General features: G+C 46.9%; 9 protein-coding genes across 16 annotated transcripts in view; 4 read left to right on the forward strand and 5 right to left on the reverse strand.

Moving 5' to 3' along the window:
• MAPK1IP1L (mitogen-activated protein kinase 1 interacting protein 1 like) overlaps positions 1-105 on the reverse strand; it is an 11910-nt gene extending 11805 nt beyond the window's left edge. Inside the window, exon 1 of the mRNA XM_041413152.1 lies at positions 1-105. This exon is cut by the window's left edge and continues 483 nt beyond it. The gene's annotated coding sequence lies outside the window, so the exon portion shown is untranslated.
• A 19269-nt stretch (positions 106-19374) lies between these two features.
• On the reverse strand, positions 19375-27592 carry SOCS4 (suppressor of cytokine signaling 4). 3 transcript variants are annotated; one of them, XM_041413616.1, is made up of 2 exons: positions 27464-27592; positions 19375-21216 (listed from the first exon to the last, which is right to left on the reverse strand). In XM_041413616.1, the coding sequence occupies exon 2, from the start codon at positions 21113-21115 to the stop codon at positions 19805-19807; it is 1311 nt and encodes a 436-aa protein (XP_041269550.1). In that variant the 5' UTR covers positions 21116-21216; positions 27464-27592; the 3' UTR covers positions 19375-19804. The 3 variants fall into 3 exon arrangements, with proteins under 3 accessions (XP_041269550.1, XP_041269560.1, XP_041269568.1); XM_041413626.1 differs by having other exon boundaries at positions 27506-27563; XM_041413634.1 differs by lacking the exon at positions 27464-27592 and adding an exon at positions 21423-21441.
• Positions 27593-28471: 879 nt separating this feature from the next.
• WDHD1 (WD repeat and HMG-box DNA binding protein 1) lies at positions 28472-54960 on the forward strand. Of its 2 annotated transcripts, none has more exons than XM_041413329.1 (25): positions 28472-28554; positions 29585-29696; positions 31663-31814; positions 33772-33883; positions 34409-34459; positions 35560-35655; positions 37052-37144; positions 38056-38162; positions 39115-39250; positions 39439-39631; positions 39816-40006; positions 40608-40792; positions 42639-42880; positions 43376-43513; positions 44438-44594; positions 46236-46350; positions 47643-47774; positions 48242-48459; positions 49984-50114; positions 50744-50803; positions 51601-51644; positions 51780-51938; positions 52324-52463; positions 53376-53511; positions 54088-54960. In XM_041413329.1, exons 1-25 carry the CDS (start codon positions 28478-28480, stop codon positions 54286-54288), a joined length of 3378 nt encoding a protein of 1125 aa, XP_041269263.1. In that variant the 5' UTR covers positions 28472-28477; the 3' UTR covers positions 54289-54960. The 2 variants fall into 2 exon arrangements, with proteins under 2 accessions (XP_041269263.1, XP_041269271.1); XM_041413337.1 differs by having other exon boundaries at positions 50747-50803.
• An 8364-nt stretch (positions 54961-63324) lies between these two features.
• GCH1 (GTP cyclohydrolase 1) lies at positions 63325-83818 on the forward strand. Its single transcript, XM_041413220.1, has 6 exons — positions 63325-63679; positions 74420-74529; positions 76702-76757; positions 79459-79490; positions 80403-80487; positions 81471-83818. The coding sequence occupies exons 1-6, from the start codon at positions 63370-63372 to the stop codon at positions 81595-81597; spliced, it is 720 nt and encodes a 239-aa protein (XP_041269154.1). The 5' UTR covers positions 63325-63369; the 3' UTR covers positions 81598-83818.
• A 6128-nt stretch (positions 83819-89946) lies between these two features.
• Positions 89947-186440, reverse strand: SAMD4A (sterile alpha motif domain containing 4A). Of its 5 annotated transcripts, none has more exons than XR_005953282.1 (13): positions 186299-186440; positions 185462-186047; positions 126769-127305; positions 110006-110269; positions 105210-105319; positions 104498-104584; positions 102161-102455; positions 100601-100686; positions 99066-99184; positions 97448-97649; positions 96713-96839; positions 94150-95223; positions 89947-93136 (listed from the first exon to the last, which is right to left on the reverse strand). XR_005953282.1 is itself a non-coding variant. In XM_041413042.1 (13 exons), exons 2-13 carry the CDS (start codon positions 185655-185657, stop codon positions 93108-93110), a joined length of 2136 nt encoding a protein of 711 aa, XP_041268976.1. In that variant the 5' UTR covers positions 185658-186047; positions 186299-186440; the 3' UTR covers positions 89947-93107. The 5 variants fall into 5 exon arrangements, 4 of the variants coding, with proteins under 4 accessions (XP_041268976.1, XP_041268993.1, XP_041268963.1 ...); XM_041413042.1 differs by having other exon boundaries at positions 95140-95223; XM_041413059.1 differs by lacking the exon at positions 110006-110269 and having other exon boundaries at positions 95140-95223.
• A 10856-nt stretch (positions 186441-197296) lies between these two features.
• On the reverse strand, positions 197297-207632 carry CGRRF1 (cell growth regulator with ring finger domain 1). Its single transcript, XM_041413164.1, has 6 exons — positions 207221-207632; positions 204041-204180; positions 202076-202253; positions 201736-201883; positions 198953-199060; positions 197297-198093 (listed from the first exon to the last, which is right to left on the reverse strand). The coding sequence occupies exons 1-6, from the start codon at positions 207451-207453 to the stop codon at positions 197761-197763; spliced, it is 1140 nt and encodes a 379-aa protein (XP_041269098.1). The 5' UTR covers positions 207454-207632; the 3' UTR covers positions 197297-197760.
• Positions 207633-214792: 7160 nt separating this feature from the next.
• On the forward strand, positions 214793-227007 carry GMFB (glia maturation factor beta). Its single transcript, XM_041413347.1, has 7 exons — positions 214793-214878; positions 216920-217016; positions 217410-217459; positions 218398-218447; positions 219462-219544; positions 220788-220861; positions 223203-227007. Exons 1-7 carry the CDS (start codon positions 214876-214878, stop codon positions 223272-223274), a joined length of 429 nt encoding a protein of 142 aa, XP_041269281.1. The 5' UTR covers positions 214793-214875; the 3' UTR covers positions 223275-227007.
• A 9810-nt stretch (positions 227008-236817) lies between these two features.
• CNIH1 (cornichon family AMPA receptor auxiliary protein 1) lies at positions 236818-243919 on the forward strand. Its single transcript, XM_041413523.1, has 5 exons — positions 236818-236965; positions 238136-238204; positions 241566-241678; positions 242101-242244; positions 243023-243919. The coding sequence occupies exons 1-5, from the start codon at positions 236885-236887 to the stop codon at positions 243048-243050; spliced, it is 435 nt and encodes a 144-aa protein (XP_041269457.1). The 5' UTR covers positions 236818-236884; the 3' UTR covers positions 243051-243919.
• A 2991-nt stretch (positions 243920-246910) lies between these two features.
• CDKN3 (cyclin dependent kinase inhibitor 3) lies at positions 246911-252134 on the reverse strand. Its single transcript, XM_041413536.1, has 7 exons — positions 252028-252134; positions 251259-251314; positions 250585-250629; positions 249581-249803; positions 248478-248509; positions 247711-247814; positions 246911-246997 (listed from the first exon to the last, which is right to left on the reverse strand). The coding sequence occupies exons 1-7, from the start codon at positions 252132-252134 to the stop codon at positions 246911-246913; spliced, it is 654 nt and encodes a 217-aa protein (XP_041269470.1).
• Between the last annotated feature and the right edge of the window lie 31641 nt (positions 252135-283775).

Genomic DNA, 283775 nt, shown 5'->3' on the forward strand with positions numbered 1-283775 from the left:
ACAAAAAAAATAAAAATTAATAAAAAGCCGAACAAATATTGAACCCAGGCAAGGCAGCGCCGCCGCCGCCGCTCCAGAGCCACCAGGCCCCGCCACGAGCGACCCCCGGTGCTCTGCAGGGACCAGCACCGCCCGCCCCCCGCAGGCGGGGCGGCACCTCCGGGATGGCTGAGGCGCGGCCCGGCGGCTCGGCGGCCGCAGCCCCCCCACCCTCCCGCGCTCCNNCGCCGCCGCCGCCGCCGCCGCCACACCGGAGGCGCGCGCACGTTCGGCCGCGCCCCTCTACGGCCGCTGTGTCACCGGCACCGCCCACCCGCATGGCCACGCCCCCTTTCCCGTCACAGGCCACGCCCATCGCGGGCCACGCCCACAATTAATGCATTACAAGCCACGCCCACCAACCATAAGACCGCCCATAATCGCAGCGCGGGCTCGGTGGGGGCCACGTGACAGCGGGCGCGGCCCCGCCCTCTCGCGCGGTCACGTGCCGCCTCCCCTGAGGGGCGGGCGCGGCCCCTGAGGGGATCCGGCCCGCCATGGCCCCGGGGCACCGAGCGCTGCTCTTAAACTGCGTTTCGCCACCATTTCACCATCATTTCACCACTTTCATTTAAAAAAAAAAACAGCTTGTATCTTGATTTGTCGCCCCCCTCGTCCGTGAATCAAAATCTGCGCCGTGCAGGTCAAGACCTGCAGAAGAAACCAAAAAGCAAAGCGCTTACCTTTCTGTTCTTTCAACGGGGAAAAAGATTCAAAATATTTTTAGTGTAAAAAATATATTAATTTAACTACTAAGAAATTAAAATGTTATTTCTTTGTGCAAGGTAAATTGCTACTGATGGTTACAGTAAAAGCTCCAAGAGCATTGATTTGTTTAGACCTACAGCCGCCAGCACAAACACTTCAGCAGAAGCTGCACAACTCCTGTCATGTTTAACTGTCTAATTAACGATCATATAAACAGTGTAATTAATAATCATATAAACAGCTGTTTCTCTTGGATCTATACGACTGCTGAAAATCCAATTCTGATTTTCTTCTTGCTCAACAGGAAAGACCGAAGGCAATCCCGACAGCCTCAACAATTCCTGCACGCTCCTGTGAGCCCTGTCAGCCTTGTGGCCATGACCACTGGCCGGGATTTTCCCTCATCTTCCACAAAACCCCACCAAATTTTCACTTTAAGTTACCCCAAATCATCCAGTTTTCACCCTTCAGACCTAAAGCTGTGCCTGAAATCTGCCTTTTCCCTTCACCCTCTCCCTGTGCGCCTCCGTGTCCGCAGCCCCCGTGGCAGGGCCCAAGCACTCGGTGTGGTTCCCTGCCCTGCCCTTCCCAGCTATGGCACTAATCCCGAGCCTTTCCATGCCCGGAGAATTCCGTTAAACTCAGCAGAAACGCGGGCACGGGCGATGCCCAGCACATGCCGAGCCGGCCGCTGGCGCCCTTCCCTTGGGAGTGAGCATCTGTTTGTGCTTTTCAAGGTCATTATTCGGCCGTTTCTGAAGTAACAGGGAAAATTCAGCGGCAGGAGCAGGAGCGAGGCGCTACCAGCCCAGAGACCGCCTGTATCCTGGGCTGTGTTCCCAGAAGAGTGAGCGGCAGGGAAAGAGAAGGAATCTGCCTCTCTGCTCCAGCTTCCTGAGACCCCGCTGGAGTGTTGTGTCCAGCTCTGGGGCCCCCAAAATCAGGAGGTGGGGCTGCTGGAGCAAGTCCAGAGGAAATCATGGAGATGCTGCAAGGGCTGGAGCCAAGTTGGGTGTGTTCATGTGTAGAGGAGAAGGCTCCAGGGAGAGCTCAGAGCCTCTGGCAGGGCCTGAAGGGGCTCCAGGAGAGCTGGAGAGGGACTGGGGACAAGGCATGGAGGGACAGGACACAGGGAATGGCTTCCAGAGGGCAAGGATAGATGGGATATTGAGAAGAATTATTGTCTGTGAGGATGGGGAGGCCCTGGCCCAGGGTGCCCAGAGAAGCTGTTGCTGCCCCTGGATCCCTGGAAGTGTCCAAGGCCAGGCTGGACAGGGCTTGGAGCAACCTGGGCTAGTGGAGGAAGGTGTCCCTGCCCATGGCAAGGAGTGGAACAAGATGGTCTTTAAGGTCCCTTCCAAACCAAACCATTCTGAAATTCTGTGGTAGCTGTAACAGGCGTGAAACTGCAAAGTTTTTACTGCCTAATTTTCATAAATAATTACTACCAACACTAGATGGGCATTTGCTATAGACCCCATCCCAGAAGGACATGACCACCTGCCCCCTGAATTTAAATAAAACCCACAGAAAATGAAGGCTGACTTCACAGCTCTTTCAGGGTTGCCTTTCTGAGTCCAGCCATCACTGGGAGTTCCTGTAGGAGCAGCCCTTTCGGCGTGGCCTTATTGTGAGAAATGAGCAAATAAGAATGAAATCAATCCTCCTCCCAGCTGTGTTCAGGACACCTTTGCTTTTCCACGCTGCAAAGGGCAGCGCTGTGGGCAGCTGCTGCCGTGTCCTGGGCTGCCAGTGGTGACAGCAGGAGTCCCCAGAGCCTGACGTTTCTTCCTGAGCAATCTGGTAGTTAGAAGCCCTAATTAATGAGCAAACATGCAGCCGACAACAGTGGTGATGTCTCACTTTAAATATCAGACTGGGACTGCGAAAGCACTTTTAATCAATAATCTCACCAGCCAACCTCACCGAGCTTCGCATTAGGATCACACAACATGGAGAAGTAGAAAATTATGAATTTTTGAGCTTTTTCCCCTCCCTTGGGCAAATGCAGCTCTTCAGCTGTGTGTGTGTATATGCTGAAGGCTGTAAAATTAATCCCAGAATGGTTTGGGTTGGGAGGGACCTTAAAGCCCATCTTGTTCCAACTCTATGCCATGGGCAGGGACACCTCCCACTGTCTCAGGTTGCTCCAAGCCCTGTCCAACCTGGTCTGGAACACTGCCAGGATTGAGGCAACCACAGCTTCTGTGGGCAGCCTGTGCCAGTGTGGAATTTGCATTCAGTTGATTCATCTCAGTGCCAGGAATAGGTCTTGGGAAGGGCTAACACCGAGCCCTGGCCACATCCCATTGGAAGATGTCACTTTGCACACTAAATTATGTCACTAAAGAAATGTTGGAGTGAAATGGTGAATGTAAATTATTCAGAAAGGCTGTTTGGTGTAATAATGTGAGGGCAGTTCTTCAGCACAGGCCTGCATTGCAGGGCCTGCACCCTGCCTGTGTGCTACAAGTGTTGGCCACTCTGTTTTTAGCTCAGCTTCATGTAAATATTTGTGTTGGAAGGAAGCTCTGGTCTGACCTCTGTCTCAAAACAGGGATAGCTGAGAACCTTGTCTGCCTGAGTTCTGAGTGTCTCCAAAGTCAGAGATTGCTCAACCTCTCTGGATGTTCCATCCCTAGAAACAGCCCCTGTGAGTGCTGCCATTATTCCCTGCATCCCGTCAGACTTTCCCTTGCTGGACTTGTGGCTTGTTCTCCTGGCACGTACCCCTGCCCACTCAGTACCACCCGCCTGGATGGCTGGAGGCTGCCCTGAGCTCCTTCCTACCCTCTCTCCCAGCACAAAAATACAATTTCCACAGCCTTTCTTCATGCTCTGGCCCCCAACTGTGCCAGTGGCCCCTGCTGAACTCCCTCCGGTTTCAGCATCTCTCTTGTCTTTCAGTGACAAAATTGGGCATAATTGCCTGCCTCAGCCTTTGTTTTGGGGTAAAAGACCAACAGACAATACTTAAATTGTCCGATTCGGTACTTTTCAGGGACAATAGCACAGATCTTGAGTTGTGACAGGCATCAGAGGCAGGGAACTTTATCACACCCGGAGGGCTGTTCATGCCGTGAACAGTAAATTCAAAGGAACAATAACAATATCTTTGTTGTACCTCCCTTTTACATCAGCCAGTCAGGAGGAACAGCACACAGTGGAGGCAACACTTTGCTGTCCAACTCGAAAAAAAAAGGGTTTTTTTAAAATAAAATTTAAAATTCTGGAATGTAACGTCAGCTTTCATTAAGAAAATGCCAGTCTCTTGCTGATGGGCTGGAACAGTGAGATATAAGATATTAATCTTTAGATCCAGTGTTGATTCTTACAGGGCGATGTCACTCGCTTTTCAATTCATGCCTCAGTGTGCTCTGTGAACATCAAGCACTCTGAAGAATTAGCTGAGCCACCCTGAAGCTAGATTTTAAAGGATACCAGATGGTATGTTCAGTGCATGTGGTAAGCTTTTATATGCTTTTCCCCTATGGCCAATCACTGACTGATCATTTATTTCAAAACTCTCATAAAATAAATCACTTTGAAAACGACGCTGTCTCTAGTTAATAAGTGCTCTTCGTCAAAGCAGAGGCTTGTTGCCATGAAGATAAAATCATAAAACTGGTTCAAAGTGCATGGGGATGGCAAATTCACCCTATTGAGGAGAGGAGATAAACTGGATTGAACTGGAAAGGAAGCGTGGCTGTCTGCTTGTTGTGAAATGATGAGCAGGTGAACTGTCATAAAAGGCACTCCGACAGTCACTTTGGTACTAACACATGAGCTTTTGTGACAACGAGTGAATTTTTTGGGTACATTTTCTTCCCACATTGGTGGATATGTAGAGCCTTGATCATGTGTCAAGTTACTGTATGAGTTTGTTTTCAGGTTTTGGAGTTAGTGATTATGTCTGGCAGCAGAAAACAGAGCTCTCTTCACTTATTTTTTTTCTTTTTCAGTGAATAAGAAGTAGGAAACTCCTCTGTGGGTGCCAGCAATGGAAGCCACCCCATCATCTGTCCTCTCAGAGAGGTGCTCACCTTCTCCTCACCCTCAAACTGGGAACCACAGTTTGCTGGAGTGATCCAAACCTTTGTCACTACTCTCTGTCATGCAACCACAGAATCATTTAGGTTGGAAAGGAACTCCAAGGTCATTGAGTCCAACCTGTGCCTGTCACCACCCTGTCACAACCAGACCAGAGCACTGAGTGTCACTTCCAGTCATTCTTTGAACACCTTGAGGGACAGTGACTTCATCACCTCCCTGGGCAGCCCTTTCCAGAGTTTAACCACCCTTTCCATGAAAGAATTGCTTCTGATATCCAAAATTTCTTCTGGTTCCTCCTGATCCCTTCTTGCCCTTCCCCTTTGCTCCACATGCCCAGTCCCAGAGCGTGGCTCCCAGCGTGGTGTTGCAATCCTCTCAGCCTCTCAATGAGTTGTGTGACATTTGCCTGCTGGCTGGCAGCCATGGCTCCAACAGGCAGATGATAATATAGAATTATGGCCCTTCGTTCTCTGAAGGATCATGTTTTCAAGTGCTCAGTGCTGTGGAGAAAAAGCTGGAAAATTTCTTTGTCCGAAACCTTGAAAAGAAGATAAAAGGACCTCTTATGTTATTTCACTCTGATGTTGCAATTGTAAACAAAGATTTTTTTTTTTTTTTTTTTTTTTGGAGAGGGAGGAGGAGGAGGTGAGGAATGGCTGTGGAGGCGTTGCCCTGACAGTGAGGGCAGAGCTGATTTTCCCCGTGGCCCAGATGCTCTGACGGACATAAACACACAGGCACACTCACACATCCCTGCAGGACAGATTTCAGAACAGTCACAGTGGGACAGCCCAGAGGTCCAGCTGGCCTCATGACTGTGAGCAACACCAGGTCCTCAGGAAGAGGAGAAAAACAGGGAATGTGGGGTGATCCTCCCTTTGCCAAACTCCAGGCCTCTGGCAGTTGGCACTCCGGGGTTCCATCTGCAGCAGCAGCCATGGGAGACCCACCCAAGGCAAGGCTGTGGGACAATGCCATTTGTGCCATGGGATGGCTGCTGGTGATCCCTGCTACCCCTGGGAGCAGCTCCCAGCTGGAAGGATGTGCCTGGATTGCTGGAATCTCAATCACCCCGTTTTTCATCACTTCCCTGTGACACCAATCGTGGCTGTATCTTGTGTCTCGTTTTTATCTTTCTGTGCTGGGATCCATTTGCTCACTGGGTGAGGTTTCTGTGCTTGGGCACTTTTCTCTGCAAACCTCTGAGGTCTCTGGTTTAGCACAGCCACTGACACAAGCCCCGGGGACATGGTTAGTGGTGAATATGGCAGTGGTGGGGTAATAGTTGGACTCGATGATCTTAGAGGTCTTTTCCAACCTAAAGGATTCTAGGATTTTGTACATGACGTTAAATGATCGATACCAAGTTGTTCTCTCTGGTTCAGATGTGTATTGATGCTGTGGCCGTACTGGCAAGGTCAATGATCCGCTGATGGGTGCCAAAGAACACATTTACAGGCAAATGGCTTGTAGTAATGCAGGGAATGAGGCACGGAAGGATCGTTTGAGCTCGTGAAAGATCTCTAAGTCATTGATGTGACAAAGGTGCTGCTGAAGGGCATGTGATGAATTATCGACAAGAGTATTGAGTAAAAAACACTCTGTGCAAAGTGTTACATCCAGAGCTGATCCAGGAGAGGGTGTGGCAGCGTGCGCTGAGCTGCATTCTCTGCTTTCCTGATGTTCTTCTGGTAATTTCAGTAGTTTTAGGAATCTTTCAGGGTGGCAGAATTTTCCCCAACATTTCTTCATTAAACTGGGGTGGGCATTTACCAAGCACCTGGTGCAGCTGAGAGAGTTGATTCCATTCCAGGACTGAGTTTTGTATCACACCTTTACCCTCCCTGCTCGGGGCAGGGATTTGATGGCTGCAATTCCTTTGCCAGTTTTGGGCTACCTCGTCAAAAGAACCCGAATTTCCCACTGCAACTTCATACAGTTAAATCTTGTCCCTATTAGCCATTTAATGCTCCAAGAAATTCTGTGGGAATAACACCCATGCTATTCCTCCTCCTTCTCCTCAGCTTTCAGGCCCTGATTAAGCAAATAGCTTAAGTGCCAGGCTGAAGTGGTGCCTTTTAGTTGCTAATGCCGTGCAAAAATGCCCTGAGAATAAAGCAGTTTTCATGATCACTGTTAAAATCCGCTTCCTTCTTTGGGTCTTATTTTTCCATCAGCCTGCTGGAAGAGTACAGCCAGAAAACAGATTAGCCCGGGACAGACTTCTCAACTAATAAACAAACCACAAATACACTTCTTAGTCACATTTTAGGTCAAATGGACTTGTCAAGTCAATAGTAGTCCAACTATGAAGAAGTCCTATAAATAAATGAGACATATCTTTTTAATATCTGCCTAACAGAGATCCTTCAAAGTGCAGATAGAGCTGGAATTAACTGAAGTCAAGATAATTTCCAAAGTCATTTAAAAAAAAAAAAAAAAAAAAAAAAAAAGAGAGAGAGAGAAAACAATAATTTGAACTTTTTAACCTTGGGCTTTTTTCCAGCCACATCTCTCACAATGATAATAAATTCAGAAAATTCCATGAAAATTTCTATTCTTTGGACTCTTGAGGCATTTAGCATAATGTTCTCAGTTCCTCCCTCTTATGAAAACAGGAAGAAATTATTCAGGGTAGTAGCTGTTTAAATACTAGAAATTCTCCCTGGGGAGAATTACAGCCATTTCAGTGATAAATTGCAAGTGAGATAACGGAAGGTTGGGAATGAGCCTGATCCAAGCTTCATTTCCAAGCTTCCTCACTGATTTCAGGGCTTTTTGGACGAGGTTTGAGATGAGAAAGTCTCAAGTTTGAGACCGAGTTTGAGTGGCAGGTTTGTCTTTGTGCAGGCTTACGCTGGGGAGTTCTCGTTGAAGCAGGGCGAAATAATGTCAGCTCAGCACTGGATTTTTTTTTTTTTTTCATGGAAATCCTACATCTAGAATTCACCCCGAGCCTTCCCCACAGAAGAGCAGAGCCTTACAGCCCCAGGCTGGGAGTGAGCATCATCCCTTACCGCAGCCCTCCCTGCCGGGGGCCGGCACTCCTCCTCCTGTGAATGTTTGCAATATTGTCTGAAGAAACAGATCCCAAATCCCCACCGTCAGCTCTTTCCCCCCGCCAGGGGCGAAGGCATCCTAATTAATTAGCGGGAATACTCCTCTCTACAGCCATTTAGAAAGCAAAGGGACTGACTGTTGTGATGAAGTGCTCGGCAAAACATCCCGGGCCGAGCTCTAAAAGCATCGCACGGACCAGAGGCCATAATTGCCGTGTTATTTCCGTGCTCCCAGGGCTGTGCTGGAGGCAGTTCAGCAGAACGGGCACTTAAAAAGTGCCTCCAGCAAACTCCGCTCCACGCTGCCTGCTTTTCCAGATCCCTCATTGCCTTTGCTCCGCTTGGCAGGAGCTCGTTTTCCTCCTCCTCCTCCTCCTCCTCTGGGAAATTCCCGTCCTTAGGTTCCCCATGCCGTGAGTGCAGCCCCGGCCGTGGTTAGCGCTCGCCTCCAGCACCGCTCCTGGAGCCATCTCCTGTTTCCCACTCGGAATTTCTTCGCGACGTGGGGCATCTCCTTGGTTTGGTTTGGTTTCGAGGTCTGCAGCACCGAGCGCCTGTCGCAACACCAATGAAGTGAATGGCACTTCCTCGGTGACATTGTGACACCGGTGTGACAGCGCTCAGGCCGCTGGTGACCTGACAAAACCAGTCTCGTTCGGGACCGTGGCACACTCCTCCCTTCCCTCGGCGCTGCTTCAGCTGAACACAGTCTGGAAAACAACAAGATAATGCTGCCAAAATAGCAGAGAGGACCAACTCCCCAAACAAGAGGGCTCCCCGCAGCTTGAACCGCGGGTTTAATGAAGGAGCAGGAGGTAAAAACAACCAGTGCAGTGCTCTTTAAACTTCTGAATAGCTCCTGATCACACACATTGTCTCTGAAGAACACGTAGGTAGGAGCGAGGATTGCAGGATAAGACTCCAGAGAAACCATTATGCTGAAGTGCAGTAAAAAATGAGAGGACTCTTTCCCTCAGCAAAGATGTCACCGAGGTTAGGTCTACTGCTTCTACTTCTATGCTACGGCTCTTCTTTTAGGCAATCTATGCATTACACGTGTGCTAAAATGTATTTTCGTAGTTTAAACCGAGCTGTAATTAGCAAATGAATTAAGTGCGCTTTTGTGGAGATCCACTCTCATTCACTCACTGATTTGCAGTCAGTTCTTTGCAATGACTCTCCCTACTGACAGAAATTCAGACACTTTATAACATTTAGCCCATAAATGCAGAATAATGGAATCAAAGAATATCCAGAGCTGGGAAAGATGCAAAATGATCATTTTTGAGTCCAAGTCCTTGCCCTGCACGGGACAGCCCCAAGAATCCCAACATGTGCCTGAGACCATTGTCCAATGCAATTCAGTGTTTCATTCAAAGCAACTTCTTACAATAATGCTTATTTTTATTTTGAGATGAGTAAAGCACACATTGATAAATTGGGCTGGCCACTCACTTCCTTGAGCCGTCACTTGTAGCCGCTGTGGGATAGAGAGGACTGGTCCATATGGACTTTTGGCCCAACCTGGCATGGCCATGGACGTGTTCTGCTTTTAGAGAAAACCAAGTAAGTCTTGTCTTGGAGTACAAAAAGGAATTTTGGACAGCGCTCCAGCCAGCAGGCGATGGAGGGAAGTGTACATGGCTTTTTTGCTTTGCTCCCTCCCACTGAGCATTTCAGGTTAAGGTGAATAAGACCCACTTGTGATTTCAGCTGTTACAGTATTAAATTTCATTTGCTAATGCCATATGTTATTTGTGTGCTAACAAATGTGCCATTTTTAGCTCGTAAAGTGCTGAATGAATTTATCTGCAATAATTTCCACCCTAACGTGGCCAAACATTTGGCAAACAAAGTTCCAAAGTGAGCTTTTGGGAGTAGTTGTGTTTGATGACAGTGTGTGGGTATCGAAATAATTAGGAGTGCAGGCTAGGGGGAGGAGGACAGAAGATTACAGAGCAGGGACACAACTCATAGCTTGGGAAGCCCTTGGAAAGAGGTGACTCCGGTTCCTCAGTTTCCCTGCCTCCTCTTTCTGCCTCCTTCCTCCCCTTCCTTTCCCCCTGGATAATCCTGCCTGTCTGGAATCAATAAAGGGAGCACATCAGATAAGGCAAGGGATTATTTCCTTATGCTTTTGCTATTATATGAAGCACAATATCAAAGTACTCCGTGCATCCTCCCAGCTCCTTGTGAAAGAAAGGATCCTTTTATTCCTTGGCTGGCCTTTTGTCTAGCCAAGTATCTGCCACCCACTCAGGTAATTTGTACCAACGGATCATACCTGTGGTAGCAGAAGATCCTGTCAGGAGGGAATATCCAGAAGAAACCAGGCATTGCTCATGGGTGAGGAAGGATGGCTGGAAAGGGGAGGAGGGCTGATTTTTTTTTTTTTTTTCAATTCCTTTGGAGGAGGGGAAAACTTTGGAAGAGGCTTTTGCTCAAGCAGGGAACCTTTTTTAATCTTACCTTAATAAATGTGTGTCTTCCTAGTGAGATGATGAAGTGCCTCATCTGCTGAGTGCTCAAACTCACACCCTCCCACTCAATATCCCCCTTGGCCATATCTTCCCCAATAAAATATTCTCTTATTTCCCCTTCACGTGGGGAAATAAGAGTCAAAAGAGTCAAAACCCTTAACTAAAAGCCCCTCTCCTTGGGCACAGGACCCAGATTCCTGGTGTACAAGGAAACCTGATCCAGCAGCATCACACTGGGATACAATTTGTCTTGGAGAGTATAAAAATGACAGGAGTGTGGAAATGACAGGATGTCCCCGTGGCCAGCCCTGCGGTACCTTGGCAGTGGTGACATCTCAGGCAGCTCCCAGCCTGATGCCAGAGGTTCTGCTGGGAAGAGAGGGGCAGAACCAGCCTTCAGCTTGTCCTCAGCTTCCAGCTTGCCAGGTCAAAGATGTCAAAAAACCAGCAGGGTGGGGGTTCCCATTCCCACTGCTGCGAGGCCATAGCCAGCCCAGAGAGAGGAGGCTCTGCTGCACCCCAGCACTGCCTTTTTTCCCTGCTCCAGCTGTTAACCCAGTTCCCCTCTCTTGCTCCTCTTTATCCCAGTCTGGTTATCCTTCCTGCTCCTGCAGACACCCTTCCCTCAGGCTGACAGCACCCTTTGTGTGTTTGTTGCATGAGAGGCTTCTGGAATAACACTACAATGCTGATAAAGAAATGAAGTTTGGGGGTGTGGGGGTGGATTAATTTCTAATATGCTGAAACCATCGAAAAAATAGCCACAAACCTGAAATTACCTCAATTTGCAACTGTGCAAATGTCATATTTAATAGAGCTACTCCCTTTTCACTGCCCCAGTGTTTATAAAGACTTTTCGTCCTTCCCCAGAGTCAGAGGATGAGAAGTTTTGGATGGCTCCAAACAACACAGGCAGTGCTCAGATTGATTATTCTTGACTAAATTTGCTTAATTTTTTTTTTTTCTTTTCCAGGCTTTGGATATCAATTAAAAGAACACAACTCTTTTGTCTTGTGTGTTGCTCCCCTCAAAATAATGAACTGTTTAATACACCAGAGGCAATTTCAAATTATCTAGTTTAATGAGGAAGGTTGTGACGGAAGATTTATTACCCATTCTGATCTGCTAATGTATTTTCTCAACCATCCCAGCAGAACCAATCACTGTATTTTCATTATACACTCTATTTTCAGGGGTTCATTAGCTGTAGATAAAAATAACAGTGAAGGTCTCAATCTGAAAGCTAATTCAATTTTTTTTTAATTGGAAACAAAATTTGATCAGACAACTTTCTAATCATAACAGCATCAAGCATCAAGACCCTTACTAGGTGTTTTGTCCAATTTGGAACTTCATTTGGCTACACATAAAGACCTGACCTAGAAATACAATCATGTAGCTGCTAGGAAGGACAAACCCAGCCTTTTCCTGAACAAAAAAAAAAAAAAAAATCCCACATTAGCACAAGCCATGGACTGTGGTCTAGTCCAATTGACACACATTAAAAATAAAATGTCTGGCAATGAACCTGCTCATCTGAAACAAACTCAAGGGATGCTACTGGCTCAACATCAGACTTAAGAAATAACTAAGACTTTTTTCTCCCATAGAATTAAAAATAAAATTAAGGAAAATAAGATGGAAGAGCTTCTAGATAGCCAAATGATCTCCCACCTTCAATCTGGATTCAAATCTTTGGGTTGGCTCTTCCCAGCAATGTTGGATTATAGGATGGAACATGGGCCCAGTGTTTTTCCTGCTGCATCGTTCTGATGTTCAAGAACCACAGGAATAACAAGAGGACAGGGAAGAAGGATCCATATTCCCAAGGCCCAGCTTCAGCAGAGGGACTCCGGCTTTGGCCCTCTACACAGGCCAGATATATTTCCTGGGAAATGATGGTAATTATGTTGTGGGAATCAAGGCCACAGGATCATGGAATGACTGGGGCTGGAAGGGACCTTAAAGACCATAACATTCCACCCCCTGCCATACACAGGGACACCTTCCACTACCCCAGGGTTGCTCCAAGCCCTGTCCAACCTGGCCTTGGGCACTGCCAGGGGTCCAGGGGCAGCCACAGCTGCTCTGGGCACCCTGTGCCAGAGCTTCAAACCCCTCACAGGGAAGAATTTCATCCTAATATCTCATCCAAACCTACTCTCTGTCAGTTTAAATCCATTCCCCCCCACCCTGTCACTCCATGCTCTTGTAAAAAGTTCCTCTCCTTGTTTCCTGTAGGCTCCCTTCAGGTACTGCAAGGCCACAATTAGGTCACCCTGAAACCTTCTCTTTTCCAAGCTGAACAATTCCAATTTTCTCAGCCTTTCCTCACAGGAGAGCTGCTCCAGCCCTCTGATCATTCTGTGGCAACCACAGGAGCTGTGCTTGCTGCAGGCATCCCTCAGGCTGGTCCCAAACTCACACTGTTCTAGGGATTCTCCACAGCAATAAAATCCAGGGGGTGTCACCATCATATTTTCTGGAACAATTCCTGCACCAGGATTTCTCTCCTGGGAAGCTGAGAAGCCTCAGAGGAAAAGGAAAACAATATTATCTCATTTGCTTCTCCTGTGTTTTGCTGCTTTGGAATGTGGTTTGGAGATTGTTTATCCAGCAGGTGGTTTCATGTGAATTGTTTTCACTTATCGGCCAATCCAGGGCCAAGCTGTGTTGGACTCTGAAGAGAGAGTCATCAGTTTTTCAGTAGTATCTTTTAGCCTTCTGTCTGTATTCTTTAGTATAGTTTAGTATAGTATTCTTTAATATAATATAGATCATAAAATAGTAAGTTAGCCTTCTAAGAATACAGAATTGGATTCATCATTTCCTTCCTTCGTCAGGATCCCAGAAAGTACAAGAAGGGGGCACATGGCAGTCATTCCTAAAGGATCCCCACAGGAAGATGTTTGCAATGACCTGCCTGTGGGGAGGCTGGGCTGAGGATGTGTTTTGTCCAGATAACGCATCCCCCAGACACCCAGGGGATATTTAAAAGGGATACAGGGAAGTTGTTGCACCTCCCGCCAGCCCCACGCTATAGATTTTAGATGCATAAATTATATATTTACGTTCAAAACTCCATTATTCATAGAGTTGAGTAAACAAGTATCGATTTTTACACTGCAGCACGGATGAGTATTTGTAGTGATGCAGAGGCTCCTCTTTCACCCTGGGTACCTCTGACCTCATCGGTGCTTCCTGAGCAAGGAGCATCCTTTGGCGAGGACGATGAGGTTTAAAACCAGCTGGCTGCTGCTGCTGCTGGGAATGGAAATCAATGTGCATTTCCTTCTCAATGGACCCTTCTCCACCCACGCCGCGTCGCGTGCGGCTCGCCGGGATGCGGGGCCAGACAGAGGCGGGTGAAAAAGCCCGTGAGGGAAGGGAGGATGTGTGAAAGCATCTCAGCTCACACACAGCAGCCTCGGCTCCCACCTCCCGGGCAGAGGCTGTGAGAATAGAGCAGGGAAAAGGAGCTTGGATGCATTTTAAAAGTGATACTACTGCAGAGAGCACGTTAAACCCTTTGTGAAGGGTCTTGTGTCAAGATTTCTATTAAATATTTCTCTCTATTAAAAATTTCTCTCTATTAAATACTTCTCTCTATTAAATATTTCTCTCTATTAAATATATGGTGCCACCATGCACGTTTAGGGGTGGCAGGAAAAAGTCCTCTAACTGCATTTTCCAGTGCTCCGTTGTTTCAGAGGTTAACCAAAATCACTTACTTCATGGGTAACTTTGCTGTATTGAATCAATGAACAAGTTCCTTATTGGATTTTTATTGCAGATAAAATTGACAGGGAAAATCACTAGGATATACTTAAAAATGGGAAGGAAATGTACGTTTACAATAAAAAGGTCTCTGAAGGTCTCTTGTTTCATAGGAAGGAAGCTGTCTTTATAGTGCATGAACTATAAAAAATGATTAAAACTGAAGAGAGACAGGAAGCTGATAATTTGATTTATCATCTTAATGGCTATGATTCATGAATAAATAATATAATGGTTTATGTCTCTCTTGTAAAAGAAGTAGAGAAGAGCAATTTGTCTAATAAATGACTCCAAAAATTACAGCTGAGTCTTGTTTGCCACGTTTGTTCTATTTAAAAAGAATGAGCAAGTATCTTATTTCTTATTACTTACTAGGACATTTGTTGTATTATTTATAAGAGTCAAAAACCTTAACTAAAAGCCACTCATCTCTGACCACAGTCTCCCATTAGCTTTAAATTCAGGAAAGAGAAAAGGATTGATCACTAGATCAATAAATCTAACCTTGGATCTGACTAAAAGCTTCCTTTAACCTCCTTCCTCCAGCATCCTTTTTCAAAATTAAAGTATCCCCATTTTTAATTATTTAAGAGCATGTCAATTTTATAGTAAGGCCCTGTATGACTGCATCATACAAGGATTTCTCCTTCATGCTGGAAGCCCACCAGCATCTTTAAAAGGAAAGCATTTAAATCACGATAATTTGTTTGTTTGGCTTTTTTTAGAAGTTGAATGTGCTGCTGCAGATACACATATCCTGCTCCAAATACACACATTTCTTGATGAAATACACTAGATTTCATCAAGACAAATGGTGGAATAGGAAAATGGAGAAGAAATGTGTATTCCCAATTATCAGACACACAAAGTACCCCAAGCCCATCAATGACTCTGCTGCAGCTGAAGTCGCTCTGTATCGATGGCCCCGGGCCAACGAGTGACATTGCTACAGACCTGCAAAAAGTCATTCCAGGCAAAAGCAAACTCCAGAGGACACAATTAATGGAAAGAGTGTTTAATTTTTTTCTAAACCATCCCATAAAAATAACTTGGATATTTAGTTTGCCCAGCGTGCATCAAGAGCCTCACCATTTCCCTCCCTCTTATATCAAAATAATTTAGGAAAATCAGATCTTTTTTAACCAGAAGCTGCTCACACCAATTCAATACACTCTGTTTCCACTGTGCTGCTGTGGGACAAGCTTCAAAACATCTCAAAGCACATCTTGCAGACACAATTCCTGATGCAAAACTGGTTGGGTGGCCCAAACAGGGGAGCTGTGACCAGAGTCACCTCTGGATTTATGACCTTGCTCATCCACTGTCCTGCTGCATAATCGTGAACACATGGGTTTGGGCACATCTCTGCACCGTCCCTTGTTTCACTTTAAATCTTCATCCTGAAGAATGGGGGATTTCTGTCTTGGCAGGATTTGGGCTGAGAAGAGAGGCTGTGGACTTCTCATCCTAGGAAGTGTTCAAGGCCAGGTTGGATGGAGCTTGGAGCAACCTGGGCTAGTGGAAGGTGTCCCTGCCCATGGCAGGGGATGGAATTGCATGACCTGTGAGGTCCCTTCCAACTCAAACCATTCTGGGATTCTAGAAATGGAAGTTCTTATCCTGTTTTTGAGGATAATTTTTAAGAGGGTTTCAAAATTGAACTCAAGACTTGCTTGTCTTTGGGCCAAGGCGTTCTAAGGTGGTACTGGAATGAGCAGCACTGATAGGACTGATAATGACAGCAGTGGGAGGAAAACTTTAGGGTGACACTTCTTGGCATATTGTAAAACCAGTCCTGCCAGGTTTATTTAAAACAGAGAGGGAAAGAAGAGGAAAAAAAGGTAAATGGATTTAAACAAAACAGACCTTTTGAGTTCTTCTGTTTCATAAAACAGGTACAGTTCATGGCATGGATTTTGCACAGACTGCATGTGTGACGCAACTCAGCGTTGTTAGGGACAAATGTCACACAGGTGGACAGAAATCAGGAAAAAATAGTGGGAACTTTCACAAAATCCAATTTATCAATACTTTCTACAAAAGATTTCTCTAAACTAATGCAATTAACTGCCCCAGAGTCCAAAGGCACTATTTTTATGTGCCACACCTTCTTCCCCCAACTGCTCATTATATAGGTCTCCTAAATTTGGAGTGCTCAAGATGTTTTTGGGGTAAGTGATGCATCAACTCATGTCAAAACAATGTAGGCTGAATCCAGAACGACACTGAAACACAGTGTGTTGGGGAATGATACCCCAAAAAAGGTTCTCTCCTGGTCTTTCATTTTGAAGGGACAAAATCTTTGCTGATTTTGAAAATGACAGTGGCCTTCACTAACTTCTGAAGCACCACTTTTGGTCAAAATCTAATGTTTGTGGTCCTGCCATAAAAATAATGCTAATCCCAGTCTAAAATGATGAGTTTTTTGCCCTAATTAGGAGTTTCTGAATGAGAAATTTAATCAAGCACACTGCAAATATCTCTGATGTCACTCCAGATCTTGAACCAGAAGCTCTTCCTTCTTACTGCAGCCCCCCAAATCCCAGCCCACCATCCCACCACGATGGGCACAGTGGACAAGAGCAGAGCAATGATGATCCCTACATTGCATTTGGAAAATGGCAGTGACAGGGTAAAACAGACTTAGCAATATAAAGCTGCCCTTGATAAAATACAGTTTATGCAAAAGGCAATGAATGGAAGCAAGATCAAAATTACAGAAAGAAACAGGGTGATTTTTTTCTGCCATCATTACCACAACTGGATATGGAGGAGGGAGGATCTCAGCTGGAATGAGCCACTCTAAGTGTATCAATAAAGCCACGCTGATTTATAGCAGCTGAGAATTCGTCCTGGAGCGCGTTCATCCGTGTGCGATGCCACGGATTGATGTGTTAGCATTTTCTCCCTGGAGACTTTGGTTCCAAACCTATTTAAAACCCAGGGAAAACAAACGGGCTGGTCTCCAGGCAGATGTCCCTGGAAATCTGTTTACATCATCACGGCGGCAGCAGCTCAGTGGAAAGGGTTTTATCTGCTCAGGTCGGGGGTAAGGGCAGGGTGGCAGGTCCTGGTGGAGTTGCATGGCAAAGCTCCTCTGGTAATTCCTGAGCAGCCACCTTGCAGCACGGATTTGATGTCCACAAATCTACAGGAATCCATACAAGGTGAAATGAAAAGATCCAAATAGAAATATTGCTTAGTCTGAGTCTACAATCTTGGAACCAGACTACAGCACTGTGCTCTACTGCTCCTTGCCTGAACACAAATTCCCAAGGGATCAGTGATGGGTGCAGTCTTGTTCAGCTTATTCACCACCCTGGATGAAGGGACAGAGTGTTCCCTCAGCAGGTTTGCTGGTGATACAGAACTGGGAGGGGTGGCTGGCACACCAACAGGCTGTGCTGACACTCAGCCAGACCTGGAACAGGCTGGAGAGATGGGCAGGGAGGAACCCAAGGAAGTTCAAGCAGGGTGCCCCTATCCTGGGGAAGAATGACCCCCTGCACCAGCCCAGGCTGGGGGCTGAGATGCTGGAAAGCAGAGTTGTGGAGAAGGACCTGGAGTGAGCCAGCACTGTGTCCTTGTGGCCAAGAAGGCCAGTGGAATCCTGGGCTGTGTGAGGGAAAAGTGTGGCCAGCAGATCGAGGGAGGCGATCCTGCCCCTCTCCTCAGCCATGGTGAGGGCTCAGCTGGGACTGCTGTGTTCAGTACAAGAAATGCAAGGAATTACTGGAGTGGGCCAGTGGCTGTGAAGGTGCTGGAGCATCTCTGCTGTGAGGAAAGGCTGAGGGAGCTGGGCATCAGCTTTGGAGAAGTGACAGCTGAGAGGGGAACCAATCAATCCACACAAATACCTTAAGGGCAGGTCTCAGGAGGATGGGAACAGATTCTTTCCAGTGGTGCCCTGAGACAGGAAAAGGAGCAACAGGCACAAATGGAAACACAGGAAGTTCCATCTGATTATGAGGAAAAACCTCTTTACTGTGCAGGTGATGGAGGCCTAGAACAGGCTGTGCAGAGAGGTTGTGGAGTCTCCTACTCTGGAGATGTCCAAAACCCACTTGGATGTGATCCTATGCTTGAGCAAGGGCGTGGATGAGACCCTCTCCAGAGCTCTCTTCCAACCCCAACCATTCAGTGATAACCTCACCCACATTGCTGATTTTTTGATAGGATCCTTCACATGCATGAAATTCAACACATTTGTAATTCAGCAGGCTTGGGGCTCAGTTTCAAAAGCATTTTGAGAGGATACAAAGGCTCCCTGTAGTCAAAGGAGAGGAAACAATGTGGTTGTTGGAGTTACAATTACACCATCTCACATTCTTTTGGCAGAGGAGTTCCGGGCCCATTTTGGGAGAGGAGATGAAGCACAAACAGGGAACAGAACTGCAGGTCACTGCTGCACCTCCTGCAGCTGCACCCCGAGCCCAGCCTGGAGTTTCCTGCCTGAGCCCACATCCACTGAGTCTCCTGGGATTCCACCAACAGCTCAGCAGCAGATCTGCCTATCCATGTAATGTAAGTAATGCTTTTAGGAGCATTATCCATGCATGGTTTTCCCGTACATGGAATTTGGCAGGAAGCCATTGGACCGAATGTTTCACATTGCAAGAAAATCAGCAGACTTGTTTTCTTTTTAAACTATACTTATTAAAAAAAAACAAGCCCCCTACTAACAAAGTAGGAAAGTTATTCACCATCACCTCAGGTTCAACCATGCAGAATCAGATGGTTAAATATGCAGATTTTAAAGGAAATATCTTCCTTCCCACCCTTCCACCCTGTGCTTTATCATTTAAGCAGTGCAGCTCCTACAGCAAAAATTGGGTATTTCATATAATGCAACAGCAACACAGAAACAGTTTTCCCAAGTCCAAGCCCCATCTATCATAAGTAACTACATGATTATCTCTTCCAGACACTGATCAAATCCCAGTTTATGAGCAGTTTGCTTTTTACTGCTATTACACAAAATGAAAAGCTCTTCCAGAACCCTGCTGCTCTGACGACGATGAGTCTTCCTCCTCTCCAACCAAAACCTTTTCAGGACCAGTTTATACATGTTTGTTCCTGCACTCAGTGTTGTCCTTAACTTGAATTGTTTTTCCTCTCCCTGGTATTTAGTCCCCCGATATATTTATAGAAAGATCATATCCTCTTTCAAACTTCATTTTGCTTGGAATAGTAATGTTAGAAATAGACTGACGAATTTACTGCAGTGGACAGGGACGGACAGACACACACACACAGAGGCTAGAGCACTCATTTTAAAAGAAATGCAGAAAATACAGATGAGTCAATCTTTAGTTAACAGTGCATTATTTCAATCATGTCAGCAACACGTGTCAACTACAATAGAAAAGACAGATCAAGTTCAAAACTGATTTTCAGGGGGTTTTAGGTCTAACAACTATCCATCTATAGAAATACCAGAAAGCCTACCTGGAATTCCATAAAACTCTAGCCTAGGGACAGTACCAAAAGCCCACAATGAATATAATTTCTAAAAAAGAGAGCTGTGAAGACTCAAAAGTACATTTAAACAGAGACTAGTTTGGGTGGTAAATAATATGCAGAAAAAGAAAAAGTAATCAGGTCGCCATTAAAAAAAAAACCTAGGAGGAAAAGAGATTGAACATACTATTGTCTGTTCGGAGAAAATTTCTTTCACAAAAATATTTTCTAGCTTTGCTGCTCTGGTACATCAATCCTGAGCACTCTAACTTTTGACTTATAATGATATTCCTTCAGATACAGCTTCACCGAGGGAGGAATGGGAAGTGCATCAATACCATCATAAGTTGTACAGTTGCAAATGACCGTTCTACATATATGCTGGAGAGAGAAGGGAAAGGTCCTGTTCAGGGGAGTGGATAAAAGTGGTTCAAAGAACATACAGGAACTTGGATCTTTGTAGTGCTCTAGGAGTCCCGTGATGTCAGGAGAATGGAAGACACAGGGATCATGGGCATCAAAGCTGAAGTTGTGATTCCACTGCTCTATCCGGGCGTGGAGGGAGCGACTGTAGCGCCGGAAGCTCACGGAAAACAAATAGTCCTCCTGGGCAGAGTCTCGCAACAGAAATGTTCCCTCTGGCTTCCCTTCCAGCAGCGCCTCAGCTGCATATTTATCCATGACTCCCCAGTAGCAGGGATTGTTATTGATCTGGAGGAGGTCTGGCACTAGGCAGTGGACATAATCAATCTGGGTGTGGTATTTCGGGGGCGTTTCCATCCGTAGCAGCTCGTCATCCGTTTCCCACTTGGGCTTGTTTCGTTTCCGAGAACTTGTGCACAGAGTTATGACTTCATCATCGGAGTCCATGTCGCTCTCGTCTCTACTGCTCCTTGCCACCTTACCTGTCACCAGCTCAGGCCTCGGGTCACCCCGAGAGGAGCTGCTGTCAGTGAAGTCACAGGACTGGGAGGGAGAGTCCATCCCCCCGTTGGCAATCTCCTCGTCTCGCAGCTGATCCTCCCTTTCCTCCTGCTGGGATAAATCAGCAATTATCCATTCTTCTGCCTTTGGACTTATAGGGGCCGTGTGCCTTTTGATCAAGTGCCACCGGAAAGCCAGCTCCGAGCGTGGAGGGAAAGGACACTTATCCAGCATCAGCTCACTGATATGGATCTTCCTTTTGGATGGCAGTCCGGAGGCGTGCCGGCTGCTGCAGTTCTTGATGGGAAAGCACTGACCCACAGCATCCTGCAGCTTCTGTTTGAGAGACCGCCCTAAAAACCTGTGGCCACAGGACCGGTCTAGATCCAGCTCGATGGACGAGCAGCTGTACTTCCTCTCTTGGCTCTTTAAATTACTCCCCGACCTTCCTGCAGCGCTTGCTGTTTCAGCATCAGGACAATGCTCACTTTTCTTGGACCAGGAGAGCTTCTTCCCACTCCAGACATAGCCATCCTTTCTGTCTGCGCTCCTGCTCCGGCTGCTTTTGGGCCTCACATCTGCGTTTTTCGCACTGCTGTCCTTGTTTTCTGCCATTGTGACAGCTTTCCTTCACAAGTTGCCAGGAAGCGCACACTGCGTTTCTTGTGGGGTTTTTCTACATAAGGAAGCTTCCTCGAGGCACTTTCTGGAAATATCTAAGGAAAAAGAAAACACAGCTCAGTTAAGTGTTATGCACGCACACAATGCAACAGGACAACAGTGACAATTCATTGCTGACCACGTAAAAATCATGTGATTGAGGTGATTTCAGTAGCACACCCCACAATTACCAGCCTGATCCCAGAAAAAGCTCTCTTAACCCTTCCTTGGGAAAAGCATCCTGCAGAAAAAAAAAATCTACCTTAACCTATTTGTTGAGTTTTCATTCTGATTATGCAGCAGAGCAGAACGTTTTAGGCGTTGGCAACCCCATTGTGACAGGGCCCATTTCAGAAGGAAACCCTTCCTGGGGCAGGTGATACTGCTTTAGCTGTTTATGGAGCAAATTCTGCATCTCTTCCAAATAACCTTTCAAGAAGGAACAAACCAGAACAGAAACAAGTAGGTCAGAGTACAAAGAGCTACTGTACCTAGATGATATGCCTGTTTGCTACTAATCCACAGGATGGGATGCCAGAGATCTTTTTCTTAACTGACACTTTTGGGTCACTTTCAGGATAAAAAAAAAAAAAAAAAAAAACAAACCCAAACCTAAATTTTATCAGTCACAGATTGTGTCAGTTTCTGAAAGCTGTTTTCCTCTGCCTTTTCAAAGGAAGGGAGCTAGGAAATACTGAGGCCCTAAGGGATTGAAATATCTGGGGCTTTACATACTGAAAAGGATTAAAACAATCCAATCCCTTACTAAAAGCAATTTTAAAAGGCCGTGAAAGATGGAACTGCTTATTACTCATTAGAGAAGGAAGTTTACATTATTAAAATCAGTGTTGCTTTGAGACCTACGGTTGCTGATTTCATTTTCTTTTGTTTCCAAAGTTATATTGAATTTTCAGACAGATAAGAGGTTTCCTTTTGACTGCTGCACTTTGAAAAAAAAGATGAAAAAAATCCTCTTTTGATTACTCAGTTGAAAGTGGAGCAGGATTTTTTCAAGATACATAGATAGCAATATGGTATGGATGCTACACCCCCTGAGGCATGGCAGGATGTAGAAATATTTCCCACCACTTATCATAATCAGGATATTCTATGATTCTGTGATGCTTTTGCACCAAAACCATGCACAGCTCCTCTGTTGCACTGGGGCTTTTTTTTTTTTTTTTTTTTTTCAGCTGTGCGTTTTTCTGTGTTGTTTTGGGGTTTTGGACTTTTTTTTACAACTAATTGACATGGTAAATACTAAGCAGGAAAAGAAAAGGGCATCCACTTCCTCTCTCCATTCAATCCATTCTCATCATCAGGATTAGCCAGCATGACACAACCTCTCTGCAGTCCCCTGGGGCTGCGCAGGCTGGGTTGAGCCTCTGCTTTCAGTAAAAGAACAAGGCAGCCTTGCCAAAAGGCTCACATGCAATCTGTGGGCCAAATGCATCCCAGATGGAACTTTCACCCAGGAATTTTTCACATTGCATTCCTTATTTAAAACCCACAGACCTGAGAGCTGTGGGGGAAAGGAAAAGGCAGGGGAAGGGAAGAGATGGAAGAAATGTAGAAGGAAGGTAAGATAGGTTCAATATTGGGAATATGCTGGGAAGAAAAATGGCATCAGAGCAATGCAGATGAATATCAGCTCACTGGTGCCTAGAGGAATCACAGGAAAGGGTTCATATTTCAGCAATTACAAATCAAAGACTAAACTAAAGATTTATTTTTTCTTCTCTCAGGGTTTTGCAAATTGCTTTTCAGTGAAAGCATGGCAAGACACAATGAAGAAAGGAGAAAAGAAACGTGCATATGAGACTCAAAAGGTCTTTATTTAGATGAGGATTGATTAATTGATTGCTTTTGGATCCGTGATATTTTTCAACCAGAAATACCTAGAATGAAGAACTGAATTTTCTCCACAATTCAAAAAAAAGAGGAAAAAAAAGCAATCTCATTTACCCTGGTGATAGTCTGAAGTCACTGAAGTCAAAAAGTTTTTAGATTCATCCTGTAGTAAAATACATTAATTGTCTATATATGGGATTTTTAATTGGACAGAGAGATATCACTGAGGTTGCAAAGTGAAGTACTTAAAAATCAGGATATGACAGTTTGTAATTGCTTTTGAAACCTTCAATTATCTCATTCTGCTCATCCAGCCCATATAAGGAATAAGAACATGCAGATTTTGGGCTTTTAATTAAAAACTACAAAACATACAAAGCCCAGAAGTGCCTGTTATCTCCTAATTTTAGCCTTCCAATTGAAAGAAGCTCGGGTTTTATGGAATTTCTGGGCTGCTGTTGTATTGAGCTGTATAGCCACCTTCCCCTCTGTACCTTTCTGCTGTCATGAATCATTAGTGGTACCTGAACCCTGAAAGAAAAGCTGGGGAAGCAGCACGTGATGCTGCAAAGCCACGCACCATTAGCCAGAGCTGCTTCCCTGGGGTTTGATTCTGCCACGTCAGAGCAGGAATTGCTAATCAGACAGAAAACCAGAGCTGTGAAAAGAGCAGGGAACAAACGGAGAAAAAAAGGGATGTCATCCTACTAAAGCCAGGTTTGAACCTCACCATGTGTTATAAACTGTGTGCTGTGGGAGAGCTGCCTCCCAGATCCCAAATCCCAAATCCCAGTGTTTGGCATTACAGCGAGGGATCGCACCTTCACACCCTTCTGGATCAGTGATTCACAGCCCCACCAATAAAATGGGGAGCAAAAATAATTAAAGTGTCAGGAAGAAAAAGGCATAAAGGGCAGGGAAGGCATTCAGTGCTCTATTACCACTTGGGGCCATCCATCTAAAGCAGCTTTTCCTTTCACTGCAGCATCCAAGGGAAATGCCATTAACGGCCCGAGCGCTGCTGGAAGAGCAGGACAGGAGGGCAAGGATAAAAGAGAGGGAACACAGAGTGTACTTCTCCCTAGAGGGGAAGGTTAAATGGGGGAGTCCAGCACTGTGCAGCACACACACATCAGGTCTGAGCTCTTTTTGGGAGAAATAATGAGTGCCCTGCCTGCAAAAGCTTCGTCCTGCACGGGGACACCTCAGGCACCTCTGATGATGGCAGATTTGACAAAACCCTTATGCTGGAAACCCTTTCCCCTAAGGAAACAGCAAAGATAAAGACACATGGGGGGATGAGCAGAGTTCACTTCAGGCCAGAGGAGCCGGTTGGTAGTCCAAGGTTACCCAACACTGCCACAGCTACAGTCCCTGAGGACAGCCAGAGAGCTGGGTGGCTTTTGCTGTGGGCTTTGTGCTCCCTCCTGCAGAGGTTCCTCTCTCTTGTCTACAGACAAAGTGCTTTTTCTTTCAGGAGCTGATGCCTCTACCCTGAGACTTCAAGCCCACACTAAAAACAATATCCAGTTGCTGTTTGGAGGGATAACAATATTCCCTCCTAGCCAGGGATGGCTGCAACCCAGAGCTGTGATAAGACAGCGACAGCCTCACCATATGTTTAATCAATAACGCCAATACCATACATGCAGACAGCCTTTTTTTTTTCATTTATTCAATAAATACTTGAACACTGAACTGCTTTAACCAGATACTTCTGTCCTGAGCTGCTGGATCCTTGTCTCTAGCCCAAGAGTCCTCTTCATCAAGCTGCTTTCCTTTCTGTATGAAGGAGCAGATGGTGGGGGGTCTCCAGCCCAACCTCCCACTTGGAGTGGGATTGCTGCCAGCGTGGGCTCAGGGGAGCCATGGCATGGCCTGGCCACGTCCTGAAAAGCTCCCAGGATGAAGGTCCCACCACGTCTCTGGTGCTCCCATGCTGCACAAGCCTCCGAGTGCAGGAAGTACTTGGAAAGTTTTCTGTCCAAGCACATGAAGCATTGCCGTATTGTTCCTCTAATTAAACAACAAAAGAAGGCTCACAAAGAACAATGAATCAATTTTGGAATTGTTATGGAAGTTGATTTTGTAGAGCTGATAAAATCTTGAGAGAGAAGAGCAAGCAATAAACTGGAGTACTTTTTCTTTCATAACTTACATGAAAGTTATTTTAAAACAAAATCTCACTGGTCACAAGCTGCTTTCATTAATTTCACCCAATTAGATTTTGGCCACAAGAACACATTTTAAAACCTGACCTTCCCAACCTACTCAGGATAACAATAAATCTCAATTCATCTGTCTTAAATTATTTTTCCTCAGTTTTGGCTTTACTTTGATTTATGATACCATCTAAAAATACCTAAGCTTAACTCCAGAGGCCTTTACAGCAAATTAAAGCAATTATCACACATACACACAAAAGGACTTCCTAAAGGTACCATTTGCAACCTAAATATTTTTTTTCCTTGGAAATACCTCGATTTATCCCCAGAACTGTAGGAGGAGGGGGTACCATGCCCAGCTAACCCCAACACGGGGGATATTTTATTCACTCCCAGGAGGTGGAACTGAGCTGGCAGCAGGTGCCAGAGGTGAGGGCTGCTCACATCTCCTGCCTTAATGAAGCTCTGCTCGTGTGGCAGGAGAGATGCTCGGCAAACCGCAGCAGCCTCTCCAGCACTAAATCAGTGAAAGCTTTATGGTCCATGACCAACACTCCGTGCTCCACCCAGAAACCCAGGGCAGCAGCGATTCCCGGCTCGCAGCCACTCACACCTAATAATCAAGGCAGCAACAGCCCGAGTTCCCAACCGGATTTAAAGTCTAACTTTGCATTTGGTGCCCTGTCACTTCGGACAAAGCCACAGCGCCGGCAGTCCCTTGGACAAGTGACCACCCCTGAAAAACCTCCCCTGAAAAACCTCCCCCCAGTTTTCCTGCGCTGTTCAAAGAGTTATCCCAACAGGCAGCACCTCCAGACAAGGAAATTCGTTCTTACATAGAAGCGAATGTAAAATGGCTTTTACACTGCAAAACACTTTAGGTGCAGTTTCCATCAGAGACTCCGAAAATTAAAGTGATTAAGAAAAATAAACGCATTTGACAGGCATTTGTCTCCATCCCAGGCAGCGGCTTGCAGCAGGAATAGCTTGGTCTTCCCACTCATCTGATAAGCAGTTCAGCTCCGAATCATTTCCCTAGAACACATTATCCTCGCCAGAAATCATGATTTACTGAAATATGTAGGATACACCCATGGAAAACATGTCTCTACACAGCTTCCACGAGGTTTAATAATGAAATCTGGCCATATTTCTGTGATTTTTTTTAAAGAAGTGTGCCTGCTTTGTAATCCTGTTACTTATTCATTCATGAAACTAGCAGCAATGTGAGTGTTAGAGAGAAACACAATTCCAATATAAATAAATCACTCTGCTCACCCCAACAACCAATAACCCCGCTGCAGAGCAAAACTGAAGATAAAAGAGCTTTGCCTGGAAGCAATTTTTTCTTAGAAACAGGAATAAACTGGGCCAGATCATTAAGGCTACATAAAGGGAAAACAGATAATGCTGGTTTTCCCTCTTTATTTCAGGTATGTTCAATTCTAGCATTTTTTTTAATCCTTCAAGAGATCAGCCAGGAGGCTTTCTTCCTATTTTTCAGCCAAAAAAAAAAAAAAAGCTTAATGATTTTTGCCGTGCAATCGCTACCTGCCTGACTACCACTGCTGTCAACTCCACCTCGCACACGCATCAGGATGGCTGGAATTCCAGAGTAATTCCATAATGACCACAAGGATCTCCAAAGGGACAGGTCCTGCGGCTGGCTGAGCGCAGCCCCCCGATGTTATGGGGGAGCTGCCCAAGGGGGGCGAGGGGCACAGCCCCTCATCTGGGCTCTCCCCGCCGCCCCTGTGCCTCTGGAGGAGCTGCCATTAAATCCACACACAGAAGGATAAGCTGGGAAATATGTGCCCTGTATTTGCGTTCGGGTACATACGTCGGGCACGGGGTTTTTCAGAGGAGAGGCACACAGACCGAACCCCCCGGGGACACAGCGAAGACCCTGGACCGGATCCCCCCGCGGTGCCAGGAGATCCCGGGCTGAACGCCCTGGGTGCCAGGAGACCCCGAGCCCCCGGGCACTGACAGCGGCTCAGACCCCGGGCCGACCCCCCGGGGACGGCAGAGCCTGGCCCGAGTCTCCCGCGGTGACAAGGCGCAGCCCCCGGGTTGAGTAACCCCGGTGACAGCAGAGCCTGGACCGAGTCCCCCGGGGGACAGCGCTGACCCCGGTCCGAGCACCGCGGTGACAGCGGGCGGACCCCCGGCCAACCCCCTCCGGTGACCGGAGACCCGGTCCGAGCCGCCCGGTGACTGACAGGGGCGCAGCCCCCGAGCCCCGCCGGCGAGAGGAGTCCCCGATTTCCCCAGCACGGCTGCTCACCCCCGCCTGCCGCCCCTCAGCCGCCTCCCGACGCCAACTCACGGTGGTGCGGCGGGCGCTGCCCGCGGGGCCGGCGCTCTCCGCCGGCTCTGTCCCCGGCCGGCTGCCGGCGGCTCGGCGGGCTCGGCGGAGGGAGAGGCCCCGGCATGCCAGGCCCCTCCGGGCCTCGGTAACCCGGGCCCGCATCCCCGCCGTGTCCCATCCTCACGCCCCCTATTCCTGTATCCCCATCCCCGTGGTGTCCCCATCCTCACGCCCCACATCCCTCTGTTCTCAGCCCCTCGGTGTCCCCATCCTCACACTCCCTATCCCCGTGTCCCCGTCTCCCATCCCCGCGGGCCCCTCGGTGTCCCCATCCTCACGCCCCCTATTCCCGTATCCCCAGCCCCTTGGTGTCCCCATCCTCACGCCCCATATCCCTCTGTTCCCATCCCCTCGGTGTCCCCATCCTCACACTCCCTATCCCCGTGTCCCTGTCTCCCATCCCCACGATATCCCCATCCCTGAAATGTCACCCTCCCTAGAGTGTCCCCATCTCCTACCCCGTGACCTCTTCAGCGTGTCCCTCATCCCCGCAATGTCCAATGTCCCCATCTCCTATCCCCGTGTCTTTTTCCCGATGCCCCCATTCCTCTGGCTCCTCCTAACCCCGTGTCCCTGTCACCGCGATGTCACCATCCCTACAGTGTCCCCATCTGCTGTCCCAGTGACCTCATCAGTGTGTCCTCATCTCCCATCCCATGCCCCCATCACTGTGATGTCGCCATTCCTGCAGTGTCCTCTGCTCCTCTCCCAGCAATGTCCCCATTCCCATGTCCTCATCCTCACAGTGTCCTCATCTCCCATCCTGTGTCCCCAGCCCATGTCCCCATCCCCTCAGTGATTGAATGGGTGGGTGTCCCAGCAGCTCTCACCTTGTCCCCCCATCTGATGCTCTTCCCGAAGTGTTTCCTTTTAATTGATGTTATTTCTCCTCTTTTTTTCCTCTCCATGAGCAGACAGGTGGGAGCAAAGATGCCATCAAAGCAGAAGCCAATGCGGTACGGCCACACCGAGGGACACACCGATGTCTGCTTCAATGACACTGGCAGGTAACAGCCCCGTTCCCAGAGCCAGGAGAGGGGTGGGCTTGTTCCTGTCTGATGCTTTCCCAGCAGTTTGGTATTAGGGAAAACCTCCTCTCTAAAAGAGTGGTCAGGCACTGGCACAGCTGCCCGGGGCAGTGGTGGAGTCCCCATCCCTGGGGGGATTTAAAAGCTGTGTGGATGTGGCACTTGGGGACACAGACTGGTGGTGGCCTCAGCAGTGCTGGGGGAGTGGTTGGACTCCATGATCTTGGAGGGCTTTTTCAATCTGAATGATTCTGTAAGTTTATCTGTCAGCCACTGCTGGGTAAGGTGCTGGGATGGATTTATGGCCTGGCATGGTCCAAGAAATCCTTTGGGTTTTGCCTGTGCTGAGGACTGGCTGTGTGACATATTTAGGTGCTCTGAGTTTAGAAGTGATTGATTTATAATTTCAATGTAAGCATATATATATATATATATCCCCATGTGTGTATATATATATATATATATAGTATTATATATGTATAAACTTAAATGTAAGCATATATATATCCCCATGTATATATATATAGTATTATATATGTATAAATATAAACTCTATATGCACATTTTATGAGAGTGACTTCATAAATTTTAGCAGAGATCAGTGTAGTGTGGGAGTAAATACGTTTATGTATGCACTAAGAAATTAAAAATATAGTTGAAGGAATGCAATATTGGGATTGCTATATTTTCATCTCTTCCTTGTGCTAGTTCTTGAATGTATAAATACAAACTATATATTTAGTATTACCTTTTTATAGACTAAAAAGTAAACTAAAAAATCCCCAAGCCCTCTCAAAACAAACTCAAGAGGATCCACCTTATATACTGGTTATGGTTAAAGTCCATATTATTTTATTCCTTTCTTAAGTTCATTATCATTGCAAAGACAGTTCACAGGACTGGTAACAATCCCTTGAAACCAACAAAAAGCCTCGTTTGGCATTCCAACCAGATGCTTCAAAAAGGATGCAGATTCCTGGATGTTAACAAATCCTGTCTCTTTCCACAGCTGCATTGTGACTTGTGGCAGCGATGGAGATGTTAGGATTTGGGAAAACCTGGATGATGATGATCCAAAGTCCATTAATGTGGGAGAAAAGGCCTATTCGTGTGCTCTAAAGGTAGGGTTGTTAACACAGCTTCCCACAGTTGTGGATCTTCCTGCAGATTGTGGATCTTGCTGCCTCTGTGGGTAACAATAAACAGGAATTACCTCTGACAATAAACAGGAATTACCTCTGACAATTCATTCTACCCCATACACAGCTGTACAGGAATTATGACTTACACTAAACTTGTGTAATGCTTTTTTCCCTCCTCTTCCTTCACGTTCAGTTATATTAATTTCAGACTTTGATCTCCATTCTGACAAACAAACCCAGCAATTAAGCTAATTATGCAGTGAACTTTTTAGGCTGTTTCAGTGTTTTCTCACCATGTGAGTTGCAAGAATTTTCCCAGCATAGGACGTGATCAAGTATTAGGAAGAAAGCCAGGAGGTTGTTTTATGTGGGCCAGTGTTAAAGTCCACAGAGTTATAATCTGTATTAATCAAAACTTGCTTTCACAAAATGAGTAATGGTTTAGTAGCACTTTTTTTTTTTTTTAAATAATTAGTTGACATTTCACTCTCAGAATTGTTGTTTGGCCTAAAGATGCCTCTGACCCAGTGTCCCTGAAGTGAGAAGAGGATTTATGTAATAGAAAATAATTATTTTTACTATGCATGTTCATGTGTTTAGCTTGAGAATTGTCACATTATTTCCTTAATGTCTAGTTTTTTTATATTACATTAATCATATTGGGTCTAAAATATTGTCTTTGTGGCAATTTTAGAAGAGAAGACTTCCAGAAGCCTACATCAGTTCTACAAATATTGTGTATTTTGCCTGGCAGTGATAAGGAGAAATTTTTAAATTGTTTTTCAACTACTTGTGATTTTGTAGAGGAGTATGAAAGAGGAAATAAATGAGTATTAACATATTTGTATTGCATTGTAAGAATTATCATTTGAAATCATATTCAGAATTAGTGCCTTAATTGAATCCTCTTTCTTGTGTCCTTTTTAACATACCTCATATAGCTATTCCTCAATACCATTTAAGTATATTTTCATCATTGATTTTTAGGGTATTTTGCTGTAGATTTCCCTCACATTAATTATTGTTTCACAAACCAACCACGTTTCTTGAATGGATTCTCTTAACAAATCAGTGGCTGAGCCAGAAATTGCTAAAGCTATTAAAGAAGAGATGAGGAAAAATCCTGGGAAAATTGAAAAAGGTGCTCCTAGTTTTGAGGGATGTTTTATTTTTAAGCAGTGGGAGACTGAAATGTCAGGAAATCATTTTTCAAAAATTACCTTTCATTAATGAAATGCCATGAGGGACTGTTCTGATGTTGATGTAATCTAGTTAATAAATCTAGTATCTTATTTTTTTTTAGGTTATTCACTACTGACTGCTGCTTCCTTTACCTTCAGGATTTTTACTGTCATTTTATACACCTTAACAAAAAAACCCAACTGCAGTACTGCCTCCCCCCAAAAAAATACACGCAATAAAAAAGAAAATAAGGCATTTCTTTATATTTATTTTAAATTTTCACTACTGTGTACAACTGAGGAATAGTATTGTCACTCAAAGAGGTGTCATTTTCCAAGAATAGGATAATTATTTATTTTATTTTGCACTTTTTAAAATCTGGGTTAATTTTTAGTAAACATCTGCCTTCTGTTTTCTGCAAAGAACTGAGCTATAGTTCATGAACTTCTCATCTTTCCCTGATGGCATTCGACTGAGAATTCCAGTTCAAGGGTGCCCTCTCCTGATGCTGCAGCAGATCTAAATAGCATGCAAGTTACTTTGGTTAAAGTGATAAATTATTAAAGTTACTTTGCTTGTCTGTATTTTTGGGTGGAAAAAAATATAAGTTAAAGAGTATTTCCTGTACTGCTTTTACTATCAGACCTTTTTGAAATGAATAAAGTTAATCTGCCAAAATATTTGGGGCATCAGAGCGGGATTTTTGTCTCTGTGGCTTAAATGTGTTTTAACTGACAAGTTTTGTGGCTGATTTTGTTGTCAGAATGGAAGGTTGATTGCAGCAGTCTCCAACAACACTGTCCAGATCCACACATTTCCTGAGGGAGCTCCAGATGGGATCCTCACTCGTTTCACCATGCCTGTCAACCACGTCACCTTTAGTCCTGATGGCACCAAAGTTGCTGCTGGATCCAGGTAATGAGTGAGGAAAAGCCCTGCTTCCCTTCAGAATCTGGAAACTTCCTCACAGGCTGGTTGTTACCAACGAGGTCATGAACCCACAAACCTCTGAGGGCTGGAAAATGCCTTCAAGGGGGTGGAGGGGAAGAAAGGAATGAAGAGGAGTTTAGGAAACAATGCTCTGGGAGATACTTGATCCACCAAGTAGTTTTATGTAGAAGTCTGGTGATTGTGAAACAATTTCTTTCTGAAAACACTCTCTTGAGTGTTTTCAGCTCTCAGTTGAAGCACAAGTGTTCACCCTTCTGGATGCCTCCTCTCAGCAAGGGTTTTGTCACTGGGAGCTGAGGATGGTGTCCCAACTGCTCAGGATCATGGAGCTGCAGATGAATGTGCACATCTAAAAGTTAGATTGGTTCTGATTTGTGTGAGAGTTTTGAGTCATTCCCTGGCATAAGCATCACTGATCTGCCAAATGATAACAGATGACACTTTCAAGACTTGCCTGAGGGGAATTTAATATGTAGTTTAGTTTTTTTTCCTAGGGCAGCACATGTGCTTTTGCAGAATATACTCTAGTCCTTTAACAGAGAAGGCAAAATAGCCAACAGACAATGGGTTTTTTGAGTTTTTTTTTTTAATGTATTTAAGGCTCAGGTGATTCTTAATTGGATTTGGTGAACTCTTTGGGCAGTCATAGCTAATTCAAGTTGTCTGCCTCTCTTCTGGAATTTTGCTCCACAGGGGAGATGGCAGAGATGTGCTTCCTGACTCCTCTAAGTGTGAATTGAACTAGAAAAGCATTTTGGATGAACGTGCTGGACTGTGAACTCTGGCAGCAGCTCCACCAAAACTGGGAGGCTGGGCAGTAACCACTGTAATCTCCAAATCTGACAGGGATCATGGCTTTGGGCTCTCTGCCAGTGCTTGTTTCTCAGAGAACAGCTCTGCCCCAGGATCCAGCTTTGATTAGAGAGATTAGGCAGACAGCAAACTCTTTGCTGTTGCTAAAACTTTTATAACCCCCCAGAACTCCTGCAGCCTGGCTGGGGCTCCCACATTTTTAGGAAAAATAGCTCACAAGACTGTCAGGCCACCCCTCAGTGAGGTCTTTGTGTCATACTAAAGGAGAATGGTGAAAGCCATGAAGTGAAGGAGTGCAGCTGAGAAGAATTGCTTTTATTTGTCCCAGATTTTTCCATTTTCATATGAAATCTTCAAACTTCAGTTGTATATGAATTTAACATCTAACTGGCTGCCAAAGTTAGGTTGAACTGTATGAAAAAGGTTAAAAATAATGGTTAACCCTATAAAATTAGATGCTAAAATGAAATTTCTGAGGGTATTGCAATGAGGTTTCAAAGGGAGTGGTACTGGAAGTTTATCACAGGAGTTTTTTGTCTTAGGAGTTAGGACTGATATTTTGAGTTATACTGCAGCATTGGCTGCAATTTTGGAAGAAGAAATGAAGTTGTTAAAATTCTCACATTGTATCTGATGCACTAAATAGTCTTAAAAATTCTGTTAAAAAGTCACACAAAATAAAACTACTTGCACCATCTTTTTTTAAAAAGCCACTTGGCCAAATAATTATATTAATGAATATTGGTCCCAGTCTGTAGATAGTTCTTGTTAAGTCATCAGCTCTCTGGTATCTGAGCAGAGATTTTTATTAGGTCATGTAGAATATTATTTTGAAGGGATATATGGTCTGTGTGTACATAATATCTTCTTCAAAAACAACCATATTTTATAAATTTTGACATGAACAAAAATAATTTTCTGCTAAAACCAGTCTGGCCTGACTTCTATTATAACAAGCCTGAAGATTCTCATTTTCCATTACATCATATAGTGTTGAGAGCTGTAACTTCCCCAAAAGATATTTAATGCCCAATTTCTATTGCCATAAAAACATAGTTTGTCATTGTTAATAGCAATGTTAACAATTTTATGTCATTGTCATCTGCAGTGACTTTATGATCAAAGTTGTGGAGGTGACTGACAGCAGCAAGCAGAAAACATTCCGAGGACATGATGCTCCTGTTTTAAGCCTTTCTTTTGACCCCAAGGATGTTTACCTGGTAAAAAAAACAACTTTTCTTATTTTCTTTCTGCTTTGAATCTCATTTTCCTTGGGGATTTTTTTTTTTAACCAAAAAAAACCAACCAGTGACTGGGCAGATGAGACAATTTCATTTCATCTGACCTTGCTGGTGATGGTGTGTCACAACTTGTTGCATCCCAGGAGAACTCACTCTTTGCTTTACTAATCAGTTACTGTCTGTGTTCTTCTGGAATCTAATTTAGAGGAGAAAAGGTGCCTCACTAAAGCTATGTAATATTAATTTTGAGCCTCTTTTGCAAATAAATAGCTCACTTGAAGTATGAGGGTTTGTAATTACAGCAGCTTGGAGCTGAGTACAATTATCAAGATGACAGCATTGGAAAGTTTTAATCTTAAAGTGGTTTAAACAGGGAGGCTTTCTTCTTAAAACTGCCTGTGTATCCTGTGTGTGTGGCATTGGTTATAGGGATTTTTCAATTTTGTAGCATGAATTTCTTCATGTCTTTAATTATTAATTTGTTTACTCCATTCTCTCACCGAGGCCTCGGCGAGCTGTGACGGTTCTGTCAGAGTCTGGAACATTGCAGATCAGGTAAAGGCTGCCCTTTCCACCTGAAATCTTTCCTAAGCAATCCAGGATTTCACAGGCAGCAAGAAGAGCTGGACTGAAATAACCTTCCTGGAGTAGGATTTTCCTTTTGGAGATGAAATCTAGCTATACTTTACAGAATACTTCTGTCTGCTTCTGGGAGAAATTCCAAAACCTGATTATGAAATGTTGCCTGGGTAGCTGTGTTTTGTTCTTCCTGCCTGTGAAATCCTGATTCCTTCCCTTCATCTCTCCTAATTGGCCAACACTGTGAGTGCCAAGGACAAAATGAGGATAGCAACTGACATCAGATTCCTCATTTCAGAATTTCAGGACTGAGGAATTTTGATTATAACAAACAATTTATTAACTGTAGTAAACACATTTAGCCTCTGCTCTTAGAACTCTAAGGAACCTGAGAGTTTCAGGTGAAGGCTTTAACAAGGCAGTTCTGCATATGGATATGGCATTAGTTTTGCTAAATGCCACTGACTGGAATAAGAATCCCTGTGGAATTATTCCTGTAAGTGCAGTTGAAAATATCCCCCCCACACTTGTGGCTTGCTACTTTTTTTAAGACACAAGCATAGTTGTGTGAAATCTCATGTTCCAGACTGACAGTGGCTGCCTTCTGGGGAAATTATGTTGAGAATGTTCCAGGCTTGGGGCAGTTTGATGCATGAATCTGTGCTGTGATTTGAGATTACAGCCATTCATTCTTTATACAGCTGGGACCATATTCAGGCTGTGGTGTGTCACCTTGCTGCAGTTGATCTGGGTTTGACAAATGCTTTTTGGCCACATTTCTCTATAACCTAAGAATAGATGGGCTCATTTGTTCTGTACTTTGTTAAAAATACATGTTCTGTGATCTTATTTCTGTTACAAGTAGTTTTATTGTCATTAAAATAGTTTCAGGGCTACATTGACAAATTATTTTTAAGGCAGTATGTACTACTGTATTTTCATGAAAGCAATTATTTCAGTTCAGATATATTTCTTCCTTTTGCTTTTTTTCCCCACCCGTTTCCTTTAAGAATTTGTCCTAAACAGCAGATTTTTGCTGAGCTAAAAAGCTTATTTTTTTTAAATTTTGTTTTCAGACATGCACGAAAAGCTGGCTGCTGCTGCAGAAATGTAATGATGTGATAAATGCTAAATCAATCTGCAGGCTTGCCTGGCAACCTGGCACTGGCAAGGTAAGTGACATTCTTTCATCACATCTTAATCCTTCTTTTGCCTCTGAGTCCAATGGTAGAATTCAATCTGGGCAAGCCTAAATTGCACCTCCTGGGTATTAAGGAAAATATTTGGGGTGAAGTTCCCTTTTAGGAAATATAAAAAGCTGGAAATGGCTCCTTGTTTAAGCTCCAGACTGAGTTTGGCAGGAGTCCAGCTGTCAGCTGAACCAGCATTAAACAGTCTTGGTGTGCTTGAATAGGAAGGAACATTGTACACGAGGGAAGTAATCAAATTGTTCACAACAGAGCATCAAAGGAGTCCTGTCCTTCTCTGCTTTGAGTAAATTTTGCTCTAGTCAGTAAATATTTCCTCAGTAAGTTGCTCCCTTTCTTTTCACCTGAAGATCAAAGTTGCAGCCACGTGGGGTTGATGTCTTCTCCCAGGTCACAAACATCAGGACAAGAGGAAATGGCCTCAGTTTGCATCAGGGGGAAGTTTAGGTTGGATATTAGGGAAAATTTCCTCACCAAAAGGGTTGTCAGACCTGGCCCAGCTGCCCAGGGCAGTGGTGGGGTCCCCATCCCTGGAGGGGTTGAAAAGCTGTGTGGATGTGGCACCTGGGGACATGGGTTAGTGGTGAAGATGACACTGTCAGGTTAATGGTTGGACTTGATGACCTTAGAGGGATTTTTCCAACCTAAGTGATTCCATGATTCTTCAAAATCCCTGGCTGCTATGACAGTGTTATGTTTCAGTTTTCTGTGGAAGAGTGAATGTCACCCTCAGTACAAATTGTTTCAATACCCATATTGCATAAAACCAAATACTTTCCATTTTTAGGCTGATTCTTCACACACACATGTATTCAAAATGTAAGAAGTTGTCCTGCTTCTCTTACAAAGCAAATTGTTAGAATCCTAACAAAGACAAATCCTAAAGAAATAACCAGCCAGTAATATTTATATAGAAAATGAAATGAGCTGGTTTAGGAATCAGCTATTAAAATCAGATTTATTGAGAAATTGTAACCTGATCAAAAGGAGTCTGGGGAGGGAGGGTAAAGAATCACCTAAGCCTTGTGCTCAGGGCATTGAAAACTATGTGTATGTGTGTGTCATGTTTTGATAAATTAGAACTTATAACCTTATGGTGCAGTTCTCTGCCAGAAGGAAATGAAGATTACAGTAAAAACAGGCATGTTTTGCTCTGTTGCCTGTGGAAAGCATTAAAGAACCTTGTAATTTAAATTACTTCAGCTTGCTCTCTCAGTTGGCATGGTTGGGATGTTAGAGAGCTGTTAAATCCCGAGGCAGTCACATCTGTGAGGCTTCTGAATGAAGAAAATGTGCTGCTTGAGTGTTCTGTTTGACAGGTAACTTGTTCTAAATGGTGTAATATTTTTCCTTTGAGCAGCTGCTGGCAGTTCCTGTAGATAAAGTTGTTGAACTGTTCAGAAGAGAGAGCTGGGATAGTCAATTTGATCTGTCAGATGCCTCCATCACACAGGTAGGTGCAGAAACCAGGAGCTTGTTAAATACTCTGTAATTTAAATGTTATTTTGCTAGAAATTGTCTTCTGCTCAGTACCTCTCCCTGGCCCCCTTCTCTTGGTAATGATTGATCACATTTTCTGTTTAATTTCCCATCCTTTTGCTTTCTGTTGGAAAACAGGGCAGAGATGCTGAGTGGTGTCAAACATCTCCATGTGGCTCTGATTCCCCTCCTTCATTTATAGTAACCCACCAGCTCTAAAGTCTGCTGGTGACTCACCCACTGCAGCTGAAGAACATCTGTTTTCACAAATTTCTCTAAATACAGAGCTTTTTAGGGAAAATGTCAGGAGTATTATTTCTGTATGGAGCAGAGATGTCACTTGTTCACTTTCTATTTTACTGAGCTGAAATTTAGTAGACCTTACTGTGCCACCTTCTTTCTTTTGGCCTCACTATGTACTTGGGAATTTTTGGGTTGAAGAGAACTACCTTCTAGTGTTATTAAAATGCAGAACACACAGCTTTGGATTTTAATTTATGGGACTGTATGAAGTTCAAAATAAATAAAGCAATGTTTAGTGCTGAATTTGCAAAATACACTCTGCTTGTTTTTGCATGTCTAGAATTGGGTTTTGTTTGGCCTCATGGCACTGTTTAATGACAGAAGATGCATATTCTGAAACAAAAATATGTGTGCTATCTTAAAGAGTGGTTTTTTTTAAGCAACTTTTTTATAATAGTCTTTAAAGAAAAAGAGCTACATAACCCCAGCCCATATACAGAAGGCTGGATATGGTCTGCTAAGATGATTCTATATTCACATTTTTGTATTCCAGATTATCTGTCTGTTTTAAACTCCAGAATAGGAATGCTGTGCATACATTGGTCACATTTCATTATTATTTGTTTTATTTTTTCCCCGTAGCCCTTGAATGTTGTGGTCTGGTCTCCTTGTGGGCAGTTCCTGGCAGCTGGAAGTGTGGATGGGAATTTAGTGGTGTGGAATGTGGAAACCCAGCAGTGCATAGAGAGGTATTCAGTGCTGTTCCATAAATCAATCCCCAAGTTCATCTCTTCTTCTCAAAATAAAATTTGATGGTCTTTTCTGTAAAACTTTTTTGTGCAAATGTAGAACTCTGCCTCTTGAAAAACTCTGAGATTTACAGGGTTTTCTGGTTTAACCTGTCAGGCACCTTAGGGAAGGGACTTGGATTTTGTTTAAGTCCCAGAATCTTTCTTTTTGTGTATATCTGTTATTATTTTTTAAACTAATGGTTGATTAAAGGATAGCTTTGATGGAAACAAATTTTCCTCTCATCCCAGACCCTAGTAACATCTTTTCTAGAGGGAAACACAGGTCAGTCAGTCAGCCATCCTCACCTGCAAACCAAAAAGGACAGACTGGCAAATGCAATTTGGTTAATTGAAGCTCTTAAAAACCCCTAAATATCCCTCCAATTAAAATCAAAGGTATTATTAAATGAGGTAGAGAAGAAGAAAATTACCTGAATATTCTGTGTAAGAAACATGATTGTAACTGCAATCTCTATGTTAAGAATTATTGACAGGTTATGTAAATAATTAATGGGATGATTTTTGTAAGGATAAAGTGTGGGAAAGATAGAGTTAAGTTATCAGTTTATTCAAGAGAAACAAATTATGTTCTTTCTATAACTGGATGGCTCTGGAATAAATGAGTGCTGAGGAGTTCCTTTGTCTTCTAAATGTGTATCAGGAAGCTGTTGTTTTAAGAATATGATTCTGATTGATTTTTAAACCTTAAATTATTTTCCTCATAGAAAAGGAAGACTTGCTCTATTTTTGTAGCAGCTGTTTACTCTGAAGGTGGCCTATTAATTATCTTATTATGTGTAATATGACTTTCTTCTACTAATAAAAATTACCACTTTTTGCAATAACTCTTGAGGGGAAGGTTCTGCCCTGAGGACTTTACTAAACTCCATTATTTTAATATTCTTTTTAGGATGAAGCATGAGAAAAAATACTCAATTTGTGGACTGGCATGGCACCCTAAGCATAAACAAATTGCTTACACAGACAATGAAGGAAACCTGGGGCTGTTGGAAAATATTGGTGATGTGGAGAAGCCCAGTGACAAGGTGCTCAGTACCTTGACTTCTTGAATGAATTGAATTGACTTTTTGAATGACTTCTTGAATGAATTTCATTATTTAGGTTATGTGGAACGCTCTGTTTTGTGCTTTGCAAGTTCCCTCTTGTGTGTTAATTTCTTTCTTGAGTTGCATGTCCAGAGGAAGTTCTGTGCTGATGGCTAATCTGGTTGTAGGTTGCCAGTGCAGTGGCCAAAGACTACAACGATCTGTTTGATGGAGATGATGATGATTATTTAAATGGGGACGTGATTGAACCAGCTTCTTCCCCAAAAACTGGAGAGAATGAGGATGATGCTGATGACCTTATGCAACCCCCAGGCCATGGGAGACGGGCAGTAATTGATGATGATGATGATAACTCACTAGGTACACAATGAACTGGTTTTCCAGAGCTCTTTTACTGGGATGATCTTTTAGCATCCTCTACTCAGATATATTCTGCTTTGTTTCTTCCAGAGAAATCTTGACTGTTTTAAATTTTTTTTAACCTACATTGTGTCATAATACTGTGTGTGAGATTTTTTTATTTTTTTGGTTTTTTTACTTCTAGATATTGGGTTGATAAAAGCTAGTTCTGGTCTTCTTGAGAAGGAAGATGATGGTGATGATCAGACTGGTGGCTTTTCAGCTTTGCCACCATCATCTACACAACAGCCTTTCTATGATGGGCCAATGCCAACCCCCAGGCAAAAGCCCTTCCAGTCTGGCTCCACTCCTGTGCATCTGATGCATCGATTCATGGTAAATCTGTGTGGTTATTTAGATTTAGATGCTCGTTATTTAGATTTAAAACATTAATTTTGTATTTAATATTGTCCATTTCATGTCATGTTTTAATCTAGGCCAATATTTTTTAATACTTTACAGTGTGAAGTTAAATAATGGAAGGTAGCTTTGTTTTCATGCAAGGACTCCATAATGTTTTGGTTTACATTTCAGTTGCTTTAGAAATAAATACTTTGCTTTGAGACAAAATCAAGCTATGCAGTTTGTACCCGTGCTACTCAATTCTAGCCAATGCATTTAAAAACTCCTCTCTATGTGGATAATTTTGTGCTGTTAAGACTTGCATGTTAAACATTCACTATAAAGTTCTTTTACACTTAATTTGGTAGGAAGAAAGATGTCTGAGCAGTGAGAGTGAAACTACTTTCTGCCTAATTCAACTGTTTTAGGAACCACAAATCCCAATTACTCAGGTCTCCAATCTTTCTCCAGCCTGCCACCCACTCTGGTTCCAGATAAAATAATTACAGCAAGCTGGTTTAGCTCAGCATATCTGATGGATTTAGGACACTTGACTTGATGGGTTTCTTTGGGTGTGTGTGGTTCCTTCTGCCAGGCGTGGAATTCGGTCGGAATCATTCGCTGCTACAACGACGAGCAGGACAACGCCATAGACATCGAGTTCCACGACACCTCTGTGCACCACGCCACTCACCTCCCCAACTCCCTGGGCCACACCATGGCTGACCTCTCCACTGAAGCCATCCTGCTGGCCTGTGAGAGCACAGAGGAGCTTGCAAGGTAAGTCATGGCTTTGCTCTCCATAATAGGGAGGTGCTTTTAACTTGTTTCAAATATTTCGGCTTTTGTTACTGGCTTCTGTCGATTCTGAGGTTTTTTGGGTTTTGATCATGCTTTTTATTTATGGGTGTCTTGGTTTGAAAAGATAGGTGTCTGCTAAGGAAGGCAGGAGCCTTCCTTGAAAAGGAAAATGCAAACCCCCTCCCTCTGAATTACTGTAATTTTGAAATCAAAAAGCTTTGAGGTGAAGATACAGAAATAGGAATAAATGTTCTTTAATAGAAAAACTAAAAATACAAATGAAATACAATAGTACAAACAAAAAAAAATCAAAGCAAAAATACACTGAGTCAGAACATGCCCTGACCCCCTGTGTGTCAGGGTGGTGGCACAGTCCCATCCCATGGGGGCTCAGCCCTCCTGCAGTGCCAGCTGTGCTTCTGCTGGAGCAGGGATCCTGCACAAGGCTGGAGTTTTCCTCTGGAGCTCCAGGGCTTCTGGAGATGGGCCTGCTCTTCCTCTGGGAATGCAGGGCAGGAGAAAGCTGCTCCTCTGGGAATGCAGGGCAGGAGAAAGCTGCTCCTCTGGGAATGCAGGGGGCAAAGGCTGCTGTGCTGTTCCAGGCTCAGATTGTATCCAGGTAGGAATGCTTGGCTGCTGCCCTGGGCGGAGCATCTCCCATGGGATGATGGAATTTGGTCAGCCATGCAGGGACACTCCCTGGCCATGGACAGCAGAGATCTCCTGGAGGGAGGATTGGCTGTGGGAGAGATAAAGAAAACTGCCCCATGAACAGAAGATAACTGCCCCACCTCTGACAGATGGTAACTGAATACACACCCAGCTAAGCCTGAGACAATGGGACCACTCTCGAGGAGGATTTTAGCTTCCACCTACTTGAAGACTTCAAGAGTATTGAAAAATATAATTTGTGTCTTAAGAATTTCTTCTTAATTCCTTTTTCAAGTGTATGTATACTGGAAACTTTACACAATACAGACTCAAAGGAAATTGTAATCATGAAAAACAATTTTTCAGTCTGCTCAGATCAAAGATCAGTCATAAGGGTTCAGCTATTTCTTTTCACACTGTTGTTGAGCAGATCTTTAGAGATACCCATAAGAATTTCAAGTTCGAGGAACACAAGTTTATGAAAACCATAGAAAGATTTAAGCAGCTGGGCCAGCTAAACTCTGTTTTGCATTTAAGAGCAATTTCAACAGTATTTTATTTTTGGTTTCTGTGGAAATATCTTGAAGAAAGAGCTTTCTTCTTATTTTCACACATACAGCCTTGTGGTAAGTTGAAAAGCATCCTGTAGAAATATTATTTGTTATATATTGGTTGTCTGATTTTGAAAGTGTCAGTGTTTTCCTCAGTGGAAATGGGTAATAACCTCTCAAAAGGCATGATGTCTGTGGTTGGTCATAGGCAGTTTTCAATTATTAAGAACTGAAGTTTCTAATATTTTTTCCCTTTGAAAGATAGCATAACATGACTGACTTCTAAGAGGGCTGACATTCAGGGTGCCAAGGAGGACATTTACCTGCTTCCATCTAAAAAATCTCCCCTCAGACCTTTTGACTCTCTATGCTTCAGGCTTTAGAGACTTTAAATCTACAGTGCTGGAGGTCAAGCTGGCTCTTCAGTTTTTGAATAGTAAGAGCAACACCTTTGCAAATGACCACTTCAAATTTGCAGTGCCACCTGTAGTTCCATCAGAGATCTCTGACAAAAATTTATTATACTGCTGTATTTTCAGATATTGTATTTACTTCATATTGAAATGTAAATACAATGATATTGTATTTACTTCATGTTTGTTGGTTCTTTGTCTCTGCCTTAGCAAGCTCCACTGCATCCATTTTGGCTCCTGGGATGCCAACAAGGAGTGGACTGTGGATATGCCAAAGGATGAAGAGATTGAGGCCATCTGTCTGGGTCAGGGCTGGGCTGCCTGTGCCACCAGTGCCCTGCTGGTCCGTGTGTTCACAGTTGGAGGAGTCCAGAAGGAGATCTTCAGTCTCCCAGGCCCAGTGGTGTCCATGGCAGGACATGGAGAGCAGCTGATGGTTGTTTATCACAGAGGTAGTTTTCTCCCTTTTGGTTTTTTTTGAACTGAGATTGTTTTCAATTTTCACCTCTTGTTGGCTTCACACACTGGTTAGTTTGTTTGTAATCACCAGAGTGTTTTCTTCTTCTTTTCCTCATGGTGTTTGTCCTTTTCCTCTTCTGGGTGATGCTTTTACAAGCACATCCATCACAATCCACAGACCTGTGATTTCTGACAGCAGAGCCTGTGTTTGACATTGGGATGCTGAGATTGAACTGTGGGGAAGGGGAGAATTTTGCAACAGTGAAATTAATAAATTAAGTTTGGGTTTCAGATGTGACAGAAGGAATTACCACAGGAAATTAAGGAAGTTGTTGTTATGCACATCTTGTGTGTCCAAAATATCAAATAGTTGTGTGTCTGACAGTGGTATCCATGGGCAACACTGCATTAGAACTAGTTTTTGATTCAAAACTAATTCAGCCAATTCTTCTGTTTTCTAACACAATCATTGAACCACTTGTTCCTAGGTACTGGCTTTGATGGGGACCAGTGCCTTGGGGTACAGCTGATGGAGCTAGGAATGAAGAAAAGACAAATTTTGCATGGAGACCCTCTTTCTCTGACAAGGAAATCCTATTTGGTGTGGGTTGGATTCTCTGCAGAAGGTATGAAACACCTGCATGAGAGGTGATGGGAAGTACTGACACTGCTGGGGGGATTACAGGAAAGCTGCAGAGGGACTTTGGACAAGACAAGGAAGAATGGCTCCAAACTGCCAGAGGACAGGGTTAGATGGATTTTGGGAAGAAATTCTTCCCTGTGAGGGTGGGCAGGCCCTGGCACAGGGTGCCCAGAGCAGCTGTGGCTGCCCCTGGATCCCTGGAAGTGTTCCAGGCCAGGTTGGACAGGGCTTGGAGCAGCCTGGGACAGTGGAAGGTGTCCTTGCCCATGTCAGGGGGTGGAACAAGATGGTTTTTAATATCCCTTCCAACCCAAAACATCCTGTTATTTTATGGAGAAGCTTGGCTAATTAATGCCCTTTCAATAATGTAGATCTTGGGACTTGAACTTTTTCTTCCAGCCTCCTCAATAATAAACAAAATTCTGTTTTTCTATGCTTTCAATATATTTGTCAGAAATCTTTAATATTTTCCCATTCAAATGTTATCAAAACTTGTACTCCTGATTGCTTTTCCCCCAAAAGAAATAAACTCTGTTAATACACCATAAGAGCACCCCAACCCCCTAAAGTTAGTAGCTTGGGAGGACCTTTTATGACAGACATAAAAAGTAATTGTATAGTAGCTGATTTCCTTTGGGAATCTGCCCAAGCAGTATAAATTCGATTTGTCCATAAAATGTTTTAATTTTGAACTTGTCAGTTGACCAGCAGTGGTGCTGGCTGACAGAAGGTGGCGCATCTCTCCAAGGAAAATGCCTCTTCCAAACTGATTTCTGCCGTGTTTGGGAGAGAGGACGTGTGTCTGAAATATGTAAACCATCATTTCCCAGCTGCACCCACCACTCCCACCTTGCTGGGCTGTAATTTGCTGCCTGTCAGAGGAAATGCTCTCATTTGTAACAAACAGGTACCCCTTGTTACGTGGATTCCGAGGGAACCGTGAGGATGCTGAACCGAGGGCTTGGGAACACTTGGATTCCAGTGTGCAACACCAGAGAGCATTGCAAAGGGAAATATGATCATTACTGGGTCGTTGGCATCCATGAAAAGCCCCAGCAGCTCAGGTCAGATAATTCATGCTTTGTTTGTCTTGGTTTTCAGTCCTAGAGAATCCTTTTCAATCCCTTTTTACAAAACTGCAAACTTCAGCTGGTGCTGAAACAGGTGCCTGGTAAATATGCACAGCAAATGGTAACTCCCCAAATGGAATTCTGCATGGAGGATTCTTTGTTGAACTGACTTTGAGTTACTCATTAGAGTTTTCTAATTGGTGACTGATTAATTGGCTCAGAGGTGTGTGTGCACTTTATTGACACATTCATAAAACTGCATTTTGCTAGAGAAACTTTCTGAAGTCAGGGTGGCTGTTAGAAATCTACTTCTGCTTTTGATGGCTTTGGTTGTTTTTTCTTTTTTTCCCCAAGTTTTTGGGGTTCTTGGTATCTTTTTTCTCCCCCTTTGTTTTCCCTTTTTTTGGCTTAGAAAATACTCCAATCCTGTAACTCATCTACATCATCAGACACAGATAAATCAGAGCTGTCTGTTACTACATTAATATTTAAACTGTGGCCTTGAAGAACCATTTTGGATGTAAAATATTCAGCTGAAAGCTAACTATTTCTTTATGAAATGTTATGCTGGTGTGTCTAAATAGCTGTTTCTCTTTAGTATGACATGTATGCTGGACATTTTGTTGCTAAGCTTTATTTGTAGCAGTTTTTATTCAGTGGTCTGTGTCCTCTTCCTACCAGGGCAGAATCCATCAGCTCACATATTTTACTGAAATTTAGACTCTTGTACTTTACTAATTACGGACAATTGTAGAGTTTGTGGGAGACTGAATTTTATTTAAACTTATGTGGCATTCTTCATAATACTCTGCTTTTTTGGAATAAGGGAAATAATTTGATACCTCTGTTAAAATGTCACTTCCCTGTCTGTTTCTCCCTCCAAATCATTATGTTGTCATCCAGAAAATTCATCAAAAATGTGCAGATCACATCACATTGATAAGACAGTCAACTGTGAAGCTCTTATCCTGAGTTTTTCCTTGTACTCCAAGAGGGAGAGTGCTGCTCTCTGAATTGTTAAGCACATTTTACTCAAAGGCAGCAGCATAATGAAGATAAGGATGGGGGAGGGTTGTTGTAGGAACACCACATGCCTTAATTAAGAGATAGCCAGAACACTGATGCTTCCTGTTCTTTTTTTCCAAGTCTCTGGAACAGCTGCTTAGAAACCCAGATGTTTTTGTCAGTGCTGCATTGGTGCTGCAGGAAATGCAGCTCTTCCCCAGTCAATGGTTTGCTTAAGTGATTGTTACCAGAAATTACTCCTTTAAATATAGTGAAGCAATAAGTCTGTGCCTTCAGTTGTTCAGTGGTTTCTGATTTTAATATATTGCATTTACTCTTTGTAACAGCTGTTAAAACAAACATTCTGTGACATCAAGATCAGAGTGTATTACATGCCACATTTGGAGTTTCTAGTGTGAACAAGAGCAGCGTGTGCCTTGCTGGTTTTGAACTCTTTTCTTGCTTGCCATGTAAAGATAACCTTTTACCATGCAATCTTACACATTGCTGTATTTTAGCCAGTCATTTAATTGCTACTTTCCAAAGGACAAATCCTCTTAAAGTATCTTGCTGCTTAGGAGAGCTGGCTTGGGTGTGGAACATCTGGTGATGTTGTGTTTCTGTGCACAGGTGTATCCCTTGTAAAGGAGCCCGCTTCCCTCCCACCCTGCCACGACCTGCTGTAGCAATCCTGCCTTTTAAACTGCCTTATTGCCAAGGTGAAACAGAGAAGGGACAGATGGAGGTATGGAATGGTGTGGAGTCCACAGCTGGGAGGCTCAGGTGTCCCTGGAGTGGGGATGATACCAGACCCCTATGAATCCCCTCTGCTGTGAAAGAGGAACAGTGCAAACCCTGAGGAAAACACGTGGCCAAAGGGGTTATTTGGGTTCAGTGTTTTGTGGAGCTTCTCTGGTTTGGTTCACAACTGTTCCTGGAAGAGCACAAAATAAAACTGGCAGAGCTGATGCAAAGTTGTATTTACACATGATCTGTTTCTGACCGCTGAAGTCTTTCTCTTGTTTTTTTAGTGGGTTGTGATAGCAGATTTGGGGATCCCAGTCAAGATGCCCTTGAATATGTCTGGGTTTTACTATTTTAGGCATAACAAAATTTCTGAAAGATGTACTAAGTATCCAAATTCATAATCACTGAAAACACAGGTCTTCTGGCTTGGCTTATTTAGAGTCTGGTTGAAGCAAGATGTGCCTGTGGACAACTTTTAGAAAAAGAACTGTCTTTATTCTTCAATTTCTATTGGTTTAAGTATTTCAAACTTGTAATGCTCAGCTGTAATGCACAAAAGAGAAATGAACATACAATTCTAACCTCAGCCTTTGAACAGTTTAGTGCTATTTCAAATTTACTCTCTTTGACAGAAGTGTAGTTAAAAAGTTTCAATAGTAAACACCCTGACATTTTTAATGAATTCTTCATTTGGTTAAGTGTTTTGTTCATTATCTGATAGTTTGCCATTCCTCTTTCTACCCAAAATAATGGGATGAGAATGCCAGGAACTGTTGATTTGGCTTGAGGGAATATGTGTAGGTAAAGAAAAGTTATTTTAGAACATCTGATGAAAACATACTGGTTTTGAATAAGTTTATAATAATTTTGAACAAGGCTAGCCTGGTCTAACAGCCATACTTGCATTATAGCTTCTGTTTTTGTCTCTCAGGTTAACCCCTAAGTTTGCTGAGTTACTCTGTGGGACAGCAGATAAAATAACTTGTTCTAGAATTGTCTGTCCTGATAGTATATTGGTGAACATGTAGGTTTCACACTGCTGCAAGCCTATCATATAAATGGAATTCAAAATACATGGCAACTGTTTGGATCAGTTTGTGTAAGTGTGGTTGTTATCCATGTTTTCCTTGGTAGGCATTGACTTGAAGGAGAATTGTCTGCCCCTCACCCTCATTATCAGAGGAAAGGAATGATTAAGTGGATAAAATACACTGTAAATTATTAGGCATTATGTTGTGGACTGTTTTTCCCCTCTGAATTCCAACACTCATCCTTCTCCCTTTTTTTCAGGAGCAGTACTGGCGTTCTGTTTTATTTCACAGCCACATGGATTACTTGTCAAAAAATGGATACGAATTTGATGAAAATGCTAAAAATCAGGCAGTGAAAGAACAGCAGGAACTTCTAATGAAGCTGTTTGCTGTAAGTACAAATACATAATAGAAAGAATCCCTAAGATTCATCCCTGGAACTGCAGGTGCTTAGGGCCAGGTTGGACAGGGCTTGGAGTAACCTGGGATAGTGGAAGATGTCCCTACTCATGGCAGGGGAGTGGAATGAGATGAGCTTTAAGGTCCCTTCCATCCCAAACCATTTTATGATTCTATAATTTGTAGATGGCATCTGATGTAAATGCTGATGTGATTCCTCTTGTTAGGAGTCTGGCTAGTGATTGGCAATCCAGCTAGTTCAGACTCAGGTAAGAGGTGGGCTCCAGTGTGGAGTGTGGGGGAAGAAGAAAATAACAAAGCTTTTCTTTGATCTGTAGCTCATGATTGGTGTCTTATCATTATTCATTCACTCCACCAAGACCATGATATCCTGCTCCTGGAGTCTTGAGGGAGCTGTGGAATTGAGGTGTGTGACTCCCCAGGCTCCTTCTCTTGCAGCTTTCCTGTAAGCTGGAGCGCGAGTCGCGCTGCGTGGAGCTCGCTGAGCTCATGACCCACAGCGTGCTGAATCTGGCCATCAAATACGCCTCCCGCTCCCGCAGGCTCAACCTGGCCCAGCTCCTCAGTGAGGTGGCCGTGGAAAAAGCCTCAGAGCTGGCAGCAGCACAGGAAGATGAGGAGGAGGAAGAGGATTTCCCAAAGCACTCGAGCGCTGGGTAAGGCGAATTGCTGTGGCTGAAAACTGGGATGGTTTTTGCTGCTCTGGTAAGGTTTTGGTGCACTGTGGCCCACAGTTTTGCAGGGTGTTTGTGGGTGAAGTGACAGCTCGAGTTGCTCTGCTTGGAAATGGTACTTGTGAAATGACACACCCTTGGTGGTGTCTCGTGAGGACTCATTAGTCCCAGGATACCAGCTCAGAGGGAAATATCTCCTCTGCTCATTTCCTGTGTGTCCAGCAGCCTCAGAGCCAAAGCAGGCTCAATGCTAAGTTGCTCTAACTGGAATTTTCTCTTCCCACATTTCCCTACCTTTGGTTGACTCCCACCTATTTTTTTTCCTTCTTCATCTCAGACTCTCAATCTCGATTCATTCCACACCTGTCTTAAAATCCTATCCTTCTCCACCCATCCCTTTCTTTCAATATCCCATCTCAGTTTATTTTATTTAGTCTTATTCCCTCCTAACTAATCCCAGCTCTTCAAAGCTATGGAACATATTACAGGTTGGCTTTGCATTCTTTTTCTCTTTGTGCTATCAATCTTTCCTCTCCTACCTGCATCTGCTTTGTGTAACATGATGAGGCAAAAGGTGTGTGATTCTGTTTTGGTAGGTTTTTTTAAACTGTCATGGGGTTACTTTTTAACGTATTTAAATTTATAATAGTAATAATATATATTTATATTCATTTATGTCATATTGTTGAAAGCAGTATCTCCCTATAGCAATTTTATGTATGAAGTTTGGGACTTATTTAAGCAAAAGGAAGTGATAAGTCCCTGAACTTATCTGTAGTCTTTCCCTTATTCTTCTGTGTTAAACTGCACAGTCAAAACTAATTTCTAAATATTCTGGCTTGTTCTTCTGGATCCTGTGTGGAAGCTGTAATCCCATGTCTGCAACTTCAAACACTCTAAGGGTTAAACTCCATCACAATCACTATGTTGTTCTTAGTGCCAGAGTAATCTAATACTGATTGTTTTGGTTGAAAGAAATGGGCCTTTTGTTTATGTATATTATACAGATTTTGGTAATTGGCAAATTTTAGGAGGAAAATGCAAGAATTGTACATCATACTATACTGGGAATTTAGAGAATAAACAGATTAAATGTTCAAACTTGATGCATCCAGTATGAAATTATATATTCATGTTTTATATATATAAACACCTATTATATATCTGTATATATATAAAATACATTTAAGCAGTATATATGAATATACTGTGTGCATTCATGTTTACAGAAAACTAATCTGATGATACTGGAGGTATATGTGTTTACATGAAGATTAGAGAAGATCTTTAATATTTGCATTTATATTTGTTGCAAACTGTTTTGGCAATAAAATTATGGAGTGGTTAATGAATCTTTAATAATCACAGTTTAATCAAGGTATAATGCACATAAATGCCAAATGTTGTTGTTCTTATTGCCTAAATTAGGTAAGTGAGCTTGCTGCCTGTTTCAGTTTTCCTGCTGACTTGGTGACCACTTCCTTTCTGCTGCATTCCTTCCTTTAGTTCCAGCAGCTCTGCCACCAAGTGGGGTCAGCTGCCAGGCAGGAATGTTCAGCAGGACCAAGAAGTGGAAGATGATGAAGAAACTGATGCCTGTGAGGAAGCAGAAGAAACCCCAGAAGTGCATAAAGAGAGTAAGAAAAATATATTCTCTGAATAGTCTGGGAGTTATCCAGACAGCTTTTGCAGACTTAATAAGGAATTAAGTGGCTCCATATTCCAGCCTGTGCCTGCAGTCACTGCAGAGAAACAAGTTCACTGTGTGTCATCTGCTGTGTCACAGCTGTGTGTGCTTTGTGCTCAGTATCCATTAGAGGGGCCCTGGGGGACTTTTTCCTGTTGCCTGATTTTATTCCTAAAGGACTGGCTCACCTTCTAATCAGTTACTTTGATTTCAGCTCCAGTCTTGCAGGAGGTAGATTGATAGATGAGTAGTTTGGGCACATTTTAAGGAATAAGCTTAAGGTTTAAGAAATAAATTTGCAACTCTAAATCTAGGTAGAGGTGACAGATGGTTTTGTAAAGGTGTTTGTACTCTCTGATAATTTTACTGTAATCATGGAATCACAGAGTGGTTTGGGTTGGAAGGGGCCTTAAAGATTATCCAGTTGCAGCCCTGGTGCCAAGGGCAGGGACACCTTCCTCTAGACCAGGTTGCTCAAGCCTCATCCTTCCTTACTTGTCTGTTTGGGTTTGATTTTTTAAAAGAATTTATGCTACAATATTTTATTGCATTTAAATATATTTTCCTTTCCTTTTTCAGAAGAGCCAAATTGTTTCTCCAAAGGTGTCACTTCAGCAGAAGTCACTACTCCAAAGCCTGGTGAGTAAATAATTTATTCCAGGATAAAAGGATGACACCTTTGTCATTCTTCACAAATCTGCTCCTGTTTTTTATCCCTTGTTCTCTTATTACTACTTAAATTTAGTGCGTAACAGTGCTGTCAGATGGTAAATTCACAGAATTGTGGGATGCCTTAGATTAGAAGGGACCTTAAAACTCACCTCATTCCACTCCCCTGCCATGGCACGGACACCTTCCACTATCCCAGGCCCTGTCCAACCTGGCCTGGTCACACAGATTATTTTTAAGAAGTTCCCTATTCCTGACTTCAGTACCTAATGGTGTCCATAACACTGTTCTGAATGCCTCAGCTGTGCCAAGTGCTGAATCAGTGCCTGCCTGGCTGTGCCATGAAGGCATCCTTTGGCACAAGGGAGAAATGAGAACAGTGATCAATGGATTTGTTTCACTACCCACAGGCACATTTATTACTTGCAAGGCAGAGTGAGAAATCCTGAGGTAGAGCTGTGAGCGTGGGCAGTCAGGGGCAGACTGTGACCTCCAGCAACCTGCCAGCCCTTGAGCAAGAATAATAGGAGTGGAAACGGATTTGGGAGTGGAGGAAGTACTGGGTCTTCCTCTGGGTTTGTATTTTAAGCTGTTGGTCCTGTGTGGCACTTCTGATAACTAAGAATAGCTGAGCACTCACAGCATAACCTTCACAGGGTTATTAAAGTGTCTTTCTACTCATTTGAAATGTGCACATTGCCTCAAAGATTTGGATATATGTGTGAGTGCACACACTTTTACATTCTTTTTTCTCTCCTCTGACACAGCTCTGGTTGCATCCAGCAGCAGAGGACGAGTGAATCCATTTAAGGTAAGAATTTTGCAGCTTCGATTGTGATGCTCTGAAAATCACAACAGATTCTCTCTGGAGTTTGCAATATAACTGATACCTTGGAGGGGAACATGACAGAAAATAAATAAAACACCTATTTCTTTGTTTTGCTAGGTGTCATCCAGCAAAAAGGACCCAGTGGTCCCCTCAGGAAAAGTTTTAGACAATATGACCAAATACTCAAAGAAAACATCTTCATCTGGCAGTCGAGCTGCAGACAAGCAGAACCCTCCAGTTATAAAGCCTCTGACTCCCAAACCCAAGACCAAGCAGGTAATGTTTGTAGTCTTTCTTGCATCACTTCAGTGAGGAAAGAACAAAAAATTGAATTTTACCAGCTTTTATCAAGTATGAAACCCTGTGAGTAAAGCAGCTTAGATGGCAGAATTCATTTAAGCATAGTGCAAAGACTGTGACAGCACATAAAACAGCAGGAAAAAAATCAGTTGTAGAAATTACTTTCTGTACTGATCCTTGTGCTTTTATTTTAAATAATATAAACATCTGCTGTGCTGAAATTGGATGGACTAGATACTCTATTAATGCAAGTGATTATTACGTCTTTAGGAAAGACTTGGGGTTTGTTAGGCTACATGCTGCATGTTGTCTGAGAGAGAGGTGATTTTACTTTTTTCTTTCTTATTTTCCATTTCTGTAGGCTTCAGCAGCCTCCTTCTTCCAGCCTCGCACACCTGCAGCTGATCCTGGTGAAAAAACAGTGGAAGAAAGAGAAGAAAAAGCAGGAAATGAGTCCCAAGAAGCCAAAGTCACTGCACAGGAAAACACTGAAAACAGAAGGTGAGAGACACTTGTGTCTCAGTGCCATATTCCAATTTTGATAGAAATACAAGTCCAAAATCTGTTGTATTTCTGAAGATATTGAGCTGGCCAGAGAAATATAACATGAAGATTAAAGTTTAGCTCACAAATTGTCACATTTGTGAACCCACCTGAAAAATGTGGGCGGGAATAATAAATGAGCAGTTCAAAATATAATTTTGGGGCTCTAAGCAACAATTTTTGCCTTGATACTACTTGCAATGACAAATGAAACCATGCTGCTGTGACAGTTCCATAGGAAATACTGAAAGTTCCAACAGCTCTAGAAAATCTCAGAGTCTCAAAGCCTTGAATCACCTGAGGAGCTCATCTCTTCCTAGCTGAGGCTCTAATGTATTTTGTTCCTGGGAAGCAGATGTATTTCCTAACAATCCCAATCCTCATGAAACCTGCTTTATTACAATCGTGTTTCATTTAGGCTTCATTTAGCTGAGGAAGATGAAGGTAATTATTACTCCTTTGGACTGGCATTCTTTCAGTTAACCTTTACAGATGATGTTCTGCAACAAGTGGCAAGCAGAGCTGTGAGAAGGATGAGCTGAGCTAATGAATGTGCTCTGTTTTTAGCTTGATGGGACCCTGTCAGAAAGGAAGAGAACCATTATGCTTTGTCATTCTAAAACTGGAATGTTAATCTCCATATATATATATATATATATATATCACAGTTTTAATAAAAATGCTTGACTTAGTCTTGCCTTGTCAGCATGTTCTCAGAGCATCCTGCAGTGGGAGAGAGGAGCCTGCTGCCCTGAGAGGTTTTCTGAGAGCAAAAATACCCACTTAGGTGCTGCTCAGAAATGCTGTTTTGGGAGGATGTGGTTTTCCTATAATCTTCTTAACCAGACAAGTTTTCTGTGTTTGTTTTAGACCAAAGACAGGTTTCCAGATGTGGCTAGAAGAGAACAGAGCAAACATTTTGACAGATAATCCTGATCTGAATGAAGCAGAAGTAATAAAAGAAGGAATGAGTCGATTTAGAATGCTGACATCAGAGGAAAGGATGGTAAGAAAACATTCTCTAATTCTGTGGGTTTGATAATTTTTTTCTCTCCAGTGAATCCCTGGGTTATTTTCAGTTAGGAATTTTTTCTGGAAATTCCACTCCTATCCATCTTTATGGATTTTAATTTTGAATTGTGCCATGATCTATGGCATACAATTTATGAAAATATAAACTGAATTATAAGCAATATCAGAAAGCAGCTTTTCCAAAGTGAGGCTTGTGAGAGGAATGTAATCAATGAACAAATAACAAAAGGAATGAGTTCAAAGTCACATAGCGAGGCTTAATTCACAGGGGATTAAATTTGTTCTCATTTAACTTGTTAAATCTTTTGGGTTTCTCATTTCTTCAGAAAGACAATTAAGAGCTTCAATTTCATATACAGTTTCAAAAGAAATCCAGTTTTGAAGGAGAATGTTGTTACAAAAAAGGAAAGTGAGGAAATAGTTCCTTACTTAATCCCTATTAGTTCATCACAGGAATTATTTCAGTACCTTAAGATCAGAGTGATAATGTGTATTAAACAAAGTGGTGAGTTTTGTGACCTAATTTGTAGTTTTCTGGTCTCCTTCAAAGGTGTGGACTGAGAAAGCAAGAGGAGGAAGAGTTGGTGACTCAGCAGAAGACAAAAAGAGGAAGCGCCCCACAGCTGAGGAAGATGAAGTGAAAAAGAGCCAGGAGCAGAAATCAGAGGACACAAATGTATCCAAAAAATCCAAGCCTTTAGATCCATCCACAAACAACAGATTGTCATCTTTTGCCTTCAAGCAGAGCTAGATGAAGTGGTGCCTTCTCAGTGTCTGTGTTCTGAAAGAATTCATGGAAGAAATTCCTCTGTGTTGAGGAGTTGGCTGCCATGCTTGAAGAGCACTGGCAAAAAGAGTGCCTGGCTCCAAATAGTCTGTTAGAAAGTGGTTTATTATCAATTTTTGAGAGGAATGTTGAATCCCCTCCCACAGTCTTTGACCAGTTCCTGCTCATGGGCCTGTTCCCTGGCAGCACACCCTGAGCAGAGCTGTGTACTGTGGTACACCCTGTGTGCCCTGATAGCAGTGATATTGGGTGCTAAATGCAGATTAATCCTTCTGGGGAGGGTAAACTACTACAAAATCTGCCCTGTGGTTTTAGAGAGGCAAAATAATGGCTTCCCTACCATCCCTACTGCCTTGAGAGTAAAGACACTCCAGGAAATGGGTGTGAGGAGGAGAAAGCTGGACACCAGCAACATGTTCAGCTGCATTTTCAACACCTGTGGCATTGGCAGAGCCTGATATGGGCAGGGATAGAAAACCAGAGCAGAAACTGAGTTAGGAAGGTCAGGTGTGCAAAGCCAAACCATTCCAGACTGTGCAAAGGTGCTTTCCCAATCCCTGCCTCAGCAGGATCCAGAAACTGCTCGGAACTTTTAATATTTCTAACATTTATGTCTGTAATGTTTGTTTCTTTCAATAAAATGGCTGTTTCTTTATTTAAGGTGGTAGAGTCTTCTTTGCAGTTGTGATTAAAGTAAACAGATTTCTACCTACCAGCCCTACCTGCTCTGGAGACAGAACACTATGTCTAATAAATGTATTTGAAGCAAACTCAAGTTTTGAAACATTTCCTAAGATCAGTTAAAATAACGTAAGTTTTTGGCATAACAGGTGAGACTGAAGAGTTCTCAAATTCTTTTTATTTTTCTTGTGTTTGCACAGCCTTTCATTGTTTTCTTTTTTCATTCCTCTTCATACTGGCACAGGTTTCCCAGAGAAGCTGTGGCTGCCCCTGGATCCCTGGAGGTGCCCAAGGCCAGGTTGGACAGGGCTTGGAGCAGCCTGGGACAGTGGAAGGTGTCCCTGCCCAAGGGAAATTCCACACAAATCACTGTGATTATTGCTGGAAATACATCAGTATTACTTGACTTGATCTTGAAGATCTTTTACAACCTTAATTCTTCGGTTCTATAAAAGGCAAATGACTTTCAATTCAAAACACACTTTAAACCTTGAAATCTGTGGGTTGAAGATTGAGTGAGATTTCACTAAAAACCATTAGATTTTACTGTAATAAGTATTTTATTAGACTATTTTAGCAATGACTATAGGTAATTTTGGAGAAAACAAGAAGAGGGTTGTGATGTCAACCAGGGATGGGAAATACCAACAGAAAATCCTGAAGACCTGACAACTTCAATACTTCTGATATCCACGGTTCTTACCTATCATTTCACGTTTTATTTGTTTAAGCTGTTAGTGGGCAGCAAGTAATATTTAACATACATCATTTTTTGCAGTGACATAGTGCAGGAAGCATTCTGAGTTTTCTGCTTTCTTTGGGAAGAAGTTACTGTATCAGACTGGGTTTTATTTTTAGCTAGTAAAGCCTGTTTGGGTATATTGGGGAAAAAAAATAGGATTATAGTGGTAAGGAAAACATCCTGGTGAAAAATCACTGGGCTTGGTGAACTGAAATGTTTTCTTTCTCCTGGACCAGGTTGTTCTGAGGGTGACTGGAGCATCTTGAGTGTCGTGCTGGGAGATTTTCCAGGTAATTCTTGTCATCCACATCCAAAATCCATGCTTGGGCTGCCTATCCAGAGCCCTTTCTAATGACCTGATGTTGGAAGTGGGCAGAGAAAACTTCCAAGGGATCTGGGGAGGCATCCACTGCTGCAAACAATGTCCTACAGAGCATCCAAAGTCCTTTTGGCTCCCAGTGGAGAGAGGAAAACAGCTAAAATAAACTTCCAGGGGAGTTTTCTGGGAGCTGGATGTTTGCAATGACACAGCTCTTCTGAACAAACACACCAAAGGTCGGTTTAAAAGGAGGCTCCTGGATTTAGGGGTGGTTTCATGGAAATCACTGGGGGTATTGGGCACCATCCTGCAGGGCCCTGATTTCCATGTGCTTTTTCTTCCTGCATAATAGTTTTTACAGAGCAACATTTGTGGGTTTCATCAGACACAATGTCCCCAGCCTTGGGGTCACAGTCTGGATCTCAGGGCAGGTTAGAGCTGGCAGAGCTGCTTCCAACTCCAGATGTGAAAATTTGCATCAGAGCTGTGTGACTGTGGGTAGAATCAGAATTCTAGAATCAGAATTTTTACGGCTGGAAAAGACTTCCAAGGCCATTGAGTCCAACCCTTCCCCCAGCACTGGCAAGGCCACCATTCACCCCTGTCCCCAAGTGCCACATCCACATGGTTTTAAAATCTCTCCAGGGATGGGGACTCCACCCCTGCCCCGAGCAGCTGTTCCAGTGCCTGAGAACCCTTCCCATGAATAATTTTTTCCTAATATCCAATCTAAATCCCCTGGTACAACTGAAGGCTGTTCCCTCTGCTCCCCTGGGAGCAGAGCCCGACCCCCCCAGCTGTCCCCTCCTGTCAGGAGCTGTGCAGAGCCACAAGGTCCCCCTGAGCCTCCTTTTCTCCAGGCTGAGCCCCTTCCCAGCTCCCTCAGCTGCTCCTCCCAGGAGTTGTTCCCTGGTGATTGCTGTCCATGGCCCTAAAACAAGCACCAAACAGGCTCTTGGGACCACAGCAGTGAATATTCCAGCTGCTTTACTGCTGGGAGGATCATCTCCCATGAGGCTGCTGTTGCGTTTCTATCATCAAAGATGGGTTTTGCTCTATTTCACAGCTCCAGGCAGAGCTACAAATACATCCTCCATCACCTGGAGCCTTCCAGGGAGCTGTGCTGGGCCGGGGATGGGGTGCACTCATCCAGCAACAGCAGCGGCAGGACAGGGAGAAGTATAAATCCTAATTCCAGGGGAAATGAAATGCCAGACCAAGAAACAGAAAATGTGGAATGGATTTCCAAGTGAAAACAGGTAAATCTCTACTACCTGTTTTTCATTTTTTGTTTCTTTGATTGTTTTAATTTTTTTAACAATGTTGCTAAATAATTCAATAGAATTCCACTGAAGTCTTCAGAAATGTTTGTTTGTCCTGAATTTGCCACCTTTCTGCTGGAAAACCAGGAACTTGGAAACTGTTCTAAGGAATCTCCCTGATGTTTTTTCCTTTGGCTGCGCTAGGAATCCCAGTGATTGGGTTTGATGCTTGGACTTTGTGATCTTAGAGGTCTTTTCCAAGCCAAGTGATTTTGTAGAATGGGGGAGTCAGGATGGATCCATCACTTTTGGATTCATAGGGTGGAGCTGGGCAAGGGAGAACCTGTATTTGGACAAGATTTCCCCTCTCAGAGGTCCTCTGGCTACGAGATGCATCTCAGCTTCCTTCCAAAAAACGTAACTGTGCTGGTCATGGAGTGACCTGGTGGTCCTGGCTGGATAATCCAGGGAGGAGATGGGCTGTGAGAGCTATCTGTGAGGAAGCTGGGTGCCTCAGGGAGCTCTTTGACAGAGAACAGCAGATCTGGCTTCTCCCTCTGCCTGGTTGTTGCACTAAACGTGCTCAGCTGAATGCTGCCAAACAAATTTAATAGTAAATAATTTACTTAAAGGCAGGCAAAACACAAATACCGACCCAGGCTGTGAAAAGAGCCACTTGATCCTGACTCAATTGGACATGAATTGCAGGGAAAATTTGCAGGAATAGTTTCAAGCCATGTGTTGCCAGGGAACAGTCTGGTCTCCAAATCGCATTATCGATATCTTGGGGTTATAACAGTGAGGAGCAATTGAGGGGAGTGATGCAGGGACACGGCTGCTGTTCCCATTTGCCTGGGCTGTGAGTCCAAAGCCACCCTTGGTGATGGAATGGATAGACCTAAAGATCATCCTGGCTGATGTCAGACACCTTCTGTTGGGAATAGGTCCACGAAGGCCAGGAGACTTGTGTCATATGTCTGGTTTCACATTCACAAATATGAATTCACCTGCTACAGCCTACCCAGCCCAATCCTTCTGATGTTTTCCAAATTTTGGGGAGCAAACACCCATTGGCAAGAGTCCCTGTGTCCTCCTCTGTGAGGGCAGGAAAGGAAATCTGGGGCAGGGCAAAACTGCTGCCTCCACCTCCAGCCTCATCCCTAAAATGTGAGACCCCACCAAGCAAGTTACAGTGCAGATCCCATCTGCAGAAAATCCCTCAGACCCTGGGGATCCTCTGTCCTCATGGAGCAACAAATCCTCCTGTAACAAATTAGTATTTTAGGAGCCTGTAATCAATTTTGCTCGTTATTCTGGGTAATAGAATGAAACTGCTCGTGATTCACTCTTGCAACTGACGCACTGTGATTCCAGGGGCAGATAAATCTCAGGCTGTTTCCAGAGCATGGCAAGGATGCCTGTAGGCTGGGATGTTGCCATCCATGGCCTCTGTGGGCTCAGCTATTCCAGGATCACACTGGGGCCATGTCCTGGCTTGCTGTTAAGAGCAGGATTGATCTGCTTTGCTCTTTTGCTGCTTGAGCTGTTAATGATGTGCTGGATTGAGAGAGTGGAATTCATCTTTAAGCTCTGAGCCCAGTCCTGAATGATCCCATTTTGTAGCCAACAGAGGAAAAGCAGGTGTCTTCTGTGAATTATTTGTATTTATTCTAACAGCTTTTTAGCAGTTGTTTGTGCAGAGATTCCCTTTGAAACACCTTTTTGATGGATTCACCTGCCCCAGAGAGGACTGCCCAGGGTATTTCATCTTAGCCTTGGCATGGAGAGGTTTCTTTTGGGGACTCCACTCTTGCAACCCTGAGAAGCACATTTCACACACAGGGAATGATGCTCCAGCCCTTCCCAGCTGCGTCCCACCAAAGCCACGAGGAAGCTCAACAGACTAAAGCAGGTCAAGGAGCGGGAGCCGGGACACAGACCTGCTCCATTCTCTCCTTTTTGATATTTTCCCCACTTTCAAAGACAAGAGAGGCCTCTGAAGGGCTTTCCCATGGACCTTGGCCCCCTGCAGCATCCCCTGGCTCTCTCAAGGAACCCCCAGCACCCTTTAGTGGCTGCACAGGGCTTACACCTCCTCTAAACCTTATTCTACATTTGAAAAGAATTCAAGTTACAAGATCAGGATTTTTTTGCACCCCTTGTTCTGTTGATCTTTAAGAATTTATTCTCTTTAAAGTGTGAAAATACCCTCCAAGCTCTATGCAAGCAGAGGAGAGAAAAACAGGGCACATTCCCTCTAGGGGAGGGTCTGGAGTACGAGTCCTGTGAGGAGCAGCTGAGGGAGCTGGGAAGGGGCTCAGCCTGGAGAAAAGGAGGCTCAGGGGGGACCCTGTGGCTCTGCACAGCTCCTGCCAGGAGGGGACAGCCAGGGGGGATCAGGCTCTGCTCCAGGAAACAGGGACAGGGCAAGGAGAAATGGTCACAAGTTGTGCCAGGGGAGGTTTAGATTGGATATTGGGGAAAATTTCTTTAGATTGGATATTGGGGAAATTCTTTTCTTCACTGAATGAATGGTCAAGCATTGGAATAGGCTTCCCATGGAAGTGGTGGAGTCACCATCCCTTGAAGTGGTCAAAAACCATGTGGATGTGACACTTGGGGACATGGGTTAGTGGTGAGTTAATGGTTGGACTTGTTGGTCTTAGAGATCATTTCCAACCTTTAATATTCATTGACTCCTCTAGTTTATAGTCTGTATTTCACTGTTTTTTTGGTATGTATTCAGAAACAGCAAAGAAAAACTTATTTGAGAAGGCTTAATGAGAACATGGGGTGTAAGTAACAGGGAATTATCAATAGAATCTCATCCTAACATACTTCAAAACCCCAAAAGTCTTAGTGCTTCTTCTTACCCAGCTGATGTGGGGTTGTGTTTCAAAAGGAGAGGACTCCACTGTGGCTGGAAGTTGGGCTGTGTCCTTCCACATCCTGGCACAAATCCCAATTACCTGAACCTACTAATTCCATGTTGGCAAAGGCTGTTAACAGAACTGCTGGCATCAGCTCCCGTGCGTGCAACTCCTGCTCAAACACCCTCAGAAAAAGTGTTTTTCTGCACAGCCAGGCAGTGATCATGCTGGTAAATAAGCTGGAAATGCCCTTCTTGCCCCATAAATAGGAGAAAAATTACAACCAGCTCCCACAGCAGCTAAGCTCAGGTGGTTACAAAGTCGGGGTTGACTCCAGAGGGAGCTTATCTTCTTTTCCAAGAAAACAGAGAGAGCAAAGACTAGGGAGGGCCAAGATGCTTAGATGCCCTTTGCTAAGCCCTTTTCTGTATGGCTGATTAGGGCTCAGTGGTTTGAAGCTCCTCAGGAACATCACCCAGCCCTCTGAACCGAGTCTGCTCGGCCGGCATCCAAAGGGAAGCACGATCCTTCTGCTGAGGCCCACGGGTGTTTTTAGTGAGGGAACTTGTCTGGTTCAAAGAGAGGATCTGAACATCCTCAGAGGACTGGGAAATGAGCTGGGTGTCTGGGGAGGAGCAGGGATGCAGTTCAGGGCTCCAAATCCTTCTGGTGCAGCAGTTCCTGCTCCTGATCAGAGCCTGGGGCAATAACAGGGAGTAAAGCCTGGCTGGCTGCAGGGCCCTGGATTTCACCTGAGTCATCCTGACTCTTCTGGTAAAACCTGTGATCAGAAACCAAATGATAAATGTGGAAATGTGCAGCGTGTTACAGCTGCTGGGGTATTTTTTTCTTTTTTTTTTTTTTTTTTCTCTTTTTCTCTTGCTTGTCTTAGTTAAATGCAGCTCTTGTGTCAGGAGGAGGAGGAAAGCCAGTGAGTCACACCCCACCCTCTGACAGCTCCTTCCCCTCCTTATCTTCCCAGCAATTTACCATTTCCTAGGCACAAGAGGGGGACAATTTGTCCCTGCTGCCTTAAGGACCAGTGGTGTGAAGAGAAGGGTTTGTGGCTCCTTTAGATCCTGGCCATTTATTTGATTGCAATCCAGAAAATATGAGTCCCCCTGCTCGTGCTTGGGTGATGGAGCATTCACCCTATGCTCAGCTGAGCCTTTAGACTCAGTTTCCAGCTCATAAAATCCCAGAATAGCTCCAGCTGGAGGGGACCTGTGTTCCAAAAATCTGCCCCAGCATTTATTTGTTCACCAACTCTTGAACCCAAGCTGTGCTCTGTCTGCTGGGTTTGCCCCAAAAGTGCCCAGGAGGATGCAGGATGCTCAAACCACTTTTTGGGTGACATGCCTATAAAGTTCTCCACAGAAGCTTCAAAATATTTGGTCTGGGTCATCCGAGTTAGCACATTTCCAGAATCCTGGGTGGGAATATGAAAACACTGGGACACGCCAGCCCTGCAGCAGGAAGGTGTCTGCAGAGACCAGGGGTTTGGAGGGATGGAAGCCCAGCTGGGATGAGGTGGTGGGAATGGTCACCAAGGAGGCTCAGTCCATGCCTGGGATCATTCTGGTGACTGCATCCCAACCCCAGTGGCCTCAGAATGGTGCTGGTGGCATTCCAGCAGTGCCAGGGAGTGACTGGGCAGGATGTGCCAACACCACCCTGCTGGGAAAGGGAACAGCTCTAGGAGTTTGAGGGGATGAGGAGAACATGGAGAATGATGCTGGGAGCTGCTGTGAAGGGCACGAACCTGCATCCCAGCAGGATCTGCTCCATCCATCCCAGCAGGATCTGCTCCATCCATCCCAGCAGGATCTGCTCCATCCATCCCAGCAGGATCTGCTCCATCCATCCCCATTCCCTTGCTGCTCACCCTGGGCTCCCCACAGCCCTCCCCACAGCGGGGGATGGCAGGAGGCACCCTACAGCAGCTTGGGGCTGAATCCCCAGCTCCTGCCTCAGCCCAGGGAATCCCCCCCAAAACCACAGCCCACACCGCAACCTGGAGAACCCCAATACCCCCAGCCTGAGGAATCTCCCTGTACCCTTCTCCCATGCCTCAGGTTTTTCCACTGTGCCCCAGCCTGGGGGGTCCCCCTGTACCCCCATCACACACTTCAGCCTCGGGGGTGCCCCATATCCTCAGCCCCACTGCTGCCTCCATACCCCCAGCACACCTCACTCCATGGGATTCCCTCCTGGAACCTCTGGACTCCCAGCCCAGGTCAGCCTGGGGATCCCTCTGGATCCTCCCACAGCCCCAGCCCAGGGCATTCCCACCCTGCTCACACACCTCGTCCTGGGGGATCCCATAGCTTGGAGATGTCTTGGGATACTCCCACAGCCTCTGGCCATGCCTCAGCCCAGAGATCCCCCTGCACCCTCAGCTTGGGGACCCTCCTGCCCGGATCTCAGCCCGGGGATCCCCTCTGATCCAGGAGCACCCCGTACCCTCAGCACATCCCTCAGCTCGGGGGATCCCCTCTGATCCAGGAGCACCCCGTACCCTCAGCACACCCCTCAGCTCGGGGGATCCCCCCTGATCCAGGAGCACCCCGTGCCCCCAGCACACCCCTCAGCTCGGGGATCCCCCCCGATCCAGGAGCACCCCGTACCCTCAGCACATCCCTCAGCTCGGGGATCCCCCCTGATCCAGGAGCACCCCGTGCCCCCAGCACACCCCTCAGCCCAGGCATCCTCCCCGTACCCTCAGCCCCCAGATCCCCTCGGATCCCCCTGCACTCCCAGCGCCGGGGATTCCCTTGGATCCCCCGTACTCCCGGCCGACGCCTCAGCCCAGGGACCCCCCTGCACCCCCAGCCAGGCTCTCAACCCGGGGATCCCCTCGGATCCCCCCAGCCTGGGGTACCCCCTCCACCCCCAGCGCTCACCCCAGCCCGGGGTTCCCCTCGGATCTCGGGTATCCCCCCTCAGTTCTCATCCCGGGGGATCCCCCCCTGTACCGTCTCCCCATCCCGGGCACGCCGGCCCCTCCCGCCGAGCGCGGCCGCCTCACGGCAGCGGTGACATGGCGGCGGCAGCGGCCAATGGGGACGGCGCGGGCGGGATAAAAGCGGCGGCGGCGGCGGCGGCGGCCGGGACGGCTCGGGCCGGGCAGGGACGGCCCGGGGGCTGCGGGGCTCGGGCACGGCGCTGCCCATGGAGGCGGCGCGGGGCTGGAACGGGTACGCGCGGCGGGAGCGGCCGCCGCCCTCCCCGCCCGCGGCCGCGGAGAAGCCGCGCGTCCCCCCGGGCACCGGCACGGGCAGCGGCGGGGAAGGGTGGCGGGGAGAGCGGCCCCGCAGCGAGGAGGACAACGAGCTGAGCCTGCCCAGCCTGGCCGCCGCCTACACCTCCATCCTGCGGGCGCTGGGCGAGGACCCGCAGAGACAGGGGCTGCTCAAGACGCCCTGGAGGGCGGCCACGGCCATGCAGTTCTTCACCAAGGGCTACCAGGAGACCATCGCGGGTAGGGAGCGCTGCCGGGGCTGCGGGGATGGAGTTTGGATTAATGAATCAATGAATTTCTTCAAGCATCGTTGCGCTGTCACCGCATCACCCAGTGGTGCTCTCTCGTTATCACCTGTATGTCTCGCTGTCCCCTCCCTCCCCAAATATCTCGGGGTTTTTTTTATTAAACTCTGTGCAGGTGAAGTTTCCATTCTGTCGTAAGCCTCTCGCTTGGGTGAGCAGAGCAAGTGCTTTTGCTTTCTCTCTTCTGATGGAAACTTTTCCAGCCCCGGCGTAGGAACTTGTGGGTTCCCTCCTTCCTCCCTCCCCGCCGGGCCAGGCTGTGCTCGGACAGGGTGGGAATATTTGTTTCCATTAGCAGACAGAAGGGGGTTGAATTTCCTCAGGAAAAGTCCCGTTCTGCCGATGCTTTAATCGAGTGAGGTTTGTCAAAGGTGGGAATGAAACTTAAGGAAGCGAGGTGAGGAGAAAGGAAGGGGACAGGGAGATCCCTTCCCCATCTCAGGGTGCCAGCAGCAAGTGCAGGTGTGGGGAGGAACCCAGGTTCACATCCCTGCCCCAGCTGAGTGTCTCTGCTTGCTGGGTGACGGTGTGAGGAAAGGAACTGGCTGGGATGTGTTCTTATCAGCCACTCATAGCTCAAATGCAGGGTAAATACTTGAAAATTTGGTTTTTTACATCACTTTTCCTCTTCTCAGCCTCTTGGCTATAGACTGTACCCAGTACAAACAGTAAAAAAGAACCTGGAGAGCTTGGGAGTTCCCCTTTCTGCTCCTTCTTACAGTAAAAGGCGAGTTCCTGTCAGTGAGGGATGCAAAGAGAGTCAGCAAGGATCTCTGAGTGTGGCTGAGGAAGGGGCTGCTCCTGCTCTGCTCTCTGGAATGCAGCATGGTGTGCTGAGCCTGCCCCAGAGCTCCATCAGGATGAAAGCAGAGGCTGAATTGTGCTGTTTGATGGCACCAGGGAGCTCCTGCTGGCACATCAGAGCCCTTTTCTGAGGGCACTGTGCTTCAACTTCAGGCTGGGTTCTGTGTTTAGTTTCTTTTTTATTTCTCTGCTGTTGGCTCTTTCGAAATCAGATTTCTACAACTTCCAGCATTCACTTACTCATGGCCATCTTAAACTCTTGTGCCACTGTTGTGTCCCAGGAACAGCATTTCTGCCTTGGAAGTTGTTCTGCCTTTCAGATCAAGCCAGGTTTTTGGTTCACATCTGTGAGCAGGCTCTGGGCTGCAGTGGCCATCCTTGTTCCTCTCTTAGTCCTGCTGCACGGTGTGTTTGAGGTGAGGTTTCATCAGGTATCATCTTTTGTTTACTGGGATTAACTTGCTTCATTTTACTGCTGTAAAACACAGGAGGTCTCTCAGTCACGTCCTGCCAGGCTCTAGCAGAAGGAATGTTTTCAGTGATAATTTGAGCACAAATTTCTGTGCTGAACCTGGGTGAGGTTGCTGCCCTTCTTAAGTCTTCTCTTATCTTGCTGCCAGTTTTGTGTGCTCATGTTACCTGAAGTAATTTTAAAAACTTTTTTCTGCTCCAAGATGGGTTCTCTGTGGTGTTCTAATCTCTCACATTCATTTAATTGAGCAGAGTAGTTCTGATACTCCCCTCCTCTGATTATCCATGGGAGAGAGCTGTATTATATCCAAGGATATAATGTGACAAGAAATATAAGTGACAAGAAAATGTCACTGCTCATGCTCTACTCCTGGACTGCTTTTTTCTTTTTAGGAAATCATGTGAAGCTGTGCCACTAACATTCCTTCCTGTGTCAGGTGGGGAATCCTTTTACTTTCCAGCTACTCACCCCTTCTTGCAGGATGCTCAGCTTCCAATTTTCTCACCCTTCCCAGCCAGACAGAAGGAAGAGCTGCAGCTGAAGGAGAAGCCCACAGCAGACAGCAAAGCAAGTGGTGGATGAAGAGTTTGTTAGGAGAGACAATACGAATAAACTCTTTTTTAGAGAGTTTTAAATACCTGATGAACCCTAGAGCCAACATCTGCAGAATATTTGGGCACAAGAGTAGCTTTGGAACTGCTGCTGTCTCTGCTGCAGCATCCTGTGCTGTTCCCTTGGTTATACTAATCTCTGCCTGGCCAGGCTGGGAACTGGACCAGCAAGTGGCTTGTGAAAAAGAAAATGAACCAAGAAAGTGAACCAGACAAGCCCAAACCCTCCCACAAAAACCTGAAAGAAGCAGCCCTGACCTCTTGTTTTCCCAGGCTTTTTTTGCAGCTTGTTCATCTCCTCCTGTGGAGCTCTCTGGGTAGGCAGAGGTTAAAGCAGTGATTTGCAGGGTGTGTTTTGAAGAGTATTTCCATTTTATCCCTGCAACAGGCAGAAGATGAGGGGCTTTTACAATATCTGCAAGTTCCATCCTCCCAAGAAATGTTCCTCAGGTGAAAGCTTGGTGGTGGCTGTACAGCCACATGGCCAGAGGCAAAGTGTGTGTGTTGCAATGGGTCCCTGCTGAGCTCACAGACCCTGCCAGGGCATGGAGCTGCCAGAGTGTACAGCCAGGAGGGAGTGACACAGGTGAACCAGGGCAGTGAATGTCACAACAGGGACAGGCTTTAAATCAGCCCTGTGACCTCGCTGCTGCAGCATCTGCCCTGGGGAGGCAGGGGGAAAGCAGTTAATGTCTGATGGAGTTTTCATTTCCCATAAAGGAGCACAAAGGACGATGTGAGAGATCTTCACCCAAATTATAGAATTGTTTAGGTTGGAGAAGCCCTCTAAGATAGAGTCCAACCCTTCCCCCAGCACTGCCAAGGCCACCACTGACCCCTGTCCCCAAGTGGCGCATCCAGATGGCTTTGAAATCCCTTCAGGGATGGGGGCTCCACCCCTGCCCTTGGCAGCTGTGCCAGTGCCTGATCACCCTTTCATTGAAGATATTTTCCCCAATATCCCATCTAAACCTCCCATGGCACAACTTGAAGCCATTTCTCCTTGTCCTGTCCCTGTTCCCTGGAGCAGAGCCCGATCCCCCTGGCTGTCCCCTCCTGTCAGGAGCTGTGCAGAGCCAGAAGGTTCCTTCTGAGCCTCCTTTTCTCCAGGCTGAGCCCCTTCCCAGCTCCCTCAGCCTCTCGTGGTGCTCCAGACCCTTCTCCAGCTCTGTTCCCCCCTGGATAGTGTAAAGTTGCTGTGCACTGCCAGGTCTGTGTTTGGTGTGCTTGACTTTCACCTCCCTGTGTTATTGCAGGGGGTTGGACTAGATGGCCTTTAGGGATCCCTTCCAGCCCAAACCATTCCATGAACTTTTTGGTTTCTGTGTGTCTGAGAGCATAATAATAACCTGGAGCATGGTTAAATGTGCTCTCATTTGGTCTCCTGTGCTGGGTGTTGTCACTTTGCTTCCATGACACCTGCTTGTATTTGTATTGTATTTCCCATGGCTTAACTTTTTAGTACTGTAGGGAGGATAACACCTGAATTCTGTCTCTGCATTCAGATTTGTGAGCAGCAGAGAAGCTGATTCTGCTTTCCAGCTTCTACTCTGTGTATTCCTCCCTTGTTTTCAGCAGTGCAGAGTGACTGTTCCTGCCTTACCTTCCATTAATCTCTGCTATCTGTGTTCTGCACCTGCTCAGTGTTGTGTGTCAGAGCCATTAGTAGAGTTTACTTGTTAAATGTCTGTATCTGGCTCTTTCTGTTAATTCCAGATTGTCATTTATTAATCCTGGCTTTTCCAAAGGCCTCAGCTTCTTTCATTGACAGGGTGTATTCAAATGTGCTGTTCCCAATTCTGTAGTACCAGTCATCACACTTGGCAAGAATGCCTCTAGTGATTTCAAATAAAATCCACCTGGAGACCAGATTAAAAATCCTGACAGCTCAGTGAAGACTTGAGCACTGACTGGTGTAGACTGGCAGCTGCTGCAACAGAAATCTCTCAAAGTGTTGGCAAGGATGGCAGAGTAGGAAAGTCACCAAAAAAGTAACTCCCAGTTTCATGCAGTGCTTCTGTGCCAGCGTCCAAGAACATGTGTCCTTTTCCAGGGTCAGAGCCATCAGCTTCCTGTTTCTGGGTGTAAATTGTATTTCAGAATAGCCCCCTTGGCTGGTGAGGGCTGACAGCAGGGCTGTGAGAGCCAGGTGCCTTTAGGTTTTTGAGAGCTGATTCAGGCAGCTACCTGCCACACAGAGGTGGAACCTTGTCCCTCCTTTTACTAAAGGCTTCATGTCATGCTCAGAGGTGCTGTCTGAGGGTCTCATAATAAATACTACAAAGCACAGGTGTGTGCAAAGGCAGTAAATGAGTGAATAAATGGAAATACAAGGTTGCAGACAGCACTAACTCTCAACTGAAACTGAAGGTTTCAGACCCAAGCAACTGGTAAGTTACAAAAACAGTGTCAATGATTCTGCCTTTGAAAGGTGAATCATAAATGAGTTTGTTTGGATTGTGTAATCCTGCAGGAAACATCAGGCACAGGGCTGGACGAGCTGCCTGCTTCTGCAGGAGGAAGTTAAGTTGTTCTCATCAGCCACAAACACTCAAAGCAAAACTTGTCCACCAGTCTGGGCTTGCTGGTGATGGTGGGAGCTGCTGCCAGAGGAGTCTCCCAGCCTTTATTCATGTGGGCATGGCAGCTCTCAGGCATGTTGGCAGGTTCACCCATCCTTTCAGAGTGTTTGACAGGGAAATGAAAATCAGAAATATTAGGAGGGGATAACTTTGCTTCCTGGACCTCTGTGGTTTGAAAGGCTGCATGTTACCTGCCTGCAAGGCAAGTGACTCTACTGGGCAGCTTTTATTTCAAAGCAAAGAAAAAAGTTAGGAAATTACCTAGTTAGGTAATTTCCTCACCCATTAGTTTATATGCTTTTCATACACTGAGGGATGAAAAAACTCAACCTTAGTAATAATTTCTACTAGTCTGTGTGGATTTGGTATTTTTATAGAGGACAACAATGGTGTAAGCTCCTCAATTTTTCCAGCCTGCTGGGTTTGCTGTGCTGAGGTGCTGAGCATTGCTGTGTCAAAACACACAGTGCTTAAGCAAACAAGGCTGTTTGATCAGCAGCACTGCCCTTTGCTAGGAGCTGGGGAGGTGCTGTGTTTTCCTGGAATCGAGGTGCTGCTGCCTCATCCATGAGGACAGGGATGCAGCACTGTGAAACCTCAGCACTGCTGTGCTCCAGCCAGGGCTTGTTTTTGGTAAACCAGAGGGTGGGAAATCCAGGGTTGTTCAGAGAGAGGTTTTTTTGGGGTTTCTTCAACTTCTGCCCCCACAGAAGGGAAGCCTACCATGCTGGAACATGCAGTGAAATTTCTGGGAGCTCGGACTTTCCTGGATCATCTCCCCTTCCTGTTAATGCTCAGATAACACTAAGCTTGGTTGGGTTTTGTCAGGAATTTATTAAATATTGTAACCTCTTGGATCTGAACTGTTGCAGGCTTCTGATCTTTCATGTTGCTCTTCTAAAGTGTTTTGTCTTTGATTTTTCCTTTGTTTCAGCTTCAGAAAGAAGTGTGGATGAGCACCTTCTGTGGCATGGGACATTGAAATGGTTATTGAAAAATGCTGATACATTTTAATGAGCATCTCCATAACGCTGCTTTCCCTCATATTAATAAACCTCCTGGCAGAGGACAACTTCTAGAACCTAATCTTGACTTCATCTGTCTGCAGTAGCTGGTCTGTTATGAATAGACTCCAGTCTCACTACAACATGGAGGGTATCTCACAGGAAAATAAACAAATCTGTACAAATCATGGCCAGAATTAGCTGAACAGCAATAATGCTGCTCCTTTATCTTTGCTTCTATGAAATGTCCCTTGAATCATGTCTGGTTCACCTCCCTTCTGGTAACTGAGGGATTAAGCTTTGCTTCTGAAGTAAATGTTCCTGTCTGAAGCTGAGAGTCTGTTTCTAGTTTTTTGGTGATGAAATCTGAAACAGTAGCCAGAAACTTGTAAATTCTTTTGTGTCTAAGGTTTCTCCTGGTTCCTGCTGGGAAGGTGTGTTATCACAAGTGTTCATTTCTCAGCATCTTTTGAACTCTACTGCCTGTTTAAACAGTCATGTGGCATCTCGGGCTGTGCCTCTTTCTAGAGCTCTTCAAGACTTCTTGAAGCAAATGACATACCCAGAGCCTCTCCTTTCTTAGCAACTTGAAGTCATTAACTTTCTGCAGCAGTACAAGCCCTTTACATTAACGTTTTTATAGCCTCTGAATGCATAACAAATTCCTGGTGCCTTTTTTTATACTCAAAGGCTGCAATAATTTTCTCGTTGCTTGTCTGGAATCTTTTCCCTGTCTACAGTTACCTGTAATGTCATCACATGAATAATGAAAAATGAAGTCAGGTTTGACTTTACATTTTGCTGCTTATCCAGCAGTAGCTGAGAGGTTTTTACAGCAGTTTCCTTCCAGATTTCATGCTGACCCTGCAGTCTGCTGGTTTCCCTGCCACACATCCAGCTGTAAACTCGTGTCTCCTGCTGCCAGTTACATCTGTCCACAGCTGGGCAGGAACTCTGGGAAAGACAACCAGAAACATCTGCCAGCATTCCCCAGGTGCTTATGCCTTAAAGACCAGTTAGCCTTGGCTGGCTCATGGCACTGCTCTTCTGGAGCACCCTCCAAACCATGACCTGCTCCTGGCTCACACTGCCGCTGCTTTGGGTGTAACTCTGTGTTCTGGAGGTGTCTGAGCTCAGCTTTAGTTTGTTCCAGCTGGTGGCAGGTGTGAATTGTCCCATGGGATGTCATCCTGCCTTGGCCTCAGCCCATTCCTACCCTGCCTGTGGCACTTGAGGGTCACCATGGAGAGCAAGGGACAGTGGGGACAGCCAGAAGCAGTGAAATGGGGGTCAGGAGAACCTTGTGCCTTTTGTCTCTGCCAGGATGGATGAGCTCCAGCAGCAGTGTCAGGGAGTTCCTGAGCCTGCCTTGATCCTGCTGGCACTGAGCAACCTGCTCTTAAATTAGAGCTGTGAGGCAACTTAACACCACGGGGAAGTGCTTAAACTCCTGGTGAGAGCAACCTGCAGCACTTCACTCCCAGGCACAGTAAAAAAGGCAGCTCTGAAGTGCTGTGAAGCTGCTGCAGTGCTGCCATCCTTCCTCCCCTTCACCTCCTGAGCCCATTCTGGGTGGGCTCTGCCTTCTCTGGTTGCCAGAGGTGCTTTTGCTTTCCCTGTGTCACATTAAAGCCATGCAAATAGTTTCTATAGCAACAGGTGTCTTTGCTGAGCTCTGACGCAAAATCCTGAAAGGTCTTTCTCATTCTGTCTTCATCCAGTTCTGATTTTTCATTTTATCAACTCTTTTTGAAGATAAAGGGCAAATTAATTCTGATCTGTTTTAGGAGTTAACTTGCAGCATGGGTGTCTGTTTAGTTTCAGCAGTCCACTGAAGTTTTTGCACCAGGAGCTGAACTTTTGGCTGAAGGAAAAATCAGCTGGAATAATTTAGAGAGCACCCTGACTGTACAAACCATGAAATCAAACTAGTGAAGCAGGCAGCATGGTCTGGTAGGTAGAGTGAAAGAATGGGAAAAGGGGCAAAAATTTGTTCCCAGTTTTGCTTCTGGCCTGGTCAGTCTGAGGCTGCTTCCCCTTCTGTCCTTCCAGCTCTGTTAAATTTTCCAGAAGATGTGCTGCAGCACACAGGCTGAGCTTTTATGACCCCTATTTGATGCTATTGCAAATGGAAAAAAAAGTAGAAAAAATATTAAAAAACCTAAAAAACCCTGACAAATTTAGATAAAGTGGTGTTGCCTCCCTGCACAAGGTGTTTGAGTCTGTGCCAGAGAAATGCCTCCTGTGTAATTACTGCAAACAACTGCTGCAGTGGGACACAGGTAGAAGCAGCTGTGAAAAGATGCTCTGCTCACTCTGCTTTTGTCAACATGGGCTTGGGCTCCAAAGGGGGAGGTGTAGGGATGGGCAGGCTTCAAGCTGTGCTGATTTTCAGGAAGAGAGACTTGTGAAGTAGAGACTGGAGCAGAGCAGGGGTGGATGGTCCCTCAAGACCATGGCCATTTACTCAGGTGGTGGCCTTCAGCCTCACACTTTGTTTTACCTGTGTGTCCTTGTATCACTTGGCACTTGTGGAGGAGTTTTTGGAGGGCCTAACACTGAGCTGGTTTCTTCCTTTGTGGGCCCTTCTTCTCAGGGAGTAGCTGGTGCTGACAAAATCAGCACATCTCACTGCAGGCACAGCTGCAGGTGTTGTCTGTGACCTGGCTGCAACTTGCTGCTAATGTTAAATAAATAAAATTGCAAAATTGGCAAGACCACTATAAATAAGAAGTGTGAAGCACCTCACAGCTCCGTGGCTGCAGTTCTTGACATGCAGATCTGTTTTCTTTCCTCTAAAACTCCCCTGGTAGTGCAGGGGCGCTGCCCACACTGCTGGGACTGGGCTGTGGCATTCAAGGGGATGTGCAAGAAGGGTGAATGCCCTTTGTGCTCCTGTTTGATTGCTTTGGCCATGAGAAGGTTGCAGGGTGCTTTTTTGTTCCTGGAGTTGCCTGTGTGGTACTTCTGAGGTCACTTGAAGTTCTCTTTGGCTGAGCTGTCTCCATGATACAACACAGCTGTGAGAGGAAGTTTGTAAGGACCCACTAATATAGATTTTTTGTGTTAATTAGTGTATATCCATCCATATACAAATGGATATGAGGCTTCATGAGTGAAGTACCTTCTGTTGTAGCTCTGGCCTTGCTCTGTGTCACACACCAGGACTCTTAATGAGAATTTGGCCATTTCTGGCTGTTCTGAACAATCTGCTTTGCTCGTGTGCTGACGTAAATCCATATCTGACATCAGGCTCTGATATGCTCCTGGTGAGGCTGGTGTGACCTGAGCTGGGGGTCTAATAACAGCAGCCGTCACTCTGGAGATGCTTCGTGGATCTGTTTGGATTTTGTTTTAATAACTCTGGCCACGGCAGCAGGTTTTGTGCAACCACTGTTTGCCTTTCTGCTGTGGAAATGGCACGGCTGCAGAGTGCTGCAGGAGGGAGCTCAGAGCCCAGACTGCTGCTCTGCCTTCCCTTCCCTCTCCCTTGAGCCTGTTCAGATCCTCTCTTTTGGGTTCTCCTTTTGCCTGGCCGAATTCACAATTACACAACTGCATGATGCTGCCCGTGCAATCAAAACCCTCCCCAGCAGTGCTTGGTGTGAACCAGACCCCGAAATTCAAAGAACACAATCATGTGCCTTCACAGAGCTGCTCCCTGCCCTTTTTCATGCCCTCTACTCCTGCCCTCTGACCTGATCCAAACCCTTCTGGGATTCATCCTGGCTGCCTTGCAGCTTGCCAGCCTTTCTCAGGGAAGGGCCCGCGGCGCGGGCGGAACGTCTCGCGCGCAGTTTCCAGGGTTACCTGTGCAGTGCTGATAGCAGGCAGGAAATTAAAATGCTCCATGATAGTGATGATCCCTTATCGACAGCAGGTGGTGGCCATTAGGTGGATGTGCATGTCAGGGGAAGGCACCAGGGCAAGCAGAGCAGACATCAGCGTTGGGTCTGTGTCACCACCACCGTTGGGTCTGTGTCACCACCCTGGCTGGGTTTGTGTCACCACCCCTGCTGGGTTTGTGTCACCACCCCTGCAGGAGCTCCGTGGTGCATGCAGGGGAGGCCCTGAGGGCCCTGCAGGGCCCAGGTGTCACCACCCCTGCAGGAGCTCCGTGGTGCATGCAGGGCAGTCCCTGAGTGCCCTGCATGCACCAGGGACTGCCCTGTGATGTGTGGGACTCTGCTTTCCTGGAAGTAACTCCAAGGAGCCAGTGTGGCTTCCAGTGAACTCGTTTGCAGAGTTCCTTGTCCTTGTTATCAGCCCATCTGTACAGCTGGTTCTCTCCTGCAAGTTTCTCCTTCATACACAACTTTTCTCTCTTGTTCTTCAAAAGACCTGGTTTCATGACTTGGGACTATTCTACTTTTAAGATGTCTGAGCATGGTTCAGGTGCTTGCAATCTCTGTGGAGACTGATGTGCTGTAACCTGTGCCAAGACTGTTTGGGGATTTGTCAAGGGACTGCTGAAAGTGGAAGATCAACTGAGGATCCATTCTGCTGAGGTCTGAGAATAGCCAGGTGTCACAGAATGTGTTCCTTTCCTAACTGAGCTGTCTCTTCTCCCTTCTGTCTCTGGGGGGTTTCTGCACCTCACTCTTCTGCTAACTCTGAGGTGCAGAATTAGGCTGGGGTGTGGATGTGCCTGCCCATTTCCGATCAGGACAGCAAATCTCTCTCCAGATGTGTCTCTGACTTCTGTGAGTACCTGAACAGCTGCTGCCTGGTGTGCTACAGGATGACATTTGCATGCAAAGCCTTCTTGGAGACAGTAATGCTGCTGTTAAAGTGCTTGGAGGAGCCGCTGTGATGGTTTAGGTTTTCCCTGACCTCGGGCTGGCTTTGCTTGGTGGAAGCACCGATGGAAGCCCACAATATCAGCTGTTAACTGCTCCTTAGATGTCAGTAATTCTGCAGAGACCAGACCTGTTCTAACCCGTGCTCAAGCTATTAATTAAATTAAACACTCCAGGCTGATTGCTGGTGCAGCACGTAGGCAGTGTGACACGGGGGCACAGGCAGGATCCTACGAAACCAAAACGTTCTTGTGATGTTACTCCTTACTTCCCTCCCACACCTTAACCCTAAAATCTATAGCCCTGAGAGAGTTCTGCCCTTGCTACAAGCTTTCTCAGGCCCAGGCTGGAAGAGCCTGCCATGATTTTTGGGTTTCTTTTTAATGCAAATGTTTGATTTCAGATGTCCTGAACGACGCCATCTTCGACGAAGACCATGATGAGATGGTAATTGTGAAGGACATAGACATGTTCTCATTGTGTGAGCATCACCTCGTTCCATTTGTTGGAAAGGTAACTCTCCCTCACAGAACAAATGTGGGAATGCACAATAAAAGACCTTAAGTACATGTAAAAGACTTTGTAGCTGTAGCTACAAAGCTTTTTAAGGCTGTAAGTACTTGCTGCTTACGGCTACAGTTCTAGAAGTTTAATCTTCAGAATACAAATAAGGAAGGTCTCCTTAATGTGAGGTTTTATTTGAATTTAAGCTCCTGAAATATAATGCTCAACCTTTCCTAGTCTAAGTAATCTAATGGTTTCTGACATTTCATATCAAAGCTCTTCTCCATGAAGCAGCAGCAAGCCTTGAGGGCAGACATCTCGATATTAAACCAGCTCACCCTGCACACTGGCTCTGTCATGGATTTAGCTTCTGGCTCAGAGCTATCCAGAGCACATTCATCTCTCTGAAACCCCCTGTGAGTGGAACAAACTCATTAGCAGCCCTGCCTTAATTATGTGAGCCGAGTCAGGGAGAAGGTGGCCAAAACTGGCTCTGCTTAACTGGGGACTCCTGTGAAAGGGGCTGGTGCTTCAGAGGGTGTTGGAATTGTGGTGCCAACAACTTTAGGGAAATAAAATTTCTCCAGTTAACCACTGTGGAGGTGATGAAGAGTTCTGAGGGGGAGCTGCACATCTCAGCCTCTCCAGTCCCTTATCAGCACAGAAGGATGGAGCTTAGCCTGAGCCATCTGTTACCATAAAGTGCTCACAGGTCCAAGAGCAGCACGTGCTTGTGTTGTCTATAAAATTCAATCAGTGCTACATATGTTCCAAGCAAATTGTCTCACAATAATAAAATACATGAACAGAAACCAGCTGTTTATTTAGTTGAGTCAATTCAGGTTTGTCTGTTTTCTTTTCTTGCTGTTGGTGTTTTATCCTGGAGAACAGGATAACCTCTTTTTCTGTGCAAGCTTTCTGTTGTGCCTGTTACTCTTGGCTGTATGCACTGTGTATATTCTCCCTGTTATTTCTGTGGCAATGTGTGCATTTTTGTTACATCCAGCTGTTTAGCCTGTGTGGTTTGGAGAAATCTGCTCACAAACACCAACTCATCCTACAAAATGACTTGGTATGGCTCCAAATATTCAGAGTAAGCATTGCCCTGCTGGGTGCACCAAACAGGCTGCAGTCAGTGACCTGAAGGTCTTGCACTTGCAGTTCTACCTTACAGGAAATCAATAAATCTGCAAAAATATGGGGAACAGGATTCAAAACTTATTTCTAAGTGGTGTCCCTCACTTTGTCTGAAATGTTTCATGTCTTTTCAGGTGTCAGTGGGTTGATTGCCTAACAGAAGGGGTAGGAATGAGCAAGTTAGCCAGGTAATCAGGTGCACTGTGGTACCTCTACTGCAGGCACAGCAGCACAGGATTCTGAGATGGGGCCTCCAGGCAAAGCCAGAATCCCCACTGACACTCCCCTGCTGTATCTTGGCTAATTTTTCAAGTCTCTGGTACAGTGGCACAAGGACTGGTTTATAATCTAACTGTAAACCCACTGGAATTCAGTGGGTTTCTAAAAACAAGGAGTTGTTTTTAGAAAACAATGTCCTTTCCTTCATATCTGAGCACTTTTCTGCTAAACTTCTTCCAATTTAGTTCAAGTACATGTTCAGTAAATCCATATTTGAGCAGGATGGAAGCTGAGTTAATCACCAGTGATCTCTGATACTAAAACAAGAAAAATAATCAAATCAGGAAGTGCAGCCTGATTTTTGGTGGCAAAGTACTTCTTGCCACGAGAACTTTCACTGGAAGTAAAGCACAGTCCCTCTTCCTTCCGCTCCCTAAATCCATTTAAGGTCTTGAAAGAAAAGCATGTTTATTTTAGACAAATAGTGCTGTGCTGAGTAATAGACTGCCTTTGTACCCAGATGCAGCAGTGTTCAGTAGCATTCCTGAGACTTGGAACATAAGCCTTGACTCTTGGAGAGCTGTGACTTTCCTCCCCCTCAGAAAAACTCAGCTGTTCTTCACCAGGACCTCATGAGGTATTCACAGCCTCAGCTCCTCAATTCCCCAGGCTTGCATGGTGCCACGTTCCTCCCACGTGCTGAGGCTTCTGGGCTGTCCCAGAGTTAATTCCGGGGCAAATGCACATCCCATTGTCTGTGCATGAGTTTCACATGCCCTTGCAAGGGTGGTTTTGCTGCTGTTAATGGTTCTTTCCCCTGTCTAGGTGCACATTGGTTATCTCCCCAACAAACAAGTGCTTGGCCTCAGCAAGCTCGCTAGGTAAGTGTTCTAATGAAAGTGATGCTAATTTGCAAAAAGGATTCCAGGCTGTGCTAGCTGTGCTAATCTTTTTAATCTCCTCTCCCTCTAAAGCTCAGCCCACTTTGTGTCCTGCGTTTGGATTTAGACCAATCCTCAGCATTGTTTTATTTGTGTGGAGAGGACAGATAAGTCTTGGAGCTGTGTGTTAATTCTCACCAGTGGCTGCAGCAGAGCCCTGATGCTTTTGTAGATTCCCCCAGAGCACTGGGGTCTGCAAGGAGCTCTGAGGCAAAGAGAATTTTGTTCTGTTCTAGGGAAGGTCACAAAAACCAGTGAGAATTTCCAGCTTTTTACCACTTGGGTATAAATTGACTAATAAGAACAAAAATCTAAAAACTGTAAATGAACACATTTTATGGATATAAATTAAATCTAAAGCTTTCATCTCTTGGCTGACTCTTCAGAAAAATGTGGTGTTTCTTTCTTTCACTGAAAACTTGCTGAGAGTGCTGTGGGGAAGATTTTATAGATAAAGTGCAGCCTGAGAAACAAAGCAATTGTGATACACTTGAGAAATCCATTTATTATGTAAAATAGCTTTTTTCCTCAGCAACTGCCCTCGGGTCAGTTGTTGCACTGACTCTTGGTTATTAAGTGACACTTTCTCGTGTGGTGAGGAAGAGGATGGTAGATCCCTTTAATAAGCAGATTATTTGAGATCAGAGTGGAAGGGTCCCTTTTGGAGAAACAAACCTAAAAATTTGGCTGAAGCTCAGAAAGACAACATAGGTTTTGCTTTCCCTGATGGGTCTGTTAATCCTGCTGTAGTTCCAGGCTGGAAAGAGGTTTTTCAATGTGTAGATTTTCTCCTGCATGGTTTGTTTTTTTGTTTTTTTTTTTTGTGTCTGTAGGAGCTGCTGGAACTGTAGGCTGGGGCTCTGAGCTGTCAGACCTGCAGCTGCTGGGCAAAAGTTTTCATCTGTTAGCTGCTCATGCTTGGGATGTGTGGGGCATCCCATGGCTGGTGTTGGGTTTGGGTGGGTCTTTAAGTGGTGCAGGGCTGGGGGGTTTGTTGGTGGTGGTTTTTGGAGTTGGATTTCTGAAGAGAATCCATTCCTCCTGAAGAGTCTGTCCTCGGCACGTGGTTTCATCTCTGCAGGGCTCCAATGCAGGATCAAGGATCACATTTGAAATGTGCATCCACTGGTTTGTGCTTGCTCTGGTCTCTATTTCTCTCTTGACTGCAGCTGTAAAAAGGAGCTCAAAATGCTTTTCATGGATTTTTTTTAAAATGCAAGTGGCAACATGGTGCTGGAAAGATCCAATTTTCCTCCTGTTTATCCTCAGAATGGAAACCTGCATCAATGTGTGCAAGGCTTCCTGCACTGTGCTCAAAGGTTAAATCTTGCCTCTTTCTAAAGTGAGGGTGAACCTCCCATATACTGCAATAATGAAAAGATTAGATTCTTGTATAACAAAATGTTCTCACTTTTGTGTGCTTGCCATGAAGGGGTTTGGGGGGTAAATCATGCCTCCCTTTGGTGCCCTATATAATGCAACCAGTGTTCAAGCAAAGATTTGTGAGGCTGTTGGTGCTCTAGGCCTAATCTTTCATAATAGGATTAGTTTTATGTGGTGAGTTTCTGTAGTTGTGGATGACCTGTATTTAGTAAACAAACATCTTTCCCTGGGTTTTAAGCTCAGGCTTGAAAATGCTCTTTCAAATAACTGTTTTTACATAAACACCTTGTTAGGACTTCTGTGCAATATCCGAGCATGTTTCCTATCCATATGGTTAATCTAAATATTGTGTTGCTTTGTTTTATGCTGTCACACAACCATTTCATTGCTGGAGGGGAGTTTGTGCATTTAAGTCTCTCTCAAAAACAGCAGGAGAGTCTCATTGTCAGGGATGATTCTTGTAAGTGATGCTTCAGGCTGCCAGCCAGTGTCTGGCTTTTGTCTGGTGTGACCAGACAGGTATCAAAGCTTGCTATAGCAACTCCTTTTTGTGGCCACTTGAAGTGTAATTAAGCATTTGAGGTTGGCATGAACAGCCCCTGCAGTTACAGAGCAATTATATGGATTTTCTTAAATGTGTGGATTCTAGAGCTGTCGTTGAGTGTCACTTCCACTGCCCACCAATGGCTTAAATTTGGAGTTGTATTGGAGGGGACCATTAAGGTGATCCCTGCACTGAAATGTGAAGGATGGGGTGAGATATGAGTGGGTGGAGAGATTCTGTTTTAAATAAGACCAATTCTGCCTCATTGTTCTCAGCTAAATTTGTGGTCAAATGCAAGAATCCAAAACATTCCTTGCTCAATTTCAGCATTCTGGGCATCCATTATCTGAGCTGACCTTAAGGCAGCATTTGGTCTAGTCTGAAGCACAGGGAAATGTTCAGGAATTAGGGCTCAGGGAGACTTTGGACATGAATTCCAAAGGTGGGTGGGGATACAAAGAATTCCAAACCAGCAGAAGGAGACCAGAGAAGTGACTGTTTTGCCCTAAAATAGTCCCTGGTGCTGCAGGTGGGGGGAAGCTGTCACTCAACACAGTGACATGCCAGGGGTAGCCCATGAGGAATACCTGGGCAGCCATGGATTTACACAGGTCAGCACAGGGCTCTCTTTTGACAGCACCAAATTAATTGTGAAGATCAGTCAGTGGCCAGCTGGAAATAACTGTAATATTGTCTTTTTCCTTTCTCCTTTAGGATCGTGGAAATATACAGTAGAAGGTTACAAGGTAAACACGAAATTTGATGTTTGTTGCGTGCACTCCTCTCCTAGTCAGTGCAGGGGGCTGGTGACTGGGGGTGGACTGTAAATGTGGAGTTTAAGAGGGGAGAAAAAGGCTTCTTGAAGAGGTTATGTTATTGTTCTTAGCCTCTGCATTCCCAGTGAAGGTAACTTCTGCCTAGGAAACTAAATGGAGGCTGGAACTGATTCCAAGGATGAATGTGCTCCAGGTAGAGCTGCCAGGAATAACTAAACCAGTTGGATGCTGCTGGGGATGGGCTCTCCTGCAGAGATTTGGAGAGATGCCTTCAGGAATCCTTGTCTGAGGCAATGGAGCAAGAGCTGCCTCCTGCCCCTGAGAAGGAGAGGAAGCTGCAGGGTCCAAAGCCTTGGGTTGGGCTGATCCTGCTGCCTTTGTCCTGTGCTTAAATTTGGCCTGGTCTTGGCAAGAGAAGTCTCAGTGACCACCAGGCTGGTGAATAGAGGGTGCTAGAGCTGCAGGAAGTAAAGCTTTGCAGGACAAAGCTCATTTTTTTATCTGTTTCCTTTCCCTAAGAAGAGAAATTGGGCATGTGGAATAAATGGTGCAGCAGTAACGTTGGGAACAAACACATTAAAAACTGAAACAGAGCAGAGAGGCAAGAAAATCTTCTTGCAAAATAGGAAATGGGGGAGCTATTAGAACAAATTGTGGTTGGAGAGATGGAATGCAAAATGGCTCCAAATATAAACAAGAAAATAAAAGGTTTGTTCCAGGATACAAATGGAAAAGAGGATGGATGGGGCTTGGAGCAAGCTGGTCTGGTGGAAGGTGTCCTTGCCCGTCGTGGGGGGTTTGGAATGGGATGAGCCTTAATATCCCTTCCAACCCAACCCATTCTGGGATTCTGGGAGTCTGAATTGCCTGTTTTTCCCTCAGTCCAGGAACGCCTTACCAAACAAATTGCAGTCGCCATCACAGAAGCCTTGCAGCCCGCCGGGGTCGGCGTCGTCGTGGAAGCTACGTGAGTGATCCCGGAGTTCCAGGGGTGGGATCCCAGCTGGGTGGGATCCCAGGAGTTCCAGGGCTGAGATCCCAGCTCTGTGTGATCTCAGGTGTTCCAGGGGTGGGATCCTAGGAGTTTTAGGGGTAGGATCCCAGATCTGTGTGATCCCAGGTGTTCCATGGGTGGGATCCCAGGAGTTCCAAGGGTGGGATCCCAGATCTGTGTGATCCCAGGTGTTCCATGCATGGAATCCCAGCTCTGTGTGATCCAGGATGTGGGATCCCAGGAGTTCCAGGAATGGGATCCCAGGAGTTCCAGGGGTGGGATCCTGGCTTTGTGTGATCTCAGGTGTTCCAGGGGTGGGATCCCAGGAGTTCCATGGGTGGTATCCCAGCTCTGTGTGATCTCAGGTGTTCCATGAGTGTGATCCCAGCTCTGTGTGATCCCAGATGTTCCATGGGTGGGATCATGGCTCCCTGTGCTGCAGGGCTGGTGCCTGGTAGCTCTGAGCTATGCTTGGTTGTCAGGCAGAGGGATTAGTAATAACAATAATAACAGCCACCCTATTAATAATAACATATTACTAGTAGTAATAAAAGATTAGTAATCCTGATGTGCTGGAGCCCAATATAAAGTGGGTGCTGCCTGATCCTCTGTGGAGATGTGGCACTGAGGAGCTGTCCCCTGCCCCAGATCCATGCCTGTGCTCCTTCTGCCTCCTCGAGCAGTGCAGAGCCTGGCACCAGCAGCAGGCATGTCCTGTGATCAGAATTCACCTGGGGAAGGTGGGATTTTCCTGGGATCAGAGGAGAGAAGGCAGAGCTCAGTGGCTGAGGATGTGACTCTTCCACAGCTGAGGAGCTGCAGATGCCATTTCTGGTTGTGGAGGTTTTGAGACCTTCCCAGAACTGAATGTGACCGTGTGAGAGACATCTCTCCCTGTGGGATTCCCTTTCCCAGGAGTGTTCCTGGTGCACTGACTCCCCTCTGGTTTCTCCTAGGCACATGTGCATGGTGATGCGTGGGGTACAGAAAATGAACAGTAAAACAGTGACCAGCACAATGCTGGGGGTGTTCCGGGAAGATCCAAAGACCCGTGAGGAATTCCTGACACTCATCAGGAGCTGAAACTGTGTCACCCTCTGGATGCACTCTGGATTGTTCTGTCCTGTGTCACTGTCTGTCCTTGTTCCCAAGTCCCACTTCTAAACTCAATTGTCGTGAATTGTTGTCATAGTCTTTGTGCAGTGAAAGGCTTCTGGTGGCACGTGGGAAAGGTGGGATGAGGGAGGCTCCTCCTGGATTTCCACTGATGCTGATGTCACAGAGTTACAAGCCACAAACGGGAGTTTGGAAATGTTTTTCCATCCATAATGCAGAATATCCAGCTGTCAGGAGAGAAGTGGGGCTCAGGAGTGAAGTGGGTATTTATGAAATAGTTGTGTTTGTTAGAATAAATGTGGAGCAGCACAGGAAACACCTGAAAGGATGTGGGTCTTTGTAGGATTGGGATTGTCCTGAATGATTGGACCATGTTTTATTGCAAGTCCTGCAGTGGCTGGATATGTGTGTTATACCTCTGAATTGTTACCTCGGGTGTGTTTTATATTCTTGCTAGTATTAACCTTCCTTTTCTGTGGTTGTTTTATTTTTTTTTTGTTTTGTTTTGTTTGAGAAATGTGTAAACTCCATTTTTCCTATCCTCTTAACAGGCAGGGAATTAACTTCTGAATTATTTGGGGCACAGCCCTGTCTCAGTGCAAAGGGGTTTATGCACCTTTTTCTCTGTGCCTCAGAATGTCTGACCACTTGAACTGTCAGTTTCTTACTGTTTTTAAGGAAACTTTAACAGAGGAGAGGAAAAAACCCTGCAGAGTCTACCTGCAGAGTACTGAGGTATCCAAAGAGGTTTTTAATGATATTTATATCTTGAGCTTTCCTTCTTGGATTTCCATGGGTTAGACTGAGAAGCTAAAATTAGTCTGATAATGGGAAAATGAAGATTTGCAAGCATTCCATGGTGTCCATTTCCAATGCTGGACCAAAGGTGAGCATGAAATCCTGAGCACAGCACATGGTACCTCCCCTCCCTGCCGACAGGTTGGGTTATTTCAGGGCAGGGTAACCTGGAATGACAACAGCTCATTTCATAAGAGCAGCTGACAAAAGCATTTCCAGGGCCACCAGAATGAATCAAACCACATTTTTTTCCCCCCCTGTGTGTGTGGCAACCTCTGTAAGTGGCAGAATTGGTACAAAAAGTTTCAGTCCAGCTGGACTTGGCTGAACTTCTGCTTTGTTGCCATTTTAATGGGTGTTTTGTAACTCTTAATTGGGAAAAGATGAGGAGCAAATGAAAACCACCCCGCTCACACCCAGCTTGCAAAACAGATGTCAGCCAGGGGGGTGGATGCCCACAGGTTCCCAGGGCTCTCTGCTTTGCTGGACATCAATCCAAGATGTCCTGGCCATGAACCTCAAGGGCAGTTCCTGCTCTGGCCAGCTGCATCTCACCAACTTTCCTCCCTCTTGCTCCAGTTGCAAACAGAATAAAAATCATGGTTGGTCAGATTGGGCCTAAAGAATTATTTCAAGGAGAACAAGCTCATGTGTTTAATTACACTAATTTTACTTTGAGGACCTTCACAGCATTATTGGAAAAATCTTTTAGAGCATCCTCTGTCCTGGGTTCTGTAGGGTTAGGTGCTGGAACAGTGTTTGTCTCTGGTGTAAACAAGCTGTGCTGCACATTGCTAAGCCACACCAACTCCATGGCATTTGTTTTCCTGAAAACAAAGTTTTCAGTTCAGTATGTTACAAATATCCAGCTGAAAAGCCTTAAATCTTTCTTGCCTGAGCTTGGCAGTAAACCTCTCCTTTTAGAAGGAGATTTTGAGGACCAAAGGGGCACACAGCAGTACACTTATTTCTCTTTCCTTGCTTCACTTTGGGAATTAAGTCTCTGTAAAACACTGTCTTGGTCCTGAGGCACCAAAAAAGTTGTGTTTTAACCACTTATCTCTATTCAGGATAAAGTTCACGTTGCACCACCACTGTTCTTTATTTCCATGTGACCTGTAGTCCTTAAAACACCTCTCTCTACTCGTGGCCTTGGATTTTGTTCCCATTTTTGCTGTTGTCAATCTCAGTGCGTTTTTTGGGATGTCAGCATTGTCCAAACACAGCAGCTCTGTGTAAATATGTAAAGGATGTACAGCCCCTGTTGTACTGCTCACCAGTCCATTGTCTCTGAAACATTAAAGCAGAATATTATCCTTTGGAGTGGGAGCATCCTTTGGGGGACTGGAGGTGATGGCACTGCTCAGGGGAAGGGCCAGAGCTCCCTCCCCCAGCTGGAGATGGTTTTCACTCGTGGATGAGGTGCTGGGTTGCTCCTCTGGGCTGGGTGGTGCTGTTATCCACAGGTGAGTCCCCAGCTGGTGACTGGGAAGCAAAAAAACCTCCAGGATTTGTTGTCACCTTCTTCTTACTGCTGCTTGGAGCCAGGGGAACCAAGAGCAAATACACTGGAGCAGGGGTGGTGAGGGGCAGTGGCATTGAGCCTGGGGGGTTTCACAGTCTTCTTGTACCCTTTGTGCCCTTCTTGAGCCGTCCTGGAGGCCTCACATTGGCCTGAGGAAATTCCTGGTTCCTGGCCAGATGTTCAATATACCTGAACAAATAAATCCCATCAGTATCTGTGACAAGGGACCTGGAAGGTGAGGCCAGGGTTGGGTGGGGTTGTCCCATGGGGTGCAGGGTGGGTAGATTGCCTTAAAGCCATTCCTACTGTCCTCCAGCCTCCCAGGGAGCAGATATTGCTGGGATTAAGGGAAAAATAAAATATAAAATGCATGGATCCCAGACTCGTGAGGAGCAGGGCAGCCCAAGTGCAGAGGGAAGGGGGTCACAGGGTCTGTGTCCACTGTGGTGGCCAGGCAGGGAGAGGGGATGATGAACAAAGCCTCCTCCAGCCCCTTCTGTCCTTTTGATGCAAATAGTCTGAACTGTTTGGAAATAAAGCCCCAGGAGCATTGGCAAGACCCATCCTTGTGGTGAGGCTGAGTTCTGTCTTTCCCTCAGCTGTGCATGAAAAAGCTGCTGCTTGTGATGGGAAGTGGGAAATGGTCAGTTTGGGAAAACAGACACTTCTGCAAGGAATTATCTATTCCCTGCCTTTTTTTTTTTTTTTTTTTTTTTTAAGGTGTGGGATTGGGAAGGAGCCTCACTGGTTTTGCCATCATGGGAAAATCTGTTTTCATCGGGGTGAGAAAATATTTTGCTTCAAAGTATTTTGCTTCAAATATTTTGCAAAAATAAAACCCAAACCAAACCAACCAACCAAACAAACAAAAAAAGACAAACCCAAAAAAACCCCTTCAGCTGCCTTGTCCTGGGACAAGGCATGGAGCTGCTGGAGGGCTGCAGGAATGGCTGGGGAGGTGACAGTCACTGCTCCAGCATGAGGTGCATCAATGTGCAGGGAAAAAAAAGGCAAAATTTCAGGATACAGAACCAACCAACCAACCAAACAAACAAAAAAAGACAAACCCAAAAAAACCCCCAAAACAAAAAGCTAAAACAGGACCAAAACCTGTTAAATAAGGGGACATCCTCCCAGCCCTGTCCTGCCCCATTTGCCAGGATCCCACCTGATCTATCATGTGCTCCATTCCTTTCCTGATGCTCCCCAGTGCTATGTGTTGCTTATCAATTTTATTTTCTCAAGGGAAAATATCTGAGCAGCTTCTTTGAGGTTTTTTTCTCTCGCTTTGGTTATTTTGGGTGTCTCCCATCACCTCCTGCCCCTGTGCTGTGGAGTGACCAGCCCATAAATCCCTGTGCCATGTCCAGCCAGGCCCTCACCAGCTGTGTTCCACCTCTTGGAGCAGATTTTTATCATGGAATCATGAAATTTGGGAGAGCCCTCCCTGGCCACTGAGCCCCAGCACTGCCAAGCCCACCAGGACGCTCCAGTTCAGGCAACTTCCTCCAGCTCTGGACTCCAAATTAGGCCTTTTTAGACAAAAATCTGTCTTCCAGCAGACTGAGTGGCTGCAGGCAAGGGCTGGGATCATCCCAGAGGCTTCGTGCAGCCTCCACAGCCTCCCACACCTTGGAGAGCTGCTTGAAAGGCTCCAGCAGCTCCTCAGCTGCCCCTGGCTCCTGCTCCTGTTTCTGGAGCCCTGCTGGAGTTGGGGCAGAGCCTGTAATGAACTGTGACCTTTGAGCCTTGGCTGAGCCCCTCTGGCCAGCTCCTGGAAATAACTCCTAGGAAAAGCTTTGCCTTCCAGCTGTTTTGGATGTTACACTTATGATTTAGGAGTTGAGGGGGCATAAAACATGAAAGCTCTTGTTAATAAGTCTTGGTCTGGGAGTGACAGAAAAGAAATCACAGTATTCAAAGAAATATTGCTAAAATACACAAAGAATATAATCACAAGGAATTTATTTGTTGTTTTTAACAAGTTTATGTTGTGTTTTTGGTGTTGGGGTGTTGCAGGGGTGGTTTTGGGAGGTGAATGTACCGCATTCCCTCTGTTTGCTCTTCTCCACACCAGGACTGCAGCAGTGAAGCAAAGGTGAAAAACCCACACTAAGAGGGATCAACTCCACTGCAAAGGCCTGAAAATTATTTAAAAAGTGGCGAGGTAAAGCAGAGTGGTGCTGCTCTGGCCTCGGATGTGTGGGTGCCGTGGAGGGAGGAATTCCTGGGACCCTGGCCAGCTGCTGTGGGAAGGTGTCCGTGCTTCAGCTCCCTCCTGCCCTGGCTGTGGGTGCCTGTGCACCCTCTGAGCATCCCCTGGTTCCAGCACAGCTCATCCTGCACTGGCATCTTTCAGCTGCCTTGTCCTGGGACAAGGCATGGAGCTGCTGGAGGGCTGCAGGAATGGCTGGGGAGGTGACAGTCACTGCTCCAGCATGAGGTGCATCAATGTGCAGGGAAAAAAAAGGCAAAATTTCAGGATACAGCCACTGGAGCAGGCTCCCCAAGGAAGTGGTCACTGCACCAATCCTGCCAGAGCTGAAGCAGCATTTGGACAATGCTCTCAGGCACAGGGTGGGGTTGCTGGGGTGTCTGTGCAGGGCCAGGAGTTGGACTGGATGCAAAATGTGGGTCCCTTGCAGCTCAGGACATTCTGTGATCTCTGCTGGATTTTGATGCTGTGAAGGGTGCCAGCCCTTGGCTGTGGGCACCCGAACTGGCAGAGCCCCAGCTGCCAGCCCTGGGTCTGTGCCCACAGCCCAGCCCTGTGCCCACAGCTCGGATCTGTGCCCACAGCCCAGCCCTGTGCCCATACCCCAGCCCTGTGCCCACAGCTCGGATCTGTGCCCACAGCCCAGCCCTGTGCCCATACCCCAGCCCTGTGCCCACACCCCAGCTCTGTGCCCATACCCCAGCTCTGTGCCCACAGCTCTGTGCCCACTTCTCTTCAGCAGCCTCTTCTCCATCGCTCCTCACCGCGGGACATCCCAGCGGAGGGAAAAGACTCTTGGTGCTGGAAGGGAGAGAGAGAAGGACGGGAAAGGTTTTGTAGGGAAGCAGCAGCCGCAGGGAGGGAGGGAGATAGGGCTGGCAGGGGTTTGCAGAGCCATGCCCGGCTCAGGGATGCCCGGGCTCCGGCGGGTCCCGGCTCCGCAGCGCCCGGGATGCGCAGTCTGTGGCTCCCTCTGCTGAGCCCGGCCCCGAGCTCTGCCGGCCGCAGGAGGAGCAGGACCTTCCTCGGGGCTGGAAATGTGGTTTTGGGAAGCCCACGGATCACCTGAATGCCAGGCTGGGGGTGTGGGGGTGGGAGAGGGGCACGCAGCCCCTCCGCTGCATCCCACTGCTGGGTGATGCTGCAAACACCCACCTGTGCTGCCTCTGGACAGGGGTGGGGATGGGGCTGGTTTGTCCAAAAGCAGAGGCTACATGCCACAATGAGCTGTTAAAAAATTATTATTATTTAAAATTAGCCCCAAAATCGATTTTCTTTAGAAAAGGGGGGATTTTGGCTGAGCTGGACCCCATCTCCTCTGACCAGTCTCTGTCAGTGCAGTGTTTTGTAGAGAAAAGATGGAAAATCATAGAAACACAGAATGGTTTTGGTTGCAAAAAAAAAGGAGATTGTCTTCTGTCCAGTCCCCTGCCGTGGGCAGGGACACCATCCACTATCCCAGGTTGTTCCAAGCCCTGTTTAACCTGGCTTTGAACACTTCCAGGCATGGGGCAGCCTCAGGTTCTCAGGACAACCTGTGTCATGGCCCCAGCACCTTCTGAGCAATGAATTCCTTCCTAACACCTCATTTAAATCTCCTCTTTTAGTTTAAAACTGTTCCCCTGCTGTTCTGCTCCTCCGGGCACCTGCTCTGCCTGCTCTGGGCTCTGGGAGAAGCCGTGGGGAGCTCTGTGGGCATCAGGTGCCCAAGCTGATCCCATGCCAGGACCACCCATCCCTGCCCCACCTCGCCATGCTGCAGCCCCAGGGTGCCCATTCCAGGGGGGCATTCCTGATCCCTTTGCTGTCCCCAGCTAAAGCAGCTCCCTGGTGGTGGCAGAGGCCTGGGCTGCCGGGAGAGCTGGATGTTTGTACATCCTGGGAGCATTCCTGGCTGGCAGCCAGGCCAGCAGCATCCAGCAGACGTGGGGAATTCATTATTCCTTGATCCCGAGGAGCTCTGCTGGAAAAGACCTCTTCATCTTGCATAAAAACTTCCCTGGAGTGGGAAATCCCTGCCTGCTGCCACTGGTAGGTCCTTCCCTGGGATATTCCAGCCAGTGTTAAATATGAGGAATTTGTACCCACAGCAGGAATCAGGTCAGGGAAAAGGGACAGGAGCATCCCCTGGGAAGGGGCACTTGCCTGGCTCCAGGGCTGGGGCTGCTTCTCCACCACCTTTTGGAGTAGGTAGACACGGAATAAAAGATGATGTTAACAAATGTGGGATTATCCAGCTCCTGCTGGGATCACGAGAGCCCAGCAGCTGTGAAACAGCAGCCACCAGCTCTGGCTCTGCTCCCAGCTGGGCAGGGGCTGCAGCCTCTGCCAGGCAGGAGACGGGGATGGGATTTCCCAGGGCTGGATGGGGCTCAGGTGTGGTGGAATCCGGGTGCAGGCAGGCAAAGCCTGTAGTGTCTGGAATGGATTCACCCAACAGCTTCTGCCAGCATAGAAATGTTTTTTTCCCCCTCCTGCTTTTCCTTTTTGAAGGCTCTTTCCTTTTGCCAGCTGCAGGACCCACAGACTCTTCCTAAGCCATGGCTGCCACGGACTTTCCTTGGAGCCTTTTCGGCCCTTCCAACTCCACTTTTCCAACCCAGGTGTTTCTGCCTTTTCCTTTTTCTTTCCATTCTCTGTTAGTGCAATAACCCTGCACTGTGAGACCCAGGCAGCAGCACAGGAACCTGGAAAGGCAAATTGTTTGGAAGGAAATTGTTTGGAAGGAGATGGCTTTTTTTATTTTATTTTTTTTTTTTTGATTTTGCGTGAAGTGAGCTGTGTTGGGAGGCCAATTCCCAATGAGTGCAGGCAGCCATGGCCAGTGGGCTGTGATGTGGATGGACAGGGAAATTCAGGTGGGACTGAGCACCATGGCAAATATTTCCCCTCTGGGGTGGCCTGGCCCAAGATGCTTGGGAGCATCCCAAATAAAAGGAGCTTGAGGACATGGTTTTGGGGTCTTGGCACCATCAGCATTTGGAGAGCTCAGCAGGAGCCTCATCCTAGGAGAAGCAGCAGATGAAGTGTTCAAACAACCTGAATAAACCCCATGTCTGCAAGTTCTGCTCCTCACGGGGGACCTGAGCCACCCAGGCTGTGGAGGGACAGCGAGCAGGGACAGGACAGCCAGGAGGTCTCTGCAGGGCATCCTTGGACCTGGATGCAGGAATGGCCAGGCTGATGAGGCAGAGAAGAGCCTGCAGGGCTGGGCTTGATCAGCCTGGAGATGTGGAGGCTCAGTTTGAGAAAATATGGAAAAGCCAGGGGTAAAAGGTCCTGCCCGTGGCACTTCCCACAGCAGAGTATCCATGGGAAGTGGCAGCACCAGCTCTGAGCGTCCTTCCCTGCTTGATTCAGCCCCAGGAGGGTCTGAAATGTGCAGGTTGTAAGCCCAGAAAGAACCCAGCCTTAAATTCTTACCCCAAAAGTCTCCACACATGCACTGAGGCTCTGGGCCTCCACAACCTCCTAGCTGCCCCAGCCCCAATTCCTGCCGATTTCCAAGGAAAATCCTACATCTAAACAGCTCCTGGGGCATGGGCATGGATGTCCCCAAAGGGACAGCGAGGCAGCTGCGTGGGGAATGCAGGGATTTGGAAGCTCTGCCACAGGCTTTATTTTTTAAATAAAGATCCCCAACCCCCTGTGGAACTGTGGAGGGCTCCTCCCCTCTTGCCCACGGGACAATCTATTGAATTCCCATTTTTTTTTTTGCGTGAAGGAGTCCGAAGCCGCCTGCCAAGAAGGGGATAAATAAGGAGGCGCCACACCCCAGTGTTACAAAACCTTGTATTAATCATCTCCCTTCACTTTCAATATAGAGCAGATATGAAATATAGCCATGGTTCCTAGTTACACGGGAGGAAATGAGTAATAAATACATCGGAGCAAGTGGAAATCACGAGGGTGTTTCACTGGGAACAACATTGGAAAACTGTACACTTGCAAAGACTGGCATCTCCAAACATTAGTATTTCTTTATATCGGGAAGCTTTTACATGTAACAAACATGCTATTGCCGTATATGACCAAAAAAAAAACAAAAAACCAAAAGGAATTAAAATTTAAAAAATAGGCATTGCTCGGCAACATTAACTAGGCAAAAATAGTTCTTTTGTGCACTAACTTTGTACAGAAAAACCAGGACAAAAGGCATGCATGGACAAGGAGAGGCTGCCCGGGAACGGCATGCAACAGAAGAGAGGTCAAAGCTCTTTAAAGTCAGCTTACAATAGGCATAAATACATCAGGGTTATATATATTAATAAGGGAGGAAGTATTCTGTTTAACATTATTAACATTCCTGTTTTTTTATGTATTTTTCTTTTTTTTTTTTCTTCCTATTCCTCCCAGAGGAATACACATTCACCTTTAAGTAAAGATAAAGGAATACAAAAAATAAAACTCACTTTGCAAACTCTTGATGACTCGTATAAAATCAACTTTAGTGTTATCGTCGCTGTGTGCAAATTATAGACGTCTGCGGGACCTGTTTCCACCAGGCACATTCCGAAAGAGCCAAACCCGACACGGAGAAAGGCGACAACAGAAATCCTTCCCCTAAGCGCTGACCCCCCATCACAGTTTGGGATTTTCCTGCTGGATGCTGCCACCCCTAAACCCCTTGGAGGGTTTTGCTGAGCTGAGCTCGGGGTGTCCCTGGGGATGGCACCGAAGGGACAGGCTCGTGTCCCCGTGCCGGGCCCGAGGTGCGCGCTGGGCTGGCCGGGCTCCCCGGGGCCGGCTCGGGGGAACAGCACCAGGAAAAGGTCCCGGGGCCCGGGGCTGGAGCCGGGAGAGCAGCGGGATGGGGGGACTTGCCCAGCCGAGCCCCGGGACCCCGCGGCGGCGACAGCTCCGGCAGGACAGGAGGGGACAGTCGCAGCGGATACAAAAAGAAAGGCACTGCCGCTTTATTACTGAATATTTGACTTCACAGCCTCACTCGTGCAACTGTTGGAGGATTTTTTTTTTTTCTTTCTTTCTATAAATAGCTTTTATTTCTTTTAGGATTCAAGCTTTTTTTTCCCCCCCCCCACCCTTTTAAGCTTCTTTCCCTGGAGCTCTGCTGCCCGCACTTAGCACCGGCAGCCAGAGCCAGCAGCACTTCCCGAACACAACTGAAGCCACTTTTTTTGTTGTTTTTACTCAAAAAACAAAACAAGAAACAGCAAACGCAACTAAGTCGTTATTAACCTCTAGACTGTCAATGGAAAATAAGCTTTTTCTCTTTTTTTTTTTTAACATCAAAAGGATAAAACAATTGAATTATTTGGTGGTTGTTAATAACAGACATTATCATGGTTCCCAGCCACAGCAAGTTAATAGGTAAAATATCCAAAATAATCTCTCTGAACAATCAGAAAACCTCCGTGTCCATAGTCAGCGAAGGAATAAATAGAATTTCAGCTCTGTAAATACACTGGAGTCTCCCTGAGGGAGGCTCCTGCCACGGTGGCTCCGCTCACACCTCACAAGCTGGGGGTGCTGGGGGGTGACCCAGGTCCCCAGCGCCGACCCCGCTTCTCCTTCACCTCCTCACACCTCTTCCCAACCTCCCTGGCCTTCAGGTTTTCCCTTCTCCACCCTCCCCATCACCCCCCTCAACCTCCTGTCTGCCGGGAAGCAGGACACCAAGGAACAGCAAACATAAAACATTGCATTTGGCACTTGGGTTTCTGTATACATATATATATATATTTCTTTTTTTTTAGAAAAACAACTTAAAAACGCTGCATGAAAAAAGGATTCACACGTCTCCCAGCCCTGCCCATGCTCTGGCTCCCCCTGATCCTGGCACACGATGCTGCCCGTGTTCTCACAGCCCATTCTGGAAATAGTGCTGCCACCCATAGCTCAATCAATTGATTTTATATTTGTTTTTATTCCATTGGAGGACTCGGAGCAGCATCGGGACCGGCAGGAGCATCACTGCAGGTCAGAGCAGTGCTGGGTCAGATTTACCAATTTAACACCAAATTTAGCTCCCGTTATCAAAAGCAGCAGTGGGTGAGGGGCAGCCCAGCCCCTGCCAGCCCCACGGTTAATGCCAAGAAAACAAGGCTGTGAAGCTGCATTTTGGTGCCCTTTGTGACTTGGGTTTATTTGGGGGCTCCTTCATCCCTCACTGGCCATGCTGGAAAAGCCCCTTATGGCTGGATTTGGGCAGGCTGGGCCAGATGTGTGGAGCCAGGATGCAGGAAACTCTCCCAGTGTCCCCCAGTTCCCAGACTCCCCCCGGGACCCTCCTCTGGGCGAGATGCCCCCGCTCCATCCCGCATCCCAATCCAAGCGGGGCACAGGGACAGGCACCCTCCACTGCCCTGAGCACCACGCTGCCTCCACACTGCAGATCTCTTGGCTAAACTGAAAGGAAATTTTGGGGTTATTTTATTATTTCTGTTTCAATCTGGGCCCGCCGGGTCAGCCCGCAGCCGAAAGCAGCGAAACTCGAGATGGGACTGCCGGCCCCGAAGGCCCCGGGCAGGGCAGGCGAATCCTCCCCAAAGGGTTTTTGGTCACACACCCCCACGTGGTGTTCCGTGCTCCTTGGTATCCTCCTCCAGGAGCAGGGTTTGCCCACGGTGAACCCTCCGTTGTCAGCACTCTCCTCCTCCTCCTCCTCCATGTCTGCCCCAAGCTCCCCGTGCTGCTTCACCATCGTCGCTGAGATTTTGATTTCTTTTTTTTTTGCCATCTTTCCCCCCCCCACCCTTAGCATGGATGTAATAAATGACAACACAAATTCCAAGTCTAATGATATGTTCACAAGGACAATCTACACATTCACAAAATTAAAACAGGAGAGAGAGAGAGAGAGAGGAGAGGAGAGAGGAGAAGGGATGCAAGCTATCGCTGAGGCTCCCTCAAGCCCCGACCTCGCCGCTGGACCCGCAGCAGTTGTTGTCCCGGCCAGCGTCCCCGTGGCGACGCCTTCTAGATCGTGGAGGTTCTGTCGACACCATCTGCAAGTGGGAAGGGAGAATTAGGAACAGCCCCAGTGAGTAGTGGTACCCCCAAGCTGGGGATTCAGGGGATGGACCCCCAGAGCACCCCCAGCCCCTACAGCGAGGTGGTGTTGGGGCCACCCCCACCACCTCCCATCTCCCCAGGGGGTGCAGAAGGGCTTTGGGGTGTCAGTGCTCTGCTGGTTCCTCTGTGCCACCAACTGTCCCCACCTCACAGCAGCTTCCCCAGGTCGCTGTCCCAACACCAGTCCAGGCCTTCTGCCACGACCCCACAACCCCTTTCCCAGGAGCAGAGGAGGTTTCTGGGCAGCCTGGACTTGTCACAAGGCAGGTGACAGTCTGGGACTCTCCTACAGCACCACAAGTTCCTGTGTCCCTGAGCAGGAGCCAGGGGACAGGGACAGAGCTGGTCCCAGGGGCAACCTTGCCCGCAGTTCACCCAACCCTGCAACACCTGCACCGCAGAGGATGCAAAATTTTCCTCCATCTGAGGATCATGGAAGGACAAAAAGCCCCGAGGCATCCTTTCTGTCTCCCCAGAGCCCCTGTCCCCAGCACCCTGTGACAGCAGGGATGCATCCAGCCACAGCCCGATCCCAGGAGCGAGGGGTCCATGACCCACCCCAAAGCCTCACAACTGACCCCGGTACCAGCAGCCCCCTGTCCCCACCCCCGGGGGCAGAAATCAGCACCCAACAGCACTTCCAACCCTCCAGCCCTGATCCCACACCCCGTCCCCCATCCCAAACCCCATCCCCAGGATGGAAAGTGGCAGGAGGCAGCTCCCAGAGTGGCTGTGGAACAGAGAATTCCCTGTTACCACTTGGAGCAACAAGTGGGCACCACGGCCACCTGCCTCCTTGACACTAAAAACAAACAGGTTTGTTACGCCTTTTTTTTTTTTTTTTCTCCCCCGAAAGGTTTATTTTTTTAAGAGCTATTTATAGCACAACCGGTTTGGAGAGGCTCGGGGAATGCGACCTGGAAAAAATAACTTGGAGGAACAGTACCCTGCAGAGGAACAAGACAGCTAAGCCTCGGCTGGGCACACGCCGGAGAAACGCTTCGGGTGACAGAAGTGTCCTTGTTTTCCCAGCCAGGGATGCTGCCAGGGCCCTGCTGCTTCCCACAGTCCTTGTTCTCCCGTTCCTCTCCCCAGGAAGGGCTGTTGCATCTGCAGGGAGCCTGGTGGCACTGGTCCTCTCCGAGGGCTCCTGTCCTCAGCCATGGGTCACAGTCCAGGATTCCGCAGCAGGACCCGAGCTGGTCACTGGGGACTCCGGGCGATGCCGGCGGCCGCGCTCATCCCGTCGCCGGGGCCGTCCCGCGTGCCTGGGGCTCCAGAGCGTCGGCAGGGGACACCGGGAGCTTCTGGTGACAGCCGGTGCTCTGTGCTGCACCGGGCTCTCCACTGCTCTGCTGCTGCTGCTGCTGCCTTTTCGTCTTCCCTGCTTGTTTTTGCCCCGGTCCTCCTCCCTCCCCGTGCCCGCTCTCCGCTGGCACCCCCGGCCGTGTGAGCACCGCCAGCTCCAGGGCACGGCGCCCGGCACAGCCCCTGGCACAGCGCCTGGCAGGGATTCAGCCCCCAGCTGTGGGCACCCCCGGTGGGATCCGGAGGCGGAAGGGCACAACGCTCCAAAGGCTGTGACCCATCCGAGCGCCGGCGGCAGGGGCTTTATCGAGAGCTAACGAGAGTAGCGAGCTAACACTAATTATCATTAGCAAGCTGAAGAGTGGCTAATTAGCACGGACTCCACTAGTGCTGGTGCGATCCCTGCGTTCGGCTTTGCCCCCTGCCCCGGCCGCCTCGCTGAGAGAAGCCAGCATTCCCATCGGAACACCCCCGGGAGCATCCCTGCGTCCGGCCCCGCCGCCGTCCTGCTCTCACAGCCACAGCCTGTCCCAGCTTTTGGGGGGCACGGGGCAGGGGCAGGTGCTGGGGGGCTCAGCAGAGGTGGCGTGGACGTGCTGGAAGAGCCCCAGGAGGAGGGAATGCTCACCGCTGAGTGCGTGCTCCGTCATGCTCAGGCACAGGGACTCCAGCCTGTTGTTGATGTCAGGTTCAGTCACCGGTACCTGGAACTCTGCAGGGAGAAAGGGAATAGGAGATCCTGGTCAGGGACCTGGCAGGGACCCTGCCTGCCTGCTCTGTGTGGGAAAATCATCTTAAAAATGCCCCAGGAGGGTCTGACAGGACTCCCAGAAAAATCTTCAGCAAGAGACGCTCAAAAAAGCAGTCATCACTCCCTGTTATCCATAAAGGATGAATCTGAGGGGGTTCAGGTGCTGGTAACAGATGTAAGGGACAAGAGCAGAACCCCCACCCAGAGAGGGAGCAGCCCTGGTCATCTCCTGGGGATGGATGCTGTCCGTGCAGGCAGGGTTAGTGCTTGGACATGGGATGGCAGCACAGACCAGCAGAGCCACTCTCTGGCTTCTTTGGGACCAGCCTGGCTCCCACTCAGCCACCCACATCGTCACTGCCACATCCCTGGGTGGGTGAGCACAAAAAAGGGGACACACACACGAAGTCTGGAGTGTTCCAACACCCCTGTCCTAATCTAAACAGCAGCAAACTTTCCCCACCCTGCAGCAAACCCTGCAAATACAGCTTGTGCTACTGTGCTGGACGGCATCTCCCGCTTTCCACTGGCTCACAGGAACATGGACGAGATCCAGGAGGGCTGAGGTCCCCCCACAGCCTGGCAAACAGCGGTTTGTGAGCCCAGCATCACATCATTGCTTATTTTCCTTGCGACTTAATCCACGTCTTTGGCTCCCCAATCCTCCTACGCCCTCGTCCACCGCAGGCTGACACACCAAGAGAAACCCATTTATTCTCCTGCAGCGCCTGAGAAATGTGCCCTTGTCCCGGTGTTTAATCAATACCTGGGAACAGCTGCTGCTCCTGCTGTAGGGAACATTTGCTGCCCAAATGCTGCAGTTTAACACCACTGGTGTGTGAGGCCAGGGAGCTGCCAGCCCAAAGCAGGAGTGTAGGGATGAGGGTGAGCTCGTGGGGGATGGATTCCCTGTCCCGAGGTGTAAATGGTTATGGGGTGTTGGTAGGAAAAGCTCAAAGCTAAGGAAGGGATACACAAAGAGGCTTCCTCAGGGCCAGGATGCTCCAGGTCCAGGGTCCAAGGTCAGAGGGATCCTCCCTGAATCAGAGGATGCTCCCATACACAGGAGCACTTTGGCAGTGCTGGGGAAGGAAGCACTGACACAGCACCGCTTCCCTTCACACGCACTGTGGAAAGAATTTCCCCTGAGTGCATGAGGGCAGTCCTTCCGCACCGGGGCTGTGTCCATCCATCAGGAAAAAGTGATGGATGAGCCACCACCTTCCCTCCTGACAGGAGCCCCCCAGAAACGAGCCACGCAAGGCACCAGCACTGTAACACACAGAGTCAAGGTGGCGCATATAGGGTCAGAAATCCCTCCAGGGATGTCTGTGATTATCCCAGGAATTCGGAGATACCCCGGTGGGAGCACACTGTGGGGAGGCTCACCTCTCACCTCCCCTCGTCTCACCTGGCTGTGGGGAAGTGGAAAAGCACCTCTGCTGCCTACCTGGCTGCTGAAACATCAGCATGGTCTGCGGGGACGTGTGGACCGGCAGCGAGCGCGTCCTCTGCACCGAGCTGTGGCTCCGGCTGGGCATGCTGTTACTGCCCCCAGGGTTGGCAAACCACAGGTTCTGTGGGGAGCAAACACAGCGTGTGGGATGCGAGGCAAAGCCCTCTGCGCCGTGGGTTTATGACCACTTTGGGCTTGTAGAATCACAGCATGGTTTGCGTTGGAAAGGACCTTAGAGAACATCTAGTACCATCCCTTGCCATGGGCAGGGAGCTTCCACTATCCCAGGTTGCTCCAAGCCCTGTCCAGCCTGGCCTTGGACACTTCCAGGGATCCAGGGGCAGCCACAGCCTCTCTGGGCACCCTGTGCCAGGGCCTCCCCACCCTCCCAGGGAAGAATTCCTTCCCAGTATCTCATCTAAATCTCCCCTCTAGCAATTTAAAACCCTTCCCTTCCTCCTACCACTATTTGCTCTTGCCAAAATCCCCTCTTTTATTTTATAAGCCACTTTAAGTACTCAGCTTTTCCCCTTCTGCTGCTTGGTTTCACCCCCTGCCGCTGCTCCCACTTCCACATCCCACTGCACCGAGGGGAGCCCAACCCAAATTTCTGCAAACTGCCGGAAGAGCAGTTTGCAGAAAAAAAAAACTGGGGATGTGGACAAGTCAGAGAAGAAAGGAAGTGGGAAAGGGACGGGAGAGCCAGAAAGGGCAGGAACGCCGACCAACCTGTCTGCCTTGCTTGAGGATGGCGGGGCTGGCGGCAGGGCTGCGCTGGGGGGTGCCCAGCAGCCCCGTGGGGCCCAGCAGCCCCAGCCGGGCCGTGGGGAGGTTGCGGGAGGGGATCTGGAACTGCCGGGGGTTCCTCCGTGCCAGCCCTGCCCCCGCGGATCCGGCGGTCGGCAGGGAGTTGGACTGGCCAAAGCCTCGGCTGCGGAGAGAGACAGGGCTGGGGTGAGGCACCGAGCCTGCAGGGGGTCCTGACATCCCATCCCAACGAGAGTGGGACACTGAGCCCTCCAAGGGGGTTCTGACCCTCCCATCCCACTGAGAGTGGGACACTGAGCCCTGGGAGGGGGTCCTGACCCTTCCATCTCACTGAGAGTGGGACACTGAGCCTGCAGGGGGTCCTGACCTCCCATCCCACTGAGAGTGAGGCACTGACCCCTCCAAGGGGGTCCTGACCCTCCCATCCCAACGAGGGGTGGATGCTGAGCATGGCAGGGTGTCCTGACCCTCCCATCCCACTGAGAGTGAGGCACTGACCCTTGGCAGGGTGTCCTGACCCTCCCACCCCACTGAGAGTGAGGCACTGACCCCTCCAAGGGGGTCCTGGCCCTCCCACCCCACCGAGGTGGTCTCTCCACCCTGCACAGGCAGTGGGAAGGAGGCAGTCTGGGTGTGCAGCATCCTCTCTTCTTCCCATCTGCCAGTTGCCTTCCCGCCCTTCTGCAGTTCTCAGATCCACACTGGTTTTCTTTAAAGCTTATTTTACTCCTGCAAAATGGGTCTGTTCTTAAACACAATCTAAAATAATCCAGGTAATGCCCCAGGAACTTGATTTCTTCAAGAATTCTCATGAGTGGATTCTCCAGTGTCTAATTTAAGTTCAGCTTTTGCTGTTGTGTTTTCTTTCTCCCCTTCTAGGAGGCTTGTTTTTACAAATATGGTCACCTCTGAGACTTCTCAAGTTCTGTAAAATTTGGTTAGAATGACCTAATAAATCCAAGTTTTATTAAGAAGAGCTGAGGTAAAGGAGCTCTCCTGAAATCTCATCCTGGAAGTTCCTATACTCCCAGTTATCTCTAAACACTGGGGTTTTTTTTGGGAATAAAAAACTTGCAACAACCAGGCTTTGAATGAAACAAAGCAGTGATGTTGTTAAAAGTGATTTAAATATCTTTTTTTTTTTTTGGCACAACCCCTGTGCTTTCTAGGATCACCTGAAATGCAGCATCACCTTGGAAGTGAGCAAACGTGGTGTTCCCAACACAGCCCTGCCTGGCTCTCTGACTGCACCTCTGGCTCTGCAAAGCTTCCAGCCTTTTTTTCTGCCACTTGACAGCTTTTGGAGGAAACTCCAGTGCTGATGCCATCACCAAAGGGCAGCAGGGAAAGAGCCCAGCACTGGGGACACCCTGCACAGCTGGGATGTGCTGGAGCCATGGAGACAGGGTGGGATGGGAGGGAAAGGCAGCGACCACACGCACAAGGACACTGCCTGCTGTGCTCCCCTCCCAGCCAGCACCTGGGATTGCACTGCTGAAGCTTTTCCAACCCTTCCCCTTCCTTAAACACAACTCTGAACCCAGCAGAACCCATCCCTCCCTCCCGAAATCCCGCATACCTCCTCTGCTGCCGATAGCCCGACAGCTCCAGGAGGGATTTCCGAGGGAAAGACCGAAAGAGTTTCTGCACCTGCTGTTTCCATGACAGCAGCCGCTTCTTCTGGATCTCTGTAAACGCCTGCCCCCCAAAAAAAGAGAGAGAAAAAACAGGAAATGGATGAATATTCTTCTGGACAAAGCCAGCAGGGATGTGCACGTGGGAGTGTGGGTAAAGAAAAGCAGCTGGAGCAGGTGATGGGGTGAGCTGAGCCCCATCAGAAAGTCCAGGGGGAAACACTGCTCTGTCCTCAGGATTTACTCAGGTGGAGAAAATGCTCTGGCAGCATTCCCTGTGTCCCAGAGTGACAGCCCAGCTCTGCCTCAAGGCTGCCCACTCCTTTTGGCAGAGCGAGGGTTCGACGGTGCGTCCCGATGGGTGGTGACACTTGTCACCTGGATGTGGCTCTAGAAATGCTGCCAGGGTGAGCAAAGCTGGGATTTGGAAAGCTGAGCTGCCCTGTGGCATCCTGCATCCTATCCCCCTTCTTGGGGCTGGGCAGAGCTTGGCTGTGATCCTGGCACTGACAGGCTTGGGGGGGTCACCCAGGGTGAGCCTGTCACCCACCCGGGCTCCCTGCAAAGGTCACCCAGGCAGTGACAGACCTGCTCCCAGAGCTCCAGCCAGGAGGTGTGGGTGACAGGGACACCCACGTGCCACCACTGCTAACTTTAGACACCCCAGGTCTCTGTTGGAGAGCAGCAGAAGTCTCCAGAGGACAATCTGGAGGCTAATTAGTGCCTGACTTGATTGCTCCGAACCACTCAGGAGGAGATGCTCTCTCCTGGTGCTGATTACGCCGGAGCCAGCGCAGAGGGTGGCCCTGGGACGTGGGTGGCTCTGGTGGGAGAAGTGCAGGCACTTTGGGAAAAGTTCCATGTCCTCCTGGCTTTGCTCTCTGGTCCTCAGCTTCCACCACTTCTGCTCCCTGATCCCTGCCATATGGGCAGGTGATGGAAGCAGCTTCTTCCAGGTTCTGCCGGAGTAGGTAGGAGACACTGCAGGACACCAGGGACACTGGCCATCCCTCCCTGCCACCAGCGTGCCAGAGCCCTGTGGCACAGCCTGGGCCATCCCAATCCATCATCCAGCCAAGGCAGACCCGCTGGGAGCAGGAACAGATGCAAAATCCCTGTTGCAAAATCCCAAGACCACGTGGTGCAAAACGGGAGGAGGGATCGCCGGCTCTGTGTGATGGGAACTGCCTGCACGTTCATCCCAGGATTCCTGCTTTCATCCAGCTGCTGGTGGGACTGTCACGAGCCAGATGAATTTCCCAGCTCCAGGCCTTGGCAATTAAACCAGCGTGGGGGGAAGCAACATTTCCATGCACCACGCTGGAGCTACCGCCTGCTCCAAGCCTGTTCTGTCAGAATTACTATTAATACCCCCCAAAAATATTTGTGTTAGAAACCCAAAGGTTTACATAAACAGACACTTTGGAAACAGTTTCCAAGTGATGAGAACAACAGTTTTAGATGATCTGACACGACTCACCTCGTGGATTAGACATTTGTCTATGAGCTGTAAATAGGAACTTATATTCTCTTCATCGGGTCGGGAAACTAATAGTTGTGTGCAGACTGGAAAAAAAGAGGAAGAGAAGGGAAATGGGGATGGGGACACCAGGATGGGGCCCAGAAGGGGTCCCACAAATCCCTTGGACATCCTGTTTCCCCTGTAACCACGAGCAGGTTTTTCATCACTGAGACAAAATGCCCCTCCCCAATTCCTGCTGTACCTTTCTATATTTAAGGACAGATTTTGTTCTCTGTTATGATGGTGTAAATCCAGAGTAACACCACTGGAGTCCCCAAAATTAGACCTAAGCAACTCAGGGGCACAGGATTAACCCCTATCCATAGACAAGAGAGCTCCTTCTCCCATGGCCAAAATCTGCCCCCACTGCAGAGTGGTCAATTCCCACCTTCCCTGATGAATTTTAACCTCTTTTGGAATTAATGTCATTGAAGGAAGTGGGAATGAGCTCACAGAGGAATGAGCTTCTCCTGTTGTAAACGCCTGAGCAGGGATGCCTGGGGGTCCAGGAGGACACCACATCTTGGCAGGGCTTGTGCCACACTCTGACATTTGTCACAGGAATGAAATGGGGCCGGAGCCCCACATGTGGCAGTTTCTGCAGGGAACCAGCTGGGGACAAATTCTGCACCAGGTTCCTGTGTAGAAGACATCTCAGCTATTTTTTTTGCAAAGAAGGTTGGAAATAGAGACAAGGCTGATATTTCTTTGTGGCACCCCAGTGAGGCTCTTCCTGTTCCCAGTCTCCTGCAGATGAGAACCCCCCTCCTCTTCCCCAGGGAACCTCCCTCCATGCAGCACTGACACCTCAGGTGCCACCAGCAAGGTTAGGGCACATCCAAGATCATACAGATTTGCTCCAAGAGCCATAATATTGCACAAGAGGTCAGTCCCCACCTCAGCTTGCTCCTGTTACCTCCCAATGTGTCATCCCTGATGCAAAGCTGCACAGCCTGCACTCGATAGGGAACAGCACCTGGATGTCCTGCCTCCAAAGTGGGGCATAAGAAGGGGCTTGGACCCACTGATTTGCCCTCCAAATGGCTCATGTCCAGCCCATGCACCACTGCTACCCTGCTCCAAGCAGGGTAAGTCCAAGGGATGCTTCTGAAACCACCTCTGGATCAGTGGGATGACCCCAGTGTTCTGGATGGGAAGAGAGAGGACATCTTCCACTCATCACCTTGGGAAAAGTTGTGATCTCTGCCTTGGACCTGGGGCTTGGAATGCATGCCATCCACCCTGGACCTGGGGCTTGGAATGCATGCCATCCACCCTGGACCTCGGGCAGGCAGCTTGGGCCATTGCTGCCCCTCCCCAAAACCACAACCCACCTGCCCTATCTTCTTACCTCTAACCCCAGCACGACAGAACCTCAAAAAACCACCACACCCCTCAGACTGGGAGCTGCAGGAGCTCAGGGAAAGGCAGCTGCCACCACACACCCCGTGCCCCGGGGCAGCCCTCCCTGGTGACGAGTCCCCAGGTCACCGAGGACAAGCGACAGCTGCTCCTCACCTTTCCCCATCACTCGGGTGAACTGCCCGGGCAGGTCTCCCTCGGGCAAAGGGGCTCCTCCGGACTCGCCCTCGCATCCCGGCAGATGGTGCTGCTGCATCCCGGCGGCCGCGGCGTCCTTGCAGTCCGAGCCTTGGCTGTCTGAGCCCAGCAGGGAGGAGGGCTGGTGCGACTCCACGTCCCGGCTGTGCTCCTCCGTGCTCGAGTTCTGGGAGGAGTAGGCTTTGATGGGGGTGAGGATCATTTGGTGTAGCTCCTGCAGCGGGACACGCAAGTTGCCACCTTCCAGGATGTCCTGTGGATCCAAGTGGAGAGAGGAGGTTTGTGTTTGCAGGGACCAGATCCCTCCTGCGACGCCCTGAGAATTCCCAGCTTTGCTCCTGCTGCATTCCACAGTCAACAGCCACGTTTCACTCATCAAGTCTTTTCTTTTCATCAGGGGAGTGCTGCAGGGACTGATTACCCATGGATGTGTCCAGACCTGAATCCCCTGAGATAAATGTGCCCCCATCAACCACTGGGACCCAAGTCCAACAACAATCCAACTTCAATGTTCCCACATTTCCACCAGGGAAATGGCAAGTCCATGAAAGTGACTGAGCTTGGGAGATTTGAATGCCCAGAGAAGTAAATATCTTGTTGGTTCTCCAGCAATCCTACAATCCTAACATTTCAGCTGTATTTCATTTGAATTACACTAACATGGGCTCGTTTCCTTTTTCCAGCATTTCCTTCAAGCCTGGCTCCCATTGACTGCTCTGCCCCAAAACTGCTCGCCATGGCATCCTCATGCTCTGGGATCACCTCAGAGCCCAGGACCAAGCTGGGATGCAGGAGCCTGTCCTGTGGCAGCTGTGGGGACATCCCTGCCCACTCTGGGATGGGCTGGGAGAGTGGATGCAGAGGGCACTGGGAGGGTTTCAAGGAGAGCAGGGGGTTTGTGGTCAGACACAGAAGGGGACACCACAAGGTGAGCTGATACTCCCACAGCAAAACCATTCCGCTTGGAGATCCTGGGGCAGATCCACCCAGGAGGGAGAGGGGTGCACCCCAGCCTCACTCCTGGTGTGGATCAAGAACTCCATTTCTACGGTCAGATCCTCATCCCACTGATGGGAAATAACTGCATTTTGTTTTTAATGTGGCCTGGACCAGAACAGCTCACTGCAGGCACAGTCTGGCTCATGGGACACTGCTTGGAAAGAGGCAACTTTTGGAGTGAATCCTGATGTGCTGAAGGAAGGGACACTAAGTGGGCACATGGGATGTCTGCAAGCCTTGAAACAGTTGTTGATTCTAATTCCTGCAGCATTCCCAGCTCACTCTTGGACGCCTCAGCTCCATTTCTCACAAAGATCTGGTGTCAGTCTGCTGGGCACTATTTTTCTGGGAGACAATCCTGCCCTGCTAACTAACAGAGAGGGGTGGAGCAGCTCTTTCCAAGAAAGCAGCAGCATTTAGCAGCGAGACACTGCCCAAAAACATCAAGTCCCACACATGCTCTTGTTTAGCAAAAGCTGGATGGGAAGCCTGGAAAAGCAGAGATGTCTCCTCCCAGGGAAAGCAGCTCACAGGCAGCTCTGAGCCCCAGCAGAGCAGGACAGGGTCACAGTGCCACAGCCCAAACCCACCCCAGAGGGCTCCAAACCAGTCCCTGCCACTTTCCTCCTGTATTTTACAGCGTGCCTGGCTGGCTGTGCCAGCTGAGCTGGGCTCCAGCTCCTGCACAGCACCACTCAATCAATACCAGATTCCCAAATCCCAGTGGAGGAGTGGAGGAAGAGGCTGTGCAATAGCCTGGAAAACACAGGGCTGCAGCCAGCTCCATCCAGCTCTTGGATTTAATAGTTATTATTAATAACAGAGGTAAATATGGCTTTATTAGCTCCTGCCATACTCTGAGCACAAGCCCATATTATAAATAAATAGTGAAGCAGTGAGCTAAGGAAAACACCAATAAATAGCAACACACCACAGAAGTATTTAAAAGCCCCTAGTGGGAGGCTCTGCAAGTTGCTGTTTGAAGATGGTGCAATTAAATATAATATAATACAGTGATAATAAATAGGGAGAGGTTGGGTGAGCTGCTCCCAGCTAGGCTGTGGTGCTGCTCCTTCCCCAAAAGCCCTTCCTGCAGGGTTTAAGCTTTTGTTGAAGTGATAAAGAAGTTTCTATTTATTCTCCTTGGAAATTCAGGATGTTTTTCGGGCACTGGAATTCTGTGAAATAAAACCTCAGATCCCCACAATATGTGTAAGCGAAGAGTACTTCACCCCAGAATTAATTCCTGGCTTCTTGAAAACAACAAGAAATACAAAAATGGTTGTGATTACTTACTCCTTCTAGAGATTTGAGCAGGTTTTGTCTTTCTTTTAGCTTTTGGATACTGATGACTATTTTGTGTCTTGCGCCTTTGGTAACGTTCTGCAAAAACAGGACAAAACTTGATGTTAACACTTCCACAGGGCAGCTGGCCCAACCCAAACCCTTCCTCTCCTAAACAGAAAGGGCTGCTAGAAATTAATTACATTTTTGAGTGCAGGGGTTTGTGGGGGACATAGAAAATCACCCAGAGACTTGCTGAGGATAGAGATTTCCAGCTAGTCTGTCCCTCCCTGGTGCACCTACACATGGAGAGCAATGGTGTTCCCATTCCTCTTTATCCCAAGGATAATGCAGAGGTGAACCTGAAAGCAGTGGGGGCTGGAACTAGATAATCTTTAAGCCAACTTCCAACCCCAAACAGCAACATTCTATGATTCTGTGACATTTTCAAAGGCAGTCTGCCATCAAAGCCCCACTGCCTTTGAGGGAGTTGCCTACCACAGGCTGCACCCCTGAAACTCCTGAACTTAATCCCAGCTGGGAAAAAAGCCCCAAGCACAGCTCCCAGTGATGGGACCTCCATGCTGGGACAAGGTTTCTTTCACGTACAATGTGAGATTTTTTCACTCCCCAAGGCCCAATTTCCCTTTTTCTGCTTCCCAACCACGGGAAGTCACACGAAGGGGCTTTGGAAGTTGCCACTCCCAGGTGAGGTGGGACATACTTGTGCCTCGAGCTGGCACTCGGTGAGGGCCATCATCTCCTCGTACGTCATCTGGGAGAAGAGGGCGGCGTACTTGTGCAGCCGGAGGCTCTTCAGCCAGGCTGGGACATCTGCAGCAAAAGGCAAGGACAGGAGAGCTCCGCTGAATTCATGGAACAGCACAACCACGAGCAATAGCATCAACCCCGGCATGAGGGGCATCCCAAGGGACACCTCACTGAGCTTCACGGACCTCTGCGAGGACACAGGGATGTGGATGGGACAAGGAACAAGCCCTGGATGGGGATACAGGGCTGTGGATGTGGATGGGAGGAGGAACCAGCCCCTGGATGGGGATGCAGGGATGTGGATGTGGATGGGACAAGGAACCAGCCCCTGGATGGGGATACAGGGTTGTGGATGTGGATGGGAGGAGGAACCAGCCCCTGGATGGGGATACAGGGATGTGGATGGGACAAGGAACCAGCCCCTGGATGGGGACACGGGGTTGTGGATGTGGATGGGACAAGGAACAAGCCCCTGGATGGGGACACAGGGATGTGGATGGGACAAGGAACCAGCCCCTGCATGAGGACACATCCTCAGAAGCTGGGTTTCTGTGGGAAAGCCACTGGGAGTCAGCCCATGGGGAGCAGGCATTGTGCCACTGCACGCCAAGCTCCTCACTGCTGTTTTCCCAGGAACATGGGAGCTGCTGAAGCTCACGGAGTGGTTGAGCTCAGGACAAGCAAAGGGCTGTTTTGTGGATGGCAGACACTGATTTATGCATGAGGGATGGTGGCATGTGCTGAAAATGGAACTGGCTGCTTAAACAGAACTACAGAGATGGGTTTGGGATGGAAAAATGATGTGCCATCAAAGACGGCCCCACACTCTGCCTCAAAGGGTGACTTGGGACCTAAAATGCACTGACTGAAATGACTTCTTCCTTCCCAGTTGTTACCTGCAGTGTAGCACCTCTATGCCCAGCTGGAGGGGTACCCAAAAATACATTTATCCTCCTGACATCAACATGGTTTCACAGTGAGGGACCTGGGAGGGGAATCCTTCCTCTGTGACATTCAAAACTCCATGATGGAGAAGGCAATGTGACTACAAGCAGCTATGCAGGGTTTTGCAGGTCTGGGGGTCTGTGGTGACACCCCACAAGGGAGGGGGGCCCTGCAGGTGTCTGTGCTGCAGCACAGCACCTGGCCTGTGATGATGTTTTTAGTTTGTAAAGGCTTCAAATGCTTTGTCAAACTGAGACCTGCTTTATTCAGCACCTACAACCCACAGGAGCTCTGCCACAGCCTCCCCAGCTGACGTGCTCTGCTCCCAGCAATACCTTGTCCACAGCCCTTGTCCCCTTCCCTACCAGTGAGACACTTGGGAGCTCATTCCCACTGCTGGGACATCCATCTCATGGAGTGGGTCCAGAAAGTCCCACACTGCTGAGTACCACATGCAAGCCAAGGATCGTCCATGACCTCTTCCTGAACCAAGGCCTCGTCACTGGAAGGGACAGGGCAGGAGGGATCTTGGTTTGCTTCCCTAAGGCAATCCATACATCTGCCAGAAGTCTCCTGCTGATCCCAAACCCACCTTGCATCCAAGAAGAGGATGCAAACAATTCCAACATGCTGCATCCTGCTCCCACTCTCCAAATCCCAGACACACACTGGGATTCACGTGTCAGTGAAATTCCTCAAGTGCTACACAGGAGATCAAACCCACACCAAACAGGGGGAAAAGCAATTACTGAGCACAGATGGGCTGAAATTCACCGCTTTCCATAAGTTCTGACATGCAACATTCCCCAAGTGTGCTACCAGCACCCTCTTAAACTAATTTCTGTTTAAAATAAACAAAAACCTCTAAACAAAAAGCCCCATCTCCAGCACAGGCTCAAATTTCAACACCATTTTAACACAAAACCACATCATTCTAGTGACAGCAGATTAAAAGTCGCCACGGGACATCTGCCTTTGGCACACATCCATGCCAATGGCAAAGCCCACAGGGATGCTTCCAGAAGAGAGATGCAACCTCACACAGACACTGAACCCTGCAGGAAACCCATCTCCAACCTTTGCAGAAGCAGCTCTTTGCCTTTGCATCAGCCTGTCTGGATCATGCCTTGATTTTGGGGAGAGTGGTGGTCCCAGAGCCCCCCAGCCAGCAGAGATCCTGGCAATCCTGGGAACAGGCTGGGGAGAAGGAGCCACCCCAGGACAGAGGGAGTGTGTTGTGTGTGGTGGAGCTTTCACCCTTCCCACAGGGAAGAGGCAACCAGGAGGTGCAAGGACATCCAAGGTGATTTCCTGGTCCTTGGAAAGTCAAACTTCCCAATGCTCTCCATGGATGGGTGAACCAGCTGCCTGCAGAGCTACTCTTTAATCAGCAATTACCAGGAGCTAATTGCAAAGTCATGGCACGGCTGTCAGGAAATTTAGAAGGAAAACAACTCACCCTGCCATATTTACACACAGGACACCTTGGATCCCAGCAGAAACCCCTGGCTCTACCCAGACCTTCCTCCTGGTGCTCCCCAGGATGTGCCCCAGGAATCACAGAATCCTGGAATGGGTTTGGTTTGGAAGGGACCTTAAAGATTATTTCATTCCAACCCCCTGCCATGGGCAGGGACACAGGAAGGAACAGACAGACAAATTGGGATCCATGGAGAACCAAGTGTCCATATCTTCCCCTGGAGAAACCAAGAGCTAGGATAAAGCCAAAGGGCATTTTCCCCTCAGCATGAAGACAGATGGAAAGAAAAGAACTGGGAGCATGAAGATAAACAGAAAGGAAAGAAACAGGTGACACTGGGGGAGATAGACTGGCAAGGCAGGTGGGGATCTGTCATGACATTCCAGATCCCATGGGTCTGGATCCTCCTGGATGCCCTGGAGGGTGTTAAAGAAGGAACCAGCTGCCCAGGAGCAGGGGGGACACCCAGCCACAGGAGCCTGCAGGCACTCAGGGAGACGTGGCTGCAATTCAGAGAACGGACTTGGCAACAGGAGCAGCCAGCCTGGATGGAAAACGAGGCAGCCCCATAAAAATGCACCGAGTTGTGCCTTTCTGTAGGAACAAGAAACGGCACGATCGGAGTGCAGGGAACGGGCAGTCCTCTTTTTTTTTTTTTCAGGAAAGCTGTGGGGATACAATGGGTCATATGGAGCTCACAGTGCTTTGTTATTTGAGGACGATGAGCTACACAGCCACAGGAATGCTGTCTGGAGGCAAACAAGCCTCTGCTCTGCTTCCAAGTCCAGTTTTGGGCAGCACACCTTCAATAAAACGCGGACTTTTTGGAAAAAATCCTGGCGGAGAGAAGCAGGAACAACCCCAAGTTTAGAAAACATCATCTGGGAAGGCAGTGGAATGGTTCAGCCTGAAGAAAACCCAGCTGAGGGGGAGGACACAGCAGGCACAGACACCAGAGGTTGTGAACATCTGTTCTGCACGTCCCTGGACAGGGGGACAAAAGCCATTTGGCTGAGCCAGCAATGGGGGAATCATGTTTGGAAGTCTGGAAAGGGACAGCCCGAGGAAGGGTGGACGTAGCCCAGCTGCACGCAGCAGCAAGGGGATGTGTTAATATGTGGGGGTTATTGAATTGGTCATTGCTGGTGGACAGCCTCTGGGTTTTGTGGATTTGGCCACACAGGTTGGTTGCACAGCCCTGGGAAGTTCCTGTCCACGCAGATCCCGGAGCTGCAGCTGTGGATCACAGGGAGCCAAGCTCCCCATGGCCTCCTCCCCAGCTCCTTCTGCAGAAACCTGGAGAAATGTAGTGTTAAACAGCCCCCCACTAAAAACACTTGCTCCCAAAAAGTTCTCCCTGGCCAGACAGACTGCAGGACCCGACCTGCCTCTATTACATTCCCTAGAACCACGAGGGGTTTTTCATGCATTTATTTCATGCACATCAAAGCCATCCAGAGCCAAGCCAAACACGGTCCCACATCACACAGATTTATCCACATCTCAATTTGTCTGTAATTAGACTAAAATCAGGCCTTGTGACTGTTAAAAAATACAATTATTTCCCTATTCTGATACACCACTGGTTAGCACAAAGTCAAGCTGCTTTGCATTAATACAAATTGGAGTTGTTTAAATCAGTCTGAGAACTGCAGGGTCATTTTCAGTCTGTTCCCAGGAACACACAGTCTGTGCGTTTGCCCAGTTTTTAGTTTATTCCTCCTCTGCTTTAAGTTTGCTCTGCATCTTTGACTGCAGCAAGTAGGGTTCATTTCTGCCTTGTTTACCACCAGAACCACATATATTTATTGCCAAAATCTCTGTGAAATGTAGGTATAATGGGAAAACCAACCGAAACACACAGGTTAAATTCACTGCAAACAAGTATCCCAAGCCAAAACTTCCCCAGATACTTGGTGGGTACCAAACACTGCAATGGTAAATCACACGTGGCTTGCTAAGCTTGCTCTAAGCTATTTTTCACTGTCATAAAAAAAAAAAAAAGAGATAAAAAAGAGCACCACTCGCAGCCAAAAGCCACAGGCAATGGAAAAAACCCAGCTTTTTTTGCAAAGCTGGCAGCTCCCAGGATTTTGGGGCAAAACCAGCCCACTGGCACCCGAGTGCAAGACGTCAGATCAGGACCAGCTGCTATTTAAAAGAAAACCCAAGGCATTCCCCCTAAACCTGAACTCCTAATTCGGGGAGACAAGGCCAGGAGGATCCTCACCCCAAAACCGCCGAGCGCGAGCTGCCGGGAGCGCGGGCACAGCTCCCCCTCCTGCCTCGGGGCGCTGGGGGTCGGGGGCTGGTTTGTCACTCACCTTTCATCCCACTCCCTTCCTCCTGGAATGTGTTACGAGCAGAAGGCTGATCTTCTAAATGTTCACTCCCACCACTTCCCGAAGAGGCTACACTGCTTTGTGGAGACAGGGGGGCATGATCGGAAGGGATGCACTGGGGTCCTCTAGCTCGTAAGTCCTCATGAGACATCCATCCATGTCCTAGAGGTTGGTTTGGCACATTCATGGGTGGGGTAAGGGACACAGAGCGTTTCAAAGGGCTGTGGTGTGTCTGGCCTGAGAGAACTGAAAAAAAAATAAAATCAAAGAGGTTATTCCCCCCTCGCGGCCCGGGATGCAGCAGAGTCCCCCGAAAAAAAAAAATATATAAAAAAAATCAAACGAAATTATAAAATGTGTGGTGGTGGTTGGCCATGGTGCCTGGGTGATGGCTTTGCAGCGCCCCTGAGCCCTACCCTGAGCTCTCTGCTTTGCCTCCTGGGAAGCAAAAAGGATGGGAGTACCTGCCCGGAGATGGGGGTCACACGAGCTACGCTGGGCTGCTCAAGGGAAGATGTTGTGTGGATTCCAGCTCTAGGGAAAAAACATCAATCCTGCAGTTCTGGAGCGAAAAAATCCCCAGGATGGGGATGTCCCACAGAGATCCAAGGGAAGCATCCCTGTCTCTCCCTTTGGGTTAGGAGCTGGCTTGTGCCCTGAAGCAGGAGCACTCACACGTCTCCCACAGTCACTGCAAGGGTACTTCTCATCCATAGGAATGTCTCAGCCTTGTGGAGTTCTACTAAAATCACAGGATTATGGGATGGTTTGTGTTGGAAGGGGCCTTACAGATCTCATTCTAACCCCCTGACATAAGCAGGGACACATTCCACTAGACCAGCTTGCTCCAAACCCTGCCCCACCTGCCCTTACTATGTTTTAAGTACTGAAAAAAAGTACTAAAAGATTGTTCTGTTAACAAAATTCAAATTCCATCACTCAGAGTCACTAAACTACTGGTTTAAACATAAACAGAGTGCATTTAATTTAACATACAGTTTTAGGATGCAAACCAGGGAAAATTTCCCTGCTCCAGGAAAACCTCAGGGCAGAGGGATTAGAATGACCTTTCAGCCTACAAGAAACAAAAGCAAAAACTCTTCAATTTTTCTTTCCAAACCAAATTTTTAAACTGTGCAAAACCTGGGGGAAATTCATTGTTCTCATGGCTTTTCCATCTAAAGCACCAAAGCCCTAAAGCTCCTTAATCCCCTTTTTGCATTTACAGCAGTTCACCAAAACCACTCAGACTCCTCTCCATGTTATTATTTAATATAAACGAGTCTTGGTGGAAAACCCCCAGCCAGGTGCACTATGCTGCAAAGGTTAAGCCAGGCTTAATTCCCAGCTCAAGCCTGGGGGAAAACCCACCATCAAAGCCATCTTGCTGACCAGGAGCAGCATGAAAATGAGGCAGCAGTGAGGTTACAAAAGGAGGGGAGAGAGAAACACCAGAGCACATTTGCATTTATTAACCACCTGCAATAAGCAGCTGGTACCACAGGCAGCTGCTGGACGAGGCCAAAAAACCTGTGGATTTCTGTAATGTTTAAATAATTCCTACTTCTGAAAGGGTTTTCTTTTGCCAACACATAACACTAACTCCACGCTCTGCAGGGAAGCACTGGGGTGGCTTATGGGGAAGAATTTGTTCCCTTCCCTTTTAAAAACTATACAAACATCTTCCAGAAGTCTCTTGGCAGAAAAGGATGTCAATGAGATCCTGAGATTGCTTCCACAGCAGTGTTATGCTTCCTAGAGCTCTGATGTGATGCAGCCTAATGGGGACATAGATGGATTTCAGAAGGTCCTGGGCAAGCTTTTTCAGCTCTTGGCTTTGCAATCATACCCCCAAACCAGCATCTGTACATGTCACATCACCCTCTCAGGAGAAAAATATATTTAGGATTTAAAACCCCCCAAAATATAACGGGGGAAAAATGGATAAATTGGTTAAAATGCATCACCAGGGCTGAGCATTGGCTCTGCACCACCCAGAGCCCTTCTGTGCCTGCTGCCCCCAGCTATGGTCACTCTGCCACGGGGAGAGAATTCACCCTGAATTTCTTGTAGGAAAAACACTGATTTAGGAAGTATTTGTGCCCCTCAGATGAAGGAGAGATGCAGGAGAAGGAGCAAGGAGGACTGAGGTTAATTATCCCCTTTCAGGAGGCCAAGGGCTGCTCTGCTAATCCAGCTCTTGCAGGGTGTGTGCAGACACTGGTACCCAGCAGTGCTTACACCACCCTGCACACCAGAGGGTATTTCTGGCATAAATCCAGCCCAGATTCCTTCACGAGCAGCAATACCCCTGCAAACTGCTGCTCTTCCATCTTAATTTTATGTCCCCTAATTAGAAGCTGGTGTCGGCTGAAGGAGAAATAATGAACTCCAAAGGATGGCCAGGGACAATTAGAAACCACCCAGTGCACCAGACAAAAATCAGTTCCACTTCTTTCCCAGAGATAATGCAACACTGGATCCAGGAGAACACGTTTTACTAAGCCAAATTTTTAACACTGGGTCCAAGAGAACACGTTTTACTAAGCCAAATTTTTACTGAACTGTGAGTCAGTTCACACAACACCTGAGAGGCAGCAGGGATAATCCCTCTGCAAAGGATGCTGCAAGTCCCCAGCTCCTTGAAACCACCTGGGGACCAAACTGAGATGATTTAAGAGCTCTTAGCACTGGCCTAACTTTAGGGTCTGCTTTTTATTGGTGATAATGTGGTTTCTTGCAACCCCTCTTACCCATTTCCACCAGCCCTAAAAATGCTGAGAATCCTGGGATGGCATCCCTGTTTTACTCTGTAATCCCCCAGGGGATTAATAAATGCCCATATTTATTATATTTATTAATAGCATTTATTAATAATATTTATTAATAACATTCCCATTTCCACCAGCCCTAAAAATCCTGGGATGGCATCCCTGTTTTACTCTGTAATCCCCCAGGGGATTAATAAATGCCCATATTTATTATATTTATTAATAGCATTTATTAATAATATTTATTAATAACATTTATTAATGTTTCTGCTTGTGGTCATGCCCTCAGCTTCTTGAAATAAGAGGATGTAGCTAATTACTTCCAAAGCATCAGTTTATTGTATGGCCTGACCTGAGTTTGACCACTCTGTGTGCTTTTTGGATGGTCCAAGGTGAATCCAGGGCTAAAATAAATGGTCCTGGCTAAAATGAATGGTCCACGTGGGCTTTAACTTCAGCAGAAGAAAACCAAGTGTGAGTTTATCACCTTATACTCATGCCTCCTCTTCTTTTACTATAAAAAATATTAAGCTTAAACTTAAAAAGGAAATCTAAAATGTTATTCTGGGCCAAGATAAGCTCCCAGGAGGTGGGTGGGCACGGCTGCCTCTCTGAGTGCTGTGAGCTGGGCAAACAAAGAGGGGAAACCACGGCTCCAAAGGGCATCCCACGCTGGCACACGGATCCCTACAGCTTGTAAGCATGCCCCATTTCTGGTTTAGAAGTGTTTTCCTGCCCTTTAGGTGCTGCCAAGACTCCACACAGGCACTGCCTGGTCCAGCTCCTTCCAAACTGGTGTCCAGTGGGACAGGGGTTGGAGCAGATCATGGTTTTCCCTGGAATCAGAGGGCTGGTGTTGCCTCTTTGCTCTGAGCAGCCAGAGTTGTGTTCAGCCCACACCAGCCCAGGTTTCCTTGCAAGAAACCTCTCCATGATTTCCAGACTGGGATCAAGCTCAGGGTAATACTCCCAGGTAAAAATAAAAAGCAGAGGATGGAGAAGGAGTGATGGCAACAAAGCTCCCCAAGACAGGAGGCAGCTGCTGACCACGCTGGGAGCATCCCTGAGGGACCACCCCCTCCCCAGGCAAATCTGGATTTATCTCAGACCAAACCCTGCCTGGGCTGGCAGGCACAACACACTTACAGAAACTCTGAGGCTGCAAGTGCTCTCAGCCCCTGAAGCCTTGGGTTTGGGATTTTTTTTTTTCCTCCCCCCTCTTTTCCCTTTTGAAGTGGTGCTGCCTGTTTTGGGAGGCAAGGGCTGATTTCAAGAGGGTTTTTGTTCGCTGAGGACCATGTGGAACAGCGTCAGACATTTGTGTTGTGGTTTCTCAGGGTTCTGGGCCAATTTTTTTCAGCCTGAGAAGGGAAAAGCCACCCATTCCTGTAATTAGAGCTGAGAAATTGGGCTCTGCAGGCAGACCTTCCTCCACACAGCGTGGGACAGCTGACAAGGTGCTCACTCTCCCTCTGCCCCTCATGAAATCTGGCTTAGAGTGCTGCAAAAGTCCTTGAAAGGAGACACATGGGAGAGCTTCCAGTGAGAACCAAACCCACCACTGGGAGTATTCAGAATGTCTCCAGTCCCCACCGTGCCCCTGACACCCAAAGGACCAGCAGTGGGTCCATACATCAGGTTACAATCCCAAATAACATCTTCCCCGTGCTTGCAGAAAGGAAAAGGCACTGCAAGGTGCATACTGAACTCTTTGGGACCTTCTTTTGGTTTTTTAAGCTTAAAATGACACTTGGCTGTTTATGGTGAGTCCTCAGGCAGTATCTGATCACATACAGCTCCTTTCCTGGTCTGTTGGTACCTGGAACAGCAGCCTGACCCCAAAAAGTGTGGATGTTTTAAATCCACACAAGGTTTTGTGCAGCCTGGAAGCTCCCCCATGGAGAGGGAACATTGAGCATCCCCCTCACAAAGCCAAGTTCAACTCAGTCCTCCCCTCTGCCTGCTCCTTGCTATCCCAGTCACGGCACATCCTCTCCTCCAGGAAGGCTTCCCCGTGCTGGCAGACCAATGCCCAGGGCTTTTCCAGCTTTTCTTTGCCCAGAACCCTTGGAAAGAGCTGCCAGTGGGTCACACTGCCCAGCTGGCACCCAGTCCCCTTCCTGGGCACCTCATTCACCCCCTCCCCACGCTGCCCCAGGCAGCTCCAGCACGGCCAGAGCACAACCTGATGGAACATTTTTCAGCTCAACATCCCCTAACCCTTGGAGCCTCCTCTTTGTGCCTTTTGTCCTTTAATCTCCCTGTGTTCTGTGGCTGTGACTTCTACACAAACTGTGTTTGCAGGAGCTGGATAATCCATGTGCTGGCCTCTGAACCACGGGCTGATCTAACCCATGAAGGGGTGAAATTCAGGGTCCTAAATGCAAGAAGCCACTGGGGAAAATGAAAACAGAGGTATTAGGAAATTTAACCCCTGTACCAGGAAAAAAACCCATACAAGCAGAGTGCTGCCTCGAGCAGAGAAATGGGAAGAGGCAGAGACTGCAGAAAAGACTGTCAAGCAAATCTTTTTTAAGAAATGGTGTTTTTAAACACAGTTTCCTGTTGAAGAGACTGGACAGAGAAACAATAACCCGTTTGTTGCTGCTCCCTCCGAGCAGCAGCGCCTGCGAGGCCCCATCCAGGCTCAGCGGGAAGGAACCCTCACAGGGGCTTTTGAAATTCCCTGCATGGCACAAACACACGTGGAGCTGCTGCTTGGCTCCAGCAGGAACTGCTGTGGCTGTTATTTACTCATTTGTGTGGCAGCAGGAGCGGGGCTGCATCGAAAGATGTGTAAATTCAGACCCTGGTGGCTCCGGCAATCTGACGGGATGCGTTTCTGGAAGGAAGCCCAGCTTGTCTCAGCAAGCAGCAGGAGCTCAGGAGCTGCTTTCAAGCTCCTTCACAAAATCCTGGGATGGTTTGGGTTGGGGGGGACCCTAAAGAACATCCAGCTCCACTCCTGTCATGGGCAGGGACACCTTCCACTCTTCCAGGTTGCTCCAAGCCCCATCCAACCTGGCCTGGAACACTGCCAGGGATGAGGCCACAGCTTCTCTGGGCACCCTGTGCCAGGGCCTCACCACCATCACAGCCAAGAATTTCTTCTTAAAATTAATCTAAATCTCCCCTCTTTTAATTTAAAAGTTATTTTAAATAAGTTTTAAAACTTACTATAAATTTAAAAGTTTCCCCCTTGTCCTATCACTATTAGCCCATGTAAGAAATCCCTTTCCCCCTTTATCAGCCCCTTCGAAGTTCTGACAGGTCCTTGCTTCCCACTAGAGCATCCAGCAAGGTGGGGGCAAGACAGAATAGATGTGAATCCAACCAGGATTTAACTCACAGAATGCATGGAATGGTGGCTCAGGGAGGTGGGAATGGGTGGGGATGGAGGATTAGGAGTATGTTGCAAGGAGGTGCTGCCCTAAACCACGAGTCTCTTTGGGTAAACACAATGCCCCAATGTCCAGGCCAATAAATGCATTTTTTTCTTCTAAACCTATACACAAACCACAGAAAATCAGTGTTTGTCCCTGGGGAATCCTGGTCCATTAATATCAAGTGCTGCTGTGCTGAACCAAGCCTTCCTAATTATCCCAGAAAATAGCTTTTGCTATGGGCTCCTGGGAGAAATTCCTCCCCTGCTCATGAATGAAGCCAGATAAACAGCACTGGGAGGCAGAAACTCTCCTTCCCAACGTCCTTTTCCACCCAAAAGGGATGCCCAAGAACATTTTCATTGCACAAGCAGCAGCCAGGGCTCCCCGCTGCCTCCATCCCTGGTCTGAGCAGCATCTCCCTGCTGAGACTTCCAACAGCATCAGCTTCCACCACACACTCCAGATGGAGAAACCCCTCCACCACTCACAACCATTTCAGGAGGCCAGCCTGGAGGATGTGCATCCTTTACACAGCAATGTGCAACCTGTGGAAAACTGGCAGTGAGAAATGAAGGGCCCTAAACCAGTCAAATAAAAGAGGTGAATGCCAAACCTCTGGAATTGCCCCAAGAAATTGGGATTCAGTAATCCCTAAAGTTATTAAAAAGCTGTGGAGTGAGAGCAGGGAGGCAGAGTATCTTTAGCAGTGACAAAATACATGGGGACAATGAGTGTCTCACATGATGTGCATCCCACAGTCACCACCCAGACTGAAACAGACCTGTAGCCTTTTCCATCCTTGCCAACTCATTTTGGATTTTCTCCTCCCTTACCTCTTTTTAGCCACTTTCACTCATTCAAAAAAGCCACCTACTCCCCCTCTCTTGCAGGCACCATGGCACAAATTTTGCAAGACAAACTCCTCAGTGTTTCAACCTTCCTCTGGCCTCCACCTCTTGGGAACTCACACATCCCCATCCCGAGCACCCTCCCCTTCCATCTGGGCTGGCTGTTCCTTATTCTTATTCCTTCTCCTCTTTCAAAAGCATAAAATCTTACCAGTTTCAGGAGAAAAGAGAAGCCTGCTGGGTCTCCGAGGCCACCAAGGGGCAAACACAGTATCCAGCTCTCCCCACAGAGAAGATGCAAAAGATGGGACACCCCATGACAGGGGAATGGCATCTCACTGACAGAGGGCAGGGTCAAATTGGATATTGGGAAGAAATTCTTCCCTGTGAGGGTGCACAGGCCCTGGCACAGGGTGTCCAGAGAAGCTGTGACTGCCCCTGGATCCCTGGAAGTGTTCCAGGCCAGGCTGGACAGGGCTTGGAGCAACCTGGGATAGTGGAAAGTTCCCTGTCCATGGCAGGGGGTGGAACTGGATGTTCTTTAAGGTCCCTTCCAACAGAAATCAGTCTGGAATTCTAAAATTCTATGACTCCCAAATCCTGAGCCCTGCAATTCTCCCCAACAATCCCCAGCAGCAACAGAACAGCCACGGCTGGCATCATAAACCAAGTATTAATTCTTTCCCATTACTGCTCCAAATTAGCTCAGCTCAGCTTTCCACCTCCTCTACATACCCACAGCAGATGCATCCTAAAAATCTGCCTTCATCATCCTCCAAAACATTCCTGATTGCTCAGATATTGCCTCGCACTGGAGTGATGGCACAGATCCCTGCGCCAGCTAACACGAGACCGCATTGCTCAGCAAACAGGGGGGACTATGGTTACAGGAAAACATCAAATCAGAGCCACCAGCCTGAAATAAAATTGCATAACGGATGGGAACGGCAAAACTTGAGGGGAAAATAAAACAAAATTTCAAAAAAAAAAAAAACCAGCTTGGAGGCTGCCAAAACTGAGCCATTGATTACAGAGCATTTGATCCATTTGCATGCAGAGAGCTTTGCTTTGGAGCCGAGATGGAAACAGTCTTAATATAGCTGGAGAGAAAATATCCTCCTTGCACTCTCCTAACTGCACTTTGATAGGAAGCAGCCACAGAGCAGATGGTGCCTATATATAATCACCAGACCTATTATCCCAGCCTCTTTTAGTAATTTGAAGGATGTGATAACCACAAGGAGAGCAGCAAATATTCCCCCTCCCTCCCTCCCTTCCCCTGCTAATTAAAATATCAAAAAAAGAAAAAAAAAAGAAAAAAAAAGAAAAAAAAAAAAAAAAAAAAGGAAAAAAGGGGGAGGAAGCTATAATTATGGTAACAAATAAAAGAATTTCCAAATGAAGTAAATAACTATTTTGTGCACTGCTCCTTTAAACCAGAAGTCAAAAGTTAATGAAATAGCAGCGTGTTACTGAGTCAGGAGAACACAGCAAGTCCCAGTGCAGTGGGGAAGGAGACTGGAGACACTCCAGATGAATCCAAACCACAGCACTTCCATCCCTCCTCTGTGCCCTCCTGCCACTTCTCTGCAGATGCTGTGTGATGGTGGGGGGAAGGAGAGCTCATCTCTTTCCATTCCTCTACTTGCCTAAGCCTGGGGTTGCACGGATTCAAAGGATGAGCAACAGGAAGGGGATTCTCTCCAGGGGTTTCTTGCTGCATGAAGCTGCTCAGGAAAACATCACAAATGTGATTTTAGTGATGCTTTGAGAGAAGGCTGGGGAATGGTGGTGTTGGGATGAGATCACAGAGAAGCAAGAAAGGTTTGAGGAGGGAATTACTCCTAAGGCCCTTAACAGATGTAAGTTAATAGTGGAGGTGCTGAGGAACATCCCTGGCTCCCAGACAGAGCCCTCAGTCTCCTGCTGATGGTTCCAGGGAGTGATACAAAGTTCAGAGAGGAACCCACAGGTGCTCATGGGGTGATGGCAAAAGCAAAGCTTCCCTCAGGAGAGCACCAAGCTCCCATGCACTCCCATACTGTGCCTGCATCCAACAGGCACCAGGGCAGCTGGAAAAACACACCCAGCTCTAGGAGGGTCCATCCATCAACGAAACCTCCCAGAGAGAGGAGGCTGCTGAGGGGTCTGAGAGAATTACTGGGGCTGTCTGACTGCTCCATGACCCCGAGAGCATCCATCAGCTGCCCTGGCAGCTTCTGCGCCACTTCCAGGTCAGAAGCACCATTCAGTGGTGACAGGAATCCCAGGGACTGCAGGATACACACAAAACCATTGCTGCTGCTTCCTAGCATCCATCCCTGAGACACCCAGACTGCTGTAAGGAAAGTGGAAGTGGCACCAGAGCCACAAGCTTCAAACTCCCTCCATCCCAACCTGTGTGTCAAGGACAGCGACCTACCCTCCTGCCAAGGACAAGCAACACAGCAAAACCATGGCAGGCATTCCCTGCCCTGAGCACCTACAGTCAGTGATTGCACTGGGATTTCACCAGCTGAGAGGGTGGGAACATCCCTGGGTGCTGGTGGAACAGAGATTCCCAAATGAGGTGGCCTCATTCCAGCCAGGGAGCTGCAGAGCTGCTCTGCATGTGAATTTGGGAGCAGTGCTCTGTAAGAGCACAGAGCCACAGAAGGTGCACAGTTAAGGAACCCTAAAGGATCACTGAATCCAGGTCCTGGCCTTGCACAGGATATCCCAACAATCCCATCCTGTGCCTGAGAGTGTTCAAATACTCCTTGAACTCTGTCAGGCTTGGGGTTGTGACCACTTTCCTAGGAAGCCTATTCCAGCGCCCAGCCACCCTCTGAAGGAACAACCTTTTCCTGATACCCAAGCTAAACCTCCCCTGGCACAGCTTCATGCAGTTTCCATGTGTGAGTACAGACCAAACCTAGCATAAAGAAGGTCTGGAGGAAGGAACTGTGTGATCCCAGAGGACACATGTGTGACATGCCCACTTTGGGGACAGCCACATGTCTCTGGCTGGCACTCAGTGCTCCCTCTCCTCCTCCCCATCCCTGCAGACCAACCACCACCTCATCCATGGCCTACCCACCCCAGGGCTTACCCAAACCCAGGGTTTGCAAGGGCTAAGGCAGCCTGGAGCACACGGATTATTTAAGTGCCTGGAAGCACCATGTGGTGTCAGGAGGGCTGGTTTAGGAGCACTCACAGGTGTATTGACCACACATGGTTTATGAGCCACCCTTGGCATCATCACCTGCTGCAAGTCACCACAGAGCCCAGACAAAAGATCTGCTCTCCTCTTTCCTTTTGGAGACCCTTCTGCCTTTTGGTGACATCTCTGCCTCCAAGCATTGTGGCTGATGAGGGGTGAAGCAGAGGAACAGCCACAAGATCTATCCTGCTGCCCATGTGAAAATCCACTTGCCAGAGCACACCCATGGGAAACATTCTCCCTTTGCTGCCTACTCCCTCTGCTTGGCAAGCAGGGATCCCTCACTTGCTCCAGCAGGACCAGCACATCCCAAAAGCTGTAGGCTGCACATATGCCCCATGTTGTCACTTGTTCCCAGGTGAGAGCAGAGCGGGTGTGGCAGTGAGGACCCTGCTCTGTGCTGATACCTCAGGTAACATCAGCTCTGCGTTGCTAACCCCAGCCCCACGGAGCCATCTGCATCCCCCCACAGCTACCCATAGCCTCCCTGAGCCACCCATATTCCCCCAGAGCTATCCATACCCTCCCTGAGCCACCCATATTCCCCCAGAGCCATCCACATCCTGCCACAGGCACTGGAATCCCCCTTGAGCCATCTGTGTCCCCCAGAGCCATCCACATTTCCCCAGATCCACCTGCATGCCCTGAGAGCCAACAGCTGCTGGTAAGAGACTTCTCCCCATGGCTGCAAGGATGGGCAACCCCATGGGCAAAGCTGCCTGTGATCTGCAAATGAAATGAATGTTCCAAAATGAACAAAATAGGATGATCACTCTTCCAGACATCCTGAGCTCAGTGGTTGATGGGTTACTCCAAGTCACCCTGTGAATCTGTCTTTTTTGCCCTCCCAGTGCAGGTTATGATGTTTGGAAAACAGCAAATAGGCTGATGAGCTTGGGTGTCAGGCTGGAAAGCCTGTGGAGATGACTGAAGGTGGAACCTCAGCATCACAAGGACCTTTGTCACTCAGCCAAAGACACAGTGAGAAAAGAGATCCTTTGGGAGCAAAGAAATGAAGGGAATGCGCCAAACAGGCTCAAAGGAGGATCCAAATGGGCAGGGGCAGCTAGTCTGAAGTCTCAAGGCTAGAAAAGAAAGGGACACTGGCTATAAAGCACACTCAGGAGCAGGGGCAGATCTTTCCCAGCATTGCTGACACCTCAAAAGGACATTGCTCTCGTTCTCCACCACCACTTCCATCTCCAGTGCCTGATGGCCCCCAGGGTGAGGTGGGTGACCACCCATCTCACTGGCTGAGTCATGGTCTGCAGAGCTGTGGGCTGTGTCTCCCAGAGACAAAGAGCTTTGAATTTATAGAGGGGACAAAAATTCTGTATCTGCTGTTCAGTGCTGGAGTAGAAGATTACAGATGGACTGGATGATCTTAAAGGTCTTCCCCAACCTAAGTGATTCTACATTGTTCTCACTCACAGACCTGCTTGCTGCTGTACTGATGTACATGGATTTCAGCAAGTAACTCTGCTCACACCTGCTCTCCTCATACAACAATTCTGATTTCAAGATACAGGATTAGCAAGATTGTGTAGCACTGGGAACCTGACAAAGTGTGAGACTTCTGGAAGTGTTCTCTGCCCGTTGTGTGTGACACTAGAGGGCATGAGCAAGACAACAAATGCCCCTGGTCTGCCACCACTGAGAAGCTCAAGTGTAATAAAGGCCAACGAGCTTTTCTCAGTCTATCAGTAAAAGAGAAGAAAAGCAGACATGAGAGGTGTCCCCAGCTGGCAGGATGAGTGTCAGGGTGCCAAGTCTCAGCAAGGCCAACTGAGCAACAATTTTCTGAAGGCAATTCCAAAAGCTAATCCACCCCCGGCAGGAACAGGACATTTGTTTGCTTCACTGCTGTAACCTCACTAAGACTTTTTCGTTTTCTCATGACATGTTTTGCTAAGCCTGCATGGGAGGAAATGTGTTCCTCTGTGTGAGGCAAACACAGGCTGTGGACACACAGTGCCTTCCCTTCAGCTGTTGCTGAAATCTGCACAGAGGACAACTTTGAAGCTGCCCATCAACCCAACAGAGATCAGGGTGGCCCTGTGGGTTAAAAGATGCACTATCCCATTACCAGCTCAGTTTGGGTACCAGGTATGGCAACAGGGCTGTCTCCAGTGGCAGGCAGAGAGCTGCTGCACAGCAGGGTAGGAGAGGAAGAGTCAGGAAACCCTCACTCTGTTCATGGCAAGAGCTCCCTTGGTGTTTGTTCCACCTCAATTCCCAGATGAACTGGGGAGAGCTCCAGTATATTCATCTGCCCTCTCACTGGGGATTCTGTAACTGGAGCAAATGTTGGCAAAATCCTGTAAGCCATGTCACACACACATGTTCTGACACACAGCAGCTGTAGGTCTGCCTGTAGGGCAGGATCGCAGAAATACACAATTGTTTGGGTTGGAAGGGACCTTAGAGATCATCCAGGACAATCCCTTGCCATGGGCAGGGACACCTTCCACCATCCCAGGCTGCTCCAAGTCCTGCCCAGTCTGGCCTTGGACACTTCCAGGGGCAGCCACAGCTTCTCTGGGCAACCAGTGCCTTACCATCCCCACAGAGAAGAATTTATTCCCAATATCCAGTTTAACCCTGCCCTCTGTCAGTTTGAACCTGGGCTGGGATGCATGGAAGGAAGAACCCTGATTTATTTCTCTTCAGCTCTAGGACAAGCTGGAGATTTTTTTTTTCCAGGACAAGAAATTTGTACAGGTGAGTACTTCTCCTCCCTTGCTCTGCTTGCACACCTTCTCTCTGTAGACAAACACCACCAGTTTTCTGGCAGAGATTCCCATGGGAAGGGTGTAGCAGGCCTGAGCACCCAGCATCTTTCCCATTTGTGCAGGAGTGGAAGGGTGGCTCTGCTGGTCCCAGGACCTCTCTGGGGAACCCAGGCACTGCAGTGACACTGAAACACCAAAGAGTGCAACATCCCTCCAGTATGAACACACTGCCAAGGCCTGGGATTCCTGCTCTGCGGGATATTCCCTGGCAAGGTCTCTGACTGTATCTGTCCCTCACTGACCTGTGACTTTATGGTCCAGACCAGTGTATGTGCAATCCTCCTCCTCAGCACAGCTAGTGACAGACCCTCCTTTGCCTCTGCACAGATTCCCTTCCTAGAGGGTGGAAAACACAGGGCTAAGCTGTGCTTCCATCTGACAGCAAATCCTGCTGTGCCATCAGACCATTCCCGGGTGGAAATGGTCCCAGTTGCAGGGGTAGGGAAGGGGCTGGAGCCCCCACTCAAGAAGCTGTTGGCAGCTTTGAAAACAAGCTGCTTTCCTCTGTCCTTTCAGAGTTTCCAGGCCATGTCTCCATCACAAAGACGTTGTGCAACCCCAACATTTTGCAACTGCTGCCTGACCTGGCCACAGAGGCAGCACTCCAGGCTTCACCCTGTCCCCACGCCGGAGCAGCTCCAGCCTCCTCCCTGCCTGTGCTCCCCAGCCCATGCCAAGGCTGTCTGCACTCCTAGCATGCCAAAGCCTGGTTCAAAGCTGCATCTCAAGCTTTGCAGGAATTGCTGATGCAGTGGGTGGGAAGGAGCACATGAACATCACAGAATCCAGAATGGTTTGGGTTGGAAGAGACCTCAAAGTCCATCTGGTTCCATTCCTCTGCCACGGGCCAGACACCTTCCATTAGACCAGACTGAAGACTCATCCAGCCTGGCCTTGGACACTTCCAAGGATGAGACAGACACAGCTTCTCTGGGCCAACTTCCATTGTCTGGGGTGAGTCCATATCCTCTGATCACTCCAGACCCAAATTCATCACTTAGAACACTGGTCCCACTCCTGGAGCACCAGTACTCTGGTAAATCCAGAGTGACTCCTTCAGAATATTCCAGACTCGCCTCTCCTCAAGCCTTGGCTAAACCTTGGCTAACCCCTGTCAGTGCAGTTATGGGAGAGCTGGAGATGAACCAATCCTGAACCAAATCTCAAAACTGGAGTCTTAGGTCAAGTCAAAGTCAAGGACAGCACAAAGCAAAATATCACATGAGCTTCAGCCACCTGTATTTCAGCCCTGTGCCAGGACAGCATTAAATCTCCTTGTGCCACAGCACCAGAAGAACGTAGCTCAGGCAAGATCACCACATCACTGTTCTGGGAGAGACTTTGCCCCATTTTGGTGTCAGGAACAGGCAGAGCCTTTGCAGGGATGGGTCAGGGAAGGTTGAGCCCTGCAGGGTGTTGCTGGATTAAAGCCTCTGCACGGATAAACACCTCTGAGTAAGAGGGAGAACTTAAAACTAATAACAACACTAAAACCTAAACAAACACTAAGGAGTTGAGGGCTTTGCTTTGGAATAAAAGATTAATAAACATATTGATTGAGTCAAGGGGCTGGGACAAAGGCTGACAGCCGTGTTTATTTTTTAGCATCTATCTGTGGACTTACCAGGCTTTTGCCCAAGCCAAATATTGTGTTAAGGAAGTTTATGAACTGACACATGAAGTGTGGTTGGGTCATCTCCAGCTCAGCCCACGGTTGTCTGAGCATGGTGCCACCAAAATATGTCTGCAGGAGTCACAACAGCTTAACACGTGGGCCTAAGCTATCACTAGCAGAGGATGATGCAGCCAAACAAGTGGCAGAGACTTGAGGAGGAATTCAAGCAGAAGACTGGGTGAAGGTAGGGCTGTTGGCAGACCCAGAGGTATTCCTGTCCCAGCTGCTGCTGAACACACCAAATTCTGAGAGAATTTAGGAAAAAAACAGAGTGCCGCAGCAGCTCAGGCACTGCAGTAGTTCAGCTGTTGCCTCAGCTTTGGCATCTTGTGCCAACACCCGGGGACCACAATGGGCAAGGGGTGGGTCAATGCTTCTGCTGAGACCTAAGTCTGAGCACAAAAAGGCTCAAAAACCCACCAAGGGGTTTGTGGGAGAGTCTTTCAAGACCTAACACTTGCAAAGTTGCAGCCATTGTCAGCGATCAACCTGCTGCACCCACCACACCTCCCTGCTTCCAGATCCTGACACGAGGAGCCAGACCCCTTCTGAAGCCTGTTTCCATGGTGTGCAAAGCCTCTGAGCCACCAGGCATGCAAAAAACATATGGAAATTCCCAAAAAAATAATTCTTGGAGAGGTTTAACAGACTGACTGCAAGTAGATTCGTGGGGTTTTTCTCACCCTGCCTCCTTGTTAGACCCTTCCCATGCAGCTCAGTCAGCCTGGAACAGCCTCACAGCACAGGGTCTGGCTCTCAGAGAAGCTGAACATCACACAATCCCACAGCAGCAGGAGCTGGGGGCTTCACAGACAGACGACTGGATGGGAATGATGGTTTAGAGTCTGTGGAGAAGCTGAGACCCTTCTGTTAAATCCTCACCTGCCTGCAAGGATGAACACAGGAGAGGCAAGGACCAGGGTGCTACAGCAATAAACCCAGAGCTGTGTTTCATATTGCTGTTGGTTTGAAACACCACTTTAAAAAAAAAAAGCAATTCTTACAGGAGAGAGAAAAGCCCAGAAGTCTTAAGTGACCATTTTAAAGCTTTTAGCTATTTAATTGTGGCTTTCCACACTCTGATAAAGAAACCAGGGCTGCTGCCACAAGAAGCCTCTCCTCCCCAAAATGCTCTCTGCATCCCTGATTTCTAGGAGATGCTGATAAAGCATCTTGGAGAGACTTCTGAATATGCCAGAGTGAAAGAGGACATGCAGCAAAGGTGACAGAGAGAGTGGGTGGGCAGGGGAGCTTCTGAACCCCACTGAGAAGATGCTGTATTCCTGCTCTCCCAAAAAAGGCTCACAGGTATCAATGGCTGTTTGAACACCACTTGTAGCTGCACTACAGCTTCACACAAAAACCAGTGCTGGACAGATCTCCAGTCACAGAGATCTCCAAGTGTCCAAGCCTTGGGCTGGGCTCTGCACCATCCACCAAAGCCTGGCAAGGTCTCCATGGGGGAAGAACCACCCAGCTCTCCTGGGAAACACTGAGGACTGTCCATTGAACTCCTCAATCACCACCAGCTTCACACCTCTGCTCTGCAAATACAAGGGAATCTTTTCAGATACCCTGAAGCTGGTGGATTCCAGCTCTGCTTCCAAAACTTTTGCCTGCACTCAGGGTCCCAATCCCGTTTCTTCTCAGTAAGTCCTCAGCACACTTTTGGACTTGCCTCAAGGCCCCCCAGCTCACTTTTGGACATGAAGCATCAGTTTCCTGCTTGCTTTAGGCACTCTTGAAAACATGAACTGTAAATCTACACAAAGCTGCATGAAACACAAGGGCTTCCCTTCAGTAAGGCACATTTTTTTCTCTAACTTTTTCTTACTCTTTGCTGTTTTTCCCTCCCCTCCAGCTCCCAGTTCTTTAAAACCCCACAACACTAGAAGGAAAAAAAACCAACCCAACAAAGCAAGCAGGAAATAAAAAAAAAAAAAAGCAGGTGAGGCAAGGGGGGGAAAAAAAAAACAAAAAAAGGAGTTTTCTATGGCCCAGATGAGTTTAACCCCTCTGCTAACCACGCCAAAGCAGGGGACTGTCCCCAGAGCCTCCCGTGGCTACTCACTGGTGCTTGTGCTAGTGCCGATGGTGTTGATGGTGGTGGGGACGGAGGAGGAGGAGTAGAGGGGCAGGTGGCCGTTCTCACAGGCCAGGCTTTTGTCCTGCCAGCTGGAGGCGCTGACGCTGATGCCGGAGTCCCTGGAGTTCTGCCACCCGTTGAGTTTGTCGTCGGAGTTCTGTCTTTGGTGATAGTAGTGAGCCTGCCCGTAGTCCACCGAGTCCGAGCGGCCGCGGCCCTGCCCGCCAAAGCCCCCCGACGACGACGACGACGACGATGTGCGGTCCTCCAGGTGGTTGAGCCACATGGCCAGGGCGCTCCTGTCCTCCAGGGAGGTGGCAGGGTGTATCAAGGCGTAGGAGAGCAGCTGCCTGCTCTCCTCGATGTGCTGGTTGTGCTCGATGGAGTGCGCCAGGATTTTGGGCAAGAGTTTCATGTACTCGACTTTCGCCTCGATGTTGCCGGGTTTCAGTAAAGGCAGGTGGGTTAACAAGAGGGAGATCACTTTGTCCTTGGATTCCTGCTGCCACTGGTTAATGATTCCTGTGGAAGGAATAAGGAGGGGGGGAAAAAAGGGAGATTAATGAGAAATTGAAAAACAGAGGTAATAAAGAAATAAGCGGGTCCTGCCAAAATACAACATGCCAAAGGGATTTGTGCATGTGTGGTACCACAGCATGAGCATCTCCTTGGCAAGGGGGTCACCACCCTCCAAAACCATTGTCCGGGCAAAGCTTGCCAAACTGGACGCCAAAAGTTTCCAGTTGCCCAGGAAAATCACTGAAAAAAACCCAAATTATACCCAACTCTATGTGGGAAATGCATTTATAGCCGTTTTCCAACTCTACTGCTGTTGCTCTTATTTTAAACAAAATCACCATTTGGCCCAAATTTTTCATATTGTTGCAGATAACAGAAAATACTACACAAAAGCACTCAGTGGATAAAGCTAACCTTTCAAAAGAACTTGGCTGGAAAATTGAAAAGGTCAAGATTCACAGGAGGTAACACAGGAAAGAACCACAGAGGGAAGAAGCTTTCCAGAGGAAACACAATCATCCATCCAGGGTGTTGGTGCATCCACCAGCCCCAAAGGAAAGGAGGGAAGGGCTCAGCTGAAGCAGCCCCAGAGCTCCTGTTCCTCTGTTGGAGCACAGCAAATAGGAGAGGTTTCAGAAGACAAGGAAAAAAAAAAAAAAAAAAAAGAAACCTAGGGGTTAGATTTGCAGATTCTGCATTATGCAGAAGGAAAAGTCAGGGAATTACAAACTGGTCACTTAACTCGAACTCCTGGAAAACTGATGGAACAAATAATGAAACAACCTATTTGTAAGCACTTAGAAGATAACAAGATGATAAGTGACTGCTGACACCCATTTGTCAAGAGCAATTTGATTTCCTTCTGCGACAGAGCAACTGGGCTGTGAATAGCTGGAGGAACAGACAGTGCTGTATATCTTGATATTCATTAGGTGCTGCTGCACATGGCTCCCTCAGCAGCACAGCAGAGAGAAACTGCTCTAATGTGGGCACACAACTCATCTGAAAAACATATGGAGGGAGCTGGTGGTGCTGATTCACTGTCAGACTGGGAGGATGCGCTGGGCAAGGAGACCTGGCCTGGGCCTGGCAGCACCCAGAATGTCACTGGTGATAAGGGTGATGTGATAAATGTGATCAGCATGCAGGTAGCGTGCTAAGAGAAAGGAAAATACTCCAGGGAATTGGACTAGAGGTCAAACAGTGTTGAGGATTCGAAGGGGTGGCATGAAGCTGGGTCAGGGGAGGTTTAGATCAGGAAAAGGTTCTTCCCCCAGAGGGTGGTGGGGCACTGAGGAGGCTCCCCAGGGACTGGACACAGCACCAGCCTGCCAGAGCTCCAGGAGAATTTGGACAATGCTCTCAAGCACAGGATGGGATGTTGGAGTGTCCTCTGCAGGGTCAGGAGCTGGACTTGATGATCCTCGTGGGTCCCCTTCCAGCTCAGGATATTCTATCAGGCTTGGGGAGATGTGAAAGAACATCTGCATGAAGCAGGTGCAAACATCTGCATGCAGGTGGGAACAAATGTCTGTGCAGCACAAGATGGGCAAGAGCCTGGCTTGGGAAGCAGCACATCAGTCAGATACCATGCTGCACAGAAAAGCTGCACCAGGCAGCCTGACCCTGGCTGAGAGGTGAACACTGCCATGGGCAAGCTGCTCTCCACATCTGCTGCTGCCCTGGGAAATGCTGGAGTCACCATCTCTGGAGGGATTTAACAGCTGTGAGGATGTGGCCCTTGGGGACATGGGTCAGTGGTGGCCTTGGCAGTGCTGGGGGATGGTTGAACTCCGTGATCTTGGAGGAAATTTCCAACCCAAACAATTCTATGATTCTCTGACTTGAACTGCAGCAAAGATGAATGAGGTTGGACATGAGGAAACTGCCTTCTGTAGGGCAGGATGGCCCAGGACACTGTGAGATCTCCATCACCAGAGGTTTCTCTGGAGAGTGATACCAGCTCCAAACACCTGCCAAATCTACCCAGACCAGCCATAAGACATTCCCAGCCCCAGGGCAGTCTCTCCTCCAGTCCAGTGCTGACCAAACCCCTCTGTAAAGCCTTCAAACTTTCAGCCCTGTCTTAGGCTGTGCTACAGGAGCCACAACTGAGCTCTGTGGTGGAGAACAGTACCTCCTGCTTGCTTTGAACATGCTGCTCAAATTTTCATCAGGTGAAATGCTGAAAACATCCCCCAAAACTCTACGTTCTCTCTCCCTGTCTGCTGTCTTCAACCCGTTCTGTACAGGAAGCTGCTCTAAATCACTGATTATCCCTATAGCCTCTCTGTGGTTTTGAGTAGGATAACTGAACCCACACCACTGAAGTGCAGATCCAGATCTCCATCTGTAGGATCATTCATCAGGAAATCAATATCCAGCTCAGGATATTCTGTGACCCAGGAAATGGACTCTACGATCCATGTGGGTCCCCTCCACCTCAGGATATCCCATGATTCTATGATTCTGCATGACCCATGCTGCCAGCCAGCAGCTAACCCAATCCTCCCACCACACCTGACCCAGAAGAGAGATATTAAAGCAGCAACTTCTCCCAGTTAGGGCCAAACTCTGTCCATCAGTTTCCTGACATGACTGTGGTGGTGAGCAGCACTCACCCCTCCACATTCACCCTCCCAGTTCCAAGGCATGCAACTATTTTAATAGCAAGCCACTAGATGGCTTGCTGGAAACACTGGAGACTCTCCCTGGAACTTTCTGCACTGGTATTTACTTCTGCACAGAGCTCCCCCTCCTCCAGAGCCACTTCCTGAGCAGCCACAGCGTGCCCGAGCTGTCCGGTGCCGAAAGGAGCAAGGGACACGACGTGGCACAGCTCTGGTGGAGAAGGAACTGCTGTATTGCAGCAGAGGGGACTTTTGATACTCTGAGTGTGTTCCTGTGCCTGTGGGAATGCTGTGAGGTTGTTTTGGTGCTAAAAAAAGGGGATTTGGGAGAGCAACACTCAGCAAAAGTGATGCTGTAAAGGATGCACGAGTGTAGTGGGACTCAAGGCTCACCAGTGCATATCCATATTTTCCATATGCAGATGTCCCTGCTCCAGGCAAAGCTTCCTGTTGGGATGAATCTGATTTATCTGTCCCCTCTCTCTTAGCCAGCTGCCTGGTGAGTTGAAAACATGTCTTATTTTCTCCCATCCTCCTGCAGAGAGGGATGTCACACCCCGATATTTTATCATTGCTCTCGTGGTGGTTCAGCAGCACTTTCAGGCTGGCACAGCCAAACCCCAGCCTGGCACCAGCTGGGATTCTGCAGCAGCTCAGATAAACTGAGAAATCAAAGATCATTAAAAAAAAAAGGCCTGAAATGCACTGCTCAAAGAAGTTGGTGCCACTTAAAACAGGAGCAAAATACAGGTAGAAAAAGCCGAGTCTGGTGTAAACTTGGTGCAGGAGAGGAGGAGGAGGAGGAGGAGGGAGGCAGGTGGCTGTGGCTGGGCTCCTCCTCCTCACATGGGGGAGAGCTGAGCATGAAGGTCCCCACTGGGGAAACACAGGATGGCGCCAGAGCTGCTTCTTGGGAACTTTGCCTTGGACCTCCAAGAGATTTGGGGGTTTAAACACAACCCCAGAAGATGGAGCACTGACCCAGAAGCCTGCGGCTGCTGAAGGGCTGGGTGCCCCAGCCCAGGCAGGAGCTGGTCTCCTTCTCAGCCAGCAGCAGGATGTGCACAATTAAACAAAAATGGAAAATAATTAGATCTGAAAGAGGTTTGGCTCTCTGTGAGATGGGGCGGAAGGTCAGGCTTAATCCTATCTGCCAGAAAATAGAGGGATCTGGAGAGGGCAGTGCAGGAGAGGGAGAGCTGGAGCTGCCTGTGGGCAGGGGCAGAGGTGCTGGCAACACCCCACAGCCCCTCTCCACACTCTCCTTGAACACAGGGGTCCCCCCTTCAGCCCCTCACCTGCTCCCATGCTCTCCTGGCCATCTGGAATATCCCATCCTTTACTGCCAGAACAAACAGCTGAGATTAGGATGTGTTCTGGGATCCCACATCCCAGGGTCCTGACACGATACCTGTGGTGGGTCACAGGCACTAATCACAGGACAGCCTCATTAGCTCCCCTGGATGCTGCTTCAGGGATGCCTGGTGCTTCCCATCACCAGGATTTCACTGATCTGTGGAATGTCACAGCTGCTGACAAATCAGAGCACAGAGAGAGAGCCCCAAAGTCAGAGTCCCACCCTTGCTGCCTTGAAATCCCCCAAAATCCCTGTCCTGCCCACTGCTGCCATTGAACTGCCATCTCCTTTTGGAGATGAGGTAAGATAACAACTGACCAGCCCTGCACTGGGAAGGGATGGGAGCTGCTGGTACCCCCGAAGCAGAAAATCCCAGTTTTTATTATGGGACGTTTTCTTGGATGAAAAGCTGAATGAAGGTGGGATGTGAAACTACCTTCTACTGAAGGATTACTTAACTGACAGGATTTTGCTGCTAGACAGCCCAGCTGATGCATGTGCAGCATGCCTGTGGATAAATCCAGCTCCAAATATAGCCAGGTCTTGCTTCCAAGACTGAAACCTGTGCTTGTGCTATGAATAGGACCAACACCATCCCCAAAACTGGGGCTTCCGGCTGGAAAAAGAGGTGAAGTTTGTAAATTCATTAAGCTTTTAAGGGATTTCTCTGTCACAGATCTGCTTAATCACTGCTGGATCCCTGCAAACTGTTAATTGCCACCATGTCCAGTGGTGATGGATCCACCCCTAACACTGCACTGCACGAGGGACCTTCCTGCCTTGACTCTGAACCTGCCTCCTGAGGGGTGAAGGGGTTATTTCAACCACCAGCAATGCTCATGGTTATGATGTCCTGGGAACAGCCACAGTTTTCCAAATGTAAAGCCAGACCAGATGGACAAAGGCAGGGACAGACACAGTCCCTGCAAAAAACAACACGAGCAGCACACTGGTGCCTGCATTTGCAAACCCTGAAGGACCAAACTGCAGGGGTTTAATTCTAGTTTTGGTTTTTGTGAACAGACTTCTGGGTCAGAAGATTTCCAGTTTAAAACACCACCCCTGCTGAGAGGGATGGCCAAGAGCAGCTGCAGCACAGGAGAAGAATGTGTGGGTCTAACCAGGTGACATGTCTTCAAGGAACAATGATAATGCCAAGTAACTCTCAAGACTTGAAGGAACCCAAAAAATACCAAGACAAACCATTCCATTTTGAAAGCAGAAATTGGGTTCTCTTCCTGTTACTATATACAATTTATTTGACAGTGAAACACAACCCAAGTGAAGTGTCCAGAGGAGGCCATGGAGCTGTTCCAAGGGCTGGAGCCCCTCTGCTCTGGAGCCAGCCTGGGAGAGCTGGGGGTGCTCCTCTGGAGAGGAGAAGGCTCCAGGGAGAGCTCAGAGCCCCTGGCAGGACCTAAAGGGCCCTGGCACAGGGTGCCCAGAGCAGCTGTGGCTGCCCCTGAATCCCTGGCCATCTGGGATATCTTGGACACCTTGGAAGTGTCCAAGGCCAGGCTGGACAGGGATTGGAGCAGCCTGGGACAGTGGAAGGTGTCCCTGCCATGGCAGGGGGTGGAATGAGGTGGCCTTCAAGGTCCCTTCCAATCCAAACCATTCCAGGATTCCAGGAATTTGCTGATGGTGATTTTGGTGAAGTGAGAGAGATGAGTGATGTGTAACTTATGAAACAGACAACAGCTTATCCTGAGCAACAAGGACACCAATTTAAAGACTAGAAGTGTTTTAAAAACTGCCCAAGGATCTTCCAAGTAACAAAGAGGACATTCACACAGGAGGTTCGGTATCATTGCCCCTCAATGCTAAGTCAGTGCACTTAAGGGCTCCAGTTGTCAGCAAACTGCTCTTAAATTACTGTTTTATTATGCCCTTGTTTTCAGTTTTCCATAAAAAGTTCTCAAAAGCCCATTCAGATAATTTGCCCAAGCAAGAAATGATTAAGAGAGGGATTCATAGGATCATTAAGGTTGGAAAAGAGCTCTAAGATCACTGAGTCCAACCATTAACCAGATGCTCAAATCTGAAGGGCACCCTCCAAGCATCTTCCCAGAAGGGCTGAAATAAATTGCACTCTCAGATGTATTTGGGGAGAAAACCCAGGAATTTGTACTAGAAGTTTAGGTTGGAATCCTTGATCTTGTGAAGTGACATACTGCAGCATTAGGGACTGGAGAGAGGAACTGGGTGCTCCTGGATGCAACCAAGCCTTCCTGGGGATGGACAACACCGAGGTTTTCATGTCTTGGGTGGCCAACTGCAAAAGAGAAACCCAATCCATGCTTAGGCAGCTGGCAACTGCTTCCAATGAGCCTGGAATCAGGGGTCACAGAGCAAGAGATGGCTATTTCTGGGTTTGCAGGAAGGTTTTTCAAGAGGCTTCCTCAGCAGCTCCCAGAAGAGGTTCCCATTGTTCGCCGTTTCCTGGATCAGGAATGTGAAACTGAATCTGGGTGATGGACAGAGCTATGTGGAGGGCACCCACTTTTTATTGTCAGAGGCAGAAAAATCAGTACCTGGACTCATCCTGCTGTGCAAAGACCCAGCAGCACATCACCACCCACCAGCTTCTCCACACATCCATGGGAGATGCTGCACTTCCATCAAAATCCCCCAGATCTGCAGCACCTGAGGTCATCTCCAGTCAGCCTTGGGATCTTACACCTATTCCAGCTGCCTGGATGCCTTCACCAGGGCAAAAGGGGTCAAGAAACCTGACCCTGCATATGAACACAGCCCAACAATCTCTGCTTGGTCACAACATGATCTCCCAGTGAGTGACCATCATCAGACAAACCTGAATTCTACGTCTAGTTGTTCCAGTTTCTCCCAAGCACTTTTGTTTGCCTTCATTTCCAGTTGAATTTATATGCTTTATGCTTGAATTAATCTGCTTCAGATTCTGAACTAGATGATCTTTAAGGTTCCTCCCAACCCAAACCATTCAAAGGTTCCTCCCAACCCAAACCATTCAGTGATTCTATGAGCAGGGTGGAGAAACCACACCCCACCTCACACAGGGCAGTTTGCTGCAAAGACAAAGCAGAAGAGCAAAAAATTCAAGAGATTTCACCCGCAAGTCTGAATTTGCACCAATTGTATCAACCAAGGGCAGGTTGCTGCCAGTCCCAGCCTTCCCATAGCTGGGTTTACTGGTCTGTGAGATGGTCCAGCTCCCCACCATCCATCACAGAAATCCACTCTCCAACAGTACTGCAGACACAAATCTCTGCCCTGGCTCCTGCTGCAGCAGCTCAATTGAAGGTGAAGCACAAAGTGTTTCCAGCTGAAGGGATTTAAATTATTATTTGCAGTAATTAGCACCTGCACGTTGACCCAGTCACAATACTTTGTCTGGGCAATTTTACATCATTGCCTTCGTAAATCAGCCTCACTCAAAAGGCCAACATTAAGGAAAACAAAGCGAGAACCCCATTGGAAACACTCTGTACCCCATCCAGAGCACATCAATACCTTCACTGTTAAACCTGGCAGCCTTCTCCCTCCACCAGAGGCCAAATAATCAGAATTTCAGCATGCGCCTCCTCGTTATTGCAACCAACGCTAATTAAAAGGAAAAACATCTCAATGATAAACGTTGCTGCCGACCTGCCAAGTGCAGCAGGCAGAGAGGCAGGCTGTCATTGCAAGTGCTGAACCTGAATCCTGCTCCTCATCCCCCCAAGATCAATGCAACATCACAGCCAACACAGGGGACAAGACACCCGTGGCGCTTCCGAGCACCTCGCGTCCGCGAGGCTGCGGCGTAAATCCCAACAAGCTTCCCCCTGCTCCAGGTCTGGATTTATGCCTGTGCCAGCGCTGACCTCAGCGGGGCGGGAGGACCTAATGCCACACGACTGAAGGCAGCAGGAGCCGTGCCAAGCAGCACCGTGCCTGCTGGATCCACGGCTGCCTGGCACCTCCCGCGGCTCCCGGCGCTGCATCCTGGGAGCAGCTTCCTCACAGGTCACCCAAACCGCTCACCCCAGAGGATAATGTGGGATCTGACAGAGGAAAAGCCAATAAACCACCGTGGCTGGCTTTTTGCCGTCACTCCCTTCCATTCAGATCTAACAGCCCAACGTGGGGAGGAATTGGGAAGCACTGGTGAAGCTCTTGCCTTGGAACAAGTCTTTGTTAGGAGCTGGGAACAGCCTGCAAAAAATCCCTGGATACCAGGAGGGCTTTGGGGACTGCTGTGTGTGGATTAAGGGCTCTGCACTTCCCCTCCTACAGCATCCAATCCCACAGCTTTGAACCTCCAGGTCCAACACACTCAGTGCTACCCCAACATCTTTGGTCTATAATGAGACATAAAAAGGCAACCACACAATTCCCCTTTTCCTGACTGGTCACTTTCCTTTCCTCGGCAGATTTAAGGGTGGACAACCTCTCTGAAGGACAGGCAGACCTTTTTTTCCACCAGCACGCACAAGGAGATCATCAGACAGGCAGACAGACATCACATAAGGCACATGCACCACCTCTCCCCTTCTCCAGCAGCCACATCCCACCTCACACCCCGGCTCTGTCGCGGTGCCGGGGAGCGCCGGAGCGCGATGGAAAATCTGCCAGTGATGCGCAGCAACCTCTGGGTTCACATGGTGCTGGCTCCCCTCCGTGTTTCCAGCAGCTACATCACACTCTAAGAGGCTAAAAATACATTAGGAAAGTACTTAATGTTTCCTTTCCACCCCAGCGGCTGCTGCACAGAAGCTCCAAGGGGGAGGGGAGGTGAGCAGACCAGAGTGGATGCAGGGAAGAGGTGAAAAAAAAAGGGAGCAATGGAGCAATGTGGGACAGCACGTCCCACAAAAGGTGGTGACTGGGAAATCCCCACTGCAGGTAACACTGGTTCCTTGGAAACATAAAGGCAAGAGCCACGTAACCATGAAAAGCAAAGTGCTGCTGAATACAGAGCAGGATTTAAGGCCAGGCTGGATGGGACTTGAAGTAACCTCCAGTGGGAGGTGTCCCTGTCCATGGCAAGGGGTTGGAATGAGCTGATCTTTAAGGTGCCTTCCACCCCAAGCCAATCTGTGATTCTGTGGTTCAGCACTGGCAAGAGCACAGAAGAATTCATGAAGGAGCATCTCCTCCATTCCTAATTACCGAGATTAAGAAGCTCCATGTAAATTAATTACACAATATTCCTTGTTAAATGCAGCAGTGAATATTTAACCACCAAGACCAATTATGTTCCAAAGAGATAATCTTCCTGCAACGGCTCCCAACGTTCCCCTGTGGGCAACAGGTGAGTCCTTCACCACCCAGAGCCGAGGCAGGAGGGATGGGTTTGTCAGCACAGCTGGGTGGCAAGAGGCACATGGGCTGCTGCACTTCATTTGGGAAGAACAGACACTTTTGTGGAATTCTGGAATGGTTTGGATTAGAAGGGACCTTCAAGACCACCAAGTTCCAACCCCCTGCCATGGGCAAGGACAGCTTCCACTACACCAGGTCGCTCCAAACCTCATCCAGCTTGGCCTTAAGCACTTCAGGGATGGGGCAGCCACAGCTTCTCCGGACAACCCTTTCAACAACTTCTTGCAATTCTTCTTGGGACACCAGGCAAGGGGCAGGTGACTGTATGACATGTAAGTTCTGGGGAAACAAAAAGCCAACAACCCCCTGCTCCTGTCTCCAGAACGCCTGTGTGGGATAAGACACGAGCCCTACTCAACTTTTTGCCCTTTTAAAGGCAGCTCTCCCTGGGCAGAGAGTTCAGCTGTCTATCACTGGCAGCTCCCCTCTTCATTATGCTCTCCAAAGCAGCAGCAGCCCCATCAAACATTGATGGGGAGGAGTTGGGAATTTCAGCACTGAAGCCAGGCTCGAGGACAAGCCTTGATCAGATCTTCCCATCCTGTCACCCCAAACAGGCTGATGAAACCCCACCAGCAGACAGAGCAGCCCACCACCCTCCACCCAGTTTGGAAACTCCAAATGGGAGCAGAATGCCCAGTGTTTTGGTCAGATGCAGAGCAAACTGCAATATTTGTCACCAAAACATCCCTTAACTCCCACTGAGATCCACAAGGACAGAAGAGCCCAGCTCCACTGTGAGTAGAAATGAGTAAGATTTTCATATTTTTGCCACTATTTTCCCCTTCTGCCTCCTGAGCTTGCCAGAGCTCCAGTCATTAGGAGGCTGTTTGTACAAACCCAGAAGTGATGTATTTTTAGCACTGGAGAATTGCATGGCACGATCATTAAGGAGCTTCTGCAGACAGCAACAAGAGCAGGGATTTTTCCTTCTCTAAATTGGCTCCAGCCACTACAGTTTTCAGCCCAAAGCAGACTTTCAGGAAATTCAGGAGGAGAGGGAGCCTTTTTCCATGACATATTTAATACTGAGCTGAAGTACACTCGATTTTCACACTGTGCATCCGACGGGAGGTTTTATGGATTTGTTTTCTAGGCTGTACTGTTGCACACTTTTGCTACAGAGCATAATACCCTGTATTATCACAACACTCCCTAGCAACAGGACTTTAATTTAGTGCAGAGATTTCCAATGCTGAGAGCATTTCACTGACTCAGAGCAAAGATGACACGCTGGGAAACCTTATCAAAAGCCCCACGGGTGCCAAGGGAATCTACACCACATGAATGATGGCATTCGAGCTTCTCAACACAACGTGGCCAGCCCTGGCACAGAGAACACCTTGGGAAAGAGGAATTTGCTTCACTGATTTCACAGTCCACAGTCCAGCCAGCGTGGAGTGATGTCTACATTGATGGCAGCAGTGCCAATGGGTGGGAGATAAGAGTGAAAATCCAACAAGTGCTCAGTGCTCGGACAGAGAAATGTGGGGAATGGTTCAGTGTCACAAATGAGAGCTCAGAGCCAGGGGGGACATCAACAAGGACGAGGTGCCACCTCCTGCTTCTCACCCCAAGGTCAGGAGGGGGACAGATGCTTGGCAGACAAACCAACCAACCTCCTACAAAAGCTGTCCTGAAGAGTGAAGCCCACCCAACACTGGGCAAGAATGCCCAGTGCCAGTTTCCCTTCACTCACTGGAGCACCCAAGCCCCTGGGCATCCTGGACATCCTGCTCCCAAACCTCAGATGAGGAGGATGGACTTTGGGAAGCCCAGGAAAACAGTGCCTGATCACAGGGAGCATGCAAAGGTGCAAAAGCCCCACCAGCACTGTGGACACTGTCAGGTGAGGTGCTGCTCCACCTCTGCCAGCTGGGGCACAAGAGCAGGAGAAAGCAGGAGCACCATCCATGGATGGGCTGAGAAGGCTCTCATGGCAGAAATGACACCGAAACCACATCCCTTGTGTTGAGAGCTTTGTAATAAGCTGGCTCTTAGATAAGGGCCACAGCCAGATTAATCTGCCCGAGATACAAACAGGGGAAATGTAGAGGATTTTGTAGATAGTTAGCTAGCTAACAAAGATCATGCTGGAAGCAAGAAGGAGACGAGGATAACAGCGGCAAGGTCACTGTGCCCTTGCCGAAACTTGAGGTTGTGGGAGAAGCTCGTTAGCTAGCAAGAATGAAGGAACGATAGTAGAAACCATAACAAGGTGAACACAAGAATGTAAATGTAGACGTAGTTGATTGATAAATGACTAACCAATGATGAGCTCAATTTTTGCAATATGCATTAGCCTTATTAACACTGCTATAAATGTGTGTGCCTGTCCAATAAACTTTTGAGACTTGTTGTTCATCATCTAGTGTGCAAGTCTTCCTTCTCCATCACCCTTGTGGAGAGCAGAGGAAAATCCATCAGCCCTTGTGCACGCAACGAGGAGACGGGAGTATCAGAGCAGCCGTGCCAGGTCTGATGGACGAAGATATCCCGACAAGATCCTGGGTCAAGTGGCTTTTGTTGGCTGCCGTGCAAAGCCAGCTGAGCCCGGCCCACGGCAATGGCATGGGTCAGCAAGGATTAAAAGCATAATTAAACAGGGCTGCAGATTGCTTCCAGAAGCCCCATCACTCCCTGGAGCCCGTGAGCTCAGCCACGGGAAAATGCTGCTGGTATTGCTGCTTCTGGGACCTGGGGTACAGGTGGGAAATAAGTTCACTGCCTGCTTTCACTTACACCAGGGTTATATTGCTCACATGCCTCCACACGCCCTCAAATCCAGATTTTCAGTGGAATTTCCTAGGATGCAGGAAGCCAAAGAAATAAAAGATGCAATTTCTGCATCTCTTTTCTGAGCCTAATCCATAAAAACACCTGAATCTTCCTGACTTTCAGTGAGGAGACTACAGGCACAACCACAGGCATGGAGGAAATACTCCTCTGACTTCTTAATTTCAATTGCAAAAAGCCTTTTGCCAAAAGCTTAATTGAAATGCAGATAAGTTCCTTCAAAGGCTAAAATAAATATATAAAAAATTATCTGAATGTCATAACGGTGTCGCCTAAAATGGATAAAGGATTTAGAAGGGGGAAAAATAATACTAAAAATAAGTTATGAAGGGTATGCAAGGTATTGATATACAGCACATGGTTTAAACTGTTAATCATTAAACAGATTCCAGTATAAAAATAAAGAGACTGAAGCTGCACATAATGGAGGAGTTGCTCTATTTATAAACTTCTCTGTGCAAAGGGCAGCGAGGGCCAGGATGAGCCAGCACTGGAGGCACAGGGACGCTGCTACGGAGCCTATATTTGAGGGAAAATAAACAAGGTTTTTTAATATTTTTTGTTTTTTAAAAAACATTGTCAACAAAATCAAACCGAGTTGCCCAGGAGCTTGTGTGCCCCAGCCATGTGAGCAGCATTTCCAGCCCTGGCATGTGACAGCTCTCCCAATTTAGCCAGTAACTGACTCCCTCTGACCTGTAATAACACCGCTCCCAAATTAGAGCCCTCAATTTGACTTGGCTCTGGTCCTTCCCTCCCAGCAACATAAAGCATCCTTTTTCCCCCCCTCTCCCCCAACATTCCTAATCCTGTCCTTTTGCACTGCCAACTCAAACTCCCATTTAGTCTTTTCCTATTTTTTCTGGGTGGGGGGGTGGCTGTGGAGGGATGACGGGGTGCAGGCAGCAAAGGGCAGGGAAAAAAAGACCGGTGGAAAAACACCAAGAGACAAAAACAACAACAAAATCAGACAAAAATTCCAAGTTGGTGACATTCAGCTGGAAAAGCTCAATGACTCACATGCAAATAAAATCTGCCTAAATTCACTGTTGCATGACGCAGGCCACTGGCTTCAGCATGAAAAGGGCCGGGATGAAATCATCCACAATTAAATGGGAGCTTGGAAGGCTGCAAAAGCAGCAGCATCAGCGCAGCTCCCCCAGCTTAATAGGAAACACAAAGGAAGGAAGTTCAGTGGAGTGAGAACATCCCCTTGTCCCCTCCTCTGCACTGACACCTCGCACCATCAGTCATCCCCAGCCCTCGGCATCACGCGTCCGCGCTCGGCTCCGGCAAGCTGCTCCCCAGCAGCCTGCTGCCAGATTTTAATGGGCTTTCCTGGAATACCAGCTCAAAAGTGAAATAAAAATAAATGTGGCTACGTAGCAAGGCAACCCCCCCCGCCCCCAACCAGCCAGCGGCTTCTTCCAGAGGTTTCTGTCCTGATCTTTGCACAATGGTCGGAGATGTTGGAGAGTTAACATTGAGAAATCTTGGACCAAATCCACTCCCCTCCCCAAATCCCCCCACCAAATTTAAATCTCAGTTCTCAGGTTTGCTCTTGCATTGCAACAGTGCTTCAAACCTTATGAGTTCTCAAATACTGTCTGAAGTCACGTCATAGGAATGCACCTGGAGTGACCCGCAGGGAATGGGTTCCCTTTATGCCAGGATGAGCAGCAGGCTCTGCATCCTACCCCTTCAACACAACCCTTCCGTGGGGCTGTGCCATGAACCAGGTCACTGCCCTCCTTCAAGCCCAAAGTAACAATGTGAAGGGGAAGAATAAACTAAAAAAGGTCATTTTAACCTGGACTGGGAGTCACAGCATGGTTTTCAAAAGGCTTTTGGTGCTCCAGCTACGAAGGGAAAACAAACCTGAGAACAAGAGCTGGCACCTCTGCATCCTCCAAAGTCTGCCCTGGGGATCACCTGGTGAGTGCCATCCCTCTGATCTGCTCTGGTGAGATCCCACCTGGAGTCTGCCATCCTGCTCTGGGACCCCCAACACAGGAAGGAGATGAAGCTGGCTGAAATGAGTCCAGAGGAGGCCACAGAGATCCTCTCAGGGCTGGAGCCCCTCTGCTCTGGAGCCAGGCTGGGAGAGCAGGGGGTGCTCAAGGGGAGAAGAGAAGGCTCCAGGGAGACCTTGGAGCCCTTTCCAGTGCCTAAAGGGGCTCCAGGAGAGCTGGAGAGGGACTGGGGACAAGGGATGGAGGGAGAAGACAATGGAGAATGACTGTTCACAGTCAGGAGCATGGCTAGGATATTGGGAAGAAATTCTTCAATGTGAGGGTGGTGAGACCCTGGCACAGGGTGCCCAGAGAAGCTGTGGCTGCCCCTGGATCTCTGGAAGTGTCCAAGGTCAGGCTGGACAGGGTTGGAACGACCTGGTGATTGTATGATCCATGTGGGAAGCAGGAGGACAGTACCCCAAGCATCCAAGAGTGGCCACAACCAGCGGTGAGCCATTGAGAGAGGCTATTGCACCTCACTGCAGCTCCAAAGTGAATCCTCTCTCACAAGGAGAAATCAGGTGATCACCTTCTCTCACGGTTAATTCACATCAATTTGGAAACTGGGTGCTTCAACCTTTCTGGACTTCCCTTCAGGCTGGATGTGCCCGTCTCTGGGATTATCCCCAGAGCTGTGCTTTTGGAAGATTCCAGCCTGAGCTGAAGGCTTCTCAGCACTCGCTCACTCTGGCCCGCAGTGGCTGCAGGAGCAGGGTGTGAACAGGTCCATAAAAGGGAACTGGGAGACTTCAGCCTCCTGCCAGTAAGCCTACATTTGCTCTGGAGGAATCTGCACCTCCCCAGGAAAAAAAAAACAAAACCCAAACAACCAAACAACAAACTACAAAAATAATATATTGAGGTCTACAAGTGGGGAAAGGCTGCAAGTGCCTGCAGGAGGACATCTGACTGTGGCTGGGCCATCTGGTCACCCACCCTCAGTGACACTGCCCTCCCTTCACCACCAGATGCTAATTCCTTTCATCCTGCCTGGCCCTCCGCTGGTGTAATTTTAGGTCTGTGAATAGGACCATCTGCCTTTGAGATGCTCGTTTATTTTTGGCCGAGCCCTCCCTTTCACCACTCCCTCCTTAAAGGAAGTCCAACCCAGGCACTGTTGGGAACAGTGCTCCTTGTCTGGTCCTCTAATCACCAGGCATTAACGAGCTATCTAGAGGATGTTCTGCACCACTGCCACTCGTCAAATTGGGGGTGTCATTATCTTCAAAGCACTTTGCAAACAGTTTTTTCCTTCCTCCCCGTGTTGCCACCACAAAGTAGTAATTATTCACTTCTCTCTGAACATGGTGGGCTTGGTCCAGCATCCTGGAGCTCGGCCAAGACGTGCTCAGCAAAATTCAACATGGCCAAAGTAAAGCTAAAACAAAGTGGTTCCTATCTTTGGATGCTGAGGACTGCTACTGTTGCTTCCTTTCCCACAGCAGACATGGAAATGGTAAAAATAAAAATAAATGCTGGAACCACAGCAGCCAATAGTGTAATTTCCACGTATTAAGCAATGCCCGGACAAAAAGGGAATTTTGAGGAAAGTTCTGCTTTTATACACATCTAAGTGCTATGAATGAAAGTCACTGTCACAATTATGGAAAACAGTAATTAGCAAAATACTGCACAAAAATGCTGAAAGAAATGCTTCTGGCTGGGGTGACCATATGGGTGCTCCCAGCCAAAGCTGCACATGGATAAACCCTGAGACCACAGCAAGGCCATGGGAACCCCACCATGGCAGGGGCTCAGCCCATCTCTTGGGATGGATGTTGGATCCATCTCCTGGGATAAATGTGTGTCCTCCTACATGTCCCAGCCAAAGGCATCCCTGACTGCTTGGGGGGATGCAGGCAGGCTGAGCTAACAGGCTGAATCTGGGCATCTACCAGCCACAAAATCACTGATTTTCCTTCTTTTTAAGTTTCACAAGTGTCTGAGACAGGTGGGAAGAATGGTTCCAGGTAGCCCTTTCCAGAATCAATCAGTTTCTTTGTACAAATCCAGGCTGTGCAAAGCTTGTGCAGCTCTACCAAAATTTGCTGGGATTTTTTTCTTAAAGATGAGGAAGGCTGTGGTTCAGTCTGAGGTTTGAACAGTTCTCAGCCCTGTTATGAACCCCCAGGAGCTAGAGGATGTGGAGCCTATTGCTGGAAAGCAGTGTTAGACACCAGAGAACATCGATACAGGGGAGCCCCTCTCACTGCATGCACCCCAAAGGCTGAAGAGCAAGAGCCTGTTATGCTGCCAAACCCCTTCACAGGGAAAATACACCCAGGGCTTCAAAGACTAAAATTTCTGTGCAATGCTTGAGGTGTTAAAATCAAGCCCTGGCTTTGGCTGGCCACAACTCTCTGCCCTGCGGGAGCCTGGGGAAACACCTGGTTGTTCATTGCTTCAAATTCTCTGCAGTAAGTGAAAGAAAAAGTAACTTAATGGATCCGATCAGATCTCAGATTTGACAGGATCTCCTGCCTGGGTAAAAACTGACCCATTTTGCTTTGGCTTGAACAGAAAACTCCACTAGCTGGGATGTGAAGGGAGAACAAGCAGCTTCAACCCTACACTGGGGTGAATCCCCAGCAGGAATCAGGGGATGCAGACATCCCTCCCCTCCCCTTTCTGCTGCTCACATCGCCCAGAGCAAAGCACTTGACCAAAGGCAGTGATGAGTCACTGCGAGGAGGAGACTTTTCTAATTTCACCCGCTTTGATCCTGCCCTGAAGTGCCAACGTCAAAGAGGAGGGAGGGGAGAGCTGGGGCTGGCTCAGGGAGGACTCAGGGAAAACCTCAGCATCTGCAACAGAGGCACTCAAAGCAAAGTGAAACCCCCACGAAAAAAGTGACACAAAGAGCTGACTCTCCCCAGCTTGTACCAGAGCAGTAACACTACTCCCTGTGTCTTTCCCAGCTGTACAACACTCCTAAGGTTAAAATCCACCTTTCCCTGGGGAATTCACTGTGCTGCACTGCTGCCTGAAGCAGGCTGGCTTGTCGTTCCTTTTTTACCAGCCTCACATTTTGCTTCTCATATACTCACGAAGCGCTGCAGGACCTCAAAACAAAGAGCGACGTTGTTCCTTCAGAATAAAACTGCTGTTCACCCAGCTTTTATTGATATTTCACCAAAACATCCTAGGAGCTGTAAAGATTCGTTTTGGGGGGCTAAAATGATGTGTCCCAGTCACAGCTTTTTTTCCATGATCCCTTTCCACTGAGAACACATGAAATAGGTAAATGTGGACACTGAACTTAAAGGATAAAGAACACAGGTCCTGGCACTTACACATTCCCACTGCCTGGTTCCTCTCCCATAATTGCTGATGTCCACCAAAGGCACCACAAATATGCTGAGGAACTCAACTCCTGTCCCAGCTCTGAGCAATGATGAGTTTGACACTTGTTCGTGCTTGAAACATGAAAAGTTTTCCCAACTAAAAGTTTTCACTAAACCAAAATCATCCTCTTCCTCTTGTTTGGCTAAAATGTCTGTTTTCAGCTATCAAAAAAGCCACAAGAAGAATTTGAGATTTCATTTTCTTGACCAAACTCCATAATATTTGGGAAGAAACTTCCAACAAAATGAAAATCTTGTATTTTTGTGGAGGGAGGGGGAGGAACAGACCTCCCTGCAGAAGAAAATTCCCTTCCCTGCATCTTGTTTTCCTCTGAAGAGCAGCAACACATTGCAGTTACTCACAGGGAAGGATTCAACCTCCACAACTCAGAAGAGATGAACAGCAGGAGTGACAGGATTTCTGGAAGCTGACGACCCCTCTCTCACCCTCCAGGCTACTGATTCCAGCTAATTGGAGCCTCAAGTGGCTCTGAGCCAACTGACAGCAACACAGCAATAAATGTGCAGAAATCCACTAAATTTGGAGAGATACACAATGCTGGCTGGGGTCCAACAGCCTGATCCATTCAGGGATGATAAAAATTAAAATAATATTGTTAAGGGCATTGTCCAGCTGCCTTTTCAACACTGACAGGTTTGGGGCATCAGTCACCTCTCTGGGAAGCCTGTCCCAGTGTCTGACCACAGACTTGGTAGAGAAATCACAGATTCACAGACTGGTTTGGGTTGGAAGAGACTTTAATGAACATCCACCCTCTGCCATGGGCAGGGACACCTTCCACTATCCCAGGCTGCTCCAATCCCTGTCCAACCTGGCCTTGGACACTTTCAGGGACAGGGCAGCCACAGCTTCTCTGGGCAAGCTGTCCCAGTGCCCCATCACCCTCACTAGAAGGAAATTCCTCCTATTATCTAATCCAAACCCCTTTTACATTAAAGCCCTTCCTGTCCTTCCAACTGAAATATTCTTTTCCTTTCCTTTTTCCTTTCTTTTCTTTATGCAATTCCATGCAGCTGGGCTCTGCTGCAGGCAAATCCTGAGGAAAGACCTGACTGTTGAATACCTCCAGCAAGTGGGATCCTGTCTGGAGAGGTGCAAACTGCACCCATCCAGCACAGAAGAGCCTGGGCAAGGCTTTTCTGTGTCATGATGCAGCAACAGCATCATCCCACTCAGCTCTACATCTGCAACCTCTGTGGCAGGGGGAGGTTTACATCCCAGCTCCCCACAGGAAAAGTGTGGGGATTAAAAGGGTTCCTGCAACTGCTCAAACACTCCAGGTTTCCAATTCTTTGTGTGGTGTGAAGGGAAAATTCAGGATTTGGGGTTTTACACAACTCTGAGTTATCCTCTGCCACCTCCACTTTCCCACTGTGCCTCCTCCTTGTATTTGGAAGGGAAACGTCTCAAGCAGAGAGGAATTGGAGGCTGCAGCTCTCTGGCAATCTCTTAAAGACAGGCACTCACACAGGTAATGCCTGCAAAGCCTCTGCTCCTCTTCTGGGCCACTTCACAAGCAGCAACACAGCAAAGGACTCGTTAAAGGCAGAAAATTGGGCACCAGGAACAAATTCCCTGCCCCGCCACCTTCCAGAGCCCCTTTGCTGCTGTGGAATATGCACAGACAGACACAGGACAGCAAACTGCAGCTCCCAGTGTGATACAAGGAAAGCTGCAAAGAAAACACTGAGGGGTTTATATGGAAACACAGCAGGAAGGAGTGCTATTCCCAGAGATGCTTCTCCATCAGATGCTGACAATTGGTTCAGAGCAGGAAAGTGCCCCAGCTTCAGCAGCACCAGCTCCCAGCAGCATGGGCAGGAGCTGGCAAAGGTGGTGAGAAGCCCTGGCTTCCCACTCACACCACACACCCCCGGGGAAAAAACTTGGAAAACAGTTTTTGGGGAGAGATCAGAGATGCAGTAAATTCCTGGCCTGATTAAACAACCAATGTGAGGCCATGCTCAGCTTTCAGGCCTCATAGCAGCCACCACTGTTTGCAGAAGGAAGTTATTTCGGGGTGAAACCTGATCAGGTCCCAGGACAGCAGCACAAAGGCTGGGAGAAGCATCTCGCTGCTCTCCTGGGATGCAGCTGCCAGGGAGCTGCCTGGACCTCAGTGCTGGCACTCCCTGCTGTCCCTCTCCTGCCCCTCTGTGTCACACTGTGCCTGCCTGTGCCACTGACACTGACCGCATGGGATCAGGATGCTGAACACAAGACAGAGTGAAGCAGAACAGAACAGAATTTATTTTCTCCCAGTATCCCAGAGGACTTTCACTCCCTCTGTGACTTCCAAGTGTCTTTTCTCCTCCACCACACCAAGAGCTCAGCACAAGCAATGAGGATTCCTCCTTGCAGGAGCTGGCAGAGATGGACAGATCCCACTGGAAAAGCCATGGGGCTGTAAGGCTGGAGCTCACAGCCTTCTCTTTATTTTCAGCCTGGCCTTTCCTCTCTTTCAAGTGATTTTGACAGGAGTTTAATAAAGCTTCCTGCACCTTTAGGGGGTGTGGCAGGACACCCTGTAAGAGGAAGATGAGTGGCAAAGTCAGAGCTCTTCCAGCCCTGCTGTCTTTCTTGACATCAAGGTTGCCAGCTCCCACTGCTCCATATCCCGTATGATTTTCTACTACACCAAACAAATCAGAACTGGGTTTAAAAAACCATCCCTGACCCCAAACCAGCCCAACTATCACCCTGGAAGGAAATGAGGCAGTGCAGAATCATCTCCATGTGACTCAGATCTGCCTCCAGGTGGGTGACATCCAGGAGTTCCCCTGGATTGCTGGCCACGGTGTTTCACTGGAATTCACTGCTGATGGGAGTGGGAAGCAGCCTCCCTGCTCAGGTTTACATAGGTGCTCATCAGCCAAAATTGCTCCTGCAGCAACTCATGCCTTCCAGCCATGACCAAAAACCACATACCCAAGGAGAAGAATGCAAATGTAGCGTGGTTTGGGATTTGAGAGAGGAAAACAACATTCAAATGTTGGATGAAAACAAAATAACCTCTGAAAACACTGCTACTTTTATTTTGAGGCACTTTCTGGGTAAATCCATTGAATCAGAAGTACCCAAAGCCCCAGCAGCTGCTGTGCCCTGTGCAAAGCTTGCATTCAAGGAGGTTTTTTTCTCTCCAGCTCTTAAAATAAAAGGTCTGTTTCTCCAGCCTGGCCAAACCACTTCACCACACTGCAGTGCAAACCCACTCCCAGCCCTCCCAGTGCTGGGGATTACTGGGTTACAGACCCATGGCCTCACCATACAAACCCAGTTTCCTGGATACTTGCACCACAGCCTCTAAATTCTATTGTGGTCTGGACTTCACAGGCTGTTGGTTTTAATATTTTTGGATGCTGGAAGCAAGGCAAGTTCCCTGCAAATCCCAGCCATTTTCTTAACCTTTCTTTGGTTTGATTTTCCTTTTCCATGATGCTGTGGAAGAGACACAAGCCACGATGTGGCAGGACACAAAGGTGGCTCTGGACACAGCTGGGTCCTTCCATCCCTGGCTCTCAGCAAGCAGTTTCTAACAGATGATGGGGCTGCCTGAAACCAGAGTTGCTTCCAACCTCTTTTCATGTAAAGACCAAGTGAAGGTACTTTTCATTACGTAGATGTGTCTATTACCAATATAATTTATGGCCTGGCATTATCCAGGGAGATTAATGAAGTGTCCTTGCTTCTAAAGATAAAACATCTTTCCAGATCCTTCCCATACATGTGCTGCTTGCTCAGCATTCCTGCATTATTCATTGGTAACATCAGAGCACTTTTGCAGTGCCTTTCCCACAGCAGTGCCCTCCAAAGTGGGCTGCTCCAGGTGGGATGAGGAGACCCAGACCCACCTCCTTTTCCTGAACAGGGCAGTTTAACTCCTCTGGGATTATTCAGACGAATGGGGCTGTGACTTCTGTACACTGTTTCTCCCCAGAAGCCTCCCAGCCTTTCACACTGGGGTTTATCTTCCAGCCTTCTCCTAAAGGATCATTTAGGTTTCAAAAGATCCTTAAGATTCAGTGCAGTCATTAACCCAGCACTGACAAGGCCATCATTAAACCCTGTCCTCAAGTGCCACATCCACACATCTCTCAAATCCCTCCAGGGACTCCACCAAAATGCCTATTCCAATGTCTGACCTTTGCTCCAGTCTGATGCTGGGGACTCTCTGGGTATCCTGCCAGGCAAATTTCCCCAAAGTTCTATGAGAAGCTGAGGCTGCTGACACGAGCAGAAGCATCTGATCAGCCAACGTGTGATGCTGAGTAAGGACATGTTTGTCATTTCTCCTTGGCCTGTTTCACAAGCTTTGTGGCTACTGCCATGCCCCAGGCACCTTCAAAGTACATGGGGTGAGGCCTCAAAGGGAAAGTAAAAAAAAACCCCAAGCTCTGGGGAGGTGATTGCAGCTGGCTACAGGGATCAAAGCTGTGGGAAACAACTCCCATGAAACCTCAACACTGACAGGCACCCAGACCTCACCCAACAGCCAACAAGAGGAAAGAAAACCTTACTGCACATTTAAATCAGAGCCTCAATTCTACACACTAAAAAACATTTATTTTTTGATAGTGCTGTGCCCTTTGAGCTGATGTGAGGAGGCAGGACCCATCTGATTGACCACAATTTTAGGAATGTTCAAGCCAAGCCCACCAGATCAGTGCTCCCCTCTCAGTGCAGAACACACAGACCCCACCCTGATCACAGAGCTCTGGAGATCTGGAGCTGGGCAGAACACACAGATCCCATCCTGATCACAGAGATCTGGAGTTCTGGAGCTGGGCAATGCTGCCTTGCATTGCCCAAAACCAGACTCTGGTTCAACACTGGCCACACAACAAGAGAAACCCACCACCAACCCCACTCCATCTCAGAGAATCTCATCACCTGCACACTCAGGACTCCAGGAAACCCCCAGTGCTGGCAGAGGACAGGCAGGGAAGAAGGTAGCAAATACCTCTGCCACTGTATGAAAACACAGATCCTCAGCAAACAGCACTCAGGAACTTGCTTTTGATCTCAGGTTTTGCCTGTAGCATCTCCTTGATGAAACCTGTATCCCATCAACAAATCCTAGCCCAGGGGATAAACTGGATAATCAAACATTTCAGCTTGTTGCCGAATCTCCCAAAATAAACACCATGTTCATAGCATCAACCCAAACTTTTCTAATCCTCCCAGCTATCACCATCTCAGCCACCTGAACACTGGTGTCCTCCAGCAGAGTCTGTCACGGATCTTCATCATCCACCCTGCAACACTGCAGCCAAACAAAAGCTGTGCTTCAGCCCAGACCTGCCTGAAACCAGGGGTGTTGTCACACAGGAGAGCAAGGCAACTGTTTCACCACGGGAGTGAAATTCAGAGCTCCCACAGAATCATTTCCAATTCAGGCAGGGAAGTGCAGCTCCCTCACTCCCAGCCCCAGGTGTCCTGCACAATCCAGGGCTCCCAGGGACTTTCCCAGCTCTTGCAATGGCAGGTTGGCTTCCAGAAAATGAGGGCTCAGGGCAAAGTGGTGGAAGGAGCATTATTTTTATACATCAGGGGATATTTGTTTGCAAAAAGGGCACTCAAGCTCTGGACCAAGGAGGCAGGACAATCTTTTTCAGAGGACAAGTTGAAGAGCAGAGAAGACAAATGTGTCCAGACAGGCCCAACACCACCAGTGCAGAAAGAGAGAGGTCACAATGCTCTTTCCAGGGGTCTATATAGGAGGTATTTTCAGTACCTTTATAAACAGTATTAAGATAAAAACACTCATTCAGAAAATTCAAAGTTAACCAGTTCAAGGGACATCTCCATGGCTCGTTCTTCCTGAGGCTCCTGCACACATCTGCTGATGCTGCCCCTCCAAAGAAAGGGAGGGCTGTACCACAGACTCACAGAAGGGCTGGATTGGAAGGGATCCAACCTCTGCCATGGCAGGGACCCCTTCCACTAGCCCAGGTTGGTCCAAGCGCTGTTCAACCTGGCCTGAAACATTTCCAGGGATGGAGCAGCTTTTCTGGGAAACCTGTGCCAGGGCCTGCCCACCCTCACAGGGAAGAATTTCTTCCCAAAATCCCATCTAACCCTGCCACCTGTCAGTGGGAGCCATTCCCTGTGTTCTGCCACTCCATTCCTTGTCCCAAGTCCCTCTCCAGCTCTCTTGGAGCTCCTTTAGGCACTGCAAGGGGCTCCAAGGTTTCCTTGGCACCTTCTCCAAACTGAACAATCCCTGAACACCTTCCCATGGATCTTCTGCAACGGGGAATTTGAGCTCCACTCCACACAGAGGTGCAGAGATCCTCCCTGGCTGAGCTGGACTGTGACTCCAGCTCCCTACCTCAACAAAACCGGGACAATTCACACCTGCTGGACACTTCCTCACCTCTGGCAGATGAAGCCACTTGGAAGTTTACAGTCAACAGGTTTCTCCCCCTCCTCTGCAGTTCAGTGAAATTGTTTTAAAGAGCCCTTTTCTAGAACAACACAGACAGCAATATTTACTTAAAAACAAACAAGCAGGACAAAAAGTGCTCTTCCTGAGCTTCTCAAGGCACGAGGGTTTGGCTGGAAGGGGCAGGGCTGGCGGGGAGGGGAGTCTTGCTCAACAGCTACAGTAGGTGATACGACTGAGCACCTGAAAGGCTGGAAAAATAGCTTTAGAAAGCATTAGCTCCCACACTTTCATGTAGTCAGATACAATGCTAGCCAACAAAATCCTGGGTTTAATAGCCAATCCAAGTTTTCCTTGGCTGGCAGACAAAATTTGCTTTCTGTTTTTTAACTCCAGCATAAGTCACTCTTGAGAAACAGATTTTGCCTGCATTGTATTTTAAACAAGTCAATGTGAATGTGATTTAGAGGAGCTAGAACTCAAAGGCTGGGGTGCTGTCTTTCCATTTCTTATTCCTGAGCAAATGTCCTACTCCTCTTTGTCTGTCTAGCACGTAGGAAGGCTGTCTAGGGCAGCAATGAGTGATCCCCCCAGTGATTTGTGAATGATTTTCCATCACTCTGAGCAGATTTATTCTGGTTTATAGCCATTGTATTGACATGCTCATTGTATCTCACTGCCCTGGCCCTAAAGATCTCTGTGTGTGCACAGGTGAGATTCTGCATGGAAAAAAAAGGGTGTCCATCCCAGTGATTAAATGTATTCAATAAGAGAGGAATCAGGGCATACATATATACATATATATAATATTTTAGAATGTTACCCTTTTGGATAATTGGCCTATTCAAATTTGGGTACCAAGATTCTTTCTGAACTGGGAAAGCTGCACAGTTTATATTCCTCTCAATAGCTAAAGGACCCGTTTTCCAGTTTTCTAAACCCACATATGCACAGGAAATAGTTGACAACTTGTGACCTAAAGGTGAGTATTTTACAGTGTGTTGGTTGCCTAAGGCAGCAGTTGGACTTGATGATCTTAAAGGTCTTTTCCAAGTTAAACTATGAATCTGCAGGTATGTATTTGAATAAATAGACTGGTTTTGCAATAAAAGATTGCTCTGAAGACCAAGAGCGCAGGTATTGCACTGTATGGTTACACGACATTACTGCACTATTACAAATGGGATTTTTCTGTCTTCACAGGCCAATTAAAAACCCAACAGGTTGCTAAGAGGCCTTTAAGGTTTTATTTTTAAACTTTCTTTAAAGCAGCCATGCACGAGCAGGGACAGGAACCTGTTGGTGAAGCCCACAGCCCGGTGCCCAGGCGGGCAGGAGGGACAGCAGCACATCAGATCCAGCAAACACATGACCACAGCTCTAAAAATACACCCTGGTATCACAAGGCCAGGAATAGCCCAGGAAGGGGGGATGGATGGAGCCATCCTGACAGGATTTTCTTTGTTTTATCTTTTCACACCTCCCAAAGGCTGTAACTTTGAAAGATTAACCCTGTGAGAGGAGTCTATGCTTGGGCTCCAACCATCACCCACACGGGGCAATCCCTGGGGAATGGCAATCCCTGGGGAATGGTGGTGGTGCCAGCAACACCAGGTGAGCCTGCTGCTGCCAGGACCAGCACTGGGACAGGTTCCTTGGGCATCACTGCCGTGCTGCTGGGCACTTGGGGACAAGATTTAGTGGTGGCATTGGCAGTGCTGAGGGAACGGTTGGACTTGATGGTCTTGGAGGGTTTTTCCAACCTAAATAATTCAGTGATTTTATGATTCCTGTGACACTTTTTCACTCTGCCTTCCCTGGCTGAAGGGATCAAAACCCCTATTGGAAGCCCAGTTATTGATCTGCTTGGGAAAACAGTGCGACCTGTCTGGAATGCACACAGCTGAGTTCAGAGCGCCAAGAAAGATCCCTCCAGGCTCTGAATAAAGGGAACTTCACAGGGAGGAAGTGAAGAGAGATCACAGTCACTGCCAGGTAACCTAAGGGCCTGCCAGGAGGTTGGAACATCCTGTCTTCCCCCTGAAAAGGGATCGGTATTTTCAGAATGTGCATTCTGAGAGAAGGTTGGAGCCCAAGGAAGAAACACAGCAGGTCTGGGGAGGGACAGAGATATGAAAAATAAACCCACCAAAAACCCCCACTATGAGACTATTCACAGATTCATCAGTGCCAGGCTCAGGAGGAGCTGGACTGAGGTCATTTACTCTGACTGAATTAGAGGAGGAAAGAGAATTTTACATTTGGGGAGCTCTGCACCCTGGCCTGCAGCATCTCCACCAGGGACCCTGTGGGAAGCTGACATTTCCAAATTAAACCCCATGCACAGTTCACCCAAGTCTCTCATAAGCTGCTGAAAGGGTTAATCACACCACAAGCTAAAAACCCAAACCCCATCTCCAACCTGAGCACCTCCAGCATCCATTTCCAGCCCTGTGAGTTTCCAAAACCAGCTACCGCCCTCCGCTGAGAGCGCCCACGTGGGTATTTATACATGGATGATCAATTCCTTGTGTCCTCCTGGATAAACGAAATGACTGAGTTTCCTTAATCATTCCCCTGAACACAGGCTGCCACAAGCACTTCTCCCAGAGCTGTGTACTACCTGCTGACAGGGACTAACACAGATTTATCCCCCAGGCAGCACATCTTTTATTCACTGTGTTATCCCTGTCCAAAGACACCTGGACCTCCCACATCTTTGGTAAAGGCCACATCTTACATCTTCCTCCAAGGAACTGCTGCTTAATATGCAAACCAGACCAAGCAACTTTCCATTCAAATTCATCAGCATTTAAATGAGGGTGAGTAGCTGCTGTGCACAGCAGGGCTGGGACTCACAGGTCTAAGGGTAAGGGGAGGAATTATGATAAACAACACCCATCGTATTGATCACAAACCCAGCAGGTCTGCCACTCTCCAGATTACTGTCTCCAGCAGCTGGTCCTCTCCTAAACTGCAGCCACATTTTTCCTAAGCTTGGGTTTGCTGCAGGGGGATTTATTACAAGATGTGGAAGGAAGAGCACTCCCACCCTTCCCTGCTGAGGGCACGATGATTAACAGAATCATTTAGGTTGGAAAAGCACTGTAAGATTGAGGGCAACCATTCTCCTGGAATTGCCAAGCCCACCAATAACCCATGTCCCCAAGTGCCACATCCACACGGCTTTTAAATCCCTCCAGGGATGGGGACACCACCACTGCCATGGGCAGCCCATTCAAATGCTTGCCAAAAAAAGAGAAAATTCACAAAGAGAGGTGAAAACCTCGCTCCCACCTCCACACCCAGGTGGCAAATTCAGTTTATCTCCTCCCCTTTGATGGAGGGTTTTGCATAGCCCCTCGTGGCCTCCACGAACACCCCCACATCTCCTCCCCATCCCAGGCTCCCTGTTTTGTCCTGCCCACTGGGTGAGGTTTTGCCTCCCATGCAAAACCACCACAACCCTTCAGCTGTGAGCCTGGGTGCTAGCAAGGGATGGATACAGCACAGCACCAGAACGGTTCAGGGCACGTCCTGCCAGCACAGGAAATTAGGGAATTAGGGAGAAGTCCAAAGCAGCAGCTACAACCAGGCTGTGCAGGGACTTGCTTTGTATCTGAGCTTCCAGGTGGAGAACGGAACGCCGCCATCCACAGGCGAGCGAGGAGACGGGGATCAAACAGGGCTGGGCTCCTTGTCCCCCACCTCCTTCTTCTTCAAGTGCCTGAAAATAGAACATTTTGTAATGGCAAAAGAAGCAAAAGAAGCAGAACTGGGTCAATCAGCAAACGGGCTGATTTAAGAGAGAAATCGCGGCGTTCGTAATGGGCTAAAAACGGCGCTGATGCGTTGCCGAGAAAGAATATAATTAAGAGGCTTTTTAAAGCGGCGCTTCCCCACCCCAGCCGCAGAAATCACAGCTCACACTACCAGTATTGCTTCCACCTCATGGAGCAGGAATGCGCTGGCGTGCCGCAAGCTGGCCCAAGAATGCGGAGTTTCCGTGGGCCGGGAGAAGATCCCGAACGGCAGCGGTTCCCGGCATTCCTTCGTGGGTACATCACTGCTGTCCAGTTATAAAGCACAGCTACGGAAATCGGGCTGGGGTGGGCAGGGGGGGAGAGCTGACATTTTCATGCTTTTGGTATTTAAGGAGGGGGGCTGGGAGAGCTGGGGTAGCCCAGTGGGTAAGTGAATGAAAATAAGGATTAAACCACTGGATGTGTGATGGGGTATCTCTCATTGGAGGCTCTTCCCAGGAATGGCCTGGGAGGACCTACAATGAGTACTTCTATAAGGAACACACTTTTCAACAGCATTCATTCAAGAATGAGCTTCTTGGAAGAATACCCTGCCCTAATTAGGTACAGATGGCCCAATTCGAACAGGCAGCAGGCGTGGAGCTGCCAAGGGGAGATCTGTGAGCCTGCACTACCCAAAGGGTCATGAGAGCAAACTCTGCCTCCCTTTGCACACCAAACCCAAACCGATGCCTCAAAGCAGAACAGGACTTTCCTGGATTCTCCCAGGGCTGTACAATAGAGCCACAGAATTATTCAGGTTGGAAAAGACCTTTAAGATCATCAATTCCAACCACAAACACGGCCCAGCATAAATGCTGCGCCCCTCAAAGTTTGCTGGAGTCAAAGGGCAGTGAGCTTGACTACAGATCCCGTAGCTCTGGAAACCCAAACAGCTGGGGTGAAGCCACTGCTCCATGTCCAAGGACACTGTCACGCTTTGGGAGCATCTCTGGGGACATCCCCACCCACTCTGCCCTGCCAGAGAGGAGCAAAGTGGATGAGTCAGTCCTAGAAAGTTCATTCCTTCAACCTCTGCTCCTTGCTCTAATTAATCTTTGGGACAATGAGATCAACAGCCCTTCCTTTAATCTTGCCCAAGGCAAATTGCATGTGGTACCATCCACCTTGGGGTGGTCACCCAGAGCTGGTGCTCTCCTTCCCTACAGGAACCACCATCCCCATCCCACTGTGACAACCCTTTTCCTCCCCATCTGTCCCAAACAGATCAAGGAAAGCTCCACATCGGCTGGAGGTGATGGGCAGAGAGAGGGTCAGAGGAAAAGCCAAAAAAGAGAAGCAGAGAGAGCTGTTCCTGGTGAGGAACCCCAATTAGCCCAGTTTGAGCTATTCCACCTCCCTCTAAACATCCAACAAGGAGCTGGCGCACTGGGCGTGCCAAGCCCCAGCAGCTCCCCGCTGGAAAATTTTGGCTGGTGCCTCCCCCTCCCTCGACACAAACCCTTGCTCTCCCTCTCTTGCAGGCACGCACAGGGAAAGGGAGGGAGAGCAGAGCAAAAACCACAAGCAAATGTTCTGGTGCAGTATTTCCCCTCGTCAGACCGTCGCACTCGAGATTCAAATCATGTTTGAGGAATTTAAAATAAAAAAAAAAATTTAAAAAGCCCTTCCCCAGTGCTGGAGGCAGCTCCAGTGGGACACGCTGCTCTGGCTCACCAGTGCAAACACAGATCTTTCCACAAGAGCTTAAACAAACTGGAAAATAATTAAACATTACTGAGAAATTTCGTATTTTTTTAATATGGAAAAAATAATCGTGGTAGACGATATACGCTGGGAAACCTCCAAGAGTTTGACCTTTAACTGAGCAGCTAGGATAGTCAGACAAGTATGCCTGAGGATTGCATATACATGCAAAGAAGCTCCAAAGGGTTTTCCAAAACCTCCACAAACAAACCATGCATCTCTTCAAAAAACAAAACAAAAAAAAACAAACAAAAAACCAAAAAAGAAACGTTTTGTTCTCCATTTGCCTGTTAGAGGATGCTTAAGTGTGTGTTACACGTGACATTACCCAACCCTACACTGCACTCTGGGAGATTTTATTTCACGTGGACTCTCAGATGAATAGGAGGAATGAGTCCCCTCTCCTGATTTTAAAAGGAAAAAAGAAAAGGAAAATGAAGGCTTAGATTCCTCATTACTCCAAGGAGTCTTTACATTGCTCTGACAATGAGAAAGAGTGTGGGGAAGTGTGCAGAAGAAACCCATTCATCTTCTGAGGGTCCTTCAGTCAGCCAAAATAAGATGTTTCAGCTTAAACACAAAAATCCTTATAGCAAAGAGACAACCAAAGCTGGTTTGCTGCAGAATAATGCAGGGGACTCAAACCTTATCTCTGGAAAACCGGGATCAGAGGTAACCAACCTGATGTGGCTGTTTCCATCCTGCCTCCCCTACAGTGGCTGGAGCTGCACAATGTTTCCAGCGCTTTGGAAAAATAGTTTCAGGTTCTGCTGCCTCTATCTTGGCACCAAAACCAAGTTTCCATTAGTGAAAGGCTGAGGGATGATTTCACTTCAGAGCTGAAATGGGGAAACCAGCAAAATGAGTAAGATGTGGCTAAATGTATGCTGGGGTCTTTGTCATAAGGCTGTGCTGAAAAATGGGGGTTTATCCACTCTTTTAGGGGTACAAAATACCCAAAACACAAATGGGAGATGCTTTGAAAGAGGATTTCTGAGGTGTGTGCCAGCTAATGCACCAGCATCAGGGATGGTGTGGGAGAGCCAGAATGGAGGAGACACACCCAGGAGGGTGCAGGGGTGCCCCAGGATGGGCAGAGGCATGGGGAGCAAGGGATTCAGCCCAGGAAAACACCCTGGGATCCAAGAGGGTCTCCCCAGGCAGCAAAGGTGCAGGAATGCAGCAGCCAGGGAAGCTGACCTCCAGCTCGCTGCCAACGAACGCCGAGGTTATTCACGTCCAAACAAATAATTCTGCTATAAATAACGCGGCTGCTCTGACTTCCTGAGCAAAACCCTTCTCCTCTGGAGCTCCCGGAGGTGGAAGGAAATGGCATCAGCTTGGGAGCTCATGGCAGGAGGAGGAACTCCACAAAATTCACGGGAGGGGATCACGGACTGGCTCCTCCACACGCTGTTCCCGTCCCTCTGTGTGCCACACACGCTCAGGCACGCGTGACACACACACAGCTGCCACGCAGGGCACCACACAGATAAAAAAAAAACTCATTGTCCTTCTTTCCTGACCCCTTCCTGCTTTTTATGCCACAACAAGAAGGCTTGCAGCTCAAGCCATCAAGCGACAGCTCCTCGTGTCCATTAAAGATGCGTCTTTCAGGCACCGCTCCTCTGGCCGAGCACAGCAAAGGCACCTTGGAGTCAAAAAGCACCAAGACACATCCTCGGCCAGCAGCCAGGACATGCTGCCAGCATTCCCAAGCAGGAAGGATGCAACAGGGACTCAGGCCAGGCATGCAACAGAGGGTGGGAAAGGTGCAGGTCCTTTTCCTGGGTTCTCTTGTTTTTGGAGCATCTCTGGCGTGGGTGTGAAAACAGCAGAGGTTGGGTGCACCTGAGCCCTGCCCGTTCCCAAAAACCTCCTCCTTCCTGAGCCAGAGCCATCTGTCTAGACTGAGGACATTCCTCAGCCCTCCTTCAGCCCAGTATGAGCTGTGTCCTCACTTGTCAAGGGCAGGATCCACGGTGAAATCCCCCAGGGCAGAATCCTCATCCTCCCAGGAAAGGCAACAACGCCTCAAGAGGTGTTTTGGCACCTGAATTCCCTGGAGCAAGAAAGATTCAGCACAATTCTCAGGCATCTCCTCCAGCCCCAGGAGCTCTTCGTGGAGAGGCAGCACCTGGCAAGACACCTTGGAGAGACAAAGTCTGTCCAGGTGCCCAAGAGGACTCTTGCTAGGGTGGAAACACCCATGGAAGTGCTCAAGGCTAGGCTGGATGGGGCTTTGAATGACATGGTCTAGTGGAAATTGTCCCTGCCCACGGCAGGGGGTGGGATGAGATGCTCTTTAGGGTCTCTTCCAACCCAAATCAGCCTGTGATTCTATGAAACCAAGTCCCCAGGAGCAAAGGATGGGTCCTGCACCACTGCCCAGCCTGAAGGCACTGCTGCAGCTGGAGATGTCAGGAAAAGTGAGCCATGGCATCTCCAGACATCCAGAGCTTCAGAGAAAAACACACAAGATCTTTTCTAAGAGGTCTGACCCACATCCTCCTCTCTGCAGCCAGGAGAAAACCAGCCCAGGTGATATTTCAAAGCAGAATGGCAAAATCAGGTTATTTTTCCTTCTGCTTTTAAGGAAAACCAGACACCACAGACACACAAAAGCCTGAGTGCTTCCTCCCCGTGCAGCTATTCTGTAACTACAACTGCCCACTGGCTCCCAAACCTTCCAGCACTTGAGTCCCACTGACTTGCAATAGGTTGCAGACATGAAGTTATTTAAAGCACTTTTAAAATATTAATTGACATTTGCCTTACAGAGGGAAAAAAAAAAAAAGGGAAGAGACAGAGATAGGAACCCCAGGGATCCAGACGATCCAATTTCAGGCACCTAATTAAAATTAAATTTCAATTAATTTCCAATTACTTTAGTTTAAACTTATTTTGTATTTATACTTTTTTTTTTTTTTTTTTGCTAGTTGCCTAAAAATGAATCTGTCCCTTTGGTTGCTTTTCAATTAAATATCATCTTGACACACAAATTAATGTTTTTATTTGGCAACTCTGAGATTATTAAAAAATCCCTACACATTTGATTCAAGGACTTCAGGAGGACTTGACAGACATTCCCCACCTCCCTTTTTCACCACGGTAGGAATGATGAATCATTATATTTACTACAGGCTCATTTTCTGCAGCAACGTGTTAAACTTTGCTCAAGTGGAAACTGAAGAGTGGAATAACAAGGTGGCTTCAGCACTGCGGAATATTTATGGAGAAAAAAATGGGACCAAAGCTTATTGTGCTTGTATTGTGCTTTTAAATTTATTATTATTATTATTATTATTTTCTGGTTGGTCTCAAGTTTAGAAGCAACATTTTTCCTCAGCTGGGGGGGGGACCCTGTCCTTGTCTCAGCCCCGATGACTTTCTCTGCTTTTAAGGGACCAGCCATGGAACAGAACTGGTCAATTCAACCCAAAAGGAGGAAAACTTAGCACTTCAATAACCTCTCTACAGATACTTTGCTATAAACTCCCTCCCCCAAGAGCGTGACTTGAACACTGGCAGCAAAGAAGCAGCACTTGAATATTTAATATGAAGCACAGCAACTCATCATGGTATGTTGTTATACTAACACAGGTTGCCATCATGTTAAGTCTCATTTTCATTCTTTTCTTACCCAAAAAAAAAAAAGCTTTAAACAATAGGGATTTCTTAATTTTGATTTATTTAATCTGCCCTGTTCTGTATTTACATCCTACACTTTGCCTGAGTTTCCCAGCATTATGCAAGGCTGGGAGCTGCTGCAGAGAAACCGGATGGCTGATGCTGTGATAAATACCTGTAGGCTCTCTGCCACCACTAATGAGAGAAAATATGTATAGAAGTAGGAAAAAAAAGCTCTCCAAAAGTTGGAGTTACAGTGTTCATCTCTGGAAGGATTCCCACTCATTTTTGGAAGCATGCATGCCGGGGGGAAAAAAAAGAATCCAACAAAACCTGTGGGCGTCTGAAGCCACCTCAGCTTTGAGAGACTGAAGATCTGGTTTAAAATTGGCAAAAACATCCTTCTGCAGAAAGACAAATGGCAGACAGGCGCGATTCAGTGCTGCCTGGGAGAAAACCTGGACCAGGAATATTTGCAGGGATGCTAAGAGAGAGAAAGGGGCAAGAAGTGCCCCAGAACGCTCTGCACAGGATTCCCTCCACTTTGCAATTGGAAATAATTTTTTTCCCATTAAGACATCACTGACACATCATGTATTCTTTTCCCCTCCCCAAAAAGCCCCCAGCAGAGCCCTGGTTTACATCAGAGCTGCTTCTGTTGAGAACAGGGAGTTCCTGCTCACTCCAAGATCTGACGTTCATCCCTGCACTTACAGCTCGAGTGGAGCCACTCCGGGGTCACAGCGACAGATGCACTTGTAGAAAAAACACCAGAATATCCAATAAACAACTCAGCAAAGTGACTCCCATCGTGCCATCCATTCCATACTGCCCCAGGCTCAGCTCTGTGCTGCAGCAGCACCAGGCTGGAGCCCAGGGTTCCCGCTGGAGCTGAGCCAGGCTCGCAGGGAGCCGCAGGAGCCGGGGCACAGCATCAGTGACTTACCCAGGAGCAGGCAGGGGGCTGGAGGCTGCTGACAGCCAAGAAAACACCCACACGGAGCCCAAAACAGGCACACCAGGAGCACCCACCTCGGGGAATGAATGGTGCCTCCACACCCTCCCCGTGCACAGCTGAGTGACACTATCGGCTCCAGAATCGCTTACGCAGAGTTTAGAATTGCCTCTACCTTCAGTGCAAGAAGCTGAAAGATTCCTGGCACCAGCACATGCCACAAATCCTACATTTCTTGCCCCCAAGGGCTTTTCAACCCCTGGGACACCCTGACAGCCAAAACCAGGCTCCTGCACCCCCTCCCTGAGGGCACAGCCAGCTCCCCCCATCAGCACAGCGACCACCCTGCTGTAAATAGTCTAAAAAGGAAAAAAAACCCCAACCATCCCATGCAGCAAAAACGGGTCTAAAAAACCAATGGAATAGTCAAGAAGTTACCACTCCCTTCAGATCACTAATGCACAGCCTGAGCCTGAGAAATAATGTCAGCAAAACTGTGAAGCAAATGCAGGTTTTTGTTTTTAAGCTGTGCAAGCAGCAGTTCTTTAAAAAAAAAAAAATCAGCTTTTCTTCAGTTTTGTTTTTCTCTTGAAATCTGTCAGTTTGAATCATTTCTCCGGATCAGGAAAGTGCTTTATGATCCTCCATCCCCAAACCCAACAGCTTTGCTCGTAACGCCTTTAGAAACGAAGGGAAAAAAAAAATCTTTCTGTTCTTTTTCTCCATCCTCAAAGAGGCTGGTTGGATTCCTGATGCTCCAGCATATTTCTGTCTTTTACCACACTTCAAGGCTATTTTTTCCCTGCCAAAATATGCAAGGAAAAGCAACACAAGCCCTGCAGCTTTGGGGGAAGGGCCAGCCCTGCAGCTCTTATTATCTTTGGATGGGAAAAGGGAGACAGACAGAGACACTGTTGATGCCTCAGATATTTCTAGATCCTACCACTGCCCTACCAAGGAAGTCTGAAACATAAAATACCATTGGAAATATCACATGGGCCATTAAAAAAAAAAACCACTCTAAGAGTCTAATTTGCTTATTATCAGCATCTGGAGTCTCTTGGATGTAACCAGCTTGAAGATTGTGCTGGTTACACAGCTCATGTGCTGCTCTACACAATTTAAACTAGCACCAAACCTTCACCTGGGGGCTCACATCTTCCTAAACACATCTCTGGTGTCAAACATTTTATGGACTTGAACGTATCCTTGTGCTTGGGATGTGCCCTGACATCCAGCTGTGCATCCAGCCAGGGTAGGAGCAAGCCAGGGCAAGATTTGGGGTTTGTGTTCCTCTCCCATGGTTCACAACTTGGCCCACAATTTTGTGACCGAGCAGATAAAAGTTTGGCCTTGACCAGTTCACAGCTGTGTGATGGTTTGACAATACAAAGCTCAGAACTCTTTATTTTGTGGGATCAGCCCCATCCCCACCCTGCCTCAACCCTGACCAACAAAGGCAGAATTGCCAAGTGCATCAACTGAAACCACCATGGCCGTGATGATCCACCATCCCTAAATCCACAGTTCAGCACGGTGGATGCTCTTCTCCAAGGATACATTTAAAATGGGGGGTGATATTAATTGCTCTGCTGAAAAGTCAGACAGAGAGCAAGAACAGCTTCAAAGAGTTATTTAATTCCCCCAGAATAAGACACAAAGTCCTTAAGTCTGTTTTCCATTAGAAAAGAAGTAGCCCAAAGAGATTCCCATTGTTCTCCTGCTTCTGGGGTCAGTTTCCCAAACTTACATCTCAGCACAGTGGGTCTGAATGAAACCCAAGGAAGTCCCCAAAAATGCTGGGCTTTTGGAGAATGAGAGTTTATAAAGCATCACTTTTAGGCCTTGTTACCAAGAAGATTTCCCACACGTCCCCTTGCAATGATCCCAGCACAAATTCTCTGTCAGGCTGAGGATGTGGAATCCTGTAGGTCGTGGGTTAAGGGATGCAGCGTCCACATGGGAATGGCAGCAGTTTGACAAGGCACACACCGACTACTTCCAGCTCCCCAATTTCAGCACCCAGTGTCCCAGAGACTCAGGACACAGAGCAGGTAAATACAATCAGAGAATCCTGGAATGGTTTGGACTGGAAGGGACCCGATGCTTTCTCATTCTACCCCCTGCCACGGGCAGGGACACCTTCCACTATCCCAGGTTGCTTCAAGCCCCATCCAACCTGGCCTTGGGCACTGCCAGGAATCCAGGGGCAACCACAGCTTCTCTGGGCACCCTGTGCCAGGGCCTCCCCATCCTCACAGCCAAGAATTCCTTCCCAATATCCCATCTATCCCTGCCCACTGGCAGTGGGAAGGCATTCCCCCTTGTCCTGTCAGGCCCTTTTCCAAAGTCCCTCTCCAGCTCTCCTGGAGCCCCTTTAGGCACTCCAAGGTCTCCCTGGAATCTTCTCTGTTTCAGGCTGAACAGTCCTAATCTCTGTCTTTGCTAACAGGAGGTGTTCTCCAGCCCTTTTATCATCTTCCTGGCCCTAAAATAACACCAGCCCCACGCTGCTCACGTCCCTGGGGCACCCCCAGCCATCAGCTCCATCCACTGGAACCAAAGGAAAGCTGTCAGGTTTTCATCCACAGCTCCATAAAACAACGGGCATCTGTTCACCAACTCCACCACGACACAAACCCAGACTTCACAAACACAGAGTTCACCCAGAGCAATTCTTTCCAGCTCAGGAAAACCAAGGCTCCCTGGCTGAGGGACAGGCCCTGCTGCTTTGTGCACATCAGCTGTCCTGCAGACTGCCCCAAGCAGCGTGCAGATGGCAAAAATCTCTTTTTTTAAATCCTTTTGAGCAGCATCTCACTGAGATGGTCCCACAGGAGGAGGCTGGCTCAGCTCTGGAGACCAAGCACGGGTTTGACAGGAACAGGACTTGCTGTGCTGATGGTCTGGGAAATCCCTCCCACCCCTTCACAGATGTTCCTGCAAACCCTTCTGCTGATGGAAACGACACCTCCGTGCTCACATGAACATATGGCTGCCTTTGTACCAGCACTGCTTTAATTGTTCCTGCAAGGTGCTTTAAGGACAGGCTGGACCACAACGGGATCATTACAAACCTTTTTATGAAAAAACAGGCTCTAGGAGTTCTTTTCTCCCCCTGCAGAGCCTGACCATCCCTGCAGTGTCTGGGTATGAGCCTTGGAGTTGTGGTCCAGGTGCCTGGCTTGAGGACACAAGCTGTCCCCTGCTTCCCTGGGAATCCAGCTGGAAAAGGTCCAGAGAGCTCTAATTAACCAAACTGCTCGTTTACCTTTACAGAGCTGCTTTTCCCAAGGGCTCCACTGGAGATGAGGGAGAGAAGCTGTGCCCTGTGAGGACAGATGGATGCAGAGCTGTCAGCTCACACAGGTGCTGCCAGCCCCTCCCATGGTTTTAGGGCCAGGTGGACAAAAAGGAGAGCTGAGAACACAAAAGTTTACTGAGACAAGAGCAGGTTTACCAATCTCACAGCCACACCAGGAAAGGGTTTGCCAAAGGATGCTCCTGCATCCAGGCTCACAACAGATCACTTCTTTCCTCAAGGGTATCCAGATCTCATTATACATAATCCCAGCTCTTCTCAAAATAAGGTTTTACCATATAAAAGAAAAAAAACACCAGGAAAAAAGGATCCTCCAGGTGAAAGGGGAGTAGGGAGTCCAGGTAAGACTCTCTTCCAGAGGGAAACAATCCAGCTACAGAGCCATGAACAGTTTAAGACAACAGGAGAGAACATGGATAACAGGGAACACGTGGGCCAGAGAAAAGGGGGGCTATGGCTAGAAATAAATTTAAAAGAGAAAAAGGCAGGAGAGTGGGACCAAAAAAGAAGCCCCACCAGGAGTGATGCAGAGCTGCCTTTCAGTGCTCCAGCCCTTGTGTTTTCTGGCCTTATTAGTGAAACACAAATAACCCAGCCTTCTCCGTAAGCAGCCAGATCCGGTGGAATTACATGTCTGAAAACTCTCAGTAAACAGAGGGAAAGCTGTGGAAACACAGCTTAAGGCAATGTGCATTAACAAGGGGGCCTTTATCACTCAACCTGGCACAGGGAAGCTGCTGGCCCTGGCTGGAGTCCGTGCAACTGGTATGTTCCATGGGCTGCAGGCTGGGGATGCCCCCAGCTCCAGACACGGATTCTGCCTCCTCGTGATGCAGGTGGGACCCACTGGAAACAGGCAGGGAGAGGGGATGCTGCTACCCATCACTGTCCCTTCACGGGGCTGGAGAAGGGATGGTGAGAGCAAAACATGCAGGAACCACCCTTCCCCTCAGTGCTGAGCATCTGCCTTCACCTCTGCATAAAATCCCTGCAGTGACACTGACATGTACCAGGTCAGGCACGGGAGAGAGGATTTCCTGCCGTGGGAGCACATCACCCACTGGAATGAGCAGCAGGCAAGAGCTGACCCCATTTCAGGGAGTTGATGGAAAATGCCAAAATCAAATCCAGCTCAGCCAGAAAGCAGGAGCTCAGCTACAGGAAAGAGGCAGAGAAATCGTCTGGCCAGACCAGAGGATCAGCATGCTCCCTTTCTGGCTGGAGGATCTAAGGATACAAAAGTATTTTCCAGACCAAAAACATACGCATTTATTTAAGATCTCCTGTTAAGGAGAGCCCTGCTCCTACAGGAACAAACTCCCACCTCTGCTGAAAAGCTGTTCCAAGCCTTTTGCAAGGAAACCTCAGGGCAGAGGGGTCTGCAGAGCATCTCCCCCTTTACCCACATCAGCATGGGTGAGGCAAATGCTCCTTGCACGCAGGATGAACAGAGGGCTCACAGTTTTTGGCCAAGATGGCCATGTCCAGGCACCCCCCCAAAGCAGAAACCCCCAATCCCCTCTCTCCCTCCTTTACTCACACCAAGGGTGGCAAAGCCACTGCAGCCTCCTGCTTCTGCAGTGTGCTCAAAATAAATTATTATACTCAGTCCAAATAAATTACTGTACTCAGCTGAGACATCTCAGCTCTTGTTTCCAAAGTATTCTTGACCAAAAAGAAAATAACTCAGAAAAATTCAGGTGGAGCTTTATTTATTTTTTTGCTAACCAAAGAAACTTTCCTTCTACTTAAACCTGCCTGATGACAGGAGGGGAGTTGGGGCTCCTGATGAAGAGCTACAATCCTCTCTGACAGTCAGAAAAGGAAAAATAAAGAGTCTTCAAATGCATTTCCTGAGCAGGGACCTGTAATGTGTGACCACAGAACCCCAGGATGGTTTGGGTTGGAAGGGACATTAATGATCATCTCATTCCACCCCTGCCACAGGCAGGGACACTTTCCACTAGCCCAGATTGCTCCAAGCCCCATCCAACCTGTCCTTGGACACTTCCAGGGATTCAGGGGCAGCCACAGCTTCTCTGGGCAACCTCAGGGTTGTGCCAGGGCCTCAGCACCCTCTGAACAAAGAATTTCTTCCTAACATCTCACTGAAACCTGCCCTGTCAGTATAATGACTGGATGGTTTAGTCCATGATGAGGACTCTGATACAGAAGGCTAGGAAAGGCAAGGCTTTGCTTTGAAATCTGGAGACTGAATATTCTTCCTACATTTGCCCTTCCAGCTGTACAGGTGCCTTTTGAAGCCACACTGAAAGACACCAGCACATTTCTCCATGCAGGTTCAGAGGCACCACCCCAGGGCTGTGCAGCACCGTGCCCACACCACACTTTGTGCTCACTGCAGCATTTCCCATTCAAAGACCTCAGAGTAAATCCATTCATCCTCCCAGTTCCTTTTACAGAGGGAGGAGAGGACCAAGAAAAAAACCTGGACTGAAGATGAAACCATCCCACCAGGATTGCCTTCAGCACAGACCCTACATGTTTTAAAATTTTTTTCCCCCAGACCTGCAGAGAAGAGTGTTTGCAACAAACCCTTTTTGCTCAGGAGTGAGGATGTACAGCCCATGCCACCATAGCCCTTACTTCCCTAAACACACCCCTAATGTGATTTAGTGTTTCCACCCTGCCAAAAGCACCTAAAGCCTGAGAGAAGAGGGGCTGCAGCATCCCTGCTCCCTCCCTGGCATGCAGGACACAGCAAGCCACTTGTCCTCTGGTCCCTGTGTAGGCTGACAGGGAGGAAAGGAAAACCCACAGTTACAAAACCTCCATCCTAAACAAGCAGAGAGATGTGGGATGGAAGCAGCTGTGCCCAGGCCGGGTGCACAAGAACCCCACAAGATGCCAAGAAGAAGATTTGGGACCCACCCACAAGTCAGCCTCAGGAGAGCACAACAAGAAGCAGCAGTGCTAAGAAAGGAGTGAAAACCACTGCACACATTCCCCAGTTTTACAAGCTTTCTCCAACTGCTAAAATAAAAAAAACCCTGAGCAAATTTAGCAAAACATGTCAACAAGTTCTATGTTATAGCCCAGACACACGTGTTCTTCTCAATAAATTACATTTTTAGAAACCTTCTTTTACAAAACCTGTTGGTGTTGGTGGGCCTTTTGTTTTCTTTTCTAGTTCCAAGTACTCACAAGCATCCTGAAGACTTAAAAAAAAAACCAAAAAAGCCATTTTTAGACTTGCATGTGCAGAGAAGACTAGGAGAGTGTCACCATGTGTCTGAGATGTTAAATCCTCCAAAACCATATGCTGATGATTGCTCTAACAAAAGAGACTGCAATGATAAAAGGAAGCCTTATGTTCAAGTACCCGTTAGTCGTGCAAGATTAGAAATTACCTCACAACCCAATCTTTATAAAAAGGCTTTAAAAGCACAGGATTTCTCCTTAATATGAAAGCAATGAACTGATAGCTACTCATTATTGAATTACTCATTCAGATTTAACAGCAGCACAAGTACAAAGCTTCTCATCTTCTGTGTCCTCTTGACAAACTACGGGGGAAGGACAAGAGGCAAATATTTCCCATGGGATTCACATGTAAACCCCACTCCCAGAATCACAGAATGGTTGGAAAACACCTCTGAGATCACTGAGCCCCACCTGTGACTGTCACCACCTCCTCAAGCAGATCAGAGCACCCAGTGCCACATCCAGTCATGATGTGAATGAACACTTCCAAGGATGGTGAACAGCTCCAGGGAGGCTGAAAACCTCCAGGGATGGGTTCCACAAAAACCTAGGCTGCCCTGCTGATTGTGAGGTCAAAGATTTATTGGCTGACCAATACAGCATATCCCCAGGGCAGGGGAAGCTTAATTATGGAAAATAATGGGCCACATATTAAACAACTAGTGCCAAAACTAGTGCTGATCAAACACAAAGGAGTGGGTGGACACCTCCATGCCCAAGACCAACGTGGCCAGACAAACCATCCCCTGAAATAGCTCCTTCCCAGCCTCCTCCTCCAACCCTGGCTTGGGTTTCAGCTCCAGCTGTTCCCTCACAAATTGCTCCTCCTTAAATAGTCTCCATTCCTCCTTCCTAGGGGAGGATTCACCCCACAGGATGACAGCAGGCTGCACTATCAGGAGAAAACTAAAATAGACTTTCACGAAGATTAACGTCCCACTAGCAGCTGTATTACAGTGAAATGCAACCACCTGGAGGGTTAATAAATATACAGATGGACTAATACAGAGACTGAAATTTATAAATAGACTGAACACTTCATTTCTGCAGCAAATTCCCCAGGAAGGAGGAAGGTGGGAGCACCCACAAAATAAGGAATACACCATCCAGGCAGAACAGCTGTGCACACCATGAAGCATCAGGAAGAAATTCCTCTGTGTGAGGGTGGGGAGGCCCTGGCACAGACTGCCCAGGGAAGCTGTGGCTTCCCCATCCCTGGAAGTGTTCCAGGCCCGACTGGATGGGGCTTGGAGCAACCTGGGGTAGTGGAAGGCATCCCTGGCCATGGCAGGGGGTGGGAATGAGATGAATTTTCAGGTCCCTTCCACCAAACCATTCCAGTAACTCTCCAGCTGCAGCATCAATGCTGTAGGAGTGTGAGGATACAGAAACAGGAAGGAGCTAACAATGTTCTCATCATTTACCATCCAATGCACAAAATTAGAGATAATAAAGCAAAGCAAACCTGAGATGCATTTTTGGGGCAGAAGGGACCAGAAGGCAGGTGCTTCAGTACCCTAAATGAGTGTCCTTGCACATCCCCAAAGTCTCTCCAAGCAGCTTCTGGAGAGGCGGCTGCTGCAGTCTGGCTGTCTGCAAGCAAGTGATGCAGATCAAGCACTCAGCAGCACTGCAAAACCAGCCATAAACACACCTGCCACCTGAACCTGGTAAATGGGAAAGAAAACTAACCTGGATATTGAGATTACTCTTGGAAAGACCAAGAAGAAACAGAAGAGACAGCAACGTGCTGCGGCGCAAGCAAGGATTTGTATCAATAAACTCAAGCTACGAGAATGAGTTTGTGCTCAAGTTGTGGCACACCACCAAAAAGACCAAGACTTCTCAGGAGAAGCAGAGTGCTCAGTGCAGGATCAGATACAGTTATCCCCACTGTTATCTGGCTGCACACACAGTCCCTCCATAGGATACCTGGTGGTGGGATGGGATAAATGGCAAAGGCATCCTTAGCAAGGTGAAAGCATTGCATCTATAAAACAACAGCCCCGTGAAACAGAGCAAACACACAGTGGGAAAAGCAGCTGGTGACATGAGGGGAAAAAAAGAGGGGAAAAAAAGCCCACTTCCTTGAGAGGATTTATTTTTAAGTGATGGTTGCTCAAGCCTACTCCGGGATTCAGTGCGTCAGGAGCAGCTCCCGTGCATGAGGATGAACGGTGACTCAGCAGGTAAGAGCTGTCAAAAACACGTCCAGAACTGAAATGATAAAATAAAAATCAGGAGGAAAAGCTATAAATACCTCGAGCAGTTTTGCTCTGTGCACTGGTTGGATGCCAGGGGAACCCCATTCCATGCCCAGCACCCACGGGGGTTCCCTCCTCTAAAGGCAGAGCCTCTGATGGGATCCCCGACCCCAGGAACCACTTTGGGATCTGTGTCTGCCCCAAATACCACGTGCCATGGGATCCCATCACCACGGAATTTCAGATGGGATGCTAAAGACAGCCTTGCAGCCCAAGGCACACCCCGCTCCAGCCTTCATTGCATGCTGCTCCAGAGAGGACAGGAGTGAGACTTTTTAATGCACATTCAGATGAAAAATACTTCTTTTTTTACACTGCCTTTTTATTTAAGTTTTAAATAAAAGTCAAAAAGCCCAGCCAACATGAAAGGCTGGATAAACACTCCTCCTTTCCCCAGCAGAAATTACAAAAATGCCTTTGAATTTGTTTTGGCAAGAAACAATGTTTTTTATGAAAGAGCTTCATTGAAAAGTCACAATTTGGAATGTATTAATCTATTCTACATTTTAAAAAAAGTTTTAATTACCACTTTAGGAGTATTTTGACATAGTTTATGGTTTGTTAGATTGTGCTGTGTGCTACAAATGCCAAACACACCTTTTGGAAGTGCCTTATTATTGTATTAATGCAAAATGTTGGGTTTGTGCTGCCGAGACTTGTGTCGGCAAATGAAAAATAATAAATTAATTCCATTTGGAGAAAATGCTGCCATTTATAACCCAGCAATTAAGAACAGATTTAATTTTAGATATTGCTGCACCCTTCAGCTTAGCAAGTTATTCAGTACCAACACTGGTACTATCAGTGTATGCTCAGTTCTTTAAAAAACAGACCCAGGCCAATTTCTCACCCCTTAAATTAGCGATGCTAGACATGAAAAGTTAATGCTGCTTTCCTCTCTCCTGCAAGCTGAAACATATGGATTCTGTTGGGGGAAAGAAAGAAAAAAAAGGCAGCACATGCTAGGATTTCTACTATAAGGGGCCAAATTTTGTCAGCCACAGGCACGTAAGGAGTTAACAAAAAACCCCAAACCTCAACGAATCGAAGCAGTGCTTGCAAACCAGGGAGTGCAGATATTTTGAGGGAGAGGAAAACAACCCAAATCCTGGCTCTGGAGAGATACCCAGAGCCTCATCTCCCTGCCCAGGGCCAGGCAGCGCTGCAGCAGGTAGGAGATGGAGAGAGGAAAAGCCTTTTTATTTGGCTGCGGCTGTGCCAGCGGGAAGGTGATGCCCAGGGAGGGCTGGTGCTGCGGGCAGGGCTCCAGCTGGCACCGAGGGGACGGGAGGCTGCTGGCTGCATCCCACGCAGGAACAGTCAGAGGGACCAGCACCTGCATCCCTGGCACTGATGGGGCAACCCCAGGAGTCCCTGGGAGCCAAAGGCTGGCAGGAAATGGGATCTCGGTGTCCTGGGTGGCTCCCAGCAGAAAACACTCGCTGTCACCAGCAGAGGAAAGCAGACTGTGGCCAAGGAAAGGGAAGGGAAATGGGAGCAAGGACATGGGAACTCCCCTTCCCCCACGTGTCCTTGCAGTGTCACCAGCTCCCAGGCACCTCCAGCAGCAGGAGACCACAATGTACGGAAAGAAGGGACACACACGGCTTGTGGCAGCAGTCCAGACTTGGAAAGCAGGATTAACACATGTGGGAAGGGACAAGGAGGGAAACAGCTCTCTGATGATGGCAGTGGGGCCCAGGGCATCCCCTGCAGCACTGAGGTGACACGGTGACACCTCTTTGCTGTTGTCACAGCAGCACAGCTGCCAGGACACGCTGGGGGATGCCCAAGGGTGGCCTGACCAAAGCCAGGTGTGTTTTTGTCACACGAACGCTGTGGGCTTGCTGCAGGAAAACGCTTTGGACTCCTTGTTACACAGGAGGCTACAACAGGCAGCACACCCAGAGCTGTGTGAAAACAGCCAAGTTTGGGGGTTTTTGACATCAAGATGATGAAGACGACACTCACCACAGTAATTCTTAATAGCGCAACAAAAAAGATTTTGTGAAGCACAAAGGGGATCACCCCCAAAAATCCCAGCACCAAACTGGGACAGAGCAGCAGAGCTCAGAGAAAAGCTTCCTGCATCCTTGGGACCCTGCCGTGGGTAAACCCAGATAAACCAAGTGAGAAACACTCAAAACCCCCAGAGGGGTTTGCCAGCCCCCAAAAGATCCAAGGGCACATTCACCACACCTCAACCTGCCACAAGCCCTCTTGGGGCACATGTGAAAGCAAGCAAAACTAAATTAAACCTTGGCTTTTATAGGGCTCCCCCTTCTCCTTGGACAAAAATAGGAAAAAAAAAAATCCCCAAGCACATATTTTTATTTATCAAGATTCCAGCAGTCTCTTTTCCTGCTACATCCCCCTCAAAGGCTGCACTGAGGAGGATTGCTGCACTAATTGTAAGTCTCTGGAGAAACAGGCTTTCCTCTGCTTTCACACTGGAATTAGTTACGCTCAGCCTGACCTTGCATTATTTTTAAGCTCTGCAACATTAAAAGAAAATTAGAGAGACTTGTTAAATCCCTTAAAAGGTAAAACAACCCTATTGCTCCGGGTTTACACACACAAAAAACCTCAAATCCAAACCAAAAACGAGCTCTTAAATTACAACTACCCCTTTAATGTGGTAGGATTTAGTCCTATATTTTAAATTCATTCATTTCTCGTTCACTCAATCACACCAGTTTTAATGAGCTCTCCCTACGAAAACTCCAACTACAAAGGATCACATTTGCTCTTGTTCCAGAGCTCCACACACCTCGAAAGGAAATCCTAAAGCATCCTGTTCTTCTAAGCAGCCAGATTACCAGCTTTTAATCCTCTCTGCCAGATGTATTTTTAATCTTTTCGCGTGTAATAAAGCAAATTAATGTAATTGTATGGGTAAACTGAATCAAAATAGGCACATAAGATTTAAAAAACCCCCTGAATTTGGTTATGTTTTGCAGATCTAGCAACTAACAGAGCTGGGAGCTGAATCAGCCCTGCAGGTGCTGGCAGAGGGAGAAGCTGCTGTGGGGTGAGTGAGGAGCTTTATCACCCCTTGCCACAAGTCATGGGCTTGTTTCTGCTCTGGGTACCACACCAGCTCCTGGATGAGCAACCACAGCATGGCTTGGGTTGGAAGGCACCTTAAAGACCAGCCAGATCCACTCCCTGCCAAGGGCAGGGACACCTTCCACTATCCCAGGTAGCTCCAAGCCCCATCCAGGTTGCTCATCCCTCCAAACTGACCCTGCTCTGGCTGTCTCAAGCCACCCTGTAACTCATCACGTGGGTTCTTTGCTGCCAGCAGGTTAGATGGGACATTGGGAATAAATTCTTGGCAGTGAGGTCTCAGCACAGGTTGCCCAGAGAAGCTGTGGCTGCCCTTCAGGTATCTTCTCACAGAAGCCACCCTGCTACCAAAGCTTTGCCAGGCAAACCCAACACAGCCCAGGGAAATGGATCCTGCAGCCAGTGAGGATTCTGCTGGTGCCCAGCAGGGTGTGGGCTGGACCCCAGCTATCACACACCGAGATTACTGACTGCTCAGGGCAGTGGCACAAGACACCAACTACTCCCACTTTAAAACCAGAAACCAACTGGTCACCAATGCTGGCATCCAGTGTGGCTTCAGGAGGGATTTAAAGAACTTGGGCTTCTTCATTCCCTAATCCCACACCATTCCCCACTACCAAGCAGGATCGATTTCTAACAATGCAAAAGCATCTGCGCACATTTTTGTAATTATTTCAGACCCAGCAGAGAGCACCCTCCCCTTTCTGTAGGGTTAATCTAAAGAACAGTTGCCAAAATGCTGAGAACACAGTGGAACAATAGTTCCTCTGATGAAATTCCTCCACTCCATAGAGAAACCAGTATCCTCCAGCTGCTGTGGCTTGTCCAGAGAGATCTCCGAGTGTTTACCGGCTCCCATAAATAACAGGGGGAAAAAAAAAAATTACAAACTCAAAGATTCGAGTGCAGCTTGCAAAAAATGACTGCAGAGCCCTGCCACCTAACCACAACACAAGTTTTATTAATGCAACATTTGCCTTGTGTGAAATATAAACCCGGGACATCAGTGGAGGGAGGGCAACGCCGGCCACCTGTCCCGGGGATAGAGACTCGCTAAACTTATCAGCACAGAGACCACTTCCAGCAGCTCCATCCCTTTAAATCCTCATTCTCAGTGGAATCTCTGATCAGTCATTTATAAAAGCTGGGAAGCCAGGCTGGACAGCTGAATTACAGCAGCTATTATCCACATATGCCTGAATACCAGCAGACACCTTTATTTATAAAGGCTCTCCGGCTGACCGAGATTTGACATCGGCTACAAAAAGCACTCAGCATCCAACTGGCTGCTCCAGAAGAATGTGAGGAGAGCCTGGCAAGCAGGGGCTAAGCAGACACCTTTGTACAGCTTCCCTGCTGCTGCCATGACTCCTAACCCAGCAGGATTAAGTAATTGATTTTCTGAGCAGACACAAGAAGTTGCACACCTTTGCCTCTTCTGCTATGGATTCAAATGCATTGTTTCCCCCTCATCCCTAATTCTAAAATATTTGGGGTATTTTATCAGGCCTATGCTCTCTCTTTTTAGGGTCTCTGCACTTTCCAAGATGCTGTTTGTTGCTTGTTCACCTTTGGGCTCATCCCCATCCCTTAGCTTTTTTCCCATGAAAATTGGGAACTTTGACAGGTAATATAAGGGCAAGGAGATGGGAAGGAAGAAGGTGATAAAAAAATCCCAGTTGCTCTCGGCAGATTTTCTTTAGCTCTCACAGTCTCACTGACAACCCTTGATAACAGAAGGTGACCAAAGTGTGAATTCTGCTTTGAACTGACAGAATTCCCAGGAGCAGCACATGCAAACACAGCCCAAGGGCTCAGCTGGGCCAAGGAAGGCTCTAAGTACCCACCACACCCCTGATCTACTGCAATAACCTGAAACAGGAGCTGGCACATCTGCCAGGACACAGAGAGTGGATCCAGTTCCCAACAGGGCTCCAAGGGCTGCCCTGACCCTGCCAGCACAGTCACTCTAAAGAAGGGATTTCCTTGCCTCCTTCCTCATTTCTTAAGCAAGGACCATTGAAAGCATCCTCCTTTGACCTCCAAAAGCATCCTTGTTCAGCCTGGAGAAGAGAAGGCTCCAGGGAGACCACAGAGACCCTTCCAGTGCCCACAATAGTTATGAGAGAGCTGGGGAGAGGCTTTGGAAAAGGGATGAAGTGGCAGGAGAAGGAGCAATGGTTTCTCACTGCCAGAGGGCAGGGATGGATGGGATTTTGGGAAGGAATTCCCAGTTGCGAGGGTGGTGAGGTCCTGATACAGGGTGCCCAGAGAAGCTGTGGCTGCCCCTGGATCCCTGGAAGTGTTCCAGACCAGGCTGGACAGGGCTTGGAGCAACCTGGGATAGTGGAAGGTGTCCCCGCCCATGCAATGGGTGGAACAAGGTGATCTTTAAGATCCCTTCCAACCCAAATAATTCTGGAAGTCTGTGATCCTTCCTGCTGCCAGCATCCATACCTCCCTCCCTCCCACTGCAGCCAAACCCCCAGCACCAGACTGAGCCTCAGCACAATTCCAGCTAAAATTCATCATAAAGATGATGAAAATTAGGGAGCTGAGAGCAGCAGGAACAGCCAAGTGACCTCGGGCATCCCTCACAGCACAACCTGGAGCTCTGGGGAGGTTTCCCCAAGGGGCTGCTGGAGATGGGATCCCCATGGTGCCACCCTCAAGCCCCCAGCAGCAGTGTCAGGATGGAGCTGTGTGCTGTCCCTGCACTGCAGAGTAAGTTGTTATGGTTACTGAATGGTTTGTTGGGCTTTTTTTTTCCCTCCTCTTCTAAAAAGAATTCTTATCAGTTTAACATAATACCACCAGTCAATAACAATTCTTATCTTAAAAGGTCACTCAGGTAGTTATAACTCAACATTTCATCTATGTTTGCATTATCTGGAGGGAAACAGCCAGGGGACTCTGTATTTTTTTTAATAATCCACTTCTTTGCAACTGTAAGATTTTAGAAAAACCCTCCCAGAACCAAGCTGACCCTGTGGCAACTTGAGTACACTGGGGAACAGTCAGAAAAAAGGTAGAAAAATCACATTGATGTTTGTTGCATGAGAAACAAGAGGAATATCTCAACAGGAAAACTGAAAAGCAGGAAAATGTATGGACATAGACTGCAGCTGCTGCAAAAACACACATGTTCTGCTTGTAAATGTCAGATAGCCAAGTTTCACCACAACAAAAGTTGTGGGTTTTCCCCTCCACATTTCTCTCCCCAATTTCTTCCTTCTTCAATTCCCATTGCTGATGGGGAACAGAGAAAAGAGGACAACAGGAAAAACCTAACAAGAACTGATCTGTGATGCTCAGGGTTAAAAACACAGGAAAAAAATAAAGAAATGCAGCAGCATGGAAAGTGGGTTTTAAGATGCTTCTGGCTAAACCTGGTTAAACCCTGTTTTATCCACCCACTCAATTTCTTCTTATAACAACAATTAAAACTCCAAACACAACACATGCCCATTCCCCACCAAGCAGCAGCACAGCCAAGGAGCAGGAGAACTAACTGGTTAAAAGAAAGGCAGGTTTGTGGCTAGCCTGAAACAAGTTTTATTTTAAAAAAAGGCAATCTGGAATTAATTATTAGTGAGGATCGGTAACAGAAGAGAAGCTTTTTGAAGCACCCCACGCTTCTAAAGCGGGGCAGCCTTGGTTGAGAGCAAAGAGTGGAGCAGAGCTGCTGAATCCTGCAGAGGACAGTCACAATATTAACATTATTTTAAGTAAAATAACATCTCCAGGCATGATAGCTCAAGAAGCTGGGCCACATCCAGCTCCTGCAAGTAAAAGGGAAGGCTTGCAGGGGCTGTGAAAGGAGCTGGCTCAGCCCTTGGTGCAACAGAGCTATCACTGTGTCATCCATTTGTGTTTTCCACCTTGGACAGCCCCTTGTCCACAACATAAAATGACCCTGGATTTGTGGTAGCATCTTTCTCTGCCCCGTGGATTATTCTGACAGAATACAACAAAGTCTTTGCACTGCAGCTCAAGCACTGCAAACACCCTGAGAAGTCTGCCAAGGGCAGCAGCCAGGGTTAATGGTAGAGAAATACATGACTCAGAGAGCAGAAATCTACAGGCATCACCAGCAAGCTCCAGACAGGAGTGCTGAGCCCAGGAAGCCTCAGCTGAGGTGCTGCAGCACACGCCTGCACAGGGCACATCAGAGAAACCAGGCTGAAATGGAGACACCTTCACCAAAACCCCTGACACAGCCATGCCATGGAGTCACTGTGTGTAAATACACCCATAAAACCCCACACTGAATGGGGCATGGTGGGTGAGCCTGTCTGGAAAACCCTTCACTTACAGCTCCTCCTGCATGGAGAGCCAAAAGAGGTTCATGCACTCACACAGCCAGCTCCTGCCAGGTACAAAATAAAGTACTGTCTCAAGCTGCATCAAGAGAAATATAGGTTGGATGTTAGGAAAAAGTATTTTTACAGAAAGAGTGATAAAGTTCTGGAATGGCTGCCCGGGGAGGTGCTGCAGTCACCATCCCTGGTGTGTTTAACAAAGCCTGGATGTGGCACTGGGGGCCAGGGTTGGGGTGAGCTGTTGGGACGGGGTTGGACTCAATGATCTCTAAGGTCTCTTCCAACCCAGGGATTCTGTGAATTCTGTGAAACTGTGTTTCTGTCTCTGCAGCTGGCCCACTCACCCTGACCAGGCTCATTTTCTGCTCAGCACCTAGAACCAGAGCAAACCAAGTTTCAGGGCTGTCCTGCTATGGATGAGACCATCCCATGGTCTGCTCCATCAGAGAAAGTCCAGCTGGCAATCCCCCTGTGCCAGAAACACAACTCCCTCTGCCCACAAAACCCCTTCCAAAGAACAGCCTTCCCCACCAGAGAATCCCAGCCTTGTTTTGATGAGATCCTGCCCTTCCACTTAATGCATCTGCTGCGGAAGAGGAAGTCGGGAACGGATCTGCTCACTCCAACCTCAACTTTATTTGTAATTACTGGGCCAAGATGGAAAGCCACTGCCTTGGCTGTTTGCCATTGCCCAGCTCACACTCAGCGATGACCTCTGCAAATCTCTGTGTCTCCTCCTAGGACCTGAGCACTGGAAAGATAAACACACCATTTTTGAAGGGAAAAGGGATGGACATGCAAGCCTGGGGATCCCTTGCATCAGACCTGCAGCCTCGTTTAGATCCCTCAGCAGCTCTTACGTAACCAAGAGTCAGTAAATAGTAATGGTCTTGTTTGTTGGTGAAAATAGGAAATGCAAAGGGCACATGCACAGGCAGATTTGCACAAACACACAGCTCACGTGAGGGCTCATCCCACCACTCTTGGGGCGTTTCTGCAGGCAAAAAGGGCTTCAAATCCAAGGACTTGTGCTTTGTGAGGGCTCCTGCACTCAGCTGGCACCGTGCAAGAAGTGAGGAGGAAACCAGGACTATCAGGTGGGAGCCCCAAAACACAGCACAGCAGCACAGCAGCTTCTCCCCTCTCTGATGAACACAACCCCAGGGCTGGGGTGCACTGGCAGTGCCAGGGGTGCCCTTTCTCCCAGCAGTTATCTGTGGTAACACTAGACACGAGCTCGACGCTGGAGCGCTAAAGCACTGACGGATGTATCCTAAAATAAAGCTGGAGTTCACACTAATTACTATTTCAGTTACACTGATTGCAAACACAACTCCCAGCTCGGTAAGAAGTGGCTCTCACAGGCCACAAATGAAAACAAGGTGGTCTTTTTTGATGGAGCATGAGAAAAAGAAAGGGCAAAGCTTGAGAAATTGTAGGGAGATGGGAATTTCCACCGTGATCCACAACCTCCAACTGCTTCAGGGGAACTCTGTGGGAAAATTCAGCTGGAGCATCAACTGGCCTAATTGCAAATGTATAATTGGTGAAATGGGCATGCAACTTTGCTCAGATTTTGAGTTCTAGCACGCCAAAGGATGCAACTGTGCAGAGGATCATCCACCAGCGGCAGTGTGAGCTACGGGCAGAGCGCTTTCCCCACTCATCCATTTAATCTCGTTTGCAGATAAGTGTATTCACAAACTAGATTATTTTAATTGATGGCTCTACAGCTGGTTCCTATTCAGCTCTTGATCTAAAGCTGTCCTCGACCTCTCCCATCAATCTATATCCTGATAGTGATGCTCTGTGTGCTTCCTCTCCTTCACCAACATCCTCCCTGCACCCACTGTGGTAGGAGAGAAAGAACTCCAGCTCTGCTGCTTTCCCAAGCACAAATATAAGATATGTGCAGAGTAGGAATCAAGGAACAAGCTGGTCCAGGCAGAGAATTCCAGCTCAGGTCTGTGATGATGCAGGAAATGCTTCCCTGCCTCTTTCACATGCACTCCAACAGTGGGGTTTTTCCCAGCTGAAGTCAGTGAGGAAATTAACCCTTAGGCTAATTTGAGGAATTAACAATGAGAGCATCAGGCTACTCACTGTACTACCTGAGAAAATGGTTAAAAGGACACTGAAAAGTATGGAAAGGTCTCTGGGAGAAGGCAGCCCACCCATGAGAAACCCTCTTGCACCATACTGTGCTCCAGGCAGCAAAACAGGCTGTTACCATTAGTTAACATTTTCCTTCCCACTTTAAGCATTAATGCCTAAAAATTACCACCCTGGCAAGCTCTGCCACCCCCAATCCAAAAGACCTGGCCCTCATTAGCTCTGCCAGTGGAGGAGACTTTGTCATTCATGCTGGCAAAATTCTGGGAGCAGGCACAGGAGTATCTCCTTACTCCTCTTACTGCAAGGGACACATGCCAGGAACAACAAGGGAGGGAATTTTTAAGCAAATAGGAGAAAATACAGAAGAGCAAAGTGCAAGCCCAGAAGAGTCTCCTGTAGGTCCCAGCACTGGGGTGATTGGGACAGCAAAGGGGAACCTTTGTAATGCCACACCACAGACCTTCCTGCAGCCTGCAGTGCTTCCCACAGCCACTCTGGAAAGCATCCCTAAAAATAAAAATAGCTTTGAATCACAAGAGAACACTGGGTGTGTAGCCTGGCTCAAAGCCCCTGGCTAACACCACTCTGTACTTCTGTACCCCTACCCTTGGTATTTCCCCAAAATCCCAGCAGTGATAGCTTTTAGCACTCAGGTTTGCAAGCAAAACCCGTGGCAGCAGGTCAAGCACAGGCAGGCAGGTCAAAGCAAGTGTCTGCTCAGCAGATCTGAGGCTTGCCCAGGTCACCCAGAGAAGCTGGGGCTGTCCCATCCCTGGGAGTGCTCAAGGCCAGGCTGGATGGAACTCTGATCAGCCTGGTCTGATGGAAGCCTGGTTTGAGGAGTTTCAACAAGATGAGCTTTCAGGTCCCTTCCAACGCTTCTGAGATTGTGATCTCTCCATTTAGGAGTCTCAGCTCCTAATTTTTAACGAGCAGAGCCAGCAGGGCTGCTCACATCCCTCTCCAGGGAGAGACAAATATGTGGAATGACCACACAATGCCAGTGTCCAGCCCTGCACTTAGAACTCCCCATCACATCCAGTAAGCACAGGCTAAGCTCCTCACCCCAATCCTCCTCCTGGCCCCCTCCAGTCCCACTGTGTGACAGCCCAGCAATGCCCTCACACAGCCCAAGGACATTTAAACCAGAGCTCAGCATTGCAATGCAACTGTAAGCCAAGAAAAAAATTTTAAGACATGGGAAACACCCTCAAACTGGGCCCTGGATGATTTGCCATCAGTGGGGGTCACTGGGGATGAACTACAAAATTTGCACAGTGCAGGGGTAGCAGCTTCCTGATGGGCTGGGAGACTGTGGCTGGGGTGGCAGCAACAGATGCAGGGCTGGAGCCACAGGGCTGGAGCCACAGCACTCCTATTATATAAGCAGCAAGGTCTGCAGGAATATGTAATACCTTTTAATAGACCAGCTGGTACAGCTGGGAAAAAACCCACAAGCACACAAGCCTTCCTTTGAGCTGGTGCACCTTCATGCTTGGCCATTTTTTCCAGCTGCATCACTTAGTCTATTAAAAGACATTATGGCTCCCTGCAACCCTTGTTTCTTCCTTTGGCCAGTCCTTCCCAGGATGAGGAATCTAGGTCATCCTGATGCTCCCCTTGTGATACCTGACAGCCTGCTGAAATGAAATAAAGATTTTGGTCCTAACATATGGAGCAGTTAATGTCCTGTGTACAGGCCAGAGAAAGCGTGTTGTCCTTTAAGGCCAAGAGCTTAAAGCTGTCACTGCTTCCATCAGTGCACGTGGGTGTTTGGACACCTGGAGGACCTACAGGAGTCTTTGGACACTTCTGTCAACCTTGCAGGAATGAGGAAGCCAGGGCTGGTGGAGTGGGATGTGGAATTGTTTTGGGGAAAAAAGCACAGAGGCATGCTGGAATGGATAAAAGCAGATTCTGCACTCAATGCCCAAAGCCTACGGACCATGTTGCATGGACACAGCCCCCACATCTCCTCACGGGTCTGCAGCCCACAGAGCAGCCATAGCCAGCACCCCTGGGTGCCCCAGGAGGAGCACAGCTCCCATTCCCACCAGGGCTCACCCCACTCCTGCCTGACCTTTCCTGGCAGCTTACAGGAGGTCGCCGCGTCCTGACGGCTCCGAGCAGCTGGGACTGAAGCTGCCCAGCAAGGCCAGGCTGGAAGGAAGGAAGGAAGTTATAGCAGGCTTTTAAATAGTGCTATGCAATACCTGAAACTTCTATTTCTGTGCACAGATAATATGGTTTCCATATTCTCCTCCTTCTCAGCAGACCAAGCCGTTCACGCTCCAGCTGAAGCAGCAACAAGCCAAACTCTTCACCAGTTTAAACCATTAAAGCTCAGTGAAGCCACTGGGTAGGATGGTCCCAAGCTGTACATTTCACCTAATGAAGTATCTACAGATGTCCTTCCATGTTTGCTCCCCCACTCCTATTTTCCCTTTATAAGCAAGCAATGGATTGCAGGTGGTGTTGCAGTCCCCACACCTCCGTGTGCCCCCAGACACAAATGCAGCTTTCTGCAAGACATCTGAGGTTGGCAACAAGGTTAGATCCACCCCTCCAGGCTTAGGTAGGGAACCAGAGAACCAGGAGGATCCTCAGGGCTTCCTGAGGGTCATACACAGCTGTACACAGCAGAGCCAGTGGGGTTTGCAGTACTGAAGCCAGCTTTGAATGAAGCCAGCTTGGCTGTCATTATGAAAATACCCTCACACTTGGAAAAAACCACCAAGATAGAACTCCACCAAACTAAATATATTTCTCCTCTGCTGCAATTAACCATTTAAAAAATTTTCCTCCTTGAGTTTTCCCATCACATGTGCCATTTAACAGACATCTCATCTTGAGTCTACCAGCCAAAAAACAACCTGGACACCTCTGCTGAAATGGGTTTTCCTCCACACCTGGTGCACACACCTGGACTCAGCCCAGCACCACCAGTCAGAGGGGATCTCTGAGCTCTGGTCTCCCTTTGGGACCGTTCCTGATCTCTGCTGTTGGTGATAATATTCCCAAGGATGGTGCTCATCCACCACAGACCACAGCAGGGCTGCCACCTCCTCCTAAGGACCATCACACCTAGGAGTAACATTCCAGTTTTCCCACCTCTCCGGGGTTGGGACAAGCAACAAGTTCTGCACACATGAAACAACTCAATTCTCATGAGGACCAGAGTGATTCCAACACCTGCTCCAGGACATGAGCCCAGCACATGACATTCAGCTGGTAACACCCCTTCCCAGACAGTGGATTTCACGGAAAGGGAACATCCCCTGCCTCACAGCCCCCACCAGTGATACCAATGGGACACCTACAAGCAGGGAGCCACTATTTCCAAGTCAGCAAACACCAGGAAAATGTACCAGGAGCCACCTCAGGCTCCAGCCTGGGAAGGAATCGAGCCCAAATAAATTAGTAATGCAAGCACCAGGATTCAAAGAGTAACGAGTAGTGCAAGGTTTGATGACAACGCTGCTGTTCAGGACTTGGTGTGATTCCATTGCCAGGAAGTGACAAGTGCCAGACTGCCAAACAGGCGTGGAAGAGGAGTGATTTAAGGAATACAGGTGGTTTTAGGAAGGCAGCACTAACACAGGAGACTAAAAGCTATTTCCTAACTGAGCCTGGTTACAAATCTCAGCTAACCTTCCCTGCACTGCAAGATGACTGCCTGGAAAAGTGCACGTCCTGCTCTGCAGGATGCATGGATACGTCCATCCCATGGGAAAGCCATACAGAGGGAACGCTGGGTGAGAAAGAGGAACTCAACAGATCCAAGTTTTGGCATCGGAGTTACGAATGCCCTGGAGGAAGAGATCATTTTTGGAAAGCACGCCAGGGAGAGCTCAGGCAGCTCCACCAACGCAGCAAGGGCCAGGCAGGAGGCTGGATGCCAAGCCCTGCACGCAGGAGAAATCCTCGCGCCAAGCAAGGTCAACGGGATTACAGGGGCAAGCAGGGATTGCTGGCACGAGTGGAGATGGGAAGGGCCCAACCCTGCTCTGCACCCAGGCTTACACTGAGAAAATGCCACCACACAGGCGGCCCTACGTGACTCTGTGTCCAGGACCACTTCAGAGCCCTGTTTTCCTTCACAATTCGCCTTTCCCGATGACGGGAGGCAAATCACCCCCCTCCAATTCCCTGGCCGACCGAGGGGACACAGCTACTGCCAAACCCACAGCCGGAACGAAAAGCTGAGATGCTGATTAAAAAAAAAATAAAAAAAATTAAAAATACATTGCTCACATCAACTCGCTGAGGGAATCGCAGCAAAGCTGCGCTGAAGCTGGCACGGGAAGCTGCAGATTTATCCAGGAGCAGCCGAGTTTGGAGAACGTGTTCCCTCCCGGGTCCCCCCCGGGGCCTCCCCACCCAAAGGGATGGATGAGGTTCATCCCTTCAGCTGTTTATAAAAGCAGCAGCAGTGCGCCCAGACGCACTCGGCAGCATTCCTCCCTCTCATTCCTGCGAGCTATATAAGGGAACGGCCAATTCCAGCCTCGCTCCCCCGTAGGCAGCCCCGATCCCTTTGCGCCGGAGCAGCTCCAGGCTCGCCTTCCTGCAGAAGGACTTAAATCCGTCCTCGGTGGAACACGGCGCTGCGCTGGACCTTGTCATCAAATGGCAGCACAGGCAGCTGCCAAATCCTGCCGGCTCGGTGCTCTAATAGGGAACAGCTGGAGAAGGACCCTGCATTCCTCCCGCCCCGTCCACACCGGGGGCTCTGTTCGGGATCCGGCCGCAAGGTTTCCATCCGCCACGGAACGCAGCCGGCCGCTCCCCGGCGCTGCTCTGCCCAAAACCCGGGAGCTTCCACCCCCTGCGATTTTGGTGCTGAGGAATGAGGGGGTTGCTTTGCTTTTTATGGGTTGCGGGATTTTTTTTTTTTTGGTTTGGGATTTTTTTTTTTTTTTTTTTGAGAGGTGTTGGAGAAACAGAACTGCGCAACTAAATGAGATTTTTGCCTTCCCTGCTGACTCTCTGCGTTACAAAAACTCTACTTTAAGCAACTTGCATCCCTGTGTACATCCACACTTAGGAACAGACACATCTGTAACACACCCCCATAAATAAATACGGGAACACACGGCGCAATTCGCACGGCGCTTGTGAATTCCCATCCTGTTCCAACTCCCATTTACTTTGGAGGAGTTGAGCAACTTGCAATGGCCAATAAATGAAAGAAAAATACACTCTGGGTATCCACGCACATTTGCTGTCCTGCACCCTGCATGCTCAGTAACATGAAACAGTCCACTCATATTTTCTCAGAGCTCTGCTGAAACACAAGGGGGTATTCAGAGCCGCAGGAAAAAAATGCGTCCAAACAGGATCTGAATGATGAAATAGGAATTGCCACATTTAACAGGAAAAAAAAAAAAAATAGGATAACCCAGTTGCCCAGACCTTTATACAATAACAGTTCGTCTGAGGTAGCGATGGGCTGCTTCTGCATGTTGCAGAGCAAAGCAAGCCACGTTGCCCAAAAGAAGCCTAGAAAATCCAGACTCTACGTGACCTGACTTACTTATTTCACAGGAAACTGCATGGAAGGAGGAAGGGGGGGCACGGGGGGGAAAGGAAAAAAAAAAAAAAACCCCACCAATCATTCATGCTACCGTAGTTACACCACGCCATGGAGCGGAGTAGTTTGCTGTGAAAAACCAAACTGAAATAAGCCAAACCCCGTTCGGAAAATAAAACGCGAGCAAGAGAAGCCGAGCTGGAGGAGCCCCCGGCTCCCCAAACCGCACCCGTTTCTTGGGTGTATTTTTTTTTTTTTTTTAAATTTTCGACGGCATTAGCGCCTGAGAAAGCTCGCAGCGAACGCCAGCACTCACCGGGGTTGTTGGCCTCCCCTTCGAGGATGTGGAGCTCGGTGCAGTCTGCCAGGGAATGCTCGAGGCAGAGCTGGAGGAAGCGAGCCTGGGTCCGGCTGACGCGTTTGAGCAGGGAGAGCAGCGCAACAGTCTGCTCGCACTCGTTCCAGCCCTTGAACCACCCGGCCAGCACGCCAACCTGGTCTCGGAACATCATGGTGAGCCGGAGGGACAGCTCTGCGGGGAGAGAATAAATAACCGGGACAGCCTCCCTGCCCCGGCGCCGCTGCCGCCACCGTGCTCGGGTCAGGGGTATTAAAAATAAAAATAATAATAATATTGATAAAAAAAAAAAAAATTCTCCTTTGCGACGCGAAGGGCGGGTTTGGTTTCTGGACGCAGCTCTCGGCCTGGGCTGGGTTTTGCTCCCTCTCTTCTGGCTTCGGTGCAGCGCTGGATTCCTGGAGGGAGGGAGCGAGGGAGGGAAGGAGGGAGGTGGTGGGGCCGAAGAAAAAAAAAAAAAAAAAAAGCCAAAAAAAAGGAAAATCCCCTCGTCAGGGCTGCAGCCAGTGAGGGGAACGACCTCCTCCCGGCGGGGGCTTCACACCTGGAACAGAGAGAGGAGGGGGCGTCAGGGGGGCTGCAGGAGGACGAGGAGGATGGAGAGGAAGGCTCGCACTCAGCCCGCTGCCTTCCTCCCACTCCTCACCCAACGCGCATTCCCCCCCCGTCAGCGCGATCCCCCCACATCCAGCACCGCCATTTGGGATGGGGAGGGGGGAGCACCCAGCACAATTCCCCCCCCCCAAAAAAAAAAGTTCTCCCCCGCACACGCACTCCGTATAAAAACACACTCACCTGACTCATACCGGCCCCGGCGATCGGGGGAGGAGGGGGGCGGCGCGGCGTTTTAAGGTGGCCGTGCCATGTCCATGGGATGAAGGGGGGGGAAATGAGGGAAGGAGGCGGGAAAAGGGAAAAGGGAAAAGAGGGGAAGGGGGGGGGGNAAAGGGGGGGAGGGGGGGGGGGGGGCGCGCGCGCGCGCTCCGCGGCGCGAGACTGAGCCCGGCCGCGCGCCGGGCCCCCGCTCCCCCATGTCGCTCATTTGCATACGGGTGACGTCATCGGCGGGTGGGCGGGGCCGAGCCGCGCGGCGCAGGGGGGAGCCCGAGGGGGACGCGCGTCCCCCGTGTGTCCCCTCTGTCCCCCCCCCTCTCTCTCTGCCACTCCCCCCGGGAATGTTGGGCGCTCCTCCCGCACAGGGAATGCTGGAAAAACACACTCCGGATCCCCTCCCCGCGCCGCAGCCGGCCCGCGGAGCTCCCGCTGGAGGAAACCACCCTCTAGTGGGCTGTGGGGTAATGGCAGGGGGGGATGTTTTTTGGGGGGAAAAAGCGCAGCTTTGGGCTCTGGTAAATGTGGCCTCGTCCCCTAATGGTAATTTTTAAAACTTTTTTTTTTTTTTCCCAGAGTTTTGCATATATGTGTTAAATATACATGGTTTTAACCCCATCAAGCGCCAAGTGTGCAGGGACAGGATTTGTGTTTGGGTTGTCATTTCCTGTGTAGATTTTATTTCCCTTTCCCATTTCTCATTTATTTCCTTTCTCTTTTTTTTGTTTTTCATTTATTTCCATTCAGTGATTAGGGGTGAGTGACACAGGCGTATACAAGAAGGGAAATGGGGGAGAAAAAACCCTAAGCACAAGTGTTTGCAAGAAGGCATCGAATACTGAACGTAATCAAACATTTTATAAAGCAAAAATAAAGGTGTCAAGTGATTTTATCTGTGGGCTTTCTATTTGTGGGACTCTCTGTCAGTTTTAAGCCATTTCTTCTTGTCTTGTCACTCCAGGCTGTTGTCCAAAGTGCGTCTCCAGCTCTCTCAGAGCCCCTTTAGGAGTCCCCAAAATATCTGATTCATGCTCCAGAACAAGTGACACTGGTACCTCTGCTCAGGTTAGTGGTGGAGTCCCCATCCCTGGAGGGATTTCAAAGCCACATGGATGTGGCACTTGGGGACAGGGGTCACTGTTGGCCTTGGTAGTGCTGGTTGGACTTGATCTCAGAGGGCTTTTCCAACCCTAACAATTCTATGATTCCATGATTTTACCTTTGCAGCGTCTCCCTGTTCTCATCACTTTGAGGACAGGGAAGCTCAGAGTTGGGAGACATGCCCAGTTGTCAGGATGTGGTCTGGGAGGGAGACACGATGGGATCATGGCAAAGGGGGGACTGAACCCCTCCACCAGTGAGTCACAGAATCACAGATCTTCAATCTCATTTCATTCCAACCCCCTGCCATGGGCAGGAACACCTTCCACTGTCCCAGCTTGCTCCAAGCCCTGTCCAACCTGGCCTTGGGCACTTCCAGGGATCCAGAGGCAGCCACAGCTTCTCTGGGCACCCTGTGCCAGGGCCTCCCCACCCTCCCAGGGAAGAATTCCTTCCCAATATCCCATTTACCCCTGCCCTCTGGCAGTGGGACTCATTCCCCCTTGTCCCATGTCCCTCTTCAGCTTTCTTGGAGCTGCTTTAGAAATCCATCCCCTACAAGTGTCTGTGTGCTCTGGTGGGGGCTGGAGAAAGGAAAACTCCATGTTTGTGCATCCTTTGGTTGCTTTTAAAGCTACACATGTCTAATCTGCCCCTTTTGGGGGAAAAATAGTAGTGGGGAAACAAAGGCCACCCAAAATCACCAGGAACACCTGGTCCCCTGTGCTGGAGCATCAGTCCCACTGCAGGATGAAGAGATGAGGATCACCAGGTAGACATCAAGTGCAAATGCTCCATCTCACCACACTTGGAGTTCGCTTTTAGCTCTCAGTCTGTCTGGTGACTAATTAAACAAACGGGACTTCCCTGCCAACAAACCCCGGCCATCTGCCTCGTCCTCCGGCTCCATCCCAACGAGTGCTCCACCAAGGAGCCCCTTTCCCCTCACCGAAGTGCTGAGAGCCCTCCCTCAGTCGGGGTGTGCTTTGGGATGGCCGTGGAGCCGCGAGGATGCACCATCTGCCGCGCCGGGTGCGCGTCTCGCGCGGGAGCGCGGAGCGAGGCTCCCGCGGCACGAGGAGCTCCGGGTGGGAACGCTCACACCCCGCTAATTTAAGGGTTGCCAAGCTGGCTGTGCCAAGAACGCCTCCCAGGTTTTGCATTTCGCATGTCTAAAGTGGGAATAGCAGTGATGAGAAGGATATTTAGGGCTGAAGCAGCAAATTCATCCCTCTGTGAGGCTGGGAAGGGCGGTGGGAAATGGTGTCCCCCCACACCAGCAAGCTGTGGAGGAAAAGAGTAAAAGGACCAAGGCCACGGTTTCTACCCTGTGCTCCAGGAGACACCAAGACCACGCTTACTAATGAATCCAAAAATAATCACCCACCATTTAGGACCCCACAGTTCCTGTTCCCCAGAGTGTCCCAAGGAGGCAGCTGTGGAGGAGTGAGACCCTGACGTAACAGCACACGCCTGATGTTTGGAGGTTTCTATGGTAATTAAAAAACAGATCTGTGACCCGTGGAAGAAATTCCTTGCTGCATTCCGTGCTCTGCAGGGCGGGTGCCCGTGCAGATCCGTGTGATGGAAGGATCCTCAAGCTGGCTAGGAGCAAATTCCTTCCCTGACTGCAGTGGGGGCACTCACCAACACCCCCGTGGCCAACTCTCTTCCTGGCAGATGGAGAATCCAAGTGCAGACCACGTGTCCTGGGAGCAAAGACACCCCATGCAAAACACAAGGCAGATTGAGTGCAGAAGCAGGGTAATTCTCTTTTCTAAGGTAATTCCTGCGGGACCTTGGGGTCTTTGCAGATCCAGCTGGAGCATTTCTGCAGGGCTGCAAGTGCCTGGGTAGGAAGCAGAGGGGCTTAGTGGGGCTGTGCATTGTCCGTGTTGTTGTGGGCTGGGGCAGAGCAGATGCTGGGCTGGGGGGGGTCACGGCATCACAGAATATCCTGAGCTGGAAGGGACCCCAGTCCAACCCCTGCACAGGACATCCCAACAATCCCACCCTGTGCCTGAGGGCGTTGTCCAAATGCTCCTGGAGCTCTGGCAGCCTTGGAGATGTGACCATTTCTTGTAAAGCCTGTTCAGTGCCCCACCACCCTCTGGGGGAAGAACCTTTCCTGATACCCAACCTAAACCTGCCCTGACACAGCTCCAGCCATTCCCTGTCACTGCCACTGAGAGCAGAGATCGAAGCTGCACCCTCCGTGAGGTCTCCCCTCAGCCTCCTCTTCTCCAGGGTCAGTACAGCAACATTTAGATTTGTGTTTACCATTTCAGAGGGAAGATAAGAGGCCTGTGGTAATATGAGCCAAGCAGGTGGTCTAAGCAAATTAGTGAATCCTCTTGGAAAGCCTGTTCAGTGCCCCACCACCCTCTGGGGGAAGAACCTTTCCTGATACCCAACCTAAACCTGCCCTGACACAGCTCCAGCCATTCCCTGTCACTGCCACTGAGAGCAGAGATCGAAGCTGCACCCTCCGTGAGGTCTCCCCTCAGCTTCCTCTTCTCCAGGGTCAGTACAGCAACATTTAGATTTGTGTTTACCATTTCAGAGGGAAGATAAGAGGCCTGTGGTAATATGAGCCAAGCAGGTGGTCTAAGCAAATTAGTGAATCCTGATGATTCCCGAGTTCAAAGGAAGCAGTTGCTCATCTCTGTGGAAGCTATCTGATAACATATTTAGCTGAAGAAAGGATGAGTGTATCCACCAGCACACAATGGCCCAGATTTCCTAGCTCATTAAACCCAAATATTAGTGAAAATACCATGGTAAGCAGGCTGAGATAATTAAACACAACATCACTTCCATTTGTTCCTAAACACAGTGTGGGAATTGGCCACTGGGATGGGACCATTTCTCTTACCTTGGGTGGTGAAGTGGAGCTGTAAAATTCACACAAAAAAACACCCTCTGAAAAGCAAACTCACACCAAAAATAAATATAATAAAATTAAAATTTGAAAGTAAACAATAAAACCTATGTGGGTCTGTATTTCCAAACTGGATGAGGCAGACATTAAAAAAAATCACAGAATCCTTGAAGGATTTGGGTTGGAAGGGACCTTAAAGACCATCTTCCAGCCTTAACATGTCCTTCCACATGGATCAGCTCTCAGTGTGGATGTACAACCACTGCTTCTTAAGCCCTGTTAGTAGACAATGAAGGGTTGCACAGCCCAAATCCTGGTGAAAGCAGCACGGGCAGACTCCTCTGATGCTGGAAGCAGTGATCACTGGGTGATGGAGGATGAGGGCTGTAGGAAAAGCACATTTAACCCTCTGGCTTGAGCTGCAGATCTGAAAGGGAAAGAGGAGTGGCAGCATCTGGGTGCAAACACCTGGGGAAAGGAGCACTGGGAAATATTGGTTAGCATGGATAGGCTGCTCACATTGTATTTGTTTAGCCATTGTCAAGGGGGTGCTGTGAGTAGTTCCCATATCCTCTCTGAAATGCTGGGAATGCACGGACATTGCCTCTCCAGCAGTGTCAGCTCTGCCCTGCATGCTTGATGAGCTGGCTCACAGGGACCCCAGGGACACAGAGCCAACAAAATAAATCAGCTTAACTAATGGTGCTCAAAAAACCACCCCTGGCAAATGTATCACAGGCTGCTTTCGTGCCTGGAGATGCCAACAGAACCGGTGATGAAGAGGAGCTGAGGGAGAAGGGGATGCAAAAAGGGATATGAAGGATTTCCTGTAAGTTTCACTGGGCTCTGCCAGTTTCAAACAACCCTTTGAATAAAAACATTGCAACATCTGATCAACAGCAAGTGAGTATTTGCAGAATGTGCCTTTGCAGGACTGAGACCTCTGAGTGTGCTGGCCTTCAGGGCAGCCTGGTTATCGGTGCTGGATTGTGGGGCACACGAGACATGTCCCATTCCATCCTTTCCAGCCATTGGCACGGGCATGGAGAACAGCTCCACTCACACCTGGCATGGGTCTGCACCCCTGAGTAGCTCTGGGCCCCTCTTCATGAACACCAACACCCCTAAATGCCTGCCAGCCCAACAACTCCCTGCACGGCTGTATCCCATAGCCAGCCTCATGTTTACCTACAACACTTGGATTTTTCCAACCATTTCCAGCCAGCACTGAGAGCAGCTTGCTACAGAACTTGGAGCTGACTGAGGCTGTGTTGCAAGCAGATGGCCCTGATGAAACAAGACACTGATCCCCAAGGAGGCACCGTGCAACGGAGCTGCTCGACTCCCCGGCTCCAGCAGCTCCAAGGCAGGCTTGGATATGTGCATTAGCACGCACCATCAAGGAAATTGCTTCCCTAACCACCCCTCTCAAGCAACTCTCTTTGGAAGCCTGGATCCAGCTCAATGTCAGCAGCACTGACACTGTGGCAGTTTTCCTCGTTAGTTATTAATAATGGAGCAGCTGACAAAATTAGGGTAATTTAAGAATATCGTTAGAGGAGAGAGGAGGAGTTTCCAGGCTTGGGTGAGGGTTTAGATGTAGCTGGGATGCTGGGGTGGAGGAGAGCCTCAATGCTCACTCTTGGTGGAATGGAAGGGGATCCAAATGTGGAAGATGAACAGGGAGGAAAACAGCCCTCATTGATTCTTCTGCTGCTGGCTCCAAACAACTTCAGCAAAATCCAGGGAAGTGCCATCTAGAGCTGCATGGACTAACAGGCATGTGTGGGCACAGCTGGAATAGATGTACATGGAGATGATCCACTGAGACCTCGGAGGGCTGTTCTGCATCTTACCCAAGCCCTCCTAATGACAGAGTGTTGAATGCTGTGAAATTTGATGGAGACTTTTTCATTAAGAAGTTGGTGCCAAAAGGGAAAACTGGAGCTGGCAGACTCATTCACACATTTTTGTGTCTCTGGGAAGACACTTAGAGATTGAAAGACTGGGAAAGTTGTAGTCATTCTTTAATGGGAATTCACCAGCTCTTGGCAAATAGTCCTTTTTGGTCCTATAGCAAAATGTAAAGGTAAGTTCTTACAAGTGTCATTCAAGCTGTCTCAGTAGAGGAGGGTTTGGATGATATTGCAGCCACTCCAGCCAGGGTTTGGTGCTGAGCACCTGGGAGGAGAAAGGCAGCAGCTGGGTCACCAACCTTGTCTCATGTATGGCAGCATCTGGTGAATGAAAATCACTGCTTTTCAAGCTGTGCTGTGCCATAAATCACTGCCCTGCTCTTACTTGGATCAATGGAATGTGCTGCCCCACAGGGCTCTGCTCACCCTGGCAAGCAGAGACAATGCCATGTCCGACTCCCTCAGAGCTCCTCACTTGCCATAATCATCCCCAGCCTCGCTGCCAGCAAGATCCCACCTCAGGCTCCCTCCAAGCTGGTGCTTTTTGAGCTGGCAGTCTTTTCCTAGAGGGAAAATCCTGGAAATTGAGGACCCTCAGGAACTGGCGTGAACAAACCAAATGAGGTGTCTGTGCTGCACGTGAGCAGGGAAGACACAACATCTGTATCTCACAGTTCTGCTGGCAGGAGACTGATGCCTGATAACCCCTGGTAGAACTCTGTTCTGCCTCCAAACTCAACAGCATCTGCAGAGTTACAGGGAAAAAAGAAGATGGTAACTATCAAAATAATTCACAAGTTAGCAATCCTCCTTTCCAGGCTGCTTGTCAAAGTATTGTTCACGAGGAGCTGATAGACACTGGAATAAACAGCATGTGGAGAGAGAGAAGTGATGCATTGGACCTCTCACCAGTCCCCTGACTGCAGCTACTACTGAGAAATCTGCCAGGAAATATTAGATGTGAAATGGCTATGCAATGGGAGAGGAAAAATTATTAGGAACTGCCAAAACCCCTCAGCTGATGAAGACAAAAAGCTGGAGGAGACATTTAAAACCTAGAAAAGCTTTTTAAGTACAAATCTTCTGCTGATAAAAGGTTGCTGCAGACTGAGGATAGAAAACACAGGTAGCAACTAATTGTCCTGATAATTATTGCTGGTCCCACAGAAGCAGTTCTGGGATTCACTCAGATCTCAGGAGGATCCAGGTAGTGCAGGTGTTTTCTAAAGAGTGGAAATCAGAGAATCCCAGAATGGTTTGGGTTGGAAGAGACCTTAAAAATCAACTCATTCCAACTCCCTGCATGGGCAGGGACACCTTCCACGTGAGCACGTTGCTCCAAGTTCCATCCCGTCTGGCCTTGAACACTTCCAGAGGTGTGACAGAAATGCAAATCCTCATGTCACAACTGTCACAAACATCCCAGTGTTGCCCTTTCCATGCCTGAGGACTGCATGTGCAGGGAAAAGGAACAAAAGGAGTTTTTTGAGTTTCCCAAGCCTGATGAAGGCTCAGTAAATTCAGCATAAATTTATAATATCATTGATTTCCAAAATTCTGTGGGAGAAACACAAAGACTCCTCACTTTGGACATCAGACTCTGCTGATGGATTCATTTAGTCTTAAAATTTTGTCTACATATAGTATTTTTACTCTTTTAAATCATTCCCATTATGAGATGGGGTAATTAAGGCAGGACCTCTCCAGCTCAGCTGCAGCAGCATCCACACAAAGGTGCCTTTATGTTGGTGTTGCACATTCCCAGGAATTTATGGAACCCAACCAGTGTCAGGCCCTTTTTACAGCTATATCCACACTGCACTACAAGCTCTTGTCTCTCTACACACATTGCTCACACAGAGTGAGTAAAAGCAACACAGAAACAATTTGCAGAGCTGCCCCAAATGACTGTGAAGTGTTCAGCAGACACTTTGTGGCTGCTCCTGTGGTTTTGGGGGCTGTTGTGGCAGATCCCACCTGGGACTCTCTAGTGCTCAGCTGTGGCCTCATAGCTGTGCTCAGGTTTGCACCTGCATCCTTGTGTGCCATCAGAAATGGCAGTAATACCAAAGTTATCCAGAAATCAACCCCTAATCCAGATTTTGTCTTTTTTTCCTGCCCAGCGTATTCCAGCAAGGCAACACCAAGCCTTTCTAACAGCTCAGTTCAGAGGACTTCTGCTGTAGCAGATGGAATTCAGCTATCCCTGGTATTAATTACATCAGCTACACTCACACAGGACACCAGGGACAGCCTCTGCAGGGGCTGCACGTCCACTGCAGTGACAGAGGCCAGTCCTTGTTTACTCTGGATGTGAGGAAAGCTGAGCAAGTGGTGACTGGAGCCTGCAGAGACCTCCAGTGACAGACGTCAGCCCCAGACCTCCCTCACCTGGCAGATGTCACCTGCAGACCTGGCAGAGTTTCCTCAGGGCACAGAGAGCCCCAGCAACGTGCAAATCAGCAGGAGAAACTCACCCAATTCCTGTCTGCTTCTACCACACTTGAAGTTTGATGTTAGCATGTAAATGAGGCGTTTAAATCAGATTCACACAGAAGCTCATCTTAAAGCTGAACAAAACATGTACCTGGGCAGCCTGTGGACAGTCTCACCACCCTTGCAGTGAAGAAAGTTTCCCTGATATCCAATCTAAACCTCTCCTGCTGCAACTTGAAGCTGTTTCCTCTTGTCCTTTTCCTTGTTTCTTGGGAGAAGAACCAAACCTCACCTGGCTGCACCCTCCTGTCAGGAAGTTGTACAGCAGCCACCTGAGCTGACGTGGATTTTCCCTACAACCATTTCCCCCTCTACTTAGGAGGCAGATAAGGAGGAAGGAAGATCCTAACACAGCAACTTTCCCTGCAGAAGGAAGATGCCCATGTCACAGTCCATTGGCATTTGGAAAGACACCTTGGGACATGCCTAAATAGCACCACTTTGTCTGATCAAACCATTTGGAAGTCTCAGCTCTGATTAGGGTTGATGAATCAAAGCAAACCAACTTCTCCTGCAGCAAAAAACATTATGAATCTGAAACATCCCAGTGCTGCTTAAAAGAACCAAGCCCCGTTGCCAGAAGTCTTCCAGTGTTCTTTGATGTCACCAAATCTGTAAACATCATCTATAATGAGCAGAAAAGGAATGTTATATCACCTCTATTACAACAGGGTGACAGCAAAACAGCCTCTGTCAATACATTGTGTTTTTTTGGGTCACAGGAAGGTTTTATTTCTCTCTTAGAGCCTTGAATCCCTGCATTAAGACAATCAAGAGACACGTTGGGCAGCTTTAGAGCTGCTCCTTTTCCTTCTCACCTGATCTGTATTTTGGCATGGCTTCTCAGAAGAAAGGCAAATGTAATGAGGCAGCTACTGTACTTTTTATAACTCTCATCAGGTCTTTCATTTGGGCCAGCAAGGAAGCTTGTTAGAGCAGAGAGAGCAACTAAGCATCTCTAGAAAATGCTATTAAAAGAGCAAGTAACAAATGAAAAGCTGGGACAGACTTAATGGTAAATCCATGGCCTGGCAGTTCAGCACAGCTACATCCTGCTTGCCATTATTATTTAATACTGGCATCGATTGAAAGATGAGGCAGACCAGGCAATTCTCTGTGGGGTTACTTGAATACCATTTCATGTGAGATTAAATAGGCCCACAGGTTTGGATCATGCTGTTTGATGGGAGATTTTAATTAATTGATTAAATATCGGCGACTACTGCGGTCGAGCAGTAAACAACACCTCCTTCATCACCTCCGTGGGCAAACAAGTACCTGCTAATTATCAGTGCCCAGCTCCAGGCTGGAACCAGCACAGCATTAACCTGCTCCTCTGGAATAACAAGCTGCCCAGCCACTGTCCCACACGCTGTGTGAGCTGTTGGTGTGGAAGCAGCTGCTGCCGTGGATCAGGCACAGCTCCATCCCCACAGACACCTCAGGGGGTCATTCCTGGTTGGTACACAGTGCAAACAACAGCATGGTTTGTCCAGAAGTTTATTCCCAAGTTGTCCCTGGCCAGGATGGTCAGTTTAGGCAGAGCAGATAAATTCTCTTACAACCAGCCTGCTGATCACTGGCTGGAAATCTGTGGCTACAGGCATCAATTCCCCACTTCTATCTGTCCTTACAACTAACCATTACTCTTCACAACAGCACCACCTAAATCTTTTACTCAGAGGTAATTGCCAGGAGTTCAGAAGCAGGGTCACAGCAAACAATAAGAAAAGAGAAGGATGGAAAGGTGAACTTGGAATACCTTTGAGTGGGGGAAGATTCATTCACTGGTTTGGAGATGTGCAGCACCTTGTGTGTACGCTGGAGCTGCAGGAGAGCAGAGCTGAGGATTGTGGAGCACAGCTTTCCCTGCCTGAGCCTGAGCAGCTGTCTTGGAACTGGATGTGGAGAAAAGCTGCAAGGGAACAAAAGGGAGGAGAGAAAGCAGCCACTCCCCATTTCTACAGGGTCTAAGGAGCATTTTCCCTTATAGGAGCAGAAGTGAGACTCAGCTTGTTTGCCTTTAGGAGAATTTGTCTCTCTTGAAAGAAACAAACCACTTTCTTTTCTCAACAGCCATTTTTATTGCTTTTGACAACACACCACTGGAGTGAAAGGAAATAATTTTCTGCTATTCTTTAGCTTCTTCCTTTGTTAGAGCAGGTACATTTCCTGGGACTATTGATAAGGGAAAGTGGTTAACTGGTTACTGGTCATCCAAGCTGACCATGTAAGTGAAAAGAGTTGGAAATCCCTCAAAGCACCACAAAGCTGCCGCCACTCTGGAGAGTGATTAACCAACATTTGCATGGAGAACAAGTTCTTACAGGCACTGCCAACAAGACTGAAAGTCTGTGTCTCAAGATGTCATCACGGGGGCTCAGGCTTGAAAGCGTCAGCAACATGCAGTTCAAGAATAATCAACAAAAACCTTTCCAAAGGGCTTTGGCTGAAGTCCCTCACACACAAATCCTTCAAACCAGCCAGAATCAGTGTCCTGAGCCCCACCTTCAACCCCCAGCTCCTGCCACAGCCCAACCTCCAGCTACAAAATAAACACACACGGGGTTAACATTGAAGAATATTTACTTTCCTTCATATGGTACATTCTGTAAAGTGCTAAGTTCCTAAATTATACCGAGTTAAAATGATATACGGCTCTAGTATTTTAAACACAATAAATATAGAATGAGCCTTGGGCAACTGCATTGCAAGTTTTATTCTTTTTTTAGTAGACAGCCTAAATTTAGTAGTCAAAATAGCTCCAACAGTGCTCCAAGAAAATCTAGGAAGCGGTTATAAATAAAATCACATCCTTCAGAGCTATCCTACGCACTTCTCCTGTCCACATTGCACGGATAAGCAGCACTCCTGTGAGCATATGGAGCGAGGAAAAATAAGGAAGCTGAAAATTACCCAACAAAAAAATTGCAAAATCCTACAAGTTAACGCTACATATCCTCCCATAAATAGTCTGGCTTCCACATTTAATCTTAGTGCACATAACCCAGGTCTTTTATTTTTAACTCCCGTTAAAAAACTCTTCCAGGAAGAACATCTTGCAAGACACGGGTCGATTCATCCTCATCTTGCTCCTTTTTGCTGCAAAGTGGAAAAGACTCCTGCACGAACTGCCTGCACATGGGGCACTGCTGGAAATACCTGATGCAGCCATCACACAGGCACGTGTGTCTGCAGGGCAGGAGGACCCAGTTCACGGGGCCATTCTGGCACACCACACAGTCTTTGCTGTTTTCTTCCTGCAATTCTGGTTCACCTCCAGCCAGCCCTCTGTCAGTGCTGCTCTCACCAGGGAAGGTATCACTGGGGGAGAGTGCAGGACTGTTTGCAGACATGAAGAGTTGCTAAAATACACATAAACACAAATATTTAGGAGTGAACAAACTCTTCCTTAGTCTCTGCACACGCACAGGTGCAACGGAAGTTCCACTGGATCCATTCACTGGGTCAAACAGTGCCAGACTGTGTGGCTCCTGGCAGCTGCCTGGCCTCCAGTTAAAGGCATTTCAGAAACATGAAATTACATAAAACAGGGGGAAAATATTAAAGATAAGTCCTCAGACCTTGGTTGCATCAAGTCAATGTCATGCATGAAATTTAACAGAAGTGCTCAGGTTTTGAGCAGCTCGGGTTTGTTTCTGGTCCATCAGTCTCTGTGCCTAGAGGGATCCTCTATCTGTTCCTACCAAAATCATATCCACCATGCTGTCAAATCTGCTTCACTCAACACATTCTGCTCTTGCTCATATTCCAACCCCCTACTCCTTTTTTAGTCTTATTTTATGTGAAGCGCAAATTCTTCTGGGCATGATTCCTAAGCATAGAGTAAGAAGAAGGCATTTTAAAAAAGTAAGTTTCTTCTGAGGCTTTCCTGATTAAAAGGGAATTTTGAAGAAAGGAAATAACAATTCTGGAAAGAAGAAGCATTCAACAGTGAATTTCTTCCTACTGCTTTACTAAGTGGACACTAGGACACCTAGATTAGAAGCACTTAATTCTCTGGGAAACCTTGACTATTTTAATGGAAAATATTTCTGTACAGTAAGTTCCTGTGACACTACTTAACTGATAAAATAATTTAAACTACCATCCAGTTCTTTGCATGACAATAGAAGTCTTGTACTAATTTAGGCTCCTGAAAGCCTACACAAGCTAAAGTTAACACTATCATACACATGAAACCAGACTCCGTGCGTGGCTTACCTTCAGGTCATGGTATTGACCTTGAGCCAGGAGGAGATACTGATACAAAATTCGGCAGGAAAGTCTGTAGCTTTCATCAGGAACGTGAATTACAGCTACCATTGCAATCTACAAACAGAAAAAAATTCTATGTTTAATAACCTTATCACTCAGGCTGAGAGAACTGGGGGCGTTCACCCCGGAGAAGGTTCCAGGGAAACCTCAGAGCCCCCTCCAGTGCCTAAAGGGGCTCCAGAAGAGCGGGAGAGGGACTTGGGACAAGGGATGGAGGGACAAGACACAGGGAATGGCTTCCCACTGACACAGGGCAGGGATGGATGGGACATTGGGAAGGAATTTCTAGCTATGAGGGTGGGGAGGCCCTGGCACAGGGTGCCCAGAGAAGCTGTGGCTGTCCCTGGATCCCTGGAAGTGTTCAAGGTCAGGTTGGACAGAGCTTGGAGCCACCTGGGATAGTGGAATGTGTCCCTGCCCAAGGCAGGGGGTGAAATATTATCTTCAAGGTCCCTTCCAACCCGTATTATTCCCTGATTCTCTGATTTGCTTTGGTATGGCTCCTGACCTGCTTAATTCCTCAGACAATCAGGAATTCAACGATGTTGACTTCAAGCACTGATCAAATAAATAAAAAAATACAGTGGATAAGATAGAAACAGGATGTGACACAAGAGAGCCCTTGGTGCTCCTTCAGCTTTTCACCCTGCTTCCCCATGGAGCTCTTCTGTAGCCAGTTTATAGCAGAGACCTGCTCTGGCTGCTCCCTCCTCATGGAATTACACCCCAAACTGCAAAGGCACCTGAGCATTCTTCTCCACTTTCTTCCCCTTCCCTCAGAAACACACAGACTGCAGTTTTTAGACTCCAAAAATCAGTAAGAAGTGATTGGCTTGTAATCCGAGCAGGCAAAAGACAGATTTCACTGGAAAGGATTCTGAACCCCCACGGGCTGACTTCAGATAATTCCTCTGGAAATACAAGCACTCCAAGCTTGCATGCTGTGCCTAATAACCCCCACCCTGCCCAAATTACGTAATAGCCTCTAAAAAGCTGGGAAAAAAAGAAAGTGAAATTCAATATTATTGTAGTTCCCAGAAGCTGTCAAAAGAGAAATGAAATATAGAAGCTGTTTTGCTTTAAAAAGAAATTTAAAGGCAAATTAGACTTGCACTTCAAAATCCACACATGGCTAATTAAATACAGAGTTCAAATGTGTACGTACCTACACATATGGATTTTTAAGAACTGATTTCACTATTCCTTGGCAAAAGGGTCTTTTTTTTCTAAATCACAGTGCCTGAGATCTAAGCTTCCACCTTAGCCGTGACAGTCTTCCAGTAATTTCTGTATGTTTTATATATGGTCATGCTAATTTTCTGGATCTAGAGGAAAGTGATGGCACAAAACCAAGTAGGGATCATCTTGCCACAAAACCAGTTAGGACAAAAATCAGACGACCTCCCCCAGGAAAGAATCACTGAAACACATCCACAGTGATGGACACCCACACAGACCCCCCAAGTATAATTAAAAATGGTAATATCACACTGGCAAAGATCCATCTCCACATTCCATTTCTATTTTACAAGTTTGTTTCAACAAACCAGACGCAATTCTGACATTTGTCTGGCAAGGAGTTCAGGTGGAGCTACTCCCGACTGGATTTACAGATGTGTTCCTTTCCTCCAAAACCAGGGGAAAAATACCTCCATCACTCTCCTTCCACCCCTTTCTTTTATGTCAAGGCTCAAAAGAGAGGTGTTACAAATTCACGCCCATGCTAATGCCAAATAAATTCAAATACTACATTTAGAGTCTCTATGAAAATGTATTAAAACATTCAAACATCTCAAGTGGGGACAGGAGGGAGGAGGGAGTCCTAAAGTCAGGTGACAAGAAGCCAAGGACAGCCATCACCTGGAAAGGGGACAGAGGACCCATTTCTTAGGCACTGGTGTGATTGCAGCTTGCAGGTGAATGGATGGAAAAGTGTTCAGTGGATTTTGGCTTGGAATTTGCTTCCAAGTTCAGCTGTGCTACTGTTCAAGGAGCTGCTGCAAGCAGATTATCAATCCAATGAAAAGATGGGAGATAAAAGTGTGTCTCAAATCATTCAGAGTTCACCAATTTAGAGTTTATAAAGGGTATTGAACAGCATGTGGCAAGGCTGAAGCTGCTTTAATAGCAAGAGATTAGGAGGAGACCCTTTTTGAGGAGCTGAGTATCTCCTATCAGCCTCAAGCCAGACTTTCACCCCTTCCTGTAAGTGCCCTGGAGTTGGCTCCTGTGAGACACAACCATGACACAGATCTGGGGCAGAAAGGTAATTTCTAGGTTTCTAATAGCCAAGTCAGCAATGAGCTCCATATCTGTGCCAGACACTTATTAAAAAAATCCCTCTACCTTGCCAACAGAATCTATGAATCTGTGTAAGTGCAAGAGCTCCACCACATGCCTGTGTGATCCCAGAAATCAGGTTGTTAAACTGCCCCAACCCTCATTCCTCTGACCACAGGGACACTGGCAGGCAGAAGCTTTGGGGAAATCACAACCATCTTTTAAATGCTGTAGTGAATAAGTAAAGAGTAAGCAATCTTTTTCCATTGCCTCTTCAAAGACTGAGGTTTGGAAGTTAAAGCTTTGAACTGCTTTATTTTATCAAATAAGAAAAGTGAGGGACCAAATTCTAGGGAACAGGAAGGTGAAGCTGCTTTATTCAAGCCTTTCTCCTGAAACATTCAGACCTTAAACACAGTGACCCTGAAGTATACTCTGATATTACTTACAATATCATGTATTTCTCTGTCTTCTTCATCTGCTAACGTCAGCAGTGCTACCAAGGGATAGCGAGCTCTAGGCACGGGGCCAAAATCCACAACTTGAGCATCTTCTGGTAACTGACAATATTTCTCTGCCTTGTCATTTTTCTTAATGCTTTGCCTGTGTCAAGGAAAACAATCAGTGGCTGCAATTGCAGACAAACATGACGTTTGCATGAAGAATGTTTCTCATGGTGTTTGTTCATAAATGAGTTGTGCCAAAATCTGCAGCGCGTTTACCATCCTCAATGCTCCCCGTGCCAAAAAAATCAACATATTTTGTCAAAACAATTCAAAAAAAGGATACAAGTACTGCTGTTTGTAGAGGTATTCGTTGTAGAGAGCATCCTCTAATGCCTGAGGAGTCTTTATTCTGAAGCAGTAGACGTGTTTCTGCAGCGCTTCGTGGAGCTTCTGGACGTTGCAGCCCCAGTAGCAGGTAAGGACACAGTCCTCCAGGCAGTCAGGTGTCAGCACTACACCCCCTTGGAGAAAGAGGAGAGGGATTTCATTAACCCACCACGTGCAGGAATCCTGGAATCGCCAAGTCTAGATGCTTGAAGAGCTACAAGCAGAAAACAACTTCAGTGTCACTGATTTTTATCACAGAACCATAAAATCATAGCATGGTTTGGGTTGGAAGGGACCTTAAAGGTCACCTTGTTCTACCCCCTGCCATTCCACTGTCCCAGGCTGCTCCAAGCTCCAATGTCCAACCTGACCTTGAACATTTCCAGGGATCCAGGGACAGCCACAGCTTCTCTGGGCACCCTGTGCCAGGGCCTCCCCACCCTCACAGCTGGGAATTCCTTCCCAATGTCCCATCCATCCCTGCCGTCTGTCAGTGAGAAGCCATTCCCTGTGTCCTGTCCCTCCATCCCTTGTCCCAAGTCCCTCTCTGTGCAATCTGTGCCTGGGTTACACCACTCTCACAGGGAAGGATTTCTTCCCACTATCCCATCTATCCCTGCCCTCTGGCAGGAAGTGGGAAGCCAGTCCTCCTTGTCCTGTCCCTCCAGGCCCTTTTAAAAGTCTCTTCTTCTAGGCTCCCTTCAGGTACTGAAAGGCTGCAATTAGGCCACCCCTAAAATGCTAAACATTATAAAATAACAAAAATTAGTTATCATTATAAACAAATCTTCTGACTATCTAGATTCAGCTTAGTGTTTATGTAAATCAGTGGGGATGAGGAGGTGGGTGTGAGGAGATAAAATGGCTGATTAAGCTCACAAAAATACCACATGTATTTTATGAACGGTAAATTTTAACTTCTGGTAACACTTTACACACTCACTGGCAGATCCAAGAGCACAACCTTTGCCCAAAGTCCATTCCCTCCTGAGATAATGGCAGTAATTAGATCACTCACCTACAAAACTCTCTGTGGTCTCAAAGAATAAGGCTCTTGATCATGCAGAGGGAGGTGAAAAAGGGTATCTATGCTCTCCATTCTTTTTTCAAAAACCAGTTAACCTCTAAACACTTCCTGCACAAACAGGAGCAGGAGTGCTCAAAGCTCCTGAAAAAATCCCAGTTACCTGAATTGTGGGATTTGTTGTTTTGGGGGGGTTATGTTGAGGTAGGAGGGAAATCTGCTGCAGCCCCTCCTCATGCATTGGAAGGCCCCACCTCCGTGTGGGTGGAAGATGCTCAGCCTTGCTCACTGCTCCCCAGTGATGCAGAAGGCCATGAATTCCACTTCCTCTGTGGGTGATTTCAGGAATGATAGGGGTGGCTTCAACTCTGATCCAAACAGATACTTACATTCAGCTTCAATTGGAGAACAGATAGAAAAAGAGAGTGATGATTTATTTATTTATCTATTTATTAAAAATAGTGCACTTCCAAATACTGCTGAAGATCTGGGCTTAGATTTAAGTGGGTGGCACATGTTCCATAATGAATTCTGTACAATTCTACAATTCCATGAAATTTATAGAAACGCCCACAGTGGTTGGTAATTTGCAAATGTTTTAGTTACTTAAAGATCTGTAATAGCAGGAAGTGTTCCATTAATGAGAATTAAACTGTACCTCCATATCCACACATTTCACTTTTAAAAACACCATGTTTATAAACTGTGTAAAAGCTTATTTCTGTTGGAATGGAAGTGTATTTCTGAGGAATTATGACAGAGAAAAAGGATGAGAGCAAAAACAATGATCTTTAAGGTCCCCTCCAACCCAAACCATTCTATGATTCTAGGCAGAAAATGGAAAGTACCAAGTTCAGGAATGCAAATTGACAAAACCCACATAAGAAATTCACTGACTTGTTACTGAAGCTGCAGCAGGATTAGAGATCTCCAACCCAAAAGGATTCTTCACTTGTCTCATCTGCTTTTTCAATACCCTTGTGCTGGATTCTCTCTCTTCTGAGTTCCTCAGAATAACAGGAACACCCAAACCAAACCTAGGAGACACAAAACAAGAAGAACGAGTGGGTTCAGTGTTAGTGTTGAAACATTTGATTTTTTTTTTTGTCAGCTCTAAATAGCAAGCAGCAGAACAAATAGAGCTAGCTTGGCTTTCCAGAATATCTGCCAGGATGCATGGATAATGTATCCTGCAATTTCGACTTCAGCTTTTTGTCAGAAGGCAGGAGTCTGCACACTGATGCAGGGAATCTTTAAAGGGGAAATATTTTGCTCTGGGTTTCCACAAAGGAAATAAAATTAATGAGAGTTGTCAGTGCCCTCTAGTGGTAAAGGGTTAGGCCAGAATTTCCTCCCATCTGAGTCCTGCAGAACTGAGCACCATTCCAGCCTCCTCCCGTGAGCAGGGACACTTTGCACTAGCCCAGGTTGCTTCCAGCCCCACCCAACGTGGCCTTGAACAATTCCAGGGATGAGGCAGCCACAGCTTCTCTGGGCAATCTGTGCCATGGCCTCATCTCCATCACAGACAAGAATTCCTTCCCAATATCCAACCTCAAGCTGCTCTCTGTCCGTTTAAAGCCATTCCTCTCATGGAAACATTTGTATTTGTTCAGTGGCATCATGGAAGGCTCGTGGCCATGCTTGGTTTGGGCACACAGAGGGTCAGTTCTCTCTGCCACAAGGGAAAACACCCACAGTGACATCCCAGGGGCTGCAGGGGAATATCCCAGTTAAACATCTCACAAAGAAACCAGAGGCAGTAGCTGTTTCCCTTCTTCAATTCCCAAACTCTAATAGAAGCGATCTCTGCAGCCCTGTTTTATATCAGAATCTGCCTGATTGTGGTGGAAAATCCCTGTTCCTTGGAAATTTTCTTCACTGGATGAAAGCAACAGGATTATCCTCATGAAAAGTGGCAAGATAAAAGAGCCTCTGATACAGTTTTAGCAGCAGCTGAAGGCACAGAGGCCTTTCTGTTCCACATTAAGTCATGGTTTTCCGTAAATTTTAAATGTAGGAAACGTAGGAAGGATGAGTAAAGATACAGTTTTTATTTTATGATCTAACAGTCCAGATCATTAGCTGGTAGAGGAGAACATAAATTTCTTCAGAGCAGTGCTAGCTTAGAAAAAGCAGGAATTTCCAAGGGTTTAGTTAATGAATGAATGTTTCTGCAGAGCCAGACTTCCAACAGGTGCTGAGCCTTCAGCTCCACCTAACAGGAGTATTCCCCTCCAGCTAAAAATACATTGCCCAGGAAATCAGGTGATCTAAATTCCACTTCACCCCTGTGCCCAGGGCACCTGTGGGACTGGCTCTGGAAGCTGCCTGTGCATTAACCTACTTGGACTGTGAGCAGAGCCACAGGTATGCAGAGCTGCCCACAGGAACAGACGCTCCTCCCATCACTGCAAGGCTTGACAAATCAGAACACGAACGTTCCTCAACAGTTGGTGTTTTTCAGGCTGACTGACACCAACACAAACACACCATTAAAGAAATTAATGCTGAAAATTATGGGGGAGCCCAAATGCCACTGCAGCAATAGATCAGGTATGCTGTGCTCCAGTGACATTTGCATTTACAGTGCTCTGTGTGGCAAATGAAGGATTTGAGTTGTTTTCCTGAGCAAGTTCAGGAGCACTTGAGCTGTAACTGCAGCTGCAGGCACAGGAAAATCCCTTGGAGGCTCCTGGACACTGCCATGGCACAGGAGAATTCCAAGGAAGCAGCAAATACCCCTGAGCAGCTGCCTACACATTCACCTGCTTGTATGTGCTGAGCTCCTGGCTACAGCTCCTCCTTGATTAACAGGCCCTTAATACTCCAGTTTGAAGAAAAAAATGCATGTATTTCCATAAACTGCAATAACACCTAGTGCAGGTGCAACTGGAATCTCTGATCCTGAAAAAAAAAAGCCTCTGGACAGTCCTCTGTACAGCCTGTACCCAAAAGACACCAGTGCATACGTGTTAGGATCTTGTAGCACTCATCTACTTCAGACCATTTTGAGCAGGGGATTGCCAGAATTTACTACAAGTAGATAAATAATGATTAAATTGGCAAAAGCATCAGTGGATAGGGATAGACATAATGAACATTTATCTAAATATTGGTTCAGTATAATAATTTTTATGTTAGGATCTTGTAGCACTCATCTATTTCTGACCATTTTGAGCAGGGGGGGATTGCCAGAATTTACTCCAAGTAGATAAATAATGATTAAATTGGCAAAAGCATCAGTGGATAGGGATAGACATAATGAACATTTATCTAAATATTGGTTCAGTATAATAATTTTTTTAAAAATACCTTTATCACCAGCACTTTGCAGATATTAATGTGGAACCAATGAGAGGAAGTTCAACAACTCTAGTTTTATTTTCATCACAAGCCACATGAGTTTGGTGTAGCCACAATTTTTACATGAAAGATTTTGATTGCCAATCAATTCTCTGCTCTTGGCAAGTACCAGTATTTACATTTACAGCCACTCCTGAGGGTTAGGGACATTCAAGGAGCTGCTTCTGAAAAAGGCAAGAGCGGAGTTTTGGCGTCATCCTCTCAAACACAAGCAGAAACCCTTTCACTCACCACCCCTCGACACTTCAGGAGATCAGTTCACAGATTCACAGAATCATGTAGGTTGGAAAAGACCCAGGCTGCACGCAGGGAGCTGTGCAGAGCCACAAGGTCCCCCCGAGCCTCCTTTTCTCCAGGCTGAGCCCCTTCCCAGCTCCCTCAGCCTCTCCAGGGGCTCCAGACCCTTCCCCAGCTCTGCTCCCTTGCCTCGACACACACACATAGCTCAGAACATACAAACGCATTGTTTGCCAATATTATGAATGATATTACAAAAACCATTAAGAAAACACTTCGGTGTTACTAAAAGAGAAACGAGCTTAACAGAAATACGTATTTCTTTTTAAAATTATTTTTATTGCTCGTTTAGAAGCCTAGGAGTGTTTGGGTTGGAAGGGACCGTTCCAAGCCCCTACCGTGGGCCTGGCCTTGCTCCCCCTCAGCACTGCCCAGGCACCCTCGGCCGAGCCCCACCGGCCCCCGAGCACTGACCAGCCGAGGACGAGCGCGCTGGTGACGAGGAAGCAGACGGACACCAGGGCGATGTAAAACAGCGGCGAATACTCGTACAGCGTAACCAGGAACACGGCGGCCATCGAGCTGGCCGCGCCGCCCTCAGCCTGCGACTGAAGCCGCTGCCCCCAGCGTGCCAGGGACGGGGTGGAGCCATGGCGGCTCGGAGTGAAGGCGCTGCCCTCAGCGTGCCAGGGACGGGGTGGAGCCATGGCGGCACGGAGTGAAGGCGCTGCCCTCAGCGTGCCAGGGACGGGGTGGAGCCATGGCGGCACCGAGTGAAGGCGCTGCCCTCAGCGTGCCAGGGACGGGGTGGAGCCATGGCGGCACCGAGTGAAGGCGCTGCCCTCAGCGCGCCAGGGACGGGGTGGAGCCATGGCGGCTCGGAGTGAAGGCGCTGCCCTCAGCGTGCCAGGGACGGGGTGGAGCCATGGCGGCACCGAGTGAAGGCGCTGCCCTCAGCGTGCCAGGGACGGGGTGGAGCCATGGCGGCACGGAGTGAAGGCGCTGCCCTCAGCGCGCCATGGACCGGGGCGGGGGGGGAGCCATGGTGGCCACAGCGTTCCAGGGTCGGCACAGACACATGAAACGTCACAAATTAAATAATATGCCGATGACAACTTTATTGAAATTCATGACAAAAACCAAAGTATCATTTGTATCCATAGAGTTATAAGAATATCGATTGTTACTATCAATTCCTATATTTACAGACATTATATATTCTGTGACATCTATTACATGAAATATGCCATATACAATTTATAAAATACAGGTTAAAATATACTCTTATGTATTGTTAAATTCTACCATATATTTATATCATATTCATATACGTATTTTATATAATGTACATATAAAATACATACAATATATTTCATATAATACACTGCTACGTAATACGTTTTTGCAATAAAAAATTTTTAAAAATGTGTAATTCCTGACTAATAAATTTATATTCTCCTCCAGCAAAACTCTAGTACTACATTTTTTTCAAACTTTTATATATAATAATTTAATATTGTTACAAATAATACCAGTTAATATACTGTACAACTGTATTATTCAACAAAAACAGTTATCTAGATATAATAAATATATATCATTATTTCTAAACTTTTCCTCTATTGAAATCCAGGCACATCAATCTGGCCCAATCCTCCTTCAAACACCTCCATCCAGGAGCAAGTGCAATGTTACAGCAGGGAAAAGCATGAACAGATGCAATTACTACAGATACAATAAAGACAGAGAGAGGGAAGAGGTGCAGGGCCTGGCAGGAGCCCTGAGCCTCTGGCCCGGCTTTGCAGGGCTGTGCTCGGCAGCAAGCGCAGCTCTGTGCGCTGGCTGCTCACAAAGACATGCGGCTGGCCTTGGCCAGCCCACAGAGCATCCCGCTCACCTTCCTGTTCATTCAAAACAGCCTGGCCATTCTCTTCTTTACCATTTTCACGGTCCTCCACATTTCCTTCAAGTCTTTGCATCTCCTCTTGAACCGAAGCCTTCTCTGCTCGATTTCCATCCTGCGCCTTCTGGCCTCGTCTTCAGCCCTCCGGGCCGCTGCTCTCTGCTTCATGGCCGCCCTTCTGTGCCTGATCCAGAGGAACAAAGGCAGGAAGAGCAGCTCAGCAGCAGCCCAGTAGGGCCCCTGCTGCACGGCTGCCGAGAGCAGGGGTCCCCAGGCAGGCTCGGGTGGCTCTGGGGTAGCCTGCTCCAGGTCCTCTTTGCTCAGCTCTGCATCTTCATGCGGAGTGATCACCAGGGGCCGTAGAAAGTGGAAGATGAGCAGCGCAACCAGGGCAAGGACTGATTTGTCTGCCATGGTCTGCAGGAGGAGAGAGACAAGGGTTTCACCCCCCCAAGCTCTTGTCAAGGAGATACAAGCATCATCAATACTGCTGATTATAATCAATAATATTATCTATTAAAGCACCAGAGATTCTGTTGGGATGGTGCTAATTTTTCTACAACTGGAGTGGGTGAGGGTGGCTCTGTTTTTCCTGCTCAACTCTTCCCAGATCCAGCCCCTCTAAGACCTCTCGCAAATCTTCCCATTATCGGACACCTGTAGGCGGCAATTTCCCTATGGGCAACCCCCTCTGCCAACAGAGAGTCTCCTGCATGTCCAACAAGTTCAGGTTCACAGAGCCAAGACCCTGGGAAATGTCTGGTATGAAGACACTCTTCATTGTGTCCACACTGAACACATGGATGTCACAACAGCAGTGCCTTTTGCCTGTTCCCTGCCCAGCCAGACCTTCCAGCCCAGGTGAAATGCCCAGCATGGCCTTTGAGAACAATGGGATTGCAGAGCAAAAAGCATCTGTGTAGGTGCCATGGTCTTCAGTGGCTGCTGCACCGGGGAGGCCACTGAGAGGAGGCCACTGCTGCTCTTGTCAGAGCGCTGCTCTGCAGGGATGTCCCTTGCCCTGGTAAGTCCCACATCTGCCCATCTTTTTGCCTGTGGTCTGAGATCAGGTGGATGCCATATGCTCCCAATCCAGCTGCTCCTTGGTAGATGCACAGATATGGAGTAACCCCTGAGTAGCCAGGCATTCAACCATTCGGTCCGTGTTCTCCTTCCCAAGACCCTGACCCCTTTGCCTGCAAGATTAGTGGAGATTAGAGTGGTGGAGGGAGCACAGCACATTCTCCCCTGAGCTGTTCCTTCCACATGAGCCCTTTCCACACAGATGCAGAACTTCCTCCCAGGCATTTGCCCAGCAGTGTCCAGCTTCCAGGAGGAAGGTGTGCCCTGGCAGATGATTCAGGGGGAGGAGCATGCAGTACACAACATCCTCCCCACATGGACTCCAACCTTGGAAGGCACTGCCCACCCCAACGGCTAGTTGGGCAGAAGACAGAAACTGTTTGACAAGCGGAGTCCAAATACATGTGTCAAGTTGTCGATCAGGTCAATTATCATGGCCCATCCTCCGTCCAAGTGCAGAATAGGCCACTCTTTTAGAGAAGTATGTGCTTCTCTAAAAGTCTTCTGAGCTTACTTTCAACACCAGTGTGTTCTTCATCTTCTTAATTTGCATAATCAGTGTCTTCCTTTCCTTAATTTCCAATCGTCTCCTTCATTTGAAAAAACTCTGCCACTTTTTCTTCATTTCCAACATCACTGTTGTATTTCTGCCCATTCACATCATACTTTACTTCAATTGCATTCTCATTGACTTCTTTTCCTTCATTTCCAAAATCACTGCCTTCTTTGTTTGCATCAATATTGCTACTGCCTTCTTCATTTCCATGAATGTTGTTTCCCCCCACATTTGCACCGCCACCTTTCACTCCCTTTGTAACAACCTTGTCTCATTTCTTCCTCCTCCTCCTCCAAGCTGTAGCTGGAGCTCTCCTCCTGGCCACTGCTGCCGGCAGAGAGTTGGGCGCAAGAGGACTGGCATGATACAGATTTTGGAACAGTAGGGCGTTACTGAAGTATAGATTCCCTAAATGCAGTGTTAATATATGTAGCTACCTATATACAGTTAAACATAGATGCAGTTAATTTATATACAGTTCATACATACTGATATATAGTCATCAGACACCCCTGTGCCTCAGGATCCCTCCTGAGCCACCGTGGCAGGGGTGTTCAGGAGGTGCATCATAACTATCTTTAAGTGGAAAAGCCTACCCCCACCAGGATGTGGGTAAGGAGCTCCTGCATTGGCAGTGCCAGCTGTGCTGCTGAGTCTATATAAATTATTTTTGCCTAATATTGCAAAACTATATACATAACACAAAGTTTTACATATATACATATTTCATATACAAAAACTTTACATGTATAGTGAAACTGGTTAAAGATAAGTATAGATACAGGTAATTTATATACAGTTGATATGTACACTATTGTCAGGCAGCTCAGCTGCCATCAGACAGCCCTGTGCCTCAGCATCTCTCTCAAGGGCTGCAGAACAGGAGTTGTCTGAACCCATGTCGCAGCCCAGTGTAATCACAGATGGCCTCAGTGTGGGCACCTGGACCATGCACCAGGTGCTACAAAAGCCTTGGTGGTTCAACCACTCCAAAGTCTGGCTGCAAGCCAATCTCCACAGGAAGCCTCTTGTTGCCTACAACAAGGTAGTCAAGGTCTGTCTTCTCCAGGCAGTGGCACAGGCTCTTGAAGATATCCAGCGGGAAATCCCTCCTGAGCCACTGTGGCAGGGGTGTTCAGGAGGTGCATCACAACCATCTTTAAGGTGTAAGTGGAAAAGCCTACCCCCACCAGGACGTGGGTAAGAAGCTCCTGCATTGGAAGTGTCAGTTGTGCTGCTGGATCTGCTGGGTCTTCTGCCACGTGTCCGAAGAACTCAGTCTCTGCCACAGCATTGTCTCAGGACACTCTGTGCTCGGCATGTGTCAGAAACTGAAATGGTGTATTTGATGATTTAAAATTCACTGGACGTTTGCTTCTGCATTACTTTTGCTGTCCCCCATGTTTCCTTCATATTCGTGAAGCTCTTCTTTAAGAGAAGCCTTGTGTACTCAATTTCCAACCTGCAACTCAAAGCCTCTTTTCGAGCTCTTCTGGCTGCTGCTGTCTGCCTCATGGCTGCTCTTCTGGACCTGAACCACAGCCCCAAAGGCAGGAGCAGCAGTCCAGCAACAGCCCAGAAGGGGCTGCCCCAAGCCCATCTCCACAGGAAGCCTCTTGTTGCCTACAACAAAGTGGTCAAGGTCTGTCTTCTCCAGGCAGCGTTGCAGATGCTCCAAGATATCCAGCAGGAAATCTCTCCTGAGCCACCGTGGCAGGGGTGTTCAGGAGGTGCATCATAACTATCTTTAAGTGGAAAAGCCTACCCCCACCAGGATGTGGGTAAGGAGCTCCTGCATTGGCAGTGCCAGCTCTGCTGCTGAGTCTGCCCTTCCACGTGCCCGAAGAACTCAGTCTCTGCCACAGCGTTGTCTCAGGACACACTGAGCTCGGCATGTGTCAGAAACTGAAATGTTATATTTGATGACTTATACTTAACTGGCCATTTGCTTCTGCATTATTTTCACTGTCCTCCACATTTCCTTCATCTAGTTGAAACCCTTTTTTAAGCGAAGCCTTCTCTGCTCGATTTCCATCCTGCACTGCAAAACCTCTTTTTAAAGTTCTTTGGGCTGCCGCTCTCTGCCTCACGGCTGCTCTTCTGCACCTGAGCCACAGCCCCAAAGGCAGGAGCGGCAGTTCAGCAGCAGCCCAGAAGGGGCTGCCCCAAGGCAGCTGCGAGCTGAGCTCCCCGGCCAGGGTCGATTGGCTCATGGGTGCCGTGCTCCAGGTCCTCCACATGCTGCTGCCACACAACCTTATCCACACTATATATATTATTTTTGCCTAATATTGCAAAACTATATATATAACACAAAGTTTTACAAATACACATATTTCATATACAAAAACTTTACATGTATAGTGAAACTGGTTAAAGATACAGGTAATTTATATACAGTTGATATGTACACTATTGTCAGGCAGCTCAGCTGCCATCAGACAGCCCTGTGCCTCAGCATCTCTCTCAAGGGCTGCAGAACAGGAGTTGTCTGAACCCATGTCGCAGCCCAGTGTAATCACAGATGGCCTCAGTGTGGGCACCTGGACCATGCACCAGGTGCTACAAAAGCCTTGGTGGTTCAACCACTCCAAAGTCTGGCTGCAAGCCAATCTCCACAGGAAGCCTCTTGTTGCCTACAACAAAGTGGTCAAGGTCTGTCTTCTCCAGCCAGCAGCACAGGCTCTTGAAGATATCCAGCAGGAAATTCGTCCTGAGCCACTGTGGCAGGGGTGTTCAGGAGGTGCATTACAACAGTCTCCTCCTCCTCCTCCAAGTTGCTGCTGGAGATCTACATCTGGTCTCTGCTCTGTGCCTCACAGCTCCTTCTGCTGTGGCTACACTACAACCCCAAGAGCAGGAGCAGCACTTCAGCAGCAGCCCACAAGTGCCACTGTTACAAGTCAGCCCAGAGCAGGGCTCCCCTAGCCCTGGCACTCTGCCCCAGGCTGTCCTGCGCCAGCTGAGTCACCTCCGCTCCAGGTAATCAAAGCGCTGCTCCATGCACTGAAATGTGACATCCATACCAACTACCCTCCACCAGCTGCAGGGACTGGATAAGGCTTTAGAAAGCAAGAGAAGGATTATTGTCCTTACGTCCTCTGCGTTCTCCAATCCCACACTACCTTTTCTGCATCCTAACTCTTCCAAGAACTCTGTGAAACCTAGAGGAGAGGGGCCTGCTCTGCCACGACTCCCACAGTGCCTTATGTCCCTGTGCTTTGCTTCCTCCTTGCACTGGAATGGGGGTTACGTGGGCAATTGGCAAGGAATTGCTGGCTGTGAGGGTTGTGAGGCCCTGGCACAGGCTGTCCTGAGAAGCTGCGGCTGCCCCATCCCCTGCAAGTGTTCAAGGCCACGTTAGGTGGGATTTGGAGCATCTTGGCTTAGTGGAAGGTGTTGCAGCCCAGAGCAGTGGGCTAAGAAGTGGATACTCTTTGCAGTGCATTCCAACCCAAACCAGACTGTGATTCTGTGATTAGGTGGAGTATCGGGAAAAGGTTCTTCGCCCAAAGGATGATCAGGCACTGAAGAGGCTCCTGAGGGAATGGTCATGGCCCTCAAGGCTGACAGTTCTCAGTGAGCGGTTGGTCAATGCCCTCAGGCACAGTGTGGCATTTTTAGGGTTTTCCTGTGCCAGGAGTTGGGCTCGATGATCCCTGTGGGTCCCTTCCACCTCAGGATATTCTGTGATTTTGTGTGAGGCTTCAATAGTTGCTCACCAATCTCGCATTTCTAGGGTGTTTGCTGAAGCCCTTGGTGAAAATCTGCAGTTTTATCTTATACATTTGGTGTTTAAATCATTAGTATAATTCACTAGACGTTGTGTCTGAGATGTAAAGGCTGCATCTGTCCTTTCATTCTGAGGAAAGCAATTATATTCTTAAATCTGTTATGGAATCTCTTAAAGTGCATTTTTCTCTGCTCTAACAGCATCTGAAATTGTGAGTGACATGGAAAAGGCCAAATATTCACTCCAGCATCAGGAGAGCCTCACATCAAGATCCCATTACGGACAAGCAGCGTCTGGCCAGCTCTGGCTGCTCCTCTTTGTGCCTTGTGTGCTGGAGACCCCGCATGACTTCCAGAATTACTCTCCACTTCTACACACAAGCACCACGAGCAGCACAACTTCTGATTCATGTCATGCTTCACTTCCAGAGTTTAAACCTTCAGTCCTTGCCCTTTTTAAGGCACATTAAAAGCTGTGAAGCCAAACCCACCCCGTCCCGTCCCGCTTGCCCCAGATCCCCTCAGAGCGAAATGGCGCCTGAGGCCGAGACCGCGAGTTGCCATGGCAACTGGGCAGGGGGCGGGGCTTAGGCTGCACGGCAACGGGGAGGGGCGTGTTGCTGCGGGATCACGTGATCCTGCGTTTTCCCGCCCTCGGCGGCCTTGAACCTCCCCGCTGCCCGTAGGCGCCTGACACCTCCCCGCCCGCCCCGGGGGAGCGCTGTTGGTTGGTCGGAGGGCGAAGGAGGAGGCGGGGCTTGCGCCGCGCAGGCGCGGTGTGGGGGGAGCGCAACCCAGTGAGGAGGAGGCGGTGGCGGTGGCGCGCGAGCGGCTGCGGTTGGTGCGCGCGCCAAGATGGTGAGGGGGGAGCGCGCGCCGCTCCCTCAGAGGGGACCCGGGGGGATCGTGTTGCAAAGCAGATTTGGTCAAATCTTGGGCTGTTGTGCTGTGTGCCTCTCTGGTGAGAGTCGGGCTTGAGGCACTTTGGGAAATTCGTGTTTACTTGTCAGCCTGAGGGTGAGGGGAGTGGCTGTCCCGAGGGGGATCTGCACGGGAGGGTCCGGGGAGCAGCAGCAGCCCCTCGGCGGTGCTGGCAGGTGTGCCCTGTCTGTGCAGCAATCCTGCCTTGCCTTCCTTCGGTTTTTGTTGAGCCCAGCGTTGGCGAGCCGGCTTAGCCCCGATAAACAGCCTGAATCTGATGTTACCAAGTGTTTTCCTTGTGATCCCCTCGCGGATTTGTGTTTGTGTGGCTGCACAGGTGTGAGCAGGAGCACGGCTGGGAGAAGCTGGTGAGCCCAGAGGATTGGGAGAAAAGCTTCCTTCACAAAAGAGTATTTTATATAAAATATAACCTCAGCTTTGAAATGCAGCCCTGAGTCTGTTGGGTTTTTTAATTGGGACCTCCTGGGTTACTGAGAGTGGGTGTAAGTGACATTGTATATGAAATACAAGTTCAGCTATGGAATACACCCCTGAATTCTGTGGTGTTTTAAAGTATTTTTTAGGGTTTTTTTCCCCTGAATGAGTGACAGTGGATAGTAGGGATGTTTCACAGAATCCAGAATAAGTTAGGTTGGCAAAGACCTCTGAAACCATCGAGTTCAACCTGTTTGGGTCAGAGGGACCCGCTGATCAGGGGGAGCCAAGGGGGATCTTTGATGTTTAGGGGAAACAAGCAAAATCAGGGACACTGTACAGGCAGTGCCTGAGCTCTGCTGTCACAACAGAGCCTGATTTCCTCTCCAGCTGTCCAGAGGAAGCACAGGGATGAAACTTTGGGCCAGAATTTGATCAAGGTGGAAATCTTTTTAGGAGCAACGACAAACGCGGGGTTCGGGAAGTGGGGAAGCAGAGCCACCCGTCTGCTTTTTGGGGGAAATCTCAGAGTGTTGAACACGAGGAGACAGAACTGGGAGCTTAAATAGTGACATTCTGGTTTAAAAGCAGAGATTTGTCTCAGTGCAAGAGCTCTTTAGTAGAGCTTTTGATTGGTAATCTTGCACTGTTTTTATCTGAGGATTTTTTTAAGGGAACCTTGAAATACAGTTACTTTGGTACAAAGTTCTTGATGCCTTGGGAATTCACAAATGCAGTTCAAGCTGCAGATTTTAAGTAACTTCTTTATCAAGCTGGCATGAATCCCTTGGTGATGGAGGTTGTGTGTATAAAATGTTGCTCAGGAAATGGCAGTGGTTGGCTTGGTGCAGTTCAGAAATTGCTTGTGTAAGGGAAGATAACCTGCATGGCTGCTTGTGAAACAATAATTTCCTTCCTCATCTTCAGTGGGATGACTAATATGTTACTTGAGCATCTCTGAGAGCTTGGTGTGTGCAGGGGGAAATGGCTGCATGTTTTTGGGTTAAAATGTCTCAAACTCTTTCTGGGTGTGTGAATCTCAATATTTTTGTGGGTAAAAATAAACAAGGACAATGTTGTCAATAGTAGCTCTTACTATGTTAAATGCTTAAATTACTTGATCCCATTTGCTGTTGCTCTAAGGGACTACCTTATTTCAGGGCTTGGAAAATGCAGTGTAAAATTTACTTTTTAAGTGTAGAAGTGTAAAATCTACTTCTGAAGTGTAAAGGTTACTTCTAAGAACTCTGAGAATAATCCCACTTCAGGAGTAGTTAATAAATACTCCTAGTTAACTGTGTGGCTTTGAAGAGGGAAATTAAAACAGATGAATGTTCTGTTAATGTGGTTTTTCTAAAAAAAAACAATTTCCTTTCACTCACGTTTTTTCTGGTTTTTGTGATGCTCTGAAGCTTTGGACAAGCTGCGTGCAGGCCCTTTTCAGTATTTATGCAAAGATGTGTGTGACACAGGGATTTTTTTGTCTGTTTGACTTTGTGGAAGGATTTATCTCTCCCTCCCCTCTGCCATTTCCTTTTTGCAGAGTGAATCTCTGGTGGTTTGTGATGTTGCCGAAGACCTGGTGGAGAAACTGAGAAAATTCCGATTTCGCAAAGAGACCAACAATGCCGCCATTATAAGTAAGTTCCAAACGTGCCTGACAAAAATTGTCAGAAAATCCTCTCTCCTCTTTTCTTCCCTGTGTAAGATTGCTGCTGTATCAGGTAAACATGAGCCAGGGGCGTGTTTGTTCTCTGAGCTGCAGCACATTCAATTCTGCCTGTAATTTTAACAATAAAGCAGTGCTGTTCGTAGGATTCAAGTCTCCATCTGCTCTTAGCAGAGTATTTATATTTAATTATGGCTCAGAGTCTACCACTGTTTGTAAAATGATTTTGGGAAGTCATGGGATACACTGAAGAAGAAAAATAGAATCACAAGGACTGTAATTGTTGTCTGCTGAAAAGCTTCATGCATCCATTGTGTAAATCGATTGTAAAAAACATTGATCTGTGTTTTATTTTGATTTATAGTGAAAATCGACAAGGATAAGCAGTTGGTGGTGCTGGATGAGGAGCATGAGGTTTGTTAAATGAATTGTAAATAAGAGTATCTTCAGCCTGCAATGTATTGTTGTCTCTAAGGTACTGCCTTAGTTTCAAATTGTTATCAAACTCTTAATCTAATTTGGGTCATGAGCTTATTTAAATGCATGGTCACTCTGCATGTAAAGCACAGCACCATTAATAGTGAAACTATGCAGAAGCAGTTGAGTTGACTAATTAATTGCACCAAAAAAAAAAAGTTATTTTAAAGCTGTTTTAATGATGTAAAAAGCATCTTTGGCACCTGCTGGCTTTTTGAAGAGATTTCTGCTGTGTTTCCACGTAGATCTGCACATTTGTCTCTGAACTGGTCTGCCATCAATTAGAAGCAGGATTGCTAATCCCCTGCAGACTCTAAATTTGATGGGTGGCATAATAAGGTCAGCCCAGTGTGTGGTGTTTCTTAACGGTCCATAGGGCAAAATTAAATCCTTCCCAGGGATTTGAGCATTAACCAGAGCTCTTGTTCCCTAGAATGTAGATGTTAATGTAATACTCAAATGTAATGGGGAATCTTTTTTGTTTGCTGAAGGAGGAAGGACTGAATTTTTCAAACTTTTGATTTATGTAGCTGATTTTAACTTACTTTACGGTGGGTGCTTACTTATTTGAGTTTAGCACTAAGGTTGGCAAAGCATGGTAACTGCCAGCATAGCCAACTAAAGCAAAAAATGTTTAAAAACTTACTATGCCTAAAAATAGGGGTGATTATTCATGCTAACAGTAATTCTGTGTTTAGTCACAGGAGTCTATTGGCACACAAATCTTCCTAAACTGCTGTAGTAATTTGGGATGTCCTTATCAATTTGCCTGTAGATCAACATCTGCCCTACAAGTGTTTCAGTGTCCATTACCCTGCTTTAACCTTCCAGTGTGAGGTACTTGCTCAAATATTGCTTGTGTTTAATGTCACCAGGGTATTTCTCCTGATGAGCTAAAGGATGAGCTGCCTGAGAGACAACCTCGATATCCTTCCTGTGCTGCTGCCATTTGGACTTACTCACTCCTGGAAGCTGTTCAAAATGTTGGACTTCACCTTTTTAGGCCAATAATTGCTGTAGTGTGATCTTGCTGATCCTTTATTTGTGAAATAACCCAGGGACCAGTTCTCAGGCTGCACTGAACTGTTGTACCTCTTGCTGAAACAATGACTCATTTAAGCCTTTCCTGACATTTTATTTCCTTTTAGAGTATATAATGTTTGGGGAAGTGAAGCAAAGCCACGCTGCTGGTAATGTAAAGAAGTGAGTAAAGTGTACCAGTCAGTGGCTACTTCTAAACACAGGACTCTGCCTGTGTAACTCTGGATCTGTTCTGGTACTTTCTCAGGATGTGGCTGTTGTTGTTTTGCTGCAGTTACTGATTCTGGGATTGTTGTGGACATGTGATCCAGGGAGGAATCCCTGTTTTGAAAAAAAAGGAACAAAAGAGGGTCAAGTAAACTACTCTAACTAGTGGAATAAAAAGGGTACTTAAGTTACATGTGAAGAAAATACCTGCCCTGTTGGCCTGAAGAGCTGGCTGGCACCATTCCCTGTGCTGTTCTGAATCTTGCCTTTCATGCCTGCAGTGCAGTGGGAGGCTGTAAAACAGAAGTCCTGGCTAAAACTGGAGTTCAAATTCAGCAGAACACCTGAAACAACGAAGTTCTTGGTCAGCAAAGAAAGAATTTGGCTTTCATTAAGCCAAAACCACACTGGTGGGTGTGGGAAGTCTTTTTACAAAGTTGGAAGAGGAATGTTTGTGTTGAGAGGGTGATTTTTAGCTCTGATGTGAAACATTACTACAGAGACAGCCCTCACATTGAGGCAGGGCCAGTTCTGAAAGTCAGATGTGGAAGTGAAAACAAAACAGTGAGGTTATTATTGCCAAATTAAAACATCATCTAAAACACAACACTGACTTCTGCCTGCATCAAGCTCTGATAACTGAGGATTATATCCTACTAAAATAATTGATTTCTTTAACCTCAGAAAAAACATTTATTGTGTATAGTTACAAGTACCAGCATGAAGATGGAAGAGTTTCCTATCCATTGTGCTTTATCTTCTCCAGTCCAGTTGGTGAGTGAACTCTCTAGTACCTGTGTGTTGTAAATTTGGGAATATTCTTTTCTAGGGAAGATAAAATGAGTACTTAGTGCTCTAAGGAGGTTTTCCTGCCTTTGAGGTTCACATTTGGGGCACTTCAGATGTCTGATAGAAGAGATTCTCTTTTTTTCCATTTCTGAAGGCTGAGCTGGTTGGTTTTTGGAGTGTTGGTTTCCTGCTTAGCTGGCCAAAAGGTGTGTCTGCCTAAATGTGCCTGTTCTCAGTGTGCTCAGCAACACTCCTCTGAAGGGCAGGGCCTGGAGCACTCTGCATCTACTCATGGAGACTTAATTTAACCAGTTTACTCCTCAGATCTTGGGGAATCCTCAAAACATGACCCTGTAAGGCTCAGGAAGTGAGTAGAGAGAGGGGGCTGGAAGACACTGCCTGTGTTCCTGAGAGATCCTGCTCACCTGTCTCTTGCTATTCAGACATAAGTGACTGGGAGGGAGGAAATTCCTCTCATCTCAGAAGGACATGGGAGCCCATTTCTTTCTGAGGATCTTAGAATCCTATTCCTTTCATTCTGCCCATGAAAGGAACAGGACTTGAAGAGGGTTAGGATGGGATTTGAGAGGAGTTTTCAGGGAGCCTGGATGTAATGGGCAGCAGTAGAGGGTGCTGTGAGGGGACAGTCTAAAGGGCTGTCACAGCTGTGAGGGAAGAACAGGAAAAGAGGGCTCCCTAACCCAGATCTGAGCATGTGAAAGTGCTGGGGGAACAGACTGTTCCAGGAGGAACAGACTAATCCTGGATCATCCCAGGTTTGTAGAGAGCAGTATAGAGCATCCTCTGCTTGTGTCACTGCAACCCTCCACATCAATTACCTGGACAGGGCACTGTGTCATTTTAATAGAAGCCAAATAACCTGGGTCTTGGTTTGGACTTACAGAGCTGAATTGCTCCTGGCCTTCCATCTGTGTTCTGAATTGTAGTAGTGTATCTTACTGGTATTACTGGATTATCCTTGTTATCCCCTGGAAGAAGATAAACTGATGGCATTGTTTTACCCTTCATTTCTCAGAGCTAGAGTAACTAGGTACATAAAAGAGTTTAGCAACTACTGAGCATATTCTTCTGTAGCTACCTGAGAATCTTCCTGTGAATGTCTTGAGCTTTCAGTTTGGAATTCTTAAAAAAAACCCCAAAGTTATTTTTGTATTGTTGCAGTCAAAGTAACTAAACAAACTTTTTTTTTTTTCCCCTATAACTTCAGGATGTAAGCCTGAGCAGCAGATGATGTATGCTGGAAGCAAGAATAAGCTTGTACAGACAGCTGAACTCACTAAGGTATAACTGGCTTTTGAAATAACTCCCCCTTCACTGCAGGCTGTTGTTTTGTGTCTTGCTTGAACCAATGGCAAGAAGGGTTTTGTGAGTTTGTGATTACAGTGAACAGACTCTGGGTTAGGAAAGCTGAAGGAGGAGTATGTGTGAAGATTTCTGTACCCTAAAACACCCGGAGAAACAGTGTTCTCTAAAACAAAAATATCCCTCAGTAGGATGGACATCTTTGCTGTGGGGGAGGAATTCACTGATGGGAAGAATAGACTGAAGCCTCAGTGTGGTGTGGAACAGATCAGTTTAGCTGGTTCCTGGGGCTGGATGCTTGCAGAACAGCCTGCAGAATAAGTAACATGTGCCAAGGGATGAACAATTTCTTCCTCTGTTGGGTTCTTCCAGTACTGGCACCAGAAGAAATCAGTGCATTCACTAGGTCTGGCTGTGTGTATATTTTAGAAAAGAAATGTCACCTGTTTTTCATTTTGGAGATCTTTGAAATCTTTGCCTAATTGACACCTAGACTCCTTTTTGCCTCAAGCAGTAAAGCTTTATAGAGTCAGTAGCTGCTTCAGATTTTTCATGCCATGTGAAATGACTTCAGCACTTCCCACAGCACTGTTCCCTTTAGGTCTTCCTTATCCTGCTGAGTCCTTTAACATCCCAGTAAAAATGTCTGTTGGGCCAGTAAGAGAACTGTGAATCATAGAATGGCTTGAGTTGGAAGGGACTTTAATGTTCATTTGTTCAAACACCTCCCACTAGACCAGGTTGCTCCAAGCTCTGTCCAACTTGTGCCTCTTCCAGCTGTACCTTATAAGAGAAGACACCTCTGTTTTAAATTAGACCTCAGGTTGACAGGAGTCAATAGGAAGGCATCAGAAGATGGTGGAAACAATCAGCACAGCCCCAAGAAATATTCTTTTAGATCTGTTGAGACTGCATCTTGGAGGCCTGATAACTGTGATAGAAAGGAGAAAGTTTTCAGTAACCAAGAACAAAGGGCTGGTGAAAAGAAGGTGAAAGCCTGGGGGAAGTAGCTCAGTTGGAGTTCTGTCACTTCTGAAATGGGAGAAATTCAGCCTGAATGGCTTTTGAATCCAAGTCCAGGACTGGATATAGAGGTTCATGATCATTCATCTTCTTCCTGAAGGCAGAGAACACAGGCTGTCTCCAGTTGGGATTGCCTGCTTGCTCTTCAAATGTACTTTAATTCTTGCCACTTGCTGAGCTGTGTTTCATTTTAACTCCTGCTGTGACTTCCTCCTGGTGTGAATTTTGCTGGTGACTCAGCTGAGTTCTCTCATCAGTCTCCAGTGACTTGCACACTAGCTTGGTTCCTGTTAAGCTGTTCTCTTTTCGTAACACTGATTTTTTTGGGTTTCTCCATTTGAAGGCCTGTGAATTTGTAAAATTACCTGACTTTGGTCTTTGGGTATCTCATGGACTCCAGTAATCAATGCATAATTAACGTTTCTCTTCAGGCTATTAAAAACAAAACCCAAACCCTAACCAGTTACTTGCCCACATGGAATGTAAAGAGTATATTGGTGGTTTGGACCTTGTTTTCTGCTTCAAGGCTTCATTAAAGGCTTCACAAAGCTTTGGGTTAGTCTTGTTTTCTGCTTAAAGGCTTCACAAAGCTTTGGGTTAGTAGTTTTTAGATTGTTTTGGGGATTTTGCCCAGAGATGCTGTGGCTGGCCCATTCCTGAAGTGCCCAAGGCCAGGTTGGATGGGGCTTGGAGCAACCTGGGATAGTGGAAGGTGTCCCTGCCCGTGGCAGGGGGTTGGAACTAGATGGTCTTTAAGGTCCCTTGCAACCCAAACCATTCTATGCTTTTAGGATTTTGTTGGGTTTTTTCCCAAGTTTTCAATTTTGAGATATTTTACAGTTAAAACAATATGCTACTGGCTACTATGAGTTTATTTCAGTTAAAAGAAAAAATAACTGTGTGTTGGACTGAGTAAAATTGCTGAACTTTGAGCTTAAATCGACCCAGATAATAAATTATTTGTATTCTTCAAAATACCGTCTTGCTGAGATAATGCATGTGAGATGGGGCCACTTCAGGGTTATTTTAAAATGTAGTACATGTGCTTTTTTCATATTCTTAAGGGATAAGAGTAAAGCCTAGAAACAGCAATTACAAGATTCTTGTTCATGTTAATGTTTTTGCCACTTGGTTTGTGTATTTTCCTCTGATGTGATGCTTTCAAGAAAGCACTGTAGGTTGGTGAGTGGTTTATTGCAGCTCAGACAAGGTGTGTGGAAAGGTGCTGCTTGCATTGTGTGCTTGTTCCCTTTCCAGCCCCATCCCTCAGGAATTGATGCCATGCCATTTTGTTTAGGTATTCGAAATCAGAAATACAGAAGACCTAACTGAAGAATGGCTGCGTGAGAAACTGGGCTTTTTCCACTAAGGGAAACCTCTAAGTGTTTCTGTACCATCCTGGTGATACTGGAACCAGACATGAATACTTACATCCAAGCAATGCACTGTATTCACAGCTGTCTCCTGCAGTATCTCTCTTGTGCAGAGTTTGTGCAAAGAATAGCAGGTCTGTCTCCTTGAAGTAACAAATCTTTGCAGGTGTTTCCTTATTTGTACCTGCTAAAAGGGAATACTCCTCTGCAGGGACTCCTTTTGCACTCCTGTGACTAATATTTCTGTAACTAAAATAGTTCAGTTCTGGATTTGTAACCGTGTACAAACATCATTTGGAAGCTGACGCTAACTTTTTCTGAGCTACAAATGCATCCTTATGACACACATTAGCCATTTATAAGCAGAATTTATGTACTGTCACCAGATTTTTTGATTAATGTCTTCTCAATTTTGAAGCATTTGTTGGAAGCTCCCTGGAAGCATTTGTGTGGTATTAAAAAGTCAAAATCCTTGTACTGCAAATCCATCCATGTATCTTTCCATCGAGTCCACGTGAACTGTCTCAAATTCTTGGAACTAATTTTTGTCATTCCAGTAATTCCTCAGTTGCCTGAGTCAATCTTCCTAAATTTCAGGGCAAAGCTTTTGACTGTCCAGTTCTCATGCTAATACAGTCTCACAGGAACAAGCTGATAACTAAGGGCTGAACTACTACTCTGGTTCCTCTTGTACAGATTTCTTCTTGCATCTCTGTTCTGACACTGTTGAGAAGTTTACCTCTGCTCATTTCCTGTTACTGAACACCTGGTGATACTGTGTGCCTTTCATTTGTTAGCTTTAAAAGGACTTGAGAATTTTACACTGCCACTTCTTACAAATTTGGTAAAAACTTTGTTAAAGAATCCAAGTAATATTTGTTCCTAGTGCCTCGTGCTGCAGTTGACATCTCTTAAAACAAAAAGCCAACCTCATTTTCTTTGAAATTCCAATCATCTGCTCCATTTGTAGGAGTTAGGAGGTTAAAGCTTTTCATGATAATGAACAATTTATATCTCTTTTGTTATAAAAGTTGGCCACACGTAGCTTTTGAGTACTTTAATTACAACCTCTAACTTTCTTAATGGCTTTTTGGTCAAAATTACATTCCAGATGAAGCTTTTGCATAAGTGATCATTTGATTTTCATCTACTTAACGGTTCATCTCTTTGAAACAGCAAATCTAATGTGAAAATAGTATTTAACTTTTATAAATGACCAGTTTTTTTACAGGTCTGTTTTATATTGACTAGTTGTCTGCTGTGGGACACGTTCAGCACGTGCTGTGGCAGGAGGAGCACTCACGGGACAGTCGCTCCCTATCTTGCTCGTGAGTGTTTGTTGTGCTTCTGAACAAGAGCAGCTTCCTGTTGATAACATACCTTAAAATACAGCTGCCCCAACCAATCTGCTCGCTGGGAAGGAATGCAGTGTTAAATTTGGAGGCCAGTATTTCGTGCTGTGAAACCTTTGCTGAAAGTGGGGTTATTTTTCATTTGTCAACATAGGTTGTGTTAGTGTTAAAACACTAACTCCTGCAAGATCAGAAGGAATTCATTTGCAAAGGTCTTCAGTGTTGGTAAATCTCTTCCTAGTTTGATGTTATTGCTCATTTATTTGTATATAAATCTGACTTGAGAGGAGCTTTTCAAAATACTTGTTGGAATGATCCAATTAAATCGATCTTTTGGTGCGGGAAAGAAGTGCTTGTAATTAAATTTCTGTGTTAACGTACTGAACTGGAAAAACAATTTCATTTCCCTGGATGAAAAAGTGTTGATTATGAAACTGTTGCTTGATCATTCTGTACTGCAGATCAATAAAAACCATGTCTTTTGTGACAAACATTGTATAAATAAGACTTTGGCTTAAAGGATAGTGTCATTCCAAGCATCAGTCTGGAAACGGCAAGAATCTCTTTTGAGGTTTTTTTGGGATTGTACTAAAGGTGAGGCATGTCAAAGTACAGTGTGGGCGAGAGGGAAGCTGCTGCTTGGAATGTTCAGCTTGATTTGCAGTGGGGAAAAACTGGATTAATCATGTCTGTTGTACTTTGTACACTGGTGGGCTGCCAGCAGCCAACTGCTGCCTGCACAGGTCTGCACAAAAATAACTGTACAAGAGGCCTGTATCAGGAGGGAAGGGAGGAGCTGCTGCATGAAATGATGAAATTTGACCTTTCATCTCTGGATTGCTCCCCCTTCTGCCAAGAAAACATTATTCCTTACAGCTGAATCTTCAGCTGAGTTCTTCCACTTCATACGTTCTCGTGCCTCACTTAAGCACTTTCTGCCTTGGGTGCTGCCCCTTCCAGCCTTGCAGGGAGCAAACAGATCCTCATGGGAGTGTTAAAGCCCAGTTTCTCCTGAAAAGTGCTGTTGATGCTGCTCAGCCCACCAGTATTGCTCTTGAGCCAGCCCTGCCTGGCAGCTGTTCCTTCTTCCCTGGCTGAGCTGTGGAAGCAGCTGCAGGTTCTGGAAGATGAGTGTGCAGATGGTGTTTGCTGTTCCAGCCTTGTTTGTGTTCTCTTTGGTCTTAATGCAGTGTTTTGACACAACTGGCTGCTGCTATTTGTCCTGGGCTCTTGACATGCAGGTAGTGCTAACACTTGGTTAAACAAAGACATCATTATGTCCAGGTCTTTCCTGCAGAAATAATTCTTGTTTTCATAACATCCTTTCCCCACCTTATCTGTAGAACTGTGTGTTCTGTGCTGCTGCCCCCTTAGGCTCAGTGGGAGGCAGATGAGTCCATGTTCAGGCCAGTATGTTCCTGCTGGGCTTTGCTGGTGAGTTGCCCATCTGTAATCACACATTTCTCTTGAATTTTCAGACCTCTAAAGAGACATCTAAAGGACAGCATAAATTAGCCTAGGGGAGCCTTTGTAGCTAAATGTCTGAGAGTCAGCATTTTCCATTGGGAGCTCCTATTTTTCAGGAGTTAGTAAGTTGGCCATAAAATCCTTGGTCTGGAGTTAAAGGTCTCTCCAAGGGAGACTTCTGCCACAATTAATCAGGTTTGCTTTAAATATTGACTAGATGGCTGGGATACAGCTCTTGTAATCCTATTCACTGATGGTAAGCTGAATTAAAGCATGAGTTTGCATGTCAGCCCATGAAATAGACTTGTAGTGTTTTGAATATTTTTAACAAAAAAAAATGTAAATGCTGGTATTTGATGGTTTAAGTGTATTTCTAGTATCATGAATACTGTTCTGATCTGTTAAAGGAGGCAATAATGCAGGTGTTGACACCTTTTTCACTTCTCCAAAGGAGCATCTTTGCAATTGTACCAGGATTCCATTTTTGTATCTTTAACTGTAATATAGCTGGTCCAGAAGCAATGTTAAACTGATGACAGGGGTCTGACTCAAACAGGCAGAAGTGAGAGAATTCAATTCCTTACTTCAGTGCATTCCAAAAATAAAACGTCATGAACATTGTTTTTATACATCCATGTGGTGACTGTGAAGTGGAGCCATGGTGGGACATGAGAAGGGGCTCAGTGAAACTCTTGTGTTTGTTCTGTGGTCCAGACTTGTCTTAAAAGGTGTGAGAGGTTCATGGCCAGATTTGAGAATTTGGCAGTTCCATGAAAATACCAGTAACCAGTACAACTTCCATACGCTGTTTAGTCTCTGCTACTTCACATTGCATGTTTACTTTAAACCAAATCTTTTTTTTTGCTAAGCATGGTGCTTGTATTGGTTTAAATAAAATGTTTCATTAAGAGGTTGTGTTGGCCTGTTTTAATTGCAAAGTGGTCCCTGTGTGACAGGGAAAATCTGATGATGCTTGGTATGACCTTCCTCCTTTTCTCAGCTTCCTGGAGTTTGTGTTGGACTTGTAAGGTGTCTTCAGTCTCAACTGCTCCCTCATTTGCTGTTGTACCTAAAATAATTCCTGTTTCCATCTGCTGTGATGGGGAGGAGAGGAGCTGTTGGAATACTGCAGGGAACTGCTGTGCTCTGCTGCTTTGCACCTTTGTGTCACAGACCTCCCACCGTCTCCAGATGAGGTGCAAGGCAGTGTGGGCTCAGTGTCAGCCTGGAATGTCACATCAACTTCCCTGTTCCACCTCTCCCACAAGGCTCCTGGCAGAACCTGGAGCTGTGGAATACAATACAGAGTGCAGTGCCCCCTGAACAGTGTCAGAGTAGCTGTCAAGGAAACCCCAAAGCTTGAAGGAGACAGAGGAACTTGGTTTTTTTACCTTCCCGCAGTCATTGGCTCATCTCTTTCCTGCCCAAGAGACCACTGCATTAATTTGATTTAAGCCCTTCTTTTCTGCATTCTTGCTGTTTCATCCTGTTGTGATCTTTGGAGACTTTGATTCCTCTATTGTTGAAAAAACTGCCAAGTATAATCCAAGGAGTTCAGCTTCAGTACCTGACACAGATTGTTTCTGTGAACACTGCAGAACAGCATTAATAGGCCACTGATTAGACGTGACAGAAATAAACCCCTTTGCTCCCAGGTGAGAGAACTCTATGAAGGAGAAAATGCACAGCTGCTTCAGCACATCTGGCTCCTGAATCTCAGGAATCTCAGTCACTGAAAGGCAAAATCTATTGCCAAAAGCTCGGGGAAGAAAAAGCTGCTAAGGGAGAAGAATGGTTTTCCAGAAAAGGAGAAGAAAAAGAATAAATACTCTCCTATGGGAGGAGAAGGTCACCTGTGGGGTCCTGAGTGTGCTTCACTAGGAAATGGGCAATAGTTTATTGATACTGCCATATCACAGGCCATAAAAACAACACAACAGCAAAGAGAATTGCCAGGAGATCCAGGGATATGAAGTGATGGGCAGCTTTTCCATTCAGGAAAGGTCATTGGCTTCTAATAGTTATGATGAAAAGGTCAGTTGAGTGGTGATCAAAGAGCTAAGGGGGAGTAGGAATCAAAATGGGAAACCTCTGCAGAGCAGGGCAAGCCTGCAGTGTACCTGCAGCCTGAGCATCTCACAGAGGTGCTTTCCCTTCCAGGTGTGGAGACAGCTTGCCCAGTGCTGGGAGTTTGCTAAGGAGATCTGTGGCTTGGCAGGGTGTCTGGGAATTATATGGAGGAGAAATGTAGTTTGTTCTGAGGAGCTGGAAGAAGAATCACAGGATGGTTTGGGTCGGAAGGGACCTTAAATACCACCCAGTTCCGCCCCTGCCATGGCAGGGACACCTTCCACTGTCCCAGGCTGCTCCAAGCCCTGTCCAGCCTGGCCTTGGGCACTTCCAGGGATGGAAGCTGGGGCAGTTGTTGGCTGTGTGTGACAGTGTGTGAGGATGCCTGTGCCTGCTGTTCCATGGGTTGTTGAATTGACTGGAATACAAGCTGGCTCTCCCAAGCTCCTCACAGGTGAAGTTCCTGTAGTTTCCTGTTTAGGTGCAGGTGAGGGTGGGAAACCAAGCACAGGCAGGTGAGATTCTGACAGTGCCATTGAGAGGCAGAACTGACATTGAGCAGAACTGACCTTGAGAGGGAAGGCTGGTGGGGCTGTGGGAAGGACATGAGGTACTCTGGGTGTAAGAGTGGCTGGAATTTGTTCAGCTGCACACATTTATGGCAGGGCTGAGGATTTGAGGTAGGCCTCACCTCTTGGAACAAAACTGAAGATGTGCCAGGTGAGTCCATCCCCTGCACTTGTTAGTTGGCACAGTTGTGTCAGCTGCAGTTTTGGTGATGTACTACAAGGTCTAAAGAAATTAACCTCAGCTTCCTGTGGGAAAACTGCACACTGCACAGAGTGGCTTATAAATGCTGGAGATGTTGGATTTGGCTTCTACAGATGTAACTCCAGTTTGGTTACATCCTCTGCAGGATGTAACCTTAGGGTAGGTAACTGCTTCTCTCTGCCAGCAAAGGCAGAGCCCTGGAGATGATGCCATTTGTTCCCACCCCCTCCAGAAGGGAACTGAGCCCAGGGAATTGGTCCTGTGTGCTGAGCTGGCCTTGAGGCTGGTCTGAGAACACAGTTTAAATGAATACTGCTGGGGAAGAGAGAGTTTTTCTGGGATCTGAGAGGAAGTCCTGGTGTTCTTGAAGAGCAGCCTTGAACTGCCAGACATGCAGGCACATAGGTTCCTACAGTACAGCAGGGAAAAGGAGTTGTAGTTCTCAAAATATGTATCTGGGATCAACCTCTTGGGGAATTGGCATCCTCTCTCTGGGCTGCAGAGTAAGGGAGTGCACTGGCTGGGTTTGTGCTGTGTTCAAGGCATTGAAAATGTCAATTCTAGCATTGTTTTAATAAATACAGTTCTGAAGTACAAGGACCTCTGGCTTTAGCTTTTAACTTTTCAAATTAATACACGTTTGTATCTGGTTTCTATATTGAAAGGTTGAACGTAAGGCTGAGCAATTGCATACCTCAAGTTTTCTATTTTCATTTTGTGGGAAGCAACAAAGGGTGAAATATTAAACAGTGGATATTCTCTGTAGGTGGTTAGGACACTGCATGTCATCAGCCTGTTGGAGTGAGTCCTCAGGAAGCCACCAAGTTGACCAGAGGAATAGAGCATCTCTGCTGTGAGGAGAGACTGAGAGAATTGGGATGGTTCAGCCTGGTGAAGAGAAGGCTTCCAGCACCTGAAAGGAGCCTACAAGAAAGATGGAGAGAGAATATTTACAACAACTTGGAGTACCAGGACAAGGGGGAATGGCTTCAAACTGAAAGAGTAGGTTTAGATTGAATATCTGAAAAACTTTTTGACTGTGAGGGTAGTGGGGCACTGGCACAGATTATCCAGAGAAGCTGTGAATGTGCCATCCCTGGAAGTGTTTAAAGCCAGGTTGGATGGGGCTTGGAGCAACTTGGGATAGTGGAAGGTGTCCCTGCCTAGGGCAGGGAGATTGGAACCAGATGATCTTTAAGGTCCCTTCCAACCCAAACCGTTCTGGGATTCCATAATTCTAAGTTCACATCAGTGTAAACTTGGGCACTGTTCCTCTCCTGGGTCCTGCAGGCTTTTTTCCATGTCTGCTGTTCCTTTGGGTGCTGTTGGATGCTGTGGTCCTGCGTGGATAGGAGGCTGTCTGATGCAATGTGTGTGTGCAGCATCCCTTGCAGCCTCAGCATGCTCTGTGTAACCTCCCTGTCTTTTCTCTAGCCATGAGCCAAGGGAATGATTTTGATGCCTTTGCATAGATGTGGTTAATCAGCGTGGCCCATTGTGTCCCAGCACGGGGGGATCGTCTCCTCTGGGCTGTCCTGTCGTGTTTCATTCCTTCAGGGACTGCAGACACACTCTGAGTTAACCCTGTTCACCCCTGGAGCAATGTGAGGTGTCTCTTACAGAACTGATGGAGCTGGGCTGAAACTCCTCTGACAGCTCTCACAGCTCCTCAGCAGGGGACAGAGGGGACACAGGAGCAATTATCATCCAGAGGGACTGAATGCAGAACAGACATAAACACTGGGAGAACAGCACGTCTGTCTTTCACGGCAAATTTACTCCTGTGACAGGGAAGTCCTATCCAGGCTGTCTGAAAGGCACACACTGTCACCCCCATTTCTGCTGTTCCATGCCATGAGCCCCATGAATGCAGCTGCTCTTCCCTCTCCTGGAGCCCTTGGCTCAGCAATTCATATAATGCACCCTTGAAATCCCTGTGCCAAACAGCAGCTGCTGTTGTCACCTCATTTCTGTGGAAAATGGGAAGACAGCAGAAGAAAATGGGGCAGAAAACATTCAGCTGAAAGGGAAAGGGGCACCAGCCATCCTGTACTTTCGCTGAGCCTTAGAGGATGGAAGCAGAGCAAAAATCAGGGGTCATTGTCCCTATGGAGCTGAAGAAGGAACAAGAGAGATCTAACATTCGTTCAAAATAATGTCTAATTTTAAATATCCACTGTTAGAAAAAGCTGCTGGATAATTGGAAGGAGAACGTGCCTGCCTTGCTCACAACTGCAGTCTGCCTGGCCATCTGCTCTGCCAGCAACAAATCCTGGATTGATCTGCGAGTGTGATTAATTCAGCAAGGACGACAGGATCAAGGGATCAGCCAGAGACAATATTTATACCCTACCTCCAACTGTGAATGTGCAATTGTTTGGTTCAGGAGTACAAAACAAATTGTATAGCTGTATTACTGGGAGAATAGAAAAATAGAAGCATCCACTCAAGAGCTCTTCTTTCCCTGGATGGCCCCATTCCAAGGTCTGTAAGTACAGTTTAATACAAGCCAGTTCCCTGTCTGGGAGGTGAACAAAGCTGTTCTCATCTACAGAGAACTTCTGCATCTTTACCGCTGCCGCCTCATTCCTGTGGTTTAGTCCTAAAACCTTGGAGGTACCGGCTCTGTGCCCTCATGCACACGGGCTGTGGATGTGGAGTGTGAGTCAGCCACTCCACCCAGCTCCCCGTGCCTGAGGTTACTGCTGGGAGCCACAGCCAGAGCAGAGCTGGACTTTAAATATCAAGAACAACCAGTGGGGTGGATTTCTAGCACTGGTACAGCTTTGAGCTGATTTGATAATACAGATGTAGCTGGAGAGATCAAAAGCAAGATTTGTGAAGGAATTCAGATGTGGATGGAGGCTTCTGAAATCCTATTTAGTGTGATTTAAGTGTGTAAATACACATTGGGCCTGAAGGTGCCATAGTCAGGGCCACAAGGGATGTCTGCAAGAGAACAGGAAGACCAAAGTCAGAGCCCTCCACAGCTTATTTTTTCTGATACAAAGCTGAAGTTGTGTCTATCTTGGCTCCTTTTGGGCAGAAACAATAAGAATGTTAATCCCTGGAAGTGTTCCAGGCCAAGCTGGATGGGACTTGGAGCAACCTGGTCTAGTGAAGAGTGTCCCTGCCATGGCAGGGGGTGGAACTGGACAATTTTAAGGTTCCTTCCAACCCAAGCCATTCTGGGATTCTAAGAGCTAAGGACTAAGGGTGACATTTTTGGAGCCAGCACTGCTACAGCTAGGCTAATGCAGAATGTTTTGGAAAATCCCCTCTGTTGTTGATGAGCAGCCAAATCCTGAAATGCACTATAAATAAAAAAATTTAAAAAAATACAACTCTTGGTCCCTTTTCCTGTCCACACACTGTTATCATGCTCAGAATTGTGTGGAAAACCATTACCAGGAGCTCTACCCAGCATGAGAAAAACAAACCCTGTTATTATGAGGACAGGTTGAGTATTCAGTATTTAGCCTATTAAATGAAAACTGTTGCCATCTGACCAATAAATGTTGGAGGGATTGAGGCCACGAGTGGATTCTGTAATGAGTCCTGGTGAGATGCCTGGCAGCACTCATGTTCTGAAACTGGGTTTTAAATGTGATTGTTTCTCTTGAGACTGGCTTTCATGTGCAATGGAATTTATAATGTTAATTTGTTTATGTGATCACTATTAAATGGAAGAGCCTAAGCAGGGATTCTGGAGGTGAGTTAATTAGTGCAATAGGAAAGGGTATTTGCCAGAGTGGAAGGGGAGTTGGGGCACTTGCAAGTGCAGGGATCTGTTTACCCTGCTGATGAAGGACTGAGCCAATGTCTGTTAGTGGATAAAGGGGTAAGTGGGTGAGGAGCTCTGTGCTCTGGCTGCTCCTGATGTGTATTTACAGGGGTGCAGGAAGGTGACCTTGGCTGGACTCTGTTAGAGATACTCAGAGAGTCTCTGCTGAATTCACAGAATCACAGGATGGTTTGGGTTGGGAGGGACCTAAAGCTCATCTATTCCATCCCCTGCCATGGGCAGGGACAACTTCCACTGTCCCAGGTTGCTCCCAGCCCTGTCCAGCCTTGCCTGGAACACTTCCAGGGATCCAGGGGCAGCCACAGCTTCTCTGGGCACCCTGTGCCAGGGCCTGCCCACCCTCACAGGGAAGAATTTCATCCCAATATCCCATCCAACCCTGCCCTCTATCAATTTGAAGCTGTTCCTCCTTGTCCTGTCACTCCATGCCTGTGTAAAAAGTCCCTCCCCCTCCATTTTATGAGCCCCTTAAATTGTAGATATAAACTCAGTTTTTCCTCTCCTGAAAACCCAGTAAGTCAGGTCTATTAAACTCAGCGGGATTTTTATTACCAAGTTCAATAGTATTAGATTTCTCCTTGATATCTATAACTGAAATGACAATTTTTAATGTTGAAGGATGTGGTTAACCTGTGCATAATTCAGAGAAATTGCTCCATAATCTTTCCTCACAGTTCTCTGCCAAAATCTTCCTCTTGAACAGCCTGTAACACACTGAATTATGACTGATTATATGGCTGTTTTCCAATAAGGACAAGTACTTGAGAGGGATTTAAGATGAAGGGAACAGACACTGACATTTTCCCTGGGGATTCCAATCAGGATTAAACTCAGTGTGTCCAGACTAACAGGAAAGTGCATTAAGAGCTGTGGGCATCTCCAGAGCTCCTCTGTGGCTTCCTGGCATTGTTTTCAAAGTTTAATCAGAGAAGATACTCAGTCATTGTTTGATTTGAGATACCAAATGGATGTGAAATGAGAATTGATTAAACCATTTTCTGCAGAATTTACTTTTCATTTTCTTTTGTGTTATCTTAAAAAAAATAAATTTATGATAAAGAAATCCTTCAGTGCAGAAATCTTTGTTGTGCAAGATTACAGCTGCCTTCCACTTTTCCTGACAGGATAATTGCAGTTGAATGGTATGCCAGCACCCGAGGGAATAAAACACTGCATTCCTTCAGGCAGAACCAGGATTAATTGCAAATGCAAGTATGTGGCTGACACACCTTTTTACTTCTGAGATTGCACATCCCTGTTGCACAACATTTTAATGTACAAGAAATCATCAAATACAGAAGTATCTACCTTGAATGGATCAAACTGCAATGGAAAACCTGCATTCCCCAGCCCCAAGGTATAACAGGACCTCTGCACACATCCTGTTTCTCTACCTCCCACAGCTCTTGTGAGGCAAACTGGTTTTGGATAGCTTTGGAAAAGCCTGCAGCAGGGAGTTTTCCAGCACAGTCCAGTCCTATGTCTGTGGGAATAAGTGTGCCTGTGCAGCTCAAAAGTACTCCAAATAAGAAATAAGCAACTTGCAAATAAATAAGGCTAAAGAAGCATCAAGTGATATGAAGAAAGCTGTTATTGCAGAGGGATTACAGAAATTGTTGTTTCTGGCTTCTCAAGAGCGAGGGATGAGGAATGGTTGGAAGGTGGCTGTGATGCACTGCCAGGGCCTCTCTTCCTAACCCATCCTGTCAGCCTGAGCTGCAAGGAAACCACAACAGGCTCTGCCCTTCCTGATGTTCTCTCTGCCCAGTGGTCGTCTTGTCTGTCCTTCTTGCAAAGCAATGGGAAGGCTCCTGGGACAGAGCTGGGAATGGCTCAGAGCAGCTGCCTGGGCTGCAGTACCCACCCCACACTCTCCTGGTCCTGTGTTCTCTCACCTTCTGATTAATCTCAGAGTCACAGAATCATAGGCTGGTTTGGGTTGGGAGTCCTCAAACCCCATCTCGTTCCAATCCCCTGCCACAGGCAAGGACCCCTTCCACTAGAACAGGTTTTTCAGGGCTCATCTTCACTAAAATTTATTTCAAAATCTGTTTTCTGGGTTTCACATCAAAGTTTCATGGGTCATAATGACACCACAGCGCTTTCATTGGGAGTAGTTTGTGGATGAGATGAGTGATTTTATACTGAAACATCCACTTTATCTCTGCAACAGCTGATTTCCTAAAGACAGCTAATTTGCTACAGCTTTTCCTGTATTTTGGTGAGGGAAATAAAGTTTCTGCTCATCTCTCACTGTGACACTCCATTAATTGTGTATAAAGCTTTCCAGCAGATAACACCGGAAAATATTATTTAGTTTGGCAGCTGTTGGTTTTATGGAAATTATCCCTCACTCTGCTCCAGAGGAAATGATTGCAGCAATGTCACCCCAGCTTGCCTTTACTGCAAGTTGTCACTGCTTAAACTGAAACAGCTTTTACATGATGACCTTTTGGAAGGAGAGTGGGGTGATCTTCTCCTCAAACTGTTTTCTCATTTTGCTGTTTCTGTTGGACAGGCTCCAATTTGTATTGATTTGGGATTGTATGAGCAGCCCTCCCTTCCCCAGGGCTCACACAGCACAGCCTTCTCCAGCATTTCTTTCTACATTTGCCATCTCCCTTTTCTCCAGATTTAGCTTGTGCTGAGCAAGGAATTTTACATGACCAGGTAGGGATGAGACACAGGGGAATGGATGTAAACTAAAAGAAGGGAGATTTAGATGAGGTATTAGGAATAAATTCCTCCCCCTGAGGGTGGTGAGGCCCTGGCATGACTTGCACAGAAAAGCTGTGGCTGCCCCATCCCTGGAGGTGTTGGACTGGTCTAGTGGAAGGTGTACCTGTCCATGGCACTGGGGTGAAAATTGATGGTTTTTAAGTTCCCTTTCAACACAAACTACTGGAAAAGGTGTCAGTCCATGGCTTGGACAGGCTTATTCTAGGCTGGGTTAAGAACTGTTTGGATGGCTGGGCCCAAGCAGGAGTGGGGAATGGTGCTGCACACTGGTGGTGTCCCCCAGGGATCAGTGTAGGGCCCAGTCGTGTTTAATGTCTTTAGTGATGATCTGGCTGAGGGGATTGAGTCTACCATTAGCAAATTTGCAGACAATTCCAAGCTGTGTGGGAGTATGATCTGCTGGAGGGCAGGAAGGCCCTGGAGAACGACCTGGACAGGCTGGATCAATGGACTAAGACCAAGAGTCCAAGACTGAGTAAGACCAAGTGTCAGGTCCTGCACTTGGGTCACAACAACCCCATGGAGTGTTCCAGGCTGGGGCAGAGGGTCTGGAAAGCAGGAAAGGACCTGGGGATGCTGTTTGACAGTGGCTGGACATGAGCCCAGGTTTGCCCAGGTGGGCAAGAGGTCAGTGGCCCTTGGCCTGTGGCAGCAGGAGCAGGGAGTGACTGTCCCCTGTGCTGGGCACTGCTGAGGCCACCTCGTGCCCAGCTCTGGGCTCCTCAGTTCAGGAAGGACATGGAGGGGCTGGAGCGTGTCCGGGGCAGGGAACAGAGCTGGGGAAGGGGCTGGAGCCCCAGGAGAGGCTGAGGGAGCTGGGAAGGGGCTCAGCCGGGAGAAAAGTGGGCTCAGGGGGGACCTTGTGGCTCTGCACAGCTCCTGCCAGGAGGGGACAGCCGGGGGGGGGAGGGCTCTGCTCCCAGGGAACAGGGACAGGACAAGGAGAAATGGCCTCAGAAAACCTCAGGGGAGGTTTGGGTTGGATATGAGGGAAAAAATGGAAACGGCAGTCAGTCATTGGGAAAAGGCTGCCCAAGGAGGTGTGGAGTCCCCATCCCTTGAGGTGTTCAGTGAATGACTGCAAACGACACTCAGTGCTCTGGTGTGTTGACAGTCACAGGAGTCATTGGAGTCGATGATCTTGTAGGTCTTTTCTAAACTAGGTTCTGCGATTCCATGATTCTACGCCAACCCTCTCTCACACCGCGCTGCGCAAAGCGCGATCGCACTCCCTCCTCCCACGCTTTAAGGTGAAAAACGCGCTTTTTGTTCCATCCCCTCACACCCCCCGTCACGAAATGGCGGCGGCGGGCAGGGCCGGCAGGGGGCGCTGCGGGCGCGGCCATGGCGGCTGCGCGGCGGCTGCTGAGGCGCCCGGCAGCCCCCGCGCGGCCCCGCCGCCATGGCCTTCACGTTCGCTGCCTTCTGCTACATGCTGGCGCTGCTGCTCACGGCCGCCCTCATCTTCTTCGCCATTTGGCATGTGAGTACGGGCACTGTGGAGGGAGGGGGCCGCCCGGGGAACGGCTCCGGAGAGCCTCCAGGGCGGTCCCGGACAGCCGCCGAGGGAGCGGGGGAACCGCATCCGGAACCGCCCTAGGAGCGGGAATCGGCCTCTCTGCGGATAAAATGGGTTTTTGTAGGGGCAGGGAGTGGCAGGACAAGGGGCAGTGGCTTCCCGCTGACAGAAGGCAGGGATAGATGGGATATTGGGAAGGAATTCTCTCTGAGGGTGGTAAAGCCATCCATAGGTTGCCCAGGGAATCTGTGGCTGCTCCTGGATCCCTGGCAGTGCCCAAGGCCAGGCTGGATGGGGCTGGGAGCAGCCTGGGATAGTGGAAGGTGTCCCTGCCCATGGTAGGGTTTGGAATTGGATAATCTTTCAAGTCCTTTCCAACAGAAACCATTCCATGATTCTGTGATTTGCTGGCACTGGGAGAGCAGCCAACAGGACCCTGCCTGAGATGGGCTGCTCTGAGGGAGGGTGTGATGCTTGGCAGGACATTTGTGGTGTAAAACTGCCTTTTGTACGTCATGCTGCATCTTTGTCTTTATGTCAAGAAAAAGACGAGTGTACATATTTTGGTTTTTTTTTTTTTTTAATGGGTGCACCTTTTGGAGGTATAACCTGCTCTGTGTGACCCTGCTTTGCAGGGAAGTTGGACTGGATGGTCTCCAGAGGTCCCTTCCAGTCCTGACAGTTCTGTGGTTCTGGGATGTATGTGGCCTCAGCATTTACTTTGACAATGAGGAAAAGTATCTGTTGGCTTTTATGCTTGCTCTTGCTTTTTCTGGATTAAGCAACCCCATGCCAGATCCCTGCTGGCCACCAAGAGAGTCCTGGGTGAGGCTGGGGTCTGCACAGCGATTGGGGTTGAAAACTGATAAAGGGGATGTAGGAAATTCATTGCAGGTGGGAAGAGAAAAAGCTGGAGAGTAGGCAGAGGCTTTTGAATATCTGATGAAACTGCTGCTTTCGTGTTTGTAAAACCTGTTCCACATCTGTCCCCACTGTGAGTTGATGTAGGCAGAACTTAGGTGAAATGTTGCTGAGAACAAAGGTAGCAGCTCTCTGCCAAAATGGCACTTTTAATGGAAAAAATACAAAATTGCTCCTGGGGAGATCAAAACGCTTTCATTTTTTTCTCTCCAGATTATAGCATTTGATGAACTGAAGACTGATTACAAGAACCCCATAGACCAGTGTAATACACTCAATCCTGTAAGTAGCACACCAAACATTTTGTTTTGCTAAATAAATACATGTAAAGTGCTTATTTTTGGTGTTATCTTGATGCAATCAGCCTGGGCAATAGAATTGCATCTGGGTTGAGAAGCCCTCGCTGTTGGTAGAAGTTCTAGGGAAATTCTTTGTCTGATTCTTTAGTTTCAAGTTGAATATTCTGACTGTTATTAATCTGATGGTGATCTTGTCAGCTGTCATACTAACATTCTTTCAATCTGCTTTCCACATTTTCGGCACAAAGACAGTTGAAAAGGTCAAAAAGATTAAAAGAGTCAAAATTGCATTAAAGGTGTGTACTGCTTTTCAGTTTCATGTTTTTGAACTTCCCTTTCATTTTGTTAGGAACATTTGTAATACTATTTAGCTGTTTTGTTTAGTCTGCCTGTTCATCTGCTCGTTATTCGTTCGTTGGGGTTGATAACAACCTCATAGATTTCCATATTTTGTGCCAAACCAATTCTGCTTGCTTACCCAGCAACTTGGGGAAAACTGTTACATGCCTGTTAGGTGTCAGAAAATAACTTCAGGCAGAAATAAACTGTGTTTTTTCAAGTCAGATTTACTGAATTCAGATTAGAGGAGAATACTTGGGGTTTTTTTTAGGCATTGACCAAGTCAGTTCTGATCTGTTTTTGAGGATTTGGGTGAGTGGAAGGTGATAGGTGCTATCCTCACTTCTCTGTTCTGTGTTCCAGGATCAGGGCTGTGTCCCAGTGTCCTCTCTCGGATGCAGCTCAGACACTCCTTGGCTTAGGAAAAGAATTTGAGGCAAACTATTTTGCCTGCATCTCTGACAGGCCAGCAGCATCAGGGAGGCTTGTTAAAGAACACAGAGGTTGATCCTGCAGCATTTTGTGCCTTTCTTATGGCTTTTCCTTTGTGTGTGCCCAGGCTGAGGGAGGATGCAGGGGCAGCACAGCAGTGTGGCCTGAACTGCAGCTTTACTGCGTTTTAAGTAAAATACACAACAAAAACCAAATTTGCTGTAACTGGGGGGGTGGGGGAGAGGGTGTTATGTGTACAGCACACAAATGAAAGTGAATATTTCAGTGTGAGGAGGGGAGGAGGAGAGGAGGTTTGCTGCTAGGAGAGCTGTGCATCTAACAGTTTCCCTTGCTTGGTCTGTTCCAGTCATCTCTGCTGCAGTGTGGGAGAGGCCAACTCTCATTACATTGATGCATTATGACCTTACTGCAACCTTTGTAGTGTAAAAATGTGCATGTTTAACTGAATATTAACCTTCTGCTGCCCCACGTGCATGGAGTGTCCTTTACGTGGCAGCTTTGCGACTGAAAGTCTGAAATAATCTCATATCTGCTGTTCTGTGGAAGCAGGCTGGTCCCCAGAAGTGAAGTTCAGGCTCTTGAGGGGATCTGGACAAACACACTGGTGTGTTGTTTTCCTGTACAAAGAACCAAAGATCTTGGTAGGAATTGAGGCACCTCAGTGGAAAGATTAGCCTAAAATAGTAACTCCTTAGTACACTGCTGATTCCTTCTCTTCCCTGCTCCTGTTATAGTCGTGTCTTTTCTCAGCAACCAGATCCATCCTCCCTCACTTCTGTGATAAATATGGTAGGATCTGATGTAATTCGTTTTTCTCTAAGACAGGCAGGGAGGATCAAGTGGGGCAGGGAAAGAGGCAGAGATCCTGGTGTGGGAGTAGGGTATAATAAACAAGAGAAAAGAAAAACGCATTTTGAGATGTGTAGGTAAATAAATACAGATTTTTTCAGGCCTGGTGAATCTGTCTGAGCAGGCTGCCAAATGCATCGTGTGTTGGACAGGGTGGTTCTGCTATAAATAATTGCCATGTGTAAATGGTAAGTATGCAAAGAAGGATCTGGATGAAAATATTTACTTGAAACATTTTGTGTACAACAGCTGAATTTTGGTGGTGTTGATGCAACTTTGCTTTGTTTGATAGTCTTCATTTAGAGAATTAGAATGTCATAGCAAAGTTGTTTGTAGGTAGCTTTTAGATTTCTAGGAAGAAATTCTGGAGTTTTAAAAGAAGAATAGCAGAGTGTGTTGTGTGTGTACATGCAGACACACGCAGACAATTTAAACCTGTGGGTAAAAATGGGGTATTTTCCATGAGGAGTTCTGTGGGGCCTGAGTTGGGAAGGTGAAAGTTTTACAGATCTGCTGCTTGTGCTCTGGAGCCAGGCTGGGAGAGCTGGGGGTGCTCCCCTGGAGAGGAGAAGGCTCCAGGGAGAGCTCAGAGCCCCTGGCAGGGCCTGAAGGGGCTCCAGGAGAGCTGGAGAGGGACTGGGGACAAGGCATGGAGGGACAGGACACAGGGAATGGCTCCCACTGCCAGAGGGCAGGGATGGATGGGAGATTGGGAAGGAATTCTTCATAATGAGAGTGAGGAGGCCCTGGCACGGGGTGCCCAGAGCAGCTGTGGCTGCCCCTGGATCTCTGGAAGTGTCCAAGGTCAGGTTGGACAGGGCTTGGAGCAGCCTGGGATAGCGGAAGGTGAGGAACTGGATGGGCTTTAAGGTCCCTCCCAACCCAAACCAGTCTGATTTGTGTGATTCCTTCTGAACCCGGTAATAAAACAGTACCCCAACACTCTGGGGTGACTTAACTCGTGTTGGGTGTGAGATTTCGCAGCTCTTTGCATGTGTTTACTCTCTGTACCTCTCCATGTTGTTCCTATTAACAACACTAATCTACGCAGCATTCCATGCTTCCTGTGATTCCATGGCACTGAGCTCTGTGGGCTTCTGCTGGAAGCATGATGCTGTACAGCATGCACAGTGGGAACCCGTGAGGGAGAACTGCCCGATTCCCCCAGGCTGCCTGCTCAGGGCAGCTCCTCTGTGCAGCTGTGTGTGCCACCACGTCACCGCCGGCTGGGTTGGGTAAAGCTCTGCCTGGGGCGTTACATTTTGGGAATAATTCAACTTTGGAAAGTTCTGGATCTGTGAAGACCAAAACAAAGCTGTAAAACAGGGAAGCACAAACATCTTTTTGCCTATAAACCTTTCTGCAGAGCATGTTTCCTACCGATATTTCTCTGTTGCATGAGCAGAAATATCTCAGTGACCTCTTGTGAGTGTCATGCATAAAGCGTGGAATCTGTTAATTTAATAGAAGCAATAAAAAATACTGATCTGACCATTCAATCTAATAAATTTTTCTCCTTGGTTCATGAACAGCATGTGAAAACAGCAAGGCACATAGTGCTGGCTGCTGCTTTCACGTTCCACAGTCTTGTTAGTGTTGGTTTTAAATAATATTTTTAAGCAATCGTGTGCCTCCAAAGTAGCTGAAATGCCACGTTTTGCTCTGTGCAATCAAAACTTCTAACTCACCTTTTTCTTTTCCAGCTTGTACTTCCAGAGTACCTCATCCATGCATTCTTCTGTGTCATGTTTCTCTGTGCAGCAGAGTGGCTCACGCTGGCTCTCAATATGCCCTTGTTGGCTTATCATATTTGGAGGTAATTTTGGCGAGTCTGTTGTGCTCAGTGGATTGTTACTCATTCTCCTGTTGCTGTCTTCTGTCCAGTGTTCTGTGTCTTGGGAAAGCCCAGATGCTTTCTGGGAAAGTTCAGGTCATGGCTGTACGATACAATAGGAACCATCACCTGGCTTTCTGGGGTGATTTTATTGTCTTGTGCTGTGTGAGGATTGTGTGTTGAAGTCGCTGCCGTGCCAGAGGTGCACTGAGACAATTCCCAGTGTGGAATGCCAGTCGAAGCAGCGATTCCAATCTCCTCTGCCATTCCTTGAGACATGGGAGTTGAATTGCTTCTCTGTAAAGGGAAGGCTCCTTGTCTCAGCTGTGGCATTCCCTGGTGGGTGGGGGCAGGACTCGGGTTTCCTGTGGCTGTCAGCCCACCCTGCCTGTGCCTCGTTCCAGGTACATGAGCAGACCCGTGATGAGCGGCCCGGGGCTCTACGATCCTACGACCATCATGAATGCAGATATTTTAGCCTATTGCCAGAAAGAAGGATGGTGCAAATTAGCATTCTACCTTCTATCTTTTTTTTACTACCTATATGGGTAAGTTTTCCTCTTCAGGCTGAAGCTTTGGCTGAGTGCAGAGAGAAATACTGGCCATAGGAATGTGATCCTTCTCGTGCTGGAAGGGAGCCTGTGGGAGCTGGGACTTTGGACAAGGGTGTGTAGTGATAGGATGTGTGGGAATGGCTTCCCACTGCCAGAGGGCAGGGTTAGATGGGATATTGGGAAGGAATTGTTCCCTGTGAGGGAGGACAGGTCCTGGCACAGGGTGCCCAGAGAAGCTGTGGCTGCCCCTGGATCCCTGGAAGTGTTCCAGGCCGGGTTGGAGGGGACTTGGAGCACCCTGGCCTAGCCAAAGGTCTCCAGCAGGGATTGGAGTGAGATGATTTGTAAAGTCCTTCCAACTCAAAACATGCTGGGAATCTGTATGATCATCTACAGTGCCAGCTTTCCTGAAAATAATCCACATTCACCCCTGATTCTGCTTTAAAACACAAATCCTAATTTGGTCAGAATTACTATTTTGAATCTCAGTTCCATGACTGTAGACTAAAAATCTCCAAACTTTTCTTCTGTTAAGCATAATACAATAAATCCCAGGGTATTTTAATTAAGAAGCTGAAACGTTGTTTTCAGAGGAAGGTGTTTGATGTAAATGTGATTTTGTTGAAGTCAAAAGTAGAAGTCATTTTGTCAAATATTCAGTCACAATCCACATATCTCACATGGACTTGTTCCTTATAATAGACCCTGTTAGAAATAAATGTGTAACACTAATCAAAATGATGCATCTTAATATTTTTTTTTCCTTCTGCAGCATGATTTATGTTCTGGTGAGCTCTTAAGAAGACATTCAGCAAGCTTTGTTCCAGTTAAGTGCATGCAAAAGCCACAAAAAACATGGATTCTTTACAACAAGAACCTCTGACCAAGATTAAATCCGGAACCTGATGTTGACAATTGAGTTAGAAAACAATGACTCCCCTATTTTTAAAATATTTCCACATTTTATACCTGTGGAAAGACTGTTTTCTTATATTTTACTGGGACGCTGAAATTAATGAATTATGTGTAAATTAATATAAAGATGACTGGGGTTTGAAAAGTTCTGACTTTGCACTCCATAAGGAACAGCCATAACCTTCAAGTAGGTGTTGGTTACTACTAGCCTTAGCACTCTAGGGATTTGCTGTAGGATGGGCTTTGTAGTGGCTCACTTGGACTTGTGTATCCCACTCTTTACTCTGAACCAGCCCTAGCTCCAAGTGCTTGGGAATGACTGGAATGCTGTATGTTTTGCCCATAGGTGATGTTGGTCTTAGGATATTAATTCATGGACACAAAAACAAAAATAGTTCTGTTTTGGTTTATTTTTTTATTATCTGGTTAATCTTCCCCTGTATGTGCATCCACAGGTCCAGAGCCTTCTGTATCTTCTCCAAACATTAACCCTGCTTTAATCTCGAGCCTTTGTCATTGTGATAGGAGATGAATTGTCCATGAAGGAATGAATTTAAATGTTTTTTTTTTTAATGTCTGTGCTGATTAACAAATGGACAAACCTCCAACGTTTATCAAGTCCAATGATAAAAGCACTCTTGGGTTTAAGAGTAGTAAATACTACAGACTCTTTCAAAGCAGAAGGTGAGATGGTGAAACTGCCCCGCTGTTCCTTAGTGCAATAAATGATAATAAAAAACAAATCTCAAATTCAGCAACATTTCTTTTTATGTGGTGCCTTTTGTTTTGTTTATAAATTCAACAGATCCTCACTGTGTTCATCAGTTGTTTTACAATTATTGCATTCCCTTTAAAAATAGAATACGGAATTTAATTACCTCTGGAAAAGGGAAGCTCTGATTTCCTGCTTTTTTCCCTGAAGTAAATAGCAGATGGGGCAGGGGAAGATGTTTCAGATAAATATTGCAATGTAAATTGTGACTGTGAACAGCTGCATAATTTACAAGTAATAATTAGGGATCTTTTTCATTTACCTGTGCTGGAGAACAATGCAGAGTTTCCCCGTTCTAGTAAAACTTTTTTTTTTTTTTGCATAAACTGTGTATTTGTTCACTGTGGGTCTCTTGGGTGTTAGGGGCAGTAAAAATTGAATGAATGGCTGCACTGGGTTCCACCAGAAATCCAGATATTCCAACACTGTGTTGGGCAGTGGCAATGGCTGAGGGAAGGAATATGAAACAGGGCAGGTGTTGAGTGTCTGCCTGGAGAGTGAGAAATTTGGAAATCTTTGTTACAGATGTCCTGAGTGGGCTTTGGCATTTTAAAAAGCTGAATGGCTTTTGTGCCATCAGTTCAGCTGCTTTTAGAGCACTTTTGTAGCCTGGCCTGGAAGATCACAGAATCCCAGAGCAGTTTGTGTTGGAAGGGACATTAAATTAAATCTCATCTCATTCCAGCCCTGCCATGGCAGGGACACCTTCCTCTATCCCGGGCTGCTCCAAGCCCTGTCCAACCTGGTTTTGGACACTCCAGGGATGGGGCAGCCACAGCTGCTCTGGGCAATCCTGACAGTGAGTTCTGCAATGGAGTTGCTGTGTGTAAAAAAAGGCATTTAACAGTTCTGCCAGACTTCACTTAGTGACCCTACACTCTTATTGTTTAGGACGTGGTGAAAATGTCCCCCCTTTCCCCTTACTTGTGCTGGGTGTGAATGAACACTTTACTCATGTCACCTGTCCAGGGGCTAAGTCTGTTTGGTCTCTGCTTGGAAGTCATTCCACAGGTTTGGGACTGTCATTTCTCCTCCACAACCTTCCCCTTTTTAGGCAATTATCACAAAGTTTGGGTTCCCAGGGGATGGAGAGTGGTAGTTTCTAGTTTTTATAAATATACTGGGGAGAGAGAATTAAGAAATAAGAGAATTCGGGCTGTGATAACTTAAAGTTCTCTTTCCTAAGTAATAATAGTCCTGACAGTTTATTGCTTTGTACATAAAATTGATTTTCTCACATTTCCTGTGCCCCTACTGCTCAAGCCTTCAGCATTCTGTAATTGTTTTTTTATCTCGTGCAACCATAATTTTTAGCTTTTCACTGAAGAATTTTTGAAAGGCTTTTTTGGAAACTCATGAATATTGTTCCTGTTGGATCATTTTTATTTTTCTGCTGCTTGGCTCTTCCAAAGATGTAAGAGATGACTTCAGCCTGTGGAAGCAAAGCTCATTAAACCTTTCTTATGTTTGTATATTTATTAATCCATTATGGAAACAAGACTGGCTGCTTGTAGCCCCTGGCTCTCCTCAACCTTCTAAACAAATCTCTTGTTCCCTTGGCATTTGGGCTGGTTTGAGCCAAATTCCACACTGGAATAAACAATGCAGGCCTGAGTGAGCCCAAGTGACAGCTGCTCCTGCAGCCCCTCCAGCTGCAAAGGCCCAGCACAATTTACCCAAGTGTTTGCACTGTCCTGCTGCTGAGCAGCTTTAGCTGGACCTGGGGTGCAGATGAGTATTCCCAGCTGCCAGGGGTGTGGATAACACCATCCCTGTCCAGCAACATCAGCCTCCTTTCCCAGGAATGTTGGAGGAGCTCTTGTGTGATGCCTTCCTGGAGTATCAGGCCTTTGGTATTCAAAATGTGGACCTGATCATTGTTTTTAGAGTTCTAGGAGGCAAAATGATTATGGAGAAGATAAAGAACATTTCTCTCGCCCTCATCAAGCTTCCTGCTGAGTCATGTGATAAATATTTAATATCTGGAAACCATTAGATGCAAGGATTAAGTACTGAAGCACATATGGGTCAGGGTATTTGCTGTAAACTATTCTATGCTGTGGAAAGTGGAAAAGTTCCTGTTGTTTGCTGTAAGAGTAGGGAGGGGAATGGCAGTAAACACTAGTCAATCTGCAAAATCACATTTGTGCTCAAAGTTCAAATGTTAAAAGATAAATTCTGAAGTTCACAAAGCAGACACTTCTTCAACTCCAGCCCCCTGGTGTGTGGAGTCTCGTCCCTACTTTTGACTTGAGATGGTCCTCAACTTCATCAAAATCCTGAACTTTAGCAAAAGCCAGGAGCTGTTTCATCTTGCTTTGAATGGATATAGTGAAACAGGAGGGCTGGGGACTGCTGGAGGACTGTTCCTGTGAGATCCTGCCAGCCCACAGCTGATTGTTTGTTTGCTCTCAGTGCTGGCAGCAGGCAGAAGGGCTGTGCCAGCTCACCCACGCAGCTGCTGCAGCGTCTTCCTGCCACTGTCACCTCCAACCCCCCTGCTGCCTTTGTCACAGATTTGTGGTGCGACACCTCCTGCTTTTGGAATGAGGAGACTCCTTCCCAAATACCCCTCAACACATCGAGCAGAACCGTGACACTTTAGAACGAGTTGTTACGAGCTCCTAAGGGTGAGTGCTCCAGCTTGACTTGACTTTGCTTTACAGCAGAGCTGATGGTGTGAGGGTGTTTTTAAACAGCTCCACAGATGCAATTTCTATCCAGCTCCATTCTCCCAGCAGAACAGCAACGGACACAAACACACTTGTACACGTATTTTTCAGGCAGTGAGTATTAAAGTCACTAAAGAGGGGAAGGTGCCACATGTTCTCTAGGATTTCCTTCCCCACCCCAATACTTTACACATGGATTTGGAAGGCAGCAGCTGTGTCACACAGGCAGTAGCAATGAGGAAAGGTCAGGAGAGAGGTGTCTTGTCCAGGAGTTTTCCCGGGCACAGATGCCCGGGATCAGCTACCGCGATGCCGATCTCAGCACCGGCTCCTTTGTTGCCAGGTGTGCAGCCAGGTTCTCCCGGAAGTCATGGAGGAAGTTGTACTGCTGGAAATGCACAGCCAGGTCTGCAGTGAGTGCTCTGTGCTTTAAGAGGCACCACCTGTGTCAAAAAGCTGTTTGATACCCCTGGATGAAAACTGCACCCTCTGGTACATTTGTTCTCTGTGTGTTTACTCCGCATCCTCTGGGATTTTTCACTGTCAGACACAGATTCCATGGATGTTGACTTGGATCCTGTGGTTCCCCATAATGGCCACAGGTGATGCATTACCCCAAAGTAATGCAAAACGTGGTCCTCAGAGGTGGGAGTTGTCAGAATTCAAAGCTGCTTTATTTTGAATCATGGAATAATTTAGGTTGGAAATTCTCTCTAAGGTCTTTGAGTCCAACCATTCCCCCAGCACTCTAAGGCCACCACTACCCCACGTCCCTAAGTGCATCCACATGGCTTTTAAATCTCTCCAGGGATGGGGACTCCACTACTGCCATGGGCAGCTGTGCCAGGGCTGGACAACCCTTTCAGTGAAGAAATTTTCTCTATTATCCAACTTAAACCTTTTCTGGCACAACTTGAGGCCTTTTCCTCTTGTCCAGTCACCAGTTTCCTGGGAGAAGCTGTTTCTTGAAAGCAGGAAACAGCTCAAACCCCAGGGAGCAGGTGTTAGAAACACAGAGGTATCTCTGGGAAGTGAAGGAGGGGACTGGCTGAGCTCTCACTGGTTTTTGGACCTGTGTGTTACCTGCTGCAGCCCCATTACCTTGATAGTCTGGATGGCCCCTGATCCTCTCAGGTTCCTGAGGCTCTCTATCACCTGCTGAGGTGCTAGGGTGTCCGAAAGCTGGAGCAGGAGACATGCAGCCACTGCAGGGGAAAGTGTTTACACCTGAATGCTGCTGGGCACCTCTGACTGCACACAGCCACTGATTTGTCCCATGAAAACCATCCTGGCAAACCTATCCAGGTCCCAGAGCTCTTGGATCTCTTGCAGAATCCTATTTCTGGGCACTGGCCCATCTGCCCGCTGCTCCTGCCTAAGCCTATGGGCTTTGGCAAAAGGTGAAAACCCTCCTGCTATTTTCCCCCTGCCTTCCCAGCAGCATCTGGCATGCAATTCCTAGGCTCTTCAGGAATGAGTGCCAGTACACCCAGTGAATTCCCCTTTGTGTCTTCTGGCCTTATCATCACCCCTTCCTCTGGGAACACACAGTAACTAACGCTCCTGAAAGCTGTAAGGGGCAGCACCGGGATGAATCAGGTGCAGAGGAATTGGTTCATGTCCTTTCTATTAACCAGGCTGCTCCTGGGAGTGGCAGTTTGGATTGCATCCACAGAGAAGCAATTTGGCTCTGTGGGATGGGGTCTGCTCCCACAGCAGAATTTGGCTCTGTGGCTTTGTGGGATGGGGTCTGCTCCCACAGCAGAACTTGGCTCTGTGGCTTTGTGGGATGGGGTCTGCTCCCACAGCAGAATTTGGCTCTGTGGCTTTGTGGGATGGGTTAGTCAGGCATGGAGACAAATACTCACCAAGACATGAGCGTCCAAGGCCACCATAACAGCTGGGAGAAAAGAAAACATCTGGTTGTAATGAGCTGTGGCAAACTGCAGCACCCAGGGCCCCCAACACACAAATAGATGGACACAGTGCTTGCCTTAATATAATCAAGAGGAGCAGTGGTAAAAAAAAAAGTCAGAACAAGAATTTCTACATATTTTCTATGGTGTTCTGTTTCTATATGAGGGATATAGCTTATTTATTCTCCAGACCTTCTGTATCTTTCCATGGAAACTTCAATTTTAAAGTTCCCCTTCATTCCTGCTAACAGTCCCAAAGGCAAAGGAGGGCAGGAAGCAGTAGGAGGATGGACAATTACAAATTTCTTTAAATCCTATTCCAGATGAAGGGTTTGAGGACAGTTGTGAGGAGAAGAGCAGGGTTCTGTGTCAGCAGAAACACCAAGGACTCAGTGGATGTCTGTACAGGAAGGTGTCAGTGGGATCTTTCAGGGAACATGGAATTTGGAAAGCTCTTCCCCTCTCTTCTGAGCTCAGCTAAATAAACTCCTTTAAACCTGTTCATGGAAATCAGGAGTGAATGTTGCACTGCTGGAACCCACTGAGTCCCTGATAAACAGTCCAGGGATGTGTTATAGACTCATAGAGTGGTTTGGGTTGGAAGGGACCTCAGAGTCACTTCATTCCACCCCCTGCCATGAGCAGGGATACCTTCCACTGGATCAGGCTGTTCCAAGCCCCATCCCTGGCCTGGAACACTTCCAGGGATGGGGCAGTCACAGCCTCTGACAAAGAAGTGTTTTAGCTCCCAACTCATTCTGTACACCTGATATCCAGGTAGGCTGGATATCAAAACACACTTTAAAACTCCTGCTGGACACAGCAAGGGGAAATGGGACATTCTAATCTTGAAAAGGGATATTCTCATCTTCTGAAAGGAAGAATTCTCTCCAAATAGCTGCAGGAGGAGGAACAAGCAGACTTCACAGCATGAACTAACCCTAAAGAGTGCAACTGCCTTCTCACACCATCCTATTTCCCCTGCTCATACAGCTGGAAAGAAGCTGGCATCCTTTACAGGAACATGGGGTGATGGGGAGGCAGCCTGAACCTACTGTATCATTGTTTTCTGCTTATTTTCCAGGCAGGTTCTGAGCTCTTCCAGGATCTTGCAGCAGGTGGCAATGTCAGGAGCATTCCCATCAGGAATGGGGTGGTGGTGCACACAAATCCCGTGCTGTTGGTAGGTGTCCATCAGGTTTGGTACTCGGTATTTTGAGAGCTCTCCTCTGGTGCAAAGCACAAAGACATCCTGGATCCCACAGCTCTTCAGTTCTCCTGCCAACAGATTAAGACACTTGCAGATAAAGCAAAGCCTATCAAGCTTAAGGATAAACAGATAAGCACCTTGGCCCTTGTTTAATCTTTGGGGCTAAGACAATAGGGGTGAGCAGTTTTGGTTGGAGCACTCTTTCTTCCACTGAGTCTCTCCCACATTTCCCTTCAGGTAATCCAGGAGAGGAATTTTCTCAGTTCAGAGGGAATCCTGAGAGAAGTCTCACTGGAGAACACAGCAGCACTCAGGACAGCCTGCTATCCACTTAAGTATGTTTCTATCCCACCTCCAGTTAAAATCACAGAATCCCAGGATGGTTTGGGTTGGAAGGGACCTTAAAACCCATCTCATTCCACCCCTTCCACCATCCCAGGCTGCTCCAAGCCCCATCCAAGCTGGCCTTGGAAACTCCAGGGATCCAGGGGCAGCCACAGCTTCTCTGTGCCAGGGCCTCCCCACCCTGACAGGCAGGAGCTGCTTCCTAAGCCTGTCTTACCCAGACACTGGGGATTTGCTATCTGTCTCTGCTCTTTAGTGCTTACAGATGAATACTCAGCACAAATCTTTACATAATTCCCTCCTTTCTATCCCAATTTCACTTTTCTCTGGGAAAAAGGAAGACTACAAGCTTGTAATTCATCTTGATGCCAGCTGCTCTGAAGATGCCTCAAGGGTACTGTGCAGCTCCTGCCTGGAGATGTTTCCTGTCAGGAAATATCCTGACTATTTATTCCATAGTCACAGAATATTCATGGAATTGCCCTTGGCACAAAGAACACTCACCTATATCTTTCTGAAGATTTCTTCTGATATCCTTAAACCTGCAACCTGAAACAAGTTATGAACACCAATCACCACTCAGGTAAGTGACATTTATGGGATGGCAGCTGCAGCAGAACAGAGCACAGGCAGCCTCCCCCCAAAACCAAAGCAAGGAACAAAGCTGTGCCTGAGTAAAACACAGTTCTTGTTTTTGCAAGTAGATCCCTGGTGCAGAAGACAGTTTAAACACCATTATCTGCTTAAAACTCTAATGTAATAGGATTAACTAAAGAAATCTGCCCAAGGTTTTAAAGTGCTCTGTGTTTTCCAGATGAAAAGTTTTGGATATTTTAAATCAAGATACAGCATAAAATCCCCCCCCCCCCCAAACACAAAAATTCATCCAACAAATAAAAGGGGTGAATAAAGATCACTTAAGAGTTGAGTGGAGATTCACCATGGCTGCAGTTTTGATAGTTAAAAATGCAGACAAAGTTTATATGTTTACTTTTTTGACTTTAAAAAACGTGATCTTGCATTAAGATATTCTCTAGATTAGCTTTGGTGTTTCCAAAACACTTATTCCAGGGGTAGGTTACAAAAGAAGTCACCCACAACACAGAAATTTGGGGTACAAGGTATTACCCCTCTTCAGCTCTCAAATATGCCTGCAAATTTCAGTGAATGCTTCTTACCTGGAAGGGAACATAATCCCAGGAACTCTGAAGAGTAGAGAGGAGACAAAGACAACCTATTAGAAAATAAAAAGTAAAATAAATAAAAACCAGAAGGGAAGATTTCAATTATTTAAATATATAAATGTCTTTGGAGGGGGTGTCAAGAGGATGGAGCCAGAACTTTTCACCAGTGTCTGGTGGGACAACGAGGACCAACAGGCACAAAATGAAACGTGGGAAGTGAATATGAGGAAAAATGTTACTTTGAGGGTGACAAAAGGTTTGGGTTGGAGGGAACCTTAAAGATCATCTTGTTCCAATCCCCTGCCATGGGCAGGGACAATTTCCACCAACCCAGGCTGCTCCAAGCCCCGTCCAGCCTGACCTGGAACACTTCCAGGGATCCAGGGGCAGCCCCAGCTGCTCTGGGCACCCTGTGCCAGGGCATCACCACCCTGTGAGTAAAGAAAAGAGGCCTGGAACGGGCTGCCTAGGGAAGTTGTGGACTCTCCTTCCCTGGAAACATTTAAAACCCACCTGGGTGCGATCCTTGGCTCCTGCTGTGGGTGATCCTGCCTGGTCTCCAGCGGCCCCTTCCAACCCACCCACAGCCACTGACACCAGCAGCACCGGCCACCCCCAGCCCGGAAGGACTCCAGAGCCCGGCTCGGGTTTTCCTTGCGGAGAGAAACCCCTCTTGTTTCTCAGGACAGCGATTTAATCCTATTTCATTATAGGGATTTCATACAATTCCCTCAGAGCAAGGACCCCGCGGGCGTCGCCTCACCAGGAGATGTGGAGCGGGCTCGGGTCCTCTTCGGCGGCCTCATCGTCTGAGGAGGCGAAGCCGTCGGCTGGCGCCGCAGCGGGCTGCGGGGAGAGCGGGGGGCTCATCGTGGGGCCGGGACCCTCGGCAGTACCAGGATCCCGATCCCGATCCCGATCCCGATCCCGATCCCGATCCCGATCCCGATCCCTCAGCGGTTTCACCATGGCGCCGCTCCCCGCCGCCGCCCGTTCAAATTGGCCCCGCCCACCGGCCCGTCGCCCAATGGGAAGCTGCGGCTCAGCGGGTGAGTGGAAAGCCGAGCAGGTCTTTCCCCCGTCTTCATGAGAGGAGTGCTCTGATTGGTGAACAGCGAGGAGGGCGGTCTTTAATATGCAAATAGACGCTGTGATCTCTGCGCTGATTGGGTGAGGCGGCGAGGCGGGAAGGGGCGGTCTCGAGCGCTGGGGGCGGGGCTCCGTGAGGGCTCCGAGCTCCGTGAGGGCTCGAGGGAGGGGCGTGGGCGGACCCCCCGCCCCTAATTCCATTTTAAATCCCTCTCGGGGTGTGTTCGTCATTCACTGTCCTATTCCTGGTAGTCCCCGTGGCTCTTAAGAGTGATAGGGTAAGGGGGAATGAAATCACAAAGATAAATGGCAGGGTTAGATGGGATATTGGCGAGAAAACTCTTCCTTGTGAGGGTGGTGAGGCCTTGGCACAGGTTCCCCAGAGAATCTGTGGCTGCCCCATCCCTGGCAATGTTCTAAGATCGGCTTGGAGCAACCTGGTCTAGTGGAAGGTGCCTGCTGATGGCAGAGGGTGGAGCTAGATGGGCTTTAAATTCCCTTTCAACCCAAAACATTCCCTGATTCCATGATAAAAAATGGAGATGGATGTGAGCCTTCACTCACAGGATATGCAAGAGCAGGAATGATCTTGAGCAGGTGCCTTGTGGGGGTTTTGGGTGGTCAATTCCATGTGCAGAGACCACAGGACTTTTTAACAGTAGAAAATGAGCCATTTCTGCTCTTTTAAGCCATGAACTTGAAGTCAAATATTCTTGTCATGGTACTGCTTTAATCGTGCTGTAAAAATAGGTTTTTGATGCTCTTGCACGGTGTTTTTATCTGAACATGAAGGATTGCTCCAGGGAGGAAAAAATACTTTCAGCTTCTTCTTTTTAAGAGCTGGGCTGCTGCCTGTGCTTAGGGCATTCCAGTAGATCTTTTTTTGCAGAATTTCTGGTTTATTCTGTGAGTAACTCTGGCCATTAATCAAGAAGAAGAAATACATAAATGAACAGTGTGGGATTTTATTTTTAAAATTGTATTAAGACATTTCTACAGGCTGTGTTTAGACACACACAGAGCTGTGAAGGATCTAGACACAAACAGTGAGTTTTGGCATCAGTTTAGAGGACAATGCCATGGAGGCTTCCAGAGATGTTCCAAGTCAAAGGAATGGCTGGGCACAAGTGGTTTGAGCTTGGTAGGATTCCCAGCAGGACCAGTGCAAGACCTCCAGGTGTGGAGATTTTAAATTTTAGTCCTACATTAGTAACTTTGGTTCCAGAGCTGGAAGCTTTATTGAAACCTGCCCGAGAAGGATTGTAGGAGCAAATTGCTTGAAATGTCAGGATTTAGGATGGGTTCAGGGAATGGAGAAACAGATGATGAGAGGATCAAGGAGAAGATGAGTTTATTAAAACTCAGAATGTGATAGCAGAGGTACAAAAATTACCTTGCTGAGCATAATGGGGAATTAAAACAATCTAGATGTTGCAGACTGTGATGAGCTATGGGAAGAAATACATCCTAAGGATTGAGGCAACGTGAGGACAGCCAGTCACTGTAGCTGCAAACAAGATTTTAATAACTCAGGAGAGGCACAAAGGAGCAGGTATGTTGTCTGCTTTTGTTTTTAGCTGTGGTCCCATCAGATATTATGTGCAACACATGTACTCTGATCAAAATGTGAAATTTGCTGGGTTTTTTTTTCCTCCTGTTATTGATTTTTGCCTGTTCAGGAGAAAGTTATTGAGGACTTGAAGTCTGGGGATTGGAGCTTTATGGAAGCAGCAGCGTGAGGCTGGTAAATAAATACAAAAAGAGCAACAGTGGTAATGCTCCTGGTCATTCTTTGAAAGATCAAAAGAATTCTCAGGAATTTGGGTGCCTTCATGTAGTGGAAATCAAAATGGTATTGCATGGAAAATGGTGATAATGGCTGTGGCAGAAATAAATAGGGCTAGAATGTGTGAAATTTGAACTAGATCTAGGAAAAAGGTTGGGAAAAAGAGCCCAGTGGGAAGTCCTGTGAATTTTCTTATTACCCTTGGCATCTTGCAGAATTAAATGACAAATATTGTGTTTATTGGCTGATTGCCTCTCAGGGTGGTCTGTTTGTTTCTTAAATTGAGCTGTTGCCCAGCACATCAAATTGTTTGTTGTGTATTTTGTAGGAAAGATCAGTTTTCTGCCAAAAAGTGTCCTTTTGACATATAAAAAGGAGAGCATCAGCATCAAGGCTTTACATTCTGGAAGTCTTTGTCAGTTCGTGGACTGAGGGCCTGTGAAGTGGATAAGGTTGAAATTTGTCATTTGGACGATTTAGTTGGTGAAAGCTATGATTTAATCAGAATTTTAATTTGGCTTCTAGATGATTGGCTGAGCCAGGAACTGCAGTCAGGTGTTCCTCTGGGTACACCTGGCTCTTGTGTCTGCCTGCACCAACCAAAGGGAAGAGCTTTATGTCCCGAGTTCATAACTTTTCACACCAGTGAAGTGTTGAAATTCCAGACAAGTACAGCCAAGCCTAACCTGGTTTTGCTGTCCCTGGGTCATGGGAGGAGCCCTCACCTCTGGGGACAGTGGGGTGCTGCACACATGTGGCATCTTCTATCTGCCATTCAGCACTCAGGTTTCGTGGACAAAATAAATAATTGATTTACATCAGGTAAAAGCTTGGAATGAATGTGAGTGTGTGGCAGAGACAGCCAGGGAAGTGCTGTGAATCAAGGAGGGGAGGAGATTGAAGGCACATCCTCTTAGGTAAAGATAAACCTTGAATAAACAGGCTCTATAGGTGTGAGCTTTCCCTGCAAGGAGATATAAAATCAGATCTGAAATGTCCAAATCATCAAAATAATTTGAAGAACATTGGTAAGTGATAACTCCAGGCAATCATCTGTGATGCCAAAGGCATGTCACTTCTCATTTCATATCTCAGTTTTTGGAAGTTTTAGTAAGCCTAATTAATTCATGTGGTGTCCCATGTCTCTTTGGGAGCCCTCCACCAGTCATATCACCACAACAACCCACAAGGAATCATTTTACCTTTCCAGGTTGTTTTTTATGTAGGATAAAAATATGTGGCACGGTTCCCTGGAAGTGCCCAAGGCCAGTCTGGACAGGGCTTGGAGCAGCCTGGGGTAGTGGAAGGTGTCCCTGCCTTGGCAGGAGTTGGAACGAGCTGGGCTTTACGGTCCCTTCCAGCCCAAACCAGGCTCAGCGATCCTCACTCGTTTTCCTCTCTCCTAAACAGTAGAGGGCGATCTTGTATTAAAAATTTAGGTTTTACCCCCCTCGAAGCCTTCCCCTTACGAATTGTTGTCAAAAGAATGAAGGTTTTTATCTCTAGAAACATACGGGATCAGATGTCTGTATTATTCTGTGTAAATGTTATCTCTGTTAGGGATACCCGCAGTAATATCAGGTTTTACACCACACACCAACGTTGCTCTGTAGTAAGTGAGAATTACAGAAGTAAAACCTTTATGATACTAATGGAGCAAATAATAGAACTCACTGTGTGAGGACATTGTGGAAGTCTGGTGTGTTGAGTAATATTCAAGAAATCTTTTGAAATTATTTTTTTTTTCGACTTAAGAAAACACTTATCTGGTTTAGTATGTTACACGAAGGTTGAGGAAACAACATGCTAAATGTGTTTTGTGTTTATTTCAGTCTGGGAAGTGTCTGCCCTTCATCTGTGCACGCAGAGATGCCTGACTGCAAACGGGGGTGCTGAACCAGTCTCCAGTGCTCAGGTGGGGAGCCCTGTTTGCACAGACTGTTCTTGTGAGTGTGGACAGTCTGCCTGAGCTAAAGCTCAAAGATTATTGTTGCAGTTACTCAAATGCAAAAGATATGAAGCACATGACTGCATAGGGAATTGATATTATATTCTTTGGTGGTGAGTTTTTGAATTGTTTTTTAACACTTTTATTTTGTGTAACAGCTTGTGTCCCTGACATGTCACCTGGAGTGCTAAAGCATTTGGTCCCTGTGAAGGAGAATCACTGAACTATTGCAGATGGCCTGGCTTGATAAACTTCTTTGTCAATTAATCTGTTGCAAATGCCCTCAGTCTTCTGAATGGGTTTTCCTCTCGCAGCCCTGTGATAGTTCCCTATGGCTCCAGGATGGAACAATCCTGGGCAGTAAAGAGATTGAGATAATGACAGTCCATGGTGACAGCAGGGCTGGCAGAGCCAGCCCGGGGGAAGAAAGACACATACTTGCCAATAGAAATACCTCCATCCTTTGGGAATTGTAGCTTGGGAATCAAAGCTGACCTCATAGACAAGAATGATGGAGAACAAGCTTTTGATTTATGACTGGATGAAGCTCAAAGTCTGCCCTTCTGATCCTTCTTTACAACACACCTTTTGTATTTTATATGAGCTCTTTCACTTTATTCTCAGAATGTTATCTCCTGGGGTATCGTTTTTAAGTCTTTCAGTGTTGTAATAGCTCACTCATCTCCTTCATAGTAGTTAGCTTTTGTTTTTAATGAAGCTAAAATCCCCTTTTAGTATCACAGGTAAACTGTCATTTATATTTAACATGACCGATCAGCTGCTTTGCTTTTTTATTTATTTTTTTTTTCCTGAGTTTCATGAAAGCTAAACCCATATTTACCTTTCAGACCACAGCTAGGGAATTCCATTTGCATTCACTGGTGCCTTGGTTGCCTCAAGTACTTAGCTGCACTTGAATATGAAAAAAATTTGCATGTTTGGTACTGGAATTTGTGGGTCAGATCCTTGGTAAATGTTGAGTTTGATGAAGCTGTGCTGCTTTTCACCACCCATCTCTAATTAAGGCATCCACTATAGTGATTGTAACACCACGTCCCTCTCCTGGGAATTCTGCTCTCTGCTACCTGCTCACTTGGCCTTAGAGGCATTAAGCAAAATTGTGAATTCTCTGAAAGTGTTAGAAATCTGAATCTGGGTCTAAATCTCCTGAGGTTGTTCTTGTGCAAGTCATCCATTGTCCCTGTTTTCGAAATCTTTGCTGTGCCCTCTGTGACAAGCCATAGGAAGGGCATAAACAGCATTTTTGTGCCTTTTATAGATGGGAAGGGCTGTGACAGCACAAGATCAAGTGCAGCTCTCTGCAAAGGAACGTTCTGTGCATCAGCTCTGTGGTATCTGTGTTTGGGGTGTTTGTATTTCCATATATCTGTCAGTCTGTCTGTCATCTGCCTCCCTGTCCCCCTGACTTATGTGGCTGTTGATAAATACCCTCCGCTGGTGATTAAAAGGAAGTGACCTCATCAGTTTGTCTTTGCAGCCACAAAGGTTTGGTTGTAACGTGACATTCCATCCTATTACTCTGGTTTACACCAAATTCAACAGCTTGTGGCCTGCAGATACTCAGGATAAAGAGCAGAAAGAGACTGACCTTGACAACCTCATTTCTCATTCCTTTCTTGTTATAGGTAATATAGCTGAAAATGTGGTTTTAATTATAGTACTAATGAAAACTGAAAATCCAGACAGACACTTGACAAACTCTGGTACGCTTTATATTACATTTGTGCTAACTACAAAGTATCCAGCTGGGTGTAACATTATATCTCTTTTCCTTGAGCATCCGCCTGACTTAAGCTGTATAATTAATGTGTACTTTGGCTGCAGGTCAGCTTACAGTTGGTTTTTTAGAATTTTTACATTTTTTGAGATGTTGTAATGAAACAAATATGTTTATTACCTCTGTGCCTGCATTCCCCAGAGGGATTTAATACCTGTGGAGGAGCACTGGCTGGGAGAACTTGAATCAAATGCCTCTGCCAGCTGAGCCTGATGCATCAGAAGCCTGCTTTGAAAAGTGGGTGTAAGAAACAGAATCAAAGAATGTCATGTCCACAGATGTGTTTAACTTTGATTCACCTCCTTTGTATGGTTTGTTGATTTTAAGTTACGACACAATTGCCCAAAGTAGAATTTGTGAAGGGATTTATTTCTTTTCTTTTTTCTTTGGAAAGAATTTTGTTTTCAGAACTCACCAACGAGAAACTGATGTTCTCAGCTAGAGCCAGAAACACTAAAAGCAGGTTCCCTGCCAAGCTCCACCAGTGCACCTTCATCCTGACCTGTCTTAACTCTGCTATTCCAGTCAGGCATCTGACTGCACCAGCATGTGCATGTAATCGTGTTAAATAAAATCCCTGTTTTCATGATAGGGACAAATGCTCTCTTGGGACAGGACTGAAATTAGCTTTGAAGGAATTTTATTCTGATGCAAGGCAAAGCTGAAATTGAGTTACAAATGATAAAAATCTGAATACTTCCATTATGCTGCTGTTCTCAAGGACCTGCTGTGGAACCCGAAATTTTTCTTAACAAAAGTATTAGTGTGTTTCTCTTGCCAAACTTCCAAAAAACATTTCTGACATAAAAGGAAATAGCTGCAGCACAACCACACTCACAGCAGGGACCACAAGGTGTTACTTGTAGAAATGAATGCATAATGATTTTCAAATGAACTTCTCTGGCATGTTCCTGTGGCCAGTAATGTGGTTTGATGTTTGTGTGAGTGCACAAAGCTCATATCTCCAAAACCTATCTGCAGCTGTGCTCTAAGCTTGTCTGGGGATACAGATCATCTGAGGCAAGTTTGATTTTTCTCTAACAGCCTCAAATTGTTTCTGCTTCCTGCCAAACATGGATGTGAAAAAAAAGCTTCTTATGAAAAATTATTCATGAGCAGCTTTGCTAATGTTTAACTGAGTTTTGAAAGACAAACTGGGTCCAACTGGTCAAAAGGTCTCCCCAAAAGACTGTAGCAACAGGTGATTGTTTTTAAAAACTGCCTTTCTAAAAAGGATTGCTGGGTAGTCCCTTAAAGGCTGTACTTTGTTCTGGAAGAAATCTTGGAAGACATAATGCTAAAGAGATACACCACTTCCTTTGTTTGGAGGAGGGTAGGGATTTTGGATTTAGACATCTTCTTCTACATTTCTGTTTCAAAAACACTGAGAAGCCTTGCATGGGCTCAGGCTCTGTCAGACTAAGAGCACAGTCAGACCAGCTTCTGTTCCAAGGGCCTGTGGTCTGCAGAGGCACCGTGGGCAAATCCCAGCCCCAGCTTCTCCCACCAATCCACTGGTTTTCACAGGGTCTGCTGAGTGCCCATTTGGCACAAGGGAGATACACTGGCAGCAATTAAAGGCATTTCCCATCTCAAAGAGGAAATAACACCTGGTCTCCAGTTAGCAAACAGCTAAAAAATGAATTAAGCCAGATGTGCTGAGCTCTTGGTATTGACACACATGGCAGTGCAGCCTTTAAAGTGTCCCTCCTGTGGCCTCTAGTTATACTGAGCTCTTATTTCCCTCCTATAAACATCATGGAGAATGATTAAGCAACAGTACCCCATTTATATCCCACGTTATGCCAAGAAAGGTTCATGGCTGTGTTGTTTGTCGAGTGACAGTGTAATGGGTGGGTAATGTTATAACACTTATTTGTTATTCCATTAATTGTGCTCACAGACTTATAGGAGAGAAGTACCTGGAAGAGTTTTATGTTTAATATTGTGCATTATTATTATTTGGCTTATATTCTCCCTGTGTTAATTTGGAGTCTATTTCTCCTTCACTTTAACCATTCTACTGATTATTCCCATTAACCCTAGTGGAATTACTACCATGAGTAATGCTCTGTTAGGTAACACTGGCTAGGGTTGGAGGTACTGCTTTCTTAGCCTTTCCCCCAAAAGTCAGTACCTATAAGTGATAAATCTTCATCAGTGGGTGTGTTAAGGGGTTCTGGTGTGGAAAGAAGCAGGAGCTGAATTTCCTGGATGAAAATATTGTCCATTGCTCCAATGAAGTCTTCAGTCACAAGTGTTCTGCATTTGTGTATTATCATCCCAGGATAAAGCTGTTTGGAAACATGGGAAAAAGTGTTAAATGTTCTGATTTGTCCACTCTTACATAACAGTATTTGGTATTATGCTTGTCACATGCTATATGTGGTTTGGATTAATTGTGGTTTTTTAAAAGGTGCAAATAGAAGAAGGAGGGTCAGCGTGACAGTACCTTTCAGTTTAAATGTTGGTTTGTTGGCATTGACAAAGTGTTTGTGCATGGAATCTGCTGGGGCAGTTTCTCAGATGGAGCAATGTTTAACATTTAACTTTTCCAAGAAAGGGCTGGAGGAAAGCTGAGTTTTCTTTGATGGGAACAATATCAGAAAACAGTTACATGTGTCTGCAGTAAAACCAAAAATCTGCATTCTGTACCTGTGCCATAGTTGTCTAGGAAATGAGGCGTACCTATGCATGTTCCTGGGTGTTTTGTATTTAAATCTCTGACTTATTTGAGCTTGCAGATCTGTGGCAGCAGATTTTTAAATCTGCTGTTTGGTTTGCTGTTTGATGGTTTTCTGTCCACTGTCTGTGTGCATGCACTGTCCTGCCTGTCTGCACGTGTGTGTGCTCAGCTGAAGTGGGGACGCTGGGGCTGCTGACTGGCAGATGCACTCAGTTGCTCCATCCCCTGACAGCAGCTTCACTCTCAAATAACACCCTGCAAAGCTTTATCTGCAGGTATCATCAGCTACTCACAAACAGACTCACAGAGTGGAGGCAGGATGCAGTTCCAGTTAAATTGGAAAGCACACTTTGGGCATCCAGACAGCTCCTTTTGACCACACAACTGAAGGGGATTAAAAATTGGAATTACCCCGGAACTGGAATTACCCCAAAGTTGCTAGCACTGGCTGCATATTCCATGGTACAGAGAAAAACATTAGAGGGAAAATCTCTGAGGAGTGTACAGGCTAGATTACTAAGTGTAGTGTTTTATACCAAATGCCATATTAGCTTGAGCCTAGAATTTTCTCTTGATCCAATTTGTGCAGATTGTTCTCTCCTAATTTACAATAATTAATAATCATACAATACTTGAAAGAGGATCATGTGAAGAAGGGCACAGAGCACGTTCAGTTCTAGAGCTGTAACTTGAGAGGACAGAAACATAATGTTCCTTACACAGAACCCTGGTCAAGAAAACATATATACATACATTATATATGTGTGTATGTATGCACACACACACACACACACATTATGTACTTTGTTTCTGAAATGGCCCTTTTATGTTTTGCAGCTGGAAGATAACAAGGTTCTCAAAATATTGATGCTGGAAGTATAGTCATGAATAATGGATCTAAGGATAGGATTTGTCACTAAACACCAACCATGGTTCTCATCAGTTTATAGAAAGCCTTAGAACCAATCCAACCTTTTTAAAATTAGGGAAAAGAGGTAAAATAAAGTAATAATCTTCTCTCTGTGAGACCTAGATTACATAAATAGTGAGATCCATTCCTCCAACTGTGAAGTGCAGTGTACATCCAGCATGGCAGCAATATATTTCTGATGTATTTCTGATACTTGGAATTATGCTACATGTGGTGGTCCTGAGCTGTGTGTGGAATAGTTGTGATACAGCCCATGGGCTGGTTTGTACCTTGGATGCAGAGTTTTTATGATGGCCAATACTCTGAAACTCGTTCAGGCAATAAATTTACTTGCCTTTGAGTTTACAAGGCAATAAACAGTTGAGGCCTTTGACCTCAACATTTACCAAATACATTTGCAGCAGTTGTGTTTATTGACAACTATTTATAGGGAAGTATTTTATATGGAATTTCACATGTGAAAGAGAGCAGCTTAATTTTGCAGCTTTTATTCTTTCTGATTTCCATCTTCACTTCCTGTCTCCTTGACTTACTTTAATAGCTGAAGTTGCAGGTAAATACTGCAAAATACTCAGCTATTGATAAAACAATAATTAATTCAAAGCTTTGTGACAGATTTTTAATTTTCCTCTATTTGTATTTTGGATGACTGAGAAGAAGGTATATGTGTGCTACATTTTGGAAGGCATTGATATAAGTTTATTTTAAATTCTCTCAATTATCTCAGTAGCTATTTACTAACTTGAAAACACTTCCCACTGTTAAACGGGAGACTGTCAAGCCTGCAATAATGGAAAGCAGAAAGGTAACAGCACTTTCATCCCTCCCTGAGACTGTCAGCTGAGCTCAGACCAGATACACGTGAGTAACTGTTCCCAAAACAATCCTGGCTTTTGGTGTTGTCACTTGTAAAATTTCATTGGTGCTGGCCCAAATCCTTGAGTTAATGTTTAATTTCAGGCCCAAAGCATGAGACTTCAGTGTGACTGCTCATAAGCTTAGAGATAAGGACATGCTCAAGTTCCTTGCTGGAAAACAGCCAGCATGCTTTTTATCTCACAGCATCATGCCTGTAAGATACTCATTTCAATCTGGTGAACCCTGATTGCTTGAGTTCTTCCAGAATAAGAATTTCAGATCCTGTGGAATTACAGCCATTCATACCTAAATAGCTCACCAGATTCCTGCCCACTGTAAGTTGCTTTATGCCAATTTGCAGCAGTTGAGGATTTGCTGCAGAGTTTTGATCAGGAATTCTTTGTGCATCTGTATAATTGGGATTTTTTTCCTTGCTGCTGAGGTTTTTAACATTAGTATCTTCAGGCCAAGTGCAGCAACATTTTGAAATCTATTAGAAAATCTTATTTAACCAGATGGTCAGACTCTCAGGTGGGTTACACAAAATATGTTTACAAGGTAGTGTCTTAAGCTTCAATAAATCACCATAAATGGGTCCACAGTAGATTGTCATCCAATGTGGATTTTCATTCATGTGACATGAAAAAATATGGGCTGATTCTCTGGAGTGGGTCTGTCCACACAGGAAGAAGTTAATAAACAAGATATTTTATGTATTTGGTGTGTTGAGTGTTTAAAGGGGTAAGAAATACAATTTATCAGTGCAGCCTCAGCTTGCTTTGTGAATTATGTTTACAGCCCATATCCCAGATTCACACCCCGGAGATCTGTGGAAATCATAGGAAATGTCACTGGCTCACATTGAGGCGGTGACAAGTTGGAGTTCTGGGGTAGGACAGCACTTTCTAGGCACCTCCATGTCAGCTTGATGAGGTGGCAGTGACAGTGGGCTGGAGCTGAAGTCCTCTGATAGGACGGTGTGGGGGAAAGCCCATTGCTCCGTTGGGCTGGGTTTTGGATGAGCCCCAGAACCCTCTGAAGGAAATCCCGTCCAGGGATGCCTGGGAAGCTGCCTCAGCGTGGAGGTTTGGCTGAGCTTGCTGTGAATGCAGAGAAGGAAGAGGGGCCCTCAGTCCGTAGGGATGGAGGTGTGGAGCTTTGTTAACTATGAGTCAAAGAAATAAAACATGGAGGGGACAAGGGGCATGAGCAGCGTGTGACAGTGAGAAGGGCAGCTCCAGTCCTGTCAGCACAACTGTGTGAGGGGCAAGCAAGAGCATGGATGCTGTTCCTGCTGCTCAAAGCCTCTTCCACAGAGCACTGCTGGGGCCTTCCATGTAAATCCTGCCCCACATGTGGCCAGGGGTGACCTCATTCCTGCCTAGAGTAGTGAATGTGAACAAAAGGAGAAATCTTGTAAATAAAAAACAAATTAATTTGCTTTCATTTCAGTCAATTTAAAAGTAGGGAGGCACTTTATACAACTTAGTGGTTTACATGTTTAGGTAGCAGCATCTGCCTTCACTGTCTGCGTGTCTCAGCCATCATCCTCCACAAAAATGCTCATTTCTAAAAGGTCATTTCTATTTTATTTATAAGAAATAAATATATTAATTTTAAAATTAATTGTACACTTCTCATTAGCTTAACTTAAAATCACTCCTTTATCTGCTTTGTCTTCCTTTGCATTTAAAAGACATTTCCTTTTTTCCTTTGCACTTATCTGTCCTAAAGCATTGAGCTTTCACATCCTGGGTGGAGGAGTCATACTTGAGAAGAGCCTTTGGAGGCCAGTGAACAGAAATCCCCACAAATAAAGCCACAGAGCCTGGAGGAATTACAGCATCACTCCTAGATCCCACTGGCTGCCCTCTGGGCTCATGCTGTGTTTCTATGAAAGACATCACAAAGGTGCTCTTCTTTGTGGCCCACAAGGATTTACTCAGAAAAACAAAAATAAGGAAACTTAAAATGCATCAGAGTATTCATGATTATAATTTGCTGTTGACTCTTTTCTGATAAAACATATAGATTTTTGGGGTTTATATTGAAAATATCGAGGTTTGTGGAAATTTTTTACTAAATAACAAAAGACGTTTTATGCTGAAAATTTATTTTTTATATTCTTAGGATTTTATTGGTTGAAATTAATTATTTTCTACTGGAAATTTGTCAGAAATATCTACCTTTCATTGACATTTTCAGCAAGGAGAAAAGCACTATTTTGTCATCTTTAATAAACTTCTAATATTTTCCTGCTATTCAGTACTTTTCGGCTTTTACATTTTCATTGTGACCCAAAATCTGGGGGATGAGAGAAGAGCTAGGTACTCAAATAGCTGGAAGAGAACAGAAAAAAGACACTCTTGAGATTTCCTTTGGGAGCTTCCCTTGCTGACTGGAATTGAATCCCAGCAGCCAGGAATGTCATTAATGCTCCAGAGAAACTGCAGCCCTGGAAGGGGCCCAGAGGGAAGAACCTTTCTGGGCAGTGCCTGCAGCTCGCAGGGTCCTGCCAGCCTGTCAACAGCACCCTTGTGCCATGGTTTTACACTGATATTCCTTTCTTTTCCAGGACAACTGGCCACCAGGAGTCACTGCAAGGTCAACATACCTTTGCCTACTAATCTGTATTACTTATCCTTAAAATCAAGGAACCTTATTCCTATATGTTTTAATTTTAAATCTCAATTGGCATCCCCAGAAGAACTGAGATGCTTTGAGTGCATATTGTACTGATCTCTGTTGCAACTTTTTAACTTTTTGATCAGCAACAGTCCTCTCAATCTACTAGAAATGCTTTAATGAAAAAGACACTGTGTAAATCAAACAAACAAATCAACCACAAGCAAACCAAAGGTTTGTCCATTCTCATTGTGAGCCCAAGCAGGCTTTGGTCAAACACCTGAAATCTGACATGAAAGTTGTTCTGATATCAAATTGAGATATTTTGGCATCCCTATAATAAATTTTTTCCCAAATCTGGCCAAGCTGTATGGCTCTCAAAACATTTTAGTTCACAAAATGTTTAGTAGAGGTTTTAGGGTTTGGCATCCAAATTCTCTGAAGTTTTCATTTAATAATTCTTTTTCTTTGCTTCTAGTACTGTCTCTCAAGTACATAGTCAGGATAAATAGTAGGAAGAAGCACTTGATGGGAATTCCAGTGGAGAAAATGGGAGGGAAGTAGAGTATCAAGAAACAACAAATGATCAGAGTGGAAGCTGTTAATTCTCTTCTCACATATCAGTTGTGAAGACAAACTTTTTATCCACTGTGATGTACTTGGATGTTTTGTTAAAAGAACCCTGGGAGTGCCTGTGAGGAAATGGATAATTCCATATTAAATGTGGAGTTTAAGGCCATGTAAAGGATAGAACCTGGGGCTGGATTAGAATGGAAGAACAGAAAGAAGTTGATTAACTGCTTGGTTTTGAAATCAGTGAGCATCTCTACAGGCAGCTCTCTCCTGGACAGCTCTAATTCTTTCCTCACAATGAGTGAAGTGGTGGATTGGTGGAAAAGAATTGTGCATGGTCATGCAATAGACACCTGACTCAAAAAAGGGCTGAATGAAGTTTGTGGCATTTCCTAACTCTTGGATTCTTGGCATTGCATTGTCATTGCTATTTTTATTTTAATGCAGTGTTTGGATGTCATAAGTAAAAGCAATGTCTTCAAAGTCTGTATTCCATCCTTAGCTCCAGAGAAGCATTCCTAATCACTGTCTGAATTAGCCTAGAGGGGCTTGTTTGTCAGACTTTCAGTCAGTGACGAATTGTTCACAGCAGCATTTTAGAAGACAAACCTCATGCCACGTTTACAAACGATCCTCCAAGAGCTTGGGACAGTCACTTCCACACTCAGAAGACATTTCCATGCAGAACTCAGGAGGTGAGATGTACAGTAATGTAGCTGGGATGTCCGTGTGGATTTGAGTGGCTTTCTTCTGGAAACTGCATTTGGATTTAATGCTTGAAATCTTATGGAAGACCACATCCCATTTCCCTTGTAGTAAAAGGGCCCAGTCCCTTTGTCAGTGTAGAGGGAGCACTAATGAGGGTCCTGGCTCAGGGCTGCCGTCTGTAAAAGAGTTAAGCATATTCTGATCGTTGTTATATCATTAAGGGCATACTTAACCCCACCGACTTAATGAGGAACATGCAGCCTTAAAGGTAATCACATACATAAGTGCTCTGCTGAAAAGGGATTGATTTAAACCCTATACAACTCTGTAACTCATCCCGTTCACCAAGCACCCCTTCAAATTCCTTGCTTAACTACAGGGTGGGTGTACACCTTGTGGATATGGCTTTGAGCAGCAGCAATATGGAACTGAACTGCTTCTCCCAGAGCTCTAGTAGCAAAATATGGCTGAAAAACACCTGCAGAGGTTCTTGATCACCACGGTGCTTAGCTGTGATCCTCAGGCTGCAGTGGTGCTCACCCAGAGGATTAAACCAGTTTGCAACCTGCTCCTTCTTTTCAGGCAGCAACTCAGGAGCACAGGAAGCATGCAGTGTTGGCTGCCAGAGTTGTTTGGATAGTGAAAACCCAAGATCATGATTCCTGCTTTCCTTGTGGGGCTCCTGGACTTGCATTCCATGAGGTTTATGCTGCCAGATGTGAGCTCCAGGGAAGAATATCAGCAAGGTGGAGGTACCATCTCTGGTGCAGTCTGCATCTTCCCAAATCTCCCTCCAAAAACAAGGCAACAACTGGGGACAACCTCATCAAACAGATCCAGCACACATTTGTGACTTTTTTTTTTCCCCCAAGGAACTCTTAGAGACTTTTCTGCATGTATGGAAAACTGAGAGACTCCAGGAAGTGCCATTCCTGCTATTTGTACACCCCAAATCTTATAGGGGAATTTCAGGAAAAATGATCCATCCAGCCAGAATGTCTGAATACTATTCACCTAGTTTGCTTTCTTGCCATGATGGAACTGGCTTTACCTACTTTTTCCTGTCAGTTTTGTCTTTATATAAGTTTTTTGTATAATTTTAAAATCATTATTGTCCTTTTTTTAATAGTGTCTCAGAACAAAGGTATGAAATATTCCTCCTGTCTGTTAATCCAAGGGCAGCAAGCACTGTGTTACTGTGTGTGTTGTATCACAAGGCAGAGACACATTTGGCCAGCAGACTGTGAATCCTCACGGGAAGTGGCACAAGGGTTTTCCAAACCTCAGAATTTTATGTTGAAAATAATTGTCTGGAAGGTAATAGTCCCCCAGAATGGACTAACAGCCTGTCAGGTTTCACATTTCCTTGAGTCACTTTTGAATTCATAAAACATTCTGAAATACTCTGATCCAAATTTGGTGCCTCAAATATGTCAGCTTCATGTGGGATGCAGTTTTTCACTCCAGGTTTTATCTTAGGAGGATTCCTGTTTACCTTTCTCCTTTGGATTGCTGGAGACAACCAGGTGAGTCAATTTGTGTTTAGTGTCAGTAGAAACTCTGTGAAAGCCCTAATGAGGCTGTTGGTGCTGTAAGTGTCCAGCTGCTAAAATACAGATGTTGTCCAACTAAACTGGATTGATCCAGATCCAGAATGGTATTTCCCTGGCAAGGTTTAGCATTCTTAATGCAAAGTGAACCCTCATAGCAGGGCCTCTTATACTGTAGGGTTTGTATTTTAATGAGGTAGATATTTAATCAATTTTAGGGTATACTGGTATCTGCCTTTTGCACATGTTTCAAATAACAATGAAATTTATCCGCAGATGAAGTAATTGAGGCATAGCCTGATTTCAGAAGGGTGCACAGCCCTTACTGCAGTGTAATTCTGAGAGATTGGGGATCAATCAAAACGTTTTAAAATTAAGAGTTTTCTGCAGCTGGGACACTCCCAAGTTGAGCTACTTTGGTTTCAGTTTATAGCTCAACTTTTTTTTCCCCAAGTCAAATGGTTTATTGTACCCAGGATTTTTTAACTGTCACATCTGAAAATGAAAAGTATCTTTAAAAACCCCGATATCCTGTAGAGATCTAAACCCATATTGAGCTGTGTGACCCAAACATACCATGAACTTTAATGGCAAGAAGTTTAAAATTGAAATCCAGGTCCACATTTCACATGAGTTCCTATCCTTGTATGTCAGAATTTGAACACCATATTCAGCTAAAATACCTTGGAATTTGCCTTTGCTTAACTGCTCTCACATGAGTTACAGCTCTGGCAATTGTTTATTACCTCTAAGCATGATTTTGGTGATTATTTAGAAAATAACTCTTATCTTTGTGGTGGTTCATATCACATCATTTGGTTTATAACTTATCTGTAAAGGTTGAAATACTTGAAATCCAGATATGGACTGTTGGGCCAGAACCACGGCCAGATTTTCACAGGGTTGCTTTACAAATCCTCTTACTTTTGCAATGCATTTTCAAACTTCTTCTGTATTACTAAGTTTTCCTCTTCAGTCTGGTTTCTGATACATTTTCTTGTAGTAACACCACATTTTTGGACTGGGAACTGTTCATTCTGGGAATAAAACAGGACAACTTTGGCCATCAAGGTCTCATCCAAGACCCATGAAGTAGAATGGAACTATCTCATTGCTTAGCAGGGCTTTATATGTGGTTGAAGAACAGGATAATCAAGTCATCAAGAGTAAAAATTAAGACAAATTGCACTTTACTGTAGTTAAGTAGTTCATTTAACTGTGTCTCACAATGATGTAGGTGGTTTCTGTGCTGGATTCTGAACTTTATAGTTGACAATTTACTTGGAATCTTTCTGCTAACAAAGAGTTTCATCTGACAGAATGTCGAGTCTTAAATGCATTGCTCAAATATTCCTAGATGGGTTTCATGAGAGAATTCCAGGGGGATTATTACAGGATTGGGTCCTATAGTATGGATCCTATAACACACATACAAATGAAACTATATTGAAAGAATTACATTGAACAGGAAAGCATGGTTTAGTTTTAATTCTATTTTCAATGTTTTGGAAAAAAACACTTGAAATGTTTCAGTAGTTTTTTTGCAAGTTTTTACATGGTTTTGTATTAAATTTTTTTTTCCCATTTGAAAGAATTTACCTGGCATCCTTCTTATTAATTCAAACTGCTTTGAAACTGTGTTTCAGTAGGAAAATCTTAAAATAAGACTTGTGCCATATTTTTCAGAATTCCATCTCTTTCAGAGCAAATTGCTGAGTGGAGTCATTAGATGTAAAATGCACATTTCAGAATTCCTTCAAAAAGTGTTTGTTTGAGGATGATGTGTGCAATTCAGAGATAAATTATAAATTACATCTTTTGATCTTGATTAGCAGTAAGCATAAATATCAGGTTCTGTAATGGGACATAGCAGCTGGCAGCTAGCATGACACTCAGTGCTTATCATTATTTCTTTCTCTCCCTGGAGTTATTATTTATTTAGTTTTTCTCCCTCAGCTGCCTCTTACTCAGCCCACAATGTCCCACACAGGTTACACCACGGAGCAGGTGGGAGCCAGGCTGCCCTGGGGGCTCAGATTCCCTCCCTGTCCCCGTGGTGGTCCTGCACCCTCTCCTGCCTGCTCACAACAGGATTACTTTTTTGAGCTCTTCTATGCTGCTAAGGTAATAAAGAGATGAAATTGGGGTCACTCCTCTCTGGATATATTCACTAATGTATCCATCCAGTTGCTGATGCACTGGTGGTTGTACTTTAGAAGGAGTTTCCAGGAGCAAACTTCTCTTATAGAATATTATTTGCAGGGTAAATTATGGTGTAGTTAAGTGGAGAAAAACTCCAAGCAAACCACAGCAAATTATTTAGCAAAATAAATATTTGGAAAAGTGATCTCAATTGTTCCCTTTGGTGAAGCATTAATGGAGTTACGTGGAGAAGGTGAAAGCACATTGTCAAGTCTCTTCAACTTTAAAAAGGAAGAGGAGAAGTTTTAAAGAGTTTTCCTCATGTGAAATATCTGACAGCAGCTACTGCTCCCATACATGGGGAACACAAGGGTTGGAGATGTAGTGTTTTAGAACAGAAGATTCTCTGTGTTTTGTCTTTTCTATCAATCAATGAAAATAGAAGTTTGTGGTTAGAATATGGCTTTAAGTGCATAGATAAGAGCCCAAGTAAATACTAGCACTCCTCCATTCCTGAGGGAAGTTGGTGGCCTGCCCATATAATTTGCTGATAAAGTCCCATCTGTTAAAACAAAGTCTTGCAGCACAAGTAATAAATTTCAGGCAAAGACCATGAGAGGTTATATTTGTATGACAGTCTTTGCTGAGCTTTATTTTAAACCAGAAAAAGTATGTGAAACTGAAATAAAGATTATAATATTGGCTTTAAGTTAGCTTTACACTTTAGGAGGGAAAATGAGAAATCCTGCTCCGCTTTATTTCCCTGGTAAACAGTGTGGCACGATAAACTGTGAGGAGAATAAAGTCATAAGGAAAACTCTGCTTCACAAATGACATACGTAGAAAAACAGCAGATGTCTGATGAAGTAAAGACCCAACTTATTGCCAAGTCTTTGGAAAACAAAATTAATTTCCTTTCGTCTTTGATAATGATGATGTAATGTAGTTAATAGGAAGAGCCTGCCATGCTCATGGAGTTATTAAAGAAGAAATGTTAGACATGCAGCAGGTCAGAAATATGGGTTTACTTACCAGGGCCTTTTCCATGAGAGCATTTATAGATGTGGAGGAAAAAGAAAGATGATAGTGATGTCGAATATTTCTTTATGTCTTATTTGAAGCAGAGGATGCATGCAATGAAACAAAACTTGTGAATGTCCTCTTAAGAAGTTCAGAATTCTAGTGATATGTGCAAAGAAGAAAATTATTTTTGTTAAGCAGGTTTTCCTGTTGAGATATTACTGCAAGGAAATATATTTTTCTAGAGTGGAATTAAAAAAAAGAAATTATTTATCCTCTGATTTTCCCTGATAAGAGTTAAACCAAGTAAATATTGTGGGTGAGTGGACATGGTATTGGCTAATTTAATGTGTTGAAAATAGCTCATCAGCCACAGCAACAAAATAGATTTGATTTTACCAAAACAGTGTAGGAAATAGATGTGATTGTTTATTTGCAATATCCCTTTTTAGTCGCTAGATGTCCCTGCCTGCTGGGAGGAACCAGGAGTGAGGTACCTGGGGAACGAAACAGGTGAAGCTCAAGCCGAGGCTGAGCAGCGTCCTTGTGGGTGTGGAATCATGGATCATTTCGGCTGGAAAAGCCCTCTAAAATCGTTGATTCCAGCTATTAACCCAGCATGTCCAAGGTCCCCACTAGCCCATGTCCCCAGGTCTAGGGAGCTGTCCTGTTTAGGGATGTTTTTGATCTTTATGTGCACTTAAATGGTGGGAGAGGTAGTGCTGGAATGGAGTTTTACTGGAGATACAGGTTGAAAATTAGATTTGTTCATGAAAAACTTTTGAGTAGCTACTTACTGGAATGGTTGAAGCAATCAAGCTTGGCTTGGCACAGCCTTGGTGACACAACCTCCTCCCCAGTGATTAAAAAAATACAAACTTTTTTTACTGTAAACATAAAGGTGCTATTAAAAATTGGAGTTTAATTGCTAAGGCATGAGAATAACTACAATGCACAAACATATATATATATACAGGCATGTGTGTGTATGTGTATATATCTGAGAGCTAGATACATACACCCTGCCATCATTGGGACTGATGTTTGTTTTAACAATGTCCATGACAACCTCAACAATAAAGTTTTGTATCATACAGCAGATTTTACGTTGTGTGACATGACCACAAGTAGCTCCTAATTAACTGGAAAGCTAATATTGAAGAAGATTTGCATCTATTCCTAAAATTTCTCCCTTTCAGTACAAAAGGCACACATTTTGATGAATCTGAGTGCTAAACTCCACCCTGGTGTGAACGGACGCGATGCTGGAGTCTCGCTCTCATGCAGGTTGTAGAATTGGCTTTTGTCTTTCCAGTAACAACCCGTTTGCTACAGATGGAAGCCAGGACTCACTTTGTGGAAGGTCAGCTCCAAGGAGAGCTGCGACAGATGTTGTTCCCTTGTCAGGACAGCTTTGGACTTTAAATATTTGACAGTTGAGTGCAGATCACAAGTACAGAAAGCAGAGCAAAACACTGCAGAAGTGATTGTGGTTTCCAATTAACAAGTGAAAAATAGTGCCAGAGTTGAGTGTAAAATACCAAACATAACTCTCCAGAGAAAAAGCACATGTGACTGAAACAGTTCCCTTCAGCTGAAATGTGGGCATGGGGGCTGCTAAACAGCTTTTATTGTAGAATTTTATTTTTTGCATATATGGCTAAAAGTTTATGGGCATTTACTTTAGCTTTAGTCTGCCCTATTCCTGATTTGCCCTGCCACAGGTTGTTGTAAAAATAAAATTATTTTGGGTTTTTCGAATACCTACAAAATTGTTATGGTTATTAAAACACACACAAGCTGATAGACTGCATGTTTATTAAGCTTGGATACTTGTCCCTTTGGAGCCCACCTGCCAGTGAATATTTTGCTCCAAAAGAGTCAGTTAAAGTTCAACAAGTTAATTTTGTAGTGGGTAAGTCATGCAGAGATGAGACCTGCTAAAATGCCATCAAAATGTTGACAGCAATCTTAATTTGCTTCACTAAGCTGAGTTTCAGCAGTGAATTTTATTGATGTTGCAGACTCAAGGAAGTATCTTGTCCTGGAAAGCTGCTTTCCTGCCCATGGAATTCCCAATCCTTTTAGGAAATGAAAATCTGAAGGTTCTTTGTTACGTACCTGATGAGTTCAAACCATTCTGTCCACCCACCTCCCCTCCCACAAATACTTTGTGGATAAAAGAATTCCAAAGAATAATTTCTATTGTGCTGTATTTGTTTAGATTAGGGGACCCAAGGTTATCCAGCTGAACAAGGGCTCTTAAAATAAAATGAATCCTTTGAAATTCTTGCATTTAGTACATATTTGGTCTAATTTCAGCTGGATAACTAATTTTTTTTATTGTGCTAATAGGCTGTTATGCATATGTGGAAGCCATTTACTGTATGCCCTAGGTGGAAACAGACTCATATTTCATCTCTGAATATTTAACACTTAATAAGGTAACCACCTGCTTTTAAACTTATTCCAACATATTTGAATGGCCTTTACTGCTCATTGTGAACACCAAGATTGTTTTTGATGTTCTATAATGAAACAAATAACCAAACCAACTGAAGCACTAAATAAAATAAAATAAAATCTAGCTCCTCTATTTTTCACTAATTCAAACCACTTTAAAATATTATAAATCACTTAGAAGGAGTTCTGTAACTTTAAAACCCAAGGCTGCACATAGTGAAAGTTTGTCCTTCTCACCACGCCACAGTGAAACCACAGAGTGTGGAGTGGGGTGAGGGCAGGTGCTGAGCTCTGCTTGTTCCCTTCAACCCTCACCAAAGCTGGCTGGAGCATTCCTGTTGAAACCTCAAACCAGGAGAAACAATTCCCTGCATCTGTTCCACTTTGCCCCCAAATTTTGTCATGGCTCATGAACCTGCATCTGGGGAGGATGAAATTGGCAGGGAGGCAATGCAAATGTGGCTGGAAGCCATGTACTTACTCCTCACTTTGGAGCTGGCTGCTCAGGACTTCAAACAGCTTGAGAAGTCTAATTTACTGGGATTGGCATGGCTGAGGAACAGGATTAGGTCGGAGTGGTGGTTTATGTGGGGGAAGTGTTACCTTAATTCAGCATTTCCTGTTCCTCTTGGTTTTGCTGTTTGATTTTGATGATGACTATACAGGACAAGAACATGATTAATACCATATTATCAAGCTCTGATCTTGAGCTGAGATGCCAACCTTCTTCAGGCAGTGCCAGCAAGGCTGAGGATTACTGAGCTAAGTTTTCCTTCTGGGAATAGTCATCCTATTGCCATTCCCTAGTGCAGTCAGCTGCCAGGTTAACACTCTGTTGGCTGCTTCAGTGCTTCACTTCTTGTGATTATTTGCAAAAACCCTACACTTCTTTCCAGTTTCTAAGCATGGCAGTGCATGGATTGTGTAACTGTGGGAAGGAAAAGGAGGGAGGACTGCCTTTGGTTTGCTGTTTATTGGATGGGTTGAGCAGTGCATTTTTTCTGTGGAAAGGAAGGTTTAAGATGGGCCTGATTAGGAAGGTTAAAGTGCTTGTGGTTGGCTTGGGTACAGCAGAAAATGTTCTACTGCCTGGCAGCTCTATTTCTAGGGCAATAATCCTCATTTTAATATCAGCCATGGCAGTATCCTTGAGACAGGAACTATGGAGATGGCATTAGGCTTCTGGAACAGTTTTCTTTAGGCCGTTTGGTCCCTTGAAAAGAAGTATGAGAACTTCCTTCCAGTCCAGAACTCTCTTTACCCCCTTCCAGAACATAAAGAAAACTTATGAAAGAGCTGGAGAGTGACTTTAGGCAAGGGTCTGGAGTGACAGGACAAGAGGGGAATGGCTTCCTACTGACAGGAGGCAGGTTTAGATGAGATACTGGGAAGGAATTATTGGCTGTGAGGGTGGTGAGGCCCTGGAAAAGGTTGCACAGGAAAGCTGTGGCTGCCCCTGGATCCCTGGAACTGTTCCAGGTCAGGATGGACAGGGCTTGGAGCAACCTGGACTAGTAGAAGGTGTCCCTGCCCATGGCAGAAGTTTGGAACAAGATGGTATTTAAGGTCCCTTCCAACCCAGACCAGTCTGTGATTCCATGAATTTAAGACAGTATTTTGTGGATAGCCGGTGTGATAACAAGGAAGCAACCTGCCCACACTGGCTGTGGGAAAGAAGTTGTGCTACAGCCCTTGGTACCCTCTGGAGGTTCTTTGTTGCCAAGACTCCAAGTCCAAATGGGCTACAATGCCATAGCCAGCTGGGAAGTGAGGAGAGCATTTATCTCTGGGGCTGGGTCACCACGTGGATGTAACACAGCCTTTTGGCTTATCAGAAATGGTACAAAGTGCTGATCACAGATGTTGCTGCGAGAGAGCTCAGTATCAATAAGGAGAAAGAAACCTTTCAGAACACGGATTCTCCTGATAATCCATGAGCATGTGTCACTGCTCTGAAGGAACTGCAACGCTCCTTGGAGCCCTTCCCTCTACCCACAAGCCTAACCTCTGTCCTGCTGAGCCTCAGCCCTGGCCAGCTCCTGCTCTTCCACGTGCTAATCTTGGCGAGACACTGGGACAACTGAGTGTCTGTTGTGTTATCCTGGGCTGTAAACAATAGGCAGAGCCACGTGTCATCTCCAGGCTCTCTAATCCAAACAGTGGCGTGAGCGCTGTGCACTGTTGGGAGCAGTTTTGTGGAGCGCTCGGCATGCAGGGGGACAAAGGGTGCTCGGTCTGCCAAATATCCCGAGCACAGACGAGGCTCAGACACGTGTGTTGGACAAGAGCAGAGCAATAGTGGCAGAAAGATCAGTAAAGCAGCTTGAGTAGTTACAGCCACTGGTTTTCCTTCTTTTGATGCAGAGAATAGAGAATAATGTTTTTAGGAGAATGGTTCCCCGTTGGGGGAGCTGGTGGATGTCAGGAAAGGGTGATAGCAGGGAGGGACGGTCAGAGGCATTGATGATGTTAGCAGAAAAAGACTGTTCTTTTGTTCAAACTTCCTCTCTTTGTGTAAAACTCAGGATTTTTGTGAAGAAAATAATTTCTGTGATCTAAGAGTTTGCTCTCCACTTCTGGACTTAACCAGGGCTTTTGTGAAGCAGATGAGTTATTTCAACTCTTGGGTCGTATTGAGCCTTTTTACCCTTAAAATGAAAAAGATTAAAATCTGGTTTTTGTACAGCAGAGGTTACTAAAACAAGGAGAAAACTTGGTTCTTTTCCTGGGTTTTGAAAGAAATCTGATATGTAATATTGAGGAATTTATTTCACTGCTGTGCCTTTCTTTAACCATCTGTAAAATGGGAGTGATACTGGCTCTGTTATGTCAGGTGTCTTAGGACAAACGAGCCAGGGAACAAGCCAGATGCTGATTGTATTGGAGGATCTTTAAAGGCCTGAATCTGACAAATCCTAACTGCACATGGATCTGTCATTTTCCTTTGCTTCTGGTGTCAACCCTGTGCAGAGTAATTTGAAGAAGTTCTGGGCTGTGAGGGAGGTGAGGCCCCGACACAGGTTGCCCAGAGAAGCTGTGGCTGCCCCATCCCTGGAAGTGTTCAAGGCCATGTTGGATGCAACCTGGTCTAGTGAAAGCGACCCTGCTCACGGCAGGAGATTGGAATGTAATGGGCTTTAAAGTTCTGTCCAATGCAAATTATTCTGGGATTCTATGAATATGAAATTCTGTTTTCATGAGGAGTACGTACTTTGTTGTAAACTTCCAGTGATGGGCTATACACAGCTTCACCAGTAAGAGGTTTTTTCCTTGGAAGGGTGAAGAATACACAGATTTTATAAATTTAGCTGCCACGTATTTTAAACAATTCATCCCTGCCTGTAACAGGGAACAAATTATCTTGAGCAGCATGACACTTTGCATATTTTTAGTGTATTCATCTTCCCAGAGAAGACAGATATGGAGCTTTTAAAGCAAGAGCATGCAAAATGTAGTTTAACAGTCCTCCTGTACCCTGGTTTCATGCCCAGTTATCACTTCCCTCTTTCTTTTGTGGGTCACAAAGAAAGCTCAAAGCAATCCTCATGCTGGGCACTGGAAGTGTGTGGGATCAGCACACAGTGCCTTGCTCTCCTGTGGATACCCCACGGAGCAAAACAGGTGAACTGGTATCTGCTACTTGCCTTTGCTTGGTGGCAGGATTCCTCACAAAACCTGTGTCCAGCAAGGGTTAATTCGATTCTATATTGAGTTGGATGTGGTGCATCTCAAGACATAGATCACACATATTGTCCTTTTCTGCTTCCTCTGCTGTGTCTTTGCATCCTGTGAATGCCGTAGGAGAGAGTCCTTAGTGATGTGCTGCTAATGCTGTGTGTGTGTTACACAGGCTCTTGGTGCAGGAATGCTGACACAAACAAAAAGGAGATAACTTGGAAATTCTATTGCTCCATTTATGTTATTATTGTAGTTAATGGTCTGTCAGCATTTCCATTATAAATCCCTATTTTCAGGGTTTTATAACTCAGCCGTAAAAATTCTCTCCAGGCTGAATTTGGCATGTGTGTTTTCAGCCAGAGAGCACATGTGTTGTTTTTTTTTAACAAGTTTTTTTTTTAAAAAAATAGAACTGCATTCACAATTTTTAAGATATAGAATTGCCAGAAAAAAACCCCACCAACAAAAAATAGGTGATTGGTTGCAGATGCTTTCTTTGCACTCATATAACTCAAAAATTGCTGAGTTATTTCAGCTGTAATTGTGGGTATGTGTAAGGTTAAAATGGTGGATTTAGTACTATTCCTTTCTTTATGGTGTTGGTATTTGACAAGCAAATAGAAAACAGACCCTGATACTGTATACAGCACGTCTGAGCTGACTCGGGTGTAAACTGACCTCCCAAAGCTGCCCCTGCTCCCCTCGCCGAGGCCACGTTGTTCCAGTGTCAGCCAGGATGGGGATGCTGCAAGAGGAGAGTGAGGACCCCAGTTTAGATCTTCCTGGGCTGCTTTGCCTTTACTCCATCACTTCCAAGAGGAATGTGCTGGTCTGTGGATTCAGAATCCAGAATCCCTGTCAGCCAGGTGGTGTTGGGAATAAAGAGCTACAATAGACACATGTTCCACACTCTGAGGCCCAGCTTTGTCCACCTTGTTTACAGAGGGCCTGTCCTGTGTCTGAAATCACCCTGGAGAAGTTTACACAAAGATGAGTGTAAACCACATGTTTTACACCGAAGCATCTGAAAAGAAAAGAAACAAGGGGAAAGACCCAAAGATTATGTCTGAATTCTTTGCTGTCTGCACACACAGATTTTCCTTCTGTTCTCCCCACAGTACCTGTGGCTCTTCACTTGTGTTCATTCACCATGGCTGGAACAGAAAAGGGTGACCAGCATCCAGAGATATTTTATTTTAGAATCTCCAGTTTTTCTAATTACCCAAATGAATTGATTGTCTTAAGAACTCCAAGAGCAGTCTGCAATAGAGTCTGTACATTTTTAATTTCTCTTGCATGTAGGGTGCTTTCTGTATAACATTTTACTGTGCATGAAACCATCTCATGTCTTCCCAAGAATGAACAGTTCCTTTCATGCTAAGAGAAAGTGTGCAATAATTGTAGCAATTCCATGCCATAGTGATTCCTGCCATTACTGTACTTTGGCACTGTAAAACCAGTGGTGTCTGTAAAAGTGTGTTAAATAATGATTATGGAAATTTATAATCTGCTTTTTTTTTTGCCTTTTTTATCTTATCAGATAAATCTTTTTGTAAGTATTCAATTCTTTGCATTTTTGCTATCCATATTGAATTTTCTCTGTGATGTTTTTAACATCCTGTGATATATAACATCCCATCATATCTTAAACATTCCTTTACATCAGTATGAAAGGTCATGTACTTGGACTGTTTTTCATTTCATGAACATCTGGGCTTATGAGATTAACAGAACAGTATAGCATTGCCTTCTTTTTGGTCTCTTTTATTAATAACTTGTGAATAACACTTGTCTTCTACCATGTGGATTATACTTCTGTTGGGGTAATTTCCTCACTATAGTAATGGCTGCTAGTTAACCCCTTACTCACAGCTGCTGCTGCTACCAGCTCTGATGTATTTCTTTTTATGTTCAGATGTATAGTCCTGTATGTTTCCATTGGGTGGGAACAGGTCATTTCCCTAAACACAGCATCTCGCACCATTTCCACGTAAGGAATCCCACCTGGGCTCCAGCTGTCACTCTGGAGAAGGCCTGGGGCTCCTCTAGGTCCTCTGATGTATCTCCCAGCCTGGTGCAGATGTCCCTGAGGCTGGAGGTGTGTTCAGTGGCACTGGGTGCCTGTGTTTATGTCAGAAACTTATTTATATATCTGTGGTGTTCAGAGTCAGGAATTGGGGTCCTCCAACAATGCAATGGGATGGCCACGTGATTTAATGGTGTGGCCACATGATTTAATGATGAGGGACTTTAGACAAGGGCCTGGAGTGACAGGACAAGAGGGGAATGGCTTCCTAGTGACAGAAAGCAGGATTAGATAAAATATTGGGAAGGAATTCCTGGCTGTGAGGGTGGTGAAGCCCTGACACAGGGTGCCCAGAGGAGCTGTGACTGCCCCTGGATCCCTGGCAGTGTTCCAGGCCAGGCTGGATGGGGCTTGGATCAGCCTGGGCTAGTGGAAGTTGTCTCTGCCATGGCAAGGAGTGGCACTGGATGGTCTTTAAGGTCGTTTCCTACCCAAACCAATCTATGATCCTGTGATTTCTTATTAACAAAACCATGAAACAGGAATGAGAGTAATTTTAAATGGGTGACAGGAAAGGCTTTACCTGATTGTGTGGTGGTTTCATGTTCTGCAAAGAACACACAGCCAGTCGTACGGGACATGACAGGTGATCTGAAATCCTCTAAAAGGCCATAAGTAGCTTTTCTATGCATAGAATCACAATATGGTTTTGTTTGGAAGGAGCTGTAAAGACCATCTCATCATTAATTAAATATTTTACTGGACTTTAATTGTCAGAAGTGTGGAGGAATCGGTTCTGCACCTGCAAACAGAAAAACATTTAACAGAGGACTACAGCCCTGGAGACTGAAAGTCTCCATAGTGTGACACCAGTCTTTTAATCCCTTATTTCTTCTCAATTGTCTGTGCATTTATTGTGTGTTTTGTGGCTATATTGTATCTCCCATAGCAATTCCATGAGCTTTGGCCACAAGATGGCATCTGATTTCATAACCTTCTTTTAAAATATAACTTTTTTTTTTTTTTCTGCCTTGATGGAGTAATGCCGAGTTTTCCTGCAGCAAATTATAACCTACTTTCCTTCTGCCTTAGGGAATGCCTTCAGGGGAAAATGTGGTAGGATTTTCCATGGCATTCTTGATTGGAACCACCAGCAGAGATGATGGGTGACAGTTGCTGTGAATCCTCTGCTCAGTAACCCAAATCCTCCACCCTTGCAGGGTGTAACTGCTGCCTCTGTCATGATTGTTGCATTGTAAATGAGAACTGACACAAAAACTTCAGCTCATTTCATTTGTGAAATGATCCAGAGTCCCTCAAAGCTTTTGAACAAACTCTCACTGACACAGAGAAAACTTTGCCTGAGCCTCTGCTTACAGAAAAATATCTTACAATTTTTTAATTCTAACTAAGCTGCCCAAAGTTAGGGGTTGTGTGTTTCTTCTTTTCTGCTTCAGAACACCTCCCGTGTCCCTGCATTTGGGAAATGAGGAACAAACAGATTTCAAGGATGAACAGACAATCCAGCCAACTCTTCTGAGCAGACTGGGAATTCTTCTGCAGTGGCAGGAGAAATGGGTAACTGGGATTTATCAGGGGATCAGACCTACAGCAAATTTCAAGAGTTCGTTCCTGGAATGGGAGTTGGATTAAGCAGTATTTTAATTTGCAAAGGGAGATGTAAATTATGCAAAAATTATTCAAATGGGTTTAACTTAACAGTGAAAACCAGTGATTCAAGGCAGCTAAGCGCTATTTAGATAACATTCTGTTTGGAAACTACTGGATGATGTGAAAGAGGCCATTTTACCTTTTTCCAAGGAACTTCAGCAAATAACAAAATAGTGAATTGCTCTGGAATATTTTATCACTGCTGACCTTCCAACGATTTAGAGAAGGCAAAAAGTGAGAACCATAAAGTTGTTGGTGGCTTTTGCATGTGTTTATTTGTTGCAACCCTGGCTCAGAAGCTCCACACCCCTTTGATTGCTGGAAGCTGGTGAGGTTCAGACTGAGCTATATTTGGCCTGTGTCCCGCATTCACAAAATCTCAGAATGTTTTGGGTTGGAAGGGACCTCAAAGCCCATTTCACTCTGCCATGGACAGGGACACCTTCCACTAGACCAGGTAATTCAGAGCCCCATCCAGCCTGATCTTGAACGCTTCAGGGATGGGCAGTCCACAGCCTCTCTGAGCACATTCTTCCTCCAATATCTGCTACTCTCTTCCCTCTTCCCTTTCAGGGACAAGGGTGAACTCATTAGATTTTGGATCTGACATAGTGGGCAGTTTCTGTGCTCTTCCTTGAGCTGCTTTGGCCTTAATCTTAATTGATGTCTGTGATGCCTTTTTGAGGTTTGGAAACGTGTGGGTACAAAGACTTCCATTCAGAGCCACACAGTCCATATCCTCTCCACTGGACAGCCACAGAAACCATTTCCTCTCTGTTTTGCAACAGATTATTGAAATAGGAACTGTAGCACCTGTGTCCTTGGCCAATCAAACCAAGCAATACTAGAAGGTGCCAAATGCACTTTAATTTTTTAAAATAACAAGTCAGTAGGATTGTTCTGATCCAGCTGGAGAGAGAAGCTTCAGGAACATTGCAGAACCAAGTGTCCTCTACAGCCCACTAGAAAGGACTGTAAGGACTCTTCACAAATTATAGATTACAAGGTAAGAACCTGTGTGGTGGGCTGGGAGAGCACAAAGGAATTTCAGAGATGGGTGGAACTACCCAGGGAATGGGGGACTGTAGGTAATAGTTTGTCCTCATGGTTGCTGCTGAACTGATAAATCAAGAAAAAGGGGAGATTTATCTACGCAGTCTGGTAGCCCCGTATAAAGTGTAGAAGAAAAGGCAAATGAATAATAGAATCATGGAATTGTTAAGGTTTGAAAAGACCTTTAAGGCTATCAAGTCCAATCTTCAACTCAGCACCACCACCATGTTCACCACTAAACCATTTCCTCAAAGTGCTCACAAAAGAGAGGTGGGCACCACGCAAAGTGATAATGCCTGAAGCAGTGAAAAGGATTTTTAAACAAGAAGTTTGGTGAAGACTGGAACAATTAATCATGGTCCCTGTATTGGTGTGTGCCACTGGATTTTCTGAATGAAGTTTTTCTGTGTTTGGGCAAAGCTAAAGCCTCTTTGTCCTGTGGATTCCTGGTGCCTGGTGAGGGCTGAGGCTTGTCCCACAGGTTTTCTCAGTGGGGGGACACTGCCAAGCTCTCGTAGAAGAAGTACCTTCTTTTAAAACATTCAGGGTCTTTAATTTCTTTGAAACCTCTTCCTCTCAGTCCAGGCACTAATGACTGAAATGTGCAAGTGAGGATGTTTGTGGAGAGGACAGACTGTATGATCAGAAAGCTGAGCTAAACCCTCTTTTTTAAAATGCCATTTTAATACAAGCTCTGTTAACTTCATTAAATGTCTCTGCTGATACTTACCCTGCCATCTTAGAGACTTTTCTTTATTCCTATTGCATTCCACAGAAACAAGGAAGGGTTGATGTCTTATTTTTCACTGCAGCCACTGGAACAGAGAAATTTTAACTGAGATGACAAAGCTATTTAAGTGTGTAATTCTGAGCAGTAACGTAAGGCTCTGTAAATGTAGTTCCCTGAAGGATCTGGATCCAAACAATTTGCTCAAGATCACATTGAAATTGTGTATCAGAGTGTGAGGCCTGACTTCCCTGCACCTGGACACCCTTTTCTTGCTGGAGACAGATACTGCCCTGCACAGCAGTGGGGTGGGAAGGATGTTGGAGCCAACCTGCTGCAGCTGCTCTCCTGCCCTTCTGCCCTGTCACAGCCACCCCAGCTGTCCCAACAAGGTCCTTGTGGGCGTCCCATGCCAGGCTAACGGAGCAGGGCTATTTTAAAGGGTGTAAGTAGCAGACCTTTGCTAATTCTGCCTGCTATCCAGTGCTTCCATGAGCAATTTTCCTAGGAAGCTGACAGGACTGAAAGCTGTCCCATTTTCCACAGGTATTGCTGGATCCAGGAGAGGATGTTTGCAGAGTCTGTAACTTTGCACATTTCCATTCTGCCTGAGCCTCCCTTCAGCTCTCTGCGGTTGAGAAGTCAAGAAAAAGCTGCTGTTGGCAGAATTTGCTCTTGTGCTGAGATTTGGCCTGAGGAGCTCAAGGGTGTGTTTTGGTGAGGTTTGCTTCAGGTAATTATTTGCCTCTTGGTGCACTTGGTGGTACCAAAGCTCTGTGTGAATGTGAAAGAGTGGATTTTCAAAGAGCTTACAGCTAGTCTAGAGAATATTCCAGCTAACAATTTATTTTTAAAAGAACTGACTCTTTTATTGAGAGGGGCTGCCTTTGTTTGGTATGGAGGAGTTTCAAACTCTTCCACTCCAGGTCTTAAGGAAAGAGATGACTGCAACACTGAAGAGCTAAGGACAGCTATCCACTGACACCTCCATTTTCAGCTTTCCACATCTGGTTAAGTGCATTATGGCATTTTTGCTTTTACATATGAATCATTAGCTCTTGGCTGTGGCCTGTAGGAAAAAGAGACAGCAATTTTCATGTGCCTGTCCATATTCTTATATAGAAAGGGGATAATGTTTTTCTAAAATACACTGTGTGAATGCTGCTGTTACTTCTCATC

The sequence above is a fragment of the Onychostruthus taczanowskii genome, unplaced genomic scaffold (genome assembly GCF_017590055.1).
Source record: "Onychostruthus taczanowskii isolate IOZ18803 unplaced genomic scaffold, ASM1759005v1 scaffold103, whole genome shotgun sequence".
In the NCBI taxonomy this organism is placed as follows: Eukaryota; Metazoa; Chordata; class Aves; order Passeriformes; family Passeridae; genus Onychostruthus; species Onychostruthus taczanowskii.

Coding starts and splice junctions, on each gene's coding strand:
- CGRRF1 (XM_041413164.1), bottom strand. CDS start 207,453: ATGGCTCCACCCCGTCCCTGGCACGCTGAGGGCAGCGCCTTCACTCCG. Junction 204,181..207,220: donor AGCGCGCTCGTCCTCGGCTG/GTCAGTGCTCGG, acceptor TGTGTCTCCTAG/GTTTGGTTTGGGTGTTCCTG. Junction 198,094..198,952: donor GTCAATACCATGACCTGAAG/GTAAGCCACGCA, acceptor TGTGTATTTTAG/CAACTCTTCATGTCTGCAAA.
- CNIH1 (XM_041413523.1), top strand. CDS start 236,885: ATGGCCTTCACGTTCGCTGCCTTCTGCTACATGCTGGCGCTGCTGCTC. Junction 236,966..238,135: donor TCTTCTTCGCCATTTGGCAT/GTGAGTACGGGC, acceptor TTTTCTCTCCAG/ATTATAGCATTTGATGAACT. Junction 238,205..241,565: donor AGTGTAATACACTCAATCCT/GTAAGTAGCACA, acceptor TTTCTTTTCCAG/CTTGTACTTCCAGAGTACCT.
- GMFB (XM_041413347.1), top strand. Junction 217,460..218,397: donor TGCTGGATGAGGAGCATGAG/GTTTGTTAAATG, acceptor TAATGTCACCAG/GGTATTTCTCCTGATGAGCT. Junction 219,545..220,787: donor TATCTTCTCCAGTCCAGTTG/GTGAGTGAACTC, acceptor CTATAACTTCAG/GATGTAAGCCTGAGCAGCAG.
- WDHD1 (XM_041413329.1), top strand. CDS start 28,478: ATGCCATCAAAGCAGAAGCCAATGCGGTACGGCCACACCGAGGGACAC. Junction 29,697..31,662: donor CCTATTCGTGTGCTCTAAAG/GTAGGGTTGTTA, acceptor TTTTGTTGTCAG/AATGGAAGGTTGATTGCAGC. Junction 34,460..35,559: donor TCTGGAACATTGCAGATCAG/GTAAAGGCTGCC, acceptor TTTTGTTTTCAG/ACATGCACGAAAAGCTGGCT.
- CDKN3 (XM_041413536.1), bottom strand. CDS start 252,134: ATGAGCCCCCCGCTCTCCCCGCAGCCCGCTGCGGCGCCAGCCGACGGC. Junction 251,315..252,027: donor AGCCCGCTCCACATCTCCTG/GTGAGGCGACGC, acceptor ATTTTCTAATAG/GTTGTCTTTGTCTCCTCTCT. Junction 248,510..249,580: donor AAGCAGAAAACAATGATACA/GTAGGTTCAGGC, acceptor CTTTTCTCCCAG/CTGTTATGGTGGCCTTGGAC.
- SAMD4A (XM_041413029.1), bottom strand. CDS start 185,657: ATGATGTTCCGAGACCAGGTTGGCGTGCTGGCCGGGTGGTTCAAGGGC. Junction 100,687..102,160: donor CACCCGAGTGATGGGGAAAG/GTGAGGAGCAGC, acceptor CTTTTTTTCCAG/TCTGCACACAACTATTAGTT. Junction 95,224..96,712: donor GCTGATGTTTCAGCAGCCAG/GTAGGCAGCAGA, acceptor TTCTCCCTGCAG/AGTTCCAGGTACCGGTGACT.
- GCH1 (XM_041413220.1), top strand. CDS start 63,370: ATGGAGGCGGCGCGGGGCTGGAACGGGTACGCGCGGCGGGAGCGGCCG. Junction 74,530..76,701: donor TCGTTCCATTTGTTGGAAAG/GTAACTCTCCCT, acceptor TCCCCTGTCTAG/GTGCACATTGGTTATCTCCC. Junction 79,491..80,402: donor ATACAGTAGAAGGTTACAAG/GTAAACACGAAA, acceptor TTTTTCCCTCAG/TCCAGGAACGCCTTACCAAA.
- SOCS4 (XM_041413616.1), bottom strand. CDS start 21,115: ATGGCAGAAAACAAGGACAGCAGTGCGAAAAACGCAGATGTGAGGCCC.